The sequence below is a fragment of the Aulostomus chinensis genome, chromosome 14 (genome assembly GCF_037954235.1).
Source record: "Aulostomus chinensis isolate RoL2024-O1b breed Wild chromosome 14, RoL_Achi_v1.0, whole genome shotgun sequence".
Classification (NCBI taxonomy): Eukaryota; Metazoa; Chordata; class Actinopteri; order Syngnathiformes; family Aulostomidae; genus Aulostomus; species Aulostomus chinensis.
The window spans coordinates 16,779,567-17,065,765 of record NC_141333.1 but is presented as its reverse complement, the minus strand read 5'-3'; the positions used below and the strand labels follow the sequence as shown (position 1 = coordinate 17,065,765).

Here is a 286,199-nt window from a genome sequence, read left to right as displayed (position 1 = left end):
AAGTGACTAGGCTGGGTTTGTCCAACACTAATCTGTTCACCGAGCCATTTTGTTTATTTAGCCTAACCAAAGATAAATAAATAAATAAATAAAAGAACTGTTAAAAATTCCATTTTCTATTTAATTGGTCAATTACTTCCTGGTTTTGCAGTTGCCAGGCAACCAACAGAGACTAGAGAAAGTTACCATGGCTCGTCGGGTCACACACATAAACCCCCCAATACAAAGGTGGATAGTAAAAGTGCCGATTGGCTGAAGTGTAGTGGTGGACCGAGCCAGGCGAGCTGTTTCATGCTAAGCTGAGCAAAACTACCCAGTTGCTGGCTGCAGGCTCTGCTCTGTTTTCTCATGTGTTTGGGCCAAAATGATAAGCAAGGATTTCATGTGTTTAAATTAGTTGTCAAACTATGAAAATACAACCTGGGAGAGATAAAAATACACATTTAGTAGACAGATTTTGACAAGTCCAACCGCAATCATAGCATTCTCAATCGCTATTGGAAGGATTAAAATGATTTTAATCAATTTTTTCCAATACAAACACATAAGAAGTTGTGGTTAGGGTCAAAAATACCAAAATGTCTCTATAAAGCACATGCACGTCACAAAATATTGGACAGTTCCTTTAAATTCAAGCTATCTCCTATTTTTATGCAATCACATCACATTACATTCCATCCGATGATATGCACAAGGCTATTTCTTGACAAAAGCTTTGGTGAATCCCCCAAAATAAACCAGTTTAATGGGGCACCTCATCCCTAAGTAAAGAAAGAGGAGAGTCTAGACCTGGTCCCAAGAGGTCATAAATTGTTCAGGCAGACCCATTTGGGCAGGGAATTGAGTGCAGGCAGAAGCTCCCTAAAAAGTCCAGTGGGCTCTGTTTCTCCCAGAGTTTAACCCTCTCACCTCTTCTCATCGGCCGCTCTTTTATTCAGTTGGCTGATTTATTAGAGTTCACAAGGGAGAAAAACAAGCAAAGCACAGCCATCAGCCTGGCCTGTGATAAATGACCAAAGCTGCTATCTTCATCTCAAATGGGACCCACAGCTCCAGTGGGTGAGAAAGAGGGTGTGTGTGCATGTGTGTGTGCGCGTGTGCATGTATACTCACTAAGAAATGATTGCATTGCATTATGCTTTTGCATAAGTCATGCTGATGTAGAAAAGGCAACGCCGGAAGGGAAAATTTATTAAAATATTTTTCTTCATAACAGAAATGAGACCGAGTTAACATTTGGTGTGCTTGTAAATGAATGAAACAATGACTATGTGATACAGTCTTTGTTTCTAGTTGTCTCCATATCACCAGGGTCCCCCTATCCTTGGTCCTGCCCCTTGCTGCCCCGATGCAACACAGCCCCTCTTCTCCCCAAATGAAATTCTTTGGAAAGTCATTTTATATCACCCTTTGACTGTGCATTGAACTGTAAAACCACCCCATTGGAAACAAAATAAAAGGATAGAGGAGGGAGAGAAGGAGGGGGATGGGGTAAGGAGGAGAATTATAATTCTTTGCAGGCCTTTGGTATTAACCCAAACACCAGAGCTGTCAGCAGTTCAGAGAGGGAGGTGCGAGGGGCAAACATTCAGTGTTAATTGGCACTTTGTAAGCTCTGAGCCTTCCTTTTGTGAGGGAAGTGGAAGAGAGAGTGAGTGAGCAAGAGGGGGGAGGAGTGGTCAGCAGAGGGGGGTGAAGGAGAGAGAGAGAGAGGGAGAGAGAGAGAGAGAGAGAGAGAGAGAGAGAGAGAGAGCTCTTGCTCTTGTAGGTTTGTTGGGCCTTGTTGAGGGTGTTTACGGTTCACTTCTTATCCTTTGTTAATTGGGCTTTCTCTCCCCCAATGAAACAAAAAAAGAAAAAGAAGAATTCATGTAACCCCCAGCCTGCCACCCATGTTCCCTGTGACTCTCCCCCACCAGCTGAAAGAAGAGGATAAATAACTAAAGGATTTCTTTGCAAATGTCATTTAAATATATTTATATATGTGTGTGTGTGTGTGTGTGTGTGTATATACATATATATATATATATATATATATATATATATATATATATATATATATATATTATGTACGGCTTCATATTTTATCAAATTGGATTTAAACTCAGATATATAGAGCATGTGCACTAAGTGCCCAGAAATATCTGTTTCTATAAAGATTTTTGTGTTTCTTCAAGACGTGGCCATTATGAGGTAGTTCCCATGGACGAAAGCTCATGAAACTCTACAGGCAGTTACTCAGGGACAGTGGAGTGACCCCCTGCGTGGCCCAGGAACTCTACGTTACTGCTTGTGTCTGTCACAAGCAGATACAAACCAAAATTTGGTGGACATCCTCAAGCCAAACTAATTCATAACGTCCATTTCATCAGCCAAACTGGGTTGGTTGTTACATTTAAAGTACTTCCATCTCTGAGTCATGTCAGAATTGGAATAAATGATGTCAAAGTGTTATTGATTTCAAGTTGCAAGGGGATTTTTTATATCTTAGAAGATGTTGAAATCCTGATTCATGAGTCTCCCACAAGAAATGTGTCCTCAATTCGCCGTACATCATGCGTTACTTCGCAAACGCTACAATCGGGAATCTCTGTTATAGCACCACCTTCTGACAAAACCATTAGTCCACTAGATTTGTTGTCAAAGGTGTCCTGATTTGATATTGTGACGCAAATTCAGAGTTTATTGTCGAATCTCCTCCCATCTTCCCGTGGAGGTTGTTCTAAGGGTTCTTGAGTATAATGAAAGTGATAATACCAAAATGATCTTGCTAATATTCTGTCTCCGTAGAGTTAAAACTCTTCAAAACTATTTGACAAGTACATTTACTTAACGTATATTGAAGGATGTAATTTAATCTTAATGTTAGCCGATGCAGTTTTAACTTGGTGTTAAAATGTTGCTGGTGTAAGTTTTGGTGTTTCTTGAGATAGCAATGATGAGAAAGGTCACACAGTGCAACAATAATAATGAAAAATGCATTTTTTAAGAAGGTCATTCACATTAAAACATGGATTTGTGGTGAGATGCAGTTGCAGATCATGTTTTAACAGGTTCTGGCTGCTCAGTTTAGTGCTGTGAGCGCCCATGTCAGTCTTTACCATATATATTGGATGTTAAAAAGTAAAATTCAGGTGATTGAATTTCAATGTGATGATAAGAAATCAACTGGTGTTATCTAATGAAACCCAGTGACATGTTTATATATATTTTTTGTCATGTGTATTCAAACTTTTTAAACTAATAAGACTCCACCTCGCGCATGTAGGTGCGGTGGTTCAGGCTCATGATCTCAAATGAAATGAAACTGAACTCACACTGATGGAAGTTTTCGGCCACGTCTCCGTAGCGTCAACAATGACTTTTGAAGTATTTATCCGCGAAGATTGTTCAGGTTTGGCATATGCTGTTGTCAAATACAGTAATAAGACTGAAACACCTGGAATTAGGCCTCAAGGGTTGCCTGCCAAGACGATGAATAAAATCTTTGATGACAATCGTTTTATAACCACATTTCTGCTCGGCGGTCATTTATTTCTGTACTAACTTTTGTCACTCAGAGAAAAATCTCAGTTCATTCCAGCTCCACCAAAAAAATTTCAAAATGTTTCATAAAAATGGGCATAAACCTTTAAATACACAAAGGAATTACACAACGGAATTTCACTGGTTGCGCTTTAAATTTTAAAAAAAACAAAACAAAACATAAATTTAATGTATTTTAACTTCAATGCCTTTTCATGTGCAAATCACCAGATTTATCTGGCTGTGAGCTCACAATCACAATCATGCGCCTCCACAACACACCTTTTGAAGCTGACACATTCATTTAAAAGCCAGCTTTAATCTGTGGAACACAGAGAATTCTTCTTTGTAGTTCAATGATTGTCCCCGAGCATCAATATGTCAACTATAATTACTGCATTACTGCCTTTATTGTTTTCAACTTGTTGAAAGAGTGCACAGGCTTCATCAGGCGATATCTCATCTCTTGTGCTTCTACAGGTACTTATGATTTAATTTAATTGTGATTGAATGAAGATGTTGATTCTACTGCAATTCACGTGTGTGGTCCATGAGTGCGTCTTATACAGTCTGGGACTTACATGCCTGACACGTTGCTCTGGTTCTGGTCTTGACTAAACGTCAATCCACTCTGCTACTGGTCATGACTTGACCCCCTTTTCTACCCCTGGAACCTTTCTTCGGAACTAAAAACCTTTAAGAACTACCTTCATTTCAAGCAGGAACCAGTATTTATATTGATTCTGTCAATTTATCTGCGCTAGATTTTGACGTTTTTACAATTTACATTGACAAAATGTAAAAATACAATGCCTTTGCCTAAATTCACATCATATTACTTAACAATAACCCTGTTCTTAGCACACCCACATCCCAGTCTTTAGGCATAACCATAATACAGCCGATAAAAACTACCACCAATTTTAGAAAAGCTTTATCATCATGAAAGAAGTCTTAAGAAGCACTTGTGATATTCACGAGACTTCGAGTGCTATGACCGACATTAAAAGCAGTCCTTTGCACTTCTACCTGCAGTATGTATGAACTGCAACAGTATATCACATGTTTTCAACAGGCTTGTTTTTCTGCAGTTGATCAAACAGGAAGAAAACACAAGTGGTAAAACCCTCGTTGCTCCACTGTAACAACGCCATGTTACGTTTCACGTGCAGCTGATTGGATGCTGTTTTTGGAATAATTGTCATGATTTTGGCTCAATTGTTGACATCCTCAGAAAGCACCTGAAGCTCAGGGTGTTGATTCTGAAGAAAAGGACCAGATTAACGTATGACCATTAGATGCAGGATGTGATAACATCCTCTCCCTCCTCTTTCTGCCAATGTTTTGGAGTTATCTGAAATAATTAGCGGGGAAGAGATTGGCTGGTGGACAGAGAGAAAACGATGGGAAGGCACCTATCTTTGAAAGAGAAGGGGGGTGGGGGTTGGCATGAAGTTGGTGGGCTCTGCTTCACGGCACCTCTGGCCTCTTTCTGTCTTTCCCTCTCTCTCCCACTGACTGATGTAAATAATAATAGTGCCGGTTCTGAAAGGACACAGGTGTCAACCATTGTGCTGCTCTGAATGGACCTGGGGGAAGGAGGTCAGGGGTCACAGGGCCACCTCAGCCACCGCTAACACCCCCAGTTTTTATTCACACTGACGCTCTCTTTCACAGGTTTTCACCCCCCCCCCCCCCCCCCCCGTTTCCCTTGCTGACTCTCCCCTTTTGTAATCATAGCTCAATGTTTTGTGAAAACTTTTCAGAGGCCACGTAGAAGCTCGTTATTCAGGAAGATTAAAATTCTATTTTGAATCAATCTCTTCACATATAGATGGAGATCAATGGCTGCTCTCAACTTGAAGAGGACAGAAATGTAAATGAATAAAATGTATATTTGATTTGAGATATATATGGTACAAATTAACAAACATATTTATATATATACATATACTTGATTTATTAAATTCTAAAGGACACCGGAAAATATCCTTCTCTTCAAGTAAAACCACAGGACTGACGCAACTTTAAAATCTTAAACCATTGCATCTTAGCCTAATGTCTGAAACAGGTGGCAAAATGTTAGTCTGCTTCATCTCACGCTGTTGATAATTCTGACTATTTTTTCTCCTAAAAAATACACTTTAATGTAACATAGAACAGGAACGTGCATGCATGTATGATGCACAACGATATCAAGAGATGTTTGCTTCTTTTCAGTCTCTCTTATTGTTCCCATCTGCAGCTGAGTGAAACATTACCACGAATATCATCCAAGAGTCGATTCATGTTGCTCACCATTGCTTATTGGAGCATATCTCAAAACTGGGTTCTACAAACACGTGCATTGTACTGCAGCGTGAACCACTTCAGTCAGACAAATCACATTTGAAATATTTATGACAAAAGCAGAGCATATTTCAACGTTTGCGTATAGGTTGTGATTTCATCGCTCTCCCCACCTGTGTTGACATGAATATGTCAACACAGGTGGTGTTAAATCCCTGGTCAGAGGCTTCAGGTGGATGCTGGGGCTGAGCAGGCCGTGAAGCCGGTCAGCAGAGCCGCTGGCGGGACGGGATGAACCTCCATATCGTGTGATGATGGAGAGTGAGGCATGTCATATGTTTAGTGTTGTGTAGCTCCTGAACTGGCTGGCAGGCATCGCTCTATTAGCTGGTAAAACCTCACTCGACAGACCAACGGGATCATTTATGGTCCTGATAATGATCTGTGTTCTTCTCTACTCATTACGCATCAATTCCACCTCTAAACAGTGAAACCGGTGGGGAAGAAAATGAATGACACGGTGAGCTTCAGAACTATCGGGACATTTCTATGAAGAGAAGGACACGATGATCATTTATGTGTAAAACACGATACACAAAAGGATTTACAAATGTGCACAATAATTTGAGTGTAATTTTAAGTATTTACACAAATACAATGCAATTTGAAGAATTTTACAAATGCACGCATTGTAGCCTTAATGTATTAATACCCTAAATTGCCAGAAAATATACACATAAAACCCTTCTTCACATTATCAGTTCGATTGTAATGTTTTGTTCACTTTCTGTAGTTTCTTTAAATAGCCTACATATTGTGTTTCTGAAGATTGTTGCAGAACCCCTATCTTCATTCCAGTGTATCTGAGACATCTGGATGTCATACGTGATGAGATGTTATAAATTATGTGAAATTATTTGCTACTTGAGAAGTCATTCTTATATTCTATAGCCATTTTATTAAACCGTAAATGACAGAATGTGTTGCCTGATTTGAAAGATGAACCTTGATTCTTCCATATAAATATAAATATATATATATAAATATATATATATATATATATGTGTGTGTGTGTGTGTGTGTGTGTGTGTTATGTGTAAGTGTATGGAGATAAAACACTGACATGATTATACAATAATCTTAGTTTTATTTGTAAATATCAAACTGTCACCTTCATGCCAGTTATATTACTCTTTAGTGGGAAAATCAAATGACTGTAAATCACGTGCACAAAAAGTTAAATATCTGCATTTGAATGGTTTATCCCAAAACGATCAATCAACACAGTGTTAATTGCGTGTAAACTTGCGATAAAAAGACCTACAGATAACAGTTTCTCATGGTTAGTATTTGTGAATACAGCACAATTTGAAGGACATGACGCACGAACACCAAGGCTGATGTTTCTGTAGCGCTCAAAGTAACTGATGGGTGAAGCTGGGTGGAGAGTTATGGATCCAGTGTCCTTTGTGCTCAAAGAACCAGGACAAGAAAGAATCATAAATTGAGGCCGGCGCATGATGGTTGAGGTGCACCGTACTATTTCCATGGATGGGAGACTATTTATGGTCTGAAACATGACATTTCTGCAGCATCAGCAAACTTTGTGGGCAAAAATAAAGCTGAAGACATATGCCATGAGGGAGAAAAAGCTAATAGACTTATTTTACATGTCATTTGATTTTACAACTGTAGCACATATACAGATTTCCTGTCTTTATCTGTCGACATAAGTGTTGAAGTTATGCGCTGCATCGTGCATATTAAACCAGAATTCAACCTCAATCACAAAGTCCACTTTTGACAATCAGTCCACTACCTTTCAAGTTTTTATGTGCAGTCGGTAAAGCGGGACCGCCTCAGCTTTGGTCATGGCCTTGAGTGTTTGCAGTCATAATGAAAATGTTTGAACTTGATATAGGACAGAGCTAAATCCCTCAGGAGAACTGAATCTGTAAGTGGAGTTAAATTTATTTACGGTGTGAGAGAGTTGAGTGAGTAAGAAAATGCATCCAAGAATGCATCACAGTTTCACTATGTGTGCATTTTAGGTGTGTGTGTGTGTGTGTGTGTGTGTGTGTGTGTGTGTGTGTGTGTGTGTGTGTGTGTGTGTGTGTGTGTGTGTGTGTGTGTACCCCTCAGCCTATAAGATCCATGCTTGGAGGAGACAGAGATGCTAGGGAAGGGTGAGAGGATTTATTACCTAGCATTAGAAGCACTAATCTGTTGCAGGTGTTTCTGGCTGTTCTCCCAGGCCACGACTACTCTCCTACCCAGGAGGCCCCACCACCATATATGAGTGTGTGAGACAGAAAAAGACAGCAAGAGCAAAGAAGACGGTGTGGAATCTGGAAGAAAAAAAAGGATTATACCATCTCCACAAGCACGGCAAGTCATCAAGAGTGTCAAGATATGTGAAATATGCATGTGATGACTTCTCCTCATCATTCAAATCAAATCATGAGAAAGCAGCAGAATGTGAGGGAACGTATTGCATTTTTACATTTACATTTCTTTTTATTATACATTCACTTATTCTCACTCTCATTTATAGGAACTCAAGACAAATTGCTCTTATTTTTGTTTCCCAACTTCTCAACTCCCACAATGAGCTTTAGTGCAACTTCCTTTTCTTTCTAACAGAGACAACTCACTCTCGGTATACAGTTGAAACCCACTCTATCAGCGGGGTACAACCTCCGGGGTGTATTACAATAAAGAAAAGACCACCAGGATGGATTGAGCCAACAGCTTCATAGGATGCCTGCGGTGCTTTTGGGAATGATGAACAAAGACACAAAAGGAACCCCCTGAGAAAGTCCTGCTCTGTAGGAAGTCTGCAACACATACTGAGGCCAGCAAAGACAAAACTAAAAAAAAAGTGTAAGAACCGAGATGGCAAGGAATTCTGGGAAGTAGACGTGTGTGTAGCCAGGAAAATGGATGAGGATTGATAAAGTGAAGGAGGCAGTGAGATGATTCTTTTCATCCCTGCAGAGCTTGTTATTTTCTAATTTCTACCAAAGACTTCAAAACATAAGACAAACTGATTTGGGATTACTTAATGTACAAATACATTCAGATGTTTTAGTGTGAACTGACTTTACTGTCAAGTCGGGGTGATGTCTTGGAGGGGAAATACTCATCATGGAAGAATCTTACGACACTACTTTGACGCTACTGCCCTCATGTGGACATTTCATGCATTTATTACATGACAGTAAAGCCCACAGTGTTTCAATTACAAATATTCGTATGTACTTTTATGTAAATGTAAACATAGTTGCATGCCACACTTCAACAATACCTATGTAGAAAGTCATTTCCCCCAGTTGTCTTGTTTCTGGTGACTTCAAAACAATCATCTAATGCCAGATAATAAAACAGAAAGATGTATGTGAGACGGCGTCCTTGCGTTTATCTCTTTTATGAAGCTTGTCACTTTGACCAGATAGCTGTAGTCATGTGATACTTTGGTTATTTTAGGAAGTATAGGTGTTTCTGCTCTGAAGAAAGGAGCCTTTACCTGGCTTACCCCCTCATTAGATCCTCGCCATGCAGTATCAGTCGTAAAAAAGCCTTTTTTCTGTACCTGTACTTGGCTGCTGGGCTTGCAGTTACACTTATTACTAAAATGTTTTTGGTTGTTTTTTTTTCCTCCAAAAGCTTGTTTCTTTTCTCCCACCTGGACATCTTTTTTCTCTGGATATCTTCCAAAAACACGATGAGGAAAAAGAGGACAAGGATCAGTTCCTTTATAAATAGAGCCTTGATCTATTTGAGCAAAATGACTCTGAAAAAGTGAAGATTCGTGACAAAAAACAAAAACAAAAAATCACAGAAAGACAGAGCAATACATTAAATTAAGACAGACTCCACAGTCTCATGATGACAAGTTGCTATCAACACATGATGAGGGTGTTGATAAACTGATTACCAGTCCATGCAGTGGCTCCAGGGGAATGGTCTTCAATCACGGGTTGTAGTTATAGGAATTCTGCATGACATAGTTTGTGACAGAAGGAAAAAAGTCTTTGCTCATAGTCACAACCTGGGTGAACCAGGGGTAGAAGAGCTCCGTTTGTCTCGTAGCTCCTGTAATGATGATGTTCAAAGCTGCATCTGCGGCCGGATACGCTGGTACGCTAGTGACTCCCCTAGGACGCAAAAAATACTGCATGCAAGTACTGTGACAGCACGGGAAAGACAGTAATACACAAAATGTGTGTATCTGTGACTCACCCGACTTTCTCCATAGCAGAGTCTGTATCAATGAGCCCCAGTGTGCATATAGAGATGGATACATTACTCTTCTTCATCATCAACTCATGCTGAAGCGAGCCAAAGAATCCATTTACTGCGAATTTTGTTGAAGAATAAGGTGCCACGAAGGGACTGGACATCTTACCTGTCGGGCATCAACAACTGTTAGTCACACAGTGCAATTTGTACACAAGAACAAATAAATAAATAAAAGCCAAAATATTCATGAGAAACAGCTAAAATTATATGTGGGCGCAGTTTAAGAAGTAAGAATGAGCAGAAATCCATTCACGGTTTCAGTCCTTAACTTGGTTGTAATGTATAAAATAGAATAATCATCCGAAGAAGCTAAATGTCTTGTTCTGTCTCACTCTCATCATTTCACAACAGCCTTGCGGTGAGGATCAACTATTAACTACGGATGGCTCACATGATCCTCACAAGCAGACATTCTTACAGCTCCTTCAAGACTGAATCTTCAGATGGAGTTTGCTCAAATAAAAAGCGGAAATTGGAAACTCGGACTGCGTCGATGAGTAAAGGTCTACATTTCCATGGCAACTGGACAAACGGCGTGTGTTCATGATGATCAAGGGAGGTGAATGAAAGCTCTTGAACAGATTCTTGGTAAAACTGAAACTCCACGTTTTCATGGTTGCGTTTTAGCTTAATTTCATATGATCACAAACTAGGCTCAAATATTTCGTTATTTCTATTCAAAGGATGAAAATAAAGATGGTTTTGTATCAGAATCCAGTGACGTAGTGTGATGGTCGATAAACGGCATTACATTTGCTTGGTCATTGTGTTTAATCTATTATCAATGCTAAAATGTTCAATTGTTAACATTTTGCCCCTAAAACAAACCTACCTAAAAGAGATGAAACAATCACTAGTGATCCTTTACTTTGCTCAAGGGAGGCCAGAGCTTTCCAAGTCATCTGAACATAGCTCAAGAAGTTGACCTTTAGCAAACACACACACACACACACACACACACACACACACACACACACACACACACACACACACACACACACACACACAGAATGAGAGGTCAGTGTATTACAGCCATTTCATGGTTCTAATAGAGCCATGATTCCCAAACTGTAACTCAAGTTACACACACAGAAAAACAAACAAATCTGTAGCATCATCTCAAGTAAAAATATGGCAACATTAGGAGGAACCTCTTCCTGTGATTAGATCGCACTTCATATACTTAAACTAGACACCAAGTCCTTGCCCATCAGAGGCAGAGCAGGGCTTTAGCTGGGTCTTCTGGGGATACGCCCCCAGAGATCGAAAAAGCAAGGTCTCTCAGCACCCACTATGTTGCCTAACTTCTCAAATACTGATAAACATTTGAAACAACTTCACTCCACACCATGTGAAGAAATTATCAGAGGACATCAGCTGAGTCCCGACAGTTGAATCAATCTGCTCTGCAGCTGCTACAACCTTGTCCAACAGAGCTAGCCACCGTGGCGCCAGCACGACAAGGGGCAGAAGTCACTCATTCACCTGAACTGATTGCGTCACGCCAGTTGATTTTTCCTGAAACATGTAATTGTTTATGAGGTTGAATAAAGAGCAAAAATACAGCAACATCTCATAAGAGTTGGCTCTCTGTGGAGGGAGCAGGGGTACGAGAGCGCCAGGCTGAATATCTCAGCGCTTGAAGATGAGTGGCAACAACTGTAACAGACCATCAAAAGGATGCATTACCTTCATCAGCCATTGGGTGTGTTCCACGTCACCCTCCCACATGCTGAAGGGACTTGGACCGATGTGATTGAGGACCACAAAGTCCAGACCCCCAAGCTTCTCCAGGGCAAACTCCACCACTCTGTCCGGGTCTGAGTCACTAGCCATGTCGGCTGCTATGTAGAAAGCTTTCTGAGCTCCCAAACTCAAGCACTTGTCTACCACCTATGAGCCGAGGTCAGAAAAAAAAAAAAAAGGTTAACTGCAGCTGCAGAAAAAAAATAAAGCATGAAAATATCTATAGTTTCATTTTCACGTGCAAGTGAAACTTTGTTTTTAATCTATAACCAGACAAAATGCCGTATTATGTCATCGTGTACATTTTGTATTGCATACATGTGTTGAGCTTTGAGTTCATTTATGTTTTCCAGGTTCACTGACCTGTTTTAAGACTTTGTCCCTCCTCGCCGTAATTACAATCTGGGCTCCAAAGCGGGCATAGTGGTACGCCATTTGTTCACCAATTCCTGTGCTGGCCCCAGTCACCAACACCTTAGCCCCTCGCAGAGATTCTGAAAGAAATACACACACAGCATAGATTCTGAAAGAAATACACACACAGCATATCAATACATGACACACAACGCTAACTGGTGCAGCAGTAGATGTGACCTAAAAAATTAAACAATAACCCAGCTGGTGTTTTGCTTGTGCAGGTGAATGTAGGTTGTAGTAAACACATTTTATCATCGTGATTAAAATTGTAAACAATCAACACTTTATCAATCTAGTATCACAGGTCAAGGTTGTTTATGTTAAAGAGATCTCGTATCTTTGACCTGACATGCCGCCCTCTTTGTACTGGACAGATACTGGTTTTTGTTCTGAATTTTTGTTGCCGTCTGATGGTAATATCCGGTTAGATAAATGTTCTCTATCCAAACAGAAGATTTATCAGTGTTCATGAAGCCTGTGCAATCAACCACACTTATCTATATGCATATCTGAGAGGGGCTCAGTCTACTGCAAAGTCTGCCCCATTGTGCTTTACTGTATGTCCTCAAAACAATAAATCAAACATTTGATCTGCATTTGGTAGCAGTTCTGGTTTGCCCCCCCCCCAGTGATACAATGTGTCTGTAGGACATCCATTCACTCACGGACTGACTTGAACCATATAATGTCATTTCTTACAGAAATAATGACCATTCTTAGCACTGATTAATAAATTCTGTGTATTCTCTCTCTTTTTAAGACCTCAGTCACAAGCATGTCGGATTATCACCAATTACACACTCAATTCATGCCTCCTTTCCCAGTTTCCCCCCTGGGAAACATTAAACTTTTCCTCATCACACACAGACATCTTGTTCATTAAACAGAGATATTTTGATCCCCACAGAGCCCTGGAGCACCCACGTCATTCCATACAGTAGAAAATGGATTTACAGTTGATATTCAAGTGTGTTTAGTTCTGGTCGGGAAATTCAATTCACAATATGGACCTGGTTTGTTGAACCAGGCGACATGAGATTTATTTCTTTTTTACTATTTTTGATGATTATGCATCTAGAAACCCATGACTATGAACTGCAGGGATTAAATTAATCACACAGTTCTTAACGGACGGGAGTGACCTCAAAATGCCTCGATATTTCACGTTCTCCCCGTTTGTGGTTGAGACGTTCATTTTTCTGAAGCTTAATAAAATGAACAGGTTCCTCCCTCAGATTACCATCCCAAATAATCACCAGCAGAAGTTTTGTCAATTAACCTCCTCTTAAAAAAGAAAGAAAAAAAAAAGAAAAGGCAGAATCAAAATGGAGAGTAAAAATGTATTTGGAGGTATATCACACAGAGGGAAATCCCTGGCAGCAAGTCAAGTCTTGATAAAACAGTCTGCATTTGCATTTTTTAAAATCTTGAATGGTTCTGATTTACAGATTAGATACAGATTACAATTAACATATTTGCAGCCTTTAGATTTTCTATCACATAACATAATTACAGAATATTAGGTCATAAGAGGAGAATTAAATGGCATTATTTTAGACTACACACAAGACGAACCAATTTTGGTCACACATAATCACAAATAAATTATTTCCTTCAAAATAAAATATTCTCACAACTGATAAAAAAAAACAAAACATGAATCTCCGACACATAAAACAGAAAAAATTTATTTCTATCACCTCATGCCAGTGGGACTTTCCTGGGGTCTTTTTTTTTTTTTTAATTGTATGATTTTAAGAGGATTTACTGTTATTGAGTCACAGCAGATGTTATTCACCTTTAGACCTTTAAAATGTCATTCACACGTTCTGTAAATGAACAATCTACGGTTTGTGAACTGCCGCGGGCCTGATACCGCCAGACATGTAAAATAACGTGGTGGATATTTGCATTTACACGTGTAACTTTAAACACGCACGTACAAACCACGGTAGAACACAATCACCTTGATCCTTAGGTCAGTCTTACCTGGTTGGAAACTGGGTCCACTCCACTTCACGGCTAGGAAAACCACGCTCACACTGGCCAAAAGAACTTTCGTTAACGTTTTCATACTGTAAATTGGCAGAACATTAATTTAAAGTTCTTCTTTGCTGGGAGCAATAATTAAATCTTCTAGAGTTGCCTTGCGTAGAAAATACACAGAAAATCAGGACTATTTATATCATCCCTCCTCTCTATTGGCATAAACTGCGTAAAGGGGGTGTGTTGCTCAGATAAGAGGTTTATTGAACTTGTACTGTTTCGCTACTCCAATATAAATGTTAAAATATACATTTGCATGTTTAGTGTCAGAAAATCTCTCTTTTTAGAGTAACTTCATAAACAAGAGAAAGGAGTAAAAGTTCAAGTTAATGGCAACACACGAGAAAAGAAAATAATGAATCTGGTGCTCTGAAAGGAAGTCAGCAAGTGAAAACGCAACTTTATTGACACTCATCTTGTGGACAGTGTTCGAGCAGGGTTGTCCTTCACACTGTTACTTTTGGTGTGCTTGGTTATTGGTATAGATTTAGATTATAGGTAACCACACCGCTGTGGACCATGGCGGCAAAGATTTTACCAGTAGTAAAGTGAGTAATCTTCATTGTACTCAGCCATTTTAACGTTACATTTTTAAGTGCGGCTAACCTAGCCAACATATAAGCTAGCGTGGCTAACTGACGCTAATGTAGGTTAGTCTGCCTGAGGGCTCGCGGACTGGTCATGTTTTGGTAACATTTTTTTTTTTTTTTTGCCGATCGTTCTGACAACTGTTTATCTCTATAATAAAAACATAAAGCTATTTTATTCTCATTGGATTCTGTTATTGGATCCACATTTTATAAGATCGTAATCGTCAATGAGCTAACTCTAAGCTAATCAGTAATACGAGCATATTAGCTCAGTCTACTCCAGTGGAACTAAGCTTTTCATTTGTGTCTGAGTAGTTCAACGCCGGCTGGACGTGTTGGGGTGGGGGTTAAGTGGGTGTTTCTGTGAACCTGAGTGCATCTGTCGTCTTATTGTCAGACTGGCCACCAAGGTGACCATCGCAGGAGGAGCTCTGTATGTTGCTTATGACTCTGGTCTGCTGGGGAGCAGCGAGCAGGGATCAGAAGCCTTGGGAAAGGCTAAAGCAGCCATACCACCCGCTATAAAAGAATGGATGAAGTACTTTGGCCTGGAGGTACACATGACTTGGTGCATGTTTCTGATCCAGAATGAAACAGCTAGCAAATATTGGTAACATTAAAGGTCTCAGAGAATGCAAGTCACTCAGACCCTGAAACTTCTGTGAATCCACACAAGCATCCACCCAGTCTTTTCCCTTAAGGAAACAATGGGAGAAATGCTGATTAAACCCGAGTTATAAGTCAGAATGCATGCGACTACATTGAGTCAGGGACATACTTTCAACCTGTTAACTCCCCATCATTACTGCCAGTAGGCAGTTCTGGCACACTATTATATCACACCAGGATCAGAAAAAGTGACTGTGTGGGTAGCAAAGGGTTGCTGGTTCAATCCTTGCTTCCCCTGACACCTGTTTTGGCCCTAAAATAAAGTTAACCTTGAACCTTAATTGCCCCTGAGGAGTGGGCTGAGCTGCCTTCAACATCTGTGTTTGAATGGGCGAATGAGGCAACATTGCAAAACTAAATTTCAAAACACAAAATACTGTGTTTCGCTGTTTCTGTCTAACTGGTCCCTGTCCTTCCCAGGCTCAGCTTCCAACACTGCCGAAGATCGAATTCTCCCCTCTTCAGACCTGGAATTCTGGTAAAACTATGAATGTTGAACACTATAACAAAAGCTTGTGTACTTTTTAGACAATTATGTTAAACACTTGGTACTTTCCTCGTTAAACGTGTGACTATCATGGGTTTGTGTTTTTGCATGCATCTCTGTGGTTTGTGTGACTTCGTGTTGGAGGCTTTGATATTGATAGTATCTAATTGGTGTGGTAATTAATATCAGCACCCATTTTTTGACTCTGAGGTTAAGACCTTATAATGGCTTTTTGTATTCATTCCTAATGTCTTAAAATCAAACAACTGTTATCTTTTTTTTTTTTTTTTTTTAATTGTATTCCAGGAGTGCGGTGGTCGATTTCAACTCTTTCAGAAGCTCCAACAAAAGCGACTGAATACACAAATCAGGGGTTGCAATATCTCAAAGATTTCGGCAAGTAAAGAAGATCACTATGGACAACCTGCTATTCAGCAATCTTTTTGAAGTTGCACTTGAAAAATTACATTGAGAAAATTGTTGCCCCTTTCAATAACGAAGACACACCCACAATGATTGAAAAACTGATAACAGAAAGGATAGAAGTATGGATTGACAACGGTATTGTACATATTGCCTGGACACAATGTATTCTTCTAAAAATTAAGCTTCATTCATGAAATTCTCCTGAGCGCGCAACAGGACTTTTCCTTAAAAACTGTAAACCTGATGGCTTTATAACCTCTTGCTCCTGACATCTATTGTGCTCAAGTCACATTAAAGTCTCAGTTAGGCTCAGTGACTGATCATCAGAAACAAAGGATTAAAATTAACGATCAGGTTTTAATTCCTGCCTGTAAAACTAAATTGAGGGCTATAAAAAAAGGGACAAGTTATTGCTTGAGAAAATTTCCTAAATGAAGCCTAATATACCAGTACATCATGATGTATCTTCTCCATTCACCCCCAGTCATGATCTGTCGTGTGTGTGTGTGTGTGTGTTAATGTCATTTCACCATTTGTGACTAAATAATGTATCAGTCTGAAAACCTGTAAAGTCTTCTGAATTTTTTTTTAATACACATACATCTTGATATACAAAAAATAACTACAAACAAATGTGAAAAATCTTTTATTACCATGACAGAATATTTATGACACAAGTTTGTCTGCTGATGCCGCTACAACTTCTGAACAGGAGGAGGTGATTGAAAGCATGAATAGCACTCGGTCGTAGTCTACTCCACTCTGCTTAGAAACACTAGGCAGCCCTGCCGGTGGTGGATGGCGGTAACCTTTGTATTATTTTAATGTGGGGTTCGTAAAGCAAACGGCACCGATTCTGCCACACTGTCACTTTGTGGAACTCCAGTCAAATCATGATACATGCAGAGTTTTGATTGACTAGTTTACCGGGGGATATTCTGAATAACAAGAAGGCTACGAAGACCCAAGAACAATTCAGCAGCGTTAACATAGTGACAAAAAAAACAAACAAAGGCAAGCGAAGAATCTAGAAGCGGTTACTGAGAAGAAACCGGCAATTCAGTTGATTATACCTGCGAAATATTCCATTATTTGTGTCTTTTACTTAAAGTTGCTGTTTTCAAAGGATATTAATATAAGTAATCACGACAGGCTACTTTACAAGGCATTTCACACAAGTTATACAGATTAAATACTGTCATCTGAAATTTCTTTTTATTTTTATCTTCATGCTTGTGATATTAAGCATAATCGGCCACGTCAGCTCTTAAAGAAAAAGCGTTTGGGGAAAACTATATAGCGTACCCTTAACATGTAAACTTTATACAATAAAGTGCTCCCCACAATATCAACAGAGATTATACAACTATTGATGATGCGTTTTATATTCAAAGAACTTTTTTTTTATATACTGCATTAAGAGCTAAACACAACACGAGTATAAACTGATGACAGCGAGTATCTGCAGTCTATCAAGAAGAGCATTGAACATTTGAATAAAACCCCAAAAAAGCAGCCTTCATACACAATGATAATTAGGGATATTGTACATACCATATTGCAAAAATGACAAGCCTGAAGGCACTTTTATGATTATAGTGAAGTAACAACGTCAATGGGAATCAAGCTGCATCTTCGTCACCGTTAGAGAGGGTCTGACGCTCCTTGTGCTGTTAAAATCAGGATTAAGAACCTTCCATCAAGGTTTAAAGATGAGATGTTCTGCATGAGTCACACTGTTTATTACTTAGCCAATTCTTATCTCAACATGAACACAACCGGCTGGTGTAAATCTGCGATGTACATGAGCATAAATCTTTTGAAAGTAAAAACATTCAGGGGATTTTACAATGTTTATTCCTACATTGTGTTTGATATTTTGGAAATAAGTAGCTTAGGTGGAAGGCATTTCGCCCAAAAACATGTTGTTTTTTTTTCTTACTTATTAGCGATGTAGTCAACAGAAATATGGCTTTAAATAGCTTTTTGTGCAGTTTTGATCATACAGGGATCAAATTAAGAGAATTACTTTAAGGACAAATCAGTTATTTCCAGGACTAAAAGGGAAATACATTGATAATTGCAGCAGTTGTGCAGTGAAATCTTATACTATCCAAATGTCGGGTGGATTTACACAGTGAAAAAAAACCCTCCGGTCAACACTTCCAAGACGCAGCTGCAACACTTACAAAACCTTGTGAAACTACTTTTACGCTGTGGCCAAATAAAACTGTTGATGTGCAAACATTTCAACTTGGCATGGCTTATCGCAAAAATGGACGAACGAATCGATCTTCTGTTTGAGTCGCCATTTGTTTAGTCTGTTTGAGTCTGTCTTGTTACTTTTGTCTGGCTTGTGCTAACGCACATTTTTGACACTGATTGCTCTCCTCTTATTCTCTTGGACAGCCATTACAAAACTAAGCAGAGCCAGAAGAGTCAATGATACAACAAATCCAAGTTATCCAGCAAGAAAATGATACAAAATTATATATAGAGAAGAGAATGTTACAATGACACTTCCCTCTTGGTGCAAGGTAGCGAGAAGATGAGCTAGATGGAAGATGACCAATGTAGCAAGCTTATGTTAGTGAAATTAACGATTACATCAAGATTGCTTCATCTTAACTGTCAGAGTTGAACAGAAATTGTATTTCACGCAAGCTGCAGCAAGTTGCGTGTACATTTCACTGTGTAAAGCCAAACTAAAAGTATAATGTAAAGCAGCGACAATAAAGCAACTTGCAATGGCCGAGCATGGCAGTGCTACAGTTCTGCTGTGCATACAAAGAAAAAAAAAACAAACGATAAAAACAGATTGCACGTTGATCGGAACAATAAAGCATTAACTATTCAACCCTGCCATGGCTTTAAATAACTGATCAGAATGAGTGAAAGTGAAGCAGATGGAGGGAGGGAGGGAGGGAGGGAGGCAGGGGAGGGGGCAGGGCTGGAGAGTGAGAGGAGGGTCCGCTATCTCTAGGTGGTTTTGACAAGGTCATAGACATGGATATGAAAGTCATCGTCATATTTGATGTAGTAGACCGAGGGCTTGGCAGGGACCTGGTAGATGACCAGGCCGGTTCTCTTCACACCCTTGTCAGTCACATACTCCACTTGCTTTCCCACCAGACTCTCTGTCTCTTCTCCCGGCTTCCTGTCCGCAGGCAACAAGTGCTTGTTTTCTGGATAAACCAAGAGAAGAGAAATTAAAAAAAAGGTTGATTTTCATTTTTACATTAGTTTTTTGTTGTTGTTGTTGTCTTGGGCATAAAATACTATTGTTTCTGAGCAAAAAAAAAAAATGCATGAAAAAGGTTTTTAAAAAATATAACTTTGTTTAGAATTTAAAAAAAGGCAGAAAAACAAAACAAAACTTCAATTTATTTCCCTCACAGGTCTGGAAATGAAAACCGGTATACTTCAAATCAAAGAATTTGAAACCGGAGTAATCTGCCTTCTTTAGAAAAATAAAGAAGTGTCAAGCAGCTGCGGGGATGATGAAGTTTTGTAGACCAAACTGTAAATTAGCATCGCAATGGATTCCCTCAACAAGCCAACGGGATTTTCCGTTAGATTTCGAATTATTGATCAAATAAACTCTTCCGCGTCCAACTTAGCTTCTTCTGTGATGATGTTTACCAACTTGTTAGCATTTTCAATACGCAGCTTTGAAATTCACAAGTGCAGATGTACTTTATTCCACAGAGCAAAACCAAACAACTTCAAATGAGATAGGCTGTGTTAACCACAGACATTAAAAAATGAAAAGCCCTCGGCTTTGAGACAAGGGAACCCGATGCTAGCGTACTTCAAGGTTTTTGCTACCGGAACAGGTTGCTTCAGTTTCATAGTTCTGAGAGAAATATTTTCGTGACCATAATCTTATCATTGCAAGAAAACCCCCGATTGCGAGGCGCCATTGTAACATTTGATGAAGGGTCAAACCGCCATCTGAAGATCTGAGTGAGCAGACTTCAGTGGCAGACACTGCCGGTGAACTCACATGGTTTGACTGCCCAAAGACAAAAAAAAAATCTAGCCATCTTTCAAAGTGGAAAAATCGTTCACGTCACGCAGTGAGTACACTTGACCTTATCTAAGAAAGCTTTAAGGCAGGAATAAATACAGTTTTGTTGAGTATCAGACTGTCTCTGTTATATCCCAATTACCTGCTTCAGGCAGAATCCTGAGGTCTCCGTCAGCGTAGTCGTCCCATAACTGGTACATATAAAGAACTGGGTCCTTTTCATAAGTGATATAATACCAGTTGGTCATGATCGGAGCTCTGGAGAGCACCATCCCTCTCCACTCATTCTTCTCTCCATCCTCCTTTTCAAAAAGATGCTCCACAGCTTTGCCCACCAGCTCCTCTGCCCCTGGAGGGATCTTGATCTTGTTGTTTACTGGGGAGGTGCAGGAAATAATTAGATATAGAATAAAGAAGTGGTATATCACTAAAAAAAAAGGGTGTTTTGCCTTTCAGGTTCTCAAAAATAGGTGTGTTGAGCCAAGTGTTAGCTAAAGTAGCCTGCTGTGATATTTCTTTATGACCCCAGAGTGCAGACAAACCAGCCTTGTGAATACAGCTTGAAGTTAATAGCAACCCTCTCGACAAACCACCACCCAAAACAGCAGTACCAACGCTCAAGCACATCGTCCTCTTTTTTTTCCAGCCGCATGCCCAGTAATCCACAAATACTTTTATTTAAGCTGAATCAAACAAACTATTATACTTCAAGTTCCCTTCCACCTTGGCCGAGCACAAACGTGTAAGTTCAACTGAACGTGCTGTATGGCGCTACCGCGAGCAAGCACTGAACTGAAATGGTTATTATTTTGTTTTTAGCTTAAATCAAAGTTTTTTATGGATGTCTGAGCAAATGGCCAGATAAAAGAAGGCAAGGATTATCGGAATGATGTTTGTAAATTTAATTTTTTTGTACATTTTTGCTGTTGTTAGTAGTTGGTGGCTATTGTTGTCATTAGCTTCAAGCTAAAAATGTGTCGCTGGCGATTTCTGCATTCTGAAGTCTCAAAAAAGTGATGCAGTGGTAAAAATAAACATCTTTAGGAGCTAAAGATACCTACTTGTGAGTACCTGACAGGCACTTTTCGGGTGAGGTATTACTTTAAGATGGAAATATATTCAACCGTGTCTTTAATATGCGGCCTAAAATCACCTCCTAACTTACCAACTTTCTCCGACAGAACTTGTAGGTTTGACACTCTGTCATCCTTGAACAACTCGATGCCGTAGACGCAGTCAAAGCCGTCATACTTCACCATGAAGAGTGAGGGGTTTACACTGAGTCTATCCAGCACTGTTCCCTTCCATTTGCTCTGGTTTCCCTTCTCACGCCAGTTGTGCTGAATGCGGACTCCAAGAATACTGCTGGGGTCAAGATTTACTGTGTCACTCAGTTCCCCACTACTCCGCTTTCTAGGAAAAACATGATAAGGGAAGATGTATTTTATTATCCCCAAGAAAAATTTGGCTTGCATAATAGGACACATTGCTACCTCTGAGGGTTTGTCCCTTACACACACACACACACACACACACACACACACACACACACAGGCTTTCTCTCTTCCCTGGATCGATTAATGCACCTTTAAACAATGGTTCTCAAACTTTTTGAGTCATGACCACCAGGAAAATAAAGGTGTCCACAACTCCTGCCCTGGTCCTTCTACATGGTAGCTTCAGTTTTCATAAATGGAACTGAATAACAATGCACTGTCACATTCAACTTGTGTATTTTAGGTCAAAAACAACAATATAAAAAATAAATTCTCAAATTACTCTGATACGTAAATAAAGCAGTTTAGCTTTATAGTCTTACAGGCCTTCATGTAAGAGCTGCTTTCATTGCTTTCTGTTTATAGTTTGTACTAGATTATATTGTATAAGTCCTGGCAAACTTTGATTCTCACATTTCAACACTCAATGTTAGTGCTGCTGATTGGTAATTATGATAAAGGAAACAAATAGTATCACGAGGCTATTTTCTGTGTTACATTAAAAAAAGCATAAAAAAGATAATTGGAATTTCCATAAATATATATGTTGCTGTTGTGTCTTGGCAATTGAATTAATTCTCCAGCATCAATCCTTACCAAGGCAAATTCCATCAGGCAGTAGTATAAGTTATTATTTACCAGTCAAATATTATTCTTTTTATTTACATATGTAATTATTCATTGGCAGCCCCAAGAAATTATCCCCAGGTTGAGAGCCACTTTACATTGTGCTTGAAATAATTCTATCACTATTTATTTGAAAAAGAAAAACATTGGGGATGCACACTTTTTTTTTTTAATCTGCAGACACAATTTAAATTTTAACTGTAATGTCAAAGGTTGTATGATTTCTTTCTTCTTTTTTTTTTTTTAATTGAAATGAAAGTGTATGAGACACGTATACTTTTACATACCTGCCCCTTTTCTTGGACATGCCTCCAGAAATTCAAAGGATACTGATTAGGAGAGAAACAGGGCAATGATCAGTGAACATGACAGCTGTCATGTATGCTGGAGGAAGGCCTGGCGCGGACCTGTGACAGCCTCCTCACACCAGACTGACAACTCCGGCAGCCAATGGCTTACCATGATGGAATAACTTCCTGGGTATTTACTTTAAATACACAGTCATGGAGGTGACCGATCAGACAGCCTTAGACGACGCTGTCTGGCCCGGTTTATCGGCAGCACAACTGTCGATGAAGTTCCGAAATGAACAGCCAATGAACAACTCAAAGACCGCCGCCTTACGTCAGCTATGACACCGTAGCTGATAAACTACACTGCGTTATGTAACGTTAGCATTTTGCTGCAAATAACACACATTGTCAACAGACATGTAAAATATGAGGAGACGAGTCTGGTTGACTATGAGGCACGGTGACCCACCTGTCCTGGACTCAAACCATCACACCTGACTACAGGTCAATATCACTCGTCCGTCCTAGCTGTGTCTCAATGCAGATGTTACAGTAACCGGGGGCGGCTAGCTACATCCGCTAGTTATATTCCCAGTGACAGCTAAGCAACAACTGAGAGCTATTAGCCGTATCCTCCCCTTAAACACGTATATTCCTCACCTGTGGATAGATTTCATATCAATATTATTCCGCTGGTGTGCCAGAGAAATGTTGCTACACTCAACCCGCCTATGTAACTCTCGCGAAACCTGTGGAAAATGGGAGATAAGGAGAAAGACTCGGTCTCCCATCGAGTCCTCGGCGACAACGATAGAAGGAGAGCATGTGAACTTGTGCGCAATGAATACTGGGAGTTGTTGTCTTAATTACGATGACATCAACTTTTAGTAATACCTGCAACATTTCTCTAAAGACGAAACTTACATGATTGACTTGGGTGATATAATAGCAAAATATTACAATTCTATGTTGAAGAATTGTCGGAAAATGACGGTCCTTTTACATCTTCAAAATACTGAAGTTAAAAATCATTTGACCACTGAAACAATAAGAGAGCGCCAGTTGCTCAGCAGATCTACAAGTACAACAATAATAATTATAATACCAAAAACCTTTGATACATTTCACTCCCTCTCTTAAATTTTATATGTAAGGCAGCTTAATGAAAAACAGTTTTTGTTTGTGTGTTTCATGATTAAATTTCCTTAGATAAGGTGTGTGTGTGTGTGTGTGTGTGTGTGTGTGTGTGTGTGTGTGTGTGTGTGTGTGTGTGTGTGTGTGTGTGTGTGTGTAAGGTAAGGTAAGGTAAGGTAACTTTACTTGTAGGGTAAGAGACAACAGTGCTCCAGACATAAAGACATGGATAAAAATTCTACTATTGTTATTAGTGTCAAAAATCAGGAGATGAAATGTAGAATAAAAGCCGTAAGAGCCATCATAGGTGTTTGTGTGTGAGTGTGAGTGTGTGTATGTGTGTGTGTGTGTGTGTGTGTGTCTGTCTGTCTGTCTGTCTGTCTGTCTGTTTGTCTGTATGGGTGTGTGCTGAGGGTTATAAACTAATTTGGCCAATTATTGGCTAATTTGCTTTTGATTTAAGAATTGGCTGGCTGCTCAACAGAGGAGTGTTTCATTGTTATTATTATAATTCTTCTTATTAGTAGTAGTAGTAGTAATTGTAGCTTTTAAACTTCATACATTTTGCAGTTTAAAGCACAATTGTATTTTTTATTTGTATGCTTTGTGGCATAAATAATAGGCCACAACATGCAGAAAATTGTTCCCCCAAAATAAGTTGTCCAGTCTATTTTATTGTTTAGTGGACAACCTTAATATGCACCACTATTCACTACATTCATGCCATTCCAGCGGGGCTTTTTCCATTGTGAAGTAGCACCAGACATTGCATTCATCTTCTGTCTTCACCTGATCCTGACGTCTGCTTTGACTGATATTTTAGCTGAATAAGTTATGTGTTCCAATTGTCCTTGTTGTCTCTTATCATTTACATTCGTTACCATCTGAGACACAAGTGGGGCTTTTGTTTGTTTGTTTGTTTGTTGCTTGTTTTCTGACTTACATGGCTGGATTTCGTCATTAGACATTCAAGTCAATCAAAAAGACAGACTGTTTGGGGATTTTATTTAGAGGGAAAGAGCAGAATTAAGGGCGGTTGCTGTTGCTGAGTATGCCAATTGTTTCATTCAACTTTACACTGTGCCATTTGAAAAAATTCCTTGCTCACAAGAAGAAAACAACATGCAAAAATAAAGAGAACAGTTTTGTCTGTAACAATACAGCAAAGAGAACCCCGAAAAACTTTTAGATATCATTTTATTTCAGTGTTAAAAAACAGATTATTCTTATTTTGCCTTGATCATTGTATTCAGCTCAGTCTACCAGTGAAACCTTGGAGCAGACAAAAGAAAAAATGCTTTGCCCGAACAATCTGATGTGAATAATTTGTAATATCAAACAAAATCAGTGCTCAAATTAAATCATATCAAAAAACCATGGGATGTCACACAAAAAATAAAATACTATCTTAACTTTCAGCAACACATGGTTACTGAGCATATTATGGTTTATTTTCAGATAAGGAATAAAGTTTGCCTAATTGCTGTTCAGTGTACTTCTAATCCAGTCCGTGAAGGATGATACGCGTGTGTAGACGTCAGGAGTCCTGGGATCTCCACATCGCCGTCCAGAGAAGGAAACCACACCTGCTGTTTCTCCGTCACAAATCAATGGACCACCCGAATCACCCTAAAATAGGAAACAGAAGAAACAGGTGGACCTTTAGATGTCATTTCTTCTTTTAACATTCGAGTTCAAAGGTCAGTTTGAATCGTCACCAGTGTGTGTATTTTCTTACTGAGCAGAAGCCTTGGATGGCTCTGGCCCCTGTGCCACAAACCATGGTCCTGGTGATGGGAACTGCTCCCCATTGTCTACGACACCTCCCCTGTCGTAGCACGGTTACGTTGACCTCCTGGAGCGTGTTTGGTTGGGTGTTGTTATCACCGATGTCACCCCAGCCTGCTGTGATGCACTGACTCAATGCTCGTACCCTTCTACTTTTAAGAGACGCCAGCTGAACAGCAGCAGTCAGTTGGGCCCTGCGGTCAAGCTGAGAGGTGATTCATGTTGGAAAAATAAAGGAAATGAAATGCAAAAAACAGTTCGTTAAAAAAAGATTGAACTATACCATCACCTACTTTCATGATCATTTCAACGGTCCTTACCTTCAGCAGCATGATGTCGCTTGCATGGTCGTCATAATCCGGATGCGGGATGGCTCTGACCACCTTCAGCTCCTGCCTCGTGGATTCATTAGACGCCAGGGAATCAACTCCAAGCACAACTGTGTACGTTCTGGCAAATACAAGAGTGGATGATAAATCCAACATCATTTCTAATCTTCTGATGAGAAACATTCATCTGATGTTTGAAATGCTGATGCAAAAGGACTTCATGAAAAGTGACAGCAAGATTGTAACTCTGCATCAAATGTGCAGGATAAAAACTGATTTACAAATTGCAATATTCCAAGCAGCAATACGTATTTGTGTATTGTTTGGTTTAATCGTTTGAAGTCCGTTTTATTTCACGAATGCAACAGCTCTAAAACCTGATCGTCAGCTCCTAAAATATGTTTCGTCTTGTAGTGTCTGTGAATAAAAAAAACACAGATGTTGCATTTATTGTGAGGGATTCCTCGTACATACATTTCAAGCATCTGTAAGTCAAATTTATTTGGGCAGGGAATCATCGTAGCAAATGACCAAGGCCTTGTTCAGACTGCAGGCAAATCTGATTCGCTTCTCAAATGCGATCGTTTTCTGTCCGAAGGGTTGTTTGCAAGTGATGAGATCAGATTTGTTGTGATATATAAATATTGACAACCTGTCTTCAAGACATAAACAATTTCCGTGTAGAAGCAGGTTGTGATGCAGGAGAAACTGTCCAAATTCATCTGAGTGTGAGTTTACAGACGCATCTGATTTGAAAAAGATTTCAAACCACTTCCATATATAGTTGGATTAGATTTGACAAAAAAATTCCCATTTCATAGTATCATTTTTTTTGGGGTGTGTTTTGTTCTATTTATAGTCTTTTGCTACCCAGACTGTCTAAAATCAATCTAGATACACCAAAAATCTAATTTTAAATTTAATTTAATCCAAAAAAACACAGCTGGCACTATTTAATGCTCTCAGAAGTCATTGAGACGTGGAGAATAATTTGCATGAAGATTTTTGTCTTTCTGTTTTTGTTGTGCTGTTAAAGTATTGGTGTAATGTCTAACAAATGAAAGCAAGGTCTGTTAATTCTTACCCCGGTAACTGACAGTGTGCTGCCGTGAGCACCATGTCCTCTCTCACCAGTACTCCTCCACAGATGTGGCGCCTTTGGAGTTGCAATGAGGCCATGTATGGGCGTGAGTGGGGGGCAGCATTTCTACCTCCAACAATATGAGACCCGTCCGCTCCTAAAACACAAAACACAACTGCAAGTTATATTTGCCGTGTATATTTTTTTTTCTGAATTTATCCTGCATTCAAATAGTTTGGCTTTTCCCCATGAAGACACTGCAGCTCACCGTGCAGAACGTAGACGAGCAGAAGTAGGAGGCGGATGGCCATGGTGTTGTTCAAATGCACGACAACCTGGCTGCTGCACGGTTTTTACGATTTTTGGAGGGAACTGCGTCTTGCTTATGTTGTGGTTGCTATTGCTTCAGTGCATTTGCCAATATGCTGTAAGGTTGTTGTTTTTTTGTCAAGTTGTTGGTGAAATTACAAAACTAAGTTTAAAACTGGGTTTCATAATTTAGTCAAGTAAACCGTCGAGTTAAACCAGCTGTATTCAGAAAGAGATACAAAATGGTCGGAAAGTCCAGTCGTGCCAGCGGACCCCCAAAATATTTTTGGGCAAACAATAGTGATAGTCTGCATTGCAGAGACCGTAGGTGGGGTAAGTAATGTTTTGTACTGTCTTATCTATGCATTTGTCTTCAGCAGGCCTGACTATTGTAACGGTGTATCCACAGGTCTCTCCATTTGACCTCTGCAGCTGATTCAAACCTGCTGTTCGGATCCTCACTCACACCATGAAAGTGGACCACATCACTCCGGTCGTCAGGTCTTAATATGGCTTTCTGTCTCTCTGAGAGTAGATTTCAACAAAAGCACTAAAATGGTTGAGGGCTAAAATACATTTGTGACCTTGGACTGAACCGCGGACCATGCAGACCTCTGAGATCAGTTTTTTTGGTCGCGCACCCCCTTCTAGTCCCAGCCCTGGTTGATGCACCCCCAATCACCCACACCTTCTGGAAGAAAAAAAAAAAAACGCAAAAATGCCGCATACAGTGCGTAGAAGATAACTTTGTTTACACTTCATCTTAAGACGAGGTGCATTTTGAATAGCCTGCATTTATTCATCAAATCATATGTCAGCTTTTGATTTAAAACTTTACAAAGAAAATGTTTATTTACAAATCTGTATTGTGTGGGAAAATCCCACTTAAAAAAATTCTCCAAACCCCCCACACATTTTTTTTAATCTCTTGCACCTCCTAGTGGCAGCACGCACAATGCACCACACTTTGGGAATCCCTTCTTTTAGATCATCTGAGACAAGTCTATTATCTGGATTCAGTGTCACAAGGAAGCATGGTGAGGTAGAGTACAAGGCCTTAAGCACCTTCAAATCAAGACAGAGGACCTTTATGTTTCGCTGCTGGTTTTTATTACGTTATAACATTCACATTGCACCGTAACTCCATTTTGCTATTGAATATCTACTGTATGCACTCTGTTTTAGCTCTTGTCTCAGCGGTCTGATCTGCCTTTCCGTCCTCCCGTCACATTTTAGATGTTTTATTTCTTTCCCTTGTTTTTAATATTGTATGCTTAAGTATTATTTTATTCCATGTTTCTTTTGCACTGAATGTGAAACACCTCGAGTTGCCTTGTTGCTTGAACATATTATATTAATCAATTTGCCTTGCCTTGTAATATGTAAAAAAAATCACTTTATTAGATTCCAGAGTGTGGGCACAAGTAAAAACCATGTTATTTTTTTTGTATTATTAATAAATTAGAAAATAAATGAGTTGTGCATTTTTCAGAATCAAAATCATCTCATTGGGAAAGCCAACTACCTATGAATAAATGGTAACACAAGATTGTGTAGGGAGGCACGGTGGTGCAGTGGTCAGCACTGTCGCCTCACAGCAAGAAGGTTCCAGGTCTGAGCCCCGGCTCCATCACTGGATCTTTCTGTGTGGAGTCTCCATGTTCTCCCTGTTCCTGTGTGGGTTCTCTCTGGTACTCCAGCTTCCTCCCACAGTCCAACGACATCAAGAGGGGACGAGGCTGATTGATACTCTAAATTGACCGTAGGTGTGACTGTGAGTGTGAATGGTTGTCTGTCTCTATGTTTTGGCCCTCCCGCCTCTTGCCTGAAAGCTGCTGGGGTAGGCTCCAGCCCCCCCTTAACAGGATAAATGATAGAAAATGGATGGACTTTGGTGTGCGTGTGTGTGTTGGTTTCAGTGAAATCTTGCAATCTCCACGTTCCTCTTTTGTAATGGTTACGTCAAGCTTGTCCTGAAACTACTTCTCCGCAATGCATAGTTAGAAACTGTTCAATTTAACACTTCCTTATCTTCAATAAGTAAATGCCTCTGTGCAGGGAATTCCATAACTGTAAAATAATTCACTAAAAATATAAAAACTAAAAGACAAAAATTTCCTAACCCCCCCCCCCCCCCCCCAAAAAAATCTCATCAGTCCCTATTTCAGTTGTGTTGTCTTGTATGATTCTGTCTGTCTGTTGGAATTACTGGTGGACATGAAGACTGAAACTAAAACAGAACCAGCCTGATGAGGGCGCCAACGTATCACAATGAACTTTAAGCAGTCCTTGCTGCGCTGCATTTTGTGGGCGAAGTGATCGTGGAGGACTGGCATTGGCTCACTGAGATCATGAATATTTTTGCAAATCTAATTACAAAAATGAAGAGGGTGGTGATTTTCGTGAATAAGGAGCTGAGTCAGTGTCCAACTGTGTCAAAATCAGTTCTATCATAGTAATGTGGCTCTTGTGCTTTTATCAGGCTTGTCTCAAGTTTTGCATACGCAAAACATTTTGTAGATTCTTTAATGGAAAAACGCTCATTCCATGGTTTTTATTACTGACTATTACACCTTTGGTGTTGGACGAGGATGATGTGAAAGGAAATGAAATACAATTTGAAATATTCCTTTTTATTTTGAATTTTGATCATAAAGCAAAGACAGACAGCTGAAGAGTACTTCCCTAAAAAAAAACAGAAGTACGCAGAAAACTTTGAATGCTGCGCTACTGTCAAGAATAAGCTCCATCTCTCAGTATGCTGACGCAGGGTTGATTTTGAGATCGTTTCATTTAACACTTGTTTTCCTTGAGGATTTTATTGATCCAGGGAAGATATTTTGAGATATTCATATAGACATTGGGGTTATTTGGGTATTTACAGTTATATGATTTGTTGTAAGAAACCACACCGACAGCAGTCCCATTGCACACCAGAGGGCCACCGGAGTCACCCTGGAAAGAGGATCAATGTAAATTAGTCTTTTCAGGTGACCGTATGGTTTCTATACTAGACACCAGTCGACATTTTCATTGAGATGAGAGGAAACGCACCAAGCAGAATCCATTCTTTGTCTCATATCCTCCCGCACAGATGACATTGGAGGGAAGTGTGGGCCATTTCTTCTTACAGTCTTCCAGGTTGATGACAGACACATTCACCTCTCTCAGGTCATCCTCCATGACACCATTAGTTTTGGCAAAACCCCATCCAGCTACAGAGCAGAGTTCCTCCTGTTTTATCTCCATTTCACTGCTTGGAATTTGGATAAATTGTATGTTTTTGCCCAGCTCGACTTCACTTGACAGCTGGAGACACAAAATCAGATATTACATAAATAACAAAGGTACCAGAGGTGTGTCTCAGCCCCCTGGTAGAGACACCAAACATAGTATGTGCAGCCAAGTTGATAATCAGGTAGCTCGCCATGATCTGTGATCAGAATCAGTCTTTTCTGCTGTATACTCTTAAGAAGAGCTGTTTTGGGAAGAAATGCTCTTTTAATAACTTAAGTAACATGCAAATATTTATGACTTAAAAAAAAGTCATCGTAACTTTGCTCAACAAAACAAAATATTTGAAAGAAAAGAATGACGATGACAAACTAAGATCCTGAACCTTATCTATTCGATAACCTTTGACAGAGATTTGCCAAAAACGCCTCACCCACCACCATTTATTGTGCTAAACTAGCTCGTGGCTAGCTGGTCTGTGTAGGTCTCAGTTTCTCAAAGCACGTAGAGGTGACAGAGGCATCTTTTGGTTTTGCTCTGGAGGATGGCAAATAAATGTGTTCCTCCGATATTTGGAGTGTTCCTTAAATGCAAATAGTTTAATCAGACATGCAGTATGTCATCATACCAGGTGTAAGAATATGTTATGTGCTTACTTTGAGAAGCATGATGTCATTCCCAGTGGCAACACTTGTGTACAATGGGTGTTTGCACTTCATTGAAATGTTCCTTACTGTCTTGTTTTTAGACTTGAGATTGTGGGTGCCGAGAACAACACGTTCAAAATTTCTGTAAAAATCAGAATTATACAAACATTCATACATACTATACAGACATATAGAAAGATAGACATCGCTTGAGGAAATCTTCAAGAATTTCTTATGGATTCATATGAACGAAAGAAGGGTAACTCACTGGCTGCAGTGTGCAGCAGTGACAACAAAGTCCTCGCTGATGAGAAATCCTCCACAAATGTGTCCAGTTTTACTCTCTATTGAGGCCATGTAAAGAAATGCGTCCTCTGGAGCTTTTTCCCCATTGATGATTCCATTTCCAAGAGCTGAAAACAGAAAAAAAATGAGACAGCTTACAAATGGATTGCTATCACCAGTATCAAGCTCTAGAAAAGATTTGCAATCTTGCCACTTCGTCCAAAATGTATCAGGGCAGTCAAAAGTAGACAGTTGAACTGGCGCAGCATAATGACAGCAGCAACTCCACCTTGTTGTCCTGGGGCTGTCTCGTAGGCCCCTATTTAAACACGTCGATTTTATCTAAGCGTATGTCCTCTTCCTTTGTGAAATTCAATTTAGCAAAAAATTATCACGAATGATCATGATACATCAACCTCAATTCAACTTGACGGTCTTGCAGCAAATTAAAAAACATAAACAAAACTCAAAACAGTACAAAAAAATGATGTTATTATTACATTAACACAAAAGTGAATGACAGAAGCAGCAGCAGGAATTGCACACAAAGAACAAACTGGGTCCGCATCTGGATTAGATAGGGTGAATTGGATGGGATTTAAAAGGTTGTGTTACGGGCGGCGCGGTGGTGCAGTGGTTAGCACCGTCCCCTCACAACAAGAAGGTTCCGGGTTCGAGCTCGGGCACAGGATCTTTCTGTGTGGAGTCTCCATGTTCTCCCTGTTCCTGTGTGGGTTCTCTCTGGTACTTCAGCTTCCTCCCACAGTCCAAAGACATCAAGAGGGGACGAGGCTGATTGATACTCTAAATTGACTGTAGGTGTGACTGTGAGAGTGAATGGTTGTCTGTCTGTATGTGTTGGCCCTGTGATGGACTGGTGACCTGTCCAGGGTGAACCCTGCCTCTTGCCTGAAGGCTGCTGGGATAGGCTCCAGTCCCCCCACAACCCTTAACGGGACAAGAGGTAGAAAATGGATGGGGTTGTGGTAAAGTTTGACCGCACTGTTTCTGTGCACCGTATGTTTTTAATGACATTGTGAAATGAGTGGTTTGACTTTAAACAGGTAAATACACTGTGTGACTTACCAGTCGTATGTTCTATTAAAACTTTATGTCTGTTGGAACCCTACTACTGTAAATGTCAGCTTGTCAGACATGAACATGTGTGACATGAACATTGCGATCCAGATGAATAAAAAATGAAATCATCATGCAAGCAGTATGAGAAAAGAGTTCCCTACAGCTGCTCAATGTGCAACGTTCACCGCTGAGAAGGACAGTCCCAAGATTCTGCATAAAAAAGACGTTGTAACACGGAAGCCTTCTCTCAGGAACTCTGTCATAATTGCAACGGCTTCTCTTTCACAACATCAGTAATGTGCTTTTGATGCGACATACACAACCAGTCAAAAGTTCAGTCAGACCTTCTCATCTAATGGGTTGACTATTTACATTGTTGATTCTCACTGAAGGCATCAAAACTATGAATGAGCACATATTGAACTATATAGTAAAGAAAAAGAGTGAAACAACTGAAAACACACACACACACACACACACATATATATTATTTGGAGATGTCCACACCATATTTTGATCATGTGACCTGCACCATGAGCTGTATTGCCATCAAAATGATGAAACCCAAGTTGCTGCGGTCCGCCACTGTTCTATGTAAGCTTCTTTGAGTACTAGCAACACTGGGGGGGTCGAAACAGATATGATATATATTTATTCATACATTTTTTTTTTTTTTGCTTTGAGATAATAAAAGTTACATTAACTGAAATTATCAAAATGCTTAAAAAAAACAGAGGAGGTGACTAAGACCGGAGGAGGTGATGGTTTGGAAATGGTTAAGAGGACACGTGTTGGCGTGATGAGCCAACCCTTAACTGTTATGATCTGTTAATGTTACATTTCCAAGGAGGTGCATGGGTATTGGCACTGACATTCAACTAGAAAGCAGGTTCTGTAATCATTTCTTTTTTGGTATATTTAAAATGCAAATTTTAGTATAAATGTAAACTGTTAAGCGTGTCACACGACAGTTGAAAAATGACTCATTTCACTGTAATTATGCTACTGGTTTGGGAGGGGCATTGACACTGTGACATTCTACACTACAAATGACTGCAACCTTTGCTGACGCCTCTTTAGCACCTTTTCAAAAACAACCCAATTTAATGCGTCTTTTCATCTTTTACTTCAATTTGATTTATAACCACACATTTCATGTTCCGGTACCAAATAAGTAGTATGTGGGAATTTAAAATGACTCTGTAATGTGCCCCTCCAGAGTTGATGATATCAGCTTCTGCAATCGTGTGCTGTCTGCAGTGGAAAGTTTCTTCACACTTGGTTGTGGTGACTTCGTGAACCATATCACCGATTTGAGTTGAGAGCTTGTGGTCACTTTAATCTCCTTCTGTGAAGAACACAAGATAAAACAAAAACATCCCTATCTCATTCTGTCACGTACATGAATTCTTGATATTTTGAGTAAATGAGCTCATGTTGTTTTCTTTACTCTGGGTTGTGTGAAATTCATTTCCTAGTGCTGTTTTATTGGTGTGTATTTTACAGGATGTGATTCTCACTCAAAGTGAAGGGATCGTAATTGACTCATCATGGGAACTTGTTTTAAAATCCACTGTATATGCACTGTTGGACATACATAATTCTTTATTATCAGGCTGCACTAACAAGTGCTTAAAGCCTCTGCAGCTGCTCCAGAATGCAGCTGCACGCACATTGACAGGAACTAGGAGGAGAGACAATATCACCCCCGTCTTAGCTTTGCTGGCTTCCAGTAAAATCCAGAATAGAGTTTAAAATCCTTCTCCTCACTTTTAGAGCTCTTAGTGGTCAGGCTCCCTCATATCTGAAAGAGCTCATAGTTCCTTATAAACTGACCAGAGCCCTACAATCCCAGCATGCAGGTCTACTTGGGGTTCCTTGTGTCTCTAAAAGTAGAATAGGAGGCAGAGTCTCCACTCCTGTGGAATCGTCTTCCAGTTTCGGACCAGGGAGCAGACATCCTTTCTGCATTTAAGAGTAGGCTTAAAACCTTCCTTTTGATAAAGCTCATAGTTAGGGCCGGTCAGGCTTACCCTGGGCCGGCTCCTAGTTTATGCTGCTATAGACTTAGACAACCCGAGGATTCCCATGGTGCACTGAGCTTTCACCTCCTCTGTTTCTATCCGTCTTTATCCACAACATTCACGCGTATCAATGCATCTGTTAACCTAAACTTCTTCCCCAGAGTTGTCGGTGCTCTCTCACCCCGCAGGTCACCCAGGGCTGTAGATGTTGAGTTGATTGCTTCCTGTCCTGGACAAACTACTTGCTCACCTTGGCCCCATGTTTCTCTCTCCTCTCCGCCCCTCCCTCTCTCTCTCCTCTTGTCACCCTGCCCCCCTCCCCCATCTTGCTCTCTCCTTCACCCTCTCAGCCCCAACCGGCCAAGGCAGATGGCCGCCCACTCTGAGCCTGGTTCTGCCTGAGGTTTCTTCCTGTTAAAAAGGAGTTTTTTTCCAACGTTGCTGAGTGCTTGCTCACGTGGGAATGTTGGGCCTCTTTTGTTTGAATTAAAGAGTTAGGTTCTAGACCTGCTCTTTGTGTCCAGTGTTAAGATCAAACTGGGACAGCTGGGGCTCAACACCTCCCCATGCAACTGGCTAGTGGACTTCCTGATGGGGAGACCATAGGCAGTTCGGGTCAGCAGCAGCACCTCTAGCACCATCATCCTGAACACAGGGGCCCCTCAAGGATATGTGCTGAGACACCTCCTCTTCACGCTGCTGATCCACGACTGTACACAATCATCCAGCTCCAACCTCTTCATTAAGTTTGTGGATGACACAACTAAGGTGGATCTCATCAACACTGGTAATGAGACGATTTACAGGAAGGAGGTGAGCCGCCTGGCCATGTGGCGCAGGGACAGCAATCTCTGTCTGAATGTGGAGACGGAGATTATTGTGGACTTTAGGAGAGTGCACACCTGGCGTGCCCGGTGCTGCAGTGGAGAGGGTGAGCAGCACCAAGTTCCTGCACATCTCTGAAGACCTGTCCGAGAATAACAACACCGCATCACTGGCTAAAAAAGCCAAAACAGCACCTGTACTTCCTTCCTAAACTGAGAAGAGCGAGAGCTCCGGCCCCCATTATGCATGGCATTCTACAGAGGCACCACTGAAAGCATCCTGTCCAGCTGGATCACCGTGTGGTACGGTGCCTACACTGTGTCCTGCAGCAAGACTCTGCAGCCCATGTGAGATTAGCAGAGAGGATCATTGGTGTGTGTGTGTGTGTGTGTGTGTGTGTGTGTGTGTGTGTGTGTGTGTCCCCTTTCCGGACATTTATGACACCCATCTCACCCACAAAGCCATCAGGATTGCAGGTGACCCCACCCACCCATCTCACAACCTCTTCAGCCTGCCGTTGTCTGGGAGGTAACTGCGGAGCCTCCAGGCCAAAACCAGCAGGCTCAAGGACAGCTTGTTTCACCAGGCACTCAGAAAAATCAGCTCCCTCCCGTCTCTGACCCCCTCCCCCCTCCTGTTTATTGTTTACCATTTATATATCTGTAAATACCTCTAGTGAGGACTGAAATGTCATCTGTGCTGTATGATGTGCATATATAGCACACTTGACAATAAAGCTGACTTTGACTTTGTTTTTACTTTTGACTTCTTTTTTTTTCAAAGGCAGATGTAGGAGTAATGAAACTTTAATGCCATCAAAGAACTCCGGTGCAACACCAAGTCTCCTTAGTGTAGAAATACCTTCCTCTTACGGTCAGAAATGATCACTAATGACATATTCACCTGTCGTAGAGCTTTAATAACTTAACATCAAGTTCTTGTGGAACCTCATCCAAGAACATTACAGATTTCATTTTACTGGGAGTTGACTTGGGAATTGAAAATTTTGTGCTCTGTTACCCACTGGAACTTCCTTAAGTGGCACAGTAGGACACAAAGTCTTCTGTGAGTCTCCTATTTCTATTTATGCAGCATTGAATTATTTGGGGCAAACAAATATAAAGAATATTAAAGAATTGTCCTTGTCTCATATAGGCAGAGGAGAAATCCTCAGATATGGTACTGCTCTAGTTTCATCTTAGACTGGGGCGTCAAGTCTAGAGGAAGCGATCACTGCCACAAAGCAAAAAAAAAAAAAAAAACAACACAAAAATGTTAAAACCAGGAATTCAGGTCTAACTGTAGGGTGCAAAGCAAGAACTTCATGTGTGTCAATAGCTTTCTTGAGAAACTGCAGCAGTACTCAAACACATCACCAGACCTCTACATGAGGGGGAGTAGGAGATGACTAGCTAGATGTCAAGCTCTGGCAAAACTCCTACTATTCACGTGAACAGAGAGGATGTTTAGGGGAGTGTACATGTCAGAGGTCATCAAGCAGGATAAACTTGAGGGAGAATGTTTAAATGTTCCCCCTCACCTTACAATGATTCTCAGCCGCGGTTTGTTAAAAAAAAAAAAAAAAGTGTTGCAAAACAGTTGAAAGGAAGTGGTTACAAAGTGACTCGCTGAGAAAGTGTATTTTACACTTCACTTCTTATTATTTTACATAACTCTTAACATTGCTTGACTGGTAACAAAATGAACGCTTATATTAATCATCGATTGATCTGTAAACTTGCGTCCTATTGTGCATTTGGTTGCTTTACAATTCTGAAAAAAAACCTGAAGATTTTAAAAATTAGATTAAATGCATTAATTATACCAGGAAAGAGGCGCAGGCATGTAGGGGGCTTGACCTATTTTGGTCTCTGCAGGGCCGTTTCTTAAAATCATACATTGTCCAACTTTCTGAGGAAATTGTCATTTTTGTGGAAAAAAGTATTGACTTCATATGAGAACATACAGGAAACAAATGTAAAATTAATATTTTGAACGGAGTTTGGAAGCACCATCACAGTACAAACTTAATTGTTACAGTAAAACGACTATTTTATGAAACAATGTTGGCCTCCAAACGTTGTTTTAGAAATACATTTTAATTTGAGTTTCAGCAATGAAGCAAACACTGGTAGAGCACTTTGCATACCCAAAATAGAGGTATCATTGTGTATCTAAATGGTTCGTGCTTATAAGATGCAAAACTTCGTGCAAGATTAGAATATTTAACATTTCTTTTTCCTGAGAATCTTCGCGATCCAGGGGAGGAATTTGGAGACGTCCGTATAGACATTGGGCAGATTTGGGTAGTCGCAGTTTTTCCCCAGGTTGAAGGACACAACACCAACAGCCTTCCCATTACAGACTAAAGGACCACCAGAATCACCCTGTGAAGAGGAAGAGACATAATTAGATTATTTTTTTCTCTGGTATTTTATCAAGTTTAGCCTCCAGTTGCTACAATCTGAACCAATGGAAAACCAACCTGACAGAAGCCTTTCTTTGTGGCGTATCCACCTGCACAGATAACATTGTCTGGGAGATGGAAAGGTTTTGGATAATTTGCCCACTTCTGCTTACAGACTTTGATGTCAAGGATGGGCACATCCACCACTTGCAGCTTGTCTGCCATTTGTCCACCAGTTCTTGTCGAACCCCATCCAGCTACACTGCACTTTGCTTTCGGTTTTATTTTTGTTTTGCTCGATGGAAGCTGAATTTTTTTAATCTTCTTGCCCAGTTGAACTTTCTTAGTCAGCTGGAGAATATGAGGAAGATGGTGAGATTTTGCAGTAAGATGGGGTGCTGGAAAAGTGATGCCAAAGGTCTACAGTATGTTTGACAGTAAAATGAGCCGGACAGCAAATATTTCACTGTAAACATGCGCGACTTCACCTGAGATGAAACATGTACTTACTTGGAGGAGCATGATGTCACTTCCATACCTAAAATTCTCATAAGCAGGGTTTTTGCATGGCTTTACACTGTATCTCATTGAGTCATCAACGTCCTTGATGTTGTGGGTGCCGAGAACAACACTGGTAGGCTTCCTGTTAAGTGATCATTGAGACGTCATCACAACAGCGTCTTTTGATCAGTCTCTACGTGACTGAAAGTCTGAAGAGGACAGGAGACTCACCCGTCATTACAGTGTGCAGCGGTGACTATGAAGTTCTCACTGATGAGAAATCCTCCGCATAGATGACCTTTACTGTTCTGCACAGAAGCCATGTACAGCATTGCATTCTCACTGGAGTTTTTTCCATTTATGATTTTGCTCCCAAGGGCTGAAATAAGAAAGAACGTAAACTAAAATCCATCTAAAGGCTTGAAAATACTCATTCCATTTGTTAGTCTTACCACTTTGCCCGAGACCTTTCAGAGCAATGAAAAGCAGAAACAGCTGCAGACCGCGCATCATTTTGGCAGCAACCTGTTGTCTCTAGCTGTGTCAAGACGACCCTCTTATATATCAGTCTGGGGTGAGCAACTCTGTGGTTTTTTTGCCTCAGTCACCTGCGTCAGTGTCACCTCTGACATGGTGACGAGCACATGTGGTCAGTGAAGCTTTTTAAAGTTGGTCACATTTCAGACCATCGCAGGGTGGTTTTGTGATGAGTTGTCATCCTTTCTGGGGTACAAAAGAATTCCAAAACAAATTCGAACTTATTCAGAATGAAACAGGATGTCTCACATATGAGGGCAAACACTCTACTTTTTATCATGATGAGATGGTTTACAAAGTGGGGCCAGTAGACGTGGAAAAAGATATTATTGGTGGCTTTTATATTGGACAACCTTCCGCTAATTTGCCCGTCTTGTTTGCGGCTTGGTTTGAGGTTTTAGACAGAGTGGGGGGGCAATTTTGGCCTGGCAATATTCCTCCTCCGAGGGAACACTTATTGATGCCTCCATAGTTATGTACACCCAGGCCGTCAATGTGCCGGCGAGGTGGGAGGTGGGCGGAGGTGTCAATGATGACGCAAACATAACACTCACGGGTTCTTCTGCATCAAACAGAGAATGTCGACACCGACGCTTCTGGCAGCCAGAGCAGCGAATTGCTTTTCTGAAACTTGCAGACTTTGTCATGGGGTTAACTTGTGCTGCACGTCATGTCACATGGCTACGCCCACATAAGTGGCAGCTTTTTTGAAAAGAGGAATATTACACCTCCATTTCACACAGACAAGAAGCTAAATTCCCGCCTCTACCTGGCCGCAAATTTTGGCCCATTCTGTGAATTAGATCGGTTTGCTCTGCAGACATGCTGGTGACTGTGCTGCTACGTGTGGACAGCTCTCGCTGCTGAGGGAACTTCTGCTGGATCTCCAGCAGTGGAACGGGATCCCATCTCACCTGTCGGTGGAGGACCTGTTGGAGCCCATCCTTGTGAAGAGCATGGAGTCAGTGAGAGAAAGTCAAGATAACACACACACACACACACACACACACACACACACACACACACACACACAGAGTCAACTACGACACCTTTACAGGCGTCACACACACATTTCCCTGTTAGTGAAGTAACGTGTGTTCTTTCTCTGTGAAGCCTCTGAGAGGTTGAAATGCACCCAAGCTCAGCCTAGTGAGACCAAAGTCTCAGACACGTTTTAGAGTTCATCTTCAGTTATTCCTACCTTTTAAGATCAGCACTTCAAGTCACATTCTGTTCTCTATTGGTTTCTGGTTCGGGAGGTCAGCAATAGTAACAGAAGGAGTGACATAGAATAGGATCCCAGTTGCTGCTCATGTCTCTGGACGCTGTCCCTCCTGAGATGCTGTTAGTCACATTTGATATTGTTTCTGAAATTGTAATGACTCTCTTATCTGATGTATTCTGGAAGGTTTATAACATTTATTTCAATCATTTTAACCAACAGGAATCCCAAAATCCTCCGGACGGTGCTGGGTTTGCCAAGATTCTGAGGCAAACGCCACAGCTCCAAACAGCTGGGCCCATGAGAGGTGGTGATGTCGGCGGTCCCAAGGGTCCTGCAGGGCTTCTATGTACTCCCTCCACGGTCACTAAGTCCATTGTGGACAGGGTGACCAACGTTCTTGGGACCCTGGAGAGGCAGCGCACCTTCTCCCACACCATCTTGGATGACATGGTGCTGGCAATACAAAAAGTCATCAGGCAGGCAACCATGACAACATGGTGAAGCAGCTGAACACTCGAGCACCTGTGCTGCTGATCCAGATGGCGGATGTCACCGGGGAGCACATCTGTGAGCTCTTTCAGGCATCTTCCTGCAGCAGGTAGTTGTTGAGGAATTTTATGTGACGAAAGAATTCGTTAGACTGGTTAGGCTTACACTGGACTCTTTATGGATATCCAGAAACAGATGTACAGGGTTCGCTGTGAGATGAGGTTGAGTCAGCTCCCCCAGAACATCCGAGTTCCACCCCTCACAAATAGTCATACTAGTACTGTCGGGCCCCATGTGACCCTCATGCAGTCTGGACACAGCTGTGTATCGGGATAGAGCTGGTGTCGTAAGTGTCAGCTTTACTATCAGTAAGTATTGTAATAACAAATTTATAGAAGATGCCTTGGGTTCACTCCCAGCCCCAGGTCAAGACCCGGGTCAGATCAACTCTTGTCCTTATCCTTATCCTCTTAATAATGAAGAGGACGAAGACCAAGAAAGTGAAAACAAAGGATACCAGATGAAATTCCCGATCAGTTCTGAAGTGGTGCCGACACTTCATTTAGTTGTGGGATGAATTTTCTTTGATCATTTCACATCCTTCGGAATCTCTGTGTCCTCAGGAGGTGAAATGTGGCTGGGTTGGAGTTAGTTTTTGTTTGATCTGTTTTTAGTCCTTTGTCTGCTCACCTCCTTCAGCCTGAAGTTGGAGGTTGAGACTGAGCTTTACTTGTCTGGCTGGTTCTGGCACTTTTTCAGGTTTTTGTCGTATCATCCAGTATAATAGCACATGGATAGCCAATAAAGGTTTGTTTCATAGCTTCGTGGGAAACTTTGGAAGCTGTGTTAATGCAAAAGTGCATCCTCAGAAACTTAAAAAAAGTTTCAAAAGTAGTGCCGAATATTTTGTATTGTAATTTGCCAGAAAGAGCTTTTTGTATCAAGGACATAAAAAGTAATAGAACCTAACATTTGCACTTCTACCTCTTCAGCTGTGGTGGTGAGGGTGCATCACTTTCTGATTCTTTTATGTGTGGCAGCCATCTTGGAAGCCCATTGTCACTCCATCCACTGGCTGGACCACAACTAGCTTAATGCTCTAGCTTTTGTTTAGTTAGTTGATTTGTGACATCACAGTCGGAGCCATTGGATTTGTGGTCAAATATCGCTTGATAAATGTCTCAAGGGGATTTGAAGAAATATTGAAATTGTAATTTGTTAAATTTGTTGTTGTTCCATGTGTTTCTTTAGATTTTATTCATTATTTTAACTGGGAAGAAGAGGAACAATGCTGTGTAAATGATTATGAATGATCTCTTTACAGTTGCAGTCTGTAGAGACATCACAGTGGCATCACAATTTGCACAGACATCATATGTTGTTTCTTTTAATATCTAGTTTAATTTAATAAAATCTATTTTGACTGTAAGGTGGCACTGTGGTGCAGTGGTTAGCACTGTTGCTTCACAGCAAGAAGGCTCAAGGTTCGCACCCCGGCTGTGAGTGTGAATGGTTGTCTGTCTCTATGTGTTGGTCCTGTGATGGACTGGCGACCTGTCCAGGGTGAACCCCGCCTCTCGCCCAAATGCTGCTGAGAGAGGCTCCCCCCCCCCCCCCCCCGCAACCCTTAACAGGATAAGAGGTAGAAAATGGATGGATGTTTTGACTGTATTGGAATGTGATTTTAATTCTTACTGCAATATAGAGAATGTTGTTGCATTTATTTTGTTCATATCTTTGTGAAATTTTAAAAAAAAGTATTGGTTATGGTACTCCGTGTTTACTGCGGTTTGATTACCTGAGGGGAATAATGTGAAAAAAGCGCTACTTAGTGGTAATGTGCAGCATGTTCTCATAGAGCCTTACTGGGGCACAGATTGTGTTGGATTAATGAATGTGACCCACAATAATGGATTGAATTATGAAGAATATGGAGTGTGAAATGAAATAGAAATATGCACTTAATAATGTCTACATATAAAGCAATGAATACAGTATCAGTGTTTTAAATCACAGGTTATTAAAAAGCCTGATGCTGCATGAGATGAGGCGTTTCTCAGTCTATTTATTTTTGCTTCTAAAAGTTACGGTTGATCGTTTTGGCGAGGAAGCCGGGCAGCTCTTTTCACGGAGGGACAATGATCAAGATTTTTAACCACAGGATTTGCAGATAAAATTGATTTGGTCTTTACCTTCTTGCTCTTCTTGCAGTATGGGTTCTGTCTGTAATGGGACAAGCCACCACAAGAGGGCGATGAAGCCTTTCTGCTGGCCCTCTCCTTAATTCAGTGCGGCTCAATGAACACAGAAAACACTTGACTGAATTAAAGTTGTTATATGTTGTTTCCTTTTAACATCTTGTTGAATTTGGAAGTTTGTATTGACTCACTGACTGTATTTGAAGGCAGGCTAATGATTAAAAGTACATAGCCTTTAATGTAATGCCCAAAAGCAGGACACTGGTAATGGTACTCCTGATTAACCGGGATGGGGTTTGATTCTCTGCAGTGTCTTACTGATTGCCATTTACATGGCAGGTCATATTATTTCCATTGACTTGATTTTCATTAGTAACAGTCAAGTGAGCTCAAGTGTAAAAAACAGGTTTTTCCACACACGGCATTACGCAATTTTGTTTAAATGTTCAACCTAATGGGTGATCGATTCCAAGTTTTGCACAGATTCTCATTCGTGCACAAGAGACAACTGTTGTGTTTGGTGCTATGGTAACTTATTCTTGAGTAATGTGATAAGCCAGTAGTTGACCTTTTATCCTGATTGTATCAAAGTTTAAGATTCTCCAGTTTTCCTGTTCAACGAAATGTAACAGAGGTGGGAACCTGCAACACCCACCAGTTTGTTTCTTAGATAATCAAGACTCCCATGATGAATGGGTTCTGTTTTATACAAGTGTGTTTTAATATGTTCCTATGGAAGCCAGGCATGCAGGAAAATGATGTTTCAGTTGGACCTTTAAACTGTTTGACAACTCAGGTCTCTGCCTATTAAAGATAAAGTGGAGCTCTAAGCCAAAAGAAAACCAGATTCATTACGTCATTCTTGATGGTCCAAACGATGCATGTTCATCCGACCCCATAGTGTTATGGCAGAGATAAATAATAAAGTTGTAAATATTCTTGCAAAAGACTTTTTTTTTTTAATCTGCTGAGTGATAACGTAAATGTAGGAGAGAAACTCAAAATTCTTAACTCTTGCTACTGTTAAGGAAATGGTATGCGAGGAAAAATTCATACTTTTTTTTTTTTTTTACCATGTGCTACCCCTACTGACTGGACGTTGATTGTGTTCTTCTTTTCCATTCAACATTTTGTATTTAAACATTCAAATAAAGTTTGACTCAGCACTTTATTTAAAGTAAAACCGAATTGATCTCATTCCCATTCTGTATACCTTCTGACCCCTGGCAGTGTCAGCCTCCCCTTGTCATGCATCCATAAAGCATTCTTAAACACTTTAGCAGCCCTTTGTGTCTCAGCAGGCTGGAGGTTAACACAAGCACTACTTGACAGAGGGAGAAATGAGAAGGGGGGTTTGCAGAGAGGGAAATGAGGTCCTGGCAGTACATCTTTTCTCAGTGGAGGCAGTGGCTGAGAGCACAGCGGTGGGTGTCTGGTGCTGAGCTGTAGGTGAGGATCAGGAGGTGTTTGTTGCCACGGTTCACGAGCAGGGCCCCTTGACAGCCTCGTTTGATGTGGTTGGCCCCTGTCGGCGGCTGGCTCTTTGCGCTGGTGTGACAGTCATTGCCGGGTGAGTGACTGTCAATGCCTCGACCGACAAAAGAGGAGAAGACAAGCATTCATGGGGTCTGATAATGGCCAGGCCGGGACAAGGCTGCCATTCTCATACACTTTGATCATGTGGATTCTTGTGCACACCTTTGTCGAGGCTCCTTATTTGTTTAACAGATGGAGAGAGAGAGAGAGAGAGAGAGAGAGAGAGAGAGAGAGAGAGAGCTGTTTTTGAAATGGCTTCACCTGGCCAGGGAAACTCGACGGAGACACTTATTTGTGAGATATTTGTGGACTAGCAGGTTTCTTGTGTGGTCTGCAGTTCGTCTCATGAGCAATACCAAGTTCCCTATAAGCCCTCACATAGCGAGAGTTGTGAATTCATAAATGTCTGCTCACACATTTGGATTGTGCTGAGATAAGCAGGCATTTTTACAGTATCACTTTTGGAATATTACTCATCGTATTAAACACTTTATGCCCATTACTGTCAATTACAGTGGGACTGACATCCGAAATACTTAAGGATGTTCAGTCCTTTCCTGGACAGCTGAGTCACACAGCTCTTACTGAGTTTCCCAATACAAACATTATAAGAAGGATTCAATTAGTGAGTCAGTAGAAAATGTCTTGCGATACGTCATGCTACTGTTTACAAGTCTATCTTAATAGAATAATCGTCTCAGACTCAAATGACGCCAGGTCAACCTCGATGCTGAGTTTAAAAGTGTTTACCGTCACCGTCCCGTCTATCTGAGTGCTTCTGGTACGTCAGATTAGATAACAAATCAGTTTCATCCATCTCTGTCACCAGTCGACTTATCATTACGCCCTGACAATGCACAATGGTCAAAAAGCAGCATATGCAAAGAGACGTGTCTGAGTTGTTGATGTCCAATCGTTTCCTCAACTACGTGCGGTTGTGTGTCAGCACGGATATAAAGCACACCTGTGTTGGATGTGAACGCAGCACTGGACATGCTGACTAGATAAACTGCACGCAGGTGATATATAAGAGATAATCTTGAGTTCTAACTCTTTGCACCATAGAAACATAAAGGCTTGTGTATCTGGAAACAGTTTTATTTAAAAAGAAAAAAAAATTCACCTCTCTTGCAATTGGCGGAATGTCAGTCCACTCAAAGTCTCGGGGTCAAAGGTGAGCATACAACTACATGGGCAAAGAGAGAGAAAGAAACTTAACAGTCAGGCAAAACAATTAATAATAGGGAGCTATTACTGAGGGATTGTCAGTGCTTGGAGGGAGGTTGGGTTTCAGGCCCTTTTGAAGACTCTGATGGTACAAAACAGGCCTCATTATAGAGATATTATCTCTATTCATACACTTACAGAGCCGCTTGGATCCCTGCTGGGAAAGATTAGGTTCCTTCATTTGAGAGCATCTAACTTGGGTACCTGGCTCATTGAGCGTTGTTCTGGGTTCAGAGCAGCTATTGATGTATGACGACCCTGACTGATCCATAAACACAATCAAGAAGTAGCAGAAACATATCAAGCATATTGGTCCATAATTACTGCTCCTGGAGTTTGTGTTGTGGATTACAAACTGTTAAACATAATCAATACGGATATTTATTAGTGCCTCAACAAGTGTTATAACTTTTATATGACTCATCCATGTAAATTTAAAGCCCCTCCACTGTTTGATGCTGGCGTATGCCCTGACGTTTTCCTCTTCTTTTAAACTCTTCTAATCTGCTGACGCATCTGACATTCACATGAAACCCGACCCCCAGGGGGCATCCCGGTTTTTAGCAAGTGGTACAGTACATTCATTTCTGAACGATATTAATTACATTGGCAAAGGAAAAAAAACATCTGGTACTTCCTGGTTGTAACTATAGTGTCACTTTCATTGTGTTTTCTTTGTTTGTCCATCAACAGAGGGATACTGACGAGACAACAACAAAAAAAAAACAAAAAAAAACAACAACCTGAGAACACGCTCCTGCGATGACATGGTCAGGCTGTGATTCATTTATGTCACAAAACCGAGCAGAACCACAAAATGAAGAATGTTTTATTGTGTTTTATTGCACAGTACTTTTAGTGTACAAATATGAAGATATATTCAAGGTGTGGACTTTATTTTAGGACGTCTGCAACACACTGGAAAGCATTATGCACGTGTTGCATTATTCTAACGAATGCCTTCCGTCTTTTAGGTGAAACCAAAGCATGCATTTTTTTTTAACCTTGGAATTTATTCTTTATCACGATAAGAAACAGAGCATTTTAATGTTTTACGAATGAACAAAAATGTACAAAATACCCTTCATACTTTTCAATTTTGCTGTGGTGCACCTGCTTGTCGATCTTGTAGCTGTAATGATGATGATGATGATGGAGGTTTGAGAGCTTTAGAGTTTGTAGTGACAGTTGGCTGGAAACGTCACATGACGAGCCATCCAAGACAAGGAGGGGAGGCAGCATCGTACCACGCAAAAATACATATATATTTTCAGTACTACAACTTCTTCATGATGTCCTCAGTACAGAAATGATAGCTCCTACAGAAATGTAACAGAAAAAAAAGAAGAAGCAACTAATGGCCTTTTTGGGGAATTCTTCTTCAGTTGGATGTCACGATGCCAATTCATGTTTGAAATGTCCCGATGTGAGAGCATAAATATTCTTATTTTTCAAGTGTTAAGGTAAAGAAGATGTATAAAGTCCTCATATTTCCTTCAAGCATGATATTTCCCTTTGCAATTCGGATAGAGAACCAAGTAAATGAATGTGGAGTCAAGCCTTCACGCACTCATTGTGTCTCATGTTCTTCTTGTTACTTCTATTGTGTCGTGTGCTGAGGGACTCCAGATGGACATTAGCGTGCTGCTAAATCGGTTCCGCACATCTTTTTATTGCTTGTGAAGAATTAATGTTAAATTGCACAATGTCCTTTTCTGAATGAATTAAACTAAATTATTTTAGACGGGGTAAGGTTCTCTTATTCAGTCCGACAAAACTCATGTACGGTGGTGACCAACAACTGTCCTATATCAAAGTGATTTGACTTTCAAGGACTGAGCCAGACCGGGAGAAAAAAGACAAGTTAAGAACCGGATGGTGAATAAAGCCCGAGGAAGTTAACAGAGATGGCAACCACGTTTAATTAGGCGTGAAAGACTGTGATTTTTACGAAGGGCCAAAATAGATCTACGCTGAAAGTAGCTTTGATGAGAAGCCTGGCGGGAACCAAGAACCAGAGCACACCGGCAGGTTGACAGGAAAGGCTCGGGGGGGGTTGGGAGCAAGAGGTGACTGGTGACGGTGAGTCTTAAACAGGCGGACAGCGAGTCTGTGGTGGGTAGTTAACACACCGATGAGTGTGAGGTGACTGTCACACTGTCAAACCTTCTTGGAGCATCAGGCCGGCCCGGCCTCGGGGTGTGCAGCTCATAACTGACACACGGACCCTTTCAAAAGGAGGTAATTGCCCTCACGTGAGAGCTTCTCTCGCGTACTCAATCTCTCCTTTAATGAGCATCTAACATGAAAAACCATAAAGACTAGTTCGGCGTTTTGGGAAATCTCATACTTTACATACTTGTGCCGAAAATTTTTCGAACGTAAAATTCGATATGACTGCTCATGACTGTAAGTCAGCTGTAAGTCCCAAAGTATAAAACAAATTCCTAAAAAACAACAACAACAAAACGGTTCCATACATTACGTTTTCCATCTCCTGCACACAAAATGAAATATTTCAAATGATGCCATGTGAAAATTTCGTGAATGTTAACACTGGAATGTATTGACTCTATTTGCCATTTTTATGAAAATAAAAGATTCTAAGTGTCAATTTAAATTAATTTATGCTTCATCTCAGTCTAAAGATAACAAACAAATCTAACCAGCTTCTTGAGAGCTCAATCACTAACATCTTGCTTGTTTTTAATTAATGCAAACAAAAATAATTGTAACTTTATGACTAACTCCGAAACTCCATCTCCTCATCTAACTTGCTTAAATCTCCTGTGACAGTATAATGCAATTTTTTTTGTAGTTCAACTTGCTGCTGGTAATTATACATTTTGGAGGAAAGGCAATCGCCGGTAAGTGGACTGCTTTAATGCTTGGCCCTAATCCATTTCATTGCACAGCTTGTAAAAAAACGGACAAGAGTGTGGGAAGTCACAAAAAAGGTGTTCTTCATTTCCGCTCTGTTCTCTCAAATTAAATGGCAAAGATCAGAGTGGGTGTTTCACTGAAATATTAATGCAGGTGATCAGAGCTTCTTTCAGGCTTCATCTGGACTAACTCTACTGACACTCCTGCAACCTGCTCTGTGTTTCCAACCGCTTGATGTTTGAAACCAACGGCCATAAAAAAAGGGCTCCCTTAATTTGCCCCATGTGGCTGGAGAGAAGGGAACCAAGGTGTCAAAAAGCGTCTCCTTACTGGTTCTGTGGAGTTGATTTTGGCTACAAAATGGACAGTCGAGGTCAAAAGGATATAACTTTTTCCAGGTGTTTGCAACCATGAAAAGAAAATCGGCATGTAAATGATCTGTGAGATAATAAGAGGAGATGATGCAGGCTTTCGCATTTGTTTGAAATGGTTATGAATGAGTATGTAGGCCCCACCCCCACCCTTCTCCTCTCAGCCCTCTTGATGCAGGCGAGCCCTGCCCATGATAAAATGCAGGGCAGCTCAGCCGGTCCTTCCACAGAAGAGAGGACTGACTGACTGACTGGCTGCACACAGCAGAGCGTGAGGCCGTCCACTGCTTCACTGCCCCATGCTAGCTGACACACACACACGCACACACACGCACACACACACACACACACACGCACACACACGCACACACTAGCTGACTGCCGCTCACTCTGACACACTCTCACTGCCACTCTCTGTTGCAAACAGACACAAGCTCTCTCCCTCCCATTCACTCACTTACGCCCTCTCTTTCTCTCTTTCTTTTTCTCTCAGTAACACACACATACACACTCACATGCACAGAGACACACAGTCAACACTCATTCAGCTCGCTCTCAGCCACGGGTCAGCAGCTCAGACAGGCACCTTGTTCCTCTCCGGCTGCAAAGAGCAGAACATCGCAAGGTGCACTCTCTCGCACATACATACCTGATCGCACACATATCAAGAGACACACACACACACTCACACGCACAGACACACACACACATACACACAAACACACGCACGCACGCACACACAAAACAACAACAACAACACACACACAAACACACTCACACACACATGCATTCATCCCAGGACTTTATCTGTGAAACGGGAAAGAAGACTTCAGTCCAAGGAGGAGAACAAACAGAGAGGAGTGCCACTAGAGCGGATTCATTAAAATACAAAGATATATGAAAGGAGCGGACAGATAGAGCTGAGAACAAGACAGAAGATGACATCTGGAGAAACTTTGACAAACTTGTTGCCATAGGAAGGCCTCCTGTCATCCCATGTTCCCCAAAGAGCAGCTCTGTCATTTGTGACATCCAGAGGGTCTGCTCTTACCTCCCTTCTCTCCAGGACTCCCACCCTCCAGTCATCCCTCCACTGGGACGTCTCCCAATCATCAGCATGCCTACAGCTTGCTCAAGGTGCACCTTGGGAGTCTGACCCACCATGTGCAGATGGACGCCATCCGTAGCTCATCTTTATCCTGAACCTGCTCTTGGCACCATCACCGCTGCAGCCTCCACCGGGCGACTTCTCCCTCTGCCCGGTGCAGCCTCTCTTTGCCTGGCATGCCTCACCTTGCTGCTGGTCACCGCTGGCACTGCCACAGGGGCTTGTCCTCCTGGGTTAGGGCATGAACCCCTTCAAGTGCTGGCAAGTGGCATCAACTGTTCATGGACTCTGGAGAGGCACACTCGCAGTTACAATCACCTTGAGGGTGACGTCCGACTGCGACGGCTTTACTCTGCCAACAAGTTCTTCCTCTGCATTGACAAAACAGGCAAGGTGGATGGCACCCGGCGGAAAAACTACGCAGACAGTAAGTAACTGGCATGTTCTGTGTTGAAAAAGTGTGTTTAGTGTAGGAGAGGCAGACAGCAAGTCCTGAAACACTTTTATTATTTTTATGGTTGGACTTTCTTATCTGTTGTGTTATGCAATTATAGCAGTTCATAGGGAAGTATCACTGCTGAGCCTTTTGTGTTTTTGTTTGGAGTGTGAGAGACACGTTGCTAAGTAAGAAAGGAAGGAATACCCTTGAGTGGATTTAGACTCCTCATGGGACAGCCAGCAAGAAAGCTGACTTGAGGAAAGACATTGAGCATCAGTTGGTGATGCAAGTTGAACTTCAGTGTCACTGAGGATTAACTTGTCAAAACTGTGAAGAAAGTGCATCAATTGTAAGTAGCAGGTGTATTTTTCTTCGCTCCTCTTCACACCCAAACTATGTTTAGACAATTCCCGATGTAATCACAGTATACAGCAGTCCAGTTGGACCCACATTCTGTGGGTGAGCCAGTCTGTAGTGCAGAGTCACCTGAGAAGAGCAGCCGTGCCTCTTCATTGTATCCATCAGTGGCTATCTTTCAGATATTTGACCAGGTCAGATGAGCTCCATTAGTCGCTCACTGACTGACTGGATGGCCCGTAGAGACATTTATGGCTCGGACACTAATATTTATGTATTCTCTTTTATACAAGTGGGTGAGTCAGAATTTTTCCATGCAGCTACTGCAGCTGCTGTGTCAGTCTGTAGCCACCGTTGCGATAAGTTGCAGTTGCAGTAACATTTGTGAGCCTGTCAGAGTAAGTCACCTGGAAGAATCATTTAGAAGCCACACACATCGAGCTGGAACTGTTTCCTGTAATATTTAAGCAAAAGCACGTGGGTCTGATAATTTATGAGATCTACTTAGATGAAATAATTCAGTGTAATACGACATGGTTGAGGTGTTCTATTTTTATGGTCAACTCTCATTCATACGGGATGTAGAGAATAAGAAGTAAATAGGCAAATAAGGTGAGCAAATAAAAAAGGCAGACATTAATGTTACTGGTATGTCTGAGATTTGGGCAATTATTTCTGCGGTCCGCTCATATAATGTCCTCGTACACTTCAGCCATCATCCTCACTTTTCCTTTGGTGGAAAGAACGATTTTCTCACACTGCGTAAGGGTGTGTGCCCTCACTTACAGCTGAGCGTAGTGCCAAACCAGTGGTCATGTACTCTTCGCCTCCAATTCAACAAAATGTACCTTGTGGTTAGTGTGTGGTTGTGGCTTACAGTGACACACATCTTGTTTGAGGGCATTTTAAGGTCACTTAAGAAGACTTTTTATCAGACTTAAAACCCTAAAGGGAAATTTCTCTATACTGATGGTGTAGATTATAATGGGGCCGCCGTACGTATATAATGACATGAGTAACATACATACTCGTGACATGACTCCTATGAAGAAGACGCATTATCAATATCTTTAAATGTTTCCTTCCAAAACATACAAATATAGACGCACAGTTAGAGATGAAGTTCTGTTTTTGTTTGTCTGCTACCAAACATAGCTTGACATACACAGCTCAGCCTGCTTCCACAACAGCTGCTCAGCCGTCAGGCCAACCCCTCCTCTGCTCTGCTCTGTCCTCCACGTCGCCCTTACACTCTTGTCGACACGGCTGTGCGGCCCCAGCCCGCCCTCACCTTCCAACCCCACTCAGTTTTTCCAGTTCCAACTCCCAACTCTTTCTCAGGTGCAAAAACAGTTGGAATTAGTCAACAAGCTTTCTGCTAATTGAGGTTGGAAAATATTGTATCAATCCCAGTGGAACAGTGGCATGGAACAGCTGAGGGAAGAGGCCATGGGGAGAGACTGACTTAGAGAAGGAGGTGTGTGTGTGGGGGGGGGGGGGGGGGGGTGGCAGGGGTATAGGTTTTAAGAGGAGTAGACAATAAATCAGCCATAAACATGAGATTGATGTTCTTTTCTGAGCTTTTGACATCAATAGAGGGGACAGGCTGTATCAGTTACATCTTCAAAGTGTTTCACAGAAATATGTCCTGCCTTGTCCATGCACAAATGTACACAAACATACACTTAAGCATGCACACACACACACACAAACACAGAGGTTTCAGGTATCTGTTCCGCTGATTTATCAGAATCAAGCAGGCTGTAAGCTGCTGGCGCTTAAAGCATTTGTTAATCAAACATGACAGATCAGGCGAGATAAGATTCTAAATATAGATCATAAAAGTTACTAAAAATAACCTCCTGAAATACCCACAAGACAAGTCAAAGTACAGTACTTCAAGGCACTAGAGGAGGCCCCGCGACATGTTTTTCTTTTGACCTATGGTAAAGCAGAAAATGATTGAGGGGAAAAACACACCCAAGTGTTTACAAAAGCTCCAAAGGCAGGTACGCATCATATCCTGTCCTAGGTCATCGTTCATAGCCGTCTAATTAGACAGCGCTACAGCACCACAGCTGTGCAGGCACACCCAGCAACCATTTCAATCAATTGCAAATCATAAAGCTGAGTAGAGTTGAAGAGGGTAAAGTACAGAAAAAAACTGCTTATTCAGTCATTAAAGTCTAATTCAGTTGATAATTGCAATGCTCCTTTTTATTTTGTTTTACAATTTCTTCGGTCTTTTTGTTGGCATGCAGCGCTGCATATATTTGATTTTATGTTTAATTTTTCAGCCCATTTTAAAGGATGGACTGTTAATTTTGGGTGTGTGTGGTTAAAGGCATCAAACGCTTGTGCAGCATCCAGGTTGTGACAGCCCATTCACCCTTAGGAAATAAGGTCACCTCACCACATTGCTATAATCGCACTGCAGCCAGACAAGTTTCATTCTGCCTGGACAGCCGAGCGACCCATACAGCCAGGGTGTGTTGTTGTGTTTACTAAATTTCCCTTGGTGTGCAACATCTCGCCGTTTGATGTGAGAGTTTTCCAGGTTCATGAGTGTATTTGATTTGGATGAGGCCCCATGGGAAGAAAATCCTACATGTCGCTGAAATATGTTGTGGAAATTATTCAACTTGTTGACGGGGGAAACTGACAATCACCGTGGAGAGGCTGACTTGAATTCGAAAACGGGGCAGAAAGACGGCTCTATCCACTTTAGGTTTGATGGTATATAAAGGGATGAAAATAAGCAGCCAAACAGGGATGATGGTGAGGACTGTGTGGATTTTTACATCAGGAGAAAAAGAGAATTTCGGATGTAGAAAACACACACGGACAAAATATTGCGTGCTGCTTCATAATGGCTTGATTGATCTGGAAAGGACAATGCCAGTTTTATTCATGCATTTGAAGCAGCCCGATGACTTAATATGTATAAATTGCAACAAAAGACATTTGTCTGCTAATTCACAAAAGTCAAAGTTGTCATAAGTCATTTCCAACACATAATTTCTGCCGCTCGTTGTAATTTGCAGTAATACATGTCTTTCATGTAAATTCATAAAAATAGGATTTTAGATTTGGCCACAGTTGGGAATGAAATTTCAATAAATATTGTAAAAATGCTGACATCTTTTTTGTGATGTGATGGACATGATGATTAACTCTGACTAATAACACTAAAAAATTCTATTATATTAAATATTTCATCATGCTCAACCTCAGTTGTCAGAACTACACAGAAATGTTTCTACCTACGACAGAAAAAAAAAACACAGCAATGCATCGAACTTTTTAAAATGTATTTTATCAGTTTCCTGAGCAAAATGGCCTGTGGTTAAAGAATTACTGCCCTAAAAAATAACTTTAGTTTGTTTTTTGTTTTTTTTTCACACAACTATAATACATCTGAAATAAATGAATACTGGCAGTGCCAGTCACTGCAGAAGAGACTGCTTAAAATAATCCGAAAACATATTATAATATGATTATTTATCGGTCGTAAAAAGTTTGTAAAATATTCACCCAGCGTTTGGTTAAAGGAATTGTCTGAGACACTTTTTCTGCTGAAAGTTTATATTCATTCGTTCAGTACGTTGCAAGTAAAGGCAAAGGCACAACGACTGGAAAAAACACCACAAGGGAGACAAAATCCACTGAAACTTTACAGCTCTCTGATTAACACTTAAATCCACACCTTAATACAGTTGAAAGTGTTTATTACCTTCGTAAATGTTGGAATTATTTCATTCTTTTTAAATCCAGGTATAACTAATAAACTGGTGCGAAGGGTGTTCTAAGATCAGACCCCGTAAACACACCATTTTATCATCGGCTTGTATACGAGCTGCATGGGGTGACAAAGGCGCGTATGAGCTAAAGACGCTGCAGAATTTTTGATCTGTTGCTGTCTGCCATTTTTAAAGGTGTAAGGAACTTTTCACTCCTGTTTTTTTCTCACTTTTTCTTTGCCATGACTCACCATTAATTCTTCTGGAGCTCAGACAGGGACGTATGACTGGGACTAAAGAGGGAAGCACCTGGCCGAAGGAAATGCTTTGGTGTTTTGAATCAGGAGAATACACATGTTAATGAGGCTCGGAGAAGGACCAGGGCGTTGCTCTGCTCGGTATTGAGGTGGAAATTAAAGGCTGGAAGAGTGCTGGACCATTTCCAGTTGCTCATTAGGCATTATGCAAGGTTTTCTCTGGGATGTCCCAACTGTGAGGGGATTCGTGGACATTTCCGATGCCAGCGGGAGGGTAAAATCCCACAAATCATTCATTTATCATCCACCAATAGGGAAAGTGGCCCTTGCCTGTGGGAGAGAGATGAAAGTCGACCCTTTGCCAGCTGTTCCTGATATGAGGAGGTTGAAAGCTAACCTCTCACAGAAACACAGACGCTGTCCTGGGAACATTGCAGGACAAGAGTGTCAGTGTCACTTTAATTAGCTGAGCATCCCTGGTTTGTGCCACCGCGGCTTGATATCATGAATGGGCTCTAGAAATGTAGCAATTAGTAGCTAACAACCTTTGGCAGTCTGGCTCTGGCTCCTCTGTGGGATTTACTGGGTTCATCAGCAGGTTTATAGAGTCTGACTTTGGCTCCAGCAGCCAGATCCTTTATCATGACATCCTGTGGGTGTGAAGCGAACACAAAGGAGAAGACTTCACAGTGCCAGTAAGCAGCTACTTGGAGCTTAAAGCAACTGATAAAAGATGTTTGTGCTGATGTTCCGAGAAAACTTGTGAGACTGGTGCTGCAATTATTGAGAATATCATCCAAAAAAAAAAAAAAAACCTTACTTTTAGATCAGAGCCTGACTCTTCAAGAGAAAATAAACATTGTAACTTGATGCTACTTTCTGTTGTTGTTTTTTCCACGTGAGCAAACTATTAGTGTCAAAAGTTACACCCCCAATGATACACCCTTGTAACAGTAATGCAAAATATAATAACAACCAAGCAATAAATAAAAGTATGATCTCAATAAGATGATATTAGCACTATTATTAGCATGTAAGCTTTCTGTAAAAGTGTAGACTGAGTAGGCTATTAATTAGATCAGTTGGGGATAGTCTGCCAGCCAGTCTTATTCATGCAGCACCACATGTTTAAAATCTTGTGCCAAAGGAAATACTCAGCCAGGACCCGCTCACATCCCACACACACAAACACACGCACACACATAGACACAAATGTACAGAGACACAAAGTTGTGTTTCCACTACTTCAGAGGATATTACATTCATTTCCTGGAGACTGCACATAATCATAAGAATTGGTTATGGTTATGGTTAGCACTGCTAACTTCTAACCTCAATTCTTTACCCTAACATTACCTTTAACCCAAGTTGTCAACACAGCATTTCATAATATATCTGTTTTTGTTTTTGTTTTTCTGTGCCACAGCATGACTTTGTGAAGAGATTTATGCCCTCAAACGTGAGGAATACCTGGTAAACACACTGATGTAATCATGTAAGGAGAGTCGGGTCTTGCCTGAACTTTATAAGACAGATTAATTGTTTTGTTTTGACCCTTCTAATAAAGCCTCTCACCTCTCTGTTTGAACTGAACCAGACATCCTGGAAGGTATTTAGCCACCAGACCTGGAATAAAGACAAACCCCTGCTGTAGAAAAGATACAACCTCCCTAAATAAAGCTACAGCTAAACGGCTACGAGAGTTGTACACATTTTAAAAAGGAGTCCAGGACAAGGAAACTATAACAGAAGGAATGTAATGCACCTGTTGCCCTTAAGACAGATACCCCCCCCCCCACCGGTTTGATTTAGTTTAGATCATACAAGAAGTAATAAGAAGCAGCAAAATCGGGCGGTTCAGTAACATGCCGTTATATATCTGGGGTTTCCCAACCTTTTTAGATTAAATTATACACACAGGAGCACATGGACTTAGATACTACAAGGCAATAGCCTGTAAATGTTCTCCCTTTGACACAAATTACGCAAAAACATGCATACGGAGCAATTACAATCTTCCCATCGGCCTGTGTGACTAAATATTGACTCGCTATCAGGCAATCAAGTCATAAAAAGCTAGTTTACTGCTCCACTATTTGCCTGGAAATCTGTTACGTCCCTGTAAAAGATGGGTGTTTCTGAAAGTGTCATATTTACAAAAATTAACTGATGACTCTGGTCTGCACAACAACTTAAGATTTTCCTACATTTGTGTCAAAAGCAGGTATTTCTGTGCTGTTGTCCTTGTGATGTGTTCTAATAAACACTGTTGAGGGAACAAAGGAAAACTAATAGGTATTAGGTAAGATGACATCCTGATAAAGTTATCAAAGTCCATAAATGTCTTAGCAAAGGGACATTTCCCTCCCAACCACAACCTCATGGTGGCGCAACAGAATTATTGGTAGTTCATCATTTTCATAAAACTAGGCAGATTATACTGCATTTTGTTTTACATTCTTAGAATTGGTGCTGCTTAACTAGATAAAATGAAAAAGGGCTATGGTATTTCTCGTGCTCAAAAAGTAGAAAACCAGAATTCACAGGGATTGTTGCCATTCTGGTATCAAAAAGCAGACACTGTTGCTCTTTCTTGATGCCAAAACGTATGTTTTGCCCTGCTGGCTTTAACTGACAACAAGGTAGACATATTGTTTTGATTTTAAAGTGGAAGGAGCAGCCACACATCTCCCAAGATGACCACCAGGCATTAGAGGCAGGCATACAAAAGGGATCAATCAAAAATCTAAAGTTTGTTCCACTTGACTTTTGCCAAATGAGCAGGAACTTCTGGATGTAAGCAGCATTGTTCATGAGTTAGCATACACAATCCACTCTGTAACCATACAAAGCTGCAGGAAAATCCTCAAAGTTTGTCTTGAATATTCATCCTCTGGGCAACATCAGTGTGCAAATCCCCAGTAATCAATTCAGTGGTCATGAAATATTCCAGTCTGGACCAACTATCGCTGCTGCCATTCCTGTCTTGAGTACTGCCAGTTTCACCAGGCAGAATGATAGTGGTCTGACTTTGTTTTTCATACAGCTGGAGACTGAACATACTAAACTCAAACCATCTGGCCTGACTGCTGAGTGAAAACAAGCCCTCATCTTATCTCATATTAGACCTGAAATTAAATGATTTTAAATCCAGTTTTGAATTCAAATGATAAGTTCTTCATGTTTTTGGAGAGTGGTGCGGCGTCCATTGTTGAGGGGGCCATGCCCCACCCCTCTGTGCATGTTGTTTGAGGGGCAGGACCATGGGTTGTGAAACACCACAAAATCTGACTTAGATCTTTTTTTGGTCTCAGTCATCCGACCTGTCATCTTTATCTGACGCTCTGACTGTTGTCTAATGTCTCATGTCTGTCATCCTGGCTGTCATCTCAGTATGTCGTCCTGACATCTTTGATCTGACCTCTCATTCTGTCATCCTGATTGGGAATCAGAAACCTGTCTTTCATCTCAATCTTTCATCTTTCTGAATATCAATCAGACCCTTGTCTGCAATCCCAGTCTGCCATCCAGTGGCTCAAATCACGCCTGTCATATTGGACTGTCATCTTGACCAAAGACCAGAATCCTTTCTTTCATCTCAGCCAGTCATCCTAACTGTAATCACAGTTTGTCACCCTGACTGTAATCTTAGATCAAACATGATCTCTTAGATCAAAACTACATGTAATCTGTAATCATCTTAGATCCTCACTCTATCATTCGACTCATGATTCCATACAGACAGCAGCAAATCTATCCATTAACCCGGCTTTAATCTCAAACTGTCACCTATGACTTCTGATTGTCATCTCATGGCCTAGATCCTCAGACACCAAACCCCTTAAACTTGTCAATGCACCTCCTCTAAGCACCAGCAATGCACATGACAAGTTCAGTCAGAGGAATGATTGTTGAGACAATCAAGTCAAACGCAAAAAGACAGACAGATTGACAGATAAAATGATAAGTAAGACATATCTTGCATTTAAAAATAAGATGACATTTGGTTGCTGCTGTAGTTCTTTTGCCTCTCTGGACTGAATTCGTATTTTGCAGATGTGTTTCCTGACAGTAGAAGATAATTGATGCAAATGTGAAAGGCTAAAAACAGCAACTTGGGTCCATGCATACCAACCAGCTGAGACCATACAGCTTCATCGTCTTTGAACTACATACCCGTACCTGCTTTTTATCTCTGGGCAATTTGACTAAATGAACACGGGCAGGATGTGAGTTTTGTGTCAGGCCTCTTTGAATGTGTGTACATTTAGAACGCATGTGCCTGTGTTTATACTTGTGCCATTGCAGGAGCATGAAGTGGACCCTAAACTGAAAAAGATGTGTGCCTCCTTTCCCAAATGTGAACCAGACCCTACCTTGCTCTCAGTTCTGATGTGTGTGTGTGTGTGTGTGTGTGTGTGTGTGTGTGTGTGTGTGTGTGTGTGTGCTTGCTGACGTGCAAGCTTGAATGCACAGGGGTGTTTTCCTCATCTGGGGGGACGTGCTCCTCATTAGAACATGCGAAGCGTTGAGGCAGGGCACCTCCGTACAAACGGGATTTTGTCCTGAAATGCAGCTTCCCTCTACTGAAGGGTTGCTGTAAATCGCGTCTTGTCTATGTTCTATAAAACTTACGGTAACCTTGCATCTTTCCAAATGGTTCTGTCTCTGTAACCATCTCTCAATACATTTACATACTCATCTTTCACAATCATCCCCTCCTTTCATTCTTTCTTTCTGTCCTTGTGCCACTTTCTACCTATCACCACCTCTCTCTCTCTGCTCCAGTGTCCATTTCCCCTCTCCTCCCCTGCAGTGGATAGGATTGAGGTCAAGGCCGATTGACCAGTGGAGCAAGTGACAGTTCTGACAGAGCCCTGATTTTACTCCTGTGCCCTCTGTCACCTCCCTGCATGCCCATCTCATTTTAATAATGTAAATATGGGGCAAACTGAGGCCACAGAGAATATTCTGTGTCTCGGTGCTCACTCACTGGAACACCTCTGCACACCTGAGTCACACATGCACACACTGGTTGGCACTGCTCACCAAACTAAATCAGACGTGGAAAGTTCTCAGACTGCTGGTGAATATGAAACTAAGAGTAAGAACAGTAAAGTCCAAATACAAAGAAGCCCTAAAAGCAGCAAGAGTACTTCTGCACTCCAACTACACCACAGCTAAAAGTGAAAAGAATCAAACTCTTCATCTACTTAATTTGATAAAGTTTTAATTCTTTTAATAATGAACATGTGCAATAACAAAAATGAATTTATTCTCATTGTTACACTCAGCATTGTTGCACTATTGTCCTCCCTTCTGGTTAAAAAGTTATTATTGATTTTTTTATATACATACTCAAAATATAAACACAAATACAAATTTGAAATTAGTAGGGGCAGCTGTGCAGTCAACTTTATTTCACTCTTTTTAAACAGAAAAGATTATTTCTAAACTTTTTCTGGTAATTAATTGATGCCTTTAACAGTTCAGTTCAGTTTCTTTTGAATAAATATCAGAAAAATGATAGCTGGATTGTGATAGAAGTAAGCGATTGTGTTACTGGGCTTACATGTTGATAGCAGGCTCCTGAGTCGCGTAACATTAAAATCCTATAGCGGCAAATTTTGTGATAACCGCAGATCATTGTATCATTGTTCAGAAAGTCCTTACAATCTCATATTGGGAGAAACACTTCCAATTTATTCCCTAAATGTTTGTTAATCTTGTGCTTATTTGGCTATATGTTGATTTTATTTAAGCAGGCAGGCTTCCAGTGGTTTAGCTATGCTGAGAGTGACTGTTAGCTTGGCTCAGGTGCGGTTGCCCCTCTTGAGTAGTCAAACCAGTCCTTTGCAAATCACAATAGGAAATGGTGGATAATTCCTTTGTTTTCTTCTGATTAACTCCCCTCTCTGAGTCGGACCTGGACGGCTAACCAAACCAGCCACAGATGCATCACACAAGCTTATTGCAGTTTAGTGGCACAGTTTAATGACCTTGGACCAATGTGGATTCCGCCATTCCCGCCACTATTCCCAGAGTACCAAAGTCCAGGAAACTGCAGAAGCTGTGAGTCACAAAGCTCTCAGCAGGCAGATCTGCTTGTAAGTGTCTGTGAAGTCTTTGATAGCCGGCTGTTTGCTTGTTATGGATGTGATGCATGATTTGGAGGTAGTTTCTTCCCTGTTCTCTCTCCGTGATTAAAGAAGTGGCCTCTTGGTTGGTGAGGTTGTAGCCCTCTGTGCCACACAGGCACCAACAAAAAAGCAGGACGGGCTTCGTTAACCTTTTTCACCTCTGCTATCCGTCAGTCTTATTGCACTTGGTCTCCTCACCCACCCCCTCAGGTTGCCCTCTAGTATTACCTCTTCAGGCTGGCTTACCCCCACATGTTTGTAAATTTGGGGTTTGATCAGCAAAGGGTCCTTGACCTCTGATTCACCATCCTGGAGGTTCTTAATGAACTGATTGATGTTCCATTACCTACAATCACATCGTAGGAGGTCAGTGTTTACGATAATTCCCTGGACACTAATTAGTGTTTGATGAGGAGTGGAAATGTGAATGCCATTAAAGAGTTCAGTACTGCTTCCAATTTTGACTTGTTAGCAATGTGAGTCAAAGTGATGCTTTTTTCAAATCTTGGTCCTTTCTTGTTCCACTAGTTGATGGACTGTACAGGAATGTGTGTTCAAGCACACACACACACACACCCAGACATCTCCAGATGTGGATTCTGGAGTACTGGGTCAGTCTGTCTGGGGATAAATCAGACAGAATAATCTGCCCTGTGAGGGGATTGAGGGTAATTGGTCACATTTGACCCCCAGCCTTGTGGACTGTGGGAATGTAGGCTTTATCTACCAGCGGTAATTGACTAATGAAATACTTCCGCAACTCCTCCACTAGATTGTCATCCAGCAGCCTGGATAGGGTGAGGCATGTGCATTTGTGTGTGGCCATCACAAGGGGCCAAGAGACATATGTTCAAGTGTGTGTGTGTGTGTGTGTGTGTGTGTGTGTGTGTGTGTGTCGTCTAGAGAAAATGGCAGGATGCGGAATTCCCTGTGGCCATCTCCACCACTTTATCAACAGCATCAGTCTCATGATGGCTGCTGCATACTTATGCATTAACAGAATAACATCAGGGGCTGTGGTTAATGAAATTTAAATTCAATAGTTATTATGATGTAGCACCAGCCCCTATAAGAGGATATCAGATGATCCATTTCAGTTGAAACCTTTAGTAATAACCTTTGTTATTGTTTCTCATGTTTTCTCTTAGTTTTGAGCAATATTATATGTGAGCAAAGTTATAAGGGGAGAGGAGTGTGTGTGTGTGTGTGTGTGTGTGTGTGTGTGTGTGTGTGTGTGTGTGTGTGTGTGTGTGTGTGGGTACTAAGAAAAAAGGCTAAAGTTACGGTGGTGAGACAATGTCTCTGAGGTCCCATCAAGTGAGCCATTCATGGATTCAGGCCTACCAGTTTGTGAAGCCAGAGAGACACTCCGATAGAGTGGGGCCCAGTGTGGCCTTGTCTTTTTGTCCCAAGCTGACCCCTGCTCTCCTGCCTGGCCTCTGCGCCCCTCACCTGGCCTGTCCCAGCGCTCTGGTAATAGGATACCTGTAATTTGCACTAATGGCCTTTGAAAGACCTGGCTGGGCTAATCCCTGGAGTGCTTCTCCCAGCAGCACCGTATGAAAGGGTGGGGGGTAACAGGGCCGAGTGCGAGTCCTGAAAGAAGACCAGCTTCTAGTTTGTGTGTGTGTGTGTGTGTGTGTGTGTGTGTGCGTGTGTGCGTGTGTGTGTGTGTGTGTGAGAGAGAGAGAGAGAGAGAGAGAGAGAGAATGTTACCCCTTGCGGATGGGGCTGGGGCTGAGGGAGTGTGGGAGTCAGCTTTCAGCAGATCACCACCACCATGCATCTTGTTCACAGGCTCTAAAAATGGGGCCTGTGCTTGAAGAGAAGTAGACAGTCTCTGCTGTACGCCTCCCTCACTAGAACCATCTGGCAGGCAAGGGGGCATAGAGGAACACAATTTTAAGAGACTACATTTTATATTGATCCCACATCCCTTCAGATGAATATTCGAATCCATGATATTTTATCATGCAGCCGAAGAGGTTGACGCCACAATGCTGTGCACTGAACCGGATGCCATGTACACAATAGTATTGTTCAATCAAAGGTGCTAGACATTGAATATGGAGCGAGACATTAAAGAGACGAAGGAAAGATAATCTTATCCCTCTCATCTGCACTCCCATCCCTCCAGAGATTCTAATGGAATGTGGAAACAGCAAGTGATATGTTGGCAAGGGAGACCTGCCCTTTGCCAGGCTTTTCTCTCCTGTACTTGTCCATCTTCCCTCAGGCTGGTCTCAAACATGCACACAGATGCAAGACACATTAGTGGACAAGTCCGTCTGTGTCCTCAAGGTAAAGAAGACATTGTATGAAGTCATATTGAAAAGGCCGCACACATTGTGTACAGAGCGATTTAGAGAGTGACAGTATGTTTAGATCTGTGAAAGCTCAAGAGTGTAAGAAAAAGAGAGGCATAAAGTGGGTGCATAAATAATCCTGCTTCTTATTTCCTTTTCTGAATTATGAGCTTTTTAAAATTCTATTTGATCAAAGCAAACATGAGTTGAAAGATTCTGAACTGTCTAGGAATTCAAAGCTAAATTAAGCAAGAGAAACACTGTTCAGACTTCCAGACAGTCTGAGCTCATTTGAGGAACAGATCTCATCAGATCTTGCAGCCAAGTTCCTGCATGTTGGCTTTGGAAGGACCACTTCAACTAATGTGGTGCATGGTCAGAGTCGGGTTTGGTCAGTTCCTTTAATTACTTTGTATCTTGGAGGTTTTTTCTTGAAAAGAACATCAAATCTTTCTGGGAATTTTTCTCATTTGCCATCCTTCCCAGAATCACACGAGACAATAGATACTCTTCTCTCCTCGATGCGTGTAGTAGGGAGCTGATGCCACCTCACCGCAAGTTAGCTTAACACAATGAATGGTAGTGGTTGGGAAAGTTTTACCATGCTTCTGTTAATAATCACCACATATAATTTTCTCTAAAATTTTCATTGTCTGCTTCAGGTCAAGGCCAAAGCATGATATATATGACATAATCTGAAAGTACAAGAGCCAGAAATACTTTCCTGAGCGAAAGATGTTGGCCAAAAAAGTCATTCTTATGCATCTGGTTCTAAAATTTCTTGTAACATCAAGGTTTTGTTGCAAAACAAAGTTCTCCCCCAATCCAGTCAAATTAATGCAGGTAAAGAAAATTAGTTTTGATGGCTTTAGACACAGGTAAGCTTCCACTTCCTATCCACGAATATTCATTACGTTAAGCTAACTAGCAACTAGCAGTCAGACTGCTCTGGGAATAAAAAGTGAAATTCCCCAAAAGTTAGTGTATGTTAGTGTGAGTGTGTGTGTGAGTGTGTGTGTGTGTGTGTGGGGGGGGGGGGGGTGCAACTGTATCTGGCATGGCTCAGAGCAGACATGTCTCATAGCTGTTGGTTAGGAATTAATAAATCATTCCAGTCCAGTGAGAGTCAATAGGTATGATGCATAACCTGGTGCAGACAGGGCAGTAGGGAGGAAGAGGAGGGGTGACCCAGGCGAGGAAAGACTGAGAGAGAAGGCAAGTTTAGGAAAGCTACCATGGAGTGAATGACAGACCAGCAAAGAGAAGTAAGCAGGCTGACAGGAGGGAAGAGAAGACAGTATGGGGGAAAGGAGGGGAGATCCTGACAGCTGATATGCAACAAAAGGCCACTTACACACAGACTGTTACATATTACACATCGGCACACTCAGAGTAACACACCGATCACCAGTAGAGCTCCAGGGTGGCCATTCAGCTGGCTGGTACATTAAATGACCAGTAACAAGGGCGTTGCATCATCCCGAGCCTGATCACACTTATTTAAACAAAAATAAATGTCATCATGCCATCTCGTGTGTGTATGAAACATTGTAGTGACTCAACTATGGTGTTTTCTTAATGGAAGTGAAACTGTGAGCAAACACTGTCACGCTCTATTTCCACCACTCAGTGCAGGTGTTCTGAAAGTGGGCGAAAAGATCGCCGCAGTATTCGGCATATTTGTGAGGGCAATTTTACTGTTGAGGAAAATTTTTCGGTGTTGTTTAAAAGATACAAACATATGAACATTTATTCATAGGGGAAATTTATCTTTTTTAGGAAATGGATGAGCCGTAACTGTTTATTGTTGTGTTGGAGTCGATAATGATTCATCTTATGAACATTTAATGGGGAAATTAATACCTATGATGGCTCCACTGCAGCTGTCGACCTCACTGACAAGTGTTTAGAACAAGTAGTGCGCAGAGGTTTGACTATTATCCATGGTCCAAATGTTAGCATGTGTAAAGAACAAATCCTACCAGTCATAAAATCATTGTGACAAAGCAGATGTAGAACAGCTTTTTCTGACATCACTCATTTGCGGTGTGCCCAGGACTGCTACATGCCTGCTAGCCTGTACCGCCACCTGATTTTCTGCCAAAAGTGATTGAGTTTTGACAGGAAGTAAGATTCTGGTGAATTTTATTGACTTTTCAAAAGAATATTTATACACATAACAAAATCAAACTTGCCAGTGAGCCCTAGCAGTAGCTTGCTAATTATTGCCACCCCTCTAAGCTTACCAATAGAACAATAAAATGTCATAGTATACAAAATCGTCTCCATGTTCTCCCTGTTCCTGTGTGGGTTCTCTCTGGTACTCCAGCTTCCTCTCACAGTCCAAAGACATCAAGAGGGGACGAGGCTGATTGATACTCTAAATTGACTGTAGGTGTGACTGTGAGTGTGAATGGTTGTCTGTCTCTATGTGTTGGCCCTGTGATGGACTGGCGACCTGTCCAGGGTGAACCCCGCCTCTCGCCTGAAGGCTGCTGGGATAGGCTCCAGCCCCCGCGACCCTTAACAGGAGAAGTGGTAGAAAATGGATGGGTGGATGGACAAAATCCATCGAGGCATGTAAGATATTACCATTTATTTAAATTTTTTTTGAAAATCTAAAATTCAATATGGCTGCCGGAAGAAATCAGCAACAGTGAACAAAAAAAAAAAAGCTAGCTATGATCAAGCTTAGCCTGAACTACATCTTTTTTCCTGGAAAAGTTTTTTTTTATATGCAATACATATGCGGAGGGGTTTTTAAGTTTAATGTGTTATTATTATTACCTCAATTGTTTAGAAAATCAGTTTTTACCCCAAGATTACATAGAATATAGTTTTTGTCAAAAATGTAAAACTATGGGCCTCCAGCATTGAGTTTTTGAGAATTTCCAGCCCACCTGGCGATGAAAACCTCTCTGGTTTGCTTAATAAAGCATTCCTCAAAACAAATTCACCACCAGTACAGTCATGGATCATCAGGACCATGTTTACTCTTGAGTCTCTGTCAATTTTTGTGATCTGTGCAAGTGCGTGTAGTGATTTCACTCCACCCTCCGGTCTCAGCCTGGAGTCTTTATTCAGAATAGATCACGTCAATTTTAGACACACAATCAGGTTCTGCAGTGATTGTGCGGCGCTGCGGGTGTGTAACAAAACGAGTGGACACAAACCGAAGGAGGTGATTGCTGTCACTGTTTAGCAGCGATCGCCGCAGCTAGCTAGACAATTGCGATCAGGCTGTCGGTTGCACAGAACACAGCAGGTGTCTTCATGCCTGGTCGCTGGCATGACGTGTTGACTCAAAGCAAAACTAATTAAAGTGCATATGATTACAACGCAGTCCTGAGCCACGATGTCCCTTCATCGTGATTCATGGTTCAGTTTATTCTGGGCTCAAAATAGTTGTCAGGCTAAGACTGTTAAGACTGTCGATTTTGGATACATGTTATTTTGAGACTATTACATGAGACATTTTCGCAATTGGATCTACATTATTTATGATGTAAGTAATTCTGGCTGGCTTGAGATGTTGCGAAAACTGAACAGAAATAACCTTGAGACAGTTTTTCTTTTATCTGTGGGGGTTATGAAATCAAAACTAAAGCCTTTGAGATTACAGACCTAACGTCCACATCATAAAGCTGAAAACAGAGTTTGCACCCCTGCATATGTATACATCGCCTCTTTAATATTTCACCAAGTTAGACTAAGTCACATTCACATTCTTTTCAGAGTTCATCCTTCGAGAGAGAAGACGGCAGAGCAGTGATCACCTCGATGTCGATGTGAAACAGAAGCTGAGTTTCTTGTGCTGATTTATTTTCCCCTGAATTTAATCAGTTATCATGCTCAGAGTCTTAAACACAGTATGTCAGGATAACAGCATGCTGTCCTAAATAACAACCTCAGCCCCGAATCAATGTCACAATTGTGGTTTATAGCCTATTAAATGTCTGTCTGCAGGTAAATAATTATTCCATATGGATTCGTCTTATACTAATGGATGCCCTAAATCTCTGTTTCTGAGTTCAGAATGTCTTTAAATGAACATTTCTGAGGATAGCCGAGGTCCTTGCTGATCTTCATTGTGGGTATTTTACTGTACATTCTAGGGTTAATGTGCAAGTTTCCATATCAGAGCACCTGTGACGGCCTCCTCTCCAGCGCCTGTATTCATGTTAATCTCTCAAGGTGTTTAAAGCAATATTGAGTGATGCAGCCTTTGTCTGATCTGATACACACAGGCGGTTCCTTCACCCAGTACCAGACCCTTCGAGGGGGTCATGGCAGATCAAAGGTGCTGGTCACACCCATTAGGCCCGGCAGCCCAGACCCGACATGAAAAGCTTGTGTTTTGAAAAGGAGGGCAGAAGGAAAAAAACAACAGGGCCCTCTACATTTAAAAAGCAAGCAAACTGTGAAATAATTGAAAAGGTGTGTCAATCAAGAGCAGGAGCACAGCGGGAACGCCAAGATTCCCAGGCTCTGCTCTGGTCGAGCACCGAGCCATGGAGGGCTGCTCAAGGGGGCAACCCACAAAATTAAAGACTTAGAAAGGGAACAAAAAAAAAAAAAAAAGACAGGAGGAAAGAGGCAGGAAAATCTCTTTTTGCTCAGTCTTTCACTCTTTTCTGCTAAAACTGTGATGGAAGGAACTATTTTCCACACTTTGTAGGCTCTATTGAAACTGCTTAGTCTTTAATAAGATCTTGTCTAGCTCTTCACCTCTCAGGTGAGTAACAAAGACTTACTTTGGGTGGAGGGGGTGCAGACATTGGAAGCACCTGCCCCCCACCACTGAAACCCCCCATCTTAAAACCAGTACCTTCACCTTGTATTGGCTCCCCTCTCCTCCCCCATACCATGAGTCTGACAAAAGGGAACCCCATGAGAGTGTCTCTCTCTTTCCTTTCTGTCTTTTTTTCCAAGGTCAGAAAAGGCTTGAATGATCTAACGATGGGCGAACGTCCAAAAAATGGGGGATGGAAAGAAAAGAAAGAGTAAAAAAAAAAGCCTGGGTAAAAGACTTTTTCTGTGCTTTTAAAAATCCCATAGAGGAGAAATAAATGGCAAGTCCACAGTTGACTAGACATGTATAGTGCGGGATTTGCTTGTAATGGCAGCTTGAGCTTATTGACAGTCCCAGCCAAAACATGTCAAAGGTTAAGAGAGCTTGCCAATTGCAAGTGGGAAGCCAAAAGTACCTTTTTCATGAGCTCAATAGGGCCATCAGTTGATACTTGCTCAGCAGAACGCGGTGAAGAAGCGACCTTCAGTTTCCAAAGCAGCTCAAAAGCAAACAGCTAATTGGACTGCAATGTTTCTCTTTCTTCTATTTGATACTTCTCTTGAATGAAAATTGTTCACATTATTAAAAAGCCTGCTCACATTTGGTCATTTAATAGGCTAAAATACGAATTTAAAAGCAGAAAACATGCATATTCTAGGTTGAAGTAGGCATAACTTTCTAAAACACGGTAAGTGTTCAAATAATGTGGCGGCATTAAAGAAAAACTGCCATTTAAATTATTTTTTTTTCATGATGGGAACAAAAATTTGGTTCAACAAAGAAACACAAGAAAATCAGCATCAAGGGATAGCTGGCGGGGTGGTTAGAAACAAAAAATCCTGTATTTCCCAATATTAACCTAAACATTTTCCTGCTTGACCCTAACAAGTGTCCAACTCCACAGCAGGAGAAATTTATCAAGGCCTTTCTTACAGTGCTGCATTTTTTGTTTCTAAAAGTGTTGTTGGTGTGTAAACCTAACACTGTAACTGATACATCATAAAATATTATTTCCCAGGGATTTCTCGTGTCAACCCCCCCCAAAAAAGGATTTGCTGGTATGTAATTTTAACAGATGTAGTGCAGAAGAGGTCGTGCTCATTTTCATGCTGATTTCATGTATTTCTATGTAATTTGGCTAACATACTTCCACCTGTCTGCGAAGATCAGATTTCTACTGGCTTACATAAGTTAACATATGGCACACACACACACACACACACACACACACGCATGCACACATGCACACATGCACACACGCACACACACACACGCACACACAAAATGATTTATCAGAGAGTTATGACCTCCTGAAACATGTAAGATACATGGTCAGGAGGATGGGTGATGGATTGTAACTAACAGCTTTGAAATGTTTCTGTGTGGATGGCAAACTCCAGATTTTAAGTGTTGCAAAAGCTTTTTTAACAGCTTAAAAAAACCTCACTCGGATTTCCCAGGCTTTCCACACAAAGGAGTGACTTTTTAAAGCCGAGACTGTGAGATATATGGATCTAACTGGCCTTTGTGTGTGGTCAAGCACCTAGTGCCCGAGCGATTTGTCTTAACAATATGACATGTCTTTAGATCTTTGCTGACTGCTAAACCAGCGCGTGAGTGATATCTCCGCTACCTGTGAAGAGATAAATGTATATTTTAGGAATGAGAAATTTAATTTAAGGACCTCAAAAATATTCACAAAACAAACTCAAACTTCAAACATTGCTCCTTGTCTAGAATTTAAAAAAAAAAAAAAAGAAAGAGCGCATTTAATTATTTTCTTGTATTATCTTAGATTTGACCGACATGCTTCCAACATACCCCCTGAGACTGGAAATCAAAGCAGCAAATAATGGCAAATACTGCTGGCACCACTTTCAGGCACCAGCGATTTTCATTGGCCTGGACTAATCCCCCATAAATCCTTGCAGCGCTCCAATCACCAGCCGGGCCTCAGCTAATTGCTTATGAGTTTCTTGCACGCTCCAGGTGCCACCATAGCACACCCGGTGTTTGTAAACACAGCTCGTAAAAAGGAGGCTGCCATCAAAGTGTTAATGTTTCCCTCGGAGGATCAGAGGCTGGAGAGGAATGATGGGGGTGCAGCTGGGCTCATACCTGGATGGACCGCCAGGCATTCCCTCCTTCCCTGCAGCTGTAGTGAACCCAGAGCTTCATTTACCCGTTGCTATCAGGAGAAGAAAGACACTCAACAGGAGTCTGTGTTTGTTTACCTTCTCTGTCTTTTGACCTCTTTGTGCGCCTGCATCTCAAATAGATGATCTCACTTGTTAGGCATGAGTGGTGATGTTCCTAAGCTGAAATACAATTTGGGATTGCTGAATGTTTAGACTGATGAGTGTAGCAGATGTGTGTGTTGTGGAGCTTTTCAGATGTGCTCTTACAGGCTAGCAGTCTAATCGTATTAGCAGCTGTCCAGTAGAGCGGAGAAATGGATAGTTAGTTTCAACTATGGAATATTAGACTCAACATTAATCATGGCTTGGAAGTTGTCACAGCAAGTGACAGTAATGCAAAAAAAAAAAAAAAAATGTAATCCAAAATTTAATTAAGTCAAGCATGTTAATCAAAATCTGGAAGTAGGCGGAGAAAATATGAAGGGGGACCTGTGAAACCCCTGGTGTGCAGATTTATTTTTCATTTTTCAGTATAGTTTTAATCACTTGGTTGTCATGCACTGAAGCAGCAAGGGGTCGGACAGTTGGGTGGCCTTGGGTGCTTTTATGACTCCTTCATTTCCTATTTGCTCTCTCTGGTTATGTGTTTACAACATCAGCCCAAAGCCAACAGTTCTCTCTCACAAATATCTGGCCGTGCTTGACCCCTGAGCAACAGTTTTCTTAGTATAAAACTTGTTTTCAGGATATTCTAACTAGAAAAACAGCCACATCAAGGTGTGTAAATAAATCCAGACAAACGTCATCTTAAAAGTAATAATTCCTTTCTAGTAATTAGCTCTGAACCAGAGACCTGTGATAAGCCTTCAGGTCATCTCTAAAACATCTCCCTGTCGTAGCCATGCCAATGTTTGTGTGACTTTATATTCTTATACAGACAAAAACCAGATCAAGACGAAGCCACATGGGACTTGTTTGCTGTCGGTGCCCAGAGGAAACAATTAGACCAAAAGCTTGCCAGCTTATTCATGGTGTGAAGAGAGTTGGAGAGGCTGCTCAAGTGGCCGGCAGACACAAGTTTTGTGGCCCTCGGTAAACAACACAAGGCATCATCAGGATATGGAGCATCACATCTGGAGCCAGGAAGGTTTTATGGGCCAAAGCAGCAAGGCTGAGTGACACGAAGCTGAGGGTTAAGCACAGGGATGCTGAAACTTAGCCTATAAATGCTCTGAGTTCTCACAAAGGGAGTTCTTCAGGCTATTACTCATTAGCCTGTATATGTGTGTGTGCTTTCCCTCATCTTTGGCTCCCTATCCCCAGAGTATATGGCTGTCTGGTATCCTAATCGCTAATGATAGAGTAGCTTTTGATGGAGAAACACACAAAGCTGATGCTTCTAACCCAGACTCTTGTTCCCTCTTTTATTTTCCAGGTCTGATGGAAATCCGATCTGTCAGTGTGGGAGTTGTTGCCATCAAATCTGTCAGCACTGGGCTGTACTTAGCTATGTCCAAGAAAGGCACGCTCTTTGGATCGGTGCGTATACAACCTGGCAACATTGTCTCTGAGGGTCAAGGTGGGAGGGCTGATGAGAGGGTGAGAGGGTGAGGTATATAGGGGTTCCAAAAAAAACACATGATTCTGGTGAAATCAAGGGAAATCCCAGAGGCGTACTTGGTTGGAAAGCCCAAAGAAAGGTCAGAGTGTTGCTATCAATCATAGCTGTACACCTGGGCAATGGCTGACGATACCTGCAGCTTGTTCCTCTGTCAAAATACACAGCAGAGACACCTCTCGCAATGACAAAGAGCCACCTGGGCTCCTTTAAAAGTCTTCGCGTGCCATCTCCATATGTCTGCTTTGCACAGCGAGCTCTTAAAAATATTCACCCCCTTTGTTAAAATCAGCCGCTCTTCAGACCCGAGGTGTGTGTGTGGTGTCTAGCTCACGCATTAACATCTCTGAGAGGGAGAAATCAGAGACAATCAGTCAGTGAGCAGTGATAAGAAGGAGCAGAGACACAGTAAACACGGAATCCTGCTGAATCCATAATAATGAAACGGCAGGTGAATCATGACACGCTTGTACCGTCCTGATATTATCACAAAGAGCGGCTCATTATGGCAGCATGATAATCATCCGGGTGAGGGAATGCGGTAGATCCTCTTGTCACCACAAAATCTTTCAAGACTTATCTGATAAGAAGTGGTAACCACCCATCGAAAAGTGGCTCTGCTACGCTTGGATTACCTTCACAGATCAGTACATCTTCATGAAGGTTGTAAGCTGAATTAAAACTGGATCAGAGAGAAGATTTAAGACTCAAAAGCTACTGCGCATACACGCTTTGATCGTTCTAAAGGGTCAGTTCACCCAAACCTCAAAACCCTCCCCTCGTTTGCTTGTGCTCCTCGAAATATTCAAGAAACATTCAAAAACTGTACAAGCGTCAAATTTCCTCAAACAATGTTCCAGCTACGAAGGATATTTCTGACCTAAGATTTGTTCAATTGAATCCAAATTAAAAAATTTCTTTGTTTTACATTTTCTTTTTTTGGTGGGGGAGGAGAGGGGGCTGGGAGTTTTTTTGGAAGGTGTTTTATTTTATTTTGTTTTGAGTGACACAACACTGTAATTCTCTACAGAGACTTCCATCTGACATTCTGAAAACCTACCAGCTGTGATAGAAATCCTGACCCTGTTAAATAGAAACACATGATAAGTTGGTTATTTTGCTGCAACTTTAGACATTAACTTTTGTGCAAGCTCACCCCAGAGAAATCAAAATCAGTTAACTACAAAAAAACTACACCAAAACAGTTTTCTTTGACGAAGATAAGAATAAGATGCTAAACTTTGCTAGATTAAAAACCCGTTGACGATGATGAAATATCATGAAAACTAAGGCTACATTGAAAAATATTTGCTAATTTTGACTCCACTAGCATCACCGCTAGCTGTCTTTACTCGGCACTCACCTTTGTCTTTCTCCACTTGCAGGTCAAGTACAACCCCAGCTGCAAGTTCAAGGAACGAATCGAGGAGAACGGCTACAACACATACGCTTCTCTCCGCTGGAAGCATGGCGGCAGACAGATGTTTGTCTCTCTAAATGGGCGTGGGAAACCCCGCAGAGGTCACAAAGCTCGACGAAGACACCCCTCGACTCATTTCCTGCCTATGCTTCCTTCTTAGCTGCCAAAATTCTGACTGGCAACTGGCTGGCTCACCTGCCACCTTACACACTGGTGTTGATCTAGCCATGGCAGCGATCGTCATTTTGATTATTTCATCCTCCTGTCACATACATGTACATTTGATGAGGTTTGTAACATTTGTAGAGGTAGTATAATTATATGTGCTTTTAAGTTATTTTCTTAATTTTCTAATTACATTCAGTAATATGGTCAATACAGTAGAGTTGTGCTATCCTCAGGCTTCTGTCTGGCTACAGTATCTGTCTGTGTGAGCCTGTATGTTTATGGACATTTAACTGAATCTTCTCAAAACTGGAGACAAAGTGGCATCATGGTGACGTCCAGAATGTCAGAATTGATCATTTTCTCTGTCAAAACTACATACAAAATTTTTTTTTTTTAAATGTGTGGAGATAGCTGCAGCTTTTACCGCTCCACCGTTGCTTGGGAGATACTGGACGGACACTTCTAAATAACCTGAACTGTACAGATGACACAAAAATCTCCTCACACTCGTTGATAAATGTAATGTTTTATGTGTTCATGACAAGGAAACAATGTTGGACTACTGGTATAACTTACTGGATTTCCTGAGATGATCTATATGTTTGTGCATGCTGCTTTTTCCATTTAACAACTCACAGCTAATTGATTAGAAGTCGAAAAAACAAGCGTCTCTCATCTTGTCTCTAATTCATGGCTATTAAAAAAAAAAAAAAAGCCTTATAGAGGTACACACCCAGTGTGACATAGCAGCATCTTTGTTAATTTTGCACGCAATAATAAACGGTTCAAGTTTTGCTAACATTTTCTCCACAACAAGGCTGTTGCTAATAAAACATTTAATATATTGAAGACATTTTGTACTCTTTAACTGTTGATGTTCACTGTTTGTGCTTGATTGTAGTTCCACTGTAAAAAAAAAAAAAATGTATTCAAGTCCATATTCATCTCAGTTCTTATGGTATTCAACTGGATATTGGTATATGTGTGGTCCATTTATCAAAAGGATTTCAGTTATAGGCCAGTAACAATTGCTTGTACGTAGCAGTACAAACTTTATTTCAGTAATGAGTGCCTTGGTCCATATTGACTTTAGTAAATATAAATAAAAAGTGTCATGGTTCAATCCTGCATACTAGCAAGCTGATGTTTTTCATTCTGCTGTGAAATTGTGAAATGTGATATGGCATTCACTTCTTGTCTGGAGCATGGCACTGATTGTTAAGTGTTGGTAACATCTCTATCTGAGCTCCACCACCACACACACACACACACACACACACACACACCCACACACACACACACAACCTCCCTCCTCATCATAATCATGACAAAAATCTCAGTGGGAGAGGCGTTGATGTGGAGGACCTCCCCGTGTCTGATGAAAGCTCCACGGTTATGAACTATGCAAGGGAGCATCAAGGTCATTTGCACACAGGCGAGCCCTCCAGTGGCACAGGAGGGCACTCTGTCTTTTCAGCCGGTAGAAAGGAGAGGAGAGGATGAATAGTGGCTGTTCGGGGTGAATAAAGGCCAAGCTTTCAGCCTGTCATAATGTGAGATTACTGTGATGGGGTACATGTCTGGTCAGAAGGCTGTGAAGTCACACGGTAGCCAAAAGTCTGTGAGCAGATATTAGCATCTTTCAATTCAGCTGCGCATCATCATCTTTTCACATTTTTATACAGTAAATATATTTTTTCTTTCTTGTAACAAATACCGGACCTATATGATCCAGTCCTATACCAGCACAGATAAAGTAATCCCATTTTCTGCCTGTTCCCCTCGATTGACTCGCCTCTTTGTCAGTGTTCTCCATCTCTTCGCCTCTCCTCTACCTCTAACTGTCCAAGTATCTCTCCTCTCTTCTTGGCCCGAGGGTTCAACTGGTTGTTAGTGCCAATTCCAGGGACACCAAATGGGAGCTGTAATTATCATTGCTCTACCACTGTTCTGTCAGTGCTCTCGCCAGCAAAACAAGAGGGATCCTTTGGAAGTCCTGATCAAAAGCGTTGGCCTTTGATCGTGAAGCAAAAGGGGGAAGAAAAAAAAAACCTAAAACACTGTGCAAAATCAATGTGGAATGTCCCAAAAGAGAACAGTGGAGAATGGAAATGACAGGCATCCAGACGACATCCTCAACAACAATGATGTTAAAAACACAGGTGCTTGGCGACGTTTGATGAGATGGCTGAGGGAGGGACTTGGATGATGATGATGATGACGATGATGATGATGATGATGACAACGTTGCTAAAGTGTCTCAAAAAGTTAAAAAGTACAGAATCATCATTTTGAACGAGTTTACAGAGAAAGTTACGGGGAATTCTTCAAAATTACTTTGCAACTGAGTGACAAAAAAAAAAAAAAAAATGAAAGCTCATTTTGAGGGCCTTAATCAAAATCTATAGGGGCACAAGTCATGCTGCCTCAGCGACAACAACCCATAGCCTCTGGAACCTTTGAAACCCTGTGTGGTCATTTTCTCTCACAGAGACTGAAAAGAACTGTGGTGGGTGGGAAAGAAAAAAAACAGCCCCTCACCACTCATAATACCAATCTTATGTATGTAAGCGAAAATGGGAGTGATGGGAGGGGTTGCGGGGTGGCAGACGGACTGAGGCACAATTTTAAAGCGCTTATTGAATTGCCATTATAGCTCCTGAGACTAATTGTGGCTGTTGTGTGTCTCTCTGTGGCCTAGGGGGCTCTGGAGTGGCCCTGTATGCTCTTACTCAGTGGGGTTTTCAAACCGAGTGGCCCTGAAAGAGAAAAGGACCACCGTAGATCAATGGCAAACCTTTCACTCTTTCACAGGCCCTCGCTAATCCTTCTCATTTGTCTGCCATTTGTTGAGGCACATTCACAACTCCCTGAATTTAGGATTAGGCCTTGTTTTGTTACAAAAACAGCCCGAGTTATAATGCTGAATAGATGGACCAAAGAGTGGACGATGGGCAAGTGTGTGTGTGTGTGTGTGTGTGTGTGTGTGTGTGTGTGTGTGTGTGTGTGTGTGTGTGTGCGTGTGTATGCCTGTGTGTTGCCAAAATTATGAGAATACAGAAGCTGCTCACTGTTTGAAAATTGCATCCCAGAGATAAATCTTTCAACGTTTTCATGTTACAGTAACATTTATATTGTCAATTTTAAAGTCTCTTCTTTGTTGGTGAATACAAGTGTGTCCATCCTTACAATTTAGGTTAGTTCAAACTGCAATTTAAGTTGGGATCACAAAGCTTCCAGTAATACCAGTATGAGGTGCAGTTAAAGGAAGATAGTGATGCCTACAGAACACACGGGCAAAATAAGGCTGGAACCATCCTGCAGAACATCTCTATGCAGCCTGGAACATCCTCAAAGGAAACAAAACATCCCAAAAGATTCAATAGCAGGAAGTGTTAAATTAATCCCCATGCAAATGATTAAACAATCTGTACTGCGATTAAACTTGATTCCAACAGAGGGCGCCGTCCACATTTACTGCCACCAAGGGCCTCCAGTTGGATTCTAGGCAACATTACCAGTTTACATTAGTAGAGTTTAGATGAACAACCAAAAAATGGAAGGGTTGAATATAAATGTCAAATTTTTAACAAGAAGACAAAGAAGAATAGGGCTCTGATATTATCTTCCAACTAAATTACCACACAAAATATTTTTCAAAGCAATTTGAACATCCCAAAAAAAAATTAGCTGCATGCTCGTGAAACAGAGAAAATCTTGCAGAACAAAAAAATTGTGATGTCTGGCCCTTTGTTTAATTTATGTAATGTATAACTAAATCGAGGGCATGGCCTGGAGATAGCGTGGCCATCTAACAGCCAAAGGATCGCTGGTTTGATCCTCAGTTCCCCCAGTGACCATGTTGAAGTGTCCCTAGATACTGAGCCCCTAATTGCTCCTGATGGCCCTGTGGCGGACTGGAGACGTGCACGTGTCACCCAATGTCAGCTGAGATAGGCTCCAGCCCCCCAGCAACCCTTAACGGATAAACAGTATAGAAAAAGGATGGATGGATGGATGAAGGGTATAACTGAATCAGTATTTATCTACTTGGCCCTCTGGAAAAATAAAAAGTGGCCCAATCCCGATAAAGAATATCTACACCTCAACATCTGTTTGCACAGATGCCAAAATAAGCAGGGATATGAGCTTAGTGAAGAGTGTGTAATGATATACCAACCTGTGTGGAATTTAAGTGGAGTTTCAAGGAGAAATGAGTGACTATTGTGACAATATTGTAAAATATGCTAGCGAAACAGCAACAAAATGAATGCAAGACAGAAGTCTCATGTAAAGTGTAGCTTGGCACAAAGGGTGGACGCAAAGCAAAAACAGTTCCTCTTGATCTCCCTTCCAACATTTCCAAACAGCTCTGTTAGGTTGTTTGTTTCATATGTGTAAAGAGCACAGAGTTCGCTGTCCTGCGTTACCTTTTGAAACTAAACCTTTCATAAAGGAGAGGAACAAACATGAACAAATTGATTCATCACAGTCAAATACCTACAATTTCACGAAAGTTTGCCGTGATTCTCTTTGAAGCAGTTTGTTCTCATTGTGCTCTGTCTGGAGACGGTGCGTGGAGAGCCTTGGCAGCCCGCTGCATAGCCGTCATACTGAGGCCTTCTCATCACTGAGTGGATTAGTGTTCATATCTGAAGGCACTTACCGGACATTTGACAGAGCTGTTGAGTGGCACATGCACCACATTTCCCCCTAAGCCCTGCCATGCCACGTTGCAGGTATGTGGTGCAGACCAGCCAAACCCCCCCATGACAGGCATTCTCTGGATGCCTGCAGCCATGCCAGACACCAGGGGGCAAGGTGAAGAGATGGATGGATGGACAGATGATCGTGTGAATCAGCATGGATGGGGGAGGAGTAAGTCAACAAGGCTAAATGGCCAATAAGAGCATTACAATAATACATACAAAGACATACAAATATTGTGTAATTTTAATGATGCGAGGAGACTAAAGCTGAATGTTTATGGTGGTTTACGTGTCGAGCCGACAAAGAAATACCAGTGACTTTATGTTCTTCCTGCGCTTGTGTGGGCTCTCTCCAGGCTCTCCAGGTTCCTCCCACACACCAGAAACAGTTACGTTAGCTAGGGAGGTGCAAACATGACTGTGAATGGTTGTCCATCTCTAAATGGGAACCCTGTGATGGACTGCCGACCAGTCTAGGGGGACCCCGGCTCTCGCCTAATGACAGCTGGGATAGAATCCAATCCCCATGACCATAACAGGATAAGCAGCATAGAGATGGATGGATGGATGGAAATAAATTATCCTTTTTAGCTAGAGCTAACAGCCACTTAACTTAGTTTAGCATCAAGAGTAGAAAGACAGCAGTCTTATCTTGTCCAGTAGTTCTACAAGGTACATTACTAATACCCCTAATATTAATTAACCTTTGTGTATATTGTTGTATGTAGCCTGTTAACGCTGGGAGACAGCTGAGGCTCTGATGTCATGATCTGTTCAGGGATCTTGAGGTGAATTGTGCCTGACAACAATTTTCCCAAACCTTTCGGCTCTGAACCCCCAATTTGAAGGTGCCAGTATTTTGGTGCCCCCAAATAATCCCCTGAGGACGACACACACACACACACACACACACACACACACACACACACACACACACACACACACACACGTGCACACATGTACTATCAGACTGAATTCAAAACAAAGCTAAATGTAGATATTTTTCATGGTAATCATTTTTCTGATATTTCTAATATTTTAATCATATTATATTGAGAAACAACTGTTGTCTTTTTAATAATTTTCAAAATCTATTTCTATATCTGGAAACCATCTTGAAACCCTCCAACGTGGTCCTGACCCCAGTTTTGGAACCCCTGACATGACGTACTCTGGCTCCAGCAACCCACTGCTTTCTGACGCACTGATTAGCACCGTATTTGTTCAGCAATACCAACCACGAACCATCCATTCCCGTCAAGCCATAATACTAATAGGCTTCAACAAAGAAGCATCATAACATTTACTGACCAGATTAGCCTACTTGCAAGCCACTTGATTCACATGAAAGAACCCAAAGGTCACACTAGTCCTCTTACTTTTAAAATAAACATTAAAACGATGTGAGGCTATAAGAGGGAGATTATCCATCATAAAGGTGCACTGACCATCTCCTTGTATGTAGTCTGGCTGGCTGAGGCTGGCCAGACACGTGTTGGCCAGCATCCCAGTCAACATCATGAGGTTGTCTTTGGCTGTTAGTGACTGGAAAAGACCAAAGTCAGCGCTACTTCATACAAAGTTTGAGCAATGCCAAAGCCTATCCATCCTGCCCCTCCAGCAGCTCTGTGTGTGTGTGTGTGTGTGTGTGTGTGTGTTCATGTGAAAAAGTAGAAGTAATTCTTCATGCCAGTGAAACCAGACAGACTGTGTTTTGTCAATGCACACATGGTGACATTTCATCAGTGCTGATGTTTATTCGCTACAATAATTAACAGGTTAATAATCTTTAATTTTTCATGAACAGCGTCATAATCTACAGTCTTACTCATGTAAGGAGCTTTGAAATAAACCACGGGACAGTTGTCACAGGGTTTTAACCAGTGGAGTTTATCAATCAGCGTTTTGTGCGTGTGAGTGTGAAATTCTGCCATTATGCTGCAAGAGTGAATGAAATGGATGTTCTACCTGTCCACCCAAATCCTGCATAAAAAAAGGAAAATAGTCTGTACATTATGTTCATTTTATAGAGACGTAACTGTCTAAGAGAGTTTGAATGGCAGGTCGACCTGGCTGGCCCAAAGGACAATTGATCTCTCCGAACTCAACATGATCATGTGACATATGGTCATTCGTGGAGTCAAACACAACTGGAGAAGGAAGAAAACACATATTAATCTATTGATCACATATTAAAAAATAATTAATCATATGAATCTTGGAAGTCCGTTAAAATTTTGAATTAACCAAAACAACAGAGAGAAATAACTTTTTCCACTCGTACTGGCCCCACTTTGTAAAAAAAACACAGCATGTCAAAAGTAATCATTTTGCTGTCGTATTAGTAGGAGATGTGTTGTTTTGTTCTGAAATATCTGATTTTATTGTACCAAGGAATGACAACTGCCCTCATCACAAATAGCTCAGTTCGTTTGAATTTATAGAGAAACACTACCCTCTTCTGGTTTTAAATGGGATCAACTGCTCGGTAACAGCTCCACTGGCTATCACGGGGTACTCGCTGATATGAGCTGATATGTGATGGCATGCAAAGGTTGAATTTTACAGCAAAACAGACAGATTTGCACAATTTGATCTTATTTTTTTCCCTTCAGGGCAAAAAAGACCAGCAAAACAAGACAAAGAGGAAGGACAGAAGTCTACTTCACTGCTCTGAAAGGTCTCGGGCAAAGTGGTAAGACTAACAAATGGAATGAGTATTTTCAAGCCTTTAGATGGATTTTAGTTTACGTTCTTTCTTATTTCAGCCCTTGGGAGCAAAATCATAAATGGAAAAAACTCCAGTGAGCATGCAATGCTGTACATGGCTTCTGTGCAGAACAGTAAAGGTCATCTATGCGGAGGATTTCTCATCAGTGAGAACTTCATAGTCACCGCTGCACACTGTAATGACGGGTGAGTCTCCTGTCCTCTTCGGACTTTCAGTCACGTAGAGACTGATCAAAAGACGCTGTTGTGATGACGTCTCAATGATCACTTAACAGGAAGCCTACCAGTGTTGTTCTCGGCACCCACAACATCAAGGACGTTGATGTCTCAATGAGATACAGTGTAAAGCCATGCAAAAACCCTGCTTATGAGAATTTTAGGTATGGAAGTGACATCATGCTCCTCCAAGTAAGTACATGTTTCATCTCAGGTGAAGTCGCGCATGTTTACAGTGAAATATTTGCTGTCCGGCTCATTTTACTGTCAAACATACTGCAGACCTTTGGCATCACTTTTCCAGCACCCCATCTTACTGCAAAATCTCACCATCTTCCTCATTTTCTCCAGCTGACTAAGAAAGTTCAACTGGGCAAGAAGATTAAAAAAATTCAGCTTCCATCGAGCAAAACAAAAATAAAACCGAAAGCAAAGTGCAGTGTAGCTGGATGGGGTTCGACAAGAACTGGTGGACAAATGGCAGACAAGCTGCAAGTGGTGGATGTGCCCATCCTTGACATCAAAGTCTGTAAGCAGAAGTGGGCAAATTATCCAAAACCTTTCCATCTCCCAGACAATGTTATCTGTGCAGGTGGATACGCCACAAAGAAAGGCTTCTGTCAGGTTGGTTTTCCATTGGTTCAGATTGTAGCAACTGGAGGCTAAACTCTATAAAATACCAAAGAAAAAAATAATCTAATTATGTCTCTTCCTCTTCACAGGGTGATTCTGGTGGTCCTTTAGTCTGTAATGAGAAGGCTGTTGGTGTTGTGTCCTTCAACCTGGGGAAAAACTGCGACTACCCAAATCTGCCCAGTATCTACACGGACGTCTCCAAATTCCTCCCCTGGATCGCGAAGATTCTCAGGAAAAAGAAATGTTAAATATTCTAAAGTTTTGCATGTATACTCTTTCTGTTTAAAGAAGAATGGTTGTGTGTATCATACTCAAAAATACACACACACACACACACAAGCACGAACCATTTAGATACACAATGATACCTCTATTTTGGGTATGCAAAGTGCTCTACCAGTGTTTGCTTCATTGCTGAAACTCAAATTAAAATGTATTTCTAAAACAACGTTTGGAGGCCAACATTGTTTCATAAAATAGTCGTTTTACTGTAACAATTAAGTTTGTACTGTGATGGTGCTTCCAAACTCCGTTCAAAATATTAATTTTACATTTGTTTCCTGTATGTTGTCACATTCTACACTAGAGGTCAATATTTTTTTCCAAAATTCACAATTTCTTCAGAAAGTTTGAGAATACATGATTTTAAGAAACGGCCCTGTTGAGACGAAAATAGGTCAAGCCCACTGCATGCATACTCTTTCCTGGAATCATTGATGTTTTTAATGTAGTGTATATAAAGGGTGCAAGGTTGTTGGTCATGCTGGAATGGCACTTGTCTGTCACGATTCCTGTCATGAGCGGGATGGTTTTCCCATTTGTTAGACTGGGACCTCAACTGTCGTGAGTCAGAAAAATGGTGTCCTCAATCAGGTCAATGTTGGTTCTGATTTCTATCACGCCATGGTGGCCATGATGGTTCACGGCTCTGGCCACCTGAGGGCAGGTGGGGTGAGTATGACAACATGGGCGGAGCCCGTGGTTTATGTCTATTTGCTTCTTCCAACACCATTCGTGGTGTGTTGGCATCAATGCTCAAGATGGTGGGCTCCGATTCTTTGGCGACAGTCTGCTTATGTTTGGCAAATCCCAGTAAAGCCAGGTCACAAAGTGCTCGGCACGTAAGAGTGCGGGGACAAGCTGAGACACCGAGATGACGACTCGTTGCAGGATGGAGGTTCTGGACAAAGAGAGATTGGAAGTTCAAGTCTTCCTCCATACCCTGTTCATTTTTCTGGCCAAAGAAGGCCTTTCTCAAGCACTGATAATATGCTACAGGGTTTCGTAAACTGTCACAAATGTTTTTGTGTTGGTGAGAGGAAGTATAATAAATGTATCTTGGGTATTTTATCATGTATACATTTTTGTAAGGGGCACTGTAGAGAAGTTTGTTTGATCAACACTGGTTATGGTGGGTTCCTGTCTGTTACTCTGTCCTGGATGAGTAATCAGTGGCACAGGATAAACCATGAAGCCCAACAAAGGATATATTCACTTATTTTCTGTTATAGCCGAAACTGTGGAGGACCAAAACTGCCATAATTAAAAATAAATGAATAAATAATAGTGAAAATAAAAACAAAAAGGAAAAAAGCATCCAAAAGCTTAGGTAGGTTCCTACCCTTGTACTTCATTTAGGTTCCTAACCTTGTACTTCATTTAGGTTCCTAACCTTGTACTTCATTTAGGTTCATACCCTTGTACTTCATTTAGGTTCCTACCCTTGTACTTCATTTAGGTTCCTACCCTTGTACTTCATTTAGGTTCCTACCCTTGTACTTCATTTAGGTTCCTACCCTTGTACTTCATTTAGGTTCCTACCCTTGTACTTCATTTAGGTTCATACCCTTGTACTTCATTTAGGTTCCTACCCTTGTACTTCATTTAGGTTCCTACCCTTGTACTTCATTTAGGTTCCTACCCTTGTACTTCATTTAGGTTCCTACCCTTGTACTTCATTTAGGTTCCTACCCTTGTACTTCATTTAACAGTGACACAGAACCTTCAATCACATGAACACTCAAATTGACGGAAGCAGTTGGATGCTGGAATGTTAAAACATCTATGGCGTCAGGTAGCTGTCAAAATCATGAGAGCGCAAATACAAACTAAACGAGCACAGGATCAGGAATTGAGGGCATAAAAACATAACATTGAGAGGTCAAAAATAATCTTGTGGCAATTAAAGTTTTGTCTCAGCATGTAAATTGTGACAGAGAGCAGTTGTGAGACGGTGGCGCTGCTCGCTCTCCCTTATAATTTACACGCTCGTTCGCTTCGGGATGTGTTTTCGTTCTCAATATTTTTTCCTACCAGAAATACGTCACGGGGGACAGGCTCGACAAGACGATTGCCGATCAAAGTTCGTCGGCGGAATACGCCTGCTAACGGTCAGCTGTTTAAATCCATTTTTCGTAGGTGGCGGTCATGCAACGAACATGCCATTAAACCACATAGAAGAAGAAGTTCGCCGAAGTACACCTGTTAATGGTCAGTGGCAGCAAAACTATCCAGCTCCATGTTTTGATTTTTATTTTAAGTGTTATTGTGAAGTCCTGTTTAGATCAACAGTTGGTAGCAAACAGTCTGAACACATCAACTATCTCAGGAAGGTGTGGAGTCACACAAGGAAATTGATTCAAACAGCTGACCGGTAACAGGCGTATTCCACCGACGAAGGGATTTACTCATCCTGAGGAGTGGGATGAAGGAAAAGGGGGCGAGTGCACTACAGCACACAGGTTTCATGGCTGGTGGAGTCCGTGTTAACTCACTGTTCCACTTCTGAGCGAACTGCACTTAGTTCTTCCAAATCGCTGACATTCGCTGCCGTGATTCTTGAAGCAGGTGCCACTCACACTTTGAACTCTGTTCTGAAGTCTGCAGGTTATTAGATGGAGTGGTGTGGGGCATGACGGGCGTTAGGATGATCACGTGACCTCTCTCCTCCACTGTCTGGATGTAGCTGATGAGCTCGCTGTTCTTCTGGACGCTGCAGCAGGTGGTCTGGTACGTAGCTAGCATCTGTTCCTTGGAGGGCAGCATCCCTGTGCAGCAGCAGGTGTAATGGAGAAGAACACAGAGGGATGAGGGTGGTCTTCTTGGCTGCTCCCTCCTGGGGAGTCCATGGTGCCAGTGAGCTCCAAGGTTGGGGAAATCAATCTGGCGTTGGGGGCGTGACCCATAAGCTTCTTACTCACGGACATCCATCCTGTTCTCGATTGAGTTAAGTGTCGATCAGGCTCAAAGGACAGTTAATGTGGGTGAGCATTGTTCGAGATCATCAGAACGTGAACAGGAACAGGGTAGGAGAAAGGTTCAGATGTTGTCGCCACACAGCCTGGAGTGTCGGCCAGGACATCGCCTCAAGACCTGAATGTTCAGTAGGAGGAAGGATGCAGGGAGGAGGAGGCAAGGCTGAGGCAGCAGTTCCTTTGTCCACTCTTTATAACAGCAGATAGGAGCGCACACACAGGCATATGTATGATGTGGGTGTGTGTGTGTATAGGTGTGTGTGTGTGTGTAGGTGTATGGGTGTATGTAGGTATGTGTGTGTAGGTGTATGTAGGTGTGTGTGTGTGTGGTTCTCTTTCACAGATGAACACGGATGGTGAGAGACGGCAGAATGCCACTCTGACAACAGTCTTGTGGTTGTCACGTGAACGTGCGGCCGCAGCAATGATGACACACTGCAACCCCGTGACCACAGCGCCACTCAGCCATGACAGCGCAGACATGAACAATCACTGAGCCTGTTTTACACCGCTGGACAGGACTCTGCTGGAACCGCCTCCACTCCTGTGCTTCAGGAGGAGGAGCAGTCGTCCACCTCAGCAGCTACACAGGCCTCACCTGGTATCAACCCTTCAGGATGAGCTGCCATCAGCTAGCCAGCTAGTTTTGCATATTTATTTAAATATATAACATCTCTTTATGTATTCATCACACATATTTTCATTTGACATGATAAATAAATTCAGCAAAATTAAAATTTTATTGGGTTTAATTTTTGGTTGGGGTCGGGCACCTGGAGGGTGTCGCACCCAAGGAGCAGGTCACTGTAGAACCGCCACTGGTGAGGAGTCAATCCATGATCAGTTTGGAGCCTGTGATTGATTCGTCAATCCTTCTGTCTGTCTGTCTTCCTCCATTCTCTGTCTTTGTCTCTGTCCTCTCCTGCTCTCTCTCCGTCCCCATTGAGCCTGGATCTGCTCCACCTTCCTGCCTGTTAAAAGGAAGGTTTTCGTCGCCGCTGTTGCAGGATGTGCTGCTGATGGAGAACTGCTGGGTTTAAATTCATTGAAGGAGGGAGGTACCAGACCTGCTCTACCTGCAAAGTCTCTTGAGAGACCTTTTGTTGTGATTTGGCGCTATAGAAATACAACTGACTTGACTGGACTTGATAGCTGAAGGCTCTGGCTCCCATTCCTCTGTTACAACTGTAGGAACCAGCAGGAACCCTGCATCCTGGGAGTGAAGGGTTGTAGCTGGATAATAGGAGACTAAGAGCTCTGTCAGGGATGAAGGAGCCTGATTGTTGAGGACTTTGATGGTAGAAGAAGAATCTTTCAAAGTCTCTGCTACCAGTTCTAGTCAACAAGCGGGCAGCAGCGTTCTGGACCAGCTGGAGAGTCTTTAGGGACTTATTAGTCCAGCCTGGTAGGAGGGAGGTGCAGTAATCCAGCCTGGAAGTGACAAAAGCAGGGACTAGTTTTTCTGTGTCTTCTTGAGCCAGGATGTGTCTGACATTGTAGTCATGATGGTCTTCAGTTGTTAGTGTCTTTTGTATGTTTGGCAGCAGTCAGAACTTCTCCTCCTCTCATCACCAGAAAATAAAAGTGTCAGAATTAATAAAATGTTCAGGCACACCTCTGCGCTAACAGTCCACGCTGCTGGATGAAACGGCTGGGAGATATGCCGTTACAATCAATATTGGGCAGTAAAAAACTGTACGAGCAGCATTTCAGAGGCCTGAATCAATGGCCTTTGTATTGGTTTAAGGAACGGTCGTCACTATTGCTCAAAAGTCAGTCCAAATTACTGAGATGGATCGCCTTTGACCCTGATTTCAAGCCTGCACGGCCCAGGAGGTCTAATCATTGGTATAGAAGGGGAATCACCTCATACTGTTCAGTTACATCAAACGGAGAATTTGATCATTTTCAAAAATTTCAGTCATATATGTGTTCGGAAAAAAATGATTTTTGTTTTAGAAATCTTCAAACCAGGTCTTATTTTCAGATAAAACTACTCATGGAAAGTGAGGCCAGCCTGATTGACATATTTATTGACATGTACAAAAATAAGGACAGTAAGAAACTAAACTGTACTCCAGTATTGGCTCTAATGAGAAACGGTCAACAGATAAGGTTTGATTCAAATGGGAGAAAGAATCTGGAATGGTCGTCACAGAAGAAGAGTGATGGAATATTTGCTCCGTGCGGTCAACTTCCAGGAGTTCTGGTCTCTAGAGAGGTTTTTGTTGGTGGACTCTGGTTAGATATTTCATAACTCCTAAGTTAAAATATTTACTTTCCTTATATTTATATTTATATAGCACTTTTCAAACAAAAATTGCAACACAAAGTGCTTCACAGAAATAAAAGAAAAACAGGCAACATTTAATACGATATAAAGCAATACAATAAATGTTCAGAACCCGGCCTTCCCAACCCACATGACCACAGACATGCATGCACGCACCCCCCCCCCCCCCCCCCACACACACACACACACACAACCACACACTGACTGTAAGTACAAACATGGCAGGGCACTGAAAATCCTAGTGAGGAAAGACCACCTATGGGAGCCATCCTCACCGTCCATCCATTTGCAGACAGGGGAGAAGACGAAGGGGCTGTGCTGGAGGAACTGTGGTGAGCAGCAAGCAGACCATTTTCATATATTCTGGAGCTGCTCAATTATTCAGCCGTACTGGCATAGATTATGCATGGAATACAAAAAAATTTTGACCATGAAATTAACAGATCTTTTTCCACAATTTACCTGGGAAATATTGCACCTCAAATGCTGGGGCAAGACAAATATTATCTTCTCTAAATATTATTAGCAACCAGCAAGAAGACTGGAACTCAAAGATGGATGCAAGCCACACCTCCAACAGAGTCGGACTGGATTGATATCGTGACCAGTATCCAAACTATGGAAAGGATGACCTTCTGGTTAAATCTAAGGACTGATAAATATCAGCAGTACTGGGAAAAATAGATTGATAGATGTCTAGAAGAGATGCTCACTGAGCCATCATGGTATGTGTAAATCCATCAGTATAACATCTGAATGGGTGGAGAAGTGACTGAGTGTTTTTCCTTTTTTAAAATGTGTCTCCCTTCTGTTTCATATTGTTGATGTGTCTTCTGTAAGAATAAAAATAAAAACAAAGTTTTAAAAAAAAGAAAAAGCCAGAAAAGTCACAGGTTGCTTCCTAAACTGTAGTAACATGCTGAGGGTCACGCCCTCAGTCTTTAAAGCTTCAACTTCTCACCTGTGAGTTAGACCTGGAGAAGCCTGTTGGATGAGAGGCTGAACCTCTTCAAGCAAACTGAAACAATCCAGTTGCCTTCAACCCACATCTTCAGAGTTGCCGTGTCCTGAACAGCTGAGCTCAGTCACAGACGTCTCTCTGAACAAACTGAATTTTTCCCTATTTTTATTTGGCAGCTTGTGGAACATGTCTCTACAGCCAGTGGGATGGATCGAAGTCTGACTGGGTCTCCCGCCATGTTTCTACATGACTGGCGCATTGACGAATTCAAACCCAGCTGCAGCTGAAAGAATGACACTGACGCTGAAATGAATATGCCATCCATGTGATTTATTAAATGAGAGAAATTAAGAGTTACAGGTTCATCATTCTCACAGTTGGTCATTTGTAATCAGCTCCTTCCTGTTTTGGCTGCAGAAAATGTGTACAATGGATAAATGTTGCCTGAAGGATTATAATATGTTCCTCTGGAGTGAAACACACCACTCTCCACCTTTCCATGTTGTAGGACGGTCACCTAGTGCTGGCTCCGCCCCTTTCATGTGAACACACACACACATACACAAACAGGAGACGAGATGCTGGCTTGATGTACTGAGTTTTACCGCTGATCCCTGACTGATGTTATTTGCCAAACCACAGTGAGAAAATGTCCTGGATATGCTGACTCTGTGTCATGGTACAGTCCCCCAAAAAAGGAGGGAAAACAGAAAATAACAAGAGGAAACAGACACCTGTGATTTCAAAATAAAACAGGAATTAACTAGGACAGAGAACAACATAAGAAAGCTGACAATTTGAAACAAGCCACATGACTACAGATGAATTTCTTAAAATGAACTCACTGACAATCAGCAGTCAGAACAGGACTGTCACACTTCCCCGAATTTGAAGAACCCAAATTATACGTTGCCTAGTTTGCTCCTCTGATTAACTAATAATGTCAACAGCACTACCCTTGAGATCAAGTTACAACATTTGCTTAACTTTCACCAAAACAGAACAGAGAAATTTGTCCCAGTGAAAACATGAGATGAAGGAGTTCCATTACAAGTGAGCCTAACAGAGCCAGCTTGAGGATACCCCACAAAACACCTTGAAAGTAATGACACCAAAAACCAACCACATTTGATATTGGAAACATTAGACTGGATCAGGAGGATCGCTGCAGGGAGTTTATCAGGCCGGTCCAACACCAAATCACAAAGACCCTAAAAATAGAAGAATGAAAAGAAAGCATGGTTATAAATGATGTTCCTGGTCCTGAAATACCACCTAGCATTTCTGGAGATGTGAAAATACATAGTGCTGATGAATCCGTTCCAAATCTGTGAAGGGACTGAATTGCCATCATAAACGGTGCTCCTACTCTGCATCACGAGTGATGCTCATCACAGTGACATTCAACCCCACAAACACCTTGTTGTTCCATTGGCCAGATTTAATCACTGCTCCTGAGTCACCATTCTGATGACTTACAGATGTCAGGCACCTCCACATAAACTAGGGCGTTTTAATCACACCTCTTATATTACCCATATGCTACCAACAGTCATGTGCAGCTGAATGAAAACAAAACTAAGATTCCTTTGGTTGGTCTCAAGGCTTTGATGCGCCACTTCAGCTCTTTCTGTCCCTGTTGGTTAAATTATGTTAGGAGACCTAAAAGCTTGGGTGCAGCTTTGAGATGGTTGACGTTCACTTGCAGAAGCACAAAGCAGATATTTCCTGATCTGCAAAGTCAATTTCAGAAGTAAAAGTCAGCAGTACATGAACAACTTTGGAATGCTACTGAAGCTGTTACCTCAGGACAATTGTTGGTCGGGGGAGTTCTTTTTCTAATTTTAAAATCCAAATTTCTTCTAGGCCTCACAAATTACACCATTTGTGTTGCTGAGTGGTAGTGACTGGAATACTGGGACCAAGAACCATCTGTTGGTTCATTTGAATGTAGTTGTCAAACAGGATCTCCAATATCATCAGATCAAGCTTGTCAAGGGGGCTGCAGGTGAAGTGGACTGACTGTGGAAGGTGTCCCAACCTTGGTCAATCAAACCTGTTTATCTTCCCCTCCTATGCAGACCCAAGTATCACATTTTACTGACTGGTGCTGCAGGTTGGGTTTATTTACAACTGTTGATGTTATGGTGAGAAAATGTACTTCTACTCTCATTGTACGGTTGGTGAAATCTGAAATGTGTATTTAAACCAGTACCTTCACAGACGACGCTGGCATCTTGACTGTGATCACAGTTGTTCCTCCCAAAGTCTTTATGTGAACAGTCAAATAGTGATGACTCGTCTCCTTGACACTTCACATTATCCAACCAGATTGGTCCACTGCCCTGCCCAAAGGATGCTGAATGTGGTGTGGACACAGCTTTGCCACAACCCAGCTGTTGACAAACCACTTTGGCATCCCTCTTTGACCAGCCATCGTCACACACCGTTCCCCACCGGTCGCCTACGAAGACCTCCACTCGTCCAGAACATCTGCTGTTGTGAGAGTTGACCAGCCTCACTGGAGGATTTGGTGTTGGAGTGTTGTTAGTGCCTGATAAAATGGAATAAAAAGTCCATAAATACCAGTTTTACTGCCACATTTTTGGAAATTATGGAAAAAGGCAGTGTATGAATCTTCAAGGTTCCCGTGAGCCAGACAGTAAATCTAGGATTAAAACAAGTCAGTGTTTTTCATGACTTGAGAACTTACAGGTGAGTAGAATAACTAAAATGATCTCGTCACAGCTCCTTGTGTCACCTGTGAGGTCAAGTTGGGTTTTTCTCCCGTCTCCATGTTTTGTCTAGTCGTTTACTGTTTTATTTTGAAAAGTAACTGTCCTCTTGTTTCAGCTGACTTGCCCTTCCTCTTGTGGCTTGGTCTTGTGGCGGAGTGCTTCCATCTGATCCCTGTTACCCTGTGTTTCTATGTTGTCAGTGTCTCCCTTTGTCTTGTGCCAGTGTTCCGTCTCCGTGGGTTCACCCCAGTCCTTTGACCACAGCCTTGATCAGTGTTTTGTGTTTTCCTACCACCAAGGGAGAGATTTTGTTAATTTTTCAACCTTAGTCTAGTTTTTAATTAATATTTTTATAGCCTTTGTTTCCTGACTTTTTCGTAGCCTATTGCGTTTATTCCCCCATTTTAGAGGAGTGTTCTTTAATATATTTCTCATAGCCACGCCTCTTCCCCTACAGAAGAGGGGTGATCTTGTAAGACAGGTTCGGAGCCAGTTTTCTGTTCCTAAAACTTGGAGTCACCTGGAAACTTTCAATTAAGACTTCATTGACACACCTGAACCCTGCGCCTGTGTCCAAGCCTGGTGGTGACACCTTGTCTGACCTTTAACATTTGAGTGTTGGACTCTCTTGTAATTTGGTTTCTATCTTTCTGTTTTTCCTGATCCTCTGATATCTCTAAAAGGAGTTTGTCATTACTGAACCCACTGCTACATTCTCATCATTAGCAGCCATCTTCGTTGACCTGTCAGCAGGAGTCTCTGTTTTGGTCCACCAACAAGCAACCGATTCGCGAAACATTCACTAGTAAAACCTACGAATTGACATCACTCACAAACGCCTGCAAACAGGTGGGCTAAGGGTGCACACTGAGGATTGTCTGTCAAAGGAGCACGATAGCAAACACTGACCCAGCACATTTGCTTCGATGAATATTGTTGTGCCAACTCAACCAGACCAAGAGATTAATTTGGAGATGTGACAATTAGTGCAGCTGAAGAAGGCTTTCAGCCTGTGAGGCCTAACACCTCTTTACAAAGCCTGAATTCAAGTGACCACGTTCTTGAACAAAGGGTCATAAAAGAGGTGTGATGACTCTGACCACTGGCCCCCCTCTGAGAACCTGGCCACTGACCACATCCAAGAACCTGTCTAAATGCTATTGGCTGAGAGCCAGTATCATCCCACAGGAAGTGACATCATCGGCCTCCACATATAAAACTTCAGCACGAAAAAGATTCTTTCTCTCAGTGATTTTCTTCTCTCTTGAGTGGTTTGCAACGTCATCAGAAGATTCAACCCTCCGGATCTCCGCTTCGGACCCCGAGTGCAGTGCAGTGACGACAGAGCCTCCACAAGGACACCTCTCTCCCTCCTGTCCACTCGTCCAGAGAAGCCACCGTCGAGCCACGCAACCCGCGTGAACTGGTCCCTGGTGAAAGAAAGCTTATCCCAGCTTCTTCACCTTTCCACCGGTAACTCCAGCAGACCCTGCAGGCTGCCCCGCCGCCGCTCTGCTGCCGTCCGAGTCAAGCCGAACCGCGCTCCGGAACACGGAAACTGAATACCTTACCGCTCCACCGGATCAAGTAAGAATTCCCTTAACTAGGCGTTTTCTGGGCAGAGAAATAGCTTAGTGTGTTGTATAATGTCTATGAATGCTCTGTTTATGTGACGGAAGTCCTGCAATTAGCAGAAATTATATAGCATTATACGTTATTTATTGACGTTAGTTATTAATAACCGTGACATCTCAAGAAGGTGTTACCGGTTATTAATACTGCACATTTTGGGTTTTCCTTTGTCCTTTCTCTCTCTCTCTCTCTCGCTAAGCGCTCCGCTTAGTTATTAACATTCCATAAGTTCTACCTCCACGGTGCTAACTTGCGGCTAGCTAGCGTCAGCTAACTAGCCTAGCTGTTAACCCTGCTGCGACGCTAACTGGCAACCAGACTCCCCCTCCCCTTCTTCACTCCCTCACTCACATGTTTACACACACACACATATTATCACTTATGTCTTTTAGTTAGATAACCATTATACCAACGTGTTTCTGATTGACTGATGCACTGTTAATAAATATATTTTTATTATAAGAGAGGAGTCGTAGTGTCTTTTGTGTACGAATTTGTGGTCACGTGTCTAAGCAATAGCCAGTGCTTGGATCTCATCCTCCAACATCAGAGCTGTCCCTAGGTATTCTTCCATCAGACCTCAGCCCCTCCTGAAGCCTGCTAATTCACTGTTAAACTAGACACTGAACCAGCGGCCGCATCCACTGAAAGAGGCGGGCCCCCCCACCCGATCGTCTTAATTATCCTGTTTTACAGGATAATTAAGACAATATCCTAGGTAGTTAATGTTACAGAATATTGACTGTTAGTAGATAAACTCTGTTCAAGACTGATAACTGTTACAAGTTTGGTTGTCTTATAGTTTCCCTGAAGTCATCAGGGTGGTGCCCCGAATTATTAATATATATTATTAGTTATATTCATAATTATCAATTATCATTGTTTTTGACCAGTTCGCTCTTCAGTGCACAACAATATGCAGCATGGGGGTTTTTACCTCAGGATGCAAAATACTGGAGGCAAAAAATGCAAGGCACAAGCTATGTGATTTACCAAAGGCCTGTACTGAACGCCTTTGGAGGAGGGTGTTAAATCACCCAACACAGCACACAGACGGCTGCTGTCATTGGGTGGTGAGGGGGAGACACAACTGAAATGGAAGGATGAAGCGAGAACACCTTCTTTACACTCATGTCAACAGTTTTTGGTGTGACAGACAAAATAACAGAAGCAATCAGCCTTCTGAGTTCAACTGCAAGCACACGTTCTCTGGACGACTCCACACAGAAAGACCCCGTGCTGCAGCCGGGGACCCAAACCACAACCTTCTTGCTGGGGGGCCACAGTGTGAGGCAACCGTGCCGCCAGCAAAATTAAATCCTGCATTTTAATGCCATATCCATGTTTTACTTTTGGGAAGGCTCTGTTTTTGAAATGAACTATTGAGTTGACCTATAATTAGACAAGACAGCATTCAAAACCTCTGAAGTCTAAAGAAAATGAAATCAACATTTGTCTTCCTATGAAGATTGTCAGTCTCCCAGGTCCTGGTATGTCATGTGCTGTGCCAACTGCACTGTTTCAGGTTTCTTGAGGACATTTCACCTCTCAACCAAGAGGTTTCTTCAGTTCTAAGACACTGGTGGTGACTTGCAGTCCTTTATAATTCTGTGTGGGTGTGACCCTCTAACAGAGTCAACCAGTATTCTGGTATTGTGGGTTAGTTGTGGGTCATTGATTCACCAGGCTGATTGGGGGGGGGGGGGGGGGGGCAAGTTTGAATGAATATTGAGTTTCCTATGAATGGTGCTCAGGAAAAGGACCAGACACTTTTCTTGTCTGTATTGAAGTAATGATGGCATACCGCAGTAAGTCAGTTTGCAAACTAGAGGTCTTACCCAGTGACATTTTTCATTTGTTTTTAGACCGAGGAGAACAATGAAATTAGACCAGATCTGCAGAGACAGGGAACAGTCGCTGGTGGCATAAGATCAGTTCTGGGAGGAGGGGGAGCAAGAAGGAGTAGGAGAGCAGCTGCTGCTGCAGCATCACAAGTAGACCAGGAACAATGAGTGCAGCCTGATTAAGGCCAGTTCCATGAGATTCATCCATTGTTTTTAAGCTACATCCACTGGCTATCAACTAAGTACTGAGTAGCTTACAACAGCAGCTCCCTCCAACCCGCCGGACTCCTTCATCCTGCCAGCTGTGGCATACCAGAGGCTAAAGTGAGTCAATATTGGCATCAAGTGGCAGAAGCTGTTTCACAAAAAAGAATGAACGGTACCTGAGTGTTCCTCAGTCTATGGGCCCTATTTAAGTGATCTAAAAGCTGGCGCCCGGTGAAGCGTCAGCGTCATCATAGTTTCGAGCCAGCTAAAATGATGTTTTAGTGTCAAGAGCCCTCGCCCTTTAACTAACAAATGAACTTGCACTCCGACTGTGCCAACAGGTGCTTAAGTATGTTAATGAGGTGTAGTGTGGTGCAACCATGCTGCACTGCCATTTTAGAATACCAGAATAAATTCGCACCATAGAACAAGAAGATGTTGGTCTTTGGTCAATCGTGTTTTGGTTCAAGTGCTATTTAAAGGGCGCATCAATCAGATGAGCAGATGTGCAACATAGGAATGCAGTTGTATTGATGCCGGACAAAGTTGAAATAGCGGCCGCCACTTCCTCCCAGGCCTGCTGCACCTCAGATGGCTTCAGTGGATTCCTGCTGCTCCTGTTTCTAAACATGACCTGAATGCCCGCCTTCATCCGGCACACAAGGAGGTCACTTTCTCCAGATAAGAAGTGCTTACTCCTCCTGAGCTGAAATGGGTGCGTCTCTCATATGGCAACATGTAAAATCCTGGCATACCCTGGGCTTTAAAGGCTACGATACGAGGCACTCTGGTTGGTTTGAGTGATGTCATGCCTGATCCACACCTAAGAATAATTAGGTCCCGCCCTGCCTCTTTGCACCATGGTTTGTGCACTTCAAAAATGAAGCTGAACGCAGCACAAACACAAAGCGAACCACTTGGAGCCCACTGGGACCAAGAACCATCTGTTGGTTCATTTGAATTTAGTAGTCAAACAGGATCTCCAATATCATCAGATCAAGCTCACGTGTATTTCAACAAGTACCTTGACAGATGGCGCTGGCATCTTCAGAGTGATCGCAGTTGTGTTTCCCAATCCCTGGATGTTGACAGTCAAATAGTGATGGCTCCTGTCCGCCACAATTCACATTATCTAACCAGATTGGTCCACTGCCCTCCCCAAAGGATGCTTCACGTGGTGCGGCCACAGCTTTGCCACAACCCAGCTGTTGACAAACCACTTCGGCATCCTCCAGTCTCCAGTGGTCGTGACACACCGTCCCCCACTGGTTGTTGTGCAAGACCTCCACTCGTCCAAAACATTTGCTGTTGTCAGAGTTGACCAGCCTCACTGGAGAAAATGAAAAAAGGATCATAATTAAAGCTGCAATCAGCGTTGTTAGGGCCTGAGCCCCTGGCCGCGTCCTTGACAGCGGCCTGAATCCAAGGGTGTCTTGGTCAAATCCCTGGGCCTTGTATTTTGGGAGATAGAAGCCTGAGTCTGATCTTCAGGCCTTCAGGCTCAGGCCCTATTAATATTAAAATGTTCTCAGGCTCCATCTGACATGAGTGGATGCACATGTCCCTTCACACACTGTATAGATAAAGAAGGTCTTACTCAGAGTTGGAGTTGGAGGAGGAGGAGGAGGAGGAACAATAGCAGCAGTTTCATCTGGGTGAAGACAAAAAAAGAAAATACAATTTAGCACAAGAAAGTGGAAATTGAATTAAAGCTGCAAGCAGCGTTGTTAGGGCCTGAGCCCCTGCGCGGCCTGTGGCCGTGTCCTTGACACCGGCCTGAATCCAAGGGTGTCTTGGTCAAATCCCTGGGCCTTGTAGTTTAGGACAGTGGTTCCCAACCTTTTTTGTCTTGTGTACCCCTGTTCATGATTCTCCAAAAGTAGAACATAACACAACTGAATATTCAACGCAAGTCATTTTATTTCATCTTCTTAAATTGAACATTTAATATTCAGGCATTATCTTCTTATTTAACTCAAATTAAACATAAAATTATGCTTCCTTCAAGGCAATAAAAACTATAAATATAAGAAACTATATTATAGTAAACGTTTGTATTATTAATACTGTATTATTAATACTAATATATATTATTATTATATTGTTATTATTCATGGAGTTATTTGCCAGGACTTCACCGCAAAAGTAGCACTGAGGCTGCGGTGGGTCCGCAGACGTCGAAGTGAATCCATATAAAATATAGTTTTCACTATACTGCCTTGGTTTAGGTTTGGAATCTTTCTTGCGTTTGTCTGCAGGCTCTTTTCCCCCTCCTGGATCCACAGCAACTGGACGTTTCATCCATTTATCCATGTTTACCTGCAGATAAACAGGTTCCCGCTGTTTGATTTTGGTATGGCTATGCCACAGGTTATTGTCTCCCCAGGGAAACAAGTCATAGCGCACAGGAACCCCTCCCCCACTGCTCTGTTTTTGATCTGTGCTAGATTGAGCGCAGAGCTGAGAGCTGGCCCTTTAAGAACCCCTCCCCCACTGCTCTGTCTTTGATCTGTGCTAGAGTGAGAGCAGAGCTGAGAGCTGGCCCTTTAAAAACCCCTCCCCCACTGCTCTGTCTTTGATCTGTGCTAGAGTGAGAGCAGAGCTGAGAGCTGGCCCTTTAAGAACCCCTCCCCCACTGCTCTGTCTTTGATCTGTGCTAGAGTGGAGAGCAGAGCTGAGAGCTGGCCCTTTAAGAACCCCTCCCCCACTGCTCTGTCTCTGATCTGTGCTAGAGTGGAGAGCAGAGCTGAGAGCTGTCCCTTTAAGAACCCCTCCCCCACTGCTCTGTCTTTGTTCTGTGCTAGAGTGAGAGCAGAGCTGAGAGCTGGCCCTTTAAGAACCCCTCCCCCACTGCTCTGTCTCTGATCTGTGCTAGAGTGGAGAGCAGAGCTGAGAGCTGGCCCTTTAAGAACCCCTCCCCCACTGCTCTGTCTTTGATCTGTGCTAGAGTGGAGAGCAGAGCTGAGAGCTGGCCCTTTAAGAATCCCTCCCCCACTGCTCTGTCTTTGATCTGTGCTAGAGTGAGAGCAGAGCTGAGAGCTGGCCCTTTAAGAACCCCTCCCCCACTGCTCTGTCTCTGATCTGTGCTAGAGTGAGAGCAGAGCTGAGAGCTGGCCCTTTAAGAACCCCTCCCCCACTGCTCTGTCTTTGATCTGTGCTAGAGTGAGAGCAGAGCTGAGAGCTGGCCCTTTAAGAACCCCTCCCCCACTGCTCTGTCTTTGATCTGTGCTAGAGTGGAGAGCAGAGCTGAGAGCTGGCCCTTTAAGAACCCCTCCCCCACTGCTCTGTCTTTTATCTGTGCTAGAGTGAGAGCAGAGCTGAGAGCTGGCCCTTTAAGAACCCCTCCCCCACTGCTCTGTCTTTTATCTGTGCTAGAGTGAGAGCAGAGCTGAGAGCTGGCCCTTTAAGAACCCCTCCCCCACTGCTCTGTCTTTGATCTGTGCTAGAGTGAGAGCAGAGCTGAGAGCTGGCCCTTTAAGAACCCCTCCCCCACTGCTCTGTCTTTGATCTGTGCTAGAGAGAGAGCAGAGCTGAGAGCTGGCCCTTTAAGAACCCCTCCCCACTGCTCTGTCTTTGATCTGTGCTAGAGTGAGAGCAGAGCTGAGAGCTGGCCCTTTAAGAACCCCTCCCCACTGCTCTGTCTTTGATCTGTGCTAGAGTGAGAGCAGAGCTGAGAGCTGGCCCTTTAAGAACCCCTCCCCCACTGCTCTGTCTTTGATCTGTGCTAGAGTGGAGAGAGAGGAGGAGCACCAGAATTGTAGTGTGGAGAAGTGGAATATGTCAGCATACGTTTGTCAAGAGTGACACATAATACCATATTTTTGTAGGGATTTTTGTCAGGAATGCAGTGGTGTGTATTTTGAGGCTGTGGGACATTTAGTTTACATGTGAGAGGCGAGTGTTTGAGAATATGACAGGTGCCCCATTGGTTTCCATTGTAAGGTGAAAAGTGTTAAAAGTGTCTTCCCCACTTTGAGGGCTTATAAAACCCAAACCGTCACCGTCCAGGGTGAAGGCTGCTTGGATAGGCTCCACCCCCACCACCCTTAACAGGAGAAGAGGGAGAACATGGAGGGATGGATGGATGGAAAATGTTATTGTTGTGTCAATAAAGTGATCCAACTATTTAAAGAAAGATAATTGCAGGCTGTCAGTTTTGGTCAGATGACAGTTTGAAGGATGAATGAACCACACAATTAAACCATTTCAACCGACCGGATGTTGCCACCCCGGGCGTGGCATCCCTACACGGCTGGGACACTTTTGGCTGTAAAGAGAGAAAATATGATAGACACTTTACCTGTACTTCCTGTGACAGACTGTATCAGCAGGAGCACCAGCGTCCCCTGAAGCACCTTCATCAGGGGATGCAAAGTTGCTGGAAATGGCACAGGAGATTTTACATCAAACTTCATCAGTTCAGACTTTCTTTGGGGTTGATTTAGGTTGAAATACAAATTCAATAAATATCAAGTACTACTACTTACAGGTAGATGAGACCATTATTTTCCTGTCTGTCTGCTTGCCTTGCAGTGGCTTTTTGAGGGAAAGAATCGATGAGACCGGCAGCGTGGAAGCCTATTGGTGACCAAACATATGAAGTGAATTTACAAGTTACTTATGGAAGTAATACCAAAACAACCAGGGTTAAATGATCAAACACCTTAATGTTAATGGCAAACCCTGTCACGTCATCCTTGACATCATTGGTCACTTACCTTTACCAGGTGAGAGATGGTGAGTTTCTTGGAGGCTTTTTGGAGCTGTCAGCATCAGATCACTTGCACAGCCAAGCTTATGTTACACTTATCAGAATGAAGGCACTTTCGCTCTTTGTGCATCATATTTTATTCCTGTATGGAATATAAGAATACAGTTTACGGTCACAGGTTCTCTTCTCAAGTGCACACTTGACCTCGCTCATCTCGTACTGACTTTTTTCTACTCATATCACTCATGTCACCTGTACTGCAACACATCCTCATTTCAAACTACAAACAATACACATTAGAACATACATTGAGAATCAAATACATCAGAAACAATGTTACGCACTCAAATACATGGCTGTTACTTTCACAGGGTTAACAGGTGATACATAATATTAACTGTCATTAAAACGCTGACACAATACCTCTGTATATTCACCATTACCACTGTGTTTGCTCTTTTTAACCTCTATGAGTTATGTCTATGAACTTACTTTATTTAACTAATTAACTGCATTTTAAACCACGTCTTATAATATTTTCCCTCTTCTTCCACAGAAACAGTACTACAACCATAAGCATAGAGTCTGGTATAACACTCATTAATTACCCGATTCGTCGTCTCTTACACAGTTTCGACTCACGCTCATATTCAACCACACGCATCTACGGACATTAGCTTTCACTCATTTTAGCTCACACACGGCTTATTAGCTTCATATTTACCCGTGGCAATTTTATTGCTAATGGCGCCCGGCATTTCAGATGCCCTGCGGTCGGATCGCCGCGCGCACACACACCTACACACGTCGATAAACACAGCCCGATTTAGTCTCTCAATGTCACGGTTCTGAACTGAAGCTCTACCAAAATATACTACTGCTTATCACAAGGGTTATTGTCAGCTTACCTGTGTGGAATATAAGAATACAGTTTACGGTCACAGGTTCTCTTCTCAAGTGCACACTTGACTTCGCTCATCTCGTACTGACTTCTTCTCTATTAGCGCCAGCTACCGATACCCAGTCTAGTGTGAAGCTTAGAGCGCCCTCTGCTGACCAAACCGATTCAAGCAGGAATAACACACATACAAAGCACATTCACTCAAAATACCCTGTGATTAAAGAATTTAAGCAGTATTACAGTAATTTTATCAGACCTTAGCTCTAACACAGTTCAAAATTTAAAGGGGGCCAAATACTTTACTGTCCTTTCAAACGCTATATACCACACTTAGCTTCTGCAAATGTCTCAGCAACACAAATATATACAGCCACATTTTTTAAAAAAATGTTGATTAGCTTGTTAGATGACTCATCGCAAACTCATGTGGGAGTGACAGAATTAAATCTGTATCAAATCAAAACACTTTGATAGAAGCTATCACGCCCAGACTTACTTTGAATACCACTGGAAACCCTGAGGCGTCTGTTGTCTTCGACTCTCTCTGATCATCAAACTGCCCAGAAATTGAACTGTGGTGTTGGGGGCCAGCGTTTGTAGTCACCTTTCTGTTCATGGATATCAGCAGCTTTGTCAGGTAGTCAACATCCTTTCTGCCTCTCGGAGCAGAAAAACAAGTTGGGTACATTCCCCACTGCAAAACTCTTATTGCAGTAAAATATATGCTCAAGCTAATATTCAAGCTTGTCAATTTGGCGTGTACGCTGTTAACGTGAAGGTAACTGTACGTAGAGCATTCTGCTCCCTGCTGACACTCGGCTGCATAGACAAAGGCAACATGCAGAGACTTACTGTGGTCGACAATGACAGCATGAGAACGCCTCTAAAACTGCCCAGGTGCTGCAGTGCTACTGAGATGTGTGGATGTTGGTGTGTCTTCCTTGGTGTTGCTTCAGGTGCAGGGAAACAGTTTCAGGGAACTGTACTGCTCAAGCTTCAGTTCACCCAGAAAGCTTGGTCAGGTTCTCCCCAGGACAATGTAGACATTGGCACTCCTGTTTATATGCAGGTGATGGCTGCTGACTTTTTCACTTTGGTTGTATCAATAAAAAAGGAGAGGAGTAATGTGCTCACTGGGGTGACATGGAAGGGGAACAGAATCCAAAATATCTGATTTGGTCCTGCAGTTGGTATGTTGCATCTATGGAGCAGTGGTCCCCACCGTGGCCCCCCAGTAAGAAGGTTGTGGGTGGAGCCCACGGTGACCAAAGGCGTGGCTGGGAGAGCCGATGGATGGATGGATGGATGATGTACAAATTAAAAAAGTAAAATGTGAATCGGGACAGAAGATAAATTCAAGTAAAAGTGTGTTGTGGGTGTTTCTGCTGAGGCAGGTGGAAATGTTACCAGAACATACCAAAAGAATTTCTCCTGTTCTCTTTTATTGTCTTTGTTGGAAGTCTCAAAATTCCTGGCACATTTCAAGAAATGAGTCAAGCATACCATTTTCATTCAAGCTGGATGCTTCAGGGAGAGGAACGGTGGTGCAGTGGTCAGCACTGTCGCCTCACAGCAAGAAGATTCAGGTTCGAGTCACGGTTAGGGCACGGGGTCTTTCTGTGTGAGTCTGCACGTTCTCTCTGTGCCTGCGTGGGTTCTCTCTGGTACTCTGGCTTCCTCCCACAGTCCAAAGACATCAAGAGAGGACGAGGCTGATTGATACTCTAAATTGACTGTAGGTATGAATGTGAGTGTGAATGGTTGTCTGTCTCTGTATGTTGGCCCTGCGATGGACTGGTGACCGGTCCAGAGTGAACCCTGCCTCTCGGCCATAGCCACTGGGATAGGCTCCACACCCCCCCCCCCCCCCGTGACCCTTAATAGGAATAAGCAGAAAACAATGGATGGATGGATGCTTCAGATTAACAGCGTCCTGCGGAAGCGTTTGTCAGCGAATTAATCCTCTTTACAAAAATCAGACTGTGTGCAGGATGACCTCCGCCCAATCATGTCTTTGCAAGGTGCTGGAAAACTCTGAACTGAAAAAGACTTCTGCATTTCTTTGCAGGTTTTACTTCATTTTTGTCCGTCAGACATTTGTCAGAGCACACATGTTCTTCATCATCAAACATACAGGAAATGAAATGCAGTTATTTATACATATATGATTATATTTGGAAACAAGAATTTCCAGTGTGATATACAGTAAATACAGTCAAACAGACACTGCTTAAGATCCATAACATTCAATGGAATAAGGAGAAAGAAGAAGCCAAAGCTCAGACACAAAGTTCAACTTGAAGAACAACATTGGACAGAAGCAAATAGAACACGTGACATCAAGGGAAGGCAGCGTCTGGCAGAGCTATGAGCAGTTTCTCTGCCTCTGGCAACTGACAGATATCAAGATGTTCCAGAAGAGCTGCATTTTTGTGTCTTCTTTAATTTTGCAGCTGTGGAGAATGAATGTTACTTTGTCTTGTTTCCATGATTACAGCATAAGAGATCTTTAACCTGCCAAGTCAGATGGGTTTGGCCTCTGTCTACGTGCTTCACGAATGATGGGACATTGTCAAGAAGACACTTTTCTGGTTCCCACGGTCTGCTGATGTCATGTATTTTTCCATCAGGGGAGAACTGGTATCAGAGACTCTGCCCACATACTTATATAATTATGACATTATCAGTGTGTGTGTGTGTGTGTGTGTGTGTATTCACATGTATGTATACACACACACACACACATATACTTGTATATATTGTTCTTCTGAATTCTCAGAGTTTATATCCAGTTTAATTCTCAAATCAGATAAAGTCATGATTGTAGGTGACCTCAGTATTCATGTGGATGTTGATAATGACAGTCTTTGAACTGCATATCTCTTTTAGACTCAATTGGTTTTCATCAGTCCGTCCATGAACCCATGCACTGTCACAACCACACCCTCCACCTCCTCTGAATATGTGGAACTGTCGCTGAACATCTAGTTGTATTTCCACAGAATGCTCTTATCAGACCATCAATCAATCACTTCTGAATTTGTAATGTCCTCCTCTAAACCTCCACCTGCCTCCTAGACCCCATCCCAACTAAGCGGCTCAAAGACTCTCTACCCTCGTTAGCCCCTCCCTCTTAGATATGGTCAATGTGGCGCTGGTATCTGATTCCGTCCCTCAGTCCTTTAAAGTAGCAGGAATTAAACCCTCCTAAAAAAACAAGCCTGGATCCAGAAGTTCTACCAACTACACCTACCTTCATATACATGGCACATACCTTCTACCAACATCAAATCCTCCTTTTCTCTCCAAGGTTCTGGAGAAAGCAGTTGCTAAACAGCTTGTAATCTTTCTCGCACTAAACTGGTTCAGGTCATATTTACTAGGTCATCTCAGGTGGTACGAGTTAATGTTGGTTCCTCTGAAGCCACTGCAGTCAGTTATGGTGTTGCACAAGGGTCTGTGCTTGGACCAGTCCTCTTCACCCTGTACCTGCTTCCTCAGGTCACATGATCAGGAAACACTCCATTAATGTTCACTGCTATGCAGACGACACACAGCTGAACTCATCAATGATCCACATGGAACAAACCAGCTGACTAAACTGGAGGCCTGTCTGAAGGACAGAAAAACATTGAAGACCATCATTTCCTTTTATTAAACTTTGTTAAACTGAAGTTCTTGTGCTGGGCCCAAACACCTGAGGACCACCTGATCTGATGAGACAGGTACCCTGGATGGCACCACCCTGGCCCCCAGCACCACCGTAAGGAACCTAGGAGTTCTCTTTGACCAGGACCCTTTAACTCCCACATTAAACAAATCTCCAGGACGCCTTCTTCCATCTACATAACATCGCTAAGATCAGACACATCCTGGCTCAAGAAGATGCAGAAAAACTAGTCCCTGCTTTTGTCACTTCCAGGCTGGATTACTGCAACTCCCTCCTACCAGGCTGGACTAATAATTCCCTGAAGACTCTCCAGCTGGTCCAGAACGCTGCTGCCCATGTTGACTAGAAGTGGTAGCAGAGACCAGGTCTTTCCTGTACTGGCTTCTCTGCATGGCTCCCTGTCAAATTCAGAACAGAATTTAAAATTCTCCTTCAAATATCAAAGTCCTCAACAGTCAGGCTCTGTCATCCCTGACAGAGCTCCTAGTCCCCTATGATCCAGCTAGAACCCTTCACTCTCAGGATGCAGGTTTACTGCTGGTTCCTAGAGTTCTTACAGTAGAATGGGAGCCAGAGCCTTCAGCTATCAGGCTCCCCTCCTGTGGAACCGTCTCCCAGTTTCAGTCCAGGACCCAGACCCCATCTCGATGTTTAAGAGCAGACTTCAGACCTTCCTTGTTGATCAGGCTTATAGTCAGGACTGCTTAGGCTTCGCTTCACATTTGGCTGCGAACTGTCCCAGCAAGAGCTGGAGGTTGTGGCTTGATGGAGCTAAGAAGACGACATCCTATTGCCACCAAACTCTTGTCCCGAGTACAAAGGAGACTCTTGGTCTTCCTTTCCTGGGGCGGTTCCTACACAGGGAGTCAACACTCTGGACTGTGTTTACAGCAACATTAAGAGCTCTTCTCCGCTTTCATCGTGGCCTCTCCGTCCACGTCTCCGTCCTGCTGGCGCCAGTGTACCACCCCCTGCTGAGACATATGAGGTCAACAATGAAGACAGTCACTGTGTGGCCCTGTGCTCACTGTTTTCAGTGCACAGACTGGCAGGTCTTCAGAGAGGCAGCTACCTACGAGGGAGAGGTGGACTTGGAGGAATACAACTTCTCAGTCCTCGGCTTCATCTCCAAGTGTGCTGATGATGTCACCACCACCAGGACAGTAAACCGCTACCAGAACCAGAAACCCTGGCTGAATACACAGTGAGAGCACTGCTGAATGCCAAGGACACTGCATTCAAGGCAGGTGAGGCATTAGCACTCAGAGAGGCAAGGAAAGAACTGAATGCAGGCATCATGAGGGCTAAAGCCACATGTGCCCAGGAAATCCAGGGTCACTTCAACACAAATGACTGTTGTAAATGACTGTATGACTGTTGCAGATGACACAGCGATGAGTCAGAATACAGAGAGGAGGTGGAACAGCTGGTGCAGTGGTGCAGAGTTAACCTCGGCATCAACGTGGAGAAGACTAAGGAGATGGTAGTGGGCTTTTGGAAGGACAAGCACCCTCCCCCTCCCCTGCACATTGGTGGCACAGCTGTGGAAGTGGTCTCCAGTTACAGGTACCTGGGTGTGCACATATCCAATGACCTCACCTGGAATGCCAACACTTCCCAACTGGTCAGGAAGGCCTACCTGTGTCTCTACTTCCTCAGGAAGCTGTGGAGAGCTGGACTGGGGAGCTCTGTCGTGAGGAACTTCTACCACTGAGTGGTGGAGAGCGTCCGCTGCACCTGCATCCCCGTGTGGCACGGCAGCTACACTGCTGCTGAACAGAAGGCTCTGCAGAGGGGGGTAAAGGCAGCACAGAGAACTGTGGGGAGCAGTCTTCCCACCATCTCAGACCTCTACACTTTCACGATGCAGGGGGCGGGCCCTACGCATCATGAAGGACTCCACTCATCCCACCCACAATCTGTGTCTGCCTCTTCCCTTTGGAAGGCAGCTGAGGAGCATCCAGAGCCAGACCACAAGGCTCAGGAACAGTTTCTGTCCTGCAGCTGTCAGACTGCTGAACTTGAGCCGTAATCTGTATTCCCCACCCTCTTCCATGATCGGTGCAATGTCTCCTCCATTAAATGCAATATCCCACAAACTACTGTTTACATGTTCAGACTCTTTATATTTCCATCCATCCATCTATCGTCATCTTCCGCTTATTCCTACACATTAAGGGTCACGGGGGGCTGGAGCCTATCCCAGCGTCAACGGGCGAGACACCCTGGACAGGTCGCCAGTCCATTGCAGGGCCAACATAGAGAGACAAACAACCATTCACACTCACATTCATACCTATGGTCAATTTAGAGAATCCAATCAGCCTAGTCCCCAAATTGCATGTCTTTGGACGGTGGGAGGACGGTGGAGTACCAGAGAGAACCCACACAGGAACAGGGAGAACATGCAAACTCCACACAGAAAGATCCCGTGCCCGAGCCGGGACTCGAACCCGGAACCTTCTTGCTGTGAGGCCACAGTGTTGACCACTGCACCACCGTGCAGCCCTTTATATTTCATTTTTGTATTTTATTAATTTTGTACCACTACGATGGAAATGTGAAATTGTATGACAATACAAATCCTTGAATCCTGAATCCTGAAACGTAGTTCGGCTCAAGCTTACTCACTCATTTTAAATTACTCCGCCAGCCAAGATGTTACAATCAAAGCTTCCCTAATAGTGGCTGATAAACAAATCAAAGAACAAAAGACAATTTCAACAACACAGCGTCCTGCGGAAGCGTTTGTCAGCGCATTAATCCTCTTTACAAAAATCAGACTGTGTGCAGGATGACCTCCGCCCAATCATGTCTTTGCAAGGTGCTGGAAAACTCTGAACTGAAAAAGACTTCTGCATTTCTTCGCAGTTTTCACTTCATTTTTGTCCGTCAGACATTTGTCAGAGCACACATGTTCTTCATCATCAAACATACAGGAAATGAAATGCAGTTATTTATACATATATGATTATATTTGGAAACAAGAATTTCCAGTGTGATATACAGTAAATACAGTCAAACAGACACTGCTTAAGATCCATAACATTCAATGGAATAAGGAGAAAGAAGAAGCCAAAGCTCAGACACAAAGTTCAACTTGAAGAACAACATTGGACAGAAGCAAATAGAACACGTGACATCAAGGGAAGGCAGCGTCTGGCAGAGCTATGAGCAGTTTCTCTGCCTCTGGCAACTGACGGATATCAAGATGTTCCAGAAGAGCTGCATTTTTGTGTCTTCTTTAATTTTGCAGCTGTGGAGAATGAATGTTACTTTGTCTTGTCTCCATGATAACAGGATAAGAGATCATTAAACTCCCAAGTCAGATGGGTTTGGCCTCTGTCTACGTGCTTCACGAATGATGTGACATTGTCAAGAAGACACTTTTCTGGTTCCCACTGTCTGTTGATGTCATGTAGTTCTCCATCAGCTTGATGGGAGAACTGTTATCAGAGACTCTGCCCACATACTTCTCATATACTTATTATCAGTGTGTGTGTGAGAATATATCTACTAATACACACACGTATATATTTATACACAGATATATACAAACACTTGTATTTATTCTGTTCCTCGCTCCTGTCTTTACTCTGAATTCTCAGAGTTTATGTCCAGTAGTTCTCAAATCAGATAAAGCCATTATTGTGGGTTGTCACGTTTTGGCTGACAGAGAGTAGACCCAATAGCAGACAAGGACAAGGAGAGTTCATAAGAGGGTTGTATAATAATTATGAGACTTGCACGGAACACGAGGGGGTAACAGGAGGCCCGTGAGTGGAGGCAGGGGGCTCAAGGCTTGAGGCAGGGGACTAGAGGCTTGAGGCGGGGGCCTGGAGGCTTGATGACGGGGACTGGAGGCTCACTGCTGGGGACTGGAGGCTTGAGGCTTGAGATGGGGGACTGAAGGCTCATGACTGGCAACAGAAAGATGTGTGACAGGACATCAACTACATGCTACCACACATGACAACTGAGACAAAATTAATGACAATGGCTGCGTCCGAATTGCCAAGAAGGTCGGATCATAGGTTGCAGAGTAGGTCGTAGGCTGTCCGAAACCACAACTGGCGCAAGTAGCGACCTACTTTGTGACCTAAATTCCAGCCTAAACACGTCCACATTGTAGGTTGGTTCAGGTGCATCCTACGGAGCAACCTCTGGTCCACGGTAAACAGCGGACTTCTTCTTCGTCCCCTAAAAACGTGTGGACCTGCAATCCAACTTTGCGCCACCAACAGTCTCCCATTCTTATGCAGCATGAACATTTATAGTCATTGTTGATGACTAAAGGCGTGTTCACACCAAACATGACACATGTAAACACATCTTTACAGGTGTGTTAATGTGCTTAATAATAGAGAATGAGTGAGAGGTGCGCTCAGAGTGGAGTGCAGTACGACAGTCAGGCCAGCAGGTGGGGCTTTCATTGGTGCTGTCTACCTAATTGCAGTATCTGTGCTCTGCCAGCAGAGGTCGTGCTTCACCACCAATCTACTAGGGTGTCTGAATTGTGCCACTGGGTTTTGGTTGAAGTTGAAGGAGTAGGCTGCAGCTGCAGCTGTAGGTGTAGGTCGTAGGAGTAGGACGTAGGTTGCCACTTGGCAGTTCGGACGCAGCCAATGACCCAACGCGGCCAAAGGGAAACACAGAGGTTAAATACACAAGGGAAAACGAGGCACAGGCGGTGTAATCACACAGGTGAGACACATGAGGTAATCACAGGGAGGAGCACAGGAAGACAAGACACTGACTTCACAATCCAAAAGAAATTAAGAGTCAGGGATCGTGACAGTAGGTGACCTCAACATTCATGTGAATGTTGATGACCACAGTCTGATCCTAGATTTATTTATTTCTCTTCTGGACTCAACTGGTTTCCATCAGTCTGTTCATGAACCCACTCATTGTCACAACCATAACCACCACCTCTTCCTGACTTACAGAATTGAAGCTATTGTCTGACCATCAAATAATCACTTTTAAATTTTTACGTATCGACTATACTCCTAAAGAAAACTGTAGTTTCTAGATTTTTGTCTGATCCGACCACACCTGGATTTAAGGAAGCGATTCCATTGGTGTTGGTGGTGATTGCTCTGAGACTGCAAGGGAAGCTCAGCTTCCGCTAAAATATCACCACCACCCCCAAAAAGCGTTGAAATATGTCCTGCTGTGTGTACATTTCATTGACGAAATACGCACTTGAAAGCCTTAATCCTTTGTTCAGAATCAGCTGCTTATCATAGGTAACCAGCGTAACTTCCTTCTCATTCATCCCCAGAGCACTTTACACAGTCGGGCGCTTCTACTGACTTCAATGGCGAAGCGTAGAGCAGGTTATTTCACTGCAGCAAAACCAGACTGTCATTGGATAAATGCCAGGCTTTGTCCCGCCCATCGGATGCTCAGCGTCTCAAGGGGCCTTTGGGGCAGTGGGCTGGTCCAGACACTCAGCTTCTGCATGATGATTGGATGAGCTTTCTGAGGCGGAATCCTTTTTTTGATTGACAGCTACATGAGCGAATCAGCAAATTTGAAGAGTAAACATCCACCTGAACATTTTTCCAAGTTTTTCATTGGATTGTTGCGTCACACCATTTAAATCTCCGGCGGGTTAAACTGGGTTGATGAGGAAGAAGAACTGCGCTGCCTTTTTCTGGTACAAGGACAATGAGCTTGGATTACAGACTTTGAGAACAGTTGGCAGGTTTCCCCACTGGGGTGAGCTAGGCTGCTATGCCTCCAGGAGGTACTCAAAAAGAAATGAGGAAGAGTGGCAGTAAAAGCACAGATAAAGCTCAGAAAAGTGATAGGTCCACCAATGGTAGTGAGAGTGAAGACTCTCTAGAAGTAAGGAAAGTGTCGAAAATGGATGACAGTGCTGAATTTAAGTTTATCATTAAATTCAAGGATAGAAGTGACAAGGCCTTGAACCCTCTCAGGCTATCGGATGAGCTAAAAAATCAAATGGGAAAAGGTTTGCTGAATGTGGAAATGATGTTGAATGGTAACATACTTGTGTTCTGTAAAAGTGAGGCTCAGAGGCAAAATGCCATGAAGGTTCGTCAGCTGCTAGAAAGGCCTATTGAGTGTTTCCTTCCTGGTCAGGCTCAAACAGCCAAAGGAGTGGTTTATGTAAGCCCTGAGGTATCAGAGAGTGCCTTACTAAAAGAGTTGAAAGGAGCTGAGGTTGAAGAAGTTCATCGGTTCAAGGAATCTGGAACAGCAGTACTGATAACATTTAAGGGAGACACTGTGCCAGCTAGAATGAGTTTGGGGTACATGAGTTATCCAGTAAGGCAAAATGTGCGCCCCCCTCTGTGCTGCTTCAAATGCCAGCGCTTGGGGCATGTGGCAGCAGCCTGCAGAGGAAGCCAAAGATGTGGGAAATGAGGAGGCAATCATGAATTTAAACAATGTCAAAGTGTGGATGTTAAATGTTGTAACTGTGGGGGAAACCATATGACCTCCTTCAGAGGGTGCAAACACCATTTAAGGGCTGCTGAAATAGAGAAAGTGAAAACTGAAGGCAAACTTTCATATGCAGAAGCAGTGAAAAAGGTGGGGGGAGCAGGGGAACCTGGTAGACATGTGGCAGCTGCTGCACCCTCTGTGATGCCGCCTGGTCAGGAGGCAAGAGGACAAATGGTGGGAACCCAGTAATTTTTTGCTTTCATGGTTGATGTGTTGTGGGCTGTTAGGGGTCAAACAAGGAGATCTGGGGCCTCATGTATCAATTTAGATGCTAGAGTGAGAGCAGAGCTGAGAGCTGGCCCTTTAAGAACCCCTCCCCCACTGCTCTGTCTTTGATCTGTGCTAGAGTGAGAGCAGAGCTGAGAGCTGGCCCTTTAAGAACCCCTCCCCCACTGCTCTGTCTTTGATCTGTGCTAGAGTGAGAGCAGAGCTGAGAGCTGTCCCTTTAAGAACCCCTCCCCCACTGCTCTGTCTTTGTTCTGTGCTAGAGTGAGAGCAGAGCTGAGAGCTGGCCCTTTAAGAACCCCTCCCCCACTGCTCTGTCTTTGATCTGTGCTAGAGTGAGAGCAGAGCTGAGAGCTGGCCCTTTAAGAACCCCTCCCCCACTGCTCTGTCTTTGATCTGTGCTAGAGTGAGAGCAGAGCTGAGAGCTGGCCCTTTAAGAACCCCTCCCCCACTGCTCTGTCTCTGATCTGTGCTAGAGTGAGAGCAGAGCTGAGAGCTGGCCCTTTAAGAACCCCTCCCCCACTGCTCTGTCTTTGATCTGTGCTAGAGTGAGAGCAGAGCTGAGAGCTGGCCCTTTAAGAACCCCTCCCCCACTGCTCTGTCTTTGATCTGTGCTAGAGTGAGAGCAGAGCTGAGAGCTGGCCCTTGAAGAACCCCTCCCCCACTGCTCTGTCTTTGATCTGTGCTAGGGTGGAGAGAGAGGAGGAGCACCAGAATTGGAGTGTGGAAAAGTGGAATAAGTCGGCATACGTTGGTCTAAAGTAACTCATAATACCATATTTTTGTAGGGTTTTTTGTCAAAAATACAGCATTGAAAACAGGAAATTTTACTGTGTGGATTAGAAAGTTCAACATTCATTGTCAATGTACACTACTGTTCTGACAATAAAAGACAGACATCAGCTGTGGTGAACATGTGAATTTATTAAATGATTAATTTGAACAAAAGGTAAATTAGAAACAGTCACTGCATGTATAATAAAATGTAAATTATAAATCTGAAGTCAAACAAAAATGCTTTTATATCATACAGTGAACATAATTAATGACAGTAATTTACAACTTAAATGAAATTTCTCCCCATTGGCGTTTAATAAACAAACTATTTATAAGTTTAGTGAAAGAAACCCAACATTCCCACATGAGCAAGCACTTGGCGACGGTGGTGAGGAAAAACTCCCTTTTACAGGAAGAAACCTCAGGCAGAACCAGGCTCAAAGTGGGCGGCCACCTACCTGGACCGGCTGGGGTTGAAAGGGAGAGGGAGAGAGATGGGGCTGGGGTGGAGAGGGGCGATAGACTTGGGGGTGAGGGGCGGGGGCAGTGGGAGAAGAGGAGAGAGATACAGAGAGAGAGAGAGAGAGAGACAAAGAGGGAGGGGGCTGAGAGGAGAAACAACAGGCAAAAATACACATGCATGATACATTTATAAAACATTCATAAGAGACCAACAGCAATAATGTGACAGACAGTGACTCACAACAACTATAAATAACAAACAACAACTATAAATATCAACTACAACAACGTGCTGTGACCCATGATTGTCACGCAGCACGAGTGGAACCATGATTAGTCTACCTAACCTATCAACTCATAAGTCACTACAAAACTGCAGTAAGTACAGTGCGTGACAGTGGAATAAGTTAATAATAAATACATTAATAAATACCTTAAAAACCGTGCATGTCAAGACATGCACAGAATAAATCGGCAAAGTTAAAAGGTTAAAAAAAGTTGAAAAAGGTTGAAAAAGACACAGAGAGGTGGAGTGGGACTTTCTATTCTAACAAATGCCAACAGTCATGCCAGGCTTCCTATCAACAACAGGTCCGAGTCAACTTGTCCTACCAGCACACACAGAGCCAACTGAGCTGACATGAGGCTAGTATTTGACCTGGGACAGCGCCATGTAGCTTTGACACTCAGTCATCCTGGTGGTCAGAATCGCCCTGCAAATCCTCAGACTCATCCAAACTAAACAAGCTGGCGAGGTCATCTAACTCCCCCTGATCATCTGAAACAGAAAACCTACACAGGATCCCTTCGTGATCGCTGACGTAGGCTGGCCAGACTGCACATTCCACGTCGTACTGTGACGTTTTAACGTAAACGTGATCAATTAGTGTCCCCTTTTCTGTGGTCTCTTGTGTCACGTGTTGGGTGAACCCCTTTTCTTCCATGAATTTACAAATTGATGAGCCTTTCAAAATATTCTCATTTAAGTCTCCCATGACTACAACAGTGTTAGTTGTCGGAGTTAACCAGTCAAGTAACCTCCCCACATTGCCTTTGAACAGCAAATTTAGTTTGGACATGACACCAGTGGTTCCTGCCTGTTTGCCTCAAGAAAGGCATTAATGATATTGTTATCAATACTACTAACAAGTGTAAATCTTCTAAAATATAATATCTCACGATTTCTGTTGATTTCATAGTGGATTTTTGACACAACCGCTCTCTGAGGTCGACCTTCGGTTGGTCTTTCTCGCGTCATCATGCCACCGATGTACTTAAAAGTTGAAAAGCTGACCACCACACCTTCTCAGTCCAGCCCAGGACGACTATGTCCTTTCGTAAACTTCATAGTCCAGCCTGGAACTTAATTTCCTTCTCCAGTGTCAGTCCATATTCATATTCTAGACCAATATGTATTTCCTTTTTCATTTTTTAACCCATTTTTGTGGTGAAAAAGGCTCGCTCTCCATTCTGTTAGCTGTTGACTCCACCATTCTGTAAATCGGCCATGTGACAGGAAGACCTTAGCCTGAGCAGGGAGACTTAGGTGAGGTAGTTAGGTCACTAATACACATTTTCACCATAAAATGTACTTGATCGAGCACATACATGTTCTCAAAACATGAATGGGCACGCAGACATACAAACAGCAGATATGTAGGTGCGTGTACACACAGGGGAAAGAAGGACAGAGGAATTATGTGCAGAAATGTACATTGAATTATTGTCTACGTTTTTATGGACTTACGCAGTGCACAGTGGTTATGAAGAGTCATCACAACTATAGTGTATATTTATATATGGATTGGATTTTCATTTATGCAATTGGATATAGATTATGGCATATTGTTAAGTTTTTACTGCATGTTCCTTGGAATGTTGTGGTGCTGTGGTTCCTTGCAGAAAAAACTTCCAATTTCATGTTTCTGTTTGTTCTGAATAACGCTGCTTGGAATTTAATTTTTGCTGGATTTTTCCTTTATTCTTAATGATCAAAGTATCATAAGTATCATAAGTTTCCTTTTTTAAAAAAAGGTTGACTTATTTGATTTCCACAAATTTCCCTCTAAATGTGATGGACAAAGTGAGTAGAGACGCCTTAAACCATTAAAAAAGGAAATACTTTGTCACAGTTTAACTTGAGGATCTAGGATCAAACCACAAGAAAACAAATACTGGTTTATAGGTTGTAGCGTGCTGTGTGTGAGGAGGCCGCTATCAGGTTTCCATAGAAACACAAATGGAGTCAGGTCCACGGTGGATGTCATCCTGTGTTGTAAATGTACAGCAAACCTCAACGTCGTTTAGCAGTGGGGAGACGGGTGCTTGTGCTCCCATATACAGAGGGCCGGTCTGCCCTTTTTAAATCCTGTCAGCCAACGATGAAAATGCTGCAGACTCGGCTTTGCTGACATCTAGTGGTTGACCTCAGGACACCACGGTAAAACCCTTGTTCATAGAATTTCATGCCAACTATAACCATTAAAACTGGTCAGTGCAGCGACAGCTAGGAATCCTAAAGCACAATAGAAACATCCAGCTCTTTTGTATTTGCTGATTTTTATTGAAGCAACAAAACAAAGAATAGGCTGAGTCTTTAGTTCAGTCACTTCAGCTGTTTGTTAGTCATCCAGCTGACAGAGGCACGCCACCCCGCGGTTAATCCAGTGTTTCTGGGGCTTGTCAGATGGCAGCTCAATGGACAGGACGTAGTTGGTAGAGTGACCAGTGGTGGACAGGGTCCCTCGGCGGGCACTGGTTTTGTAGACTGGACACAAATGTTGTCGTGTTTAAACTTGTCGATTTCTCCAGGTCTGAGCTTGATAATGGGCAGAGAGTCAAAGAGGATCTTGGGGAGGGACTCTCCGATGACCATGTTGTCCCTGTCCCAGCGCGCCCGCTCCATGAAAAGACCCCTAACATAAGCACCGTCCTCTGGCTTGTCATCCATGTGACTTTCTTCTTTGGTTACCTATGAAGCAGCATGATATGACGATTATTTCTAATCTTACAATCACATGAAATTCTACCACAAGGAGGACAGTTTAGAATGACGTGCCTCAAATTCAAAGCCGATGAAGTCGATGGGGATGGCGTACTTCCTGGCGTAATTTTGGGAGACTCCAGTAAGAAATGACTGAGTGAAGAAAAAGCCAGAGAGCCAGAAGACTGTTGGTGGGCCGCTGTCTATCCAGTCCTATCAAAACACATGCAACGTTTAGTGACTTCATGATGAAAATTATGTTCACTTTCAATCTTGACTCTTAAAATGTCTCTCTTAAATTTTCTCAGGGTCTGCGTCAGTCTTACTTGGAGGAACTGGAGCCTGGCTAGCAGATCTGTCATGTAGCCCCCCATCGGTTTGAGGGAAGGATAAGACTTGGCTGCCCACATGGCTGGAACCCTACCCACCAGCATACTGTTGAAGACGTCTTCAAGTTCAGAAGACATCACTATGTCACACTTCAAAGCTTTACGGATGTTGACCAGGCTGATACGCACCACATGCGAAAGTCTGACCAGGGAGGAAATGAGTGTGATACAATATCAGTAAAAACAGACATGGGGTGTGATGTGACAGGAATACGGGCAATTACCTGTTAAAGCGAATGATTTCCTGCCGTAGAACTGTGTTCATGGACTCTTCATACATTACTGGGTACTGTTCCATCACCATCTTTATGTCAAAGTCTGGTGGCAGCTTGGAGAGGATGCCTTCTTCAAGTTCATCCACCACCTCCTACAAAGCAAACAGAATCACAAGAGACATCGTGTAATAGTCTGACGGAGAAAAACACAAGTGGAAATTGTAAAATGCTAATCTGTTTCAGAATGCAGACCTGAGGAGATTTAGCCCCGCCTCCTGTCTGTCTGGGCAGAGTCAGCAGCACTCCGTCCAGCAACTGATTGGTGTCTTGATTATCCTTTGTGATGTCAGCGTTGCTGTGAAGTCCGAACACACAAGGATCGGCACAAACTGGCAGACTGCGAATGTAGCTCACGTATGACTGAGAGACACCAGAACAGAGAGAACAGTTCATGTTGAATGTGGCAGTCTAACAACATGTAGTATTAATTAGTTACAGACCAGAGCCTCATCAGTACCTCATGGGGTCCATGAGCAGGGACATAGTACTGATCTCCTTCACACAAATGATAGCCTTCCTGGTCAAGGAGCTCCCGACTGTAGAAGATGGACAGGAGGGACAGCAGTAGACGCCTGTCTTTGTCATCTGTCACTCTACCACCATAGTTGCACTCACCTTAGAAGAGGGATCAAAAATCATGGAATGAATTTTGGTGCTGGACTGAAAATAGAACCTTTGCTGAATGCGCCATTTTGTGCTAGTATGACTATGTGTGTAAGCACCGGCGTGCTCTCTGCTGGACACACTTCATTAAACCATGTTTAAATCGCCACAGGCATTGTTTAATATCAGTGTGTATCGGAAAACACATACAGCCAATAAAATCTGTCTGTGAGAGGCCTGTGGAATGCTGATAAATCAGTCAGGCCCTACCTGTAAGATAAGTGAGTGCCTCCAGTGGAACTTCTTCATATTCCTCCAGGAACATATGGATCTGTCTCATACAGATCCTTAAATCTGACTCATTGAACTCATAGGGGATATTCCATCCTGAAGAAGAAAGGAGAAACCAAAAATATTCACCACGATCTATCTCCAGTATTTGAATGACATAAAAATGATAGCGTCTTATATTTCTCACCAAGAGGTCCAAAGTTTCTCCTCTCCTGCACAAGTGCATGAAAGAATGTGAGACCAAACAAGAACTTCTGCCACATCTCTTGTTTTGAGGAGCTTTCAAAGAAGGTGGGATCAGAGATAAGATGACTCAGGTAGGAGCGCAACAGGTTGGCTCGTATTCCTTTGGGAGGCTCATAGGTCATCTTCAGGCCATTCTGCAAGATACTGACTGGAAACTGGTTGGATGGATAGCTGGTCACCCACAACCTGGGGGAGAAGAGTACAGATACTTGTCTTAATCCTGCTGCGTGTGTGTCGTCACCTTCTTAAACTAATCGCCTAAGTTATTTGAAGTTTTTTCAAATGAAAAGAAAAACCTGAGACAAAACATCATAAGGAGTTGATTCAGGAGAAAAAAAATGTAAAAAAATTTACTTCAGCAATTTGTTTAAGAAGGTGATAAAGTGATGATGAATGATCACATGATCAATGATTGGGTGTTAATATTTTTACCAAAAGCTGGGGTGGGTCTCGTCCGGCACAATCGTTTCCTCGCATATCCCCTCCAAAATGGGCATCCAGCTGGTAGCCAGGTGACAGTTCTGCAGAACCACCCAGGTGCCCTCTTTGATGGCACTGTTAATCATTTCAGCTGCTATGGGTCCCTGGCCCTGTCCAAGGGAAATGGTTTGGGTCTTATTGCCCCCCATTCCTAGGTCATCAGCAAACTTCAGTAAATCTGCAAGAACAAAAAGAAAATTAGAAATGTGCCTTCAAGTGTAGCCGAGGTACATGCCTTTGATTAATTACCTGCGTTGGGATCTGATCCTGCTGATAACAGGAAGATGAGAGGGGAGCAGCAGTTGGAGTCTTTGTAACTGCCTGCCAGGTCAAATGGGGGTGGCTCAATTTAAGTCTGGCCCATGTTATCCACAATGAAGTCCTGCACTGCTGGAACCAGTTTATCAGGCTGGAAGCATCTGATCACTACCGGTCGGTCCATCCCTGTTAGCTCATTCCATGGCTCAGGCAAGTGTTCCTCATGGGGTCTTCCTGAGTCATAGATGCTCTTCCATTTGGAGATGTTGTCTCGGACGTGCTCATAGAAACGTTTCAAGTGTGCAAGGTCAGACGCTCTGACAATCTCAGACCAAGATTTGTCAGACAGCCACTCTGGAGCGGGATTTGGGTGAGGGTTATCCAGAGCAATGCCTCCTGTTAAGAGGAAGCGCCAGACTTGGTCATCAACAACATGTACTCACAAACGGGAGAGATGTTCACTTCTTAAGTGAGGTAATTAAAAAGAAGTGCAACTTACCTTGGCAGTAGGAGATGGGCAATGTGTAAAAGTAGTGTGTGTGTGTGTGTGTGTGAACCAATGAAGAGTTGTAAAAGTATGCAAAAGTTATGCATTTGAGTAAATGAAGTGAGTATGTAAGTATGTGTTGTGTTTGCAGATGAGAGTAGTCTGGAAGAATAGTGGTTGATATAAGAGATGTAGCAGACCAGCAAGTCACAAGCAGGTAATCTGTAAGGTAGACATGAAGGTGTTAGAAAGTATTGTTTTATATACACACATATAGACATACAAGATATACAGATAAACACACACCTATAAACATACATACACACCTATAAACATAATCTATATAAAGCTATTACTCATGTGAAATGATGGCATTAATGAACATGTGTAATAATTATTTGTAGTGATTGACAGTGTGAAACGATATAACTATGTATAGTATGCTTCACTGTTATACAATATAGAGAGAAAATCATTAAACAACTCAAATACATGTAAAGTATGATATAAATAAAATAATTTAAAAAATGGTTAAATGGATACAGAAACATACGAAGCTGTTAGTCATGTGAAATGATTAAGTAAAAGGGACTAGGTAGCAGTTCCTGGCGGTGAGGCGAAATGGCGTTGATTTCGTGCAGCGACGCGAAATGGCGGAGGCGAGGGGCCTAGTAGCAGCTAGGTGAAATGGCGGAGCTAGTGGCCTCGTCTCAGCAACGCGAAATGGCAGTGATAGCGGCCTAGTTGCGTTGAGGCGAAATGGCGGACTCCAAGAGGTAGCGGCTTTGTGGTGGTAAGGTAAGTCGGCAGAGGTGTGAAGCTAGTGGCGTAGAAGAGGCGAAATAGACCCGAGGAGCTAGCAAGTTTGTCAAGGTGAGGGGAATGGCTGAGGTGCGGATGAAGCAGCGTTTAAGGAGTACATGGTAGTAGGGGAAATACGATGTCGCGTAACACAATGAAGCAAAAATGAGTATTTGAAACATGGCCGTAAGTAACAAGAAATCATGCAACAGAGACGGCGGCACCCACCTCCGGTCAGAGGAGCAGGAGAAAATGGCGACGCAGCAGTCGGCTTTTATGACCTCCTATGAAGAGAAGTCGGACTACAGAGTGGCACAGCAAGGGATTGGCAGAGAGCCGGCATGAGGACACGTCATGAAGTGCATTGTAGCACAGCAACTGATTGGCAGAGAGGTGTGAGATCTGACCATAGAGGAGAGAGCTGTCTACACAGAAAGTAGGAGGGATGTGTGCAGAGGAAAAATGAAGTATTATTACATGGGCAGAAAATGAAACGTCCTTGATTGTTGTTTGTAGAGAGATATTTTGCATTATCAAGATTTTTGGATTAGAATGACACTTTGTACCCTTTATCCCCCCCCCTCACACATACATAATCCATAGCAAGTGTTGATCAATCAAAGGGATTGTAACATGAAGTCTTATGAGCTCAACTGATTTTTTTTTCTTTTTGTAGGAGATGTATATGGCAAACTGTGGCTTCAGAGTGAGAGTTGTTCAAAGTGCCTCCCGTCTGGCGCTGAGTGTCATGAGTGGCTGAGTGGAGAGGAGATGATGATGTGTAATTAGCGAAATGGTCTGAAGTCATCAAGATAAGTCTTGATAGAAATAGATGTGTAATACCCTCATGTAGTAAGAGAATTTGTGAGTGATAGATGGATGTATTTCCGAAGCAGTGTGATGTGTATTTGTGACTTGTGTACTTTGTGTTTGAGAGCATGTAGTTTATGAAGAGGTAGCCTCTCCCTATCCTATCACAGGTGACAGCTGTCGCTGTAGCTGCACCTGTCCCAGTACTCTCTGTTAACTGTGTGAGAGTGGAGAGGTGCAGAGTGGAGGTTTCTGTGACAACAGTAGGGTTAGGGTTAACCCCTGGGCTAAGTGTGCTGCACAGTGTGAGTGCAGAGCTGAGAGCCGGCCCTTTAAGAGCCCCTCCCTTCTCTGCTCCCTGTCTGCCATCTGTGTCAGAGTGGAGAGCAGAGGAGGATTTTGGCAGTTTTACTGTGACAAACAGTCATAACTCAGCATATGTTGGTCAAAAGTGGAATGTAAAGACATCAATTCGAAGAGTTTTTTTGTCAGGAATTCAATGGTGTGTTTTTTGAAGGTGTGAGTGTTTTAGTTGAGAAGGTAGAAGTGTTTGTTTGAGAGTATGTACATGAGGGCAGAGAAGTGCCAATTGTGGTTTCCATGACTACAGTAAACAAATCTCTGCCATCTGTGCTAGAGTGGAGAGTGAGGAGGATTAACAGAATTGGAGTGTGTGAAAGCTGAATAAGTCGGCATACGTTGGTCAAAAGTGACACATAATACCATATTTTTGTAGGGATTTTTGTCAGGAATACAGTGGTGTGTTTTTAATGCTCATGTGTTGCTCTACCGAGCAAACACAATAGGGTCTTCGCCTGAAGTACCTTCAGGCTCAGGCCCTAATTAATTGAAGCAAACAATAATTTTGTCATCATTCAAGCAATATGAAAGGTTATGTAATCAAAATCATTAAAAATCACTTTATCAACCAGTCACTTTTTATCACTTCCTATCAGCTGTTGAGCAGCACTTTCTTCACAAACCACAGCTGCGAACTGAACCCCCTTAACTGGGAGAAAAGTGATGAAGCCATCAAGTCTGGGGCTGCGCTTTCTCGGGTCAACTATTCATACGAGAGAAGTGCAACTTGAGCAGACACACACCACATAACAGTGCTGTCTCTTCTCAGTGTCACTTCATGTGGCTAAGTTCTATCCGTAAAGAACCCGGCTGCTTTGTCATGTTCACATGATACGTCACAATGTAGCTGATGAAGAAGATGAGGTCTCTTACTTTCAGTAAATTTTCTGTCCTCTTGAAATTGTTAAAAGCAGTTTCCAGACTAGAAATAGTTGAAGTAGAGAGGCTGCATACTGCGTATTGCTTTGTCATGCAAGGATACTTTGTTGCTTCAGCTTAAAGACTGAAATCAGCGGTGCAGGGAAGCAAAGAGAGCATGAGGAAACCAATGCTCAAACCAAGGAAACTGTGGCCTCCGCTGCTCACCTCTGTGTCAGAGAACATTGCCACACCACAGAGACCCGATGCAGCAATTTTGTTGCTTAGAGGTCTCATTCGCAACTCTTAAACCACAACGTTAAACAGTGATGTTTTCTTCCCCTTTATCATTTGCTTTTTTTTTTTAAATTAACAGACCTTAACTTTATTAACACATCGTAAAACACTGTTGTTGTTTTTTTTTTTGTCAGCCAGTAACAGTAGTGTCAGGACTGATATCTGCCTGGATACATAGATAGCATCTCCACGAAAGAGAGTAAAATAATATAATCAGTTACACTTTTTAAAGATAGATTTGGTGTACATTTCCCACTGTGCAAATTTTAAACAAATTCCACCACATACCATTTGTACTGAAATACCCCTACATCTTAATAGATTTTAGAAAACTGATATGAACAAATGCAACATTAACACTGCACTGTGTGAAATAAGTCATTATACCACATATTGTTGGCAGATCTTGAATTTGTTCGCTTGTTCCCCTGTTCAAAATTAAACACCAACAAATTTAAAAAATTAAATTAGAAACATTTCAGACTTACACACGGTGACTGTACAGTAACATGATATGCCAAAGACAGCAGCCAGTCGGCTGACGGACTGAAAAAAAGGGGTAACAGCCAGCTTCACTCTGTCTAAAGGTCATAAAATCTGCCAAACAGCACCAGCAAACGACAGCACGAAGAGAATCAAGGGTGCCTTTGTACACGGAGCTTTGAGACCACACACGGGTCACTGGCCTTTGTCTGTCATATCAAATGTAATCGATAGTTTCAAGGCCTGAGCAGATCATAGAAGTGATCTGGTTCCACAGGATCTGGAGAGTGCTCACCTCAGATGGAGCATGGATCAGGAGGAGGATCCTGGAGTTGACGACTCTGATTCCTGCCTGCTCCAGTGCTTAGTGGGCAGAGTGACCATTCGTTTCTGTGAGAGCAACTTGTTTCATGTTGGAGTAAAAAAGATCATTTGAAACCATTTGCACAGCACTGCTGGTCTCACAGCACTGTTTTTTCTATCTTAAAGAACATCAACGTGTTCGGTGCCACTGACCAGATGTGGGGAAGCAACACAGTGGAATTGCTGATAAAATATCGATTATAAAAGTGATCTAGTGTTTTTGCTTTAGTTCTCAACCACAGTGTGATATGTTAGATTTTTGTCTAATTTTATGCAGTTCGTACTGACTCTCATGTTATATTGTTTTGTTTGCATCTACTGTACCCTGTATGTAATGCCAAATAAATAAATAAATAAATAAATAAAGGTAATGTACTCCTGGTTTACTGGGATGTGGTTCAACTCCCTGCAGGATGTTACTGTTTCTTTTGACATTTAGATGTAAGGTACTATCATTTTCACCGGATTACTTGTTTTAAGTACTGGTCATATACAATAAGTGCAAAGTAAGAAAGAAAAAAACAGGTTTTAAAAATTGAGCAATATTGTAAAAAAGCGCCATCTAGTGGAAGTAGAATATTGATCCATTTTGTACCACAGAAACTACAGTTTATGTTGTGTCATTTGCTGATAGTCAACTTATAATATCTGTTCAAGTGAAAGGATTTTTTTTGGTGGATCTTGATTGAAGTTCTGATCCATTTGAACCAACTGGGCTTGGATTTAGATGTTCAGCAACAGTCTACCCTGAATTATATTTTCTTCGTCTGTCTTCTTTTTATTGCTACACAAATTACTGTTCATACAGTACATGGTTTCAATGTCAATGTGTGTGTGTGTGTATATATATATATATATATATATATATATATATATATATATATATATATATATATATATATATATATATATATATATATATATATATATATAGCGCAATTCATACAAGTCAATGCAACACAGTGCTCTACCGAAAAGAGAGTGATTCAAAATAGTGATCATTATTAACATCAATATCAATAAGACCATGCATGATTTAGCTTGTGGCAACATATCCTTAAAATTTGTCAACTTTATGTGACATTTTCTGTCACATTCTGTTTTGGCATCTGTTTGTGTGATTGTGTGTGTTGTAAGGGAAATCTCATTATTGACTATGTTTATCCACTCAGAGAATTGTGACATTGAACCATATCGGCACTTGTTATTTAACCATTCTTTAAAATGTTACCCTGTTCTGTAGAATATAACCTTACATAGTTCAAAACCAACCTATTCTTACGATTGCCTAATGGGAACCGCTAGCCGTAGGATGCCCCTGACCTTGGGGAGTTTTGAATATCTGTGCATGCAGACGACCGTGAGACAGTGGTTGTCTGCACTGCTCAATAGAAATAAAGGGAACTTATTTAAATCACACAGCCCAGATCTCGATGAATGAAATGTTTAAGTTGAAAATCTTTACAGATAACATAGTTTTGTTTGTGAAGAATGGCATATCTGCCAATTGTGGTGTTCTCTGGCAAATGCCAATCAGGCTGCACGGTGCCAGGCTGTGAGCGAAGGCCCAACTTATGGACGTCAGGCCCTCATGCCACCCAACTGGAGTCTGTTTCTGACCGTTTTGGCAGAAACATGCACACAAGTGGCATGCTGGGGGTCATTTTGTTGTTTTTTTTCCCTCTTGCCAAAAGGAACAGATAGCGGTCCAACTGCTGGGCTGTTGCCCTCCTATGGCCCCCTCACCCTCTCCTTGTGTACTGGTCTGCCTCCTGTTACCTCCTCCTCACTCTTGACACTGTGCTGGGAGACACAGCAAACCTTCTGGCAATATCTTGTATGGATGTGCCATCCTGGAGAAGCTGCATTACCTGAGCAACTTCTGTGGGTTGCAGATACCACCTCATGCTACCAATAGTGGTGAGGATACTGGAAAAAAGTCTGTCTGTCTGTCTCATTTACACAGCAAAAGTTAAATTGATTCACCATTGCTTCCTAACTGGACAGGTTAGTCGTTCGTGTGCTTGACCTGTAGTTACATGTGACAATTGTATGTTGACAGCTGTAGTTGGAATCATTGTTTGTTCTGGTCACATCCTGAGGTGAGGAGGATGAACCAAGAGCTCATCTACAACTGTCTGTTACAGAATACTTTTGTGTAGCCCCTTTGTCTTTAACTCTGAGCCCTCTGTTTGTGTGTGTTCCTGTATCAGATTAGCTATGATACAGAATGTACATTTGCTATAAACACATATTGCATTTAAATGCTCTAATGCATGGGCAGGCATGGCTCGGAGGTAGCGTGGTTGTCTAGCAATTGAAGGGTCGCTGGTTCGACCATGTCCAAGTATCCTTGAGCAAGATACTGAGTCCCTAACTGCTCCTGATGGCCCTGTGACAGGATCTTTCTGTGTGGAGTCTCCATGTTCTCCCTGTTCCTGTGTGGGTTCTCTCTGGTACTCCTGCTTCATCCCACAGTCCAAAGACATCAAGAGGGGACGAGGCTGATTGATACTCTAAATTGACCGTAGGTGTGACTGTGAGTGTGAATGGTTGTCTGTCTGTATGTGTTGTCCCTGTGATGGACTGGTGACCTGTCCAGGGTGAACCCCGCCTCTCACCCAAAAGCTGCTGGGATAGGCTCCAGCCCCCCGACCCTTAACAGGAATAAGTGGAAGACAACAGATGGATGAATGGATGGCCCTGTGACAGACTGCCACTGTCAACTGGGATAGGGTCTAGTTGCCCCCCCCCCCCCCCCCCACACACTCTTAATGGATAAGTGGTACAGAAAATGGATGGATGGATGCTCTGAGTAATGTAATGTTCAATGATTTAAAATTTAATGTTTGTAATGTTTGTTTTTTAAAATCAGACTCTGACAGATGTTTTGTTCATCTCTAATTAATGATGAAGCATTGTATCTGTTTTTAGACGAGCTCACTAACTCATCATGTTTATTTCGTATAACGCCCGTTATTCTTATTCTAGTAAACATTGTAAGTGCTTTCTCTGTTATTTACCATCACCAGCTCCCCCTACCGGTCACCGCTGGTGATGACACTTTAATATCAACACATCCCCCTTTCTTTGAAGCTATTAACTATGAGCATAAGAACACATATGCCTTAATACACATACATTTCCAATAATACAAATCAGAATTATTGTAACCACAATTACAACATTTTCATTTCTACACCAACTTCTTGTTAAGTGCTCAACATGTCTTTGATTAACACCAAGCTCTTATTGTCAAACACATTTCCTTTTTTTTTTTTTTTTTGAACTTAACATCTGGTACACTGATTTAAAGATCAAGTTTAACTGGTCTTTTGATCTGACGTGCAGATCGTCTCAGTACAGGTAACTCTGTGGACGCATCACTTGGTTTCTCCTGTATGTGTCCATCTAACTTCAACTCAGGCACAGTGTTGGCCTGTGACACAGCATCCTTTCCATCTGCATCACTACACAGTGTCCCTTGAAAAGTCTCGTTGGTCTTCAGAAGATTACGACGGTTCCTTCTGAACACATGACCATCCTCAGTCTTCACTTCATAGGACCTTGGCCCTTTTTTTTGAAGGACTGTGGCTTTTCTATTCCATGCATCCTGTTCTTGGATCCTCACCACGTCATCCTTTGCAAGTGGTCTGAGAACTCTTGTTGACTTGTCATAACACCTCTTTTGTTTCCATTTCAAGTTCTCCATTTTCAACTGAATTTCTGTTCTCTCTTTTCTCTCTGTGTAGCGAGGTAGTGTAGTGCGCAACTTGCGATTCATCAAAAGTTCTGCTGGGGAAAGCCCACAGTCAAGGGGGGCAGACCTATAGCTCAGCAGAGCTAGATATGGATCTGACTTAGTGTCTGTGGCTTTCTTTAAAAGCTGCTTGATGATATGCACTCCCTTTTCTGCTTTGCCATTTGCCTGTGCATGCTGGGGACTGGACGTGACATGATGGAAGCCATGTTGTTCAGCAAACTGTCGCCATTCACTGCAGTTGTAACATGGACCATTGTCACTAACTACTGTTTCTGGTATTCCATGCCTGCCAAATATGGACTTTACATGAGTAATAACACTGTTGGCAGTTGCGTTTGTGAGCAGGGCAATTTCTGGGAAGTTAGAATAGTAATCGATAACTAACACATAATCTTTCCCATTACAATGGAATAGATCTGTTCCTACCTTCTTCCAGGGTTCAGCAGGAAGTTCAGGAATCAACATTGGTTCTTTTGCCTGCCTGCTCTGGTGCCTTTTGCATGTTTCACATTTCCCTATCATGTTTTCAATGTCCTTGTTTGTACCATGCCAGTATACACTGTCTCTGGATCTCCTTTTGCACTTTTCGATTCCCAAATGTCCCTCATGTAGCCTCTGTAGTATTTCCATTCTCAGGCTGTGTGGAATGACAATCCGTTTGTCTCTTAATAACAGTCCATTTGCCACACTAAGCTCAGATGTGATGTGATAGTACTTTGGACAGGACCCTCTGGGCCAGCCATTTTGAAGGTCTTCTATCACAGCTTGTAGCTCCTTGTCTTTAGCAGTTTCCTCGCTTATTTGCTTTGATTTGACATCTGACACTGGTAGAGACTCAAATATCATGTTGACATGATTTTCTACTTCTTTTTCAGTGGAACTTACAGAACCCTTCTCTGGAGCACGTGATAGTGCATCGGCTAACACTAGATGCCTGCCAGGTGTGTATATCAACTCAAAGTCATATTTTTGCATTTTCATGATGAGGCGCTGGATCCTTGGTGACATCTCATTCAGGCTTTTCTTGATGATCGACACAAGAGGACGGTGATCTGTCTCTACTGTGAAAGTGGGAAGTCCATATACATAACAATGAAAGATTTCCAGTCCATACGCCAGTCCAAGACACTCTTTTTCAATTTGAGCATATCTGATTTCAGTCTTGGTCATGGATCTGGAAGCATATGCTACTGGCTTCCAGCCTTCTCCTGCTGCCTGTAGCAAGACAGCACCAAGTCCGTCCTTTGAAGCATCTGTGGAAATTTTCAGTCTCTTGGTTGAATCATAATACGCCAGCACGGGAGCAGTTGTCAGTGTGGTCTTTAAAGCTTTCCACTCTCTCTCATTCCTCTCCGTCCACTCAAATTCTGTGGAATCATGAAGGAGCTCTCTTAATGCTGACGTTCTCACTGACAAATTTGGTATGAACTTTCCAATAAAGTTTATCATGCCCATTACTCGAAGCACACCTTTCTTATCAGTAGGGCGTGGCATGGCTAGGATAGCCTTTATCTTCTTTTCATCAGGCTCAATGCCTTGAGCAGACAGTTTGTCCCCCAAGAATGTTATTTCCTGTACACCGAATTGGCACTTGGCACGATTTAGTTTCAATCCATTTTCACGTACTCTTTGGAGAGCTCTGACCAATCTTTCATTATGTTCTTGAAGGGTGGATCCCCAGACGACCACGTCATCAACATAACAACGAACCCCTTCAAGTCCCTCCAACATGTTATCCATGGCACGATGAAAAATCTCAGAAGCTGAGATTATGCCAAATGGCATTCTGAGAAATCTGTATCTGCCATAAGGCGTGTTGAAAGTACAGTATTTTGAACTTTCTTCATCCAACTTGATTTGCCAAAATCCCTGTGCTGCATCAAGTTTCGAGAAATATCTTGCTCCCACCATTTCACTGGCAATTTCCTCACGCTTTGGAATCTGGTAGTGCTCACGTTTTATGTTCTTGTTTAAATCTCCAGGATCCATGCATATTCTCAGTTCTTTGTTTTTATTCTTTTTATCCACACACACCATTGAGTTTACCCACTCAGTAGGTTCCTCCACTTTCGTGACAACTTGCAGCTGAGACATCCTGTCTAGTTCCTTTTTAAGACGCTCTCCTAGTGGAGCTGGAACTCTGCGTGGTGCATGAATTACTGGTTTTGCATTTTCTTTTAGTTGGATTTTATACGTGTAGGGCAGGCATCCCATTCCTTTGAAGACATCATCATAACGCTGCACAATGGAGTCAACTGTGCATGAGTGTGCGCTTAGTGCTTCTGAGGAGTTGATGTAGTACACTCTCCTCACCAAGTTCAATGTCTTTGATGCTACTCGGCCCAGCAGAGACTCACGGCCTTCAGGTACAACTGAAAACAGTACATTATAAGTTTTATTCTTCACTTTTACTTTTAGTCTGCACTGACCTATGCTTTCAATGTCTTTTCCATTGTAGTCCTTCAGTTGCATTCTTTTCTTGATTATTTGGGGTTTTTCTTTCATCGCATGGATTTCTGCAATGCTGATAAGGTTCGCTTGTACACCTGTATCAATCCTTAGTGCTACCAAAGCTCCATTTACTTGAAGTGACACAAGCCACGTGTCTTCTTTTTCTGAGAACTTTTCATTTTTTTTTAGTATTGTCCTTCTCTGTTTGTGCCTGTTCGCTTGACACGATCCCAACAAAGAAAGTCTCACTCAGGTCAGTTTCTTCCACTAACCGCACTGATTTGGGCTTGCTTTTGGACAGACACTGTTTTGCAAAATGATTTTTTTCCATTACACTTTGAACACTTTTTGCCATACGCGGGACACTGCCGCGGCTCGTGCCTGCCACCACAGCGTTTGCAGGAGTAGCTCGCATCTTCTGTGCTTTTCTTTTGTGGCATGACTCTTTTTATTTTATTTTTTACCACAGCTACTTTCGCGCTGTCATGTCCCGCAGTGATACCTGTTTCACTGAATGTCTTTGCATGCTGTTGTGCTAGCTCACTAGCATGGCACTGTCTCTCTGCCCCCTCGAGTGTTAGCTGAGCGTCCCTTAACAGTCGCTCCCTGGTCCGCTTATCATAGATCACGTAGACAATTTGATCACGGATCATGGAGTCTTTCAGCTCCCCGAAATCACATGATTGCGCCTTTAGTTTTAAATCTGTCACAAAGCAATCAAGTCTCTTCAGGTAGTTGCATTCGCGAGCGGAACACATATCTCTCATATACTGTGTTTTTCCTTGGCGAGCAATGTGCCTGGAATTTTTCAATAACTTTGTCGTATTTACCACGGTCTTCGGGCGCTTCAAACTCGAGCGTGTTGAAAACTTCAATGGCTTGAGGACCCGCTACCGTGAGCAGCTGCGCTATTTTCCTGGCGTCGGGCTTTGAGTCCAGTCCGATGGCAGCCATGTACAGCTCAAATTGCTGCTTGAAGGACCGCCAATTGCCGTCGACATTTCCCACCAGTTTCAGCCCCTCCGGTGGCCTCAAAATCTCCATCTCGTGTGGGTGATGCTCTATCTGCTCTTTACTCTTGGTACCATGTTTTGTTCATCTTTAATTAATGATGAAGCATTGTATCTGTTTTTAGACGAGCTCACTAACTCATCATGTTTATTTCGTATAACGCCCGTTATTCTTATTCTAGTAAACATTGTAAGTGCTTTCTCTGTTATTTACCATCACCAGCTCCCCCTACCGGTCACCGCTGGTGATGACACTTTAATATCAACACAGCAGACACTTTAAATATGAATAACACAAAAACACTGAAAACATAATATATTATATTATCAAAGACAAACAAACAAAAAAAGTAGCGACATTAATCGTACCTCAAAGATTATAGATTACAAAACTGTCGCAATGTGGGGTTAAACGCGTTTCACTTTTCTGGTTTTGGCTCAAATTCGCACCAAAAGCAACGTTAAGTGAGTGATGAAGAATCGATGCGTCCACAATCGTTTCATCGTGTCTGAACACATGAGGGTACTTGCCCCTTTCGATTAGTTTGGTCTCAATTAAAATGGCCGCGTAGTGCTCCCATGTAACGCGGTTATTACAAGTCAACATGTCTCTTCTTAGAGTTTGTGCAGTCGCCAAATGGCTGAACCGTCGCAGTGTTTCGGTAAAGTGTTCTTATGGCGTTTTGGGGGCGGACTGTTGTAAGTTGAGTCTTTCCATACGAAACAGCAGAGTCAGACGTCTGTCAGGTGAGCCGAGGGATATTTCGCTAACTGGCTACTTACCTCACAGTGTACACGCTGTACACCATGTCACTGAATTCAGTGTCCACTTTGGTATTCGATGCAGATAATCACCTTGTTGCGGTTCTTGTTAGGGATCGTTTGATAAGATATAACAATTTGATATTAAGAAATCCAAAAGCAGAGTTGTTGGACGTAAATGAACGTTTGGTCTCCTAAGATTATTATTGTTTTAATACACTAATGTGTTTTTTTTCTCTCTTGAACATAGAAAAATATTTGAAAGTAGAACATGCCCTGTCTCTTTTCCTACCTCTCTGCACTCGGCTTATTAATTTCTCTCAGGTAATGTAACATCCAGCAGTACCACAGCGCCTAACATCGCTTGGAAAACGCAGAAAGGCGAAATGCACTCAAAGGGGAGCGTCAATGTCAATATAAATACAATGATAATGACGTCAGTAAAAGTAGGACAGTATCAAGATAGCACCTATATTAAACAAAAAAAAACCTACTACCCCTGTGAGTCTTGTCTCCAGTATATTAACATGGACACCCGCAGGTGTGCTGCGGGAATGCACTTATATGTTGTCCTCTGGTTGTGACCAAGTGACCAAAAAAAAAAAAAAAGAATATGAATGTTTGTCTTGTTTTTTCTTATTATTTTCCCTTTTAGAGATGCCCTTGCAGTGTCAGAGAAGAAATGTCTCTTTTTCAGTCCCAAAGACAGAGGATGCAAAGAAGCGTGTGCTGGAGCAGTCTCAGCTGTTTGATGGTGTTGTATACTGTTATTAGACCAGACATGTACAGATGAAGTGCCCCCTTTATTTAAAATACTAGTCAGTAATATTCACTGTTAATGTCTTGTTTTCTTTATCTTAGTTCTTGAGGCCAGGATCCAGCAACTACAATCTGATGTCGTTATAGATGTCCAACAAGCGAAGGTGGAATTTATTAAAGCCCCCTACTCTGTAAGAGGGAAGTCATCTGGTAAGGGTCCTAAAAATGCATCTAACAAGGCTGGCACTCCTAAATCCGGACAGACTGTTGACACAAGAACTTCTAAATCCAAGCCCAGTTTGGGTGAGGAGAAAAAGAAACTTCAGAACCAGCAGCAACTCCAGACGAAAATACAGACAAATGTCAAGGAGAAACCAGCAGCAAAACGCACGAGCAGCAAAGTTAACGCACATCTCCCTGGTTCAAGTTTTAAAGTTATATCTCGTTCAGCTAAAAACCTTGATACTGTGCCCTTGATCAAGAAAAAGAGCAAAGACTACAAGAAATTGTCTAAGGAAATTCATCCTGAAGTTCCTCCAGAAACCTCTGCCACTGCTGCGTCTGCAGGGACAAAAGCTGGGTCACAAAAAGCCTCTAAAAGAAAAACGGAGGACTCTAAAACTCTAAAATCTAGGGGCACAGCAAAGGAGCTGGCCATGATAGAGGAGCTGGAGAAGAAGTTCACGCAGCAAGTGAGCCAGTGGTCTTCCAGCCAAACAGAGGAACTAGAGAATGTGGACGAAGAAGGATTTGCACAAAGAGACTTTATATTGAGCATCTCCTCTTACATGGAGGCTTGTGTGTTTGTGGGGGACCTCAAGCGGGCGAACAATGTCCTGCTCAGTCAGTACAAAAATGTATCACAACGTAAACGGCTTAACACAGACGTCTACAACATCATGATAAGAGCCTGGGCCAAAAATGTGAGTCGAAAATCAAATATTGTCTGATATGAGGCCATGCAGATTTGACATTTTGTACATTTAAGCTAAAATAGACCAATTTCAGGGTCTAACAAATGTTAAAAATGCAGCTGCTTGTCAACTCTTGTACTTGACATCTTCACTTTACATCATAATTTGTCCAGCATCGTCATTCATCGACAGCAGACTTGTATAATTGAGTGAGCATTGTTTACATGCATGTTCTGAGATTATGTTAAGTGTTTTGTATTTTTGGTTGTTTTTTTTGGCACTTGAGAAGGAAACCATGTCAGGATTTTTTGTTTCCTTGGATTCCCAACAAACATGGAGGCAAAGTTAAGTTGCGTTTCTCTTTTCCAGGGGAACATCAGTAAGATTGGCAGCTTGTTTCTTATGTTAGAAGAGTTTAATCTGCAGCCAAATCTGGAATCCTACTGTTCAGTTCTGGAGTGTATGGGTCGCAAAGGTGACTGCTCTCCTAAGCGTATTACCAGGTATACACACACACACACACATATACACCCTCTCAGACAAACCCAAACCACACAAGAATGATAGAATCATGTTTGTGATGATCTCCACCTTGACTTTTGATAGAGGAGCTGTGGCAGTACTGTTTTAGTAGCAGAGGTCATGCCAATCACACATGTTTTTTTTTTTTTCACATTCGATTACCTTTCATGAATTGTGGCATTCGGTTTGTTAAAGATTGCTGTTGCAAATGTCACCATGGATAAAGGATTTTAATTTTAAAAGAATGTTGTCAGAGAAATAGCATTTTAAGTCTCAAAGAAAAGGTGCGTGGTTTTCTTTGCCGCCCCGTCTTCCAGTGGTAAATTCTAGCCCCTTTCACGCCGGACGCTCTTAGGTCTAATGACCATTCAGACTGCGGACACTTTCTTGTGTGTTGTAAATAATCCAGTGCGTTACTCGAGTGTAGATTAATGTGTGTGCACAAACTGTACATGACACACGGCAGGCTGCATTGAATCATCGCTCCGTCATCCACATGCTCCTTCACATTAGCATAAAGCTCAGTGAGGGAAGGGTCCCACGGTGATTTCAGGCTAACAGGAAAAAGCTGCTGGTGTGTTTTTTTTAATCGCAGAAGAAAAATGCCAGAGCCAACCAGTACCCTGAGTTGGTGCATGACGATAAAAAAGATGGAGTTTGCGGTCTCAGCCTCATCAAGTGGTTAGGTTTGCGGTACTGTACTGCACTGTACTCCTGCATAGTTAATCAAAATAAATCACAATGTGGCCCACAGCACTTTTCAAATCGTAGGAAGGCATAAAGTTAATTTTGTCGAAATATCATTTTGGATTTAATATTGTAGTGCTGCGAAGACATTGTGCTTACATAGCTAGTAGCTACACTTACACATATATTCTACAAATCATCTTGATGTGACAGCCCCACAAAAACTACACCAAAATAGTCTTAATGGGGCTTTCAGTGGTAATGTGAATAATGTAAAAATTCAGAATGATTACAGCAGTGCAACTGGTTTTGCAATATCAGTCAAAATAAATGCAGAAATATTTTCTCAAAATTGTACAGCCCCACTATTGTTAGATTCTGTTGTTCCCACTCTCACTAGGATCGTTACTGCACTATTGAATGTGCATATCAGTTATGGATGCTGACATATGTTGGTTCAGTTTACTGACATAGTTCCAGAAAGTTGATATTTTATCAAATTTCTGAGTGGAACTTCATTTATCCAAGATAACTGATATTGGGGAAGTTTCTCCAGCTCAGTTGAGAAAATATTTTTCTTGTGTGTCATTTGTAAATAACGGCATGATTTATTACACCGAGTATCAGAGCTGAGTGTCCTAAACTGGTGAATTTCAAAAGCCATCTGAGCTTGCTGATAATGTTGACTTAGACCAACTGATTGGACAAAGAGTTACTCAGGTGTCCACTTGTCTCTTTACAGTAACAAGGTCGTCCTCCATGGTTAAGCATCATCAACAGGGTATTTCATGACATTTAGCATGCAAAGACCCATTGATCATAGCTTGCAGCCTCACTAGTAAAATACATGCGTCACGCTGTGTGTGCTTGTTTGTTGGCCAGCACATAGAGACAGACAACCATTCACACTCACAGTCACACCTACGGTCAATTTAGAGAATCAATCAGCCTCGTCCCCTCTTGATGTCTTTGGACTGTGGGAGGAAGCTGGAGTACCAGAGAGAACCCACACAGGAACAGGGAGAACATGGAGACTCCACACAGAAAGATCCTGTGCTGGAGCCGGGACTCGAACTTGGAACCTTCTTGCTGTGAGGCAACAGTGCTGACCACTGCACCACCGTGCTATAATCTATAAAATATAAGCTATAATCCAACTGCACAGACAGTCCACAACTCAATATTGAAGTCAGCAAATATCACTTGGCTAAATTTTGTTCACCAGTTTTTTAATGACTTGGAACTTGAAATTTAGAATGAATACACCTGCGCAATGTAGAAATTGATAGTAGATGCTCATGAATGCTGTTAGTTCTTGACAGCAGACCTCACATAAAGTGATGTATTGAAGAGCACCTGAGCCTGACTGATATAAACTGTATATTCACCTACTACCATCTGCTGGGCCGTATTATTTACAGTAATCACCGTCATGGTAAATGACAGCATGTCGTGTAAACACTGGCATGGAACTGCTCACACTGAATATTTACCGGTTGTGTTTACTGTTTGAAGACAAAAGTGAACTCGTCGAGTCACAGTTTGGGAGGAGGTAACATCTTTCCTTCTTGAAAAGCTTAGACAATCGGGAATTTGTGAATAAGGTTGCATGTAGTTACGCTACATCTATCAGCCTCTTTTATGTTGAGTGCTGTGGTGTAAACTGCATATTCTAACAAAACCTTGAACACACTTTCCTCTTTGGCCCTGTTGACATCACCCTGTTTGCTTTAGTTCAGCGTGGTTTTATAATCCACGCTCCATCCAACTCAATTTGTAGACCATGTAGTTAGCTTGACAATCTTTGCTTCTGTTCTGTTCCCATTCTTTCACAATACACGGCCACAGATTTGCTATCTGTAAATGAACCAGTAAGAATTGATCATTCGATACAAGTCACAATAATGCATTTGTGGTTAAATTGCGGTAAATTGGGTTAATATCTTGGATGTGGTCACTGACAGAACTGTAGTATTTCACACTTTAAATGGGCACTGTTTTCAAATCCATTAGTCTGTGCAAGGATTCATAATCTCTGGCTATGATTTGTGACACTGGGAGCACTGGTTATAGTACCGTTGGCTAAGGTTGCATATCGGTTCACTTTGTTTTCTCAGCAGCTATCAAAGTGAATACACATTCTCCTCCTTGTTGTCATTACTTCTTTCTATCACCCAATTTGTTTTTGGCCGTAAGTTTCTCTGCTGTGTTTTCTTCTCCTTTCTTACGGCCCAACCACCGTGCTCTCCGTATATCAGTGCTTCCTCTGAAGTCTCTCCTGCAGCAGCTTTGCCCTCACTGTACCAATCTGTTCCCCTTCCTTCTGTCTGTCTCTCACACACTCACACTCGCCATGACGTTCACACACGCTTATCCCTTTAAGTTTTCCCTTTGTAAGTGCCGTGTCCTCCAGAGCTCTTTGCTCCCTGGGGTGCAGCGGAGCAGTCACCAGGCTGATTATGCTCCATCTTTCAACCCCTCTGTCCTCTTTGTTCCTCTGGACCACACTGCCAGCACCCAGACTAATCCACCCTTTGTTCAAGAGTCACTCATTTACTCAGTCCAAAATTGCACATTGCATCACATGATACTAGGAGGCATGAGTGAAAATACTGAAAAAATGTGCCTTCCTTGCCTTGCTTTAGAAATATATCCATAACTTAAACCAGTAATTGCAGTACCTTCCTCATTTATTCCTCTCCTCTGTGCAGTATCTTGTTTATGTCTGATTAGATTGTGTCGGGGGAAGTTGCTTCGCCAGAATTTCCTCCAGATAGTAATTAGCGTGCTGTTGTTTATAATTGTCTTGAAGGAAAGGTGTACAGGGTGAAGCAGAGCTCTTTCATCCTCTCAAGTAGATGACAAATGGGTTTTTCAGTCCTTTATCTCTTGGTTGAGGCATGTAATTCTGCTGGTAACCTCTAGGGAGCAGTGCAACCAAACATGGTCTTCATGCTCTCAAAGTAGATGTGACACTAACCATTGTTATGCTGTATTTATCACCTGTTTTTAAATGAATAGCAGTCCCACTTTAAGTTTCACAAATACGTGTATAGCTGCTAATTGAACATGAAATGGATCAATATGTTATATAGCACTGAATATGTAATATTTTCATTTATAATCCCAAATATTACATTCATTTTTCTTGTCATTGCAGCATTGTTTTTAATTTACAGCACTAGACAGTCCAGTTAATAAAATAATAGAATATCAATGCATGAATAACAAAACATGACATTCCATAAACAATTTACATAAACAACATAATAATCAACTTATGCGCTGACTTCCTCGAAAGTGACAGGCAGACAGAAGAGTGAGGGTCCAGCAGCCTGAAGACATTAATTCCCCAGCCCTGTTAGGTATCTGATATCAAACTGAGTCAGAAAATGATTATATTAATACACCTCTCATTTGTATTCAGGCAGGCCTCGGTCACACGTTGGCATTATCTGCATTCGGCAGTCCAGTCATGGAGGCGGTGCTCTCTAGGAGATTCTTTTGAAATAAACATTTCGGCACCCATCTGCTTCTGGATCAAACTCACACTTCCAGCCTGACAGAAAGGCCTGTCAATGCAAATACTAGCATTGATATTCTGCAACCGTTGATTAGCCTGGTGGAGCCGTAAACAATGATCCAGCTGGGGGGAGAGGGTTGTTTTTGTTTTTTGTTTTTTTTTAACTAACAAAAATGAATCAGGGACCCACAAAGTTCTGTGATGATCTGAGCCTGATTCCCACATTAAGAGGCAGGTCAGGTGGTTGTGAACTTGAGACAAGAATTCAAAGTCTTATTCTAAGTCATCTCCCATACAAATCAGAATCTGCTGCTCGTGTCATTTAACTCACTACTGGTTTTCTGCAGAATTTTGACACTACTTCTCTGAAATAGTGTTGGTTGTAGTTCGTTCCTTGCCCTTGGTGAGTGTCAAGAAACTGACAAGAAACCATCCAAAAAGTTTGAGGGCAAAGTTGATGATGTGGTTCTTGAAAAAGCTTAGTTTTTTCTCCAGCAGCCACGTGATAAAAGAGATAGAATGATAGAAAGTTTAAGGAACCAAGGCCCGAGAGCTCTGCTACGACCCTAAGTGCTTCTATTTATACTCTTGTTGGACCGCTGTTTTTATTGGTCTTTCACCCGTCTCTTTTCTTGTTTTGATGATCGCCAGTACCTGAATGCTTGGTTTCATTCTGTTGATGCTTTTAAACATTGAGAAAGGCAATAAAGAATCCATGAACCCATATTATGAGAAACTCCATTTTATAGTGCCTGTGCCCTCAAACCCCCATGTATAATCTGTTCATAACCTGCTTGACTTAAAGTAAAAATGAGCGAGCCTGTGTGGTTTGGTGTATCCAGGTGCCTGAACCAGATGCAAGAAAGCGGCTTCTCTTTGGACGATCTCTTCAGCAAGTGTCCGTTCAAGCTAGATGAAAGAGAAATGGTGCTGAAGGCCATACACAGGGTCAAGCCTCACTACCAGCCCACCAAGGACGTCACCACCAGCCAGAACTTCTCATCGTTGGTTGAGGACTTCTACACAAAGGTATTCACCCTCACTGGATTATTCTAAGAAAGTCTATTGGCACATAGTCCATGATATCACGATATGCATGTTAAAGCTGTTTTGTCTACTTTTGACTTATACTATACTGATACTTGTATAGGAATCTTGATTTTCTGGGCTTATTTAAAGAGTTATGTGTTTTGTGTTTTTGTTTTTACAGAAAATCCATGTATTTATTATATTTTAGATTCATTTTTTTATCAGTTTAGTTGAACTCTGTTTCTGCTTGAAGAGGGTCACCTGACTTGTTATGTCACCGATGCAACCAATAGTCCACGCCATAGTTTAACATGAAAACAAAGGGACTTTCAAAGGAGCATTCTGATAACAATTTTGTTGTTGTTGTTGTCATTATTATATTGTAATAATTATACAAAATACTTCAGGGCTGTTAACACTGAACAGAAAAACTTGAATCCTTTATTTTGTAGTATTATCTTATCGTAAGCATAAATTATAGGCTGGTCTGTCTTTGGTCTGTAAAAAAAAACAAAACCATCCTTTACCACTGGGAACTCAATGAGAAACCGTTAGGGAGCACATTGCAAACAGCAACTCAGCCAAGGCACAAATATTACTCTGAATGTATTAAACCTGGGGCCAATCATGTATTCAGCGCATGTCAAATCTCTTTAATTATAATTTGTGATGCTTAACAACTGAATGAAAACATTCATTCACACTGGTGAGGGTAAATAATTGAAGGGAATCCCTAAGGAACTGAAAAGATATGGGCAGTATATAAATATACACGCTAATAAAATGTCATCAAAGGGCACTCAAATGTTTGCACTCAACTCTGGTAAGTGTTTCCTCACAAATTGTTTCCTAATCTTGATAAAACGCGTAATCTGGAATACATCTGCTTTTAAAGGTTATGCCGCCACAGAGCAGCTCTGCTGTCTCACCAGCCGTTGTCCTATTTCACATTTGTGTCATGTTTTTGTGAACTTCCGATGATTACATTTGCACGAGTTGAAGACGCTCAGTTTGCCACTGAGTGTTAAGTCAGCCATCAGTTTTCATTTTGTGCCCAAAATAACACGGTTAAAGGTCCAGATTAAAATGATAAAACACCTAAAAACAGATGCGTTACTCCATTTGTCCCGAGTGAGCCTGATCATAAGAGCGTAAATACAGTTACTTTTTAAGGCTGAGGTTTGTGTATTTTTCACAAGTCAAAGCACCTGAGAGCCTGTGAATCTGTCAGAAGGCTCCAGCGTGACTACAAAGGATTTGATTGCCCCCCTTTCATCGCTAGGCTGGCCTATTTATAGTGAACCATGTCTGCTTTCTAATGGGTCCCCCTCAACCCCCATCCCACCCCTACTTTCCTTGCACCGTCTTTTCTCACCTCACCTCTCCCCTCCTTTCCCACCTCCCTTCCTCTCTTGATTCTCAAATGATTCATTAACAGCTCTCTGTACAATTGTAGTATTTTTAGGCTCAGTCCCTGCACGTGTGTATATAATCAACATCTCATGTGTGTTGATCATAGGAATAGGTGAAACTATGGCAGTTCTTGGAATCTACAGCCATGTCGCAGTCGTTGGATTTCTGAATGACTTCCTAGGGATGTTGTTTCCAAAAACGAAGCAGATTAAAAAAAAAACTAGCTCACTAAATAACAGATTGGAGGGTCCCTCGGGAGTTCTAAATCCGTGTTAGCACGGATCACGAATCACAATCTAATTTGAGTGGTCTTTGTTGGTTTAAGACGCATTTTTCATGTAGCCCGTACAAAATTCAGTTTGATTTATTGTCAGTTTGACATTTAGAGATTGAACTTGTTGTCTGTTGGTATTATTTTTACATTATTATTACACATTACATTTATTTTTATTATTTTACACACGTATATCTAGCTGGAAGTTCAGATGAGGGCAGCTTTGGGTTTTCATACTGAACTGTGTAAATTCTTGGCATGTTTGATGAATTTGTAATATGTTTTCTGGATGAATACCCGTGCTCAGGTACAATGTAGTAATACTTGTAGCTGCAAACGCCAGCTGACCTCAAAGTCCAAGCTGTAAGACACTGCTGTTTAATGAACACTGAAAAAGAAAAACGCTCGTTAATAACAGAGGGCAGGGTGAGGCCGATGATAAAACACTCACCATTTTTCCGCCTGAGAATAATCGTCTCTTTTTTGCTTTTTGGCAATACTCAACCAAAGATTTTGAGACAGAAGCGTTTCACTATATTTTGGCCTGTATTGGTCTTCTCGAGCATGTTTTCAGTAACTTTTGTCAATTAAAATTAGTCATCGTCTTTGTCATTGTGTGTTTTAGAAGGCCGACCACAACTTCCCCAAGCTGAATTTCACTCAAAAGCAGCTCCAAAAGTATTTCAAGGTTCAGCTCAAAAGGGAGCAGGCCTGCACCATCGTCATTGACTCTGTGGAAGCCAGTAAACCTGTCACTGAAAAGATGATCAAAATGGTAAGTAAACCCACCTGTTGCCCCTCTTTTTAATTCTCATCATCACTTTGATACAGTCTACTAGGAAAATAAATATGGGGTTGTATGATGGTAAATGAACTACAAAATTCAAGTCATCGTAGATCTGTTTTATCAGGAAGTAAAGAGAGATTTGTGACCGATTGTTAGGAATTATTGGTACCCACTCTACACCCAGTATAATAACCTCCGCCCAGCTGGTTTTGGTGGTGGTTGTCTGACTTTTTTTTTTTTTGTGACAACTAAGCTGATTTTCATGAAGCTTGCCTGTAAGGCTGTCCAGATTGCCATTTTTTTTGGTCTTTCGAAGCTTAGGTTTTATCCTAATTGACCCAAATCAAGGTTAAACAGAAAGCAGATCACACAAACTAGGCAAGCTTCAGAAATAGAAATTTCTAGCAAGTGCTATGACTCAGCTGTGACATACAGTTTTCAGGCAGTTAGCAGAACTCGTAGTGGATTTGTGACGTTCCAGCTTGGTTCAGCAGACCTGTCACTCGACTCTTTTGGGTCATCTCTGCAAATTTGGAAGTTCTTCCAGAAGCTTGAATTTTCTGAGGTCTTGCGTGTGTAGTTTTCTCGTAAGCCTCACTGCGGAGTGGTCACATGGCAATGGCAAGCTCAGCGCATTGCTGCGAATCACAAAACTATGTAGTTTAAATTCTGTCTATGATTAAGTCATGTTAATTCATGCTTCATGAATAATATTTATCATTTTGCACCATACAGCTGCTTTATTTGGAATGATTGATGTTATCCAATGGGGGGGGGGGGGTCACACTATTGAATACTGATTTAGGCGTCCACTGCCATGGCAACAAAGATGCTTTGAAGCACTTCGGTCACTTGCCAGAGGGATGGAGCAGCTCCAGGCTATTACTTGTATATTAATCAAGATGAGAAGCGATCATGATTTTTTTTTTCAGCAGGGCGGGGTTTGGTGTGAACATTTAGAACCTCTCTCTTAAGTTTGCTCACTGAGGTAAATTCAGCATCGTGTTTTACAGTTCAGACCTTGTCACAGAACGATGAGAACAAAAGAAGAGTCACATCAACACTTAATTGGAACACCGGCTAAGTAAAAAACTTCAGATTTTACAGATTCAGTGTCATGCCTCTTCTCAGAAAACGTCAGCGGTCTGTGACCCTGCTATGTGTTTGGAAGAAGATGTCGCTTTCACTCCGCGTGTGCTTCACTATTTTATTCTACAAAAAAAGTAATCTGTTTATTCCCTTCGCAAGTCAACATTTTAGCACTCAATTTAAGATAGAGATCGTAGGGGCGCGTATCATTTTTGTCCTGGTTTGTTTTAATTTGATGTCATTATACCAATGTTTTATTGCTCTTTGATTTAATAACGCTTTCTAAAGGTACACATTGTCCCCTGCTAGTCAAGGTTCTATAATTAAAGTGATATGGGAACTGACTCGCATTAATGCCTGACAGGTTAGAGGAGTTAACATCTTATTCCTGGGGTGTGCCTTCTTTCTAACTCTGGCATTTACAGTCCAGTCTGGCTCCTCTGCCTCTGCAGATGGGCTACGTGGGAAGCGAGCAGGCTGAGAGTCTCTGGTGGCCAGGAAGCATTTACAGACGGGCAGGGCAGAATAATGATGTATTGTAATGGAGAACTCGAGAGAAGGCACAGTCACCTCTCAATCCACAATCCAAGCTGTCTCTCTGCCTCAGTCAGACAGCGTAAAACTTTTCAAATAAAGAGTGACCACCATTGGATCATAAATCCTTTTTACCTCCTCGAGTTAAATCGAACGATCCTCCTTTGTGCCTAAACAGTGTTGGATTTTTCTTTAAAAGAAAATATGCAACAGTAAGTTAGGTCTATAAGCCAAATGAAATACAAGCAATGAAAACTCGGTTCATCTTCCACGTTCAAAAACATCATCACACCAGACATTATTTCACGTAATAAAGACACTATCCTACAAAAATATAGTTCATCCTACCGGATCCAAACTTTTATCATCATCAAAACTAAATCCAACACATTGATCTTCCCACTGTTAATCATACACCTGATTTTTCCATGTAATTTTTCCTGAGAAGTAAAATAATGTAAAATGTTCAAATGTCCCAGAGTTTAAATGTCCTACCTAGCTTCGTTTAGCATTTGGACAGTGTGAAACAACTAGCTTGAACCATCACATTTCCCTAATTCCCAGTCTTTGTATTACAATAAGATTCAAGAGTGCAACTTCAGCTTTAACTTACAGACTTGAATTGATCATATCCTGTTTATTTATTCATTTATCAGCCTTCTTTTCTAACTTGTGTAAGGAAAGCACACATTTCCTGTATGTTTCACAAAACTATTGCTTTTCACCTGATGATTTTTACAGATTTTAATTGATACCTATTTGGATAATATATGGGCAGCACACTGGGTCAGTGGCTCACAGCAGGAAGGTCCTGGGTTTGAGTCCTGCCTGTACAATTTCCTCTCTGTCCTCCTTCTTCTCCCCCCCCAGCCGGTATCTCCTCTCTTTTGTTAGATCAGTGAAATAGGCTTTTCTGTCTCTTTGAGAGCTGATAAATAGGTGTGCAGCCCAGACAGGCCCTGTCATCTGGAGGCAGAGCTTAACCAGCAACTGCAGTGCATGGTCATGTTGCACAGTGACTTGTGTTCAATGAGAGGTGGCCCTGATTTACTAGTGCCTGATATATAATGTCTGTCCGTTATGCTCATGCAGTATGTAGAAAACAACGTTTTTATTTCACTCATCCATTCCTGGTTTCTTACTGACTGACAGTGGTGTTGTATTTCAGAGAGAGTTACTGGCAGAGCAACGGGCTGAATGGCAGACGGTCCTTCTCCAGAGTTTGAAGCAGAGCAGGGGGATCCTGGCCGGGACAAAAAGGGAAAACAGGCTTGACATTTATCCATATCTCTGTGTGCTGAAGGATGAGGAGTATGTCGACATCATGATACAGGTAAGCCAACCCGTCGGGCCCAGCAGCCTCCAGCTCAGAGAAGTGACAGTTGGCTAAGATTAAACACAGTCTTGTCATTGTTAGTCAGGAGTGTTTCATTTACTACAAGATTAAAATAATGATCCTCAAAGAATGTCACTCCTTTGCTGTCTTGACTTTACTACTGTGTAAGGTGACAATACCAATATAGAGAAACACAAAACATAAATGAAGTTGCTGTGACAGAATCTTGTTACATGTTTGGCAGCAAAGGAGAGAACTCTTTTACCAGGTTCATTTATTTGATTTCCCTCGAGAATGAAGGGTTTTCATTTCATTGAAGTCAGTCAGATCTCTCTCTTTTTTTTTGACAGAAGTGTATAAAGCATTGGCATCTCTTTGACCTTGTTTGACCTTTTCTACTGTTGTCCAGAGTCTTGACAGTCTGCCACCCGGTGGACAGTCTCTGACGATGTTGGCCAGAGATCTGGGCAACAGGGTCTTCACCACGTACTCGGTCCGGCAGAGGTATCAAAATCAGATCGAAAAGTTGGCCAACATTTACAGCGCCTACACATGTCTGCTGGCTAAAGATAAAAAGGTAGAGGCATCATCATTTTCATCCTCAGCTGCATTGTTTGTGCTCAAGAAGATGCAAATTGTCTCACTTTATTTGAAGTAAAGGTGCTTCAGGGCACCAGAATTGCATGTGCATGTTATGGAGAAAAAAAAAAAAGTTAAAATGTTTAAAAATGAAACACAAATCAAATTTTTGTCATACTTCATAATTCAGTTTATGTATTTATATTGCCTTTATTTTACCAGGAAGTCCCATTGAGGCTAAATGTTTCTTTCACAATTGTGACCTGGCTAAGGACGCAGAATTACTAAAAATCCCAACATATTAAAAACAACAGCAATAAAAACAAACCAATCAAATAGAACCCTGGCTATTGAAATATTGGACTCAAGAAAAACAGCATGTCCTCCTCACCATATAATTTAGTACACTAACTATAAAACTATAAAAGCTAAAGTGTCATATCAAGTATACTGTAGTTCACGTTATACTATGCAAAGGTTCTGCCAATTTTTTAATCAGAAGTCTAAAATATTATTAGAATATGACGAAGTTTAATGTTGTAGTCTTAACTTCATCAGCTTATTATATTTAAAGTTAATTCAATTGATTTTTGTAATTAAGTCCAGGCTTTAATCAGCCCTCATCAACTGCTGAGTATAATATTTTGTCCATTCCGTTTCTATGAATTAATGTTGATAAAACTTCAGTTTAACCCAGCACTCTTCACCAGCAGTGTATATTACTGCCTCCAAAATGTTAACTTAAACGAAACACCTCCTTTCAGATATTTTTAATACAAACTAAACATGATGATCCTGGTAAAGGAAGTGTTGACTGCAGGGTCGATGTATTAAATTGCATTAGTTTTGTCTCAGCACACCTAATGAATTATCAAATGAGTGTATAATATAATGGCTGTTTTTAAGCAGATAAAATAATGTGCGGCCTTGCTTACTCAGCCCATTAACTTGCTGTATCACTGACTCAGTGTTCCACCATTGTTTTCATTGTTCTCACTGGGGAGAAAACACTAATGTCATCGAGTCTATAATGAGCTTGAGCTCGCTACACTCCTGTTGTTAGTTGAGGTGTTTGTGTTATAAGATGTAAGAGCTCTCAGAGGCAGCCTTTGTAGTGGAAATGATGCCAATTGTGCAAAAAACTCTAGTGCTCTGACTTTGCTACCTTACACAACCCTGTATTCATGCTTTTATTTTGAAGGCTAAATACCTTCAATATTTGACCAAATAGCCTCTAACGACAAGCCAGGGTTATTAAATAAATAACTTCGTCAGGTACTTCAATACCAATGTAAGAGGCATCATCTCATGTAGGGTTGCAACAGTGTTTGCAGTAGGTCTCATAAATCGCGCCGCCAAGTTATTATTACACAGTTTTTTAAATCGGTTAGGATGACCCTTAAAGAAACGCAAAAAGATTTCTTCGTTGGACTTTTATTATATCTGATACTTGAAACACTTTTATTAAAATCAAATTAGCCTATTCGCTTACCGTGGGGTCTAGGAGGAAAGTAGATGAGCAATTGTGGAGTACCATTAGGCTGCATTTGTTGTCCAATACTGTAGATAAGCAAATGTATGTGTATGATCATCCATGTACCACAGTATCAGTGTTCTGCCGTGAATCCCTAATGTTTTCAGTCAATCCCCCACAAGTGGAACTGTAAATATTTTCTGCCGCTCTGGTCCCCAACTTGCTTCATGCAATTGGTACAATTAATGAATTATTGCATTGAGTGTACAAAAATGTCATGATAATAAAACACATAGCTACATCCATCCATCCTTCCTTCCATCCATTCTCTACCTCTTATCCTGTTAAGGGTTGTAGGGGGCTGGAGCCTATCCCATCAGTCTTCAGGTGAGAGGTGGGGTTCACCCTGGACAGGTCACCAGTCCATCACAGGACCAACACATAGAGACAGACAACCATTCACACTCACAGTCACACCTACGGTCAATTTAGAGTATCAATCAGCCTCGTCCCCTCTTGATGTCTTTGGACTGTGGGAGGAAGCTGGAGTACCAGAGAGAACCCACACAGGAACAGGGAGAACATGGAGACTCCACACAGGAAGATCCCGTGCCTGAGCCAGGACTCGAACCGAGAACCCTCTTGCTGTGAAGCGACATTGCACTGCACCACCGTCACATAGCAACAGTTGAAGTTGATTAACATATTTTTAGGGGTTGAAATTAACTAGTATGGATTCTATTGCACTTTGAAATAATTATAGCAAGAAGCAGTAGTTGTAGTCATAGCATGCAGTGTTTATAGTGTATATTGAGATAGATCCCAAATCAGTGCCTGGTTTGACAAAAACCCTCTCCATTATTGTGGTGTGACTGTCTTTTATATTATTATAATTAAAACCTCCCCCTCTTGTTTCTTTCCTTCTAGTTGAATAACATCCTTCCAAGGGAGCATTGGTGTGAGCTGGAGGCAAAGCACACATCTGGACTGTTGCTGAAGACACCTGTAATCACCTGGCCAAACACAGTTATCCTGGAGCTGGGCATGTTCATGGTGGATCTGATGGTCACTAAACTCAAAATTGATAGCGACATCCTGAACCCAACCAACAACGGGAAGAGCATTCCCATCCTCTACCACATGTACACGTTTCGTAAAACCTGGCAGGTACTGTGGATATGCATGCAACTTGGTTTAATCCATCAGGATATCAAAGAGGCTCAGGATTAGCTATCCGGGAGATTCCACGAGAGCAGACACATGCCCTAGTGGTTCTCTGGTCCTTTTTTATTTTTGATAAAACCAGTTTAGAGGACCTTTGATAACCTGCTAACTGGATTTCTGAGCACTGACCCAATCAAGTAAAGATCATTTCAACTGAGATTAATGGATTAATGCAGTAAACATGGTCAAGGATTAGAGTTCTCCTGGGTCTCCTGGAAAGGAATGTAACACTGAAAAATATTCAATAGAATGGCTGATAGTCAGTCTAATAACAATATCACAATAAAAATGACAAGCTGTCCAGTTAGTGTGACAAAGTGATTGACCCTTTGTGTGCTATAGAATTTCATTAAAAACAAAAGAACCACGATTGAATTACAGAAATTGTTAAATTTTCTGAAAAGACTCTGCCTTCACCTAGGAAGAGACATTCTGTCACCATAAACCCTTGTACTCGTCATACATTTGTGCAATCTCCTATTCAGTGTAAAGCTCCAAAGAGTGTGAATCAAGAAAAGCATTTTTCCCCAGTGTGAATTGGCAGGGGGAATAGCCAAGTAAGATGAATACATTCCAGGCTAATCCCTTTTTTAATGTCCCTTTAATTGGCTTGCTGAATTACCACCATGGGACCCTGCAGGAGGCTGAAGTGACCATGTCAAGGGAAAGGGGAGAGTTTTTGTTCTCGATGTACTTTGAACCAAAAAGACACTCTGTGGCATTCGTTTTTGAGTTCTGTCTTTCTTCTGTTACTTTCTTCTATTTGGAGGTTGGCTCATCGGGGGAGCTGCCTAATGATTTTACATCGCAGCAGTCTGACGCATGCTCGCAGTGCCGCGGTGCTTTATCATTCTGTTGGGTTACTGTATTTACTCCTAAAGCTGGTCTCCATTGTTCCATATCATGTTAATGTGTCGAATTATCACTAGAAGTATTTTAACACATCAAAGCTATGAAACTGGTGTGTAACAATGACAGTGAGTGAACAGGGGGTAATTCAGCCATCTGATACCCTGTTCCTGAACATTTTTTTTAAATGATTGTAGAAAAAGTGAAGGCCATTTTTCATGCTGAAACTTCAATATTTCAGTGAACCCTTTTTATGAGTTTTTTTAAAAATAGTTTCTTGCCTTTGATTAATAGCGTAGAGTTAAAAGTCAGTCCGGTATTATAGAAAGAGACAGAGGAACATGACATGTAATTAAACTCTGCAGCTAAACCTGCACGAGGTGATCTCAGCTCGCAGGCTTTTGTGATGCGCCTCCAATCAGTCCTTTGTTCTCTTGTCCGCTCTCGCCTGTGTCTGCTTATTTCAAGATTCTGCCTCTAATTGGTTCCTTTGTACTACTCTCCAGGTGGGTGTCATCAAGCCCTACCCCATCCTGACTGAGATGCGACAGGAAGCCATGGAGACCAAGTTGACCTTCGAACCCTGCGCGATGCCGATGCTGTGCCCACCTTTGCCCTGGATTTCTGAGAAGTTTGGAGCTTACCTGCTGACACCTTCTAAGCTCATGCGCTCCCTGGATGGGGCCACTCAACATGAGTGGTTGTTAGAGAAATGCCAGCACCTCCAACCAGTCCTTGACTCCCTAAATCTGCTGGGTAACTGTGCCTGGAAGATCAACAAACCTATTCTGGATATTATTATCTCTATCTTCAATGATAAGGGTTGTGACAAATTAGACATCCCTCCTCCCTTGTCAGAGGCCCCCCAAATTCCTCATTTCAACCCCAAGGACCCTTCGTACAATGGTAATCAGAAGGCAACTTTAATGAAGGAGGTGGTCTATGCCAAAAAGAAAAACAGTGAGATGCACAGCTTGCGGATGGATGCTCTCTATAAACTCTCCATCGCCAACTTCATGAGGGATGACATCTTCTGGTTCCCTCACAACATGGATTTTCGTGGACGTACCTACCCTTGTCCTCCATACTTTAATCACCTCGGAAGTGATGTGAGTCGAGCCGTCCTTCTGTTTGCAGAGGGTAAACCCCTTGGTCCTAAGGGCCTGGACTGGCTGAAGATCCACTTAGTCAATCTGACAGGGTTAAAGAAAAGGAGCTCACTACAGGGAAGGCTGGAGTACGCCGACAGCATTATGGAAGAGATACTGGACTCTGCTGACAACCCTCTCAATGTCAGTTTGTATTGGTTTTCACATTAGGTGTAGCACAACCATAGCTTCATATTTCTACACAGCATTGCACATTGTGTTTATTATGTACACATATATACATTTCACAGAACCATAGAATCCACCATATTCCGTTTCTGAATAACACAGCCTATAGCTTTGCCTGTTTGTCTCTCCCAGGTTAATTGTCCCTTTGTCCCATAAATCCATGAGAAATATCAGCTTAGAATCTGTCCAAAACTGGCTTTTTAGTTGTGATAATATCTGCAACTCTACGTGCCGTGTGCTGTTTTTTGGTCTTCTCAGGGCAACAAATGGTGGATGAGTGCAGATGAGCCGTGGCAGGCCCTTGCCTGCTGCATGGAGATATCCTATGCTGTGAGATCACCGGATCCCACACAGTTCATCTCTCATTTCCCTGTTCACCAGGTACCATGAAACAATTTAAAGAACCACATGTTCAATATGTGTTATCATTAAGTCATGTAAACCTTTTCTTCCATTAGATATCAAACTCAAACCTCAAGCAGTGGCATAAATCAATTTATCCATTTCAGAATTAATTTGAAAAAAGCAGATTTCAGTTGGGCATTTAGCTGCATTTGTAGAAATTGACCAATCTGAACACAGCTCATGCCAATCATTTTCCAGTTTACAGTCTTGTCATCTGTTTATCCTTCATAGTGCTGGTTTAGTTAACAGTCCCAGACCTCCTTATAGATTTAGGGACATTTTATTGCCATAAACCTGCAGCCAACTGATCTCAGCTTGAGCTGCCATGCACTAAGTAACACAAACAAGAGCAACAGATAAATAGCCTACAGTTTCTTTGCTGTTGGGGGGTGTATTTTTCCACTGAAGTTAGCCCATAAACTGCTGTAATTCACAGTGAAGTAATCTTTTCAGTTTAAATCAGTGTTGCTTGCCCCCTCAGGCCCTTTGTTATTATGATATTATACTGTAGCTTTTATAGTACTTGAGTGCTTTTCTGTCATTTGTAATACTTTTAAGAATTTACATTGCATGCAGTTCCTTTGAATAATTCACTTTTATATATATATTTTTAAAGTATTTAAAAATTGCCATCTCAAAGTGAACCAGTGCAATTGCAAGTTGTGTAAGCAATAATATTAGCCCAGGATCCAGCTTCAAATATGATGACTTTTATTTTGAAAAGATCCATCCATCACCACCCGCTTATCCTGTTATGGTTCGCCGGGGGGGGGGCTGGAGCCTATCCCAGCAGCTTTCGGGTGAGAGGAGGGGTTCACCCTGGACAGGTCACCAGTCCATCACAGGACCAACACATAGAGACAGACAACCATTCACACTCACAGTCACACCTACAGTCAATTTAGAGTATCAATCAGCCTCGTCCCCTCTTGATGTCTTTGGACTGTGGGAGGAAGCTGGAGTACCAGAGAGAACCCACACAGGAACAGGGAGAACATGGAGACTCCACACAGAAAGATCCTGTGCTGGAGCCGGGGCTCGAACCTAGAAACTTCTTGTTGTGAGGCGATACTGCTAACCACTGCACCACCATGCTGCCTATTTTTAAAAGATTAAGACAAAATATATTGTACACTCTGATTGTAGTTTTTGCTCAGATAAGTGTTGGAACTTGACAGAAGTAATTCAGCACCCCCTCCCTGTAACTGCCTTTAAAGGACACTAGCCCTTTAGTTTTTAAGAACATCTTACAACACATAGAGACAGACAACCATTCACACTCACAGTCACACCTACGGTCAATTTAGAGTATCAATCAGCCTCGTCCCCTCTTGATGTCTTTGGACTGTGGGAGGAAGCTGGAGTACCAGAGAGAACCCACACAGGAACAGGGAGAACATGGAGACTCCACACAGAAAGATCCTGTGATGGAGCCGGGGCTCGAACCTAGAAACTTCTTGTTGTGAGGCGATACTGCTAACCACTGCACCACCATGCTGCCTATTTTTAAAAGATTAAGACAAAATATATTGTACACTCTGATTGTAGTTTTTGCTCAGATAAGTGTTGGAACTTGACAGAAGTAATTCAGCACCCCCTCCCTGTAACTGCCTTTAAAGGACACTAGCCCTTTAGTTTTTAAGAACATCTTACAACCACCCAGGGACAGTTGGTGTTAATTCGCCTCATGGCTAACACCGGAACCTTTAAATGATTTTGTTTTTTAATAAGGCATCTAAACAGCCAGGAGCGATCAGAAAGAATAAGATGCCACACATGGCGCTTAATTAAAAAAGGCACTGCAAAGTAATAAAGGTCACACAAAGCTGACGCAGAGGTATAGCTGAAATGTGAAGATGAATTGCTGCTACTCGTTAAAAAAAAACAAGACATGAAGGACACTCAGTGCTAGCTTTTTCTTTGAAACAAGGCTGGTCGCTTTTTAGCAACAGACAAATTAAATTTACCGTGTAACTTGATTGATGAATGACTGGTCATTAACTGCACAACCGTCTGAAGCTACATTCATTCCAGGTGTTTCTTGGTATTATGCTAACAAATCAAGAGATTACAATAGGCTTTTATGTACTAAGGCCAATGACCTCATCCATATCATTATCTCATACTGTTTCTCTTGATTGCGTTTCATCACTATGTTCTTTAACTTGTCGGTTCCTTATGCTGCTCTTCTCCTTTCACTGCCTCCAATCGTGTGCTGATCTCTGTTCTTCTTTCCTGCTCACTTCAATCTTTCCTCTCCCATTCTCCCCACCACTCCTCTTCCAGGATGGCTCCTGTAATGGCCTCCAGCATTACGCTGCTCTAGGCAAAGATGTCATTGGTGCCACATCAGTCAACCTCGTGCCCCGTGATGTGCCCCAGGATGTGTACAGCGGAGTAGCACAGCAGGTCAGCACCAGCGAGCTTCTTCTGCTATTGCATTTCTCTTCTTTGAACTGCACTGTCCTGAAGTTGGATAGTAAAACTCAAATGCATCTAACTACAGTTGCAGTTGTTCGTCCATGGCTGATTCTTTTGGTAAATGACGTAGCAGTCAAAGTGGGTAATTTGAGAATTAGCAGTATACCACACTATTATCATTTTTGGACAATAGGATGAGACCATGAGGAATGCAAAGATACGTTTGCTCACAGCTAGCATGACACTGTCTAGGTGACTAGCAGTAGGTAAGAGTCTTATTTTTGATTTTCTGTCCCTAGCTTCCTCCTTACTGAAAATACCATGTGGTGTGCAGAGATGGTCCAGCTAGCTTCTTGTACCTGAAAGTAATACTAGAAACTAGGGAGAGTTTTGTTTGATCATTTCTCTGAATTCCCTCATCAGGGTGCCACAAAAACCTAAAAAGCTGTTAAATGTTGCTTTTATTTACTGATGATGTTTCCAGGGAAGAGGAGTGACAACTGAACATTGACAATATAGCAAACATGTACCTGAAATCTCAAATATATCGGTGTTGATGTTTAGCATCATCTTGCATCAAGGTGTAGTACAAATAGACCCCCCCCCCAAAAAAAAAACCCCAAAAACAAGCATTATTGCAGGACCCACTTAGTTACGAACCTGCTTATTTTGAGAACAAACCATTAGAAGTCACTTGTGATGTACTGGCATTTCTGTGTGGGAGGAATCATTGTGTGCTGTCCCAGGGCGAAGCTTCCAAGGGCATTTGGAAGTTTATAGTGGAGTCTTCAAGGAGCTGTGGGGGCATATTTTTTACTTCTGTGTGTTTCAGGTGTCGTTAGACAATGCTTTAGATGATATCAAGTTTCTGGGATAAATGGAGCTTGTTCATGTCTTTCAGGTGGAGTTGTTCCGAGCAAACGATGCAGAGATGGGTTCAAAGATTGCTCAGGTCCTGGAGGGCATCATCAGCAGAAAGCTGGTCAAACAGACCGTGATGACTGTGGTTTATGGGGTCACATACTTCGGGGGACGGCGGCAGATAGATAAAAGACTCAGTGAGATTGATGAGTTCCCCAAGGTAAAGTAGTGAGCGGGGGGGTTGGGGGGGGGGATCCCTTACACTGCATACAGTGTTATTTTTAGCCCAGTGTCAGTGTAATATGTCAGACTGGTCTCATAGCACAGGGTTACCACATTTATTCCAGATGGATTTGCCGCACATTACTTCCCCATTGTTTTCTACAAGTATAAAACACATAAATGCATTTCTCATCGTTGTCACTGACTGAGTTTAACCTCAACACATTTAATTCTGCAAACTGGATTTCAGCAACCATGACCTTGACATTCAGAGCCCCACATCACTGTCTTAAGAGAGCAGCATGGAGAAAATCCAGAAGGTTTTACAGTTTATTTTAGTCAGTGAAATATAATACTGCATGGTAGTATCAGGGAAGCTCTGATTTGAATATAACAATAGATAAGTGTGATATTGTGCACACAGCTGCTGTATATTTAGTTTTAGTTCAAAACCGCTGCACTCGCATTTGGTCGGAAATAAATGGCTCTTTAATGGGCAGAACCATTCTGTGGGGCAACACTGTGACAGGCGCACAGAACCATTTCATCTTATTTTTACCACTTGCATAGCAATATAGTTCCCCACAAAAGTTTAAGTTAATCTCCCTGTCATTATGGATGGGATTGGTAATATCCTGCTGTCAGTGTATCTACCATCTCATCGCCAGAGATTCGTGCTAAATGACTCCTGCATAATGTCCCTAATTGGTTAAACAGGGAATTAGGGGGAGTATAATTGTGACTGATTGCAGTGTGATGGAAGGGGGATACAGTGGAGATGAGATTGGTGTAATGATAGGAGGAATATCATTCTAATTCAGGAACTTTTATATTTTCACTAAACGTGTCATTTTTAATTATTTAAGAATGTAAAAGCTGTCCAAATCCAGTAGCACAAAGGAGGCTGCTTTTGTGCAAGCATAATTATATGTGTTATTTTCAGGAGCATGTTTGGGGTGCGTCTCAATACCTGGTTCGTCAGGTGTTCAGTGCCTTAAAAGAGATGTTTACGGCGACCAGAGAAATCCAGGTGGGTTCACTCATCTAACACTTGACCAATTTACACACTGTTACGAATGGCTGACATTGAGAAAAATAGTAATCTATAGCCAACAAAAATGGAAGAACAGCTTCCAAATGAGTAACATTGAGTTGATGCACAATCCAATCCTTGGCGTCCTAATTCCCAAAAACAAACATAAAAAAAGGAATGATACTCGCAAAATAAAAAAAATAATTCCCTCATTTGAGATAACAAGGGAACCTATGTTCTACAGAGCTCCAGATCTCACACGACAAGAAGTACACAATACCAACAATAGTTCCTACTTTTCCCCCAAACATGTAACCTGTCATCAATGAGAAGAACATGTAAACAAACAACACTATTCAGTTTCAAGCAATGGAAATATCCACTACTACAGCCACTTAAAAATGTTGGCTTTATGTATCGCAATCGTATTGCAGCCTGTAAGCCTTGACGTCAAACTAAAAAATATGAGTATATGTTAATGTAAGATTAGACAAATACACTGTTTCAAAAGCACCGTTTCAAGGTTCTAATCTCTGGTAATGCCATCACTCTTTCGTTGCTACAATTCCCCTTTTTTAGGCACAAGTTCTTCATCAGACTAGGATTGTATAATCTCTCCCTCTCTATGCTGCTCCACCATGTTTGCTTGTTGATCAAGCTTCCGTGTAGACAGTTTACGCAGATCCTGGTGAATGACATAAAACACTGCTTTAATGCATTTTCGTAGCTTCTTTTCAACAAATACGATATAAAAGGTCCATGTCTTTTGATAAACATTTTTATATGATTCTACGATGTTTATGGTAATGTGGCACAGCTGTACATGTGCGTATTATAACAGTTTGGGTTTTTTTTTTCCATCTCCACTATGATGATATGTAGGGTACAACCAACATATGACCTACTACTGCAGAGACAGATTGCATTTTTAAGAATGAGTAGCTTACTTCACTATTACCCTGGCAACAGCACTCATTCATCACATAGACTCCATTTATAGATGGAGGACTTGCACCTGGTAGGGAATTTTACATCATCTTCACAAGCAGAGGGGAGTCTGGCTTGCTAATAGAACCACCACCCCACTGCCGGTGTTCATCCTTTGGGGAAAGCGAGTGGACAGCCCAGTCTGAGATGAAGAATCTCCCATTATACCTTGGTGCCGACGTGATCCTTCTGTGTGTGTCTAATGTGTACGCACCTGCTGCATCTATGTAGGTCACATCTTCTCACATGTAGTGTCAGTGAGTTAAAATTATGAGTGAGAGCGAGGGGGCTGATTAATCCCTGCCCCTGTCTTCTCTGACCTCTAGAGATGCACAATATGGATTTTTTTTTTTTTCAGCGAACTGTCAATGACCTGATTCTCATTTTAAATACTGATAATGGGTTTAATTTCACACACTCTAAATACTGTTATTCACACACCCATCTGAGGCTACGATGTAGTGAGTAAATTACAGATCTAAACTCTGCCCAAATCCATCAGACGTAACTATTTAAATCAGCCTGGTGGATAGACTAATCTTTGTTATGTGTGTGTGCTAATGCTGACTACAAGTGCTTCATATTCCTTTAATTTGTTACTATAACAACCTAAAGTTTTTGTGCAACTCATGGGCTCTTGCCCTCCCAATTGATTGTGTGTGTGTGTGTGTGTTGGTGGTGGTGGTGGGGGGGGGGCTAGAATCTAGGCTAGGCCTTCCATTCGCAGGGATAAACTGTGACAGACCCAAACAACACTGTTGCACTTGCAGTATTTAGAGAAGGCAACAACTCCTCTGCTGTTCGTCTGCACATCCACTACAAATGACTTTGTATTTTTGGCCTGATTCATTAAATGCGTCACCCAGCTGAACTAACATACACACACACATGCATTTGAATTTTTTTGTTGTCTTACTACAAACCCCGGATGAAGAGCAAAGGCACGTGCTTACAAGTCAGTCCAGTGGCCTCACTTTACCTCTGCTGGCTGTCTGTTGCAGGACTGGCTGACACAGAGCGCCAGCCTCATCTCCAAGTCTGGCCACACTGTACAGTGGGTGACACCCTTGGGTTTACCCATAATCCAGCCCTACCACCGCCCACGGACCCAAGCTGTAAGTCTGTTTGGAATGTAATGTGAGGTGCAGAATGAGGCTCTGTAAAGTGGAGTGATGAGTTTGTCATTACACAACTGGGCTTTCACTAAATATCCAACTTAATTAAACAGAGCTGTTGCTTTTATTTCTGTAGCTTTGCTAATGCAGTTGCAATTAGAATTGATGTCAGTAGTGGCTTACAGGTTATCTTCACATAAGCAGCATATATGTTCAACGTAGTGCCGTCATCTCGGCCAATTAGAGGCCTTTATACATTTAAAGAAAAAATACTGGCTGACCTTTCGAGGTTCTCTGCTTGTTTCCTTCCCCTCATGAATCTGTGTGTATGTTTATGTGTCATCATGATCAAACGTGGTACTGAGTACCACAGGGGTGATTTTGAGTACTTAAGCGGGCTCATGTATGTCTTTCATCATAATACCATCAGTCCCAAAAATTTGCAGGTTTGTATTTGAGATCAAAATCAAAGCTGCGTATGAGCATTCATCTGTCCGACCTGTGACCTTTCATGCAATAGCATAGGAGCAACAACAGAGAACAGATGAAACTGGAGCCATCAGCGCATTGACTGGCGTCACAGCTGTTGTGATCCCACAGCATGATGGGATCTAGATAAGAACTCTCCTTTTTTGTCCTAAGATCCTCGCTTTCGCTACAATCAGTTAACTTTGTCATTTCCACCCATCACATTTCACAGGACTTTGATGGAATTGCCGATGAAGCTGATAATGGGGGGGGGGGGGGGGGCAGTCACCTAACACGTACATGCAGGTGTGAGCTGCAGAGCACATACAGTAACCGCAGACTCTCCTGTTTGCTGTCAGCTTATCACATCTCTAAAAGCTTCATATAACCATCTCAAAAAGGCTTTCGTTAACTGAGAGCAAGCTGCTGTCCTCACACAAGCCAGCCCACAGTTTTTACTTCACTCGCTGTTCTCTGGCTAGACTATTAAGCATTTGTTTCAATTAGAAGAGCTGCCAACATGTACGTTCCAAACTAAATTTGCATGGGATTTGATCAGCTTTTCTTTTTTTCTTTTTTCCAACTGATGGATCATGGATCATGAATTGGCTCAGACATAAACACAAACACATCCTGACCCTGACTGGATGCATTTCTTAACTTAAAACCTAGCTTAACTTTTCTTTTGCGGTTAAAACCATGCGACAGGATGGACTCCATGTCAGAGGTGCAATCGTCTCAGTTGCCTCACGCCTGATTTGAGATGGCTATGACCCAAGCCCGCCCCCGATCATAACAAAACATGGAAATGGACGGAAGGATGAATGGATGTTCTGGCTGATACACAGTCATGCTTTGAAAGTAAGAGCTAAATTGAAATTCTAAATAAAATAAAGACATCACTATTTGAACCACTCTCAAATAGTTGAATGCTTCCAGCTTCTGGATTATTTTCCACGGTATTGTACCCAAATACAGTTTAATAACACCCTTCCTTCTTTATTTTAACTTTTCCATTCCAAATACTTAAAAGTGAATAAAATTGATAAATATCACAATGAAATCTGAATTAATGACCTAAAATTAGAAATATTGTGTCTTAAGGCCTTTCTTTATTTTAGGGTAGAGATATTTTTGGTACGGGCGGCACGGTGGTGCAGTGGTCAGCACTGTCGCCTCCCAGCAAGAAGTTTCTAGGCTCGAGCCCCGGCTCCATCACAGGATCTTTCTGTGTCTCCATGTTCTCCCTGTTCCTGTGTGGGTTCTCTCTGGTACTCCAGCTTCCTCCCACAGTCCAAAGACATCAAGAGGGGACGAGGCTGATTGATACTCTAAATTGACTGTAGGTGTGACTGTGAGTGTGAATGGTTGTTTGTCTCTATGTGTTGGCCCTGCGATGGACTGTTGACCTGTCCTCACCTCTCACCCGAAGGCAGCTGCCCACACACACACACAACCCTTGATGGATGGATAGATGGATAGATTTTTTTGGTATTTATGATATATTTTGGAAAGGAAAAATGAGTCGTAATGAAGAATGGTTACACCTATTCCATTTGGAAACTGGAACACAGCTTCAAACATTTGACTGTATTTGTTTGGCTTGTTTCACATCTGAAGGCACACAAAGGCAGACATTCATCCACAGTCATGTGCATCCTGCACTGGAAAGATAACGTGATCTCTTCAGCCCCTCCTACCAGAGATGACACGGCTTAAAGTGTATGAACACAGGAGACGACATGGAGTGTCTTTAGAGACTCGAGGGCAGGAAATCCCAAAGGTTGCTGTAGCTTTGTCTGCAGGTGGTTGAAGGTTGGAGGGGTGGGGGGGTGGGGTGGGAGGTGTCAACACTAAAGGTCTTATTCTCATCAGAGGAGGATGTGTCATATCCTCAATATTTTCCTGTCAGACACATTCACCTAATTCACCTATCTGCCACTTTCACTGTCAGAGCTTCTGACAAAACCTTGTTGGATGGAAACTTTAGAGGTCATTTTCAATCGAGGGGGAGCCAAACAAGGTTACACAGAGCACTGAGAGATCTTAGAGGGCTGCTGTGCTGGGTTAGATTTTATGTTTGCTTCTTTTCCACTTTCTTTGAACAAACTGTTAATCCCTCTCTACCTGTGTGTGTGTGTGTGTGTGTGTGTGTGTGTGTGTGTGTGTGTGTGTGTGTGTGTGTGTGTGTGTTCTTTTACATGCTACCTTGGACTGGAATACATTTCATAAATTCGGGACATTTTAGCCGGTCTTCACATATGTAAAGGGCCATTTGAAGGTCAAGCCTCGGTTTTAGTGTTGGGTTTAGTATTAGGTTATGGTTAACCTTATTTTTACCACTTGTGTAGCCGTATAAAACCGTAATTCAATTTTCTTTTTAAATTGCAGTTTTGGCTTCTAACACAGTGGAAAACAAGATAATAGTAATAAAGTGGGAACTCCATAGCATTCCATTTAACAATGATTCTCTCTTTTTCTGTGTTTGAGATCAATCCGATGCTCCATTTTTTTCTTAACTGCGCTACATGGCAACAATACTTATATTTTTTTAGTGTAAAATTTCATTATTTTATGAATCAAATGTCTAAATTATTCCTCTTTTAATTGAAAAATAATTAAACTGTTAATCCCTCAAAAATATGGGATGTTTCTGCTGTTAATGAGTAAATGCGTTAAATATTGTATTGTTTGAAGTAACCATACTCATGATTTTTGTCATATATGGACCCGCCCTCCCTATAATGTAAGCCATTAGATTTTTGTTTGAAGACTTCAGGTGAGGTTAGTGTAAGAAAACGCATGTGTCATTAGTTCATGTCGTGTTCATCTTCTGAAGCGATGGAAACATTTTTGCAGCTTGGAAAGAAAAAAGCCTTCATCCTGTATGTGCATATGAGTGCTGACCATCAACTCGCTTTGACTTCTAACATCCTCTAACATATAAACTAAGTAACAGGAGGAGACGACTGCTGAGCACAGAAAGTCAGCAGGCCCATCAGCTGGCCCAGTTTGTGGTGAGCTCTTTTAGTATGACATCAAGCAGAGGGCTGGTTTTGAGGGGGAGTGACACCTCATAAACAGGTCCAAGAGAGCGAGGCTGACAGATGGTTTGTCTCCAGGGTCCATCTCCCTCTCTCTCGTTCTCTCTCTCTCTCTCTGCCCCCCCCGTAGTCGGGCGCAAGGGTGCATTCCCTTGATTCGATCTGCATCTTTTAATGTCCAGCAGGGACAAGGAAGCTGATTAGCTTCTGTCTTTTCATGGCATCGGGATGCATAAAAACTTGAATGAAGCAATGACTTTACGGATTAGCGTAGGTTTCACTGATAACTTTCTTCATCCCCTGCTTTAATTCTCTAATCCAGTTGCATCACTGAGCAACAAAAAAGAAAAAAAAATGAAACTAACTTGCAGAAAGGTCACCTTTTCCCTGCGTCGATGGATTAAATTCAATCTCCCAGTCTCCTCTCTGCCTCTTAAATCCAAGGCCACACTGTTTCGGGGGGGGGGGGGGGGGGGGGTCATTAGTAATTAGACGAGAGATAGAATTGCAAGTTGATGCATGAAGCACAGTAAGGAAACCAATAAGTGTGATGAGTGAAGCTCCAGTAGCGTCACATAATCAGACAAGTTTGTGTGTGTATGAATGTTGATCTTTTTAGAATGTGTACAGAGATGAGTACAAATGTCAGCCCATGTAATCGAGTATTTTCCATGGCTGGCGGGAGGTGAGGACGTAAGGGTAGGAGTGAGTAGCTGAATAGAGCATGAACATACATCAGGGAGGCTGCCTAACAGGATTGGGAGATGCTAATCGGATCAGAGGTCACTCTGGCTCACATTCCTTGTTTATTTTTCATTCCCACTCCCATGCAAGGTTACAGTGAAATCTCACTCTCAGCTAGTGGCAACACAGGGGAGTCATCAGCTGGATTTGCCTGGATTTGTGAGTTTATAGCGTGACAACAAGCTTGTGATCTAATGTCCTCTATGGGGAAAGAATCACCAAGCTTATTTTCAGATTTTTGGTGGTAAATGGTGATTTCCCAGGAGAGACAAGTCGTCTACATTATTTATTATTCTAATAGTTGAATTTTTCATGTTTTACTGTGGATTATTTGGTATTGAAAGAAGATCCCCATGAATTTTTAAGTGTAAAAACACAAGATCCTTTTCTCCCACAATTGTTTGTGCCCTCCAAGTTAAGTATTTAGGTGACTGGTCCTGGTGACACCCTTGGATCAGGGCAAGTGTGTCAGTTTTGCACACTTTGAATAAGCATTTTTGTACATTTTGTTTGCCAGATTGTATGTGAGGAGTATGCACATACAGCCTTTGAAGTCACGTTCAAGCACAAGAGTGTGATTCATAAATTTTCATTCATTAAATAGTGCACTGTTGAATAGTGCACTAGTGAACCGTTAAGTTTCAAGGCCACATAATTTCTACTTTTCAGAGGCGACTCATACAACAACAACAAAAATTGATTATTCCTTGATCTCAGTTCTATCAGGCTACCAAATTTCATTGTAATTCATCCGCAACTTTTCAGTTTACGCCCTTAATACACTGGGGACCGACAGCACGAATGGAGCCCATTTTATGGAGCTTCTGTCCTTTGAAATTCCTGGAGGACCAGGTCCTTGTCCATTGAGGACAGAACAATAGACCTGCTGGGATAAAGAAGAGAACATCACATGACCTTATGTCTGTGTAGGGCAAAGAACACGATCATTGTACTTCTCCAAATGATTACAATGATTATTGAGTGCAGCAACTGTTGCTATGCTAATGTTGAGGATGGAGCACGGACCCCCTCAACCCCCTCAAACTGATCACATGACCTGCTTGGTGGAGGTAATGAACGTATCACCTTTTAATTGTAATCTTTGCCAAACAGATGATATTTTCCGTCCTTCTTGCTTTATATCGCAGCAAGATTACAGCTGAGGTGAATGAGTCAGCTCTTCATTCTAATGCCGGGGAACTGTGTTTCTCTAAATGTCGGCACGGCGGCCGCCGTGCCCCCTTCTGGGTCAGAACAGAAGCTAGCCATTCCCAGGGGTAACGTGATGATTCGTCGATCTTGCAGAATCTTTTGGCATTTTGAGGTGCAATAATAAATGCGGTTTGAGTTTCAAGGACACCCATGAGAAGTAGAAAAATAGAGTTTGGTTAAAAGAACATGTGGCGGAAAGGGAGTGGGAATGTGGTGAGTCTTCAGCAGTGAGATCGAAGGTCCAGTTGACCTGGAGCAGCGTTGAGGAGAGGTGTCACCCAGGACTTCCTCTACTTGAACGCGACACCTACAGTGTATGTGATTAATGGGGATTCCCCTCTTGAAAGATCAGCTTACATGTGGTTACTGATGACTGCTGTAAACATGACCATCTGTACTGCCAGTCTCAGGTGATTTAGGCAGCAGGGGTCTGTTCCCCTCGGACACACAGCAGGGGTTAGCCAAGGTCTCATCTATCACAGCCTCAGGGTCCGAGTCAGGTCTTGTACACTGATCATCCACGCCTGCATTGTAATGAAAAAGAGAGAGAACTACCGTACAGTGTACAGGACCTCATTTACAGCGAGGCAGTCCATTACTCACACCAAAGGTAACCTTCATTTCTGTCACCCTCACCCTGTTTTGCTCATCTTTTCCTTCCCCTCCCTTGAACCTCTTATCCATTAGGACACAAAGAGATATAGAGAGGACAGTGATGGACGAGTCTCCGCGAGAGAAGTGATGGATGAGATAGCAGCCGTGGCAGAAACTAATGGGGTTTTACCTGTATTCGCATCAATTTTACTACCATTTCTTGATAATTGTGTCTGTCGTTCATCACTCAGCAACTTTTAAGCTATCGGTTAGCTCCGCCTTAAAGGCCTGTAACATACCTGCATTCATATTAACTTCACGTAGCTAATTATTTCAGATTTTAATTTTACAACAGGGCTGGCATGTTGAATCTATAAATGACTGAGCTGAGTCCCTTTTTAATTGTTTTCATTAAAAATCATTTCATCGATAGCGGCAGTTCTCTATGGACAGATTCAATACTCACCATATTAATCATCCAACTTAAACCATGGAAATTCCCGTGTTTTGGTGTTTCTCTAAAACCTTTGAATTTATCTTTCGTTATTTGTCTTCGTACAAAAATCTATATCAAAAGTTTCAAAAACATTTTCAGTTTTATTTTGATCTCAGCATAGTTTTTAATGCGACTTGATCACTCATTTTGACGGACTTTTAGATAGCCAGGTTCAGCCCAAATGATGACTCTCGTTAGGCCAATTAGCTGCTAGATATACGCGGTTGTTGGGGATTTTCTATGTTTGAGACAAAATGATTGATAGGGACCAAAACTATTTGAATCTTTCCAATATTGAGCGAGAAATCTATGACTGCAGCAACGGGGTCTTGCAATCAATTAGAACTAATCTAGATGTGATATATCAGTCAAAAGTTTAGTGAACCTACACACACAGTCAATATTTCAGGGGTTCGATTTCAAAAAAGTACCTCCTCCCCCTGCTTTTCAGCCGCTGTCTGCTCAGATGAGCTATAGTGGTTCTTAATTTTGTGCGTTTATGATGCAGCTCCTTGTATTTGCCCTGAAAACAAGGAACCAACTGCAAGATTGTCCTTGTGCATTCATTGTTATTAAGAGGAACACAAACCCAAGTGCACGTTCCAATCATTCGTTTCATTGTGGGTGCATCTTGTTCTGAAGCGTGCCGTCAGCGTTAAGAGCGCCATCTTTTTACTTTGAACAGAGAGGAGCTCTTTTACATTAATGCCAGTTAAACACACCAATGCAATGTGTTGACATTGCTGAGGAGGTGGCTGCCTGTTGCTTCTCATATCTGCTCTCTGATAGTAGCCTTGTCGTTCCCACCCAGGCACACTTCCAAGGGTCAGGGAAAAACTGCACTGGCACAGATGGCTTGGACCCTCAAGGCTCAGGAGATTAGAGAGCTCAGTCTTTTCTCCGCCAGCAACAACTGCCAGTAAAGGCTGTAGTTTCTGACTTAGAGAGCGTGGAGTAACAACTAAAATGAGCAAAACAGCAGATCTAAAGCGGCATTTGGCACGACACCTTCACCGTGTGATAATTTTATCTAAAGACATGGCAGAAATTGTGTCTGATGAAGGAATATTTTCCAGTCGTGTGTGTCAGGAGGTGTGCATGACGTGGTGACTGTCAACACGCTGTTCTCACTCTCCTAGCAGCTTCCCTTTCACAGCAGACTCGCACATAAATGTGTTCTTAAACACAATTTTAGTGTAGGTTTTTTTTGACAATTTTACTTCTTTTAGTAAATGTAACAACAGATTGAAAGAACACAGTGGAAGGTTCGTCAGTGTGTATAACTACGAAGTCCAGCTTTGTTTGATATAGATTTTATGGGTTTGATAGAATTGACCGGTGGTGCAGTGGTCAGCACTGTTGCCTCACAGCAAGAAGGTTCCGGGTTTGAGTCCCGGCTCCAGCACGGGATCTTTCTGTGTGAGTCTCCATGTTCTCCCTGTTCCTGTGTGGGTTCTCTCTGGTACTCCAGCTTCCTTCCACAGTCCAAAGACATCAAGAGGGGACGAGGCTGATTGATACTCTAAATTGACTGTAGGTGTGACTGTGAATGTGAATGGTTGTCTGTCTCTATGTGTTGGCCCTGTGATGGTGACCTGACCAGGGTGAACCCCGCCTCTCGCCCGTAGACGCTGGGATAGGCTCCAGCCCCCCGACCCTTAATAGAAAGGAATAAGCGGAAGACAATGAATGAATGAACGAAGTTTACTGAGCATCAACATGGCGATGGCTGTGTGCATTCGTGGCACCGGGTCAGCAGCTTATCCTCGTGCACGGGTAATGCTTGCAGATGTGTGTGATGACTGATGACAAAACATCCGTTTGGCTGCCATCATCTGTGAACATCACAGGAACTGTGTGCCCTACTGCAATTCTCACCTTGGACCTTTGTTGCCACACCGTCCCCGGCAACAGGGAGATGTAACATTCGTGGGTATGATTAATCCAGCTACCCCCCAAAAAAAAAGAGCAGATGATGCTGTGTGTTTTGTGAATTGGTTGATTTTCACTGACTTGGACTCAGTCTGGCAAACTTGAAGCATGTGGGAGGTGAGGACAATAACAACTTTTTCAGTCTTTTGATGAAGTCTTATCAGGTGAGGTAAGTCGTGTGTGTGTGTGTGTGTGTGTGTGTGTGTGTGTGTGTGTGTGTGGAGAACTGAAGAAACTGAAGGAGTTCAGGAAAGCTTTCGTCAATGGACTCGAGGATGAAATGGGATCAACTTGACTGGTTGCTGACGTATGAGTGTTGACGTCAGGCTCCCACCTTTGTCAGTGAGATGGAAGAGAGATCAGAGTCACATCTCTCTTGTTTCTCCCTCCAGGTGAAGAGCAACATGCAAACACTCTCCATCCAGGTCAGACATGACAACAAGACGTAAGTTTCCACTCTCATTCTGCTCTGTTACAATGTTGCCACATTATTCTCTCATGGCGCTCATTGACATTTGGAGCTGAAATGTCACCAGTTAGTGTGATATTACTGACCTGGAACAATGTCAAAACAGACAATCTTCAGGGAGAGGAGCAAACGTGCTTACAACTCATCTTTTTTGTGTCATTCACAATGAATCCATTTTTAGAATGTAACCTCCAACCACTTGACAACTGTCTACTCAGTTTTTAGAAGAGAATGAACGCAGAAAGTGGCACTGTCATGAGGCAATTAGCTCACATTCTCACTGACATCAACTCCACAAAGGAAGTGTCTCCAGTGGAGATTTTCTTTAATTGCCAACTTGTGCTTGGATGTAACATTGCGTCATCCACCATAAAGCAGGAAATGCTTTCTGAAGTGCTCAGAAACTGCTTTAAAAGCCATTTGTTCTAAATTGTTAAGTTTTACACTGCTTTTCTAAATAAGTTTATAGATTTGCGATTTAATGGATAATTATACTGTAAAATTACTGATACGACTTACCTCAGCATATTTTCCCATATGATTTTTTTTTTTTTTTTTTTTAACACCTGATTGGCCCTGCATGAGCTGATTTCTCTATTTGTGGCATGTGGGTGCTGCTAGTGAGACAGGAAAGATGTGAGAGGTGAGAGGAAGATAAAAAGAGACAGAATGAGAGACAGCGATGAACTTGTCTGGTTGCGGGGAGATGGAGGGAAAACACTGGAGACGGCGATGACAGAGACTGACAGCCATCGTCCTACATCTGACATCTACAGTACGCCTAAGATCGAGCTGTGTGAATACTGAAACACAAGCAGGGGTGGGGATGGGGGTGAGGGTGCTTGGGTGAAACTTCCTGTCAGTAAATGCATCACGCTGACATTCTGAGCTCCTTCCACACATCATCAGACACCCAACTTTTATTTATGGAATTGAAGATCCTGGAAAATCTTGGCCAGTATTAAAGGTAGAATCTGTAGCTTGGTTTGTTGCGGCTTGTAAACTCAACATTCTTTCAAAATGCACCCCTCCCCCTGGAATCAACAGCACCCAAAGTGTACACACCCTTACCCCTGACAGCATGACACACGCTAACAAATAGCTGGTACAACTTACACGCCCAGCTAGCACGAGCTAAACGCCATCTAGAACAAGTTAAATGCCAGCTACACTCCCACTCCCCTCCTAACAAGTCAAAAAGCATTGAAATACAGGCAGAGGGCAGCTCTGCAGACACAGTCACCACCACGCATGTCTAGAATCCATACGATTAAGCTGGATTCATTTTGAGTAAGTCTATTTTTAGTTTTTTGCGGAAAATGCTGCAGATTCCACCTTTTTTAATATAAATAAGCAAAGACATTTGCGAGCAGTTGTTGTTTTGCAGGCATGCTTAGTCACAGTTGGGAAATATGATATACCTTTTATTATTTATTGTTATATGGAGTGAATCATCTGGAGGTTCCATTTGAGGTGCTGTGTGAACCCTTAGAGGACTGAGTAAGCACCTTTCCACTCAGCTGGGGTCCTGGGACTGAGAGGTGACATGTCAGTGTGAGAGGTGTCAGGAAAAGACATCGGAGTGCCTGCAAATCATTCTTTACAGTATTTTTTTTTTTTTAAGTTTCTCAAGTCCTGAATCTTATTTTTATTTATCCTGAAGCCCAAAACAAAGTTTTAACATTTACTTGCCAAACAGAAATGAAGGAAAACAAAGCTAACAGACAGGCTGTGTGTGTGTGTGTGTGTGTGTGTGTGTGTGTGTGTGTGTGTGTGTGTGTGTGTGTGTGTGTGCGTGCGTGCGTGCGTGCGTGTGTGTCTTCAGCTTTATGCTGGGCCCAGACTCTCTCTCTGCTCTGCTTCCATTCCCATTAGAGCAGCATTCTTGTGTGTGGCAGCTCAGGGTATTGGAATAGCACAGGCTCTGGTTAATGGGAACATAGTATCTCAAAGAGGGTGAGTGGTTTTCCCCGCTGCTCGTTATACTGTCATTAGCGAGTATGTTTTGTTTTTAAGTTTGCGTGCTCTGTTATGTGCAAAGGTTAGAGCCGGGGAGGGGTCCAGTCATCTGGTAACGTGTTAAGAATTCAATTTAAATGTCTTTGCTGCTAATTCCCTGCACATTTCTAAGATGTAATCTGCTCTAGTATGCTCACTGCATGAAAGCACCGATGAATCCTTGTTAGAATTGTAATTACAATCCCAAACAGTATGTGTAGATTTAAGACCTAATCTTCTGGAAACACGGATAGATAAATCTGTGTTGAAATACATTCCAGTGCTTTTCTGCGTGGTTTTTAATTCATGGTTCATTTGTCCAAAAAACCCCAACCTTTTTTATTTAATATTTAGTAAAATTGGCTGTGTAAAATCTTTTCTTCCGAGTAGATGTAAAAGGAAATTCAAATGTGGAATGGTGAACCATCTCCCAGAACAGTTTGTAATGAGGCCACTTTCGACTTGGCTGAAACAATCTAGCATATCTGAAAGCATCAAAGCTACAGAAAAACAGAGCTGTTTTCCATGCCTGTGCTTGACTGTGTCCTTCTCAGGGGGCCGGACGTGCTGAAACAGAAGAACGCCTTCCCACCAAACTTCATCCACTCCCTGGATTCCACACACATGATGCTGACTGCTCTCCACTGCTACAGGTACCCAATACGGCGTTAGCGTGCAATCCTGCTAACATCTGCAGATTATATAATCCTGTACGCCTCTGACACTAGATGTACTTCCATCCTCCTGTCCTTGTGCCTGTTTCCAATTTGACCTTAAAAAGACCTCAGTGGAAATGAATACCATTTCCAAACAAATTTACAAAACATCACAAGAATGTTCTTGCATGTGGCAGAGGGGAGTTTGCTTTGGGGGGAAAAAAGACCTTTTTTTTGCAAAAGTATATATTTGAATATATATTAATGAAAAACAAGTTGGTTGCATAGAGTATTTGTTGTGGATTTCTCCGTGATTTTATGCCCAACCAGGACTGCAGCAGGCACGGCAAACTTCTTGTTTTTAGTTTTGCTGGAGCATGAGAGTTTTCTGAAGGGACGAGATGATTAAACCCAGCAGCTGGGTTTCTTTACTGCTAAGTTCATGTGTTTTATGGCAGGCAAGAAGATGAGACTTGACAAAGTTCTCCCGAAAGAAAACTGAAACGCGTTCAACAGCCAACTGCCTATAGGACAGATTCTTGGCGTAATATCAGTCAAACCAATCAGAATGCCTCGTGTCATTGCCTATAAAGCCCAAAGTACGCCAGAACTTGGCGTGTTGCCGTTTCAGGGACGCATGCATTCCAGCTTGGGAGAAATGAACGTTTCCCATCTGGAGAAACAGACGTCCTTGCGTGCCTGGTGAACACACGCGAACATGTCTAATGTTTATATACTGGAGCAGCAGGTATCCACCGCACGAATGAGTTAATCATCGCAACGGCACCTTACATGATGACCAAAAGCACTGCTATGCTGCGGTTCTGGCTGCATTCCCGAGTAAAACTAATGCTCAAGTCCTGTCGATGGAGGCAAAGGTAGCGAAGAGGAGTTGGGGGCTGTGGGAGAATTTCCACACGGATATATAAGAACTTACGAAGAGAATATTCTGTTGGCTTCTCCCTTCTAGATTAGAAAATAACTCAACCTGGTTCTTAAATGTAGCACCAACATCAGGGTTTAGAGTCCAAAACTAGAGCGCGTGAAGCAGTGACGTGACTCAAGGTTGTCTAGCCTGCCTGGGGAGATGCTGTCGTAACGTGAGACACGTCACAGCTCAATACATGCATAAATACGTTCACATGTATTTGCCCTTGTTATTGAGACGTAATGTATCGTTTATGACTGCCTCATTATTTAACTTTAAACATCATGCCAACAAACCTTATATTAGAAAATAAATAAAAGCGGACTCCGGTGTTAGAATCAGTGTTGGTATCAGCAGATGCGTCAGATTCGTATCAGAACTACCAGAATGCGGATGGTTGCATCTCTTTTAATTTATATGCTTCGATACAAAGAGAAATACTGACTAAATGACTCCAGTATTGTTTTGTTGGAGGAGTTTTGCATGGTTTTTGGATACTTTTGTCAAAATGAGTGGTACATTTGCACAACAACTGGACATTTGACTCTCGTTATAGTTAAACTTGTGTTTCCCTCAAAGGAGACCTATTTTTTTCATGTCTACCCATCTGTCTTTCTCTTCTGCACATGAATTCTCCCCCTCCCAGCTCTGGTTTGACATTTGTCTCAGTTCACGACTGCTTTTGGACACACGCCTTCACTGTGGACACCATGAACAAGGTATTCAGTTCCATGCAACCCCCTTTTTTCCTCTCATTTAAATCCCTCCACCTTTCCTGCCCCACATTGTCCCTTTAGAGCCGTTTCCATTCTGTCTGACTGTGTGTCACCGCCAGAGTTTAGAATTCTCCTCTTTATGCTGATTAATTGAAGTTGAAGGTGTCACATGTCAGTCGATTGTTCTTGCCGTCTTGTCTCAGCTGCAGGCTTCAGTTCATTCTTTAAACGGAGCAGAAAGAATGATGGTGTGGTTTGACAACACTGGATGAATGTCAGTAATGGAAATGTGTGGCGTCCGTGACAAGTGCCTCTGTTAAGGCAACAGCACCTGCTTTGTGATGGCAGTTAAACAAACTACACCTTCATATACTTGGGGGCTGCAAGCTGCAGGTAGCACCATCTGACAGAGCCTGCGGTGCTGAATGAATCTCTGCTCCTGCCTGGCAAAAACTAGCTTGTCAACAGACCCAGACTGAGACACAGCATCAAATAAAATGGACCAAATTACCATAAAGCCCCAATTTTCTGTCATTGTAGCTGCAGAGCACAGCCATAGTTTATGTCTTCAAACAATCTCAAAGGAGTCACAAGTCATGAAGCAGTTCTATCTCAGTACAATTATCCCCTCACATACTGGCCCTCTCTTGATGTGTGAGTGTACATCTTCCTCATTACACAGGTAATTGAGCAGAGTGCCAGAGGACGGCCATTAATGCATTAGTCAACAGCCAAGCATATAAAGAAGACGGCCTTTATTTAAATAGCAGCTGATCTTTTCCTCATCCATCCATTTTCACGTGCTTAGGGGTTGTCACTGTCCCAGCATGCACTGGGGGTGAACCAGTTCTCCCTAGACAGATGCACAAGTGTGTGTAAAAAACTAAAAATACCCCATCACGCCTTCTCTGTTTGACTGTCACGGTGACTTTGACCTTTCACCACTGCACCACTTCCAGTTTAACCTCAAGCCCCAGTGGGTGTTTGTGCACATCTAAATCCTCTCGAGATGTTCCCGAGGTTCCACATTAATGATGGACGGATTGGCAAGGACCTCGCAATTAAATATGTGGCGCAGTACTTGCGTCACGATACGATAGTATCACAATATCCCGATAGATTGTGATGTATACTGGAAGAGGTCTGGTGTCTTGCTCGTCAAATTCGGCAGCGAGACAAGGTTTTCAAATTCGGTTTTCTTTGTCCAACTAATTTTTTTTAATCCCCTCTTTTCATTCAGAAGCCAAAGTGACTCCAAACATCCGCTTCCAAGTTTCCATGCGTTTTATGTTTCCCCACCATGTTTGCCACTGACTGGCCGATTCCTTGACTGCCTCACTCACTACCAAAGGAAGTGCCGTGCAGCCTAGTAGCTGTTCTGTGACACCTGCCAGAGCGGATTATTTCAGATCAATCCAAAACATGAGTTATTGTTTGAAAAAAAATGGATTTTAAGAGTAGGAACATCAATATTGTTCCAGGTTAAAAAACAAAACAAAACAAATTTCACGCTGGATTGAAACATTGATGTGTTTTTCCCACCCCTGGACAGACAGTGTGGTGTGAAATCAGTTCATGAGATCAAGACATGTTCTTCTTTCTTAAGTTCACGAGATTCTTTCTTAAACGGCATATTTTTTTAAAGGTAATGTGTTTAAAAAAAAAAAAAGAAGTGTAAACAACACCAAGAAGGAAATAGCGTATTTTTAGTGCGCTGGATTATATTTAGGGGTTTTTGCGCAGGAAACATTGAATGCGAACTTAGAATATTTTGCTCACAGTGCAGCAGGCTCCTAACTTTAGAATTCCAACGATTCACCTTGTAACAGTCGGTTATGTCTTACCTTTGGATGGAGAAAGCTGACAATAATACTTGATGCCAAGATAATAAAAAAAAACAAAAAAGATTTCTTATTTAGTAAAACACTCGCCTTGGCTGCTTTTTGGGGATTTGCACACTCGCTGCATTTCCTGCCTATTTTCCATGGGAGAAAGACGCATTTATGAGGTTGAGAACCAGCAGATCTTGTTTGATCACGTTGAATGAGAAGGTCATGGAAACGGATGAGGTTTTGAAAGATTCTGACGGAGGCCGGCCAGAGTCACTGAGGCAGCGTCTAAATGAGGCTAAAAAAAACATGTCGGCAATGAACGAATAACTCCGATGCCACTCATCGGCAGGAGAAAGAAGTAGCGTGTGTTTTGTGTGTCACAGGGAGAATCCAGGATAAAACTCGATACACTTTATCCGGCAGACACGACATAAATAAATCCATTTTACTTTTTTTTTTTTTTTACTTTGAAGCGCATAATTTGTTCTGCCAACATAAATGTGTTCTTTGTATAATTTATCAAGAAAGAAGAAAACAGGCAGCCGAGATGTTTTTCCAGGTCTTGAAGGAGATCGATGTGTGATCGTCTCTTCCCTTGTCGCTCTCCGCCCCCTTCCTCTGTCCCTCCGTCCATTTTTTTTTTTTTACCCGATCCACAAGCAACTGTACTTCCTTCTCTGCTTCTTCCTCCCCCTCCACCAGGTCTGTCGGGAACAATTTGTCTCTCTACACAGTAAGCCGATCCTTCAAGAGCTGTCCGACTTCATGATAGAGAAATACTGCATCAGGCCCCAGTGAGTTCACACGCCTACAAGCAGGTTTTGATGAGTGCACCGAGATACACGACATCGATTCCCTAAGAAAACCCGTTGATTGCTCATCTGTCAGCTTAAAGATGATAGCTTTTTATTGCAATGAGATAAAGGGATTTTAATTCAGCTCCTATTTTCATTTTCTTTAATGTTCTGACACCCCAAACCACTTCAGCAACGATAGTGTGCATTTGCTTCACGCTGTTTTCTTTTTGCCCAACATGTACACACATCACTAGACAGTCCAAACACTCCCACGTACGAGATTAAACCATTGTACAAGGTGTGTGTGTGTGTGTGTGTTCAACACGCTGATTTTAGACCAACATTTTGACTAATTCATGACATTGTTTGACATTTTCTTGTATGAAGCTTTGCATTCTAGTCGAGAGAATGTCTGACACATGACGAGACACATGTTTACAGATGTGGCACCCATTGTTTATCGCCAAGGACTCGCCGTCTGGTCTTAAAGACGAGGCAAAACCTACCCAGTGTTCACTAAATATCCTGGACAGTCCCATCTGCAAAGCCCCAGCATCCAGTCCAGACACCTTCATCTTCCACTTGTAACGACGCAGACATGTTGTTGCTGTTGTTAACTTCCTATTCTCACCATTCGTGGCAGAGCTGATACCAAGATGAAGAAATTCCAGGATTACAAGAAGCTGTTGTTGTGCCTGGCCAAAGTGCCCCCGACAGGTCAGTCGCCCCCCCAGGAAGGAGCACAACTTTTCACGCTGGTGTTTTTCTTGTCCTAATTGGGTAGAAGAAGACTCGTATGTCCTGAAGCTCTATTTGGAGTTAGAAATAAGCTTCACTTGCAAAACATTTGATACCTCTCGCTTTTATAATTGGTCAGAGTTTGTGATCGCGGCTCGCGTCGCACCCTCTGGCTTTTTTGTGTTACCACGATGAAGGTTTTGTTCAGATTGGGGGGAGGAAAAACAACAACAACAAAAAAAACGAAGTAAGTTCTCAGCTGCGTTCATGGTGGTGCTGTGGTGTCTGCCTTATGATCCAGCGCCGCCATTGTGAGTGACAGTAATAGGTGCCACAGCACCGTCAGTCAGGTGGGCGGAGGGGGGCTTTGCACTTACGTAACTCTGCTCCATCTGACAGCTGGCTCCTATTAATTGATTACTGTTAATTGTAACCCTCCTTTGCATAATCAGCTTATGTCAGTCAGGTGTTCACCTGAAGGGGCTTGTGTGTGTGTGTGCGTGTGCGTGCGTTCCTCTGTCTGTCTGTCTGAATTCCCACCATATTAATGTTAACTACCAAACTCACTGGATCAACTCTGAAATCCACGATAATCTTTACTGTGAAGGATATTGAATTTATTAAGGTGAAGAGGTTTCTGTGTGTGTGTGTGTGTGTGTGTGTGTGTGTGTGTGTGTGTGTGTGTGTGTGTGTGTGTGTGTGTGTGTGTAATCCAGCTTGGGATCAGATGAATCAGTTTGCATTTTCGACCGATATTTCCACAGATAAAATCAGACTCTGATGTTGTTTTAGGACAATAAAGTCCGAGCTCCTGTGTGAAAACTTGTTTAACCTTGCGATGAAGTTTTATTTGGCCATCTAGTTATTAATGTGACTTTGTGAGAGTATTTCCACACATGACTCATTAACAAATCAAACATTCCAACATATTTATCCTACAGTTTATGCAATCATGCAAATTTTTAAAAATACATACACAGAGATAGAAAAAAAAGACCATTATCCCATCGATAAACATAAAACGATTTCCATTCATTGACTGTTAAAACTCTGTTCGCGGTTTCGTTCCTAACTTGTAGTTTTTCTTCCTAATTTGTAGTTTCAATATGCCAGTTTTAGTAACCTAAATGCAGTTAAAATCTGATGGTATCCTGTATTTCTTCAAATCTCAAAGACAAAAGGAGAATTAATTGATGCCCCTGTTGCTGAAAGGCTCTGTTGTTGAGAGCACATCAGTGAGTGAAACCGTGTCACGGGGGGCCGTGTTCCTTCATGATGGTTAATTTATCTTATCAGTCCAACAAACTCCATCCTGCTACTGTAAATATTTTCTTTACTCCATAAATACATGAAATCCACAGCTGAACATAGCCTCCTGTTTGAGCCAAAGCTGCAACCGTTCAGCTTATTTGTCCTTTTTTGAGAGAGGAGTGTTAATTTTTAATATAAGAACAAAGTCTAGAGGTTTATGGTCGAGGCTGCAGTATTCGTAATTGACACGCCGCTTCTTCTCTCTCCAGGGGATTTTGATCTCCAGCAGGTCAAAGATTCCACCTATTTCTTCAGCTGAGAGGCTGGAGAACGCGAGCCAGTCGGGGGAGATGAGTGAAATTGACGAGTGCAACATGGAGGCTGCACACCTCGCCGCCACATCAGCACATTGATCCAGCCACTGTCCGCCTGGCTCCTGGTCTGGCTGGAGCTGCTAAAACTAGACCTCCTTCACAGGTGCTGAACTCGCCTGATTGTGGCTGATGTGACCCACATCCAGGCGAACGATGAAAGAATGTCAAAGACTTCAGTCAGCGAATAGTTGCTCTCATAATGGATGCTTCTCAGGCGTGTGTACATTCATAAACTGTTGGACTCAACCGTCACCCAGCAACGCCTCTGCTTAATAAGCAAACTCATTCAACCTGCGGAGAGTGATTGGTAGTGTGCGTGCATGCGTGTGTGCGTACGTGGAAGTGCGGGAGATGTGTGTAACGTTGGGAGACTGACCATCTAATCATTGATCTTATGATCCGATCACTTTGGATTTTCTCTGACATCACGATCAAACAGCTTTGACAAGACTCAGTGAAGACGTTTGAAGAAAAGAGAAAGTGAAGGATGAAGGGGGGCTGGGTTGGGGGGGGGGGGGTGCAGGACTATCAAGACAGAGAACTGTGGAGGGATGTCTTACGATGGCATTGTGTCTGTGATTATCTTGGCTCTCAACCCCCTGGACTGACTAAGCACTTGAAAACTACCCTAAAATAAAAGTGTGTCTTCAAATGAAAACGGTATTGTATTTGATGGTTCAAAGGCATCGCCTGTATTCTTGGAGTACTTAAATAGGATGAATGCGACAGCTTGTTATTTAGTTATATCTGCATATTTCAATCCTATTGTGTATCCTGAGATGAAGGCCTCCTTCTAGATCCACCACAAAGGCTTTGGAGGCTTCACTAATAAACTGGGATCTTATTTTTCTGGGCCAGTGCCGCTTCACAAATTAAAAATAGCAGAAGTGCTATCTGATCTCCACTGGAAACGTTACAGCAGTTTCAGACAAATGTTCTGTTGATGTTCAAAGGCAAATGTAGGCTTATCCAAACAAAGCTGGCTGACTGACAGTGGGATAAAACGGAAACAATCTTCCAGGGGGCACAAAGGGTGTTCTGTTTAGATGGTAGGTTTTCACATGATTTGCATAGAAACCTGCTCGTGAACACATTGTTCGTATCTCATGACGAGCCACTGATGCCACTTTGATCTGTTCTTTCATTACTTTTAGTTTTATTTTTTTTTTAAACAAGTATTTATACGAACTAAAGTTCTCTTTAAACTGCGTTTTTCACGGTCTTTGTGTGAGTACCTGCCATTAATAAATAACAGGTCAGTTCTCCTGTTCTACGTAAATGTCACCTGAGCAGAAATTAAATCTAATTTTTGTTAATGTTTACAGATGTTTTACGTGGATACTCAACGGCACAATAAAGCACTGATAGCTGGTGTGTGTAGTGTTGATAGTTTGACATTTATATGCTTGTCATTTCATTTCATATTGGCTTATTTGCTCATATATCAAATGTTTGCTTTCGCGTCGCGTTTCTAAGCTAAAAAACTAACAAACTTTAAGCCATCCTAGTTTAAAGCAACGTGACTTGGACAAATCAGTCAATAATAATAATAATAATATACCCAGCAAGCAGGCCCACAAAGGCCCAGTGTGGGCCGGTCTAGGGGGCCCGAGTGGGCAGCCCGCACCAGGCCTGTAAGACTTTGCTCATTGGCAATACGCTGGCCCCTTAGTGCTGGCCCCGCAATGGCAGCCCTAACTAAACCCACAGGAGACCTGCACTGGCCCTGCGATGGCCCCCAGTGGAAGCCCTTATTTAGCCTTCACTAGGCCCTCATTTAGCCCACACTGATATTGCAGGTAATTACCCTGCTCATCATACATATATAAATACACTAGTTTCACACATCTAAAATGGATGCACTCACTGATTCTCGCTTGTGTCAAAAACGCACGATTCAATAAACACACACACACACATAACACACTTGAGTTCTTTTTTTATACCAAACTTTATTTGTACTTAACTGGTACATTACAAAATTAGAATTTTTAAAAAAATATTTGATTGGTTATGAAGGTGAATCTTACATCAAAGACGATTAGATAAATAGAATATCTTTGCTTATATTGTGTAGTACTCGAATAAATCAGATGATTGCACGGCAGTATCTCTGTTTTATGATAGTTTGTAACTCAATGGGCCGCTTATGAACGTCATATGGCTGCCCCTTGAGCTAATCAGACGGCCGGCCAACCGGGAAATTTTCCGGGCCGTCCCGATAGCCACTCCGCGCCTACAACACAACATTCATAGTAGCTGCATCCACGCACATTCCTACTGTGATGGGTGCGTCTGCGGATACAGAGACAGACACACACACAAAGACAGACAGGCGCGCGTCTTTATCCCTGCGGGCTGCTGCTTTAGCGCAGGCACAAAAAAAATCCCTTACGGAACCGTTCATGGACCAAACCACACGGGACCCGCCCCGAGGGCGCGGCCATGAACAAGCAATGATGGAACAAACCGTTCATTGACCGAGTACGGGACCCGCCCCGAGGGCACGGCCATGAACAACTAATGTTGGGACAACAGAACAGATAAAAACCGTGATTGCCACTGTATGAGTAACATCCCACAGACAGCAGACTGATAGACAGCCATATTACGGAGCAGTTTTGAGAAAGGAAAGCTAGCTTGCAGTACCATCTTAGCTAACATCCTGCGAAAAACAGTTAAAATTAAAAAGTTAAAATTCATGGTTTAGAGAGAATATAACTGAGAAATGTCTTGGAAATTTCCAGTGACCCACTCACCCTATTGAACTAATAAAGTTAATGACAATAAATCTATGAATATTGCCAGAAAATCAGGAGCCCAGCCGATGTCTTTTCTCTGCGCCTTTTCTGAAATTCCCTCCAAAAAAAGTGAAGGAAAAGACATGGGCTGCCAAAAAAAAATAAGCGTGGGCCCACAGGTGCAAAAGTCCTTTGGGCCCCATGTGGGTAAGCCCGCACTGGGCCAGCCTGGGCTTTCTGTGGGCAAAGCAGTATGGTGGGCTGGTTTCAGGTAGCCCACAGAGAGCCAAGACCTTTGGGTTCCATGTGGGCAAACCTGCACTGGACCTGTTAGGGTTTGGTCTGGGCTGGCCCTAGCCCACAGTGCCCGCAAAAAGCCTGCATGGGCCCCACTGGGGCCTGTTTGCAGGGTAATGATAAGCTTTGTTTTTACAGCACTTTTCGAAACATACGCAAGTGCTTCACAATGTAGAAAATAGAACCATTACAGAGGGGATAAAAACATTTAAAGCAAAATTTGGCCAAACTTAATCTTATGGCTGGCCAAATTTGGGCCCCAGACCCCACTTTGGACAGCCCTGGGAGAAACATTGTGAGGAACTTTACTCATTTGTTCTCACACTGGCTGCTGGTGCTCAGCACTGTGAATATCTGCTAGAGTGCAGACCAGAGAGCAAGGTCGTTAGCACAAGTTGCTAATGCTAATCACGAGCACAAAGATTATCCGCGTTTTTATTTGTTATTTTTGTTCATCTGGCGTTACAAATGTGTATTTATTGCAGCTCTATTTTACATTCATATCACAGTTTGAAACACTGCCTTTCTCTTTTTGTGTAACCTTTTTGTTCTCAGCCCCTCTTGCCAAGCTAACGGTCAAGGACAGACATCTGTCTGGTGAAGTGGTCTTAGGATCTCACACTGTAGCATATCGTGTTACTCAACTTTAGACACACAGAGTTGCCTGAAAACAACATAATGGGCTGCTCCACCTGAGTGCAACGCCGATGAGTGGTCATGGGTGGATGGATATCCAGGGAATAAGGGTCTCAATCAATATTGTGTGTGTGCATGCAGAAGGGCAGGCCAGAGAGCATACACACTTTACACTACTTTTTGTTAGGATGCTGTTGTATGTGTGTGTGTGTGTGTTGGAGGTAAACTATGCTTGACTTTGACTGAGGGAGTAAACAGGATATTGAAGATGTCCTTACAGCAAATTGCAGCTGCCGTGTGCGTCTCGGTTTCTCTGGGGTGATTCCAAGGATGTCTGCCGCTGTCAGATCGCAGCGCTGCAACGCACCATCCTGCAGTAATGGAAAACAACTTGTAGCAGGAAGTAGTGCGATCTTCCATTATGGGTTCTCTCTAGAGATGAGGGGCATCTTTTTCTTGATGATTTTGTATTAGGGTAGTATGGGGAAGTTGTTATGGAGCGGTGGGATGACAGGAAGTTTTACATTTACAGTGATTACTCCTGTGTCTAGAGAGGAGAATGTTCAGTCACTCATCATTTTGAAGAGCTTTTACCTCTTATTTTGAATGAAAGATGGATCACGAAAACTCTAAATTTCAAGTAAACAAGTAGAGAATACCACCTAAGTACATTTTATCAATAAATGACTGACTAATATCAGGCCAATATGATTTTCCTATATTGGTTAGCCATAGCTGATATAGTGCAGGCCTTATCTTGTGTAACACTCAAATCGTCCAGGAATAGCTTTTAACCATCTCCAACTAGAAATAGAAATAAGCTGTTAAAACAATAAAACGATGTCTGAATTTCCTCCTTTCGACGTGCGTGGTCTGTTTTCACAATGAAACGCTGCATAGACGGTAACATGAGTGTCCTCTGAATGACACCACCTGTCACATTTAGCCGCGACAGTAACGTTTTAGCGAGGAGAGCCATCGCAAAGTTGACACAGGACAAGTGTTGGCTGCGATCTGCCAGACATGTGCGACTTGGAAGCCACTCTTTGATAGCCAGGCCACTCAGCTTCTCCGAGGGCACTTTGATGTGTGTGCCAGGCTCCTCTGGCTCCCCGGACTATCTCCTGGCCTGTGGTGTCATGAGTGCCCAGGTCTCTGCAACACTACCCAGAGAGGAGAGAGAGCACAGACAGTCCTGGAGGGGTCGGAGCTGGGGAGAGGAGTCAGCAGTGTGAGTAAGAGAGCCAGAGCAGACTATATTATTGGCAGGTAGGTGTGTGTGTGTGCGCGCTCATACAACATTGTGAGTTTCTCTGATCTGACCTTTATTCAGACTGACAGGAAGTGGTAGCAACAAAACCACTACTGAGCTGAGTTTATCATTCTTTAAAATAAGATTTACAGTTGGAAAACAGCCTGTCAGTGGAAGATTGAACCCACAGAAGAGCTCACCAGCCTCAGTGTGGTGTCTTTTGAAAGTTAGCAAAAACGGAAAAAAAGGAATTAGTGACGTAGCTCTGGCAAAATAGACTAGGTACCTGCAATATGGCTGCGATAGAATGTAGAAGTAGAGTTTACCAACCAGAAACAAACCCGGCAGTCACCCTGGCAATGTACACAGCATTGGTTTCATAAGACAGAGGAATATTTTGGTCTGCCGTTGTTGTTACCAGCCATGTTGTCGTGTGTTATAAAGATGCTGTCACCTTAACCTGTTCCCTACGTCAGAGCTTACTCAGCAATCCTGTGTCCATCTCCTTTAAAAAACAAAACAAAACAAACCTCAAGCCAAAGTAAAAACTTTTTTGCAAATTTGTTTGTTTTGTTTGTATTTTTGGCGCCCTCACTTGTTGCCATACTTTACACAATCATACTTCACTACTCACACCTTTGTTCAAGTCCAACCCATCCATGTGGAGTCAGTACTTTCGTTGTTGACGAAGTGACATTTCTACATGAATTTCTTCTAGAAAGGATCTGGGTACCTCAGGAGGACTGAAGCTATAATAACAAAGCAACTGACAATAGATTGATAAACAATACATTAAGTGTAAGTTTTACCTTTTTTTTTTTTTTACACCTTTATCTTAGTGAATGTTGAAAAAATTGCATCTAAAAATAACACGTACAGCTCTTACTGAACCTTCGCCGCTACATTTAACAGAAAATCCTCATCGTCATACCGCCGGAATCCGTTCGTACATTTTCATCCGGATCGATGATATTTTAATTACATGGCATCAAAGAACTTATTGAAAATATGATCATCAGAAATAGGTTTTCTGTTTCACTAACCCAGAATACAATCAAGGCATTCTTATTTCACATGAACTCAGGGTCTTGGTAGGGATTTGTCTGACACGTCCAGAAATATCATGAGTAGCGATACGCTAGCTTCGTTATTCAGGATCTACAAGTTGATCCAGATCACTTCCGAAAGGGAAACACTTGGCTATTCTAAAATAAATGGTCATTTTAAAAGAGTAAGATTATATTTCCAACAAATTTAATCAAATTTTAAAGAGTCACAACATCAGGAGTGACAGAACTCAGAGGAGTTCACCTTCACACGCTTACGTGCTCAGCTACGTTTATTAAAACTGAACTGGTGTTTGTGTAGGACATGCTAACCAACTCAGAATGAACCAGCTAAACATGAAGCCTTGGAATCATGCTGTAATTAAACACTATTTATTTATTTTTCTTTGTACATATTGCAATAAGACGGAGGTGACAGTGACGTTCTGGGCAGTTTTTTATACAGCCACACAAACATACACACACATAGAGAATACACGTAGTACATGTATGTGCAGACTACGGTATATGCTAGGCACTAGGTATGAACCATACATGTGAGGGGATGGGACAAGTAGCTCGGTGGCACACAAACACTTGAACTGCAACATCTAGCATGTGATTTCCCAGAGAGCGACCTGATTGTTTCAAGTGTCATTCACTTTTTCTTTTTTTTCACTGAAGTGTGTGAGGATGCGTCAACTGGCCTTCATTTCTCCGCAGGGGTCAGGAAGTGGTGCTCTCTTGGTTCTCCGTTGAAGCTTAGTTGTGTTAAAGTATTCCCACTGACAGGTTTAGTGACGTGAACATGACTCCGGAATAATTTCCGATCGAACAAAAGTAAACATTTGACAGACAGGATATCTTCTTTTCCTATCATCGATCAACCAGGAGACACATTTGAACAGAAAATCGCCTTTCTGGAAAAGCATTGTCTCTTTATGTTGCCGCTGTGTGTGCGTGTGTGTGCTTGTAGGGGGGGGTCACAGATACCATGAGGCTTCACCAAGGCCTGGAGGCTGCAAAGTTAACAGCTGAGTTATTGAGCTAAACATGTTCATGAGTTTCCAGAAGGGTCAGATCGCAGCAGCACTGTACAGAAATGAAAAGAAAAATATTCCATTTTTCTTTTTTGTGGCCACAAGATATAAATTGTTCCCTCAGTTTAGCTATTTTATGGCCATGAGATCTCACCTGTTCTCTTGGGTAAATTCATTTGTAGCTATAGATTATAATCAGTTCTCTCAATTTAATTAATATCTGGCCACAAAATGCTCCCACAATTTGATTACTTTGTGGCCACTTTGTCTAATTAGTTCCCTCAATTTAACCAGTTTGTGACCACATCGAACCCCAACTTGTTCATTTTGAAGCTACAAGGTATAAGTAGTTCCCTTAAAAAAAAAAAAAAAAAATCCTGGCCAAAAGACACAACTTCTTTCGAACTATTTGATAAATTTAAGGCCATGTGACTTTTTCCGACTCTTTGATGGATTTTAAATGATGAAATTATTCTCTCCAGATTGACAGATTCTATATTTGCCCCTCTGTAGCAGTAACAAGGGGGAGAAACTCAATAATAAAGCAGATTTGGTGCAGGATTTCTGAACGTAGTACATGTACACTCGCGCAGGGCTCACAGCCACTGGATTATTAATTCCAACCTGTGGGCGGTTCTGTGAGAAACTTGTGAAAAAGGAACAAATGGGTTTGTTCTTGTTTTAATTGGTTTGTTCATGCCAGAGGACAATAGGATGAAAAAGAGTATCGTTAATACAGCACATCTACATTTACAGTAAACTAGGGTAAATAAATAGTCCGTTTACATGATTCACATCTCATTAATGTTGGGAAATCAAATATTGCATTTTCATGAGCACCTCAACAACACAGGAAAACATCTTAAAGTGACAAGCAAATTGTTATTGCATTGTTTGCTCGACGTCCCTTTCATTCATCTGAAAAACATTGTATAATTTTTAAATTTTAGACTTTGTTGTGACTCATTTTATCGGGATTGAAAGGTTAATTTTGGAGGATTAAGTAATCTGTCGTAATCCATTCTGTCTCTCCTTCACCTGCCTGGTGTTATGTCGTGTATTCTAGTGAAGTAACAAGTCTGAATCCTAGTTTTGTTACTAAATGTCTTCCTGTTGTAATACGGCCAGGAGAGCGAGCACAGAGTTTGCATCAGCGAAACAATAGTCTCAGAACAGCCCCTATGTTAATTATTCTAAGCATCCAAATAAGTTCCACTGGGCATAATTTAAGCATAAAACAAAAACACAACTGACCTAAAAAACACTGTATAAAAATACTGAGAAACCTTCAACTTTGTCCCACTTGAAACTCTCAAGGTACATAACAATGCAGGACCTGAAAGGAGACAAAATGATCATAGCGGAGGAATTCATTATTATTGGACCTGAATAATGAAATCCAATAGAAGGAGAATAATACGAGTCCCAAACAGACCCGAGGGGTTCCATTTTCCCCTCTCATTATGCCGTGATGGTTCAGGCATTAGTGTGACGAGGTGAACAGAATGTGAGATCCAGAGGAGATAGAAGATTCCCGTCTTAACGCTGATGGACACAAATCAGTTGCGTCCAATGACCCCTTCATAACAAAGGCAATCAGCCTCTGTTCTGCAGACCAGTGTTTACAGTGGCGATGGTGGAGGGCGGAGAGCGGGGGCTTCATTATCTGCATGACTTCGACGCAGTGAGACGTTGCCCCAGTGAAGGAACGTGAGATTCAGGTCCACAAAAGAATGGATTTACATTTTGATGACGCGGGTTTGAATGGTTTCACATTTTTGACTCGTTTTTTTTTTGTTGTTTTTTTTATGGAATTAACTGGCAGTGTATTCTCATTTCTGAGATACCTTCACAAAATGTGGATGGGTTATACGACTAGCATATTATGTGATAGTACCATTTACAGTCGGGTTATTTATTTTCCTAGCTATTGTTTACTTTTTGTGAATCTTACAGCTGTATTAATGACATTTTGTCACAATTAAATAATGTTGTAAAGACTAGTAAACAATTTGCACATTCGGATGATGAGAAACTTCATTATTGCAATATTTCCCGGCATCATAGCTGTGGTCGGTGTGAGTAATTAAATTACCAGCGCTGCATTATGACTTGGTGGCAGCAAAAAAAACAATGCCAATAGAAAATCATGTCAGATTCTTTTGTGGTGAAGATCAAAAATAGGTGTACTATGGGCAGCTTCTGATGTTGTTTTATATAGCACAGGATTTCATCATAATTCATTGACTGGAGCAGGAACAAAAATCGCTTGGTTTTGGGTTACCAACATGTTGTGAACTGCAGTGCTACAAACACAAGTCAGATTCCAGAACCCGTATTTCTGCTGCAACGTTACAAGAACCTACATGTAGGCTAAGATTTAGGCTAAGATTGGAGGCAAATAGTTAGATTCATTGTGTGAAACACTAACTTATAAGCATACACAAACACACATCTCCCGCTTTAAAGTGTTTCTGAGTTCCAACCACAAACCCAGCTTGCTCGCTGATGCGGATTTTCTTATGTTTTAACAATAATCCCCCCAAGGCTAGTCTCCAACTTTTGGTCTCAAGTCCAAGTCTATTTACGTGATTTTTTTAACTCCCTTTTATCCAAATGTTCCAGTTGTGCGGATTCCCCATTATTTCCTTCTCTCAGTGTAACATGAGCCAGTAGGTGTTGCACGGGAACATAGTCGTCACGGCAAAGCTGGAAAAACTCACCTTTTAAAAATGTTCACTCTCGTCAGCTTAAGCTAATAGCATGCTAACATACAGCAAATGTGGCTGAGCTAACCTGAACTACTCAGATGCATTCCCAGGTGAAAGTTCAATGAGGTCATCCTTTATTATGACATCACTTGCACAAGTTCATCATAAGTTGCATATGCACCTTCCATGTTGTTTTTACTGCCAAAATCCTACGGCACAGGTGTGCTGTGGTATCTCTGTGGCCACGCCCACCGGAAAGATGCGTATGGTAAGGACATGCACGATGGGAATGACATTCAGCTCATCAGAGAGTTCCTCAAGTTAATGTGCCAAATTAAGATTGTTTTCAAGTCTCTAAATCAAATCTCAGCTCATTTTAGGACAAGTCCAAATCAAGTCTGAGTTTATCCTGCTTTGAAAACAATATCCGGCTCTTCAGCTGCTACATTTTTGATAATCTTAATGGTAAGAAGTTGCCGTGACTGCTCTCTTCCGGTTAAATCACTTCGACTTACATTCATTCCATTCACTTTTAATATAAAAAAATATTGATTACTGCAGCTTCAAATTCAACGAATACGCGGATGTTTCCGGTAGAAATCGATAGCATGGCTGGAATGAGACAATTTGTCCCGCAGCTCTTATTTCAGTAGGAAGGATAGTCGTTTTCAATTATCTCAAAACTATCAGAGGCTGAGAAGACTAGCAAAAAAGGCCAAGGACTATTATGAAAAATATGTTATTTAACAGGATCCAGTTTTGAGCTTAAAAATTTGATCTACTTAGGAAACACAAGAATAACACTGTTTTAATGTTACTAAACCACAACAATGATGCAGTCCTGTTTATTATTATATGTTGGTCCTTCTCTGCCTTCCTAATGACAACATATGGTAGATACAATCGTTTAACCCCATTAAAGTGCAGACTTTGGATATCTAAAATGGGTCCCTGGTTTTCTTTTATATGACGGCGTATATGAGGTGACCGGGAAGATAGGGAGGTGATACATTATGGAGTACAGTGAATAAAGGCGGCAGCAAAGGGGCGATGCTACCTTGTCACTACTGTTCTGTGCATCTAAAAACATCTCAGTGCTGCAGATTTAAAAGTCACCATACAGATTTGAAGTGAAAACAGTCTTCTGTCAGATGTTCCTGCTGCCAGTCACTCAGTTCATACATTCGGATAGTCAAACTGGAGCGGAGCCCCCCGGGACTCACTCCTGTCATTTCATTACAAGTTTGACGATAGCCTGGATCTGATTTTGATCTGGTCTGTCTCGGGAAGGCTCACAATGGAGTCCTTCTTGGGTAATCTCAAATCTCCCAGACCTGTCCCAACACCCCCTATTGCCAACCCTGCACCAGCCCCGAGGCCCTGCACTGAAGTGGGCAGGGATGCTACAGGGAAGGCTCCTACAGACATCTGGTGGGGCAACACCACCCGTGGTGGTATAGCACTCCGGATACCTGCGTGGCCTGGTAGGGTCTGGATGGGTCCAATGGAAGTGGAGGAGACTCGTGTAGACTGGGGAGGACTGGGAGCTCCTGGTTGCAACCCCTCGTGAGGCAGTGAGGGTTGCGAGGCTGACAGTGCCCTGGCGTCCTGGCTCAGACTCCCAAGTTGTAAGGAATGGGTGCTCTTATGTGTGCTGGAACGGTGAGCGGGGCTGGCAACGTGCTGCTGAGCTAAAGACAGCTGGGAGCCTGAAGCAGGACCAGCCAGGGCACTGGATCCATATTGGAATAATCGTCCTCCGATGGCAAGTGGACTCTGGACAGGGGGGGTGGACAGCACTGGAGCTAAGGCACCAGCAGCAAGGAGCTGGGACTGCAGTGGAGAGGCTGAGGCAGGGCTTGATACACTCTGCATTACCTGGAATCTCCTCACCATCCTGGGGGACTGCAGGTTCCCCACTCCCACTGAGTTCCCTTGCATGGGGGGACAAAGGTTCATGGCAACAGCCTGCTGCAGGGTGGCAATGGCTGAGTTTTGGGGCTGATTTATAGGAGTAAAAACCCCACCGTGTAGAGGAGGTGTCACAGACATGGGTGGCGGTCGCGGTACGTCCATCTGCTGAACCATCTCTCGATCATATTTAACGATCTCCTGGATCATCTCATTCTCACGGTTATTGAAAACACCAGAGTTGAGATCATGTTGAACTTTGTGCATCAGGATTGAGTTCTTCTTGCCTGCAATGACAAAGATAGAGAGTAGCATTGTTGCTGAAGTTCATTCTAATGTTACGGACTGAAGTTTGGATTATCTTATCTCATCTTGAGCTGAGCAAAGTTAGTGTTTCCGGCTGAAGTCACATTTGAAGAATATTTTAAAAACAGACTGGTTTCGTCTCGATGGTCAACTAAGTGCAGCTGTTAAGGTTGCTCGGCAACAGGATTACACAGTCCAAAGGTAATATTTGGTGACAAACTTGAAATCCTCCGAATAACAGGCAGACTCATCTCATCCGCTGGGCTCAACCTTGGGGCCAGGGTATCGAGTGTCTTTGTGTTATTTTATCATTCTCAAAAGTCACATACTCGACATGATGGCTGCTCAAGAACAGGCACAACTCTGTTACACAGCAGGGAAGTGTGTAAGTACACGATCACAGCTGACCCCGTGCAGTTCAGGCAAAAGTGCCGTGTGCGTCACTAAGTGGTCAGAATCCACCTCTAATGGGTTCTCTCACCACTGTTACGTCAACATAAGATGAACCTCTTAGAGGTGGGGGTGAGAGGAACCTGCTGACAGTTAAACTGCCTACTTCCTCTGCTCAGGGGCAAGGATCAGGGAGGCTGCAGGAGGCGGTGAGGAGAGAAAGCGTTTAAATACGGTAAAGAGTGAGAAGACATGAGAAGACAGAGAGGTGATGTGTGAGTTAATAAACGCACAAACAAGCGGGCAAAATATCAGCAATGTGTGAACATTTTAAACTTTCAAATCCCACCGTCATGTTTTTAGTAATAAGGCTGTTTGTCGAAGTTGATGATAAAACAAAGTTGCTTAATTTTCTGTATTTTCACATGGTTTGCAGCCTGAGCCAAGTCACCCAACGGTGATGTCATCATCACATTCATACAGTGTTAGTCGTGTTGTTCCAACCATTTTTTTTTAACACTCTAGCATTGAATCAGTTCTTGGTATAATATCAAAGGAATCAGATTAGGATCTGGTTCTGAATACTGTGATGAGTTTGCACGCTGCAGGCAGAAGACAACATTATTTATTGAGGATTAGCCCCACTCTGTGCAGGAACTGCTCCCTCAGTAGGTGTAATTATGGTTCGACAGATCTAAAATACTTCTGAATAAACATTACCGGTCAGAAATGTTTGACATCGAAATGTGCCTGAAGCTTTAGATGTCAGGGTTTAAAAAAAAAAAGAAAAAAAGAAGAGATTCTTGTATTTCTGTCAGTCTGTGAAAAGTCTCTGATCTGCCGGATGCATCAGTTCACGCAGCCAACCAACAGAGGACATCGTCATCAGCCCCTAACATTCATGATTGCTTCACTTTCCGAGCAGACATGTCAGTCTCCCTCCAAATATGTGAGCTGACTGACTGAAGGCTGCTCATGTGTAGAATCCTGCTGCCATGGCAACAGCTGGGAGGTGGCGGTGGATGCCAAGCTTTTGTAAACATGGGAAGGGTTGTCATGTGACATCAGTAGTGCTGCTGGTCTCTGCCATCATGATGGGAGGGGGTATTTGCATTGTGGAGAGAAAAAAAACCCAAACCATGTTCAGTTGCTAAGCAGTGGTTGCAAAGTTTTAAAACAGTATGTGTGTGTTTCTGCATTCGAACCAACACAGACGCTCCTGTGAACAAAGTGTCATACGTACGAGCTGCTCTCCTAATGTACAGAAGGCGCTCCAGTTCTTTAACGCCCGCGAAATGAAAGGTTTCACAACCAAAATTGCATTATCACCCACTACTCCATCACACGTCTGTAGAAGAATTCACACAGCATTATTGCTTTCAACAGATATAGCTTATGAATAACTTGCCAAATAGTACCTGCAGCTTCTATCGGTGAGACTCGTCCACGGCTAAATGTTTAAATTCGCATGTACTCGTGTATGAAAATAATATTCTGTATTTTAAAGAAACAGTAAAGCTACCTGGGCTCACCAGTAGCTTGCTAATGTGGATACGCTCTTTAAAAAATATCCTAATATGAGTATTTCCTGAAGTACAAGTTTACTTTTTTTTTTTTATTGCTAACTAGCATTCGATTTTCAACTGTCACGCACCAACCAACGGATCAGTAACATTACTTTGTTCAAATGAAATATAAAATGAAAGCGAATGGCATTTACTGCTCTTACCTATCCTGTCCAATCTGTCGATGGCCACCGTCTCAAAGGCCCGCCTCATCATGGGATACTCCTCCAGCACCTCGTTGAAATTATCCACAGAGAGAGAGTACAGGCGGCAGTAGGTGTCCGATCGCACGCTGGCTGTCCGTCTGCCACGGGTCAGCAGACAGATCTCTGGAGGTTGAGACGAACGCCAGACAAGAGACAGACATGAAAAAAAAAAGAGGTCCAGTGACATAACCCAGGTGTAAGACGGAGACAGGGAAAAGAGTTTGTTGAGAGGTGTGAAATTGATACCCTGCTACTACATAATAAAACACTGGAAAGACATCTATTATTCTTGGATGCGTTCTATTTGCTCTGTCCTATTTATTGCTGTTCACTTTTTCCTGGAAAGGCACCAGTTGGCAGGAAGAACTTTTTTTTTTAGTCCGACTATATGTCTATGCACGTGAAAAAATGTGCATCCCCTTAGTGTCAATATTTTTGAATTAATCAAAAATGTCTGAGGTGAACAAAACTATAGGCCTCCAGCAACATGCATTGTTTGTGTGTGGACAGCATGATCTACTGACAGTAACGGAGTAAGTGTGTTTCATCCAGCACTGACAGCTGTGTTAAGGGAACACACTCTATATTTGGAGTCGTGCAGCTAAGCCTCATTACATTCAGTAGTTCCCCTTCCTCGCTCTAGTATCTCATTCTCTCTATTTTTCTTCCTCTGTGACTTCTTTCCCCTGGCTTGAAAGCTCAACTTCCTCTATGAGAAAGTGAGAAAAATAATAAAAACCCAGGAGATGCCATTAAAAAGCAGCACAGGGTCACTACACTGGCATGGACATTGCCTGGAGCAAAAAAAGCTTCACTGTTTGCATAGAACCATGCAAACAGTGAAGCTGAGGAAAATGCCTCTAAAGTTCTTATCCACTGTCCAGCCAAATTTGGTGTAGGTAGATTTGTGTAAAAAAAAAAAAAAAAAAAAAAAAATCATCTAATACATTTTTAAATCTGGACCATGACAACGAATCTTGTTTATGACCCCCAAAATTCAGACATTGCATTTTTGCCTTGGATAACATGAAACAATGTGTTTCGGTTTTAATTTCAGCCATTTCAATGTGTGACCAATATGGTTTGCAAGCTCACAACACCCAATTTCTAATGCGTCCTCTTGTTGCCTGCTCATCCACTGTCTAGGTAGTTAAATTTAGCTAGCTGTAGCATGCTAACTGCAAGAGCCACTTCTTTCATTATGATTGTATTAGCTGTCTAACACATGAAGGCAAGACTGAAACAGGAAAAGGGATTAAATAACAATTTAAATGTCATCAGGCAGACTTAATATGTAGGGTGTCAGTTACTAGCAAGAAAACAAGCTAATTGTCAGGAGCTAACTGCATTCAAGGCAGACCGGATGTTCTTTTTTTAATTATTATTATTATTTTACATCTTCTTTTTTTTTTTAAACATAAGTAACTGAATTTGGACACTGTTACAAGACATCCACTTCAATTCTGAACTCAGTTTTGACCTCGTCTACTTAAAGTTGTTGCACTTTAAACCATAAAACTACTGCAAAGGTATGATGCTAGGTTAAATAATAAGAGAAGCATTAATGGAAGGAGCCAGGCAAGAGCTTTATTCAAAATACTGAACATGCAGTACATTCATGGGGTTATCTAAAAGCAACCTTGAGTGGGAGCCTTTTGTCCCTCTATCTGATAAAGGATTTATATTTCCATGCTATTAATGATTAACAGCCTCCAGAGGCTATGCTGCTTACTGTAAGTTTGCGGTTACATTGCTCATTGTCGGCAGCTATGATGGAGGCGAAAGCTGCAGGATATCAATCCGAGCATTTGTCTGCCTTTGGACCGCGCCGGTAGAAATAGGTGAAATGTAAGTTAAAAATAATCCTTATGTAACACATTTTATTCTTCTGTTGCCCAGTCATGTTGAACAAATAAGGGTTTTTTGGTTAAAAAGAACACACATTAACTGATACATTTTTTTTTTTCGACGAATGAATATTTCAGTAAATGACCTGTTAAAATGAGCACATTATACAGTGTATTCTCCTGTGGAAATACTCCTCTTCTCAAAAGCCTTTTATCAACTGTCACTTCCTGCTTGTTATAACACAATCATTTGCATACAGCTAACGTCATTATCGTGCAGTGCAAAGTGCTGGGAGATTAAACTAATGAAACCACTGGGGTTGAATTGAAAACCACTTCAAACCACTGGATAACTATTTTCAGCCCAAGGAAAGGCTGCCATCCTCAAATATGAAAAACAATGATAAATACCAGATGATTGATGGGAATATTCCCAGCTTTCATTTCCTGTAGTCTGGTTCATCATTCCTCCTCCAATTAAGGAACTGGTTGTACTTGTATTAACTATAAATAAACCTCAAACAAAAGTGACATTCAGGCTTTGCACTGTGGAAGTTACCACTAACCTATGCAGATTAAGTCAGTCAGTAAATATAAACAGAATAAAACCTCAGTTTAAAATCCTTTCGGCAAACCCAAATGTATAAAAATAGCATTACTTGTTGGACAGTTACTCTGTGAAGCAATGCAATTATGGGATGGCTGTGGCTGGACAGCAAATTTGAACAACTGACAAAGGCGAAGCAGCTGCATTTCAAACCATAGAAAGCAATCCTGAATGTATCAATGAATTGAATAGAGCCATTTCAGTTCCATGATTGTCTGTTTTAATATTGGAGCAAGCAAGTGGAGACGGGGACAGTAGCAGTAGAGGATCTCACCCGTCATAGTGACATGATCTATCATTGCCAGTTAGTACACTGATTGTATAATGTGTGGTTCTATGACATGTATATCTGCGACAAACGTAGGTCTGCCGTCGCATTCATCTTAATTTCTCAGATTTTGACTACAAATACGCATGTACGCCTGTGGTGTATTCTGTGTGTGTGTGTGTGTGTGTGTGTCTGTCTGTGTGTGTGTGCGTGCGTGGTGTGTATGTGCACTGTGTATCGGTACTGCTTCAACATGGCTGTGGGCTGCTGGCACATAAGCTGCCCCGCCTCAGCTACAGAGGTCACCGGATGTTAAAAATGGAGCCTAAACCAAAAACCCATGGGACAAAGGCCGTGTGTGTGTGTATGTGTGCGTGTGTGTGTGAGAGAGAGAGAGAGAGAAAGAGAGGGAGAGAGAGAGAGGACAAATGGGGACAGCGGTGGCTGTGAGGCAAGACTGGACAAAAAAACTCAAGTAAAATGTCAGGATGGTTTTTTTTTTTCTTTGTCTGCTTAATAAACAGTGAGAAGAGAACAGAACAGAAGAAGAGGAAGAGAGTAACATACCACCAAAGTAGGAGCCGTCCATCAGCTTCATGCTCATGTTGCCTTTGGTCAGGATGCTGACCACGCCGTGCTGGATGAAGTACATCTTCTTGCCGATGGTACCCTCTCTTATGATGTAGTCGGCCGGCTGGAAGACCTCAAACCTCAGTTTGGTCAGCATGGCCGTCACAAAGTTCGGATCAGCGTTAGCAAACAGCGGCATGGAGGCCACCAGTTTACGGCAGTTGAAGTTGATGATTTCCTGAAGGATGACAGCCAGTGACATCACATCAGTCAGCTGTGGAGAATACTTGATTTAACTCATTTATTTGGGGATTTTTCTTTGTATTTTTAACTGAAGAATTTAATGAATGGATGAGAATTTTTTTATAGAAAAAAAACTAATCAACATTTGTTTAAAACAACAACAACAACAACAACAACGTTAAACTGTCAGTTTAACCATAAGCACTTTAGGAAGGACAAACACTTGAGGTTAAAACTGTACTCGTGGCTGATAGTCCTGCTCCTTTGAATATTCTCCCTATTTTTCTTCCTTTTTCCACTGACTAAAGCATTTCATGTGCCAACCTTGAATCAAGAGGATCCTTTACCCTGTAAATTGCTGTAAACAGCATCAGCTGGCAGCAGAAAAAAAAACAACAACTTTGGGATGCATGGGAATATGAAGTTCAGTGGAAAATCAGGTAAAAGCCATCTGTTCCTAAAAAACAAACCTTGGAAAATTTGCAAATCATGACACCATAACAGAGATTTATTGACTACAAGGTGAGTGGGTAAACTCAGAACAGCTTATAGAGAGCTATATTTTTCTACAGTTCCTCACTGTAATGATCGTGTCCGAGCCCACGTTGCCAGAGGAGGGTTAGGAGGAGTGTGTTTGTGGGTGTATGAACACTTTTCTGGTAGACGACGCTTTGTTGTTTTCCTACCTCGCGCAGAGGCTCATTAAGCTCCTCCAGGATGCTCTCTTCATCAAACATCTTTCCCTGGTATCTGTGCTCGTAGTAGTCATGGATTTTCTGTCGGAAGTCTGCCGGCAGTTTGTGGAACGACATGTACTGCTCCACTTGTTTGTACTGGAAGATGGAAAGAGAGTGGAAAGAGGGAGAGACAGAAGCATGAATCAAGGCAAATGTGATTCAGCAACTCTCCTGTTAACCAGGATAAAAAGTTTCACTTGAGAAGCTGAGGTACCAACGTCACACGATTCCCGCAGCATCACGGGGAGCGAGATAGCGCAGATGTGCACCAACCTCTCATTTCTGCAAATAATGACTTTCTCACCAGTCTCATCATAGGCTGCTAATTCATGTGTACAGTTACTGAGAAGTGCAGCCCCGCATGAAGAGCCTGTGACCCATTTATACCTTGTAGCTATGGGAGAGAAGCTGTGATGAAGCTGTTAAAGAAACATGACAGCTCTGTAAAGCCCATGAGGATTCATCACGCTCCACTGTGTTTACAGAAGAAAGAAGCTCCCTCTCTATTTGGTGGAGAGTTGATTTAAGCCACACGTACAGAACAGGACCGATGATTTACAGTGACGTCATTAAAGGTAAAGTTTTTTTTTTAACACACGGGTTCAAGTGAATTTTCACGGTCTCGGGAATTGTTTCTTTTCGCTGATTTTATGAATGTAAAAGAATTTTTTGTGCACCGGGGACTAGGTGGCGTATGATGGCTATCGCTCAGCTTCTAATTCTGATAGTAGAAGAAGACAAGTGTCCATCTACAGCAGCAGAAAGGACAGAGCAGGATGCTTACACACAAGAACAAAATATCTATTAAAAAGTGACGCAATAATTAGGCAGCATTTACTGCTGCATTTATTTGCTATTTCATTCTATATTTAGGTCCGCGTTGAAGTGTTTATGGCGTGGACTGCTCTGTACAGCTCTGTTCATTTTCATGGGAACAATGTTTGGATTTTTATAGTACTTTTTTATGAAGGTTTTTTTTTTTTTTACGTAAAATCCTGGCTGTGCTACAAATTAAATCACACGTGGGGAAAAAAATTAACTCTGTCAAGACCAAAAAGACACAAACCAAGTAAATAATTCAATGGAACCGATGGGCATTTCTATGCGTGTGTTACTATTCTTATACAGGAAGATGTTTGTCATTTATAAATATGGGAGTGGAATGGAGGGAGCGCCTCGTGTGTGCTCACTGGAAGAGACATTCACACAATCACATGCTCACCACCGTTCTGATTATCTCCGTCAAGCGCAGGCTGAACGTCCACGTCGCTCAACCCATTTTAACACTCCGTAACACATCTCTCATGTCTGGGTCCTCAGTGGAAATCTGCTGTACAGCTTCTCCATGTAAGATGTCGAATGAGGAATGAATCCTGCTATTATTCCTTTGTCACTGAATCAGATGGCCTCGGGGTTTGTTTAGTTATGCCCCGAAGACATGGTTACGCACATGAACACCCCCCTGTCTACTAAACAGTCCACCCTGATACAACATCGCCCTGAGAGTGAGAATGAGGCCACATGACCAGTGATTTTCTAACCAGAGACCAACATGATAACCTTCACACACCACAGGGGATTTTCACTGGAAAGATACAAAACCGGTGCACAAAAGTATCCGCTGTTAATGAAAATGATCAAATTAGCCAGAGAGTGAATGAGGTCACTACACACCCACGTGATCCAGCCCACCGTGACGCTTTTTATTGTTATATTCGTTTCTCAAAACTGCCCATGTCAGATGATGCTATAGGGACACCAGTAAGGTATTAGTCCTAGAATGGAAATATTAGACACGCCTATTTATATTCATCCATTTTCTTCCATTTATCCTGTTAAGGGTCACGGGGGCTGGAGCCTATCCCAGCAGCTTTTGGGCAAGAGGTGGGGTTCACCTTGGACAGGTCACCAGTCCATCACAGGGCCAGCACATAGAGACAGACAACCATTCACACTCACAGTCACACCTACGGTCAATTTAGAGAATCAATCAGCCTCGTCCTCTCTTGATGTCTTTGGACTGTGGGAGGAAGCTGGAGTACCAGAGAGAACCCACACAGGAACAGGGAGAACATGGAGACTCACACAGAAAGATCCTGTGATGGAGCCGGGACTGGAACCCGGAACCTTCTTGCTGTGAGGTGACAGTACTAACCACTGTGCCACCGTGCCCCCCTTTTTATTCATTATTATCTATTTATTATTTATCCATTTTTATTGCCTAATGCATTCTGTACAAATATTTTTGTGAAAAATTGACACATTTTTCTGCCAATACATAAAATTTTTTATTATTATTATTATTATTATTATTATTACTAGTAGTATTAGACCAGAAATATAAGACACAGTCATTTATATTGCAGAAAACTCCATACTTTTTTCATATACTGAAAAAGTTGGTATAGAATATTCCAGGAAATCAGATTTTCCATCATGTTTTTCTGAGTTCCCTCCTCTTCCGTCTGTGTTTCATGTCCCTATGTGTTTTATGTGAAGTTGGTGCCTTGTTACGTATCAAGTGAGACAACATTCAAAATGATCACTATTATTATCAGAATCAGAATCAGAAATCCTTTATTAATCCCTAGCAGGAAATTATTGGATTGCAGTGCTCCATTTCACAGTAAGAAACAATAAAGAAACAAAATAGAAATCAGGAATATAAGAAGGTATCTTCTGTAACACATTTACATTTTTACACTGAACTATTAATATTATCATGACTTCTCACTGCATTTTAGTGTAATTGCATTTGCTTCTTTGCATCTTATTTTGATCTTTTTTTTTTCCTGATTGTGTTGACTTGAACACACAGTATCACTTTCTCCTCTGCCACCGGCTGCCTACTTTGTTTCATAACGGTTGTCCTGGAGACTAAAAGGAGATCTATTGTATAATTGCTTATTGGAGAAAGAAGAGGAGAGACCACTCTTCTTCTGAAGCATCCAAGAAACCATCTCCTGTTTTTATTATGTTGTCTATTTTGTTGAGCAGCTGCACTGTCCAGTTGAAATCAATCAGTTGAAATTAATTTGCATTAACAGTAGTTTGACATTGTGGTCTTGCATGTTATGACTGGCTGTTGCAGGACGAAGGAAAAAGGTGTCAGACAAGTTTCAAGTAGGTTTGCAGATGATTTTAGTCCATGCAACCTAGTTTCACCAAAGTAAAACCTAAGGACCCTCTCTCTCTCACTCCCTCTCTCTCTCTCTCTCTCTCTCTCTCTCTCTCTCCATCACGCCTGTGTTTGTGTGTGTTAAGCAGTGTGACTCATCCCTCTGTGGAATAAACTGTCAATTGGATGAGTAGTGTATTTTGAGCGGTGGGTCAAGGGAAAGCATCCCCTGTCCAACACCACTCTTAGAAAAACACAACATGCAGATCAAATCTTCCACGCAGCCCTGACAACACATAATATATATTTGCTCACTGATTATCAAACTCTGCTGTCTCTGCAAGTCTGACGTGCGTCACTGTGACTGGAGCAATAGTTTTTGGACATTTTGGAAAAACTTGTTGTAGAACTCGTATTTAAGATATACGTGAGGACGATCTTCAGCTTCAAGAGTTGAATCTGATCTTAGAGAGCCGATATACCTTCCTGTCTCTGAGCTACGTCTCGAGGGACACAATCAGAGGGACACACCGTGTGGGCCGCTGACAGCAACCTTGTTCCTACGTAACAGTCGATGACACATGCACGGGAAAGGACATTTCATCAAACTGCAAGGTGAAATATGAGGGGAGAAAGTGGACGCTTGGATGACATTGAAAAATTCTACAGTTGAAGGATATTTCTCCTTCCTGAAAATTAGGTGTGTTTACTACACTTTGAACAAAGGAAGATATAAACCTATGATATTTCACCTGAGGGAACTTGTATCTCCACCCTCGAGGAAGAAGAAAGAATTCTTCTGACTGTAGCCTTTGCAAAACTTGTTGCTCTCTGTCAAAGAAAGCTGCTCAATGGCAATTATTTTGCTGGCCGCTTTAACAATGTTGGTCAGTTTTTTGTTTCCTAGCCAAGACATTAAAGGAAAAATGAACCAATGGACGATTACCAAAGACGCATTATCCATGTCTGAGTCCACAAAAACAAAGTCTTCAAGGTCTTTTTTTATTTTTACTCCAACTCCGACTGAGTCATCCTCTGGTCTGGATCAAACCAGGACCGAGACTTTTCATACATAAGCTATTTTTTTGTATTAATTGTTTCTGAGACTTCACTCCAGCACGAGTCAAAACACGAGTCTGTGAGGCTGCTCCGCTTCGGTTTGGTCCAATCACATTCAACACCCTGTCACGCTCGGGCAGGCGTTGTGTCAGTCAGGTGTGAGTCAGAGTTGACAGTGCAGGTATGCTAGCTACTTCAGCAGCTAATAGACGAGGTGTGAATGAATGTAAAACAACACGATGAGAGACTCATCTTTCCACGCACAAAGGAGGATTCTGCTGCCTCCATTCATAACCCTGCAGCTCCTCCACGGATCCAACTCATGACGACCGTGTATTTGTATTTTTCTCCCATATCTTGCTTTATTAAAGAAAGTGACACGCTGCAGTGAAATCATAACTTTCCCATCAGAGGTAATTAAAGTGCTGCATGCTGTTCCTCTTGTTATGAATCGTGTTGCAGCTGACCTTAATGCTGTGGCTGAACTTGGAGGTCAGAATTTTATTCTGTAGTTCCAATTTGGATGTTTCAACTGGAACCGCCACTGAGTTCAGACGTCCTTCACAGAATCTCGAAAAAAAAGTTGATGAACCTCAAGATATTGAATGAAAGTGTTCAAATACTTCAAAAAATATATATATATATATATTTTTTTAGCTCTTATTGGTCTTTACACTCTGTCAATCAATCCCTATCAGTTATATCACATCAAAATCAGCACCATCCAGTTCCATCAGTAGACAGGCTGCTACAACGTTTGGATGTGGAAAACAGTGTAGAATGATGTTGTCCTCTCAGGGGAAATGTCAATGATGTGTGTTTTTGAACCCCCCCCCCCCCCCCACACACACACACACACACATTTCTTCATCTGGAATACTGCCAGCTACTCTGCGTTTTGAGGTTAGAAGAATGAAGGCGACAAAATAAACAGTATGTTGTTTTCTTAAAATGTTTGTTGACTGACCATCATGACAAGGAGTCAAGAGTACAAGATACCTGTTATTTCCCAGGTGTTCGTAGTAAACCTGGGAAGCGGAATTCTTTCCTGGAGTCGACGGCCGTGGGGTGACTTTTACGGGAACTCATTGTCAAACACGCATCAGTTTTTTACAACTGGCCTGTGACCAGCGGCCCCATGGTGAAACGCTCATCGCAGTTACTCCTGTTGTCATTTGCATATAAGACCACTCTTTCTACGTCAGCATCAACTTGGCTTCATTTTTTAAAAATCCCTCTTGCTACTCCTTTCATGTTTTTTGAGACTGTCTTTCTTGGCTTGTTATTTCACATTTTATCACTCTCTCTTCTCTTCCTAATTGCAGATTTTCATTGCCAGCAAGCTTTGAAGGCACGGGGGGGGGGGGAATCATCTACCGGACCGCTTTTGCTAAATGATTGTTCAGTAGCAGGAACTGCATAAACATTCCTGCTCTACAGTTCTGCATCAGTTTATACTTTATACACGTATAAAAATATAAACTTATATTAATGAACTACAAAATGGAATTACATCTGCAAGAACAATTTACTGCATTATGGTCTTACTTAAATCAATTTAATCTCCGTCTTGTTCCATCTTAATTAACTGCCTTTGGCTGTGGATCATTTTGTGTCATGATAACAAATAATGAAAAGTTGTCTTCTCCAGCCATCACCTCTGATTACTACACAGGCAGTAGTCCCCATTTTAGTTCTTTATATTATTCGATGGCATGGGGGGGGGGGGGGTTTCTATAAACAAACTCCACACAAATAAAATAAAACAAAAACAAAAGACTTGAATTTGACAAATTTCTCCCAATTTGTAGTGTGTCAGTAACAATAAAGATGCAGCCGACTTACAGAGCATCCAGCTCATTCAATCACACGCGAGGATAAACTGGGTGGCTTCTATTAAGTGTTTCCTGCCTCGGGATTCAGTGTGTGACAGTCTCAATTAAAGTGAGATGACAGCTCACTCTTTCTCGCTTTCAGTGCTTCTCCCATTCCTTTTAAAGTTGTTGTTCAAGGAGCTGAGTTTTATTGACTTTCTGATTTTCCCAGCATTAGACTTGGATTAGTGACCATGTCACTCAAAGTCAGTGAACAGGCCAGTTTTTAGTTAAATACACACTCGCCAACCTCTTCGGAGCCGCAAAGCGAGACAGACAGGGACTCTTCCCTCCTCTGTGTGTGCGTTAGAGAGCTGAAACCTGCAGAGACCGGCTCACCGCTAGTTAGCTTAGAGCAATGAATGGGATTGGATGGGAAATTTTAGCATACCATGCCAATCATTGTTGCAAATATGAAGTTATCATACTATCTTGTTGTACGTGGAACCGTAGATATTTTTCAGAAGTGGACATATAAGTGAGTATGACATCTTCCATTGGTTTGACATTTCAGCCATATTGGGTTTTTGCAACTGGAGGTGACTATACTTGGGTGAGACAGTGGAGCAGGAGAGGAATGACGCATCGTACTTTATAGCCTTTTTTAACCTCTAATTGGGACCCTAATTTACCAAATGACCATTATGCTGCATTGAAGACTTGAATCTGGCTGTATGTCTGGAAGTGTATTATCTACATTACAAGCAGATGTCATCAGAAAACTTATAGATGTCTAGTGATCTGAAGGATGATGTAAAAAGTGAAAAAATGATGCAACTCACATGCTCTGAGTGCCTACTGAACTGTGATCAGTTACAAGATGATGCATCTGATCTATGTAGCTGGAGTCACTGTCTAATGTGTCAAGGTCTAGTGGATCGCGGGCCCTGGGGTGGGGGGGTCAAGGGACATCTCCTGCTTCTCTCTACTATTTGGACTCACTGCTCTATACTGTCGAAGGGGGAGGAAGTGAAGGCAGAGGACGAGCGGCAGCGCAGTTACATAATGGCTAATGCCCCCTGTCCACGCGCAGTGTCCGCTGGCAGATGGTGTATTGCCCAACAATCAAGGGCGAACGGACAGATGAGGCAGAGGAGGACAACAGGGATGAAGATGTGAAGCGAGTATTGAGGAGAGACATGAGATGAGGCCACCTCAACGTAGAGGTGGGATGAGGAAGACAACCTCATCATTTTGCTGTTTGTGGCGATTGTTTCTTCCTCCACTAAGAGCCTTCAACATTCCAACATTCCAACTTATGAACAGGGATAGTTAATGTCAACGTCTGTCCATTACAGTGTGATAAAGCAGGAATAAATACCTGCACGCTCCCATTACTCCACATCTAGACGGTTGCGTGTTGACTGCACAAGATGCTTAACGCCAGTACTATTATGACATTTCTGTCTCCTCACAGGCTTTGCTGCTAACTGTTTAGTCTGCGTTCTCTCTGTGCTGTCGCTAGCATTACGACTATCTTATACAAAGTGAGTTCCAACTCACAGCTCTGTCTCCAGTCTGTTATCTGACACCTTGGTTCATTGGTTACTGATGAACACACCGTGACTAGAGACCAGAGGATGCTGGATGAGATGTCTGAGACTGGCAGGATGTTGGCTCTTTGTTCTTTGTTTCACTGTTGTGCCTCATGGAAGAAACATGGAATGAGATGTGATTGCTGTAGACGTCACATCTCTGACAGGATACAGCTACAGTACATGTAACTGACATAAAACAGAGACTCCACACACAGTCAGCTGCTCATCCTGTCTCTCTAGCTCTGTGAGGACAAAAAGGGCTGCGAACTGAGATTGTTGCAGCAATTGTCAAATGTCCCAGCTTGAAACCAGTTACTCTGCCATGCCATTTTGTCAGATTTATCAATATCATGTTACTACTTTGCAACAAAAGGCTCGACCTCTAAGAGATACCGTGCCGAGGTGCTTCGAAAGAGATGGATTATAAAACATATGGATTTGTCTAGATGCTGAATTCAGAAAATATAACGCACAAAAACTATTTTTTAACACCAACATCCAACTACACAAAAGAAACAGGGACGCTGAGAAACGTTGTAAATAGCACTCGACTAAACAAAGTTTGAACCAAATTAATACAAGAGCAAACAAGACCAACTGAAAATGACTCAAATGCACCAAAGATTGAAAAAAGCAAACATAATCAGAAGAAAACGACAGTAAGTCTAGAAAACAAAGTTATGCACGAAAATAACACGAGGTTAAAAGTGTGCAAGATCAAAAGGCAGTTAAAAAGATATCTGTGGCAGCGTTATTTCATGAGTGGATTGGGTTGGACGGACCGCAGATCTGAAGACACAAAAGCACTTAGAGGCTCTTAGAAGATCGCACAACAAATACACATTTAACAAGTTATAAATAAGAGCTGCTGAGCAATGCAGAGAGTTACGGCTGAATTTATGATTCATGAGATTTCCACTTCTGTCTTAATACAGTGGAAGTGGAAAACACTTCATGTGGCCCTCAAATCATTGGCTGATCACAATTTAAACATGACCGTAAACATGTCTCTCCAGAGACGTGGTCCAGGTGGAGAGGATAGTCCACAGAATGAGCTATTAGCGGTGGCTTGTGGTTTTCATAGATCACGGTGGTGCAAAGATTTGTAGAGGAAAAAGAGGTAGAAATAAGCTTGTGGTGACTTCTGCTGACATTTAGAGGAAACAAACTGACCTGTAATCGTAACACATCTGGTTTTATGGATTGGTCTATCTTCACATTTAAATACAGTTTCACATGAGGATGCACTGGCACAGTGGTGCAGTGGTTCGAGCCCCGGCTTGAGCAAGGATCTTTCTGTGTGAGTCTCCATGTTCTCCCTGTGCCCACATGAGTTCTCTCCGGGTACTCCGGCTTCCTCCCACAGTCCAAAGACATGCAAATGGGGAGAATTTAAATTGACCGTAGGTGTGACTGTGAGTGTGAATGGTTGTCTGTCTATATGTGTTGGCCCTGTGATGGACTCGTGACCTGTCCAGGGTGAACCCCGCCTCTCGCCCGAAGGTTGCTGGGATAGGCTCCAGCCCCCCACGACCCTTAACAGGAAAAGTGGAAGAAAATGGACGGATGGACGGATGGATGGATGAGGATGCACAAATCAGTCAATCAAACTGATGTCTTAAAAAGCATTTATGTAATCTCTCTCATTGCATAGAATACCTTAGCGTGATGCTAACACTGATCTATGGAATGCTGTGATAGCTATCAAAGTCTGTTATTTGTAAGACCTACTTCTTTCCATGTACATGCAAGAAAAAAGGGTTCAGTTGTCCAATAACAAAATCAGATTACACGTATTTATTCACACGGCGGCATTCTAAATGCACCCAGTAGGGGTCACTATTTGCCCAACTCTCTGAGTCAGTCAATGTCATGCACAATGCTGAGTAATAACTTATTAGACACATGCAGTTTGAACAATGCGTGTTGGTTTCGGCGACTATTTTATTGAGCTCTGCTTTGTCAGCTCTCAAACATGGTTCACAATCGACAGGAAACAAAAAATTTAAAGAAAAAAATAAAAACAAACTTCTTGTGGAGCCAAAACAGCCTATCGGCCAGAGGAAAACCTGCTCAGGACTTTGTCCTACACATCCCAGAAGCGTCAGCCAGCTGTATATGTCTGCATTCATGTGTGTGCATGATAGATAGCATCAGACATCTCTACATCATCCAGGATCTAAGGAACCTAACAAAACAACAGAGCACCTTGGCCTTATATGGCAGGAGCGTGATGGCCAGACACCAAACGCTTTGATCTGCCCTAGTATGGAGGTGACAGACGGGCCGAGGCCTGACCATGAATGTCGGACTAATGGAACAGATGCTGTTCCCATCAAAGTGCATTGTTATCAAATGAGCGAAACCTCTCTGTGCGTATCAAACATGATCACCGTATCCACGTCTTTGTAGCGCAAACGCACTGTGGAAAAAATAGCAGCCTCCTTATGGTGTCTTGGCATGCCCCAGACAGAGGAGACACCAGGGTGCTGGGAAGTTCATCCGGATTCAAATCACCTGCTGACCCTACCCTACTGATTTATATCATCTGCTGAAACCAGAGATCTGATAAAGCTCCACTGTTTTCCAGTCTCTATTTTACATATCTGAACCAAAACCAATATCAAATCTAGTGTTATGAAGCTTTGGAGTCCCCCTTCCCCTCATGTAATTGTTTTGCTTCTTGTCCGTTACATTTGATGTTCGAGCATCAGAATGATGTACAGTACGTGCTGAGTTTGACACGACAAGGTCATGGCGATTTGTGTGTGTGTGTTGGGGGGGTGTATGAGGTTTTGACATACCATATCAAATTTATCTGTGCTGTTGACCCCATTTAACAATTGAATGGAAAAATATCAGTGAAGTTAGTGAAGTTATTACTTTCTTGGTAGAAAGGGTTAAGCAAGTGTTTACAGCAGTCTGTGGATTGTGTCCAGTTCTGTGTTTTTCCACTTCCTTTCAGTGCTGAGCTCAACAAATAGAATTCCTCCATCTTATTCTTGTGGCAGCAGAAATCTAAGAAGCAAACACTTCAAACCCCTGGACAAACCAAACCAAAAAACACAGCTGTAATACAGTTTGCTAAAGGGCAGATAAGTTGTATTTGATTTAGGGACCTTTTTGTATTGTTTTTTTGAAAAAAAAAAGATGTCTGTCGTGACTGGATACGATGGTAGTGAGGACAGTGAATCAGAAAAAGTCAAGTTTTGAGTGATGAAACCAAAAGAAAGAGCAAAAAGATAGAGGCACTCTAGTATCTTGTCCTCAGCTACTATGAACTCTCTGCTTGAGTTGAATCTGGCGCCCTCTCTGGCCAGAAATCATAAGCGCTGCTGCCTCATGTCTTCAAAATCTTGGTGTTTGTTGTTCAGGCCGGTGTTTGTAAATGAGACAAGAAGAATTTTCATGGATGACGAGATCATGTATCTTACTTGTGACAATAAATCCCAAAAATGACTATGTCGAAATGGGCAACATTATAGTTAATAAACTTTGTTTTAATTCTTTACATATAATGCGAGACAAGAAAGTTGCCCCCTCATTGTGATTTTCTTTTTGTTTTCACTAGGAAACCAACCAGAAATGGGGAATGGCAGATTGGTGTTACTGTTGACGCTAAAATATGGAATAGAGCAGCTTTCATCAACATAGTTTCAGTGCTTGTAAAAGCAGGATTCGTACCTTCTCCTGGTATTGCCGCCTGGATGAGTCCAGGGACTGGATGAGCGCAGTTGCGTGGCCGATGAACATGGCGTAACAGGTGGCTCCTACGATCATACTGAGCATGGTCAGCCAGATGTCCGACATGCTCTCGGGGGCTTGTCTCCCATATCCAATACACAGCATGTGGCTCATGGCCTTGAAGAGGGCGAAGGAGTAGAGCTCGCTCCACGAGTCATTCTGTATGGATTGATGGACAGGCAGGAGAAGAGTTAGAGGTAGTCTAAGGTTTGTTCTCTCAGCAGGGCCGTACTTTTACATTATTCATGCTATAAAGATTTTGACCTGTTGACCTCAGCCTGAGTTAAGGCGCACCGTCATGAAAATTCATCCAAATTAGAGTGTGACACAAGTGGTGGTAGTCTGATTGAATTTAAGAATGTGAGGGCAAAATAGTAAGCCAGTCCTGGTTGGAGTACAGTATATTATCACTCCTGGTGTCTGGTGTTTTTTTTGGTTGAGAGCCTAATCATCATCACTGAGTAGCCTTGTCTTATCGTGGCTGAGCAGAAGGAGAAGAGGAAAAGTGAACGTTAATGAGGAGCCCGTACATCTGCCTGCTCCGGTCTGCCTTTGATTGGTGCTCACACACTCAGTCAACTCTAATTCTTCCATGTTAGATTCATTAAAAAGCCCTCCACAGGCAGCGCTGCACCTCATGTCCCCCCCCTCCAACAGCTGCGCTTCACACACCATCCAGATTTACCACTATGTGTATATCCGTGTGTCCGCGCATGTGAGTCCTTCTGTCACTCTCTGACACAAGTGCCGCCCTCGGTTGCTGATTGACTGCATGGATTCTTATCTGATTTGTATTTTTACAGCCACATTTGCATTTCATTTGACATTCAAATGTGGTTGGTTTCAGAGGCGGTGAAAGGGGATGCACTGGCGAGGGGCTGTTGTCAGATTTTGGGAAATGAGGCTGCGGAAAGGTGATTTGAGGAAGTGAAAAATGAGAGAAGACTCAAGTAGTCGGGCAGTCGTAAGACTCAGAGATTTTCTGGTGTCAAAGTGCGAACTATAAGCCCCAGACCCAGAGCTCGCCTCAAAGTTTCATATCGGTTTTGAGCTGTCAGCTGAGAAACTGACATGAAGCCTTTAAGATAATCTCCAGCTTTGTAGCTATTTCTATACCATACAGCCTTGGAAATGCAATCCATAGTCCATTAGTAGCAGCGATATTTACACAAAATGCAAAAGGAAGATTTAAAACTTGCAGCCTCTGACTGAGCCTCATTCCCCACTGAGCGCCGGTGTTGCCATCAGCATGCTGGACACATTTCTGGTGGATGAACAGCAGCGAGAGAGAACCCCAACCCAGAGACCATGCAGGCAAACAAATAAACATTCTGCTACAACCTCAGTCTTTGGCTTCCACTGATACACCAAAGAAACCGCACAGAAACGGGCAACATTTCAATAGAAATGATAGAAAAAGAAAGGCAAAAAAAAGGGCTAATACCTCGCACTTTACGATTGGTATACTGTATTTAGACAGCCATTCCTCCACATTTCCTCCGGGGGTGAATTACATATTTTTTATCGAGATACAATCCAACGCTCGTTCTTTCATCCAACCAATTCCATCACTTAAAAAACTGACACAGTGTGACTCCGTTTCATATTGAGGTCTGCAGTTGTGATTGAATTTCATATTATATTTCTATGGACTCACAAATGCAATCCACATAAAGTTGTAAACTTTTACTTGTAGAAATACAGTCCAGTAACCACAATGGTCATAAGCACTTTCATATCCACAACAAAGTACGTAAATAATTTACGGCATAACGAAGTAGGTTGTCGACACTGAGGATGTGGACGATGTTGGAGCAGGTGTGAGAACATGCTGCTATTTAGCTGATGCATTGATATCTGCAGCAGTGGTGTTGAAATCGTATCATCTCTGTGGATACGTGGCAACCTGCCAGTAGGTTTCAACATGTTGGCATTTATACATACATTTGTGCAAATTACCTATATTCTATTCTGTCTGTGCATTTGTGTGTTTGTCAAAGCCCAGAAGACTAAATATTGACTTTAATATTCTTGGAAATATTTTTTTCATTAGCAGTGTTGCGTTTGGCTTCTCTTGTGCATTTTGGTGTCTTGGGAAGACCCATACCACTGTCAGAGTTAGGGTTGGGCTTGGGGTTAAACTGATGAGCTTAGCTTAGCATCAAAACTGGATAAAAGGGGAAAACTGCTAGCCTGGGTCGGTTCATACGACAAAATTAAAGCAGCAGTGTGCAGTTGTCTCTCGCTATTGAAAATTACAACCTTCATACTAATTCAATCAAGTAATTCCACAGAGATGCCCTCGAGTGGTGGGGACACTAATGAAATTAGCTCTTGTGTACCTTTTATTTGCCACTGGTCTTCACTGAGCAGCTAATTGTATATAATACATTTATGAAGGAACACAAGGGGAGGTTGGGACGTCTATGATGAATGATAGAATTATAAAACTGAATATATACGCATTCTGGAATGCCATCTAGGTTTCAGTGCTTCTCAAGGTTGTCTGATTTGTGTGAGTGTGTGTGTGTGTGTGTGTGTGTTAGCATGTTTGCATCGCTGTGACAATTGCACAATCTTTGTAAAAGTGAGTAAAGGAGTTTGTCTTCGATGACATAAATAGTTCTCAAATGTTAACCACCATGAAAGTGGTGATTTTAAATTAGACTAGCTTACTCCGTTGAATGAGCCATTCAGATGTGATGCCCCTGAACGCATCACAAGGGGCTTCAATGAAACTGTACCCTGCATCTGTCTTTGTGCAAACCCCACCCACATAATATTTTAAATTTCAAGCCACCATGGTAGACATATTGGAAGGGGCCTTACCTTTCCCATACACCCCAAGCAGCTGGCCAATAACAACATGGATTTTTTTTGGGGGGGGGGGGGGGGGTGGTTGTACCTAAAATCCAATTAGTACCACAATCTGTCACATGCTTTTTGTATATTGTGGAGTACTTGATAGTAAACATGAAGAAAACATACATAAGTTGTATATCTCTTAACTGCAATGCACATGCATCAAATGCATGGCTGAGTTCAATTGGTATCACACTTTGTATTATTTCAAAAAAATATGTAGTGTCCCTGTGTCTTAGTCAATGAATTATATGTACACAAGAAATACTGGTAATATCCTCATCAGAATTAAAATGGATGATGTAATATTATGTGGCATCTCTCACTGGGTTTGAGTTGATTAGCGTTTTAATTGGGGCTTATCTCCTTTGGCAGACACCAGAAAGTAGTTCACCGTCTATCCGAGGAACAATTTCCACATAATGCAACAAGTGAGACGAAATCATCTGTTTACAAGTGGGACACACTAACAGTATGTCATATCCTTCTGTATCGATACAATCACATTATTTATTCACCAGTGAGGTTGTTAACACTGGCAACACTTTGTCGGAGAACACAGCTGTGAGAAATTAAGCCATGCAATTTGAGGTATGTGAAGAGTGAACATGGCCGCAACTGTGATTTCGTAGTTTTAGGTTTTCTTGAGGGGTGGTGAGGAGGAGTGGGTTCAGTCTGGCACTTCAGGTCCTTAGAAGGGTCCACCTGTACTGGCTTTTTGAATTGAGACACATCTGTAGATTTCAGGCTGCTGTTGGTGTGCAACCATCCAGCAAATGTGTCCAGTTCATGATGCAGGCTGTGGCCTTAATGTCTCTCTAGCTCACAGCATCTGTTCTGAAACAAAACAAAAAAAAGATCTTATTTCATTGCCTTTTTACTTTACATGTTTATTCTTTTGAGTATTTTGACTCTTTTTTTTAGTTTGAGTTTCAATTTTGCTATTTCAAGATATGAAGCTGCAGTCGCAGGACATCGCTGCAAAGCTGAGTGTGACATGCTTCTTAAAATGGGGTTGGTTTCACAGGGGCGATTTGCCCCACTAAGCAGCTCCAACCAGGGCGTGTGGCTATTTATTTTGGCAAAGTCATATTGTTAGACCCAGCAAAACAAAAGTGAGCTCAGATTGAAGCAAACAATGGGCACGGTCTCATTATATCACTAGAGCTCAAGGTCTTTGCGATAGAGAGACAATATGGAAGAGCGTAAAACGGTTGACCAGCCCCCATGTTTGCCTTCTTCAGTGAGACACAAACACAGGGGCTGGTCAGCTGTTTGGCAGTGGTTAGCAGTGGAACTTCACAGCAAGAATCTTTTCTGCGTGGAGCCTGCATGTTCGCTCCAGGTGCTCCAGCTTCCTCCCACACGTGAAAAACATTCAAGTTGGGTTAAGTGATGGGGGGCTTGTGAGGTGCAGCGCTGCCTTCGGAGGGCTTTTTGGTGAATCTAACATGGAAGAATTAGAGTTGTCTGAGTTTGTGAGCACCAATTAAAGGCAGTTGTGTTGTCTGTCTCTTTGAATATATATGAGCGCTGTGATGGACGAGCAACCTGTCCAGGGTTTACCCCGCCTCTCGCCCAATGACCCCTGCAACCCTCAGCTGAATACATGTTGATGGATTAATAGAAATCTTGAGACTATTAGGCAGAGCATGGTACCCACTTGTGAACATGATTTTGAACTGTTCCGAGTATCTCTCCCGCATTTAGGTCTGCTTAGACTCCAGCAGGAAAGAAAGATACTTTTTTCTTCTTGTAAAGCGCGATTCTGTCCCACCCACTACTTCCTCCTCTGTCTTTCTCCCCGCTGTCTTAGAACACGGTGAAACCTGAGTGACAAACACATATGACTATACCCAACGTGGCGTAGCTTTGCATCACCCACTGCCTGGGCAACTTCTTTGTATTGTTTGACCACCTGCTTTATTTCTACCACAGCCCTGTATGGGATGAAGGTGTAGAGACAGCTCTGAAAAGGTGTGTGACTTCTGTAGTGCATTGTGCAACGCTTGCTATCCATGATGCAATGGTTAAGCTCAGAAATGGTGAGAACATGGGCTGGTTCAGTATACAGAACCAAGATCAAGTCTGAATGGAACCGGTTCAGGAACCTGCATCAATTTGGTAGGCAAGGGGCTTATCTCAAATTCACATTTCTATAACTGAGGTTACTTATAGTTTGCTGAAAAAACAAGATTTAGGAAATATATGTTGTAGTACTGAGGATGGTCATTCTCAATACCCTCAGCCAGGGCTGTTGCATCATAAGAGCGTAGCCCCTCTACACACACACACACACACACACACACACACACACACACACACACACACACACCTCATGCCTGCTGATTAGCCCGTCTACTATGCAGATCACTTCAGTTATTGAGTGAATGGGGGATGTTGTGATTAACTTTCAAAGGAGAGGGAGGTTTTCCTGAAATACATATTAAGCATATGCATACCATTACCATACCGTTGCAATTACAGCTTCTCGCCCTCTACCCTAAAATGTTTCCCAGCGGCAGACAGAATTTGAGAGCGACTTTATTCTGAAATAAATGATCTGACAGGACATTGGGATGAGAGAGATGGCACAAAAGCACCTGTCATCCACATAACGCCATCATTACTTACAGAACAGGCCTCGATAATCTGGTCTCTTGTGATTGCTGCTGTGGGGGCTCAATTATCTTCTTTACAAAACGCACCAGTCTGCTGGGTGCCTTTTTTTTAAATAAGCCATTCATCATTTTTTTTTTTTTTTTTTAGGGATTATCACCATTTTGATTATTATTTAGTCGTCACTTATATGAGCTGATGAAAGACAAAACCAAACAACATTGTTACAAGCTGGCTCAAGCTTGAAAAAAAAGAGGAAGCTCACACAGAAGCCATACATTTACATACTAAACTGCTTTTGTGAATGCGTGAATCAGCTTCCTCCTGGCTGTATTTCCAGTGCGTAATGGATGATGCAAAAAGAAAATGAGTAGGGCAGATGCCAGAGTGTCAAGAGCAGGCAGAAAGAAGCAAGACGGGATTACACTGCATCTCTTCTTTTTGGAAATCATAGAAATTTCTTGTGACTGTATCTGTAAATTAAAAAAAAAAAGTACATTCTTTCACACTTACCTATTCTAATTTCATCCATCCATCCATTTTCTACCGCTTTTCCTGCTAAGGGTTGCGGAGGGGTCCAGAGCGTATCCCAGCGGCCTTCAAGCGAGAGGTGGGGTTCACCCTGGATGGGCCAACACATAGAGACAGACAACCATTCACACTCACAGCCACACCTACGGTCAATTTAGAGTATCAATCAGCCTCGTCCCCTCTTGATGTCTTTGGACTGTGGGAGAGTTCTCAGAGGTGCACAGTCCTCAACCAACTGCCGCTGAATATGTGGTACATAAGATTACCTCGTTTAGTTGACATATTTGTCTAACCTAAAATAGCTGTCAAAAGTGAAACCAGCTTTTGTGAGTAAAGAACTTTTTCTAATTAAGATTAGAAGAACTGGGCGGTGCAGTGGTTAGCATTGCTGCCTTGCAGCGAGACGGTTCTGGGTTCTCATTTCAACACAACACAGCAAGGGATGGGTACCATTCATATCTGAACCGGTACCTGTTTTTGGTACTTTTTTGTGATAATTAAAAAAATAAAATAAAAGGGTATTTTCTCTGGCGGCACGGTGGTGCCCCGCCACAGTCCAAAGACATGCAAATGGGGACTAGGCTAACTGAATACCCTAAATTGCCTGTAGGAGTGGCTGTGAGTGTGAATGGTTGTCTGTCTCTATGTGTTGGCCCAGTGATGGACTGGCGACCTGTCCAGGGTGAACCCTGCTTCTTGCCCAAAAGCCGCTGGGATAGGCTCCAGCCCCCCACGACCCTTAACAGGATAAGCGGAAGAAAATGGATGGCTTATTTTCTCTGTACCAAAAATAAGTCAAAATGTCTGAATTTCAACATATTTATCTATTAATTCAACAGCACAAGCTATATTTAACATATAATATGTTTTAGAGCTCAAGGTTCCTTTAAGGATGAATGCAGCCACAGCCCTATGACACTCATTAGCTCTCTGCCAGGGGAAGGCAGTCTCCTTAATTTCGTTGAGGAGGTCACTGTCTCCACTTTGGTCATCATCTGATGTTGGGGCATCTTCTTTACTCAAGACGCTGGTTGCCATGATGACTCTGGCTGTTGGAGACGAGCCACTGGCTGCAGGCGTGCTAACGTTCGCTACTGTGTCCACTGTGGGAGACTTACTACTAACCTTGAGACTGTCATAAACAGTTCTGTCTTCAGCTTTGAGATAGATCTTGTGCTTCATTATGTGTTTCATGGCTAGCCTTACAGCGAGCATTGTCTGCATCAATTTGACAGCTGCAGTTCCGCCTTGCTGTTGACCTAATGTGATCACACTCTTGTACAATTTTGCATTCAGGCTGAGATGTTCTTGCTTCGTTCTTCTGTCTCACAGTCACAAGGATGCATTTGCATCTGCACTTGGTGGAGCTCCTTCACCTGATCCTTAAAAATCTTCTTTGTATTTATCTCTTCTTCGTGGATGAAAGCTGGCATCGGTCTGAGCCTCTTGTTCCACCTTAAAGGTGTACTTCTGAGTCAGCTGCTCTCCCTACTCTGAGTCCCTCTTGGCATAGGTAAGGCCATTCAGCAGCTCCAGCTGCATCTCCTCTGCCACTTGGCCCCATATCTTGGATTCCCTGGAGTGTCAGCATAGTGTGAAGCAGCTTGGGCTGCAGCAAAGGAACAGCTCTACCATTTACCATAGTTCAGCCGTCATTTGATGGTCAAGTTCAAGTCTAAGTGCAGGCTCCACCAGAGCTTAAACTTCAGTCTCCGTTTTCAGCAGAACTTCAAGTAACAGTCCAGTCACCAGTTGAATCATCCTCCAGGTCAGGATCATCATCAGAGGTTCAAGTCCAGCTCAAAGTCCAGTCATCATTATGTTGTGATCACACCAAACGCAAAGCGAATTTTTGCCTCGAGTTTGACCGCAGGATCATTTGTTATTTTTTGGCATCGTTCGTGTGACTATTCCCCTGCGAATATTTGCTAGAATAGAAGACAATTTATCAGTGCCAGGATATCAGGGATGGGCACCAACTACAGGCGCTCCGTCTCAGCCCTCTTTGGTCTGTCAAAATCAATAAATATTCACTGTATCTCGTCATACGTATAGCTGAATTATCTGGTTTACTAAAGCAGTACGATTTGAAATTAAATTTATAATTTGATACTATATTGTATTCTTCATTATGGTTGTTGCACAAGTTGTGCAATTTAAGAGTGAAGTTAAAGTTAAAAGATTGATTTCCTTATTAATCTTTTTATATGCTCTTCGTGTTTTTCAGAGGAAAATTTGTTATTCTTTTATCCACAACAATAAAATAATAATAGAAACAGGTTGGGAAATTAGCACCAACCACCAGCCAAATGCTCGTAAAATATTGGTGGCTCGTAAATTTCTGACACAAAAGAATTATTTAGTGAATTTGAACGTAGCGGTTGGTAGATGTCCTCATTTTAAAAAGACAATTTCCTACATAAACACTCAGTGAGCTTTTAAAAACACCTGTGCAGCCGTATCAATAAAACTGCACAACAACTAAGCTAAATCAAATGTTTCCCATGCTGTAGATACCTAGCCACTGGTGACTCATTCAGGAGCTTTGTGAACAGCTTGCATGTTGGGGTCTCCACCGTCTCCAAGATTGTCCCAGATGTTGTCACTGCTGTCTGGGACTGCCTTGTGGTGGAGTTCATGGCTGTACCCACCACAGAGGGGTAGAGGTCAATTGCGGAGAGGTTTGAGGGACGGTAGAATTTTCCTCTCTGCTGTGGAGCCCTGGATGGCCAACACATCGTTCTGAAATCCCCTGCTAATTCAGGATCCCAGTACTTCAACTACATGGGGACATTCTCTCTAGTTCTCCTGGCAGTTGTAGGGTAAATGATGTTGGGGGCTACGGAAGAATGAGTGACAGTGGGATTCTGGCCAACTCAGCCTTTGGTCAGGCACTTTGATCTGGCACCCTCCAGCTGCCTGCTGACTTGCCACTATCAGGAGGTGACCATGGAGGACCCCAGCCTCACGTCTTTGTTGCTGATGAGGCCTTTCCACTCCAGAAGAACCTCATGAGGCCATTCCCTTGGCATGTCCTTCCACAAGAGCGACAGAGATTCAACTACCGTCTGTCCCAAGCTCGGCTAGTAGTGGAGAACAGCTGTGGGATCCTTTCATCTTAGTGTACGATGTACAGTACAGGCGTGCCCTTGAGGTCCACCCAGAAGTTGCGGAGAAGTGTGTGAAGGTTACCTGTGTTCTCCATAACTTCCTGCGGAGGACAACCCTGACAAATGCAGAGAGGGGGAGCATCCCGGTTCGTGAGGTGGAGCCACTGTTTGGTCTGGGAAGACTTGCTGCTAACAAGTCAGCTGGAGAGGCCATCAGGGTTGGAGAGGTCCTCACATCCTATTTCTCTGCAGAGGGAAGTGTTCCTTGGCAAGACACCATGTAGTGCACAAGTTCACCCAAGAGGACTTAAAGAGCCACACACATTACTGTTGAGCAAAATTCAAGCAATATTACTATATTGCCTATCAACACCAAAATTAATATATGTCCATGTTTGTGCATGCTTTATATTTATATCATAGAGAACAATGTGTCTGCTTTTATTTTATATACATGATATATTATCATTATTATAATCATAAATATTATTATTAGGCGGCACGGGGGTGCAGTGTTTAGTTCTGTCGCCTCACAACAAGAAGGTTCCAGGTCTGAGCCCCGGCTCCAGCACGGGATCTTTCTGTGTGGAGTCTCCATGTTCTCCCTGTTCCTGTGTGGGTTCTCTCTGGTACTCCAGCTTCCTCCCACAGTCCAAAGACATCAAGAGGGGACGAGGCTGATTGATACTCTAAATTGACTGTAGGTGTGACTGTGAGTGTGAATGGTTGTCTGTCTCTATGTGTTGGCCCTGATAGACAGGTGACCTGTCCAGGGTGAACCCCGCCTCTCGCCCAAAGGCTGCTGGGATAGGCTCCACCCCCCGCTCATGCCATAAAAAATGCAACCTGACAGTTTCTGAAGTACAGACATGTGGGTGGTGTTGCAGCAGGAACTGCAGCAGCAGGAACTGCAGCAGCGCTCAACTCTGCCTCACTGGCTTCAGAAGACTGATCTGGCTTGTCTGTAGTGAATGTAATAAGAACGTCTCGGTTTTTGTTTTGGAGACATATGATTGTCTATCCATAAATCATTTTAAAATACAACCATATTGATTCATAATGGGTGCGGGGGTGTGTGTCTCCCTCTCTTCTCCTGTCAACCAACCTTGGATGTCAATACCTGAGGGCCCTGCAGCTGCGTCCGATCCCTGGTCGTCGTTCTCTGCGGTTCTGTCTTTTTTGACCATCCGCCCCATGTCACTACTGGTGTCCCTTTAAGTAACAAAGGGGTCGAGGAAAGACAGGACTGCAGAGAACTTCCTCCTCTTCACTGGCCATGTTGCTGACCCGCTCCTTCCCTCACACTCTTTCCTTCTTTCTCTTAAACACGAGTCCCTCAAGTCCTTCCACTTCTTGCAACACACCTCCTCTGGCAAGAAACACACATAAACATGAACTGTTCAATCTAAATGACTAGTGAGCCTTAAAGTAAGTTGTGCCGGTAAAGCCAGCTCTGAACGGATGCTAACTAGCGCTAATAGCGCTAATGCTAGTGCTAACTTTGTCCATAGTAAAGTACAACTGATAGCTATAACGCAGTAACTGACCCAGATTTTCAAAACTTACCCAGTAACCCGATCTCCTCACTCACTTTCCTCCATGCGTTCTCCTTTTTTTGTTCCGGTCTCTGTAGCTGTATGAGGTGGTGTCATACAGTTCTGGGTGAGCAATGATGAGCTTCCCCTCCATTTTCCGACTCAAAGTCACACCAGGGCCGTTGAAGTCACTGACGTGAGGGGACTCTAAATGCTGATAGGCTCTCTCGACACAGCATCGCACGAATTTCTTGCTCAAATTGAAAATATTCGCACGGCGCAAATTCCAAGTATTCCCGACACTCGCGTTACGTTATTCGCGCAATTCGCGCAATTCGCGTTGCTTTACATAAAATCTCAAAGCCAGAAAAATAAGTGTTGCGTTTGGTGTGACTACACCATTGGAGTTCCATGTCCCATCAACATTAGATGTCCCATCAGCATTAGAGCTCCATGTCCCATCAACATTAGATGTCCCATCAGCATTAGAGCTCCATGTCCCATCAACATTAGATGTCCCATCAGCATTAGATGTCCCATCAGCATTAGAGCTCCATGTCCCATCAGCATTAGAGCTCCATGTCCCATCAACATTACAGCTCCATGTCCCATCATCATTAGAGCTCCATGTCCCATCAACATTACAGCTCCATGTCCCATCAGCATTAGAGCTCCATGTCCCATCAGCATTAGAGCTCCATGTCCCATTAACATTAGATGTCTCATCAGCATTAGAGCTCCATGTCCCATTAACATTAGATGTCTCATCAGCATTAGAGCTCCATGTCCCATCAACATTAGAGCTCCATGTCCCATCAACATTAGAGCTCCATGTCCCATCAGCATTAGAGCTCCATGTCCCATTAACATTAGATGTCTCATCAGCATTAGAGCTCCATGTCCCATTAACATTAGATGTCTCATCAGCATTAGAGCTCCATGTCCCATCAAAATTAGAGCTCCATGTCCCATCAGCATTAGAGCTCCATGTCCCATCAGCATTAGAGCTAACATTAGAGCTCCATGTCCCATCAACATTAGATGTCCCTTCAGCATTAGAGCTCCATGTCCCATCAACATTAAATGTCCCATCAGCATTTGAGCTCCATGTCCCATTAACATTAGATGTCCCATCAGAATTAGAGCTCCATGTCCCATCAGCATTAGATGTCCCATCAACATTAGAGCTCCATGTCATTCAACATTAGATGTCTCATCAGCATTAGAGCTCCATGTCCCATTAACATTAGCTGTCTCATCAGCATTAGAGCTCCATGTCCCATCAACATTAGAGCTCCATGTCCCATCAGCATTAGAGCTCCATGTCCCATCAACATTACAGCTCCATGTCCCATCAGCATTAGAGCTCCATGTCCCATCAGCATTAGAGCTAACATTAGAGCTCCATGTCCCATCAACATTAGATGTCCCTTCAGCATTAGAGCTCCATGTCCCATCAACATTAAATGTCCCATCAGCATTTGAGCTCCATGTCCCATTAACATTAGATGTCCCATCAGAATTAGAGCTCCATGTCCCATCAGCATTAGATGTCCCATCAACATTAGAGCTCCATGTCATTCAACATTAGATGTCTCATCAGCATTAGAGCTCCATGTCCCATTAACATTAGCTGTCTCATCAGCATTAGAGCTCCATGTCCCATCAACATTAGAGCTCCATGTCCCATCAGCATTAGAGCTCCATGTCCCATCAACATTACAGCTCCATGTCCCATCAGCATTAGAGCTCCATGTCCCATCAGCATTAGAGCTCCATGTCATTCAACATTAGATGTCCCATCAGCATTAGAGCTCCATGTCCCATCAACATTAGAGCTCCATGTCCCATCAACATCAGAGCTCCATGTCCCATCAGCATTAGAGCTCCATGTCCCATCAACATTAGAGCTCCATGTCCCATCAACATTAAATGTCCCATCAGCATTAGAGCTCCTTGTCATTCAACATTAGATGTCCCTTCAGCATTAGAGCTCCATGTCCCATCAGCATTAGAGCTCCATGTCCCATCAGCATTAGAGCTCCATGTCCCATTAACATTAGATGTCCCATCAGCATTAGAGCTCCTTGTCCCATCAGCATTAGATGTCCCATCAACATTAGAGCTCCATGTCATTCAACATTAGATGTCTCATCAGCATTAGAGCTCCATGTCCCATTAACATTAGATGTCTCATCAGCATTAGAGCTCCATGTCCCATCAGCATTAGAGCTCCATGTCCCATCAGCATTAGAGCTCCATGTCCCATCAACATTACAGCTCCATGTCCCATCAACATTAAATGTCCCATCAGCATAAGAGCTCCTTGTCATTCAACATTAGATGTCCCTTCAGCATTAGAGCTCCATGTCCCATCAGCATTAGAGCTCCATGTCCCATCAACATTAGAGCTCCATGTCCCATCAGCATTAGAGCTCCATGTCCCATTAACATTAGATGTCCCATCAGCATTAGAGCTCCTTGTCCCATCGGCATTAGATGTCCCATCAACATTAGAGCTCCATGTCATTCAACATTAGATGTCTCATCAGCATTAGAGCTCCATGTCCCATTAACATTAGATGTCTCATCAGCATTAGAGCTCCATGTCCCATCAGCATTAGAGCTCCATGTCCCATCAACATTACAGCTCCATGTCCCATCAGCATTAGAGCTCCATGTCCCATCAACATTACAGCTCCATGTCATTCAACATTAGATGTCCCTTCAACATTAGAGCTCCATGTCCCATCAACATCAGAGCTCAATGTCCCATCAGCATTACAGCTCCATGTCCCATCAGCATTACAGCTCCATGTCCCATCAGCATTAGAGCTCCAAGTGCAGTCCACATTAGAGCTGCTAGTCCAACCATCATGATAGCACCAGATCCAGTAACCATTAGATTTTCAAGTCTAATCATCGTTAGAGCTTCAAGTCAAATCATGGTTAGAGCTCCAAGTCCAGTCGACATTAGAAAAGTCTGATGACTGTAAGTTTTTTGATTTGCAGTTAAGATATGAGACATAGATCACACTATGGATTCTAGACACGTCTATCTGTGGCTCGGTGGTAGGGAGAAACTACATACCAGTGTTACTCTCTGTTGTTCAAATAAAACACTCAGGAGGATATAAGTCTTTAAATAGTTGGCACTGAAAAATAAAATTAATGGTGACATCAGCACTTATTTGCTAATTTATATTTTGTGACAGTAGAAAACCCAAATCAAAATAACCCAATATGAATATTTCACAGACATAGACAACTAAAACTTCTCCTCCTAGCCAACAGCCAGCTGGCTGCTTGCCCACTTCCAGACGGTTTCCAGCTACTATGAGTCAAACGTCCTGTCTTGGGGGTGTGCTTGAATTCCACTGTAAACACGCCCCCTCAATCAATTGCAAGAAGTCACCATAAGATGGCGGTACCATTCATAGAAAAGAGCTCAACTGTTACCAGCATTTGCATATGAAGCCCAGTGTTACCTGTACACTATCCAGAAAGATAATCGCATTTTGATATCCTTTCAAAATCATGCAGCCCTACAAGCAAGTCAGCAGCCACGCCCACACTGGCTTTGTGACGTAAATAATGCGCCTCACGCTGAGGCTTCAAAGTGCAAACTGTATGTAAGCACTGCGAGGGAGGAAGGGAAGAGGGGGGAATGAAGCAAGTCAGGAAAAAGAGCAGTAAGGATTCATTAATATTTCTGCGTGTAAAGCGATACTTCCCCAAATAGAGGATCATCAACTCCTACCCCCGTTAGATCAGTACTCCGCAATTCTAGAGTGCAGAAAGAGCCAGCCACGTATATTGAACTTGAAGCTCATGGCGACTGACTGCAACAACAACAAATTGGCCATAAAGTTTGTTTGCAAGCAAGTAGTTGGTGCTATCATGAATGAGTGTAGAACCAAAAGCATAGCACATAGTTTGATTTTCGCGCAAATCAAAGTGTTTGTGGATTATTATGTGGAACTGCTAAAACTGGTTTCACAGTTAATGTTGGCGGCAGTGTTGACAGTGACAAGAAAGGATTTAATTCAATTCAATTACTGAGCACGCGGCTGGATAAAGAAGATGAGGATCATACTGGATTATGCCCTTGAGAGTTTGCAAGATTCAAGCTAAGTATATGAGGCCGGCGCTTTCTGCATCCTGGAGTCATATAGAAGTGATGCATAAAGGGGAAAAAAAAACATTTGCAAGCTCAAGTCACTGAGTACTTGAAAAGAAAAATACACTTCTTTGTGAAGTTCTACTTAAAGAGACTGTTAATAGTGCACAAGAAAATGATTGTGCAACACAGAGTAGAAGCTGTTTGCTTTCTACAATAAAAATGAAGCTTTGAATATGAGTTGAATGCCGATAAAAAATATAAATATATTTTTTACATTTGTTTCTGTGAGGTGAGAAAACACCTCCTCCAGATGCTGAGGCATATCTGAACACCATTAGCAGCTAACAAAGGGACGACAGTCACAAACCAGTGACTAACCAACAGAAATCAACTCAGTTGAAGTTGATGATGTCTTGTGTATGTGTGTGTGTGTGTGTGTGTGTGTGTGAGAGAGAGAGAGAGAGAGAGAGAGAGAGTGTTGGGAGGTGGTGGAACAACAGAGAAGCAACAGTGCTGTCCCCTAGGGTCAGTGGGTGTGAAATCCATCTGTTCCTGGAGTTTGCTCGCTCTCTCTCTCTCTCTCTCTCTCTGTCTCTCTCACACACACACACACACACACACACACACACACACACACACACACACACACTCAGAACAGTGTGTCAATAGCTTGCTGTGTTTTCATAATCATATGAGCTTTTTAGGGCTTCTGTGTCACAGCTCAATGTGTCAGAGGGTTCATCGCTTATGAAACATCTGACTGGCCAGCAAACGGCCGGATGAAAGCACACAGACATTATGAGGCAGTTAGCTGAACCTCCTCAGATACAGAAAAGGTGTGATGTTACCTTTGTTAAATAGTTAAAGCTGCCTTGACTAAAATGATCAGACACTTGGATTATGTATAAATGCACTTCAAACTATAATTAAAATGTGTTCCAGTATTCGGGAGATGTTCAGGTTTTCTATTACTGCATTATGTAAACATCATTGTCTGGATTACAAAACACCTCCAGTAGAGACCAGAATTCTTTTGGAGGTAAACGCCTGATTCTGAACAGTCTCAGTAGAAGTAGGGCAGCAGAGAAGTTGAGGGATCAGGATCCAGGTGTGAAGAAAGCTGGAGAGAATCATGTACAACCAACTGAGAATCGTCAGTTCTTAGTTCAGTAATAACCACAACCACTCGAGCCACTCAACTGAGGTGACACTGTGGCCACCAAATGTTCCGTGAGCCTTTTCAAAATAAAAAAAATTCAGTTTCTTTATGACAGAAAAACAAAACATCAAATGCGGCGTTAACTTTTGAAGGTCTGGACCAAGTGGCAGGTAAATGTTTGAACCAAAATAAGAAGACAATCATAATCCAATCTCATTCAAACAAAACCGCTGGAGCGGTTAAGATGGACAGATCAGACGAAGGAGCTCTCGTTTGTGTTCTATTCTTGGAGCTGCCTTCCCTCCCTGATACACTCTTTACAGGAGCACACACCTGCACCATGACTGTTCCCACCCTGCTGTTCACATCACACATCTACTCTTGAGGAGAGTTTGCATTCACACGATTTCACCTTCACGAGTAGCTTGATTGTGTTTTTAGGACACTGTAAGGTGTCATGACTGCAAATAAGGGACTTTATGCTGCAGAAATATTTCCCGTCACAACTGAAAACGTTTGGAAACCTCTTACTTGCTTACGGCCTCCAGTTCAACATTGTGCAAAAACAATACAGTGATGTTAATGTTAACACCGTGAAAGCACTGAACTCAGTGATGGCTCGCTACCAGTTGGGTTTTCAAGCCATACCAGTTTATATAATCATCGTCTGTCCTTTAGTCTGCTGAAGGTCTACCTGGTTGATCCTGCCAGTAGCATATGCTTGTCTCAAAGATTAAGCCGTGCAAGTCTACGTACACACGGGCAGTAACGAGGCTGACAGGAGTCTAAAATGATAGTCAAACCTTCAACACATAAGAACTCAAAACCCTCTGCTTGACTTTAACTGTGTCATACCTCATTCAGACTCAGAGAAATCTATACTAAAGAACACTGCTTGGTCACGAAGACATAATCAATAATGAATTTTGTGGTAGTTATCTGGTTAAATAAATAGATTTGAATGGAGTTTATGTGTTACACCACTTGATTTTCTTCTCTTTCAGCAATAGTTTGGGGGAAAGCACTCCCAGTGGTCCGTCTATCAGCAGATGGCCTGAAGCTACCTGCCAGCTGAATGGAAAGGAGGAAGGACATCTGAGAGACGGATAAATAAGTGATACAGAAAACAATGGCTGAAGAACAAACCTGATGATATTCTGCATCAACCAAATGAGGACAGGGTCACTTTTTCCATCCCTCACTCTTTCATTATGTGCACTGTCATGTCTCCTGAGTTTAACTCCTGTGTGTGTGTGTGTGTGTGTGTGTGTGTGTGTGTGTGTGTGTGTGTGTGTGTGTGTGTGTGTGCGCGCGCGCACGTGTTTATATGTGTGTTCATAGTACTCAGCATTGAATATATCCTGTTTCCCCATCGGCCTGCAAATTACACGCTTTTCAGCTTCCGTGGGGAATGTTCTTCTGCCAAACAGCTTTGCATGCTAATGTTCATGTGGTTGTGTGGCCTGCAAACACATTTAACCCCGACAGCACACAAACACACACGGAGCATTTTGCTTACCACCATCTTGTTTAGAGAGACCCAACAGTCGGATGGGAAATCCTGCAGCATGGGGACCAGGAACTGCAGACAGCCATCCCAATGACACAGCAGCAGCATCATACCGATCAGGTTGATGATTCGCATCACGGCACTGGCCAGGTCATAGGTCATGTGAAAGATCTGGCAGCGAGAAAAGAGAGGGATGTGGAGAGTAGAATCAAACTCAAAACATAATTCAAAACTTTTGTATCTCTTTTGACAAAGAGTGTGCCAAGTAGAATATAATCCCCCGAGACATGTTTATCTCATAAATCAGATCCTGATACATGAGCTCAGAGCGCACACCGGAAAATTAGATGACGTGCAATGATATTTTTAACTTTAAGTCAAATCTATAAAAGTTTCCACCCATCATTTTTACCCCAAAAAAGCATCATTGCAAGCATATTGCTGACTTGATTGTGCACGTTTGTAGTCTTTTAGAACTGCACGTCAACTAAGTGGTTGACAGATGACGGTAGGCTATTATGTTAAAAAGTGAAATTAGTGCCAACCAATGTCCAATTATGCTGTGTGTGTGTGTGTGTGTGTCCTTGAACCATCAACCTTATTACATCTTTAAGGTTGAAATAAATGACAAGACACAACAAATGCTCCACCTTTGTATTAATCACCTTCTTTCTTCACTTTCTTGTCCTATAATGGATCACGACCTTTGCTAATTTGAAGCAGGAGAGAGGGAAATGCACTGTGAGGCCCTTCACTGTGATTAGGAAGCATTCCCATCATGATTAATGAGGCTCCAGGACTAATGTGTCCCCCGATACTGATACAGCACCCGCCCATGTGTCACTGTCACACCACAATCTGGGTCAAGGCACATTTCTGTGACCAGAACTCACCTGAAAAACACTGATAAAATACTTTTTACTCTTCTCTTTTGTCCATAATTAAATACGCAGACACATTTACGGAAAACCAGATGAAATCTCCCCATACAAGTCTGCACCCTCGTAGCATTTTTACTGTTATTGTGTGGCTAATAAAAAAGGCATCCTCTTATCACAACAGCCTTGATGCAAGCTTCATGCCTCAAGTGCTCTGGTTATTCCCTACAATGCTTATCTCTCTGTTGGCCACAAAGGAAACACACACATATACAGAGAAGAGACAATTTTCAAAGATAACATCAAAATAGGTATTGTAAACCTACTTATGCTGCTTTAATGATACTGAGGGAGTCTGCAACAGAATGGAGCTAAACGGTGGTAAAACCCCCATGCAGCGCTAGGATGATCTCCTAGGAGCCCCTCCTGCAGCCAGCGGAGTTAAGCTGAGTCGAGCTGAGCTGGACGGAGGGAAACACAGCCAGCCACGCAGAGCTCAGCTCAACTAAGCTGACCGAGGTGAGGCTGAGTGGTAGCAGAGGAGCATTCAGTTGTGTGTCAGTAATTAGGGTTCTCACTGAGCTGGAATCACTCCTCTGTGATCAAAGGAGCTGTGGTTATTCTCAGAGTGATTCATGGATGCTTGCTTATTCCAAAGATGGATCGTGGTTTGTGTTCAAACAACAACATAGTAGGCCAGGGTTAACCGTGTTTGTGATAATGCATCTATTTTTAGATAAATATTGTTTCCTGCTGTGTAATCAAGGAGGCTCCTGTGCCAATTACTGTAGCCTGTAACGTGATGTCTTGATTAGTTCCAACGGCACATTAAAATAATAAAAACCAGAGCGAGAGAGAGAGAGAGAGAGAGAGAGAGAGAGAGAGAGAGAGAGCGAGTGCTAACCAAACAAACTTTTAGCTGGAGATGCACGTCCCACCCACCAACTTTTCCAAAGCTCCAATCTTATCCCGGCACTCATCTGCCAGTCATGACAGTTTCTGCATTTCTTCAGTACTTCTTATTAAAGAGAGGAATAAATATCCACAAATGCATGATATTTTACTGTATTCCACAAAATTGTATTCGTACTTTATATATGGACTGTGCATCTGTCTTATGGTCAGCTACCCGCACCCTCACTGTGATGTGCAATCTGTGCATGAGGTCAGTCGATATGTGCGCTGATCCAGTATCCAGGTCTACGTTCGGCCCCTGACACTCTCATGCTCGAAAAGGTATGACTACACGATTTTGATATTCTATGGCATGATTGGTCACCTCGCCATGGAAACAGCTTAATGAAACACAGTCTTCACCTTAACACATCTCCAATATCTTAAGGGTGTTTCTGGCCAAATTTGACATGATCTGGCAGATCCACGAGTAAGAGAACATCAAAGTGTAAAAAAAGAGGAGATTCTTGTCGCCATCAGGCAGTGTTAGCAGCACTCCTCCCCAAAAGTGTTGAAAGGGTTTTCCTCAGCCGATAAAACACTCATCCACAGTATTTGGTGGCAACCAGCCTTGTAGTTTTTGCGTAATCCTGCTGACAGACAGACAAAACGTTACATCCTTGGCGGAGGTAAAAATGTGGAAAGGGGGTTTTCCTTTTAAAGAAAAATAATGGCAAGCAGTGCCACCCCCCCCCCCCCCCCCCGTGGACGCGTTCATTCCTCAGAAAATCCTGTTTCACTTCCCCACTGATAAGCTCCAATTAATTTTTCATGAAGTCTTAACTGCATCAGCACACATTGGATTATGATGAGCTATGATCTCGCTAGCAGGCGCATTGTTACACGGCCTAGTAGAAACTCGTGTTCTGTTTGTTGAGGGGTAATTATACAGAGGATTGTGCTGATACACAAACACAATAATAATATATTGCACTCATGCAGCATCACTGCACTGGAATCTAGTAGAAATCAAAACTTTTTGTCTTTTAGACTGTAGCATCTCCGTGTTAGCATGGCAGAGGTGACGTAGGACACAAACAGTTCATGTGGAAGAAAGGGGAGAAATATTGGGTCTCATTCATGAAATGTTCTTGTGCGCATTTTTGTTCTCTTTTTGTTAACCGTTGATTTCATCTTACGGTGAGGAAGCAAAGCCTTATTTGTAACTTGTCACACCTATTATAACTGTCAATCATGCCAAATCGGCAAAAAAATTTAAAGTAACACCATCCAAATGTAGCAGACAAGCTAAGCCAGGAGTGTCCCTTGCCTGTGCTGAGTGCTTCCCTTGGGTACGGTGTGTTTCTCATGTATCGCCACTATATTTATAACAGTGAAACCTGAGCCTACCTCCTCCCATTGGTGGATGTAACGGATGAGTCTGGACAGCCTCAGCAGGCGCAGCAGACTGAGGATTTTAGTGAAACGGACGATGCGGAGGGCCCGGGCCGTCTTGTAGACCTCAGAATCGATGCCTTTCTCCACGATGAGGAAGATATAATCCACAGGTATCGAGGAAACAAAGTCCACCACAAACCAGCTCTTCAAATATTTCTTCTTGATCTTCTTGGGGTCCAGGATGATCTCGGTGTTGTCCTCGAACACAATTCCCGTCCTGAAGTTGAGCACCAGGTCTATGAGGAAGAATGTATCAGACACCACGTTGAAGATGATCCAGGGTGTGGTGGTCTCATCCTTGAAGAAGGTGATGCCCACGGGGATGATGATCAAGTTACCCACCATGAACATGAGCATGGTGAAGTCCCAGTAGAACCTGACAGAATGGGGAAGTGGAGAGAGTGTTATGAGTGGCAGTGTGTGCGCCTCATCGACTTAAAGTGAAGAAGAAACACACGATAAGGAGTTAAGTTCAAAATGGTGACTGTCACAGAGATGCTACTTTATATGACTATCACATGCCAGTAAATATGCTGATCCGGCTCGATCCTGGGCAAGTGGAATCTTTTGCATTCTGTGTATGAGTGTGTGTGTGTGTGTGTGTGTGTGTGTGTGTGTGTGTGTGTGTGCGTGTGCGCGCGCGCGCGTGTTTTCTTTAGCTAAGATAAACCCAATAAGTGATAACTATATACAATAAGACACACTGAATGTTGTAAAAACAACAACAACACAATTTTCATATATATATATTTCAATTAAAGCTACTGTGTCAAACTTTTGCCTCCACCTATTGCCAGAGACAGTTATTACAACTGTGTGCCAACTGCATGTGTTTACGTCACGGACGTAGCCTGCTACCATGTTATTGCTACAGCTGTAAAATGGTTGATGAATTGTTCTGGGCCTCACATATCTCTTACAAAATAACTTGTTTCGTTATCTGAATTTAATCCATTGAGGTGCTAACATTTGTAAAGTCCTGAAGAGCTGACTAAGAATGACTAAGTTATTTATCCAGATTCAAGTCAGCTGACAGCTAAAATGCTGCTCTATGCCATCCATCTATTTTCTATGGCTCATCCTGTTGTGGTTGGGGGAGGGGGGCTGTAGCCTACCATCCACAGTTCACCCTGGACAGGTCACCAGTCCATCACAGGACCAACACATAGAGAGACGAACAACCATTCACACTCACAGCCACACCTACAGTCAATTTAGAGTATCAATCAGCCTCGTCCCCTCTTGATGTCTTTGGACTGTGGGACTGTGGGAGGAAGCTGGAGTACCAGAGAGAACCCACACAGGAACAGGGAGAACACGGAGACTCACACAGAAAGATCCCGTGTCCGAGCCGGGACTCGAACCCGGAACCTTCCTGTTGTGAGGCCACGGTTATAACCACTGCACCATCGTGCCGCCCCGTGCTTTATACCTTAAAACAATAAAGTGAGAGCAATAAACTGAGTTTTTCTTTTCCTTACTCAGGTACACTGTCATCTGATCAGATGAAAGACAAAGAAGGAAAGAGGAACTGAGGGAAAAATTTGTTGCTGAGTCATGACTTGTATCCTATTTCGGATAACCTCCCTGTTTGTCTGTCATTTGACATCAGTGGCGGTATAACAACTAAAAAAGTACCCTTAATATGTGCATGAAAAGTAACCCATAAATCCAGGGAAGCGATCAGCTCTAACCCGCGGCTCCTCCAGAGTGAGCTGTGCGCGGAGCTATCCCCGGTGCTGAAACGCAAAGACGCACTTTTCAACTCCACGTCAGCTCGATCCATGAGACCAAAGTCGTCATACCGAGCAGTCTCTACGGCACTTTTGTCACAAAAACGTCACATTTTATCGATACAAATATCAACCGTGTGCTCCACATGACAAATTCAATGTTGAAATCACGAAAACAGTAACAATGACAAATCGACAACCTGTAAAACTTGTTGATGTTGAGGTGTTTAGGTTTTCACGCTGTTGTTTTAGTGACGTGTCTTATTAACTAACTTGGCCAGGAGGCTTTAGAAGTCACATTTTCATATTTTATTATCCACTATCAGGTTCTCTTTATCTTCCGCTGCCCGGAGAATGTTGTGTTTATGACCATAACTGGACTTGGCCCATACCTGAAGTCGCTGTACGGGTGGATAATCCAATTACCCGCTGACTTTACGCGCTCCTGCTCCTTCTCCACAGCCTTCTGGCTGCCAAACATGCGCAGGGAGAATTTGTTAACTCCAGGCTGAAGCATGGAACTAAACTGCCGCTGCATGTATGTCTGATTCCCGCGGGCTTCTCCATCGTCCGGTACAATGTGTGAACCATCCTCTGCTTTGTTGAACGTGACAGAGTTTCTCGAGGTCTGTCCTTTACTAGTTGGGGCATTAGAGAAGGAAACTCTGGAGTCCTTCTTCTCCATCGCTGCTGCGGTCTTGACCTCGGCCCCCAGCCCCTGAGTGAGAGACCCCGCAGAGGTGATGGAGCCGTCTACGCTTGCAGCCTGCCCCTTGCCGTCTTCAGCTGCCCCTACTCCATCTGTCTGCCTCTCTTGTCTTGATATGAGAGAGGAGAGGCTCCCTGAGCTGGTCGGGTCCCTTCTACAATCTCCGTTTTTGTTGCATATCATGCCGATGGCTGCCTGTCCTGTCTGTCCTGCCTCTGAGACCGTGTCCCCTCCACTTCCGTGGTCTGACTCGGAGCCGCCTCGGCTGGCACCCGCGTCCCTCTGGCATAACAGAGTGGAGGCAGTGCTGCCGGTGGCAGTGAAAGGTCCGGACTCCTCGTCTTGCAAAAGCCAGAGCTCATTGTTGTTGGAGTTTTTGCGCGCAATAGACGCGGCTCCGCCTCCTGGCGTAAATTTCTTCATCTTGATCCCCCCGCTGCTGCCATCTTCGCATCCGGTCAAGCTGCCTACTTGAGGAGATAGAACCTGCTGGAATTTGGGCTCGTCCTCGCCGTCCTCCGCCTCTTCCATCACGGGCAAACAAAGAGAGAGAGAGACAACCGCTCCCGGACCTCGCAGCGGAGGAAGGAGGAAGGAGCGCGGAGTTCAAAGCAGCCACAGCCCTCTGCTTTCCATTCACACAGCACTTTATGACAGCGCACCGGTGCGGTTGCTATGGCTGCAACCTGGCTGCGTGTGTGTGTGTGTGTGTGTGTGTGTATGTGCGCGCGCGTCCGTGTGTGTATACCTGCTTTTTGTTATCTCTTAGAGACCCTGATAGGAACAATTATCATATCAGGACCTCTAGTCCTGATGGGGAACTAAGATCAGTTCTAAACTGGCAAAACGTAACTTGAGTTCCTACTCAAAACTCAAGTGAAGATGTGGATTACGGTTAGGTTCATGTCAGGGTTAGAATTAGGATTAGGGTTTAGGTCAGATATGAATGTGCGTAAGTGGAATGTCCTAACAAGGATAGCTGTGCAAACCTGTGTGTGTGTGTGTGTGTGTGTGTGTGCGTGCGTGCGCGCTGCACTTAGGCTGAAACCACTTACAAGTACCAGAACAATTAGACATTATTTTTTTGATAATTAGGACACCATTGACAATTTTATTGCACCTACAAAATGATGTAAAACAAATAATAAACACTCTAACCCGATTCTTCTCGACCATGCTGCCACGGTCACGTCATCCAGGAGAATTAAAAGAACACATCGAGGTTTTATCAACAGCGTCTGCCTGTTGCTTGTAGTCTGTCCATGTGGTCGGGAGTCACTTCCCTGGATACATGGCGCCACCTTGTGGACAATACTATGTATCACACTCCCTACAATGTCACGACTGACCTGGCGGCTGTTTAACTCGCTGAAAAGATGCATTCGCTGTTTCCTGTTTCATTTAAACTATAAACGACACATTCATACACAGCCCCTCCCAGCTCCAGAGCTGGGCCAGGGGGTCCCCGTGTCTGCCCCAATGCTAGCTGGGAGGGGCTGTGTATGAATGTGTCGTTTATAGTTTAAATGAAACAGGAAACAGGTTATAGGTATAGGTACCAGTATCTTGCTCAAGGATACTTCCACATGGACACCGGGGGAAGTGGGGCTCGAACCAGCGACCCTTCGGTTGCTAAATGGCCACTCTACGTCTGAGCCATGCAGCCCCCATTTTTAATGAAATATTTCAACAATCTTCTCACACCTTTAAGGAATGTTCACGTTAAAATTCTCTGAAACAGCAGGCAAATTTAACAGTGTACTTTTAAAGTGATGAAAAGCTCAGTGCTTTATAAGAAATTCCGATGACAGTAAATCACTATTACCCAAAATAGAACTAAATATGTAAATTAAATGCAGTCATTGTAATATTCAGGACATTTCCATTACTTCTCCTAGATTATATGGCTTTTAGTACTTTTCAAAAATATGTCGTGCCTGGAAACTGACATTTTAAAACTTGACTAATTTTCTTTTTTGATGTGGGTCCAAAAACTGTATATGCCATTATAATTCTCATAGTAAATTTAAGAATTAAATAATATAAAGACTGCTATTCAAAAGTTATCCTGTAAAACTTCTGTAAAAATTGTTGCATTTCCATCATTTGTCTTTCTAAAAATCCCCTAATTTTCCCAACAGTGATTCGACCGACGTGTTCATACTCGATGTCACACTTCGCACTCTCATTTCTTCCAGAAAGTCAACAGACAGTAAAATCAAATACCTTTATTCAGTTTGTGCAAGTTGTACAACAGATGGCATTACATGTACTTTGAAGGTACAACAACCCACACAATTCTGGCTAGGTCTTTTTATTAGTATAACTCTGAAATGGCAACATCCAATCACAACACTACTCGGGTTAAACGATAAAATGGCTCCTGAATAATCGAGACTGTGGAAGGAGCGGCGCTCTGACAGTCCCACACTCGTGTTTTCTCTCAACATCACGATGAAGTCAGTCGAGGAAAAATTTCTGAGTCGATTATTAACTGCTTTACACGTCATTATTTAAAATTGAAGTAGAGGCAACAGAACAAATTTTAGTAATTGGTCCTTAAAAATTACTAAATAAAAACGGTAATGAAAGTAAAATGTCATACTACTAAAGGAAATAAAGGAGACATTTCTTATGGCAAAAAAAAAAAAAAAAACTAAAACATTGAATCATAGTCTTTTCTTCATTTCCACTTTAGTGTCACAACAGAGGAGAAATGGTTCTTTGTAAGGCAAAGTAAAGAACTCTGCTAAGGGAGGTAATGTGGTGGTATAGTGAGACGCATCACACATCAAGTCAAACACACTCCAGTCGCTGCCATCAAAAAAGCAGCGGTGCATCAGGATAAAGATGTTTAAACCAACGTGAGCCTCTTCAAAAGTAGCCATTCCAAATGTGAGGCTGTAAAATCAAAAAGACTGATGACGGAGGAATCAGTGCGGGAAGCATCGGCATGAAAAAAAAGTAGCACAAACTAAGCATTCTCCATGTGAACATCTGAATGGTTTTACGACGGACTTGGCTAGAACACTTAGCTAGAACGGCATTTATACTCATGCAATATTTGCCCCCATCAAGCAGAAAATGTTTTCACACTACGTTCTCTGGCTGCACAATGTGGGGAGGGGATATAGAAGAAAACAAAGTGAGAGGAAAACGATCAGTTTCTTATAACATTAACACTCGAGCACAAACAGGTATTTAACATTGCAGGGCGCACAATATAATGTGCCACACGACAGCTGAATACGGGACCGTCATCAGGACATCCATCTGGGAAGGAAACATAAAAGGAGGATTGGTGAAGAACCAAGTAAACGACACGGCCTCAAGACACATCTGATTTCCTCAATAAAAAAAAAGGTCTTCTACTTGTCTACACAGGTCTTAGACACTCAAAACAGATGAGCTGAAGCAGATTTCACTTTTAATACCAAGACTAATTCATTCCAGTGTAATGTCTACCCTCTTTAACGCTATGAGACCTTCTGCCGCTGTCGCAAAGTTAAAATGGTTTTGAAAAGTTGAACCCAAAGACAGAATACAGTTTAACACATATTTCAGTCGAGCCTGCTTCAACTAAGCCTTCGGTGAGTTTATTAAAGCCGATCCAATGAATGGCAGATGACAGTAGAATAGAGAGACGTCCACACGAAACAGTTCATCAGCCAGTACCAGTTTAAGGTTCACGTTATCAGTTGCGTCAGGATTTGAAGCACAAGTAGCATGGATAATAGTCACAGAGGACTTGGATTCATAGAGAAGCCTTTCAAAGCTCCTAGGCCTCTTTGTGCCCAATGTTTGCCAGAGTCCGAGTGATGCAGAGAACCCTGTGGAGGGTCGACCCCTGGATCGGGGACAATCTCCTCTCATCAGAGGCTAAAGCCTGTGACGCTGACAAGCCAATCAGATGCTCTACCAAGGAACTCGGATCAGGCCATCCCCACCTTTGAATTTGATGGTTAAAATCATTTTAAAATTAAGGAATCCACAAAAATCTGCGAACGCACCTCTTTCAGCTTCTAGTTGGAATTCCTTTGCCTCACATTCTTGTCTTTATGGTTTGCAGTAGAATTGCTCTTCCTGAAATACAATGACAGCAAACATGGCAGCTTAAAAAAAAAAAAAAAAAAAGACCAAACACATGTGACACTGAAGGTGCTGAAAGCTGTACTTACAGAGGAGCAGATCCTGAGTCATCGTCTGAGCCGCGGCAGAGTCAATAAAATAAAGGAAAACAGAAGAAAAAAAAGAGAGTCAGCTGACAGCAGTTGTGTCGTTCCATGCGTGACTGTTGTGAGAGAAAGTACATGCCACCCCAACCCTCACGGATGATTGCAACAAATGTTATCGCATGAACTCGTCCGATGAGGTTATGGTCAGACCCAAGTAAACACGAGCTGAAGCATGCCCACCTGATGCAGGTCCAAGACGGTCCTTAGAAAAAAAACATTTCTGAGGTAGCATCCTCTTCTTTTATAAAACACACTTACATAATGTCACTTAACAGAGGAGCTGTGATATGGTTTGTAAAGTCTGTTCAGTCAGTCGCCCCCCCCCCCCCCCCCCCAGCATCACAGAGGCTCATGCAATACAAGCAGATCAGCCGAGGAGCACTGCAGTGGTAGTACCAAATATGTCTGGAAACTGGCGGAGCTGACACACATCCTGGCATGTACAGTGGTGACGTCACACCAGAGCGATGTACTGACAAGTGTAAGCGGGAGCGGGCTCTCTGTGGCCCAATGGTGAACGACACAAATGGCACATGATATGCTGAACTCTAGGAGAGAGAAATGCCTTTCACTTATCATGCATAAAAAGTACAAGATGCAGAGGACATGCAAACAATGCAGCTCACTTGTCAACCTGCCTAAATTCATGTCAAACAATGATACTGGTGTCTCATACGACTCTTTCATTGGCTCCAACACGAGTTAATAGAGCGACAACAAAGGCCAATGAATGAAGCGTTGGCTGTATTTGGGCTGCAGGGCCAGTGAAAGAGTGACCAAATCTTTGAGCGCATTCCTCTTAGAAGTGGTGACCAAGAGAGTTCATTCAGACTCCCGCAGCTAATAAACCACGCCGTCATCTCAGCTCAACCACTTCAGTCTGTCATGCAGTTTTATTCACTTACCAAATGCAAAATCAGCAGCGAACAGAGAAGTAAAAATAAATAAATAAATAAATAAAAATGAAATAATAAAAATAAAAAGTTGCTACCACAGACTGTGTACACAGAAACGGAAACCAATTCTTTAACGTTTACGTTAAAAATTTAAGCAATGACCAAAAAAAACAAAAAACACAACAACAACAAAAAAAAACCCAAAACCCAGAAGGAAACACGGCTTCATATTGATTGCATGCACCTGCGTTGTAGCTCCAACTCTGAAGCAAGTTACACACTCGGATTCTCGCCACCCTGCCACTGAGGGCATCGTCTCAGCTTTGATAGTTTGATGTCCTGTTAGAGGTTGGATGTATGACAAAGGTAGAGTCTCTACATTCATACAACAGCAGGAAAAAAAAGAGGAAATTGTCCTTGCTTGTTAGCATTTCTGTTCCCATTTCTTTTATGCCTGTGAGGACCGGAGTCATGGACAATCTCAGAAACAACCTTTTACATGTAAATATAAATAAATAAATACAAAATGAGCACAAATCACGGGTTAAATTTAAATTTATATTTATGTTAAACTGGGGAGACTAAAGAAAATGTCCACGACTTTTCCAGGTTTTCAGGACCCTCACGCTGTGTGGGAAACAAGTTTATATATTCATCATCATTGTACAGCTTTATGTACAATCCACCAAAACACCAACAGACCTGCCTTATTTTATAGTCCATACCTTCATCTAAACCCGCCGTTTCAGTGTAGAAATTGCTACCAGCTCGATGTAATTGCACGGTGATGTCGTGGACTGCGTATTTTGAAAAATGCGCTGAGAGGTGGAGAATGGTAGCTCCGACGAACTTAAACCTGCCACGCTGTTCTGGCGAAACAGACTTAAAACTCAAGTTGGTGAACCTGCAAAGATGGTCACAACTTGATGGCATTCACAAAGAGGATGACACCCCGGGCCGTGCTGCCCGAGGTACTGATTGCCAATCCAATCTAAATATTAATCTAATCTGTGTACAGAAGCTCATAAAATGCTACGGCACTGCTCAGTACTTAATGCTAGTCAGTTCATGTCATGTTTTGTTAAAAAAAAAAAGGCCATGTCACACCAATGTCACTTTTTTTTTTTTTTTTTTGCTGCTGGAACTCTCAGAAATCATCACCATTATAACAGTGGTCACATTGCAGCCGGCGTGTACCGACATTAGCCTGGACTTTAAAGATGATGATGGAATATGTAGGCGTGTAGGCAGAAAACATACCGTCGGTAATCTCATCAGGCTTTCTCCTCTTCTCATAAATGAGGATGATGGTCACCAGGATGATGACCTCAGCCACGATGCCGAGGAAGGGCCAGAGAGCCGCCAGGCGACTGCGAACGCGGAGGTGGATCCTGTCGGTGCTCATGCCAATCTCATTGGTTCCAGAACAGATGTAGTCCCCAATGTCCTGCTCGATGCTCAGGTCATTAACAATCAGCGTGGTCTTGTTGGGGGTGCTCTTAATCTCATATTTGTCGCTGGTGCCGTTGACAATAGGCTGAGGATCGAGTGAAAGCAACATGAAGTTAAGTATAAGTTAAATAGAAAGAAAGGTGAAACCATTCGTTCATTTTAACACATTTAACACGATCCCAATTCAAAATTCGATGTGTTACTGGATTTGAAAATGTGAACAATGTATCACTCCAGTGATCTTCCAAGATGCACACCGTCTGGACTTTATCCTGCTCTTTCATCCAGGTCCAGTCGATGGGCAGTGGGTAGCCGTGGCTCACACACACCATCACGCCTTTATCCTTCTCGTTGCCGTGCTCAGAGTGCTTGTAGGCTGCGACGTGGGGAAGTGCTACGGCAAGAAGAGCACCTCAGATTAGAAGGTGAAACGTCGCCATCGCAAACAACGAACAGCCTTTGAAATTTTAGTCCCACCCTGAGAAAAAGCTTGACGTCAGATTTAAACCTGGTTACACGTACGATGATTCTAACCCTGACATGTCACATGAGAGAATATGAAAGGTATGGCTAGACTGCTGAAATCACTTCGCCCTTCAACACCTGGTGTAGGGGGGAAAGGCAGGTGTTGACACTCATGTCAGATGTCGAGCCCTGGGATCCCCGGGGCGAACATGGTGGTTGAAAGCTGTCAATGAGCAATGTGGAGACATGGTTTAAGAGATTAAATATTTACCTTATCAAATGCAACAATGCATTTACCTAAATAATCATCCTCATTTTTACGATCTTGTTCTACTTTTTTTTTTTTACACCTTCCAGTTCAAAAAAGTAGCATTTGAAAGTAGGGAAATAAACAGAAATCCAAGTAGAAACACTGGACAAAAACTAAGAGGCTACAACATCATCTTTTAAAGTGAATCAATAACCAAAAGGGATTTTTTTTTTAGTTCAATTTTAATTGAAGAAAATATTATCTAATATCAAACTATTTGTAACACAAATTTCTAGCATTTTTTCGGTTTTTGTTTTTCCTAAAAAGGAAAAAAGGAAAACGAGGAACAAGACAGAAGTGGGTGAGGTTAGGGATTCCGGGCTTGGAATGCGCCATTTTTTTTTAATTCCATGAATTTTTCCAGGTATTCTTATGACAGCAACACCCCTGAACATTGACCTGTGCTAATACATCATTCTCTTACTTTTGACTTCAATCGTCTTCTGCACCACTGGGTCGGTCATGAACACACATTCGTATTTCCCACCAGAGCTGTGGGTGATCTTGTCCAATCTAAGCAAAAAAAAAAGAAAAAAAAAGACGACATCTTTTCATTCCATAGCTTAATTAACAAAACCACAGACTTAGCATCGTAACACATGGCCAGCAGTGACTTATTCCAATTCTGCTCAAGCCAACTCAGTGACAGGGATTAATTTTTCTACTTGGCTACATAGAAAATCCACAATAGAATCCTGTTCGTGCTCAAGTGCTGGGAATAAAAATAAAGCTGCTCTTCCATGCAAAAAAAAATTTTTTTTTTTCAAATTCCCCTGGCAATCACAATTCCACTTTTGTTTGGTGCTGCTCTCCTGTGCAGCCCTGCCTGCTTTGTCTAATGGGGAATTAAGGTCAGCGAAGTGAGCACATTGCTAGGGGCGCATTTCCCAGCTGCCAAGACTGCCAGCAAAGCTGCACGTCTGCACAGTCCATCTCTCTGCTAATCAGGAGCCCTGAGAGCCTGAGTGGTGCCCGTAGCTCTGCTGCTAATGGAGGTGGCAGCGCAGGAAGGGGAGGGGTGACAGAAAAACGAGAGAATATTACATGATAAAACAAAGACGCAGCAATATACTTGGGCCAGAAAATGACGACACGCGGGTCATAGCAGAGGATCAAACGATGAAAGCGTTATTTCAATAAAAATCTCTCCTGACTTGTTAAACCAATAAACACAGATGGATTGAGCACTGATGACGGCGTCAGAGGAAAACCTTTGTCTGCAAGTAATACTTGAAAGGGTGTAGCTACTCACTTAAGGACTGTGTATGGATTAGCATTAGAGGATTTGGAATCCTCAAGGATTTTGCCATTGTGCATCCAGTAAGAGCCTTTGATTTGGAGACTGGAGTCTGTCAGATTGCAGCTGAGCACAGCAGAGGTCTGGTTGACAACCTCTGGAGGTTCCGTAATGATGACTGGGTCTTGAGATAAACACAAAGAGGGAGAAAGCATTACTTATCAAGTGAAATGAAGATTTCAGCTGACTGGAATTATATTTACTTTTATGAATTTATGAAACCTGCCCTTCAAAATAAGCTGCATTTTGGTTACGGACATTCTCAGGTACATCTGAACTAAGGACCTGCAAAACTTAGTTTCCAGTGTGGCTTATAAATAGGGTTGCAACTATAGAAGATTAACAGTACAGTAACTAATAATACAGAATGACATGGTTGGAATCCTTATCATTTACAATAACTTCTAAATAAATGACAACAAAGGTTTTGGAAGAAGAACTAAGGGTCAAGGAGGAAAGGAGAGAACCTCTGAGATCTGGTCCCAGGACCAGAGATATGTGGAACTGTTTATCCTGGTTTAACGTTGCAACCCCAGTTAAACAAAGGAATGTAACATTTCTTTTGCACGCAACTTCTTCGCTTAGCTTGGTTTTATTTAAGTTTAGCTGATGACCCTCAACACAATAAGATCCCTTACAAATTCCTAAACATTTTCATTCACCTTCTCAAAAGAAAAATATGTTCACAACCATCAAACGGCTTGACACATCTACAAGTTAGGATCAAAAAACAGACATTTTCAGAGAAAGGTGTCAAGATCTCCTCCAAATGAGGAGATCTTTCCAATAACAGAACAGAAGGAAGAACAAGGGTTGTACAGGAAAACGACTAGATACAGTGGTTCACTAAGAGGCCATAGGGAAAAGATCTATGTATGTATAACACATGCACAAGAAGCACTAAGAGGGAATGTAAAAGGTATTGGTAGCAAAACTACCAATCACAGGATAAAAATGTAGAGTTTATTTTGCTTCTTCTGGGGGAAGAAACAGATTGATTCTTCAAAAGTGTCAACAAATACTGGACATGAGGCAAAAATTGGTGAATACAGATCTTGAGATACAATCTGTAGCGAGCTTGTAATTAGCCATTAACAAAATGTGGATCACCACTTTCCCCCATCAATTGAGAAAATATTGTCATAAATTTCCAACAGAAGCCACTTGCAGACCTTCTCGTCCAGTATTATAAGCAAACACCCATCATACTGGAATGTAAACCCTGACACAGGGCATGAGAGGAAGAAGGGAAAGAAATGAGACTGGGGACAGATTGTTCATCAGGTGATGAAGGATTGAGAAGTAGCCTGGCCGTGTTCTATGACCAGGTTTTAATCTACTAAGGGATCCTTGGGGAATTTAAGAAGAGGAGAGAGTGTATACGGGGTGAAGCAGGACCAGGAAGCGTGGGAGTCGAGTGAGATAGGAGCTGAATGTCCAGGACCAGGACTTCACTAATGAGGACAGAACAGCCAAACTACTTTGACCAGCGTTCCCTTATGCTTCCTCTGTCACTCACTTTCGATCACAATAATGTTTGCCTGCGAGCGGATCCACTTGATTTTTGGTGTCTTCCTCAGTTCATTGCGGTCAGGGTCGTTGGAGGCGCGGCACTCGTATGTGCCTGAGTCGTCAAGGGTGAGGCTAGTGAGGTGAATGGTGCTCGTGGCATGTGCAATATACGTAGCATTTATCTGCACACGGTCATCCCGTGCCCCATCGAAAAGCTGCGTGGAGGTCTCATTGGGTTCTTCGCCCTCTATGAACCACCACTGCACCTCAGGAATGGGGGTCCCTATCACCTCGCAATGTAGCTCTGCGTTGTCATTTATTAACTTCATGCGAGAGAGGGGTGACTTGATGAAGCCCGCTGAGCACCATTTACAGTGAACCCAGCAAACATCAGAGATTTGACAAGATTTTGAATGTGGTGGTTTAAAGCAAGCCAGGTGAGTCATGGATTGTGATAAAAGGCAGTGATGAAAGAAAAACAGACAGGTGGGAAAGAGAAAGAAAAAAAAGGCAGTTAATAAAAAACACAAATGAAATGAAAATATGAAAGAAGCAACAGAAAAGACATAGATAACAGCAACATTTCCAGCGAATTCTATAGGAAATGTTTTATCATTCCAGGCACTGACCCGTTTTGACAAAAATGAGAACTAAAAGTACAACTAGTGATGAGTTTTCTATTCACAATGAACACATGTATTCATTTTGGCTGCACTAATTTGTGACAACATTGAGTTGTAATGCATATGGAATCAATTATTGATGGCATTTCCACTATATACATTTCCTAGCTGAAGTAGCATTCATTTGAAATTAAAACAATATGCATGCAATGAATGACAGGAAATATGAAAGGCAAAGCAAATGAAGCTGAAATAAAAACATGCGATAAAAAGTGAAAAATGACAGTCCCCGAACATGCACATCTTTATTGATCAATCATTGCCGGCACTTCTTCAACACACAATCCAAATAACAGAACATGATCTCTTAATAAAATGTGCTAAAATTCCAAATCTATGGACAAAAACCTGATAACCAGACTATCAAATTGTTGGAATCAACCCTAGCAGCCCTACAGATTTTTGTAACAAAATGTGAATTTGCTCCGTTTCTGTAGTGGTTAATTAAAAGTACCATATAAAGAGTGAGAGAGAGAGAGCAGAGTGGGTTAGCAGTCTTCCAGCCAAAAGGACCCCCCCCCCCACTTCGTCTGTCCCCAACAGGAGCGTTCTCTACGGAATTGAGTCGCCTATCACAAGGAAAAGCGAACCAACAGAGGGAAGAGAGCCAGACAGGCCCAGCCACCACATAGCTTTCTTATACTGGCTCTAAAATGCTTGCAGGCTGCGCTTGCGTTTTGTTTCTGTGCAAATATTTCCTATGTCAACATATAGACACAACTGAAAATAGTATGACCTCTTCCACCAAATAGCACTGACAGTAAAATCTTTCCCTCATACTACTAATTGTGTCCGCATTTGTCTCATGGTACCGGTTAAGAGTCTGGACGCCACCAGCTACAGTGGCAAGTGGACAAAAATCCAAACAATTGATTTAAACCCTATGTGTGGGTACGTCTCATTGTCTACAATGAAAGAGAGGCCTGCATGTTCTATAATAAAGTCACTTTCTGGCGATTTAAATTCCAAGTATTTGTTTTCTTCCCAGTATCATAGCAAGCAGAGTGGATTTATTTGGCTACTCGGGGGGTGGTGGTCAGGGAGGTTATACACTCGGTGGGTCCCGGGAAGAATTCTCACAGCATCAAATACTCGCACCCACAATACTAAGCACTAATCAAGACAAAACCTAAGATGATCCCTGGGTGTCTGACATCAAAAATAATACAACTAAAAATATTATAGATTAAACTTAACACTAATTTAATTACAACGAAGCGCAATCCAAATGAAGCAGATATTACATTTAACTGAAAACAAATAGTTGCGACAAGCAACTCAAGTCAGTACAATTACATGTAATGTATTTAGCTTAGGTTGGCTTTTCCACTATGAGCAAAGGTCACCTTCATGATACATGCTTTATAAAAGTTCAACATTAAATATAGTCCAGGCGCCTGTCGCAGCTGATTATAGTTGATGATAGGAGCCTGAACAGAAAACTCAGCTCATATGTTTAGAGCCCTTTCAGGAACCAAATTCCATTGTCAGCAGTAATCTACTAACGCATCAACAACAATAAGCTAAATGGCCTCAACAATATGCAGAAAGGCTGGTAAGCAGGTTACCAGGCAGTGGAAAAGGTTGAAATTAGGGCAAATGAAGCCAAATAATGACATACATGCCCTATCCTCCGGTCATCTTCCACACAATCGGCAGGTTAAAAATTAACAACACAAAGTTTGCTCAAACCTTTGGAAAGACAGGGGTAAAACATGTATCCCTTAGGCAACATTTAACAGTCACATGACAAATATTGACATTTTCACACTAAACTGGAAGACCTACTACAATGTCATGTTCTGTCTGCAAGACAATGAACAACAGTGGTTTCAAGGATTATGAAAGAAGGGGAACATAGATATGACAAGGTTATTTAATAGAGGCCATTTCAGGCCTTATATTTGACCACGGCTCCATGAGGAGCTGAAACACTTCAAGCCCAGGTTTTGCAGATGTATGTCAAGTGCCAAATGCTATTGCGATAGTAAAATCATCAAAAATGGGTAGAGATAACCGATCTCACGACACACACTACACCACCACTGTGCTCCCACCCAGGGATACTATCACAACTTGGGATCATTGAAGCAGGTTAGTGAGCAGGCTAAGCAGACAGAATATCATATTGTGATTTACAACAAAATGAATCCATAGTGAATGTTATTAACTGGTCAATATTTGGATGGCCCAGAAATTTGGTAAAGCTACCATCCTCGTTAGCTAGTTTTAATGCCAGCATTGAGCTGGACAAGATGCAGAATCTCGAGTGAAATCTAAATTTGCTCCTGATCTTTGATATAACATTACCAAAGCAGGGCAGATTGTGTGGTGTGGATGCTCTTTGTGTGCGTTTAACTAAGGCACATGACAAATCAACTCTGATGGCTGGGACTAACTGTTCCTCCCATGTTTCAGGAAACACTGTCAAATAAGAAGTACAGAGATGAGTCAGTCTTTCCCCATCATCATGAGATGATGAAATTGTGATCAAACATGAATCTCGATCTGTTTGGGTAATTTCAAAATTGTACTTCGACTCAGAAAAAGTACATTTGGGGCATTTCAATGTTACGTACCTACTAATGCCCGTAAGAGTTGTAAAATCACAAGAAAAGCTACATTGGCAACCAGACGCGAGTGTTGTATATAACCTGTGTGGACAACTGGGAATTTTTGAAAATTGTGAAGATCAACGGTTACAGGGGAATACATGTAGAAACGACCAACTGATAGTAAATCATTGCTTTGAGTACAAGTCTACTACCTGCCTTCATATTTCAACCAGTATTTGAATGGCTGCTTGTGCCATTTAATTGTTTGTTTGTTTTTTGTTTAATTTTAAAGCCAAATAAATGCTTACACAGGATTTTTTTTTTTAACCGAGAAATCTCCCCCATTTAATAGCGTCAACGAACTTTTAATCCCTTTTTTCCTTATGTTTTTTTATCCGCCACAACAACATTTAGCGTGACACAGAATACAGTTAATGGAAGTAATTTTTTCAGCCTTTTCTTCTAAAAACGCATGAGGTCGAGAAACAATCACGTAGCAGAATCCCTGATGGTAATTAATTCAAGTAAACAAGGAATATTATCAAAATGAAAACAGCTAATTTACCAGGAAAAAAAAAATTGTACAACCCGAAACTGTCATGTGCCAGACACGTGTGTGACTGAATGGACCTCGTTGCTCCCTGGTTCATAGAATGATGCCCTATTAATCACATCAAGATACGCTCGAATGTTGTTGCTCAGTGGGGGAGGTTCATCATCACTAGGGGAACTGGTCTGGTTCCATAGAGGCTCCAGTGACAGACTCACCGGAGAAAACATTTACTGTTTAGGGAAACGTGGCCCAACTCGCTCGGTGAAGACCTGTGACCTTACGTTTACCACTAATGAATCACAATCCTTACTAACGTTACGCAACTGCGGGCTCAGATGACACCACAACACCAGAGGCGACCATACGTTTTGAATTAACTTCATTTGCTCACATGACCGGTTACATAGGCAGCAAAATCCCCTTTCAGTTAATGAGAAACTTAAACACAGATGAATCACTGAAACACATATGTCTTACATGAAATGGTTCGTTATTATAATCGCGCGAGGTCGCTCAGCAAATTAGCAAAATATCTCGCTAGCTATGACGCTTGCTATAGCTAATGTAATTTTTTTTTCTAACAACCGTTTTAGACGACGCTTGGTATCAACAGCTGTGAATAGTCGGTCAGTATCCAGAACTCATGGGCATCTGGACGTTAACACACGAATAACAAAAACATTATTGCATGTAGCCGGGGCAAAGTCTACATCTTCAACCCAACATGGCTGACCAAAAATTCTTACCTGTGGACGCATTAGCTCGCCAGCAGCTCAACAGAAGGACACTAACAGCCCAGAGGAACTTCATGGCTGATAATTTAGTAGAATGTCGAGTAAACACGACGGTAGCTAATGCCACGATGGGCTGTATTCTCCGTCCCCGCTTCACAACTTCCAACGGGATGTGCGAGCTGGATGTTCACCACTGCGTCCGTCGGAGTTGCTCGCTCGTCCTCTAGTTGCACCTCACGCACACGCCCCAAGAATCACGTACGCATGACGTAGTAAAGTTAGGGGCGTGGACACATTCGTCCTGTTAAAACATTTCCGCGACGTACAAAACTGAGGGACTACTTTATATTTAACCCGGGAAGATTAGTATCATTATTAAATTCAGTAAAATATCGGTATTTAATAGTGCGGCTCCGTCAGATCATGTCTGAGAAATAAAGCCTAAAATTCTACAACAAAATTTAATACTCCTACTCTTCCACATTTAGGTGATGTAACACAGTGTCCAAAGTAAATTTACCACAATGCTGGTATTGTTCGTAGTAACATTCTCAAAAGGTGAAAACGTCTGTTTGGACCAGACCTTATCAAAACATGAGGGGGGCCCAGTTTCAGGCGTGGTCCAGTGAGCAGCAGTGTGAAAATATTAGTCGTCCTCAAAGGCTCTCATGTAAACCACACAACATGTGCATGATTTGGTTCCAGATATGCTTCAGGAATATAGAAATCTCAGGGGAATTAGACTGTTTCTTAATCTTAATTTCCAAGAGTCAGAAATTACACGACACACCATTTTCACGTGACGTGTACAATGAAGATCTGTTAAATAATATTAGTAGCTTAGCTAAACAGTTCCTGTCTATGGGATCAATCACATAATAATATCATACAGGCATCCAGAAACAAAACTGTAAGTAATGTGTAGTGTATGTGTAGGAAGGAGGGGTAGGAAGAACATCTTATTCAATGCTTTGTCCAAGGAAAGGATTTCACTTCGGACGCTACGATCATATTTGGAGTTTCTGATCATGTGCATAAAGTCAGATGATGCGACAACGATGTTAGCGGAATACAGGATTCAAGAACACAAACATCTCTCATTACCCTGAGATTCTGCTGAATTAATTTCATACTAATATGAAGATAGACCCTATGCTTTTACATATTTTAATCAAAATGTATGAGAAACAATAACGTAAACTCCCAGAATCAAGAAGTGCCGTTCTGAAGACAAGAAATAAAGAAAAGTTTTTGAAAATATAAAAACTACATATAAGACAATAACACAATCACGTATTCTAGACATTCGATTTTGGTCAAAGGATTTTCTAGAAGCTCGTCACATTTCAAAGGTGGTTAAAAGGGCAAAAAACCTGTAGAGTTAATCACAAGTTTTAAAAAAATGAATCAGTAATATCACATTGTAACGTCAAGCTCAAAGGCACGCATACTATTTCATCTTTGACCTAAAGTAACAGTACATCTATAATAACAATCCCTTTGGAATAAAACCCCTTTGAACCTAAAACCCAGGAGGGAAGAGTGATACAATATAAAGGAAATACACCCATACAGCTGAACAATAAAAGGAAGCAGGATTGATTGCCTTATTGATAGTGTTTTGCAGGCATTGAAGGATTTAACATAGAACCTGTCGGATATCTGCGTGCCTTTGGACAAGTCCTTTCTTTGACCGTACAAAACGCTCTCCAAAACCAACTATTCTTTATTGAAACCCCTTCCTGCGGTGTATTCTAATGATGTTATTGTTATCTAAAATACTTGGACGTTTCAAACACCTTCCAGATGCCATTAAACCGTGTGTGTGTGTGTGTGGGGGGGGGGGGGGGGGTGACGCTGCTGTACTGCTCATTTCATGCTTTATACCAAAAATATGTAGCTTTTTTTTCCAGTATGTTAGGAAAAATAGTTTTTGCTATACAGGCGAGAACATTTTGTTGGTCTACATATTTGTTCACAGTTAAATTCAAATTTAGTTTCCAAAAATTCCATAATTGGATGTGGATTTTGAATCCAGGATGAGTATAAAGTCACGCAGTGAGGATGGTTCACATGTATTTTGAGCGATAACACCCAAAGATCTTTATTGTCATGTCAGTTCATTTTGTACATGGTCATACTGCAAATCAATTACTTTTCAACTTGGCAACCTTACAAAATATTTGATTTACCTTGAGGTTAAAATGCGCAGATGCACTGAAATGTTTGGAAGTGTATGATGTGAAAAGCCAATCCATATTTTAAGCTTTGCGAATAAATATAAAATCCTTGTGTGTGATGAAGTAACTCATCACCTCATTGTTCGTGGGTCATTAAAACTGGATCTTGACTAGAACACAACTGAAATTCAGTTTTGAGAATTCAAAAAGGAAAATGAAGTGCACCACAGCGCGCAGACATTTTATCTGAAATATGAATACTACCTAGACAAAAACAAAATAGAACATTTCTTTCTGCTTTTCCCCAGAAGCAAAAGCAGTTCATTTCAAATCCCAAGTCTTCTACCTGTATACTGCTTCCTCTTCTCTTCCTGAATGAGGCCGTTTAGGCCGATTGAGTCTTTTGGAGTTTCCAAGCCCGTCCACATTATCCCTGACAGAAGCTGCGCTCCAGGCCTCAACCCTAGCGGCCGGGAGAGACTGGAGGTCACTGCTCTAAAGTACAGCAGCCATGGACCTAACAGACACCTCATAGTGGGGTGGTGGATAAATGCTCTTCTAGGAATTATCAGTGGAGTTGTCATTGCTGGTCGAACTTGAGGACTGAGGTGTAGAGGAGGATGAAGATGAAGAGGAGGAGGAGGAGGAGGAGGAAGAAGAGAAGGTAAAGTTCATCACTGACAGTTCTGGTGGGTTGGTTGCTGTGTTCTGTCCACTCAAGCTTTTCCTGCACACTGGACAAGTGTCATGCTGGAGGAAGGAAGCAGTAAAAACATGCATGAGTATATGAGAACGTTTCCTGCTTGTGTGTGTGTGTGTGTGTGTATAACATTTTAGTTCAAAGTGATGTCTGCTACCTGTTCCAGCCAGGGTACAATGCAATCATTGTGGAACATGTGATTGCATGGAAGCTGCCTCACAGTTTCTCCAACACTGTAATCTTCTTTACACACTGGACATTCCAGCCCTGAAGCTGAAAGACAGAATATAAAACATAAAAATAAATCAAGAGTTACAAAAACGTGACGTTAGATCCCAGGATAATGTGTCAAGCGGTTCTGAGGGAGGTTGTTTCCCAATTGTGACATATTATTACTATCATAATTGAGAAAAACACTGCTTCGGTGTAGCCTAATCAAGTGCACAATATTTAAATGAGATGGTTTGAGGCTGAGTTACTGGTTTGACCTCTCCCAGATACAGAAAGCGGCAGTTGTGCGGCCACCTCTCTAAAACCTGATCTGATGTGACAAAACCCTGCTTTTCAATCCTGAGAAGATTTTTGAACATATTTCAACTTACCAACATGCCCCTCTGTAATTTGTACTGTGGGAAGACTTTTTATTTTATCCCTGTCAGCAGGAGGTGGCCCCGTGTTCTCAAACTGGTTTAATAACTAAAGATGTGGGAGAAAAACAAAAACAAAAACAAATGTTGAGTACCAAATCTTTTCTCACACAATATCAAATATAATCTGATGCTTGAGGGAAAAGGTGATACACAAATACCTGTGTTATAATAGCATCTAGTCCATTAGCACCCCAGGCATAATCCATAGGATTTGAGTGAAGAACACCCCTTTAAAAAAACAACAAAAAAAAACGGCACATTAAACACTTGAAGGAAGAACACGCATATTATTGAGGATCTGCTCCAGAGACTCACCAGGGTCCAACACCAATATTTGGCATTGCAGTTGGGGCAATTATCCCATTCACAAGCTGCTGAATGATTCTACGAAAGACAACAAACAGAATGTTTACAATAATCCTCCCATGCAATGAAATTCTCTCTTGAAAAACTAATCCTTCATGCAAAAGTCGATCAAACTTTGAAAACACTTTTTTCAACATTGATGATGCAACCCCTGCAACGTGTACAGGCTCTGCTTTGACTCTCTTTCGCTGCGGCTCTCATTATGACAGACGGTTTCATTATGGCCGACTCGCCAAAGCATCTCGCCGGCAGACGTGCTGATTTTATAGATGGCATCGGTATCAGGAATATGAGAGTCGTGTGTCGATACTGATGTTATTTGCATATTGACAGACTCCATGCACAGATCAGCTACCGGAAGGATGGCGCCGGCCCAGGTTGCGTTCAATAGCTTTTGCTGGGCCATGAAATCACCGTTAATCACGACTCCAGTCCACACACAAGTAAAATACATTTTTAAAATTTTAATTTCACCAATTCTGCATATTATTAGCTCTTTTATAATAAGGGCTCTATGGTTCACTCCAGATTCATGATGTAACTTTTAACATACTGACAACAGAAACAATAATTAAATTCTTAATGAAAAAAAAAAAAAAAGCTCTGGTTTCATCATCTGTATCAGCTGCTATGTATCCAAAGTGGATCGGACCAGGAAAAAAAAAAAAAAGGTGAAATGTTGCAACTCTAATTAGAAAATCTAGCTGATTTGTTTAAGACTTCCAAGAGCGACGCTATTTGTCATTTTATGACAAGCAAACTTATCTCAGCATCAGAAGTGAGAAGGAAATTAGGAGCGATGATTACCGCTCGATCGCATCTGCTTAACACCCAGTGACGTCTGTAGATCGACACAGCCAGTTACAAACGATCAATTTATCTGTTATCAGTATTGGTAATGGTTGTCATGGCCTCCACACTTGTTTCTCTGGTTGCGCTCAGTAGAGTGAAGACATTTGCAAAGGAGTCCCGAGTCTTATTCAACGATGATCAATAAGTGATAGCTGGTAAATCCACCGATTTATTTTGCTCATGGATGATTCCGAATACACCAGGATTTTAAAGTCCATATCCAAAATGATCCGGAAGATAATTGTTTTAAATCAAATCATGAGGTGCCATGGGATTTCCATCACTAAGAGGCGGAACAAAGGAGAAAGCAGCTGTGCTGGTGATAAGGAAAAAAGAAATTAATTTCCTTTCATGCATCATAAATTACCCAGAGAGAGAGAGAGAGAGAGAAAGAGAGAGAGAAAGAGAGAGAGCGAGAGAGAGGTGCATCCCACTAGCCACAGGCTGCACTACTTACCCCTCTAAAGTGGGGACTCCCTCGTGTCTCCCTGCCTGTCTTCTTGAACCATGACGACTTCTTGGTTGCCTGGCGCTGTATCGCTGCCTTGATGCCGTCTCCCTTTCCCGCCTGTTTTCGACATCCCGGTTATCTTCGGTTCCTAGTCCTGCCCCAAAGTCAAAGCTGTCATCAAAGACACCAAGGGCAAATTGACCATAGCCCGAAGGGAATGTAAACATGTGCTGGTCTGTGTTCTGAGGGGGGAACAAAAAAAGATATATATGAAGTAATTTGATAGCTGTGAGGTTGATGGTCATGGTAGATACATATCCACAGCCTCCAATTCATTCTTGGAGCTTTGGAAGTTTTGTTGACTGTTACATCAATGGAAATGTCACGGACTGTTTGCATACATATTTCCTATTTACTGAGAAAACATCACAGTCCTGTACTTTGCCGTGAAAAGTCTACTTCTATACACAATCCATGATTTGAATCGGACTTTGGCTCTAAAAGTCAACAGTGTCAAACCGAAAAATGGTTCATTGTAGCTTTACATTAACCCTGAGAAGTAAAAGCGTCGCTGGAAAAAACTTTTTTTTTTTTTTTTTGGAAAAGTTGACAATAGAAAATATGATGTAGTAAAGAATCCGTTAGAAACCTCGAATGGTTGCTGGTTCTGTGGCCCACTGGAGATGGTTGACATGGAGCCACTGTCAGCACTACACAGGAGACAAATAGTTGACAAGTTATGTGTAGACTTAGTAAAAAAAACAAAAGTAATTTTCTCCCCATGTGGTCCTTCCTCTCCGTCATTACTGTGACGGCACCATTTTTTTCTCTCCTGCTCTTATGTATAGTAGCACCTCCACATGAGGGGAAGGATCTTAGTGGACACTAAGATCTACTTTGTGGTAGACTTGCTATTGATGAGGAAGCACACTGAGGGCGACAGAGACCTCATTACAAATGGGGGGGTCAAGTGGTTTAATTGTGTTGTGTCTTAAAGGACGGGCAGAATAAATGTGAGGAATAAGGGACAAATACATGATATTTGAACGGATTATTTACAAACAGTATTTGTGTTCTTTCATCAGACATCAAGGTAATGGACATAAGGAAGAGGACACTAAGGTAGTAATTGTGTTGAGGTACAATATTCTATATTAAATTCATACACACCTTCTCTCCTCCAGCAGCTCCTCTATAAACCCTGACTCACACCTTGGACATGTATAATCCTGGAAACAAAGAAAGAAACATATCAGCAAGAGTCAACAGCACTAACAGGCATTAAGCAAAGTCAAGTATAGATGGAGACCTCAACTATTCCACTGTAAAATTCCATATCGTGTGATTTCTTCTCAGTAATGACCTTCCTTAGTCCCTGATCCCTACACACTAGGGCTGCAGGATCTGGATAAAAATGTGTAATTGTAATTATATTGACTGATATTGTGACTTGCATAAAATGAATTTTATTTCTATTTTCTATAGAATATGAATACAATTTTTAATTTAAAATAGCATTTTCACATAATTAGACTTTGAAAAATAGTGCGCAAAGTGGACACCCAGCTGGTCAAGACTGAAGTCAACTGTCATCACCCCCCCCACCCCCAACTGTTAAGGAGTCACTGGTGTCCTGAGCAGCTGTGTATCACTGTAGGGCAACTGAAGGCAATCGGCTCACATGACCGCAGCAAATAATGAGTAAAACCTGAAAAAAAAAAACCTTTTTCTTTACATGAATAAAAACAATTTATGGCAAAAAATGATTTTAAAAAAAATTACATGCTGTGTGCAGATACACAAATATAGTTTTTATTGGTCCCTTAAGGTTTCTTTTTTTCTTTTTACTTAACAAGTCTGCCGAGTGTACAAAACAGGGCAACTTGCTTATGAATAGTAAAGCTAAAGCTCTCTAGGAATAATTAAGTTAGTTTCCAATCTACCTCTGGCCTTTTCATTTTGTAATTATTCACTCATCGTCAACATGTTTCAGCCGATGTATCGGTCTATATTGTTTATTTAAGGTCTCTAATGATGAAAACCGCTGAATTATTACTGATGTCTTTCACAGCTCGTAAAAGCTTTTAAAATTTTTCCCCAAATAAAAGTCCTTTGGAAATAAATCCAAGCTAATAGGACCGGCAGCAAAATGATTGGGGTATCAATATGACAACAGCAACCTATGGCTGATCTTGTACATCGTGATGAGTGCATTTACAGCTGTGTGACGGATCATTCTAGCCTGTTACGGACACTTGTGTCCAAAACAAGAAAAGATCCCAGAGGCTTTGTTGTTGCTGAACAACTCGATTATTCATGTCACCTACGAGACGACAATAGAGAAAACACAAAAGTCTTACAGCTGGCTAATGATAACACTGTTTTTCACTAACAATACCTGATGATAAGACGATATAACTATGCGAACTCTGACATTAATATTAGTGAACTTAGCTAACAGCCAGCTAATTAATACGCCCAAAAAATACATTTATTGAGTAAATGAATGCACTTTTACAACTTCTACCTGAAAATAAACTGTATTCGCTGCGTACTGACTACGCATTTCACATGTCATACGCTGTTGGATGTCGTACATAGATAAGAAGCTAGCTAATTCCGGCTACCGTTAAAATGATAGCGGGACCTCGTAAGAGCCAGCTAATACTACTAGCATGCTACCAGCTGGCTTCGCTGCTAAAACGATTTAGATCCCCGCCATGCCAATACTGACATGTATTTCATTTCTTCACATATCCATGTCTTGACTTTTTGTGTGTAGAACTTACGGGAAGCCGCGGACTGATCTCTACTGAGCATCTGTGACAGAAGAACCGGCTGGGCCATGGAGGTGCTTCAGCCATCTTTAGCCACTAAGGCAGAGAGGAAGGACTACGGAACACCGCAGAGGACAATGTTAACCTCCTAGAACCTACGACGATCATGTGATTGAAACACTAATTACATCATAAATGAATTTGAAATCTAATTTACGAATAGGAAAAAAATATGCAGCGGTTTCCTGGGGGCGGAAATTAATAAATAACTGGAACGTCTTTGTTTGCATGGTTGGATTATGATGAGGAATAATGAAGTGTTTCTGAGCGATTAAATATAAATTAATCAATTACACATTAATGGATGTAAACAGAAACAAAAATCATTCGATTTTATTGTATGAATCTGAGTAAATAACCCCTCTGCATTTTAGTAACCACTACATGTCTTATAAAATATTACCACATGGTGGTGCTTGTGTGAATCAAGTGTGGAGAAGTGTTACAGTATTTTTACCTTGCCGGTAACCGAGGAGACAATTCAGCTTTTTAAATTTTCCTTTTGAAATTCACGAATTATATCAATTTACGAATTATATCAACTTACGTGTCCGAAAAAAATGATGAAATTGATTCATACACTTGTCCTAAATGCAAAGTATCCATACAACTAAAGAACTGAGGTGGTTAATAATGAAATAGCCCCCCAAACAATTTATATCATGTATCACCACGATGTGTCTCCACTGTACACATGTCTTATTCCTGCAGCTTCAGCTCTGTTGACAATAAAACCAGAGATGTGTTTTTTACAATCTGGCAACATACTAGATTTATTCTGACACTTACTTTTCCACTGGATTCCCGTCAACCACCCCTCCAGCCCCAAAAGGTACACTTTAAGTGTTTAAAACTAATTTGATATCAAGCATCTGTTTTTGAGCAGAACATTTTTTTCAAATGTGAATTTTGGTTTGGTCATTGATTATTTCACAGAAGCTGTCAGGGTCAACTGTCAGACCAGAGAAATAAAATCATAAATAAGTCCTGTTTCATATGGGAAAGATATTGTCTCATTTTATGTGAACAAGCTCTCCTGCTATCTGGCGGCCCTGAGATAACACCGAAGGTCTCGGAGATCACTTACATAAGAACTGGAGGGGGAAAAATTATTGATCTTGGTTAGGTTTCAGGCCTGTTTTTATTTTTTGAAGTTGTAAATAAAAAAAATGTGTCTGTAATTCTTCTCACAGGTATCCTTAATGTGATTACCACAAGTGCAGATTTATGGCTATAAACATGTTACTCAAATATCTCTTTGGCTTGGCTCTGCAGGCAGAAAGTGAGTAGGAGTTCTCTTTCGACTGCCCGTCAGCCAATCACATCTCTTAAGCCATCTGGCCTGATTTTATGTATGTCCACTTACATGGACCTGAATGCAACTATGAACTAGTTGTGCATGTAGGATGAAGACCGTGAGAGGTAAATATGTGAGAAAGTTTAATCAAGCTATTGCAGCCTTTTTTTTTATTCGTACAAATTATTTCCTATCTCCTTTTCCTGCATAAGGAGACAATTATCTAAAAGTAAAATATTTCCCATCATGCAAGCCATAAAGACATACTTATTTCAAATCAGGTTTCCTCGCAGCAACGCTCACAGTGTAACTAAGTTAGCTAATGTCCTCTAGTCTGGTGTTGTGTCTGATCTGGCCATGTGGGAGCAGGAAAGACACGGCTGTCCCATGGGCTGTGATTAGAGAGGGTCTGATAGCACGGACGTTTGCTATGTCTGCTTGGCTGAGGTAAGCTATTGTCTCTTTGTGCCCAGTGCGTCACCACCGTCCCCGTCGAATGCACATTGTAGCAATCCAATCTGGGGAGTGAGTGACTGAGGGTCAGAGACAGGTCATGTGAGCAGCAGAAAACAACCAACTGAAGGATCTTCTACATTATTTGCAGAAATAAAAATTGCACTTCTGTATGTTTTTTTCTTGTTTTAATTGGGATGAGTGAACATGCTTTAAACCCCCCAAAAAAAGCACAAAACTAAGTCCGCTATAATTGTAATGCTTGCATTACACAATGGAATATGCTTTGCTTTCTTGACCTAGATTTTTAGAGCCTTAATTTTTGCTACACTCAAAGAGGCAATAAAAGGTTGCAGCCAAGGCAGCAGACAGATATGCTGGAAGGGACACTGCCGCTTTTGTCACTCCAAAGAGTTTTTCCAGACACTCCAGCCGGGATTGCCCCACACAGTCCCCGTGGGCCCCTGAATCACACTCACATACGTACATAAACACCAGCATATGAATACGTTCAGAGACACACACACACGATCAGCAATAACAGCCGCCTGCTGGAACTTCCTGGGCCTCTTAGTCATGCGTCAGTTGTTTTCGGTCCCACCCATCGAAGACTCTCTCCCTCCAGACACACTCTGTCTGAGGCCATGTGACATGAGTTGTGTATCCGACACACACAAAAACACACCATAAGATCCAAGGAAAACAGCTACTGAGATGAAAGTATCTCCATTAGTTATGGGAGGGGGAAAAAATCTCCTGAGAGAATAAACATAAAAGCTTATACTATGTAATCACAGCAGGTTCTCTGGTCTTCTGTACTGTGTTTTTCCACTCTACTTGTGATCAGGTGCTGTGTTCCAGAACAAAAACCCATGGTACTACACTGGTACATAAGTGTTAAGGATTACATCACTAAACAGCTAACAAAATATGGATGTTGCCAGAGGAACATATGTGTACAATTAGCAGCTCAGGGTCTTTGTTTTAGCTGAGTATTCGTGGTCACTCGCAGTAAATGTTGTGGGGGATAAACTGCATTTGTTGAGTAGTGGAATTTTATCCTGACAAGAACTTTCTTTTATGGCCACTCGAATACTATATATTGATATTACAGTTTTATAGTAGAATATTCCCAGGGTCAGATAAAAACTGAGATGATGACGCTGATTGACATTTATGGTTTTGAATGAAATGTAAGTTGGTTAAGACATTCATGTCCACCCAGGAAGTCTTGTAAAAACGTTTGTCTTCACTTTACTTTTAAGGATCAAAATTATAATTCATGTAACTTTTAGGTTTGTTAGTGAACACCTGCAAAATTGGTCTTAAATAATAAACCCTCACTGCTCTTTGGTTTTAGGAAGTTGATTTAAAGTCAGGCACATTATTGGAAATATGCCTGCAGTCAGTCATAAAACGAAAAGATGCAACCGACTGCGCAATCAAAGTCCATAAAGCACAAGTTGGAAAGATGCAGTGAACATTATCTATCCAATGTGGCCTATCCTATCCAGCACCACCAACCACAAACCTCCCAATAAAATGTAAATGAAGAAAAAGACCAACCCTATAACATTTCACCAAGAATTTCCCCAGCAGGTGGCTGAGCGTGAAATAAGGACAATAATGTGTATATGAGAGGATTTTGTATAGGTTATTCCCTGTCTGGAGTCATATTTTTGTCTTGACGTGTATACGTGTCTGTGTGTCATCATGCATCTGTGTTTTTGTTTAAATGTGTGTGATTATGAACATGACTGCAATTCAACCGATGTGTGGGTTTCCAGCCCGCACATTGTGTGTGAGTGTGTGTGTGGATTTGCTCTCACAGTTGTCTCATGTCGCGTCACACCAAGCAACTCTGGAACTAATGGGCTCATGCATGAGTGAGTTACTCCTCTAATGTGAAACTGACCAAGGAGTTGATGTACAAAATGTGCAGCACTGTTATCTCAGAGAACAGATACAATACGCACCTCCTGAGCAAAGTTGATCCAGGCCACTCAGGGGCTGTTAGGGGTCCCATCTACTCGAGGTCTCTGTCTCTGGTGAGTTACCTTCATCCCTGTGTGTGGACAAAATGTGTCCCTCTCATGGTGAGCAAAAAACTAATCAAGTCTAGTCCAAACGTGACGACAGTAAAAGGACCAGGGGTTACCTCCTTCTCTGCCCTTAGATAATAGGAAGTGTATTGGCATTTAACAAAAAAAGGAACAAAGTATGACATCACATCCCAGACAGGAAGAGTGATGTGCTATTGATTGGTTATTTGTTAGTAAATAAATGTTCCTCCCTCGATAGGCTGGGTTTGCAACCTCACAATTTTTATGAAATTAAACTATCCATACATTCATTTTCTTCTGCTTATCCTGTTAAGGGCAGCCCTGGACGGGTCACCAGTCCATCAGGGCCAACACATAGAGACAGACAACCATTCACACTCACACCTACGGTCAATTTAGAGTATCAATCAGCCTCGTCCCCTCTTGATGTCTTTGGACTGTGGGAGGAAGCTGGAGTACCAGAGAGAACCCACACAGGAACAGGGAGAACATGGAGACTCCACACAGAAAGATCCCGTGCCCGAGCCGGGACTCGAACCAGCAACCTTCTTGCTGTGAGGCGACAGTGCTGACCACTGCACCATTATGCCGCCAAAGCTAAATTATCTTATGACTATTAATGGGGCACCATTCCTCAGGAGGTAGTGTGGCCATCTAACTGAAGGGCTCTTGGTTCCATCTGTGTCTTTGACTGTGGCGGAGAATCATTGAGAAAGATACCATCCTGTAATTTGCTTCTGATGAACAGGTTTGTGCCCTGTTTAGCAGCCTCCATAACAGTTTATGGGTGAATCAGCCCATCTATTTTAACAGCTGCAAGAAATGCCTTACAGGCTCTCTAGTCTACAAAGACCTTGTGGGTCAGATACACCTTTCATAAATAAAAATATGAACATCTGCCCTCTAATTTTCCACAAAACAGAATCTTTTCTTATTCTCCTACATCAAGAGTAGACATTTTAATGTAATGATGCAGGTTTAAAGCTGCAGAGTGGGCAAAATATATTAACACTCAGCATTCTTAGAAACACAAAGCAATAGTAAAAAATGGCAAATCTAAATTCAAGAACCCATGGAGGAATCATGTTAATGGAGAGGAACACATTAAATTCAGCTTATAACTTTAACGGATTCTGCGAATGTTATATTGTCTATCCACTCTCAACCAAACTTCTCCTGATAAGGGCTCTCCAAAATTACTGTGCCGCCCTCTGTTCCTGTGTTCATTTGAGATATGCCAGATACCAGAACTGTTGCCTGTTAGCCAGCTTGGGCCTCTCTGTGTGGAGCTGACATATTCTGCATGTGCCTGCATGGATTTCTACTCTCCAAAAACATCCAAGTCAGGTTAACTGGAAACAATGAAGTGTGAATATGAGTGTGAAAGATTGTAATGTCGTGGCACCGTGGTGCAGTGTTTAGTTCTGTCGCCTCACAACAAGAAGGTTCCAGGTCTGAGCCCCGGCTCCAGCACGGGATCTTTCTGTGTGGAGTCTGCATGTTCTCCCTGTTCCTGTGTGGGTTCTCTCCAGCTTCCTCCCACAGTCCAAAGACATCAAGAGGGGACAAGGCTGATTGATACTCTAAATTGACCGTAGGTGTGACTGTGAGTGTGAATGGTTGTCAGTCTGTATGTGTTGGCCCTGCTATGGACTGGTGACCTGTCCAGGGTGAACCCATAGGCTGCTGGGATAGGCTCCAGCCCTCCCAGTGATCCTTAACAGGATAAGTGGTAAAGAAATAGATGGCTGGAACCCCCCTTGTGGTCGAAGCTAACCATGCAGGTAGGGATCTAAATGTGAACAACGTTCAATATTTATATTTTATACTTTTTTATACAATATTTTATACTTTTAACTGGTTTATTGGTGGTTTTGGCTGTTGGTATGAATTTGTCTTCTATGGTAACCCCTGAAGTATTCCTCTTTCTCTATGTTCATATTCAGGATGTGAAAATGCATCTGCTGGAATCCATCCATTGTCATCTTCCGCTTATTCCTACACACATTAAGGGTCGCGGGGGGGCTTGAGCCTATCCCAGCATCAACGGGCGAGAGGCGGGATACACCTTGGACAGGTTGCCAGTCCATTGCAGGGCCGACATAGAGAGACAAACAACCATTCACACTCACAGTCACACCTACGGTCAATTTAGAGTATCAATCAGCCTCGTCCCCTCTTGATGTCTTTGGACTGTGGGAGGAAGCTGGAGTACCAGAGAGAACCCGCACAGGAACAGGGAGAACATGGAGACTCCACACAGAAAGATCCCGTGCCCGAGCCGGGACTCGAACCCGGAACCTTGTTGCTGTGAGGCCACAGTGCTAACCACTGCACCACCGTGCAGCCCTGCTGGAATCCTAATGATGAATTTAATATTAATGCCACTGTATGTTATTGCTAATGATGGGACAATATCGACTGGACTGAACCAGTTGCACTGAAACAATCATCTCATTCTCATCTATGCTGAGGGACTTTGCAACACATAGCAAAGTAACAACCAAATGATAACGATACCAACTTTCCATGATAACAAGCAAGTATTTAGGCCAAGACCTGTATAAAACAGAAATTCTATCTCGGTTCCATGCACCTGAAAAGCTGATGTGAAATTATGGCCATGGTGTAGTAATTTTCCTAACCCCAAATTGCACAATTACACTCAATTTAGGTCAAGTTTGGAACCAAGTGCAGTGCAATTATCACACTGCACTGACTTTTTTTTTCAGTTATGCGGCTTGATATTGCAACAAGAATTCAAACCACACTTAATTCAATGACCTTCCCAGCGCCAAGGAGGGATGGAAACAGTCTTGTGCTATTGTTGTCCCAGGCACATATGCTCCAAAACACTTTGCAAGTCCTGCAGGCATCAATAACAATTTAGTTGTCTATTTTGTACCGCAAAATTATGTTCAGTGCAGCTCACAATCAATTTCCATATTTATGAATAACATGTTTTATAAAGGCTTGCAGTATATTGTGATGCACTCCCTCTACCTCCTGCAAGTCTGAGTACATATGGACTCGACCACACACAAAGAGCCAGAACAGAGGTGGTCCCAGAGGTCAAGGCAAGGAAGTGAGTGCTTGTGTGTTGATGATGATCTGATCCAAGTCACGGACAAAATCATCTGTTACTTATGGTGGGGGCACAAAAATTTAGTTTTTTCATCACTTTAATCTGGAAGCAAGCACACTCAGTTTTAGTGTCATGCAACTATAACAGATACTTTTGGGAGAGATGTGCTTTACTAAAAAATACAAATATGCTAACAAGTGTTTCGATGTCAAGTCTAGTCTAGTTCTATTTCTTGCAAGTTGTGATGATTGCGCTCTGTGAAAGCCCCCCAACAGCATAGGGTCCTGTGGTATGCATGTATTATCCACTGTTGGAAAGAAGACAAAGTGATGTTCTCATGTAGAAGCCTGTCTGTCTTTACCGCTGATATCAGAAACCTGACATTTATGTCAGGCAGATTCCTGACCACTGTCATCACACATATCAGAATCCTGACTTTGCTGTCATGCAGAATACCGACTGTCATCATCACTGACGTTGGAGTCCTGATGACAATCAGAATCCTCACTGACCATCACAGGCTCAGAATCCTGACTTTTCTGAGGCAGAATTGGGACGTGTCATCAGCACTGAGATCAGAATCCTGGCTGTTCTCCGGCAGAATCCTCATTGTCATCATCGCTGACAATGGATTATTGGCCGAGCCAAGACAGAATCCTGACTGACGCCACTATTGACATCAAACTCTTTATTGCTGTCTGGCAGAATCCGGACTGTGATTGTCATTTACATCAGAATCTTGACTTTATCCCCGGGCAGAATCCCCATTGTCATCATCAATGACGTTGGAGTCCTGATGGCAATCAGAATCCTCACTGACCATCCTGCCTTCCTGGCTGTTCTCAGGCAGAGTCTGGACTCTCATCATTTACATCAGAATCCTGATTGTTCTCAGGCTGAATCATGATTGATAGTCAGAATCCTGACTACTCTAATGCAGGATCCTGACTGTTCTCAGAGTGAATCCTTAAGGTGTGTTCACACCAAACGTGGTGCGAATTTTACGCACATTAAGATTACCTGTAAAGTCTATGTAGAGAGGTGAATAATTGTGAATTTGCATGTATACTTGCCGGGTAGTGCGAATGACGTAAATAAAGCGATGCGAATGGTGTTAATACATGAATTTCACAACAAAATTTCTTGTATTCGCATGTACACGCAAGTTGAGAATATTCAACTTGATTGACAATTGGCATTCTGTCAGGTCCATTCACGTCAAGAAACACAAGAGATGATAATGAGCTTGATTTGTTTATTATAGTACAAATTGGCGGTATGGCTCTGTTCAGAGGAGTCCCCTGATGATTTTTCATGAGCACCATGAAACAGGGGACCAGCAGCGTGAGGGAAGGTTCTCCCAGTTTAAGACTGGAAGAGCAAACATACCCCCGTGAACAGAGCAGCAACATGACATGGAACCAACAATGCCATGTATACACGACAAGGTGGAGCTGGGGAGGTGGAGGGTAGCAAGTTGCGAGCAGGAGCAACTGTACAGCAAATAGCAGCAGCAGCATCAGCAGGCTGCAGTAGATAGCAGCAGATGGCAGCAGCAGCAGCAGGCTGCAGTAGATAGCAGCAGATAGCAGCAGATAGCAGGCAGCTGTGGATAGCAGCAATGACAGCGGGCAGAGCGGCATAGCCAGAGCTAGCAGAACGGGAGTTGAGGCCGGGTGACATTTAAGTTGAGAGGGGCCAATCAGAAGAAAGGGATTTGCTCAGCTGATGCGGGGCAGCTGTAGATCAGCTGATTGATCAGTTTGATTGATAGACGGAAAGCCAATAGCGCTTGACTACCACGGCCTGACAGAACTAACGCTAACGCTCGATTTGTGTCGAGAGAACCTGTCATCGTTGAGATTCCCCTGGTGTCACTGACGTCAGTGGCCCTGGTGCCTGTAGTTGGTGTCCATCCGTGATATTCTGGCACAGATCCTTGCATTATCCTTGAAGTACTGCTGGAAACGGCCGTCAACCAGGTGCAGTTTTTGGAGAAGGCGGGGTAATTTCCCCAGCTGTGTTCGCCTCCGGATTGTGTCATGGATCCTGATACGGCAGCGTTTGGTTTTCAGCCGTATCTGGGACTTCCACAACAGGTACAAGCCAGCAACGTCAGCCATAGTTGATAATGGAAAGAAATGGTGGAAAGATATTCTCCTTGTGGGGGAAAAAAGTTCGTGCGAATGACTTGAATAGATCCTGCGGCTAAACTCCCATGAATGACGGGAATAAAAACAAATGATCCAGCAGTCAAATTCGCATGAGTAAAGCAGGGTGAAAATTTTTGTCGCGTTTTGTGTGAACATACCTTTACTGTCATTATCACTGACATCAGAATCTCGGCTGTTCTGTGTCAGAATCCTCATTGTCATTGACTGCACCGAAGCAGAATCTTGACTGCCGTCATCACAGGTATCAGAATCTTTATTTTTGTCAGGCAAAATCCTGACCTGAATGACAGTAAAATCCTGACTTGTCATCATCACTGACATTAGAACCCTCCCTGTTCTGAGGCAGTATCTGGGCTGCCGTCATCAGTAGCTGCGTTTCCATTGACCCTAGAACTGCCAAAACCTAAATATCGAAATGAAAAACTGGTATGGAAACACTTACATTTCGAAAATCCTCTCAAATATTGCTAAAAAGTTTTAGGGCTCTCATGAAGTGGTTTTTTCAGATGTGTCGACACAGAAGAAGAAATGTGTGTGAATCCTGACTTATTCCTAAGGAAGAATTCTCACTGTCATCATCACCACATCAGAATCCAGACTTTTCTGAGGCCGAATCTGGACTGTCCTCATCATAAACATCAGAATCATGACTGTTCTCAGGCAGAAACTTGACTGTCATCATCGAGTGGTTACAATCCTGACTTTTCCCTCATGTGGAAACCTCATTGTCATCAGCACTGACAGTAGAATCCTGACTGTGCCCAGGTAGAATCCCGATGAATGTCAGAATCCTGACTGTGCCCAGGTAGAATCCCGATGAATGTCAGAATCCTGACTGTGCCCAGGTAGAATCCCGATGAATGTCAGAATCCTGACTGCGCTCAGAGGGAATACTTAATGTCATCATCATTAACATCAGAATTCAGAATCCTTATTGTTATCATCACTGAGATTAGAATCCTGACTTTTTCAGGTAGAATTCTTCAGAAACAGACTCAGAATCTGAATCCCGCCTGTAATCATCCTTGGATCAGAACCCTGACTTTGGCCTCAGGCAGAATTGCATTGTTATCGTCAATGACATTAAAACCCTGTATGTTCTTAGGTTGAATCCTGACCCTAATCATCACAGGGTCACAACCCGGACTTTCTCATCAGGCAGAGTCCTCACTGTCATCATCACTGCATCAGAATCCTCATTTTTCTAAGGCAGAAAATTGACTGCACAAAGGCAGAATCTTGACTGTCAACATCGTTGACACGAGAATCCTGACTTCATCCTCAGGCAGAATCCTGACTGTCATCACCACAGGATCAGAATCCTGACTTTGTCCTCAGGCAGACATCCCATTGTCCTCGTCACTTACATTAGAATCCTGATTATTCCCAGTCAGAATCATCATCATCAGTAATATTACACTCTTATTTTTGCCTCAGGCAGAGCCCTGAGTGTCATTATTAACACATCATTATCCCGATTGTCATCTTCACTCGTATCCAAATCCTGACTTTGTCCTCAGATATTTCAGACGTTATAATACGAACTACTTGGAGTGTTACGAAATAAAAAATGACGAAATAAAATTCAAAGACGCACAAAACAAAAAAATCAGCGTAAAAAAAATGCGAAGCGGTGCCGCGCACCTCTGACACTGATGATTTTTGACCCTCTCGCCTACTGTATACACATATTACAAGAAGAAGAAGAAAACTGTAGCAACGCCATAGCAGAAGACAATTATTTCAAAATGGAGGAAGACGAGGTTGAACAAGTAGAACAAGAGGCTCCTTCATCTAACAAGTCGGTTGTGTGGACTTATTTTTAAACTGTGTGCAAACTATGTTGGTACACAACAAGCAGCAATAACTTGTATGTCTGCATATTAAGGAAGAAAATAAAGAACATCTGATTTTTGCATTTCTGATTTTTGATTTTCTTTCATCTTTATTTCGCATCGTGAGTATTTTGTAACGTGAGCCCTGTTTCATATTTCGTATCGTTTCATGAGTTGACTATTTCGTTGCACCCCTACTAACTAGCCTCATCACTAACATCATCCTGACTGTCAGGATTAACACATCATTATCCCGATTGTCGTCTTCACTGACATTGACATCCTGACTTTGTCCCTGGATGTTTCCGACATTATAATACGAACTAGCCTCATCACTAACATCAGTATTCTGAATCCTAAACATCATTCAGACATGGCTCTGATTAAAGTCTATTTACCAGTCACACAAGAATTTGGACTTCATCTGTGTCGTTGTCACTGTCATTTACAGCTACATCCTGGCTGTCATATTTTGAGATCATCTGTCATCAGCATTGACTTTATGACATCACCATGTTCCCTCTGACTATGTCACTTCTTGTCCCTCCATTCGGGGAACGAGTGAGTGACTCAATGAGCAGATCTAGATTGTGGCCTTCTTTTGCAAAACTTTTGTAACAACAAGGAGGTACTCTTGAGAAGCCTGATCTCAAGGCTCTTATTCATGACAGTTAAATTAATATTTAACTGTCATGAATAAAATATTCATGATCTTAGTTCAGAGATCATAAAATGTAGAGAGCATTTCCGAGAAATCCATAAAATCTAATTTCCACTAGTCTAAACAATGAGGGTGGAGAGTGGGCTGATGTGTCGGTGTAATGATCAGTTTTCTCAAGTAAAATATACATATGTGGGAAATAAAAATGCTTGTAACAAGGCTAGTCTGGGAAATGATGACTGAGGAAGATATATTCTGATGGATTGATGGATCTTATATCTATTAGTTTCAGCTGTGGGATGGAGCTGTTTACAATCCAGTGGCTCTATCCAGATAGTGGGTGGTCTCCACCGAGTACTCCACAGCGCCTGTTTTAATCAATTCAGATCGAAATGTTGGCTGTTAACTTACTGGAAGTTGTACGGTAACTTTGCGTAAAGGAAACCATGTGGCTGTTGTTGAGAAAGAAGGTTGACATATCACAGCAGGATGATTACGCAGCTCTGAAGTATCAGAGTGGGCGTCACATCACCCTCCATGTGTTGCTGGAGATATAAACAACTTAGCCAGAGGTTGTGATGTAATATGAGAGACTGAGCCCATGCTTGCAACAGGTGAGCTCCACGCACGCCGTGTAATAACGCCCCCATACACATGGATTGGCATGTAGGAAAAAGACTGAAACATAGAGTGGGAAGAGAATTCCTGAGATTACATGTCAGTCCACAAAATGGCTCACAAGTTAACTCTGCGATGATGTCATCACCACCGCTGGTGTGACGGAAGTGCATCATATCCGACTAAGAGGAATGTGTGTTGTACCATTGTGTGCTACACAGTCATGATGACTCTCAGGATCAAAACTGCTGTCACAATATACTTTTCACTTGTGTATTTTTGTTGAATACAACAGACGTTTCAACATTTGCACCACAAATTGTGACAAACACATTATTCCAGCATTCTTGGGGGAGGCATTGGTTTGGTGAGTTTATTATGTGGGTCACAGAAGAATTTATGGATGGCTTGCAAAGGTAGGGGTTGAAAAAAGGGGGTTGACTGCTTTTGTCAAACATTCCTCATATATTCTACATTGTGAGGTGTAGCTTTGAGAGCTCATTATTGATAAATTAAATTGATGAGGTACCTTTGCGAGTGGACTGAAGGACACAAACCTTCTTCTGGCTTGAGTAATTTTACAACAATATATCTGCATGAATGAAAGTAGCTGGTGACCAACCGAGGGGAAGCCACTTTTGGGAGAGTAAACTAGACTCAAGACTTGTTAATTTTGGACAAAAGTAGCCCCAACTGGTAAAACTCGGATTAGTGGTTAAGACTAGGATTTTGTGTGAGGCAAATAAATGTGTGTGTGTGTGTGTGTGTGTGTGTGTGTGTGTGTGTGTGTGTGTGAGACTGTGTCTACTTTAAAAGGCTCCAATCGATTCATATTAAATCATTAACATTTTGATACCTGAGATCTCTTGTGGGTTTACTTCAGAGAAATCTCTGCAGCTTTCAAAAGTGAAAGTGGGGTTGTGCTTTTCAAAACTGGGCACAGCTTTTGTGATGCGGAATGCAAACGTGGTCATGGCAACATATGTAACCAAAACAAAGCTGAAGTGCGAACTGAAATCCAGCCTCCCCACATTGGCTTTAGCATTAGTGGGACACCTGGAAATTTCTTTATACCTGAATTACATATTTGGCCATTTTGGGAGAAAACAACGTACAAAGCACAGTGGGTGCCAGAACAGAATTCTTGTTACCAGTTCAATGTGAACGGTACCCAACTCTTGTGTGACAGTCAACTTTCTTAACAAAGTTTGGATCAATGACATCTGATAATAAACAACACGTCCAAAAAATAAAAAGATATTTTGCGGAAAAATAATACTTTGAAAGTTTTATGTGTGTGCATAGCAACAGCCGCTCAGTGGCATTACTTTTCAAACCAACAAAACATTTAATTCCATTCACAGAGTAATAAAAGGGTACTTGGACAGGAATTACAAACATCCCCCCAAAGTTGAACCAGATGCTGCTGCATAAGAGTAAAGGGAGAGAAAGAACAAGAGAAGACAGAAAAACAAGAGGGGTACTTTACACAGGAAAGTGAGTCAGTACCCAGGCCTTCAGTACTGAAACATTCATTGCACACTTGTTGCGCCCTCCATCTTTTCACCCCTCCCATCTAATTCAGAGTAGGGGGATATCCTTGAGGAGAGCAGGAGAAAAAAGCTGCCCAACCTGGACTTGATTTTCTCTCAAGATTTCTCAAGAGGCCTGTCGGTGAGACAATTCAGCCACTGCACGCACAGGAGCGGAGGTGGATCCACCGTAAACCGATTGGCTGCTGGAACCTTACCCACTACCCTCAACGCCGGCATGAGAGCAAAGCTGTGATCTCATGTGCCTGGAACGGGCTGTGATTAAGACTTCGTGACACAGTTTAGAAACATCTAAATAATATTACAACATCGATTTCCGAAACAGTTTCACAGAATTGCTTTTAAGTGTGTTGGAGTATGGTGGTGTGTACTGAGGACTATGAGAGAATCAGGTGCATAAGTTGTAAAAGAAAGAAGACTCATTGTGCCAAATATCAAACTAAAAGAAAGAAGACTCATTGTGCCAAATATCAAACTTTATGTTGTTTTGCAATGGCAGTACAAAAATACAAAAATATGATGCAATTATTATTCAAATTTCACAGTAGGTACACAGGTAAGGTACATATGAGACTGCTAAGTACAAGAGTTTGTATGGTTCACTGAAATCTTCCATAATACAATACACTAATTATTGAAAGTACATCCGCCTTGTTGGATCTTACCAGGGTTACCAGTGTCAACAATGAGCCGATTGACTCTCAGATGGCAGTACTGGCCCAGATCGCGGTCCATTCCTCGACAAATATGATTTCCTTTCAATCAGACAACGTTAATGACATTTGTCTGTCGAGTAAATTCTTTTAAAAATCAAATTGAAGCAGCAATTGAAATGGAACTAGCTAGTTCTACAAAAATGTATTTACAAAACAAAAGCCAAGCGTACAACAGAGGAGGTATTGTATAGAGGTTTTGGGGGTTGTACCGACGGTCTTTGTGAGACTCCAACAAACTGTTAATTTTAGTGATCAGCGGGTGGTTGAGGGTTTGGATCTGAGTTCAGAGTAAACATGCGTGGGGTGGGAATGAGACTGTTTGTTTAGGCTGACTCGCTTCCTCACCTCCAGAAAAACACAAACAGTTGTCCTGTTTGCGATTTGAAACCACAGCGCCGCTCTGTAAAGTGGTCTCTACTTTCCAAACAAATTAGACTAGCTTCCCATCAACCTTCAAAGGAAATAAAACACAAGCAGTATTTTGAGACAAATAGAGGCCATAAAAACGGTTGTCCAATGCCAATGCTAGCAACCGCTATTGTACATACACAATAAACATACCACAATAAATACATTGTTTTCGCACCAGATTTCTCAAGGATACATGGAATTGTTACTAGGGTAAAAACATAAATAGAGATTGATACCTTCTCCAATAAATAGTAGTGGTATTCTATTTACAATATGCACACATCCCAAAGAGCTCATGAGTTATTCACGTATTCATCTGCCCCCAACTAACATTTGCTTAATACACATTGCTGATAGCTTTTTTTGAGGAAACGTCTTCCAACAGAGGTCTTATATATCAAATATATCTGTCTATAAAGAGGAGGGGGAGTGATTGTCAAAGAAAAAAAAGAGGTCATCATGGAAAGCTAGTGGTGTATTCGTCGACTGACTCATCTCTCGCGTCAGGAATCCTCCTTCTAGACAGCGTTTTCCTCACTTTCTTCGAAATTGTGAGTTTTCCTCAAGGGGGCTGTACAGGAGAGACAGAATGTACCTGCAAAATCATTACATCATTGTCGGAAACAAATGAGTGCACATGTGTTTGTGAGTCCTTACTGTTGCAGTGGCCGTAGTGGCGAACTCCTATGGAGTGGCCGAGGAAGCAGGTGGCCCGGCGGAGGTGGCAGGCGCTTGGGTAAGTGATGTTGTCATTGCCGCAGATGGGCTGCTCGGATGGCATGGGTATCGGACAAGGTGCTGTACGGCACATGACACAGTGAGCGCTGTTGGTCTGGTCGGTCACACAGGTGTGAGTTCCCGGACACACCACATTGGAGCATGACTCTGTGAGAATGATGAAGACAGTACAGCAATTAGTAAAACACAATTCAGGAAATGTTTTACACACATTTGTTGTTGCACATTTTAGGGATTTGTTGAACCTCAATTTAGGCCTGAAAACTGTGTTGTTGTGTTGATGCAAAATACAAACAGGCTTTTGCCTCCTGCCTGGTCTAAAGGACTAAAACAGGGATTTAAAACATCCTAGTGTGCAAGAATAAATATGTGCACAAGAATTTTTTTTAATTTATATTAAAATGAGGCCTAATAAGATTGTTTTAAGGTGACAAGATGTGTCTCTCCTTCTTACTTTTGCACTCTCCCTGGTACATGACCTCCAGGTCGGGGTGTCCCATGCAGCGGGCCATCAACATGGTACACTCATCCTTGTATGTCTTGCCATCGCTGCCGCACACAGCATGCTTCCGGGAAATATGAGAACAGTCCGGAGAGCACACACACTGAGGTCTTCCAGTCTTCATCTTGCAAACTTTTCCAGGACTGCATTTGACTCCCTCGCAAGTTTCTACAAAAGCACAGCAAGTGGTTTCATATGCGTGGTTCTGTATGTGTGTGTGCCTGTGTGTGTGTGAGCGCTGCATCAGTTTAATGTTACTGTATTAACAAGTCTGTAGACATCAGGTGATCTGCAGGCATTTTCATACAAAACAAGTTTGAAATCTGGGGTTTTCCCTAGACCATAACACAATTTTCACCTTGCACAATATTTACAATGATCACATCTCTTTATTGAATGTTACACACAGGGGTGTCTCGCCTGGTGGAATGTGAAGCTGGCATGTTTTCATAACAGATCTATGTGTACGGCTGCACACAGGCCGTGCTAAGCTCCTGCAGAGGGATGGCGGGGCTTTGAGGTAGACAGAGTTCAAACAGCTTTCAGAGAAGTTTATGGGCTGAGAGACGAGGAAGCCCCTGGCTCCTCCGTCACCCTGTAATGTCAGAGCTCAGGAGGAACTGTAATCCTACACGCTGGCAGAGTCAATATTAGACAATGCGTACGGTTTTCTTCCCAGGACCTTTCTGAGTCTTTTGAGATGATCAACTCTGAGTCCTGAGGATTCTATAAACAATGAATTCTTATTTCCTGTCTCTACCAGCGCCTCAATATCCTGTTTTATACTGTTTTTTTTTCTTCTGTTGTATCCCCTGGACCTCTTCTGCCTTTCCATCTCTGCCTCAGTCCCTTGCTGTTTCTCCCAATAAGGGGATGTCTGAGTCTTAAGATGATATTCTAAAATAATCTGACATTCATGAAACAATTATTTCCCTTAAGCACGATTCTGCTTGATAAAGAATCAAGACAGTGACGAACATAATAAGTCCCTGACTGCTGGGCATGTGGCAGGCATTTATTCTACGCTCTGCAGGAACTCATTTTCTTTTTTTGGTCATAGAAGCACACAGGCTTCTCTTTTAACTAGTTTAGGAATGAGATTTGGTGAAAGGAGAAGGATCTCATAGGATCTTGAGGACTACTATTTACATTTTAATTATTTGCCATTCTAATAACAGGGATCAAGTAATCTGAAGTGTGTGTGTATGTATTGTGCTGATCTATGCCTTGAGAGTATCGTTAATCTTTTCATCTTTTTTTACATAGCTGTACGATACCTGCGCCTGTGTTTTATCTACCCATGTCTCTCATCTTTTAAGCCTGGTGACAAGACCAGAAGAATACCAGTAGCTCTGGTTTTCCTGCAACTTATCAAAATGACTTTTTTGGCTTCCGATCACATAGTGAATGTGCAGCTCATGACAACAGAATTAATCTTCAAGTGAACCTGAATGAACCTTGCATGAGATCTCAGAGAAGGAAGCTTCCCAGGACAGCTGGGTGGAGTTATGTGGAACGCCTCTCCTCGATCCACGTCTGCATTTTGTTAAAAAGCAGCATCGGGAACTCATTGTGTAAATATGTTGATTCACAAATGGCATGGTTTAGCTTTCATTGACGTTTCATGAGATATTTGGACTATTTGGCATAGCGGCGTAACCAGTTTATCAATCATGACTGTCTTATATTTAAACCACAACTTAAATCCTTAGTTTCTGTTGCTTTACTAAAGCTATAATTTAACAGTAGCAGCCTGAATCTGGTTGATTTTATTATTATGATACATCGAACAGAGCTTCCCGTGAAACATCTCAATTAAACGCGGGGCAGTTTAGTATGAGATTCATTTCTGCTCTGACTCCATTCTTTGCCCTGCAGTGAAAAGTCAAAGCATTCCCAATGTTTGTGTTTTTATTTACCTTTGCAGGGTTTACAGGACACAATTCCTAAGAAGCCCAGCAGGCTGACCTCATTCATGGGCAGACTGGTGTTCGACCATGCTGTGTCCAGACGGCCCCCGGCACAGCACTCATCTCTGGTCACTCCTCTCATCAGTACCATGTCGCACCTCTGGTTTTGACTCTGCTGCAGCCAGCACATCCCGGCTAAGGACCACAGCAAGACATACGGAAAAAGCGTTACTGTCTTACACAGAAGCACCCAAAGTTGTGGACTTCTTGTGATTCATATCCACACGAGTACTTTAAATGTTTTTTTTCTCTTTAATAAAGTGCTAAGACACTACAGCTTCTGTCAGTTTTTTCTAGTTTTTGTACTTCTGTTCTAAAATTTAGTTGTTTACAATTTGTCATCCATACAAAAGTGATGGCTACACTTCAATATTAGTCAGTGTTAGAGACAATTCAAAAAGTATATAAATATATTAAAAAAAAATTTTTTTAAAAAGGGTTTCATCTTTTTGGTAATTACAATCTATGAATGCAAGTCTGGTCATACTTCCCTTAAGTGTGAAACAAAAAAGATCCACTCACCACTGGCAGGATTCCTCCCAATCTGACAAAGAGTGAGAATCACACCAAAAACAGAAACCAAAAAGCTCATGGTGTACTCTAAAAAGTACTTTTCAGAAAGTATATATCAGTCAGAAGAAGTGATGTTCCTGCAGCAACAGATCAGATCACTCTAACTTCTCTGGAAGGATAGTTCACCCTTATGTGAATGAACGTGTTGTGAATAAGTGATGTTGTTCCCCCTCTGTATAAATATTTAGCCCAGATGGAATTATGCTGCTGGGATGGGCGATCCTCTCAGCCAGTAATAAGCCAGGGCAGGACACAGTTTGACGCTGACTCAATTTCCAGAGTCGGGAAATGATCCATGCCCTGCAGCGTCAGACACTGGGCACTTATGTGACCTCACAAAACATTTTCACACCACATTAGACTAATTTAAGGTTAAGTAGGTCCTGAGTTAGGGTATTAGGTGATATTAAAGGAAGTTTTTAAAGCGTTTTGTACAAAACAAATTGAAATGAAGTTTAGATTTCAAGTATTTGGGGAGTTTTGAATTGCGTAAGCCATTTCATATTACGTCAATTTATTTATTTATTTATTTATTTATTTTTAGAATTGGATCCACGATATTTTTCCTTTATATTGTCTTATCCCTTGCTTTAATGTGGCATAGCCAAACTATGTATCCTCCTCATGATTCATGTACTGATTGAGCATGCTGGTGCTCCCTCTATACATTGCTTGATGTGGTTTTTGAAGGAAGAGCATCCTATAGAACCTGCTAGTGATGTGATCTCGCAAAGACCCAAAATTGCACATCTTTGTAGTGCTAATGTGGGGGAAGAAACGGGCCACCACAGCAAAGTGGTTGACTTCTAAGGCTATTTAAAATAGTTTCTGACCCACTTAGTGCTAAATCAAATTAATATCAAGCGCCTAGAAATGTTCATACCTTTAGATCTTTTCAATATTGCCATACTTATCTCTAAACGCTGTGGTTACAATTGAACTGAGGCTTACAGTGAATAGTGGGAGAGAAGGTGGTCTGCCCTTGAGCAACATATCAAGTTCAATAAACTATGTGAGGGTTTATTGAGAACATTCATTCCTGCCCCCTCTTTTTTAATTTCTTTTTTTTAATGAAACACAGGTGAGCTCGAAATTTTGAGCGAAAAATGTTTGTCAACCAGCTGCAAGTGCATAAATCCTGAGGTCTTCAGCGGAGGTGACTAGAGGCTAATCTCCGACATCATCACATTTGATCAGAACATCTGCCCCACTCCTCTTTCCTCCTGCACTCACTCACCCCCTGACTCTGAGAAGTATGCTCTAGTGTCAAAGTAATGTGAGTCTGCCCATCTGTCTGACTGTTTTTTTTAATGTTCCCTTTTGATCGTAAGGGTGTGTGTGTGTGTGTGTGTGTGTGCGCGAGGGGGTATGAGGGTAGCACATGCTGTAGTATATGAGTCCTTGGTCCTTGTGAATGATGTTGCCTTCATTAGCAGAGATCCCCAGGGTAAAGAAGGAATGCTGCCTGACCTAGGAGGGGAGGGCGGACAAAAGAGAGCAGTGAGCTGTGGGTGGGCTGCCTCTTCACTGGGTCTCTGCAGATCCACTCATATGGTTTGGATCATCACTGCCGAGCCATACAAATGGATACAGCATGGTGGGGACTTTAGAGTACCCGCTAATGTATGATCTTTATTAGGGTGTAGCTCACTCTGTCCTGTCTCTCAGAAATATTGGTCTCTTTCATGTGGCAGGGGTCTGTGGGGTTGCATGAAATTGAAGAGACCCGTGGTGGACTGTGTCGAATGTGAAATAGAGAGAGTGCATCGTTGGCAGGGCAGGTGTGGATTTCTCTGATTGTCCCACTGAAAATGTCCCTGCAACATCACAGAAGAAAGAAAATCCACCAATGAATCACTACTGCCATCTAGTGGAGGTGGTGGAAATGTTTTACTATATGTCCTGAGTTATAGCGCTGCTGGATTTGTTCATAGTTTACACTTGTAAGTAATTTCAGTATGCCAGTATGAGAAACGTGACAGACTTGAGGCAGGAGGGTCTGATACTGCTGCAGTTTCTCCTTCGAGCTAAGTGGTTATTAGGCTTCCCTACGTTATAATACGTAATAGAGAGCCACAAGGATAGGGATAAAATCCTATAACATCAGGGTTATATGAACAAACTACAACCCTCTCCTGTATTGGCGACGTTTAATGTCTGACGTCTGAAAGTACGTTTATCCACTTGTTAGCAACAAATCCTTTCAGCCATTTAACCAAAAACCCACTGAATTTAAGACAATGTTTCTGATCGTCACAATGAATCCACATAATAATAATTCTGACAGAATTTCACAAAAGTGTCAACTAGCAACAAAGCATCAGCCTCATATGTGTAACATCATATTGGTGACATCACAAATGTAAATGTTCAGAATATTTTTTTCTGGCCCTGTTCAATACCATAATGGCTCGAAGGTTGTTTTTTTGTCTTTTTGTCATTTTAAAGTACTTTGCAGGTGTGAAAAAATACAAACATAAACTGCAGCTGGACAGGGTAGAGCCGTGAGGTGGTATTAACACTTGCTACCTGTAATTTAGAACCAAAACATATCTATTAATTCAGTCCGAGTCATAGCCAGTTAAATTTAACGTTTAAAGTAATGCATTAACTAAGTTGATATGAACGGGGACACGGGGGAAAAAATATAGCGAACCTAAAGCTAACTGTTGGGTACGATGAGCTCAGCCTACAAATATTTTTTGAAGTAATTGTACAAACCAGTTTATTCATAGGCAAACCAGTACGGCCAACAGATTTTACCGTTCATATATTGTTGATGTGCTGGTGTGGTTTATACCAACACTGGACATTATTCCTCTTTTAAGGAGAGCAATGGATGCTATTATTCCAACACTGTCTCAAGCTGCTACTGAAACTCTCACACACTTCACGTTTTAGAGTCTCTACTTGACAGTTGCATGCAATCAATGACAGAAGCCAGATGAGGGCACCCTACACCTTCCTCCCAATCTCCCATCCTGACTGGAGTCAGTACGTTCTACATGTCTGCAGCCCTCATGAAGTCACCATGTACTGTACACCCTCTTCATAATGGCACTGAAGCAATACATTTAAATCTATTCTGTTCTTGTGTCACTCAGATGTGTGCGTCAAATCACACATGCAGAAGTAGCATTTGAAGTGTTCAGAGCTGCACTGAGGAATAACAGTTGTCATTTTGGTGTCAGCAATTTGAAGAGCGACTAGTTTGAAACACAAAATGACTTGTAGATATTTAGCACGAGCCCTTACTTCTTTTGACTTATGAATGAAGACACCACCCACTTTTACTTTGTGATGCACTGGCACATAATGTCCTTTTGGTCTGTTATTGCTTGTATCTTTGCATTTTCAACCATTTCCTGTTCAGTGACCCTATTCTCTTGGGATACAGTGACCTACGACCCTTAACTCAGCTGACTGCCAACGAAGTCTATATAGGGTAAAAGACTGTTTTATTGCTCGTTTGGGGTTAAATAAATGTCACTTCCTGTCCTTCCAATAATTAATTTTGGGATTACAGTAAGGGATAAAGGGTTAATTATGATGCTGTAGGAACATTCATAACATTGATGTGTGCACGTCACACAGCTCAACAGGGTTCAGCAGAGGTAATTGCTCTGTCTGCCTCAGACTGGCTGAAAGCAGCTGCATCATCTATCCACTCAATTTACTCCTAATGTGTGTTACTGATTGAACCGGCAATGAGAGTAGGACAAGTGACAAGGCTGGAAAGAATCACCCTCTGTCCCTGTGCACACAACTTTCCCCCTCCCCCTCCTCGTCCCTGCTTCCTTCCTGTGTTTTGCCATGTGAAGTCCCTCCAGCGGTTCATTAATGGAGAAGGTGAATGTCAGCACACGCGTTGCTCATACAGCAGCACTCCCTCCCCTCTTCAAATTTGTTCCTACCCCTCCACTAGACCTCCCCTATAAACCCCCCTCCGCCCCATGTCACCTTCTCCACTATATAAACCCCCTATTCTTCACTCTCATTTCCAAACCAGAGCAGAGCGCCGAGGTAGTCGTGACTAAGGGTCTCCCCCGCTGTCAGACTGACTGTCACTTAGCTCCGTCTGCATGCTGCACCAGATCTCTCGTCTCCTCTCCAGCAGATTGGAACATTCCCCAGTGTTCATCTCCTCTATCGGTGCCTCGTGCTTCTGCATTCATGAAGACTTGTAAAAAAAAAAAAAAAAAACAGAAGAAAAAGAAAAAAAAACCTGAAGTGTTTTTTTAATTCGACTTGAAAAACTGATCTTTAGCTTGAGGTCTCCACAACGATGTGTCTGTCAAAAGTCAAAAGAATTTTCAGAGTATATTTTCCATCCTCTCCGTGTTGATGCTGATTCCTAAATTAGTCAGTTTTATTAAGATCAATAACATATTGAACAAATATAATCTGCGTCAAATCACTCCCGCATGGGGTGATGAAGGCATCTAAGTTAGTTTATAATGGCAGATTTCCTGAGTCACAAGTTTTGCTGAGCTCACTGCAATACTGCTTATTTTCTCTTGTGCAGATGGACGTTTGAGTTCGGGAGATGGCAAATGTTTTTCCAGCATTGGTTTGTGAGGTAAAGTCATGAGTCTGTATTACAGTTTGCAACTGCGTTTTCACCATAACGTAAACAACACAAGCGCACAGTTCGAACGTTCTTGTTATTTATTTATTTTTATTTTTTTTTGCAAGATGCTAAACTGTGCAGATGTGGCAACGTGAGGGCGAGCAGTCACAAACGCAACAGGTTTAGGAATCTGCTGCAGAGCTCAAAACGCATCTTGAGAGACGTGACTTCACGTGAGGCTGCTCTATAAAGCGTTTACTCTGCTAAATTCTAATACTAATTTGTTATTCCCACTGATATATTATGATCTTACTTACATCATTTGGACAAATTTCCTTTACTCAGCCTTATGTTACATATCCCGAACTTTTGAAGCCGTGTTCTCAGTGTTGCGTCTCGGTCTGTGTCGTCAGCAGCAACCATCTGCTGTCTTTACAGCCCCAGAACTCACTAATACGAACAGTTTGGCAGACCTCATTTACTACAGCCACATACTGTTTTTTTTTTTAGTTGGAATTCAATAACATGACTCACTGGCTGAAGGTAGGCAGGCAACCATTACTTACTGTACTTTGTTCTTGAATTACTGATGCATCCGTCACACACACACTGCAAATTTATGTAATGCGGCAAGAGGGAAAGCATGAAAAGAGAAAGGATAATAGAAGAAAACAGTTGTGAAGAATGCTCTCTGACTCAATACTTACCGAATGACATTTTGAGGCATATTTGACTTTCAAAGTTTAGAAGTGTTTATATAACTTTGTCTGTTCCTGATATAAGAGTAAGACATAATATTAGTTTACAGGATCCTGATGACAGGTGGACACAAGACACTTTCTTCTGTTTTCAATAGACGGAAAAGACATTTTTGGCGTACTTCTGACTTGATCCAGCAGGCATTGACATGACGTTTTGTTCCTATGATGGGCCGAAGGAACCATCAAGTACTCCTCTCTCTCATGGTTGTTTTAGATAGGAGGGGATGGCAACTCTTGAGCTTGCGAGATGGTCTCACCATGTTAACATGTATGCAGGCTGTTGTTTGAATATGAATGCAGGGACTTCAGTGGATGAAAACCAAAGAAATTGCCCCTCTTAGATGTTGCTGCTGTTGCAAGACCGGCTTCTCTGGACCAGGACGCAAACGGTGTTTCTTTTTTTTTCTAAAGATTTTGGATCGGTCCATGTTTATGCATAAAGCCTGCATCTCAGGATACAGTAGAAGTAAACATTATATCTGAGATTGTTGTGATAGCAACAAAACAGTTTCAGAGGTGCTATTTTTCAATACACCTGTTCCTTCCCAACACACTGAGCAGGTTTCTAATTGGGGTCAACAGTTTGATGACCGGAGGGGTCTCCTCATGAAGCAGCAGACCAGGAGATGCTGTCCCATGGCCAGCAAGCAAAATATAGCAGGCAGTGTCGCTTTCCTTCACTTTTTTACTGTAAGAAAGCTGAGATGACAGCCAAACAACTTCCTGCCTGAAAACCGTTTCTCAAAACCAACCATTTTCTCTCATCAAGGGAGTTTTTTGAGTTATTCTGGATGGTCCAGTCGCTCTCTGAGGGAGGCCCACAGGGGTCTGATTGAAGCACTCAGACCAAACACACAGAGGCAGTCTCACAGGGTGAGGATGAAATATTTCTCCACACATCTAAACAGCAAGTAGCATTATCCCTGCCAACTAATCTGTATTGACATTAATCGCAAACAATTCAAGGTAATTTAGCTGAAACGAATCCGACTCTGCGACCCTGCCTTCTGCCCAGAGAGCCACTTTCCGCAGGTGGAGCCAGTCAGTGATGACACACGACTCTTCCTTTAACGCAGCGTCCAGCAATGGTGTCACCTTCTCCTTCAGCTCAGGCTTGAATTTATCATCGTAAAGTGAAATTGGTCCACTTCTGATGGGAGTGCTCCCAGTAAAGACAAGTATATTTGCAGGTGGAGGTGAGCCACCATGACTGGCTCCACTGGAGTCAAGGACAGAGCACCAGCCGGATGAACCCTATATCTTTATGTGTGCTGTTTATTCTTGTAGAAGTTCTGGCAAATCACTTGCACTGCTCAGGCCAAGACACATCACAAATATCAAGTGACTATCCCATACTGAAATTTTATTCTGTCAAGGTCAGGAGTCTCCCCTGCTTTCGTGGGAGGCTACAGGGACAGCCTCATATAAGAGGGAGTGTTGTATCTTTAAACTCTTTAAAAACAAAGGTCTGCGTTGGTGCAGTTGTGATCAAAATCCCGTGTATGTGCTCGGAAACAATGCAGAAGATTCTTTAATGATAAAGAGGAACTCTAATGATCTGAATTTCTGTCAGGAAAACAACTTAATCTGTGGATCCATTTGGGCTGTTAGATGTCATCAAGATGACGTCAAGTCTTTCCACTGTGAAGGCTTTATTGTCATTTAGGTCGCGCGAGCTTCCACAATCGCAGCTTATCATGCAAAAACAAATATGCAAGGTGTTACAAAACGGCGGCACGGTGGTGCAGTGGTCAGCACTGTCACCTCACAGCAAGAAGGTTCCTGGTTCCAGCCCCGGCTCCATCACGGGATCTTTCTGTGTGGAGTCTCCATGTTCTCCCTGTTCCTGTGTGGGTTCTCTCTGGTACTCCAGCTTCCTCCCACAGTCCAAAGACATCAAGAGGGGACGAGGCTGATTGATACTCTAAATTGACTGTAGGTGTGACTGTGAGTGTGAATGGTTGTCTGTCTCTATGTGTTGGCCCTGTGATGGACTGGTGACCTGTCCAGGGTGAACCCCGCCTCACACCCGTAGCCACTGGGATAGGCTCCAGCCCCCCGCGACCCTGAACAGGAATAAGCAGAAGACAATGGATGGATGGATGGATGTCACAAAACATGTCCACTGCTGAAAAGCAGCGTGTTTAAAACCTGTAATTGCAGTTAATTGACTCAATTATGAGAGTGTAGCCAAACGTGTTCTTTGGTAAATGACGGCACCGTCCCCCGGTTCCAGGATGCTAGAATATGACCCTGTGGAGGGGTTCTTCACCCATCAGAGTGGAATATCTGTCTCCTGTTTGCGCCTGACGCTGCATATCCATCGACCTTCATATGCACCTGAGAGAAAGTACCCCGAATATTATATGCTGTAAGTGCAGCCTGCAACACATCCTCTTACCTGAACGACAATCCCTCTGTTCCACGTGACTCAGAAACATTCTAATCATCACATCCATTTGTACATTTTGATGACTTTGAATTTTAATTCAAGATTTTAAATATTATGAATGAGTTATCTTGAGCGTTAAGATGATATTGTATGACATAACATAATAAGTGACAATTGAAATAAAGTCCCAGATTTTGATCTAATTTCCATTACGATATAAGTTAAAAGACAATATTGATATCAAGTCGGTTGAAATAATAGTTAGTTTCACACACGTTTTACTTTATTTTTTTGTAGTATTTGTTATTTGTCAGAAGTTATAACAATAAAACACGGACGGACTGTTTTTTTTTTCTCTGGGGTTACAAAGATGATTGATGAACTAGCAACAAGCAGTTAATACATCAGATTCCATAATCATGCCACTATGAGTCATGGGTGCTGAAGAGGGACCAGGTCCTGAGAACATGAGGATAAGTGAGTACTTGCTACTATGAGACCACCGTAAAAACGTTCACTGAGTCTATGAAGTAATACATGAACACAGATCCCAGTTGCAGTAGTCAAACATCAGCTGAGTGAGTAAACATCAGAGTGTCAGCGACACGCTGGAAGAAGATTGTGTGTTGACAGACGAGTCTGACATCCCAGTCTCTCAGTCTCAAGCTAGCCCTTTAAAGACTCTGAACTGTGCCCGAGTGAATGCTCATACCACCAGTTACCATGGCAACAAAAGACTGAAGAGCATCTGTTGCTCCTGTTTCATGAAAGCTGTCAGAAACACATAAACAGAGCTAATCCAAGGACTGAAAATTCTGTCTCTGTCCTTTACAACTGTCATGTGACAGCTCTGGAACCATGTGACTTTGAGGACAGAATTATTCCCAAATACACAGATTGATTATTGTCTCTGGAAACATTGCGTGATTAGCAGCTAATATATTGATTTCTTTATCGCAGACGACAGTTCAAAAAGCTGATTAATGAGCTTCCGTTTCCTTCCTCTGACTGGTCAACAACAAAGAATTATTCCAAGGGATGGAATCAATCTGGCTGCCATTGCTGAGTTCATACAGCACCAGGCTCAATGGGCAACAGAGGACAAGAATAGATGGTAACTGAAAAAAGACTGGCTGCTGTATAAATATTTAAACAAGTAAAAGGGCAGATGGGTCTTTAGAATTAATTAGGCCTGCCCCTCTCCGTGTAAATATGAACATTAGGGGCGACTTACAATGAGGCCAGGCAGGCTCCATGCTGAAGTCTTTGCAGTATTAATCGCCAGCAGCAAGCACAGCTCACCTCTTCAAGTGGAAAATGGGCATAAAATAAATCAGCAAAAAAAAAAAAAAAGCGCCATTCCAATTCAAATTTGATTTTATCATGAAGGAAATATTTGGTTAGTTAGAATATGCAGTAAGATCCAGAGAGTTGCATGTAAGTGAAACTGACTTTGCTATTCAGGTCTGAACCTAAAGACGTTTGCCGATCAGTAAAGAATGCAATAATTGTGGTTCATCTGAGAGAAACGGCGAAACATCCATCCATCCAAAATCAGAGTATTAGTAAATAAAAATTGCATTTATATTAAATGTTTCAATGTTACAAAAGAAGTCAGTCAAAGTCTATTTTTTTTTCCAATATAAATGTAAGATTTATCTTCCATTAAAAAAATTAGCCGCGCTAAAATTTGAATCTATCAGGTAAAATCCGCATGAAATTTCAAAGCCAATTAGAAAAAAAAAAAACCTTCTCTCTGCTAACAGGCAGAATAAAGGAGGCTAATTTTTAATGATACTAGAATAAATACAATTGCTTTTTTAGTCAATTTTGCCACGGTGGCCATTTTGGCATGTGGTTTTAATTGGTCCCGAACAAATGAATATTTTTCCTTCATCATATATTGTTTTGATTTTTTTTCCCCCACAAAACAAAAAAGAGAGAAATACATGGTGATTGTTAGATTGGGAGCGCCCTCCTAATAAAATCCAACAGTTAACATTTGGGGATATCAAATTGGATGGTGAATAAAGAAAAAACAAGGTCTGACATCATCTGTTAAATTTCCACAAAGAAAAAAGGTTCTATACCTTTAAGCCAAAGCCATCATGTAGCTCTCTGCTGCAAACACCTGCACTGTATAGTTCAAGAGAGTCACCTATGATTGCCCAGCTTAATGTTTTCTATATAACTGAAGGGGTGGAGACGGCAAGGTAAAATGTGCTGTTTCATGTCAGAGGAGGGAAGTGGGCAGACAAGCTTTTCTTTGTAGGGAAAGGGAGTAAAAATAACTTCTGAAAGCAATGAATAACGATGATTATGAGAGCAAGATGCTAACAAAGCAAGAAAACATGAACCAAACATGTGACAGCGGTACAAAGAATCCAATATTTCCCTGTCTGTCCTTGCTGGCTCTACCTACACAACACATGCACCTCCCACGCATCACTCACTTCGCTACACTCACACCTTCCATACTTGTCCCCACGCACACACACATACTACTTCACACAGTACAGTTATAAAAAAAGACAACACACACACACACACACACACACACACACACACACACACACACACACACACACACACACACACACACACACTCACACCCCCGTGGCTCAGCTGGCATCACTCATGTTCTCTTAGCTGTTACTAAACAAAAGGTCTTCATCCTTCCCTCTCCTAACATCACTCACTGCTTTCACTCAGAGACTGTTGTGTGTTACATGTAGAGGCTCCAACCATTGAATATTCCTGCCAATAGCAGGGACGTGGGCCATTTCTGTCTCCTGACCAATGCCTGATCTTGACGAGACACGTTACAGTGAAACTAACCATTGTGAAAGAAAGCATTTTAACACTTCCTCCTTCCTATTAATGTGGACTCTTGTCCAAGTGGGTTGTTTTATTTCCTCTATTCCATTCTCGGAAGTATAACAGGTTTTAAGAAATTTTGCAATGTTTCGTGTTATGTTGTGCTCTCTAAAATAGATTCGTCACTTGTGAAATGTTCCCGTGCCTTCCAAAATTTTGTCGCGCTCTCTAAAATGCCATGTTGTGTGAATTACTTATGTGTTGTGTTCATTACTTGGGTGTTTGGTTAGATCAATAAACGCATCAAAGTCTAAAGTGATACGTTTAAATGTTGAAATGAAGTGAAAAGATGTTGTTTATCACGCTATAACGTGAAATGTTATTGCTATAACAACAAACCAAACATGTGAAAACCTGATACTGATCTATTTTAAGGGCCACCGTATGACATCAGCACGCTTCGATACTTCAACTACTGTGCTCTGATTTGTGCATTTTGAAGATTTTTTGTGTTTTGTAAAATGTTGTTTTGTGTTATATTTTTGAGAATTTCTCTTGCTTTATCAATTTGTGTGTTTTTGGATTGTTATGATTTCTGAAATGTCATGTTTTGTGAATTTTTTTTGGGGCTTTCCAAAATGTTTTTTTTTTTGGTGTTTTATCAGGTAGTGTTTTTTTGTTTGCTTGTTTGTTTGTTTTTGCGAAATACTGTTTTGCTTTGTGGAAAAAATCTTTGTGTTTTTGGGAAGTATTGTTTTGTTTTTTTCCAAATTGTCGGGTTTTAAGTTCTCGTGTTTTGTAAAATGTTTTCGTGAAGATACGTTCATGAAATACTGTTTTCTCAATTTTCTCAACTTTAATGTTTTGGAATAGTCATGTTTTCTGAAATGTCACAGATTGTACGATTTTTTTGTTTTCGGAAATATAGATATATATATATTTTTTTTAAATGTCGTAAGGTTTCATGAAAGATTGATGCTGCAACACATCCATTGATGTTTGATGAAATATGAAAAAAAATGTGTAAAATTCCTTTTTTTCTGAACTGTTGTGTTTTTTAATTGATGTGTTTCATGAGATGACACGTTTTGTAAAATGTTTTTGTGTTTTGTTAAATGTTGCCAGGTTTTGTGAAATGCTGTGTTTTACTGATTAATACTTTTTAATTGTCAATTAATTGCTTTTAGTATTGTGTCATTGAGAAAATACAATGGGTCATGTTTCTTAAAACGTCACATTTATAAAATATTGCTACGCTTTTTCTGAAATATCCTTGTGTTCAATGAAATGTGATGTTTCACCCCCCCAAAGGTCAACTAGAGGGGAAAAACTGGTCATAGCTGACGACGAGTCATCACCTCAACAGCTTGTACTTTTTAGCAGAAAATGTTCTATTTCTAAACTGAGGTGAGGCGTAACTCTTGACTGTCCACTGCAAAAAAAGCAATCGTCCATACAGGGAATGGGTTGTTGGATTCACTCAAACTAGTATTTTGAATTTCGACTGTATCTTTATATTCATAAATGAGAAACTTAAAATTCACACTGGTGTGGAGACGGTGAACCTGCCAACTGTTTGCACTCAGCTTAAATGATCAGTGGGGTTGCTCCATTACTATGTGGTTTACTGAGCAGAGTGATTTAAGTGTGAAAATAAAAGAGAGCACCCCATGAGATGACACCGGTGATGACCCCTGTTTTTTCTGTCATGGAGTGCCTGCACCACACAAACACACATACACACGTCTGTCAGCATCCTTGTGGACCTGTGACCCAGCTTCTTATCTGCTAACAAGCTGTCAGAGTGTTTACTTCTTTGTCTCGTATTGAGTTTTTTTGGACCGTATTATCTAAGGATCATTCTTCATTTTAGACAGTTTAGTGAAACTGGACTGGATACAATGTAATCAAGCTGTTTTCAAATGTTCACATAAAACCAGTCACTGATGCACAAGTGAATTATTAAAGGAAAGTAGAGATTTTCTTTTCCCGCTGCTCCTTTCCTCTGTTATTGTTAAATGAAGAAGAGATGGAGGGTGAGATGAGCCCTCCTCTGGGGGGAATGATGTAATTTACCTCCAGGTCCATGGGCTCTGCAGTTGGCCTTGGAGAGTAATGAGAGGGCGGAAAAGAGCTGTGGTAGATTTACATGGCAAATCTCATTGAACATTGCTTGCAAATGTTCAGAAATAACTTGCATATAAGTGTGTTACAATCATATATGTAAAGATTAGCCCTTTATGCGTCATGATAACGGCACATAAACTCATTTCACTCATCTATTTTGTTTTTTGGCAGTGCAATTCACTGTTACACATTTACAAATATGAAATATCACTGCAACACTGAAGGATTCACTGTTTACTCCCTTTCCCCACTGCTAGCAATTGTCGCAGATAAGCTAACTAGCGTGCAACCATCTGGAGCTCCATCATGCTAGCAGAAAGGAGAGAAGGGCACTAAATCTGACACTTGAATGATGGACAATAAACACATTTCACAAAAAGCTGTCACGTTCCATTAATGGCAGCTGTTAGATAACGCAACCACATGATGCTTTTCATATGAAACAATTATAGAAATAAAAAAATAAATACATCGTGTTCCACACTCTCATTCCTCTTTCACTCAGCGGTCACATTCACAGCAAATATACCTCCTCAGTTCCGGTCTAAACTGACTCCTCTGCTTAGTTCCATCCTCCTACCCTTCCTCTGCCCCTCCGCTCTTTCCTCTAATTGAGCCATCTTTTGTCCCCATCACAGACTAAGACAGGGGCTCGATTTGGAAAATGGCTTTCCTCCCATGCGATGAGACACTCCATCATGGCAAGGTCGGTTAAAATAAAATCTGGAATGACGATAGGCTGGTAATGATTACCTTTCCCATTTAAGAGTGTCAGGGAACTTCTCTAATGTTTATTTACTAGGGTATATTTCTGTTGAGGTTATTTCAGATACTGTAGTGAGAGCTAGAACTGAAAAGAGGGATAATGTGTTTGTGTCAGATGAGCCACATGCCTGCAGGCGGTGTGTGTGTGATAGATTCAGCAGAAATTGCTAACAGCGCTTCGGGGTTACAGCTGGTTCATGAGAAGAGAAATATAGGAATGATGACAGATGCCATCTACAAATGCTGCTACACTCTGAATTACATTCACAAAAACCAAAATCCAAGTCGGTTAAGATGGCTCACTGAAGTTCAGTCTCTTAGATGCTAATGGGGGGCTAAGTTCTACCATAGAAGTCAGAATTCAGATCCAAATGTTCTGACTGAAATTGATCATTTGACTGAACAGAAATATAAACATTTACTCTACAGATACAATTGTATTCCCAAGAAAACGTTGTTAATATGTGGTTTCGTAATTCCTAATAGTGACGTCATGAGTACCTTATATTATTTGGGGGGGTTTTAAAAAATTAAAACGTTCTTACCCTAGCCTCGTCCCCTCTTGATGTCTTTGGACTGTGGGAGGAAGCTGGAGTACCAGAGAGAACCCACACAGGTACAAGGAGAACATGGAGACTCCACACAGAACGATCTGCTGCAAAGAAAGAGCCGGAACTCGAACCTGGAACCTTCTTTCTGTGAGGCAACAGCGCTAACCACTGCACCACCGTGCCACCTGAATATGACCATCCACCCATCCATCGTCGTCTTCCACTTATTCCTTACTAGTAAGGGTCGCGGGGGGGCTGGAGCCTATCCCAGCATCTACGGGCGAGAGGCAGGGTTCACCCTGGACAGGTCACCAGTCCATCACAGGACCAACACACAGAGACAGACAACCATTCACACTCACAGTCACACCTACGGTCAATTTAGAGTATCAATCAGCCTCGTCCCCTCTTGATGTGTTTGGACTGTGGGAGGAAGCTGGAGTACCAGAGAGAACCCACACAGGAACAGGGAGAACATGGAGACTCCACACAGAAAGATCCTGTGCCCGAGCCGAGACGCAAACCCGGAACCTTCTTGCTGTGAGGCCACAGTGCTGACCACTGTGCCACCGTGCAGCCGAATATGACCATAGTACATCAAAATATCCTGTCTCCTAAAATGTGGTGTGACCTATTTGTTTATGACAATGCGTTTTCTTCCCGATACACCAAAAGAACATATGGCATATGGTACAATAATGAATCTCATCCAAGAGCTGTGAAAGAAAATGCTGAATGTGATCCAAATCCAGGTTACATCCTGGAGTGATTGGCATTCCAATTAATACTATTACTATCACTCTACTAGCAGATCCAGATCTCTCATATTCTTTGTAATATGACAAGTTTCCAATAAGTCCTACCACAAACCATCAATTTGTTTTTGAGACATGCTGTTAATAAACAAACAAATGCCAATGAATTATTGCATTATACTCCTTATTGGAGGTAATTAATTTCCATTAATTAGTTGAAACACAAACTGTTTCCTGCTTAGTACCAAATTACAGTCTCCGAGGAAACTATTCAGAAATTATTAGAAAACTCCAGGGCCCTCAGAGGGCTCATACCTCTGCCAAGGATGATGCATTCTTCCTTGGCCCATGCTACATCCCCTCATCATGTTGGGAAGAATCATCCACTTAGAGTTTTCCGGTTTTGCTGACGGGGAAGAGAGATTGAACCGAAAACATTATCACCTTGGCTGAGGCAATGATTGCAGACACCAAAACACTTTCTGTCAAGCATGAATGATCTCTACAACACTCATTTGAGCATCGACTTGAATGTATTCAACAATGTCAAACTCCAACCTGAGCTGCTAAAAGATGTAAGAGCGAGTGGTGCTGTCCAGGATGATGCTGTCGTCGTGTCAGCAGCGATGGCCTGAAGAGGGACTTACAGGCTGAGTAACAGACGGTGCTAGCAGCGCTCAATATGTCACTGTCTCCTGTTTGGCTAATTGCAACATGTTGCTAATGCAGCCCTCGAGCAAGTCAACAAACCTGCACGCACACATGCACACACACACACACACACACACACACACACACACACACACACACACACACACACACACACACACACAGTTACATTTACAGTTCTCAAAGACTTGCCCTACCTAATCCAAATATTTATCGAATTCTATGACATGATATGGATTTGTATGGAAGCATGGAGTGGCTATAGAGAGTAAACAATAAAAAATAATATATGTTTAGGCCACAAATAATCATTAAATAAATGAAAAAAATTCCATTTATTTTCCTGAATTATTGTGATAATGAAGTTGGTCATTCAGAAAACAGAGGCAGAATCTTTTTTTTTTTTTTTTTTTTAGAAAAATTATCTCATTAATTTGGAAATCAGAGAAAAGTCAGAAAAAACCAGGAGCTAAATTAGCTCATTAACTCATTGATGGTTATCTCATAATCCTTTTTCTTCAAAAAAAAAAAAGCTGGTGTTTTCTGATAAATAACATCATTATGTAATTTATTTGGAAAAACAGACAAGTTGTTGTTTTTGTTTTTCTCAAGGGATGCGATATGCTTCTGTATCTTCATTCCCAAATGAGTTATTTTTTGGCCACTCCAGTTTTCTGTTGATATTTCCTTTTGAGGAGAAAAGCAAATCTGTGGTCATATGAACAAAATGAGTCACACAAGTACACACTGTCAAATGCAGACATCCAGATACACAAAAAAATCACGACTGAACGCAAAATGCATGATTACAGCTACTGTATGATCATATGTAGAAATACTTCTGAAGAGAACATTGTAATATCTTTTGTATAATTTATGTATGTTTCAACACGATAGTTGCATTCCGGGATTCTCAGTGTTCTCGCTGTCCTTTTCTGTATTATTGAGAGACACTTTTTTTTCTAAAGGCAGCACTTTGGCTCATTCCTAAGTACAACTTCCTTCATCTTCCCACTTATATTGCAATGAGTTCTTGGTGAGTCAAACAAGGTGACAAAAGGCTTCAATGTAAGAGGCTATTTGGAGCCTTTTATAATCAAGCCTCCTCAATCACACCCTGCCAGCGTGTTCCTGTTGCAGGTCAAGAATAAACCATCTATTTCCTGGTATTACATGTTTGTCTGACACTAGAACAGCTCTCAGACCTGTCTTTGGACTCACAGGGGAAATTAGGTCTATTTATTATCCTATCTTGTTTTGCCATCTTTCAATTGGGACATTTGTTTTTCCATTGTAGATCTTAATGAGAGGACAGGGTCCACACAGGAGCCAATTAAATTAAAAGTGAGGACAGTTGTTTGTCTCTCCCATCTGGGTTCTGCCTTCTCCCATCTCCATATAGCGGTATTGAGAAGTGGAGGTTCTTGTTCATTCTCTACTGCCAATTACTGATATGAGACTTGTTTAAGGGTTGTGGAACTTCAGATCACTACCACTTCAATTTAAGGTTCGGACAACAACACCTCTGTTGGCTGTGACGAGACTCCATTAACTCCCTTTTACTTAAATGGAGAAATTCTGCAAACACAAACATTCTCCAAAAATAAGATTCTCTTGTGCTTATTTAATGCTTCATTTGTATTTGTTTTTTTGGTGGTGGTGGTGGTGGTGGTGGTGGTGGTGGTGGTGGTGGGGGGGTAATCTTATCTTTTATTTCATGTACCCCAAAAAGTAGTTTTTGCCTTCCAAGTGCTCACAAATAAGTATCTTGAGCTCATAAAGGTATTTACCAATACTGCATTACTTCTTTGTGACTCCAGAACGCAGGAAGAGCCAGCCGTGTATTGAATCTAACCGTAGCCACCAACTGCAACACCAGCCACCAACATAATCCACATCTTGTTGATCCAACCCTATGATAAGTAATCCATAAAATAAATTAACTTTAACCTTTACGTTTCGGCGCTACTGTGAAATGTAAAATACATGTTTTAGGTGTGTATGCCTTTCATTTATTGTTTGTTGATGATTTGCTGTTATTTTACTCTTCTCTTTTGTTTGTCTGTTTGTGCGAAGGAAGATTATAAAAGCTGTTAATATGATCATTTCATTTCTGCATCACTGAGCATGAATGGAAATGTATACGGGAAGATTTCTCATCTCCTTTATGTCACAGGAAGAAATGAATTAACAGATTAATAAAAACTTATAATGAAGTCTACAGGGGTTTTTAGTTATGTGGTGGGAGGTCAGATTCATCCTATGTGGCTTTTACTTACCAAGGCCATTTGAACTCAACTCCCACATACATCAACAGTGCACTACAGTGTTGGAGGAGAAGCTGCTGGGTTTCTGCAGTGCTGACGCGTGGTAGCAGCTTGGTATTTTTCCTTTGTTTCTTTAATATTTACATTTATGCTTGTGTGCACCTAAGCACTGCCCTCTGTAACCCTTTCCTTAAATGGTTTCCGGAAATGCTACCCCCGCCCCTTCCCGTATAGTTACTACTCCACCAGTTGTTGAAATTGCACATTAGAGGAGAGCATGTCTTTAGGTTACCATAGCAACTGGGTGAGTCATTCTGCTGCAGTCAGTTTAGTCACACTCGCACTGACTGTATGTTTCCCTCAGACCCCCCCTTAACACACACACACACACACACACATACACACACACACTCCATAGCTGTTGCTATTGGAACTAAAGTAAAATTAATCAGAGCTGGAGAGTCAGTCCATGTTTCGCCCAATGATCCTAAAATACAAAGAGTAGAAAGTTATTGAAATCCTCTTTTTGTGTGTGTGTGTGTGTGTGTGTGTGTGTGGGTGTATGTGTGTGTGTGTGTGTGTGTGTGTGTGTGTGTCAGAGACAAACAGTGTGTGTGACAGAGCAGGATGACAATATATGCAAGTGGAATGTCACTGCTCTCACTTTGATTGCTTATTTATGAATCAGGCTAATCAGTAAACCCTCAGCTGAGATACACACTGTTAGCCAGGCGGGTGGTGTGAGA

The 286,199-nt window shown here is 42.1% G+C and overlaps 15 protein-coding genes and 2 long non-coding RNA genes across 25 annotated transcripts; 5 read left to right on the top strand and 12 right to left on the bottom strand.

Annotated features, from left to right (window-relative positions):
* Positions 1 to 6,988: 6,988 nt before the first annotated feature.
* On the bottom strand, positions 6,989 to 14,656 carry hsd11b1la (hydroxysteroid (11-beta) dehydrogenase 1-like a). The gene is made up of 6 exons (XM_086223542.1): positions 14,269 to 14,656; positions 12,226 to 12,356; positions 11,806 to 12,009; positions 10,949 to 11,042; positions 10,057 to 10,222; positions 6,989 to 9,971 (listed from the first exon to the last, which is right to left on the bottom strand). Exons 1-6 carry the CDS (start codon positions 14,351 to 14,353, stop codon positions 9,788 to 9,790), a joined length of 864 nt encoding a protein of 287 aa, XP_086079668.1. The 5' UTR covers positions 14,354 to 14,656; the 3' UTR covers positions 6,989 to 9,787.
* A 60-nt stretch (positions 14,657 to 14,716) lies between these two features.
* On the top strand, positions 14,717 to 18,312 carry micos13 (mitochondrial contact site and cristae organizing system subunit 13). The gene is made up of 4 exons (XM_086223546.1): positions 14,717 to 14,873; positions 15,313 to 15,469; positions 16,005 to 16,062; positions 16,378 to 18,312. The coding sequence occupies exons 1-4, from the start codon at positions 14,845 to 14,847 to the stop codon at positions 16,473 to 16,475; spliced, it is 342 nt and encodes a 113-aa protein (XP_086079672.1). The 5' UTR covers positions 14,717 to 14,844; the 3' UTR covers positions 16,476 to 18,312.
* Positions 17,128 to 23,759, bottom strand: LOC147249969 (spindlin-1). 2 transcript variants are annotated; one of them, XM_086223543.1, is made up of 5 exons: positions 23,604 to 23,759; positions 22,938 to 22,979; positions 21,693 to 21,940; positions 20,670 to 20,903; positions 17,128 to 19,682 (listed from the first exon to the last, which is right to left on the bottom strand). In XM_086223543.1, the coding sequence occupies exons 2-5, from the start codon at positions 22,955 to 22,957 to the stop codon at positions 19,477 to 19,479; spliced, it is 708 nt and encodes a 235-aa protein (XP_086079669.1). In that variant the 5' UTR covers positions 22,958 to 22,979; positions 23,604 to 23,759; the 3' UTR covers positions 17,128 to 19,476. The 2 variants fall into 2 exon arrangements, with proteins under 2 accessions (XP_086079669.1, XP_086079670.1); XM_086223544.1 differs by lacking the exon at positions 23,604 to 23,759 and adding an exon at positions 23,413 to 23,554.
* Positions 23,760 to 25,086: 1,327 nt separating this feature from the next.
* LOC147249968 (mast cell protease 3-like) lies at positions 25,087 to 27,609 on the bottom strand. Its single transcript, XM_086224035.1, has 5 exons — positions 27,544 to 27,609; positions 27,279 to 27,432; positions 26,186 to 26,315; positions 25,816 to 26,070; positions 25,087 to 25,706 (listed from the first exon to the last, which is right to left on the bottom strand). Exons 1-5 carry the CDS (start codon positions 27,584 to 27,586, stop codon positions 25,554 to 25,556), a joined length of 735 nt encoding a protein of 244 aa, XP_086080161.1. The 5' UTR covers positions 27,587 to 27,609; the 3' UTR covers positions 25,087 to 25,553.
* A 2,611-nt stretch (positions 27,610 to 30,220) lies between these two features.
* Positions 30,221 to 32,037, bottom strand: LOC147249967 (duodenase-1-like). Its single transcript, XM_086223830.1, has 5 exons — positions 31,962 to 32,037; positions 31,734 to 31,878; positions 31,475 to 31,607; positions 30,639 to 30,893; positions 30,221 to 30,539 (listed from the first exon to the last, which is right to left on the bottom strand). Exons 1-5 carry the CDS (start codon positions 32,017 to 32,019, stop codon positions 30,378 to 30,380), a joined length of 753 nt encoding a protein of 250 aa, XP_086079956.1. The 5' UTR covers positions 32,020 to 32,037; the 3' UTR covers positions 30,221 to 30,377.
* Positions 32,038 to 36,585: 4,548 nt separating this feature from the next.
* Positions 36,586 to 39,110, bottom strand: LOC147249966 (mast cell protease 1A-like). Its single transcript, XM_086223829.1, has 5 exons — positions 39,040 to 39,110; positions 38,819 to 38,966; positions 38,597 to 38,729; positions 38,165 to 38,437; positions 36,586 to 38,066 (listed from the first exon to the last, which is right to left on the bottom strand). The coding sequence occupies exons 1-5, from the start codon at positions 39,098 to 39,100 to the stop codon at positions 37,905 to 37,907; spliced, it is 777 nt and encodes a 258-aa protein (XP_086079955.1). The 5' UTR covers positions 39,101 to 39,110; the 3' UTR covers positions 36,586 to 37,904.
* A 10,190-nt stretch (positions 39,111 to 49,300) lies between these two features.
* On the top strand, positions 49,301 to 74,646 carry fgf22 (fibroblast growth factor 22). Its single transcript, XM_086223640.1, has 3 exons — positions 49,301 to 50,588; positions 71,766 to 71,869; positions 73,334 to 74,646. The coding sequence occupies exons 1-3, from the start codon at positions 50,216 to 50,218 to the stop codon at positions 73,526 to 73,528; spliced, it is 672 nt and encodes a 223-aa protein (XP_086079766.1). The 5' UTR covers positions 49,301 to 50,215; the 3' UTR covers positions 73,529 to 74,646.
* A 3,631-nt stretch (positions 74,647 to 78,277) lies between these two features.
* Positions 78,278 to 82,075, top strand: LOC147249964 (mast cell protease 1A-like). The gene is made up of 6 exons (XM_086225155.1): positions 78,278 to 78,357; positions 80,861 to 80,940; positions 81,014 to 81,161; positions 81,251 to 81,383; positions 81,543 to 81,815; positions 81,914 to 82,075. The coding sequence occupies exons 1-6, from the start codon at positions 78,278 to 78,280 to the stop codon at positions 82,073 to 82,075; spliced, it is 876 nt and encodes a 291-aa protein (XP_086081281.1).
* A 6,578-nt stretch (positions 82,076 to 88,653) lies between these two features.
* On the bottom strand, positions 88,654 to 100,687 carry LOC147249963 (scavenger receptor cysteine-rich domain-containing group B protein-like). Of its 2 annotated transcripts, none has more exons than XM_086225216.1 (8): positions 100,376 to 100,687; positions 99,475 to 99,609; positions 99,244 to 99,334; positions 99,057 to 99,134; positions 96,354 to 96,407; positions 95,781 to 96,086; positions 90,551 to 90,889; positions 88,654 to 89,546 (listed from the first exon to the last, which is right to left on the bottom strand). In XM_086225216.1, exons 3-8 carry the CDS (start codon positions 99,257 to 99,259, stop codon positions 89,536 to 89,538), a joined length of 804 nt encoding a protein of 267 aa, XP_086081342.1. In that variant the 5' UTR covers positions 99,260 to 99,334; positions 99,475 to 99,609; positions 100,376 to 100,687; the 3' UTR covers positions 88,654 to 89,535. The 2 variants fall into 2 exon arrangements, with proteins under 2 accessions (XP_086081342.1, XP_086081343.1); XM_086225217.1 differs by lacking the exon at positions 100,376 to 100,687 and adding an exon at positions 100,192 to 100,210.
* A 13,780-nt stretch (positions 100,688 to 114,467) lies between these two features.
* Positions 114,468 to 119,106, bottom strand: LOC147249962 (dynein axonemal heavy chain 3-like). 2 transcript variants are annotated; one of them, XM_086224150.1, is made up of 12 exons: positions 119,024 to 119,106; positions 118,007 to 118,216; positions 117,499 to 117,903; positions 117,202 to 117,427; positions 116,711 to 116,955; positions 116,503 to 116,619; positions 116,087 to 116,244; positions 115,822 to 115,989; positions 115,579 to 115,721; positions 115,292 to 115,496; positions 115,041 to 115,178; positions 114,468 to 114,953 (listed from the first exon to the last, which is right to left on the bottom strand). In XM_086224150.1, exons 4-12 carry the CDS (start codon positions 117,396 to 117,398, stop codon positions 114,588 to 114,590), a joined length of 1,737 nt encoding a protein of 578 aa, XP_086080276.1. In that variant the 5' UTR covers positions 117,399 to 117,427; positions 117,499 to 117,903; positions 118,007 to 118,216; positions 119,024 to 119,106; the 3' UTR covers positions 114,468 to 114,587. The 2 variants fall into 2 exon arrangements, with proteins under 2 accessions (XP_086080276.1, XP_086080278.1); XM_086224152.1 differs by lacking the exon at positions 119,024 to 119,106 and adding an exon at positions 118,548 to 118,661.
* Positions 119,107 to 128,814: 9,708 nt separating this feature from the next.
* polrmt (polymerase (RNA) mitochondrial (DNA directed)) lies at positions 128,815 to 174,075 on the top strand. 3 transcript variants are annotated; one of them, XM_086223576.1, is made up of 21 exons: positions 128,815 to 128,911; positions 130,608 to 130,706; positions 130,814 to 131,634; positions 131,995 to 132,128; positions 137,200 to 137,386; positions 139,699 to 139,848; positions 142,652 to 142,816; positions 143,229 to 143,396; positions 145,800 to 146,039; positions 147,452 to 148,237; positions 148,541 to 148,663; positions 150,974 to 151,096; positions 152,010 to 152,189; positions 153,135 to 153,221; positions 155,213 to 155,326; positions 164,209 to 164,261; positions 166,838 to 166,936; positions 168,514 to 168,586; positions 171,118 to 171,209; positions 171,856 to 171,929; positions 173,471 to 174,075. In XM_086223576.1, exons 1-21 carry the CDS (start codon positions 128,860 to 128,862, stop codon positions 173,518 to 173,520), a joined length of 3,870 nt encoding a protein of 1,289 aa, XP_086079702.1. In that variant the 5' UTR covers positions 128,815 to 128,859; the 3' UTR covers positions 173,521 to 174,075. The 3 variants fall into 3 exon arrangements, with proteins under 3 accessions (XP_086079702.1, XP_086079703.1, XP_086079701.1); XM_086223577.1 differs by lacking the exon at positions 128,815 to 128,911 and adding an exon at positions 129,735 to 129,852; XM_086223575.1 differs by lacking the exon at positions 128,815 to 128,911 and adding an exon at positions 129,740 to 129,937.
* Positions 174,076 to 179,936: 5,861 nt separating this feature from the next.
* On the bottom strand, positions 179,937 to 226,966 carry hcn2b (hyperpolarization activated cyclic nucleotide-gated potassium channel 2b). 2 transcript variants are annotated; one of them, XM_086223757.1, is made up of 8 exons: positions 226,086 to 226,966; positions 223,913 to 224,336; positions 220,740 to 220,901; positions 203,222 to 203,440; positions 191,898 to 192,044; positions 190,966 to 191,206; positions 187,635 to 187,799; positions 179,937 to 185,496 (listed from the first exon to the last, which is right to left on the bottom strand). In XM_086223757.1, the coding sequence occupies exons 1-8, from the start codon at positions 226,931 to 226,933 to the stop codon at positions 184,535 to 184,537; spliced, it is 3,168 nt and encodes a 1,055-aa protein (XP_086079883.1). In that variant the 5' UTR covers positions 226,934 to 226,966; the 3' UTR covers positions 179,937 to 184,534. The 2 variants fall into 2 exon arrangements, with proteins under 2 accessions (XP_086079883.1, XP_086079884.1); XM_086223758.1 differs by lacking the exon at positions 203,222 to 203,440.
* LOC147249960 (uncharacterized) lies at positions 206,193 to 214,173 on the bottom strand. Its single transcript, XR_015119172.1, has 3 exons — positions 213,970 to 214,173; positions 213,509 to 213,772; positions 206,193 to 206,980 (listed from the first exon to the last, which is right to left on the bottom strand). It is a non-coding gene; the product is annotated as an uncharacterized LOC147249960 (long non-coding RNA).
* Positions 226,967 to 228,615: 1,649 nt separating the features above from the next.
* On the bottom strand, positions 228,616 to 241,339 carry bsg (basigin). Of its 2 annotated transcripts, XM_086224241.1 has the most exons (9): positions 241,107 to 241,339; positions 236,577 to 236,927; positions 235,013 to 235,181; positions 234,185 to 234,273; positions 233,243 to 233,379; positions 232,794 to 233,070; positions 230,581 to 230,605; positions 230,413 to 230,485; positions 228,616 to 229,675 (listed from the first exon to the last, which is right to left on the bottom strand). In XM_086224241.1, the coding sequence occupies exons 1-8, from the start codon at positions 241,168 to 241,170 to the stop codon at positions 230,425 to 230,427; spliced, it is 1,173 nt and encodes a 390-aa protein (XP_086080367.1). In that variant the 5' UTR covers positions 241,171 to 241,339; the 3' UTR covers positions 228,616 to 229,675; positions 230,413 to 230,424. The 2 variants fall into 2 exon arrangements, with proteins under 2 accessions (XP_086080367.1, XP_086080368.1); XM_086224242.1 differs by lacking the exon at positions 236,577 to 236,927 and having other exon boundaries at positions 241,107 to 241,335.
* A 1,614-nt stretch (positions 241,340 to 242,953) lies between these two features.
* Positions 242,954 to 249,190, bottom strand: LOC147249957 (E3 ubiquitin-protein ligase RNF126-like). The gene is made up of 9 exons (XM_086223599.1): positions 249,083 to 249,190; positions 247,464 to 247,522; positions 246,943 to 247,003; positions 246,300 to 246,535; positions 244,940 to 245,008; positions 244,783 to 244,852; positions 244,577 to 244,670; positions 244,132 to 244,247; positions 242,954 to 244,024 (listed from the first exon to the last, which is right to left on the bottom strand). The coding sequence occupies exons 1-9, from the start codon at positions 249,155 to 249,157 to the stop codon at positions 243,833 to 243,835; spliced, it is 972 nt and encodes a 323-aa protein (XP_086079725.1). The 5' UTR covers positions 249,158 to 249,190; the 3' UTR covers positions 242,954 to 243,832.
* An 8,385-nt stretch (positions 249,191 to 257,575) lies between these two features.
* On the top strand, positions 257,576 to 260,009 carry LOC147249956 (uncharacterized). The gene is made up of 3 exons (XR_015119219.1): positions 257,576 to 258,628; positions 258,709 to 258,967; positions 259,048 to 260,009. It is a non-coding gene; the product is annotated as an uncharacterized LOC147249956 (long non-coding RNA).
* Positions 260,010 to 263,335: 3,326 nt separating this feature from the next.
* fstl3 (follistatin-like 3 (secreted glycoprotein)) lies at positions 263,336 to 268,094 on the bottom strand. 2 transcript variants are annotated; one of them, XM_086224415.1, is made up of 5 exons: positions 267,729 to 268,094; positions 267,156 to 267,341; positions 265,189 to 265,404; positions 264,654 to 264,881; positions 263,336 to 264,591 (listed from the first exon to the last, which is right to left on the bottom strand). In XM_086224415.1, exons 1-5 carry the CDS (start codon positions 267,796 to 267,798, stop codon positions 264,515 to 264,517), a joined length of 777 nt encoding a protein of 258 aa, XP_086080541.1. In that variant the 5' UTR covers positions 267,799 to 268,094; the 3' UTR covers positions 263,336 to 264,514. The 2 variants fall into 2 exon arrangements, with proteins under 2 accessions (XP_086080541.1, XP_086080542.1); XM_086224416.1 differs by having other exon boundaries at positions 263,336 to 264,567; positions 267,729 to 268,087.
* Positions 268,095 to 286,199: the final 18,105 nt, after the last annotated feature.

Bases quoted from the DNA above. Each gene is read 5' to 3' on its own strand.
- polrmt (XM_086223575.1), top strand. From the start codon at position 129,796: ATGTCTCTTCTTAGAGTTTGTGCAGTCGCCAAATGGCTGAACCGTCGC. The intron at 137,387-139,698 runs GTATTCACCCTC...TGTGTGTTTTAG, and splicing joins TTGAGGACTTCTACACAAAG to AAGGCCGACCACAACTTCCC. The intron at 155,327-164,208 runs GTAAGTCTGTTT...TTCTCCCTCCAG, and splicing joins ACCGCCCACGGACCCAAGCT to GTGAAGAGCAACATGCAAAC.
- LOC147249957 (XM_086223599.1), bottom strand. From the start codon at position 249,157: ATGGCTGAAGCACCTCCATGGCCCAGCCGGTTCTTCTGTCACAGATGC. The intron at 247,004-247,463 runs GTGTGTATGAAT...TCTCCTGTGTAG, and splicing joins GAGCTGCTGGAGGAGAGAAG to TGCTGACAGTGGCTCCATGT. The intron at 246,536-246,942 runs GTTTCTAACGGA...TTCCCCCCTCAG, and splicing joins AGAACCAGCAACCATTCGAG to AACACAGACCAGCACATGTT.
- LOC147249968 (XM_086224035.1), bottom strand. From the start codon at position 27,586: ATGGCCATCCGCCTCCTACTTCTGCTCGTCTACGTTCTGCACG. The intron at 27,433-27,543 runs GTGAGCTGCAGT...TTTGTGTTTTAG, and splicing joins GCTCGTCTACGTTCTGCACG to GAGCGGACGGGTCTCATATT. The intron at 26,316-27,278 runs GTAAGAATTAAC...TGTATTTGCCAG, and splicing joins GCACACTGTCAGTTACCGGG to AACGTACACAGTTGTGCTTG.
- LOC147249962 (XM_086224150.1), bottom strand. From the start codon at position 117,398: ATGGGGGGCAATAAGACCCAAACCATTTCCCTTGGACAGGGCCAGGGA. The intron at 116,245-116,502 runs GTAGGGCCTGAC...CCCTCTTCTAAG, and splicing joins GGCACTCACTTATCTTACAG to GTGAGTGCAACTATGGTGGT. The intron at 115,179-115,291 runs GTAAGACTGACG...GTGTTTTGATAG, and splicing joins CCAGGCTCCAGTTCCTCCAA to GACTGGATAGACAGCGGCCC.
- LOC147249969 (XM_086223543.1), bottom strand. From the start codon at position 22,957: ATGTCCAAGAAAAGGGGCAG. The intron at 21,941-22,937 runs GTATGTAAAAGT...TGTTTTTCCTAG, and splicing joins ATGTCCAAGAAAAGGGGCAG to AAAGCGGAGTAGTGGGGAAC. The intron at 19,683-20,669 runs GTAATTGGGATA...TGGTTTATCCAG, and splicing joins CAGGATTCTGCCTGAAGCAG to AAAACAAGCACTTGTTGCCT.
- fstl3 (XM_086224415.1), bottom strand. From the start codon at position 267,798: ATGAGCTTTTTGGTTTCTGTTTTTGGTGTGATTCTCACTCTTTGTCAG. The intron at 265,405-267,155 runs GTAAATAAAAAC...GTGCTTTTGTAG, and splicing joins GTCCTGTAAACCCTGCAAAG to AAACTTGCGAGGGAGTCAAA. The intron at 264,882-265,188 runs GTAAGAAGGAGA...TCATTCTCACAG, and splicing joins GTACCAGGGAGAGTGCAAAA to AGTCATGCTCCAATGTGGTG.
- LOC147249963 (XM_086225216.1), bottom strand. The intron at 96,087-96,353 runs GTAAGACCTTCT...CATTTTCTCCAG, and splicing joins TCCTCCAACTCCAACTCTGA to TGAGGCTGGTCAACTCTGAC. The intron at 90,890-95,780 runs GTACTTGTTGAA...CCATTTTATCAG, and splicing joins TGCCAGCGCCATCTGTCAAG to GCACTAACAACACTCCAACA.
- micos13 (XM_086223546.1), top strand. From the start codon at position 14,845: ATGGCGGCAAAGATTTTACCAGTAGTAAA. The intron at 14,874-15,312 runs GTGAGTAATCTT...TCTTATTGTCAG, and splicing joins AAGATTTTACCAGTAGTAAA to ACTGGCCACCAAGGTGACCA. The intron at 16,063-16,377 runs GTAAAACTATGA...ATTGTATTCCAG, and splicing joins TCTTCAGACCTGGAATTCTG to GAGTGCGGTGGTCGATTTCA.
- LOC147249967 (XM_086223830.1), bottom strand. From the start codon at position 32,019: ATGCTGCGCCAGTTCAACTGTCTACTTTTGACTGCCCTGATACATTTT. The intron at 31,879-31,961 runs GCAAGATTGCAA...TTCTGTTTTCAG, and splicing joins GATACATTTTGGACGAAGTG to CTCTTGGAAATGGAATCATC. The intron at 30,540-30,638 runs GTGCGTTTCCTC...TCCTCTTTCCAG, and splicing joins CAAAGAATGGATTCTGCTTG to GGTGACTCCGGTGGCCCTCT.
- fgf22 (XM_086223640.1), top strand. From the start codon at position 50,216: ATGTGCAGATGGACGCCATCCGTAGCTCATCTTTATCCTGAACCTGCT. The intron at 50,589-71,765 runs GTAAGTAACTGG...TTTATTTTCCAG, and splicing joins GCGGAAAAACTACGCAGACA to GTCTGATGGAAATCCGATCT. The intron at 71,870-73,333 runs GTGCGTATACAA...CTCCACTTGCAG, and splicing joins AAGGCACGCTCTTTGGATCG to GTCAAGTACAACCCCAGCTG.
- LOC147249964 (XM_086225155.1), top strand. From the start codon at position 78,278: ATGTGGTGCAGACCAGCCAAACCCCCCCATGACAGGCATTCTCTGGAT. The intron at 78,358-80,860 runs GTGAAGAGATGG...TTTTCCCTTCAG, and splicing joins GCCAGACACCAGGGGGCAAG to GGCAAAAAAGACCAGCAAAA. The intron at 81,384-81,542 runs GTAAGTACATGT...CATTTTCTCCAG, and splicing joins GTGACATCATGCTCCTCCAA to CTGACTAAGAAAGTTCAACT.
- LOC147249966 (XM_086223829.1), bottom strand. From the start codon at position 39,100: ATGATGCGCGGTCTGCAGCTGTTTCTGCTTTTCATTGCTCTGAAAGGT. The intron at 38,967-39,039 runs GTAAGACTAACA...TTCTTATTTCAG, and splicing joins GAAAGGTCTCGGGCAAAGTG to CCCTTGGGAGCAAAATCATA. The intron at 38,438-38,596 runs GTAAGTACATGT...CATATTCTCCAG, and splicing joins GTGACATCATGCTCCTCCAA to CTGACTAAGAAAGTTCAACT.
- hsd11b1la (XM_086223542.1), bottom strand. From the start codon at position 14,353: ATGAAAACGTTAACGAAAGTTCTTTTGGCCAGTGTGAGCGTGGTTTTC. The intron at 10,223-10,948 runs GTAGGTTTGTTT...GATGCCCGACAG, and splicing joins GATTGTTTCATCTCTTTTAG to GTAAGATGTCCAGTCCCTTC. The intron at 9,972-10,056 runs GTGAGTCACAGA...TTTGCGTCCTAG, and splicing joins TCTGCTATGGAGAAAGTCGG to GGGAGTCACTAGCGTACCAG.
- bsg (XM_086224241.1), bottom strand. From the start codon at position 241,170: ATGAAGTTCCTCTGGGCTGTTAGTGTCCTTCTGTTGAGCTGCTGGCGA. The intron at 235,182-236,576 runs GTGAGTGACAGA...GTTTATCTCAAG, and splicing joins AAACATTATTGTGATCGAAA to ACCCAGTCATCATTACGGAA. The intron at 230,486-230,580 runs GTAAGTACAGCT...ATTGTATTTCAG, and splicing joins GACTCAGGATCTGCTCCTCT to GAAGAGCAATTCTACTGCAA.
- hcn2b (XM_086223757.1), bottom strand. From the start codon at position 226,933: ATGGAAGAGGCGGAGGACGGCGAGGACGAGCCCAAATTCCAGCAGGTT. The intron at 220,902-223,912 runs GTAGGCTCAGGT...TCTCGCTGCCAG, and splicing joins ACATCCACCAATGGGAGGAG to ATCTTTCACATGACCTATGA. The intron at 203,441-220,739 runs GTAAGCAAAATG...CAATCCATACAG, and splicing joins TCTCTCTAAACAAGATGGTG to AATGACTCGTGGAGCGAGCT.